Source organism: Echiichthys vipera, assembly GCF_963691815.1.
Source record: "Echiichthys vipera genome assembly, chromosome: 6".
NCBI classification, from domain to species: Eukaryota; Metazoa; Chordata; class Actinopteri; order Perciformes; family Trachinidae; genus Echiichthys; species Echiichthys vipera.
Window position 1 is genome coordinate 11,404,547 of NC_139831.1, and position 288,358 is coordinate 11,692,904.

At 39.6% G+C, this 288,358-nt stretch overlaps 11 protein-coding genes across 17 annotated transcripts; 3 read left to right on the top strand and 8 right to left on the bottom strand.

Annotated features, from left to right (window-relative positions):
• Positions 1-23,255: 23,255 nt before the first annotated feature.
• Positions 23,256-35,911, bottom strand: smyd5 (SMYD family member 5). The gene is made up of 13 exons (XM_083915106.1): positions 35,808-35,911; positions 34,056-34,164; positions 32,874-33,013; positions 31,111-31,232; positions 30,935-31,004; positions 29,279-29,383; positions 28,965-29,027; positions 27,940-28,010; positions 27,741-27,847; positions 27,496-27,552; positions 27,302-27,396; positions 26,125-26,195; positions 23,256-24,709 (listed from the first exon to the last, which is right to left on the bottom strand). Exons 1-13 carry the CDS (start codon positions 35,898-35,900, stop codon positions 24,556-24,558), a joined length of 1,257 nt encoding a protein of 418 aa, XP_083771232.1. The 5' UTR covers positions 35,901-35,911; the 3' UTR covers positions 23,256-24,555.
• Positions 35,912-37,369: 1,458 nt separating this feature from the next.
• Positions 37,370-48,546, bottom strand: sfxn5b (sideroflexin 5b). Its single transcript, XM_083915837.1, has 14 exons — positions 48,461-48,546; positions 44,568-44,636; positions 43,783-43,860; positions 43,567-43,593; positions 43,398-43,452; positions 43,272-43,297; positions 43,074-43,127; positions 42,201-42,257; positions 42,036-42,101; positions 41,240-41,330; positions 40,622-40,737; positions 40,290-40,375; positions 38,642-38,759; positions 37,370-38,383 (listed from the first exon to the last, which is right to left on the bottom strand). Exons 1-14 carry the CDS (start codon positions 48,515-48,517, stop codon positions 38,306-38,308), a joined length of 978 nt encoding a protein of 325 aa, XP_083771963.1. The 5' UTR covers positions 48,518-48,546; the 3' UTR covers positions 37,370-38,305.
• A 1,928-nt stretch (positions 48,547-50,474) lies between these two features.
• Positions 50,475-64,659, bottom strand: LOC310948395 (uncharacterized protein). Its single transcript, XM_083915508.1, has 6 exons — positions 64,063-64,659; positions 60,251-60,783; positions 58,403-59,012; positions 55,339-57,768; positions 53,174-53,309; positions 50,475-51,721 (listed from the first exon to the last, which is right to left on the bottom strand). Exons 1-6 carry the CDS (start codon positions 64,440-64,442, stop codon positions 51,461-51,463), a joined length of 4,350 nt encoding a protein of 1,449 aa, XP_083771634.1. The 5' UTR covers positions 64,443-64,659; the 3' UTR covers positions 50,475-51,460.
• A 4,290-nt stretch (positions 64,660-68,949) lies between these two features.
• Positions 68,950-78,099, bottom strand: bend4 (BEN domain containing 4; the record flags this gene model as incomplete). The annotated part of the gene is made up of 6 exons (XM_083915533.1): positions 68,950-69,182; positions 70,367-70,607; positions 71,420-71,446; positions 71,613-71,704; positions 74,063-74,647; positions 77,625-78,099. 6 exons carry the CDS (start codon positions 78,097-78,099, stop codon positions 68,950-68,952), a joined length of 1,653 nt encoding a protein of 550 aa, XP_083771659.1.
• A 1,898-nt stretch (positions 78,100-79,997) lies between these two features.
• On the top strand, positions 79,998-83,249 carry shisa3 (shisa family member 3). Its single transcript, XM_083915126.1, has 2 exons — positions 79,998-80,540; positions 82,291-83,249. Exons 1-2 carry the CDS (start codon positions 80,270-80,272, stop codon positions 82,854-82,856), a joined length of 837 nt encoding a protein of 278 aa, XP_083771252.1. The 5' UTR covers positions 79,998-80,269; the 3' UTR covers positions 82,857-83,249.
• Positions 83,250-85,393: 2,144 nt separating this feature from the next.
• Positions 85,394-194,595, bottom strand: atp8a1 (ATPase phospholipid transporting 8A1). Of its 4 annotated transcripts, none has more exons than XM_083915399.1 (37): positions 194,236-194,595; positions 174,931-175,045; positions 168,626-168,725; positions 166,801-166,899; positions 160,956-161,001; positions 160,709-160,749; positions 157,574-157,647; positions 155,633-155,702; positions 155,369-155,496; positions 154,285-154,396; positions 153,766-153,937; positions 150,648-150,775; positions 148,926-149,003; positions 148,711-148,799; positions 145,602-145,646; positions 142,449-142,521; positions 137,940-138,045; positions 135,979-136,061; positions 134,758-134,807; positions 134,315-134,384; positions 133,758-133,842; positions 132,664-132,803; positions 130,528-130,666; positions 127,609-127,673; positions 122,338-122,510; positions 121,053-121,236; positions 117,300-117,410; positions 110,880-110,954; positions 108,900-109,022; positions 104,601-104,679; positions 103,320-103,381; positions 103,001-103,057; positions 102,569-102,676; positions 94,084-94,172; positions 93,577-93,669; positions 90,288-90,379; positions 85,394-87,928 (listed from the first exon to the last, which is right to left on the bottom strand). In XM_083915399.1, the coding sequence occupies exons 1-37, from the start codon at positions 194,282-194,284 to the stop codon at positions 87,831-87,833; spliced, it is 3,501 nt and encodes a 1,166-aa protein (XP_083771525.1). In that variant the 5' UTR covers positions 194,285-194,595; the 3' UTR covers positions 85,394-87,830. The 4 variants fall into 4 exon arrangements, 1 of the variants encoding a protein (XP_083771525.1); XR_014593239.1 differs by having other exon boundaries at positions 87,859-87,928; positions 88,934-90,379; positions 153,772-153,937; XR_014593241.1 differs by having other exon boundaries at positions 87,859-87,928; positions 88,934-90,379.
• Positions 194,596-203,842: 9,247 nt separating this feature from the next.
• Positions 203,843-208,312, top strand: grxcr1a (glutaredoxin and cysteine rich domain containing 1 a; the record flags this gene model as incomplete). Its single annotated transcript, XM_083915027.1, has 4 exons — positions 203,843-204,235; positions 206,413-206,652; positions 206,750-206,815; positions 208,133-208,312. 4 exons carry the CDS (start codon positions 203,843-203,845, stop codon positions 208,310-208,312), a joined length of 879 nt encoding a protein of 292 aa, XP_083771153.1.
• Positions 208,313-211,265: 2,953 nt separating this feature from the next.
• On the bottom strand, positions 211,266-223,737 carry slc30a9 (solute carrier family 30 member 9). Of its 2 annotated transcripts, XM_083915413.1 has the most exons (19): positions 223,638-223,737; positions 223,059-223,211; positions 222,252-222,449; positions 221,671-221,691; positions 221,529-221,576; positions 221,309-221,408; positions 220,948-221,040; positions 220,320-220,402; positions 219,702-219,760; positions 219,204-219,271; positions 218,099-218,257; positions 217,287-217,422; positions 217,164-217,203; positions 216,997-217,068; positions 215,320-215,427; positions 214,878-215,043; positions 213,657-213,786; positions 212,789-212,902; positions 211,266-212,637 (listed from the first exon to the last, which is right to left on the bottom strand). In XM_083915413.1, the coding sequence occupies exons 2-19, from the start codon at positions 223,165-223,167 to the stop codon at positions 212,593-212,595; spliced, it is 1,749 nt and encodes a 582-aa protein (XP_083771539.1). In that variant the 5' UTR covers positions 223,168-223,211; positions 223,638-223,737; the 3' UTR covers positions 211,266-212,592. The 2 variants fall into 2 exon arrangements, with proteins under 2 accessions (XP_083771539.1, XP_083771540.1); XM_083915414.1 differs by lacking the exon at positions 221,671-221,691.
• A 1,945-nt stretch (positions 223,738-225,682) lies between these two features.
• Positions 225,683-235,786, bottom strand: gsr (glutathione reductase). Of its 3 annotated transcripts, XM_083914812.1 has the most exons (13): positions 235,634-235,786; positions 234,861-235,035; positions 233,589-233,615; positions 233,395-233,483; positions 231,789-231,858; positions 231,467-231,614; positions 231,306-231,360; positions 231,123-231,222; positions 230,768-231,022; positions 228,926-229,037; positions 227,959-228,090; positions 227,637-227,770; positions 225,683-226,298 (listed from the first exon to the last, which is right to left on the bottom strand). In XM_083914812.1, exons 1-13 carry the CDS (start codon positions 235,690-235,692, stop codon positions 226,149-226,151), a joined length of 1,506 nt encoding a protein of 501 aa, XP_083770938.1. In that variant the 5' UTR covers positions 235,693-235,786; the 3' UTR covers positions 225,683-226,148. The 3 variants fall into 3 exon arrangements, with proteins under 3 accessions (XP_083770938.1, XP_083770940.1, XP_083770939.1); XM_083914814.1 differs by lacking the exon at positions 235,634-235,786 and having other exon boundaries at positions 234,861-235,121; XM_083914813.1 differs by lacking the exon at positions 235,634-235,786 and having other exon boundaries at positions 234,869-234,963.
• Positions 235,787-238,090: 2,304 nt separating this feature from the next.
• On the top strand, positions 238,091-244,548 carry znf518b (zinc finger protein 518B). The gene is made up of 2 exons (XM_083915025.1): positions 238,091-238,230; positions 239,518-244,548. Exon 2 carries the CDS (start codon positions 239,636-239,638, stop codon positions 242,144-242,146), a length of 2,511 nt encoding a protein of 836 aa, XP_083771151.1. The 5' UTR covers positions 238,091-238,230; positions 239,518-239,635; the 3' UTR covers positions 242,147-244,548.
• Positions 244,549-246,524: 1,976 nt separating this feature from the next.
• On the bottom strand, positions 246,525-262,985 carry clnk (cytokine dependent hematopoietic cell linker; the record flags this gene model as incomplete). The annotated part of the gene is made up of 17 exons (XM_083914943.1): positions 262,866-262,985; positions 259,439-259,492; positions 254,233-254,386; positions 253,239-253,291; positions 253,110-253,146; positions 251,656-251,706; positions 251,535-251,569; positions 251,410-251,420; positions 251,237-251,320; positions 250,972-250,993; positions 250,607-250,631; positions 250,443-250,527; positions 250,343-250,359; positions 250,175-250,269; positions 247,017-247,094; positions 246,773-246,928; positions 246,525-246,677 (listed from the first exon to the last, which is right to left on the bottom strand). The coding sequence occupies exons 2-17, from the start codon at positions 259,439-259,441 to the stop codon at positions 246,525-246,527; spliced, it is 1,059 nt and encodes a 352-aa protein (XP_083771069.1). The 5' UTR covers positions 259,442-259,492; positions 262,866-262,985.
• Between the last annotated feature and the right edge of the window lie 25,373 nt (positions 262,986-288,358).

The window sequence follows — 288,358 nt, forward strand, 5'->3', positions numbered from 1 at the left end:
ATTCAGGCACTACTAATGTTATTTATGACACCTGTTATTTAATACACATCAGGGGCAAAATAAATATCTTGCGTCAACTTCAACTTTATGAATTTGCATGCGTGAACCCGTGGATAAACTTTGACACTTTCTTTTGTGACCAGGACTTAATACTGACAAATGTATATTGTCCTGACTTGTGCATTTGCAGAAAACAGGAGTGCCAGAGAGACATCAATCAAGCAGTATGTACAAACCGAAGTGGTTTAATTTAGGGATGGGCACGAGTAGTTAATTCCAAGATGGAGGGATGGCATCAATTCCTCAAGGGCCAATCATTTACTCACACTCACTTGTTTTTCTAAATCCATTTTTAGAACGCAATGCATCTTCCTGCAGGAATATTGATGCACAGCAGTACAGTCTAATGCTTATTCTAAATCAAAACAGTCACAGTTGCCCCTTAAGGCTTTAATTTTCACAATCACAACTTCAAAATATTGTTTCCTTACAAAAGGAAATTAAATCCACGTTAGTATGCTGTTAATGATCAGCCCTGCTGTGGAGAACAGGCGCTCCGCTGGCACAGAGGTGGCAGGTATCAACAGGTGCTGCTTTGCCAGAATGCTCTTTTTTTTGTATCGGTACCTGATGGACTTCTACCACTCCAGTGGGTTTTGCTGAGGACGAAAGCATGGCTCACTGAAACAAACTTCAAGCTGTTTGACATCCATATCTTCGAAAGAATCCTCCCCAAAGAGGGGGTACAGTGCCTCTATACTTGCAAGGTTGCAACCCCTCCATATCATCTGGGCCTCACACAGTTACCCCGTCATGTAGGTCACACAACTTCTCTCGGATGGTGAGACAAAGAGCTGGTTTCAAAAGTGTTTGTGTCTCTGGACAAGCGCAGAAAGAAGAGGTGCTGCATGTACCTCAAGTTAATTTGAAACAAGGACTACTCAAGGAATCATTCACTCACACCCATCCCTATTTTAATTAGATTCAAATTAATGGGAAATAACATGTGTTTTTCTTTAAATACTGACTTTGCCTTTAATTTGTATTTTTTTCCCAAGATGTACCAGTTTGTTTTTTAATTTGTTGTCTTGTTTCTCTTCTTTACCATAATTTGAGATATCGGAGCTTTGCTGTCCTTCTTTCAGAAGACGTTCGCTGCCATTCATTCTTGTGCAGCATGATAAACAAGTTTCATAAACAAGTTGCACAGACATGGATAATCCATCACAGTGAACATAAAGCCTTCATTTTAATGTTTTTACTTCACTGTCTAAGTTGAAAAATGTTGCATCAGAGTGTGCCTTATGTTACACTCTCACCGCTGTCAATCATCTCACATTCAGAGGCAAGAATGGAAAGAGTGCACCAAGAAATAATCCCTGAAAACATTTTGAATTGTATTCTGTTATCCATGCTATCATATTCGAGACATCTGTGTTGGCCAGGACAGATACAATGACTCCATTTTAAGGAAGAAAGGTGGGCTATAGGTGGAAACAAGAGTTCTTGTTGCAGTGAGCAATAAAGAGTCTTGTGACATGTGCTTCAAGACTTCATTCTACACCTTCAAACATTCACACAGTTATGAAGCAGGCTGTTCCCCAGACACTGAGTGACGTCATGTGACATGTCTATACTTGATTGTGAACAGATTGGTTGCTGTTCAGTGTGACCCCCCCAGGAACACTTCCTTTTTTCTCTTTCTTCCAAGCTCAGTGGGCCAACATGGTATTGACTTGAAACAACTTACAAGAACTATTTTTCCCCAATAGAAATCTCATTGTCTCGTTCTTTAATATTTGAAGGGGCTGAATGTGGTTTAATACAGCTTTAATCCCTTCAGGCTAGCCGTTATTGGCAGGATAGTCTCCTTTAAATGTCAGAAAAAATGTCAGAAGAAAATCCACCTTGTCATCTCAAGTGTTCGAGGAACCCCAGTATTTGTAGAACATGCTGGGAAATGTGGATGCACACAGTCACGGTGATCTGAGAAGGGTGATTCACAGCCAGCGCTATGCCAAATAGAGCAGTGCTCAAACGGCGGCAGACTCCATAGTGAGCATTTGCACAGACGGTGACTCTGTTACCTCTCACTACAACAGATGGTGTGTCTCATGCATACTGTGAGGAAGGCTATGTTACTTCTCTGTGGATGCCTAGTTGTGCGTTAAACCTAATTTGGACCACACAGGCACAGACACAAACAGACATGCACACACATATGAATGAAACATACATGGAGGAGAGGACATCCCTGAATTAATCAAGCAATGAGTGATGATAAAATATAGTTTTCTAATAGTAAACACAGTGAAGATTGTCACCACATGCTGCAGCACCAACGCAGTTTTTTCCCCCCATCCTTCCTTTCTTAAACAGCTAAATAATATAGGACGCATGCATCTGTGGCTGACTAGCTTCCCTGCAGTGTGTTCCCCTTTATTAAAAACATTTCCCCCTTTCTTTCTCCTTAGGGTTCAGCTATTATCACTCATATAATTAAAGATTAGAGGAGACAGAGAGCAAAAAGATTGGGTTACACAGGCTGTGACAGATCACAGATGTTAAATTCATGAGACTATTCTTTTTTTCCCCAGACTATCTATCTCTTTGGTAGGTTGAAGGGGGTGATAAGGTTAGCCGTGAACATCTATCAGTGAATTCTTGACACTCCTGGTGGCCAAAAATAATCGGATGGCACCTGGATCAACAGCTCTTTGTTTTAAGATCCATAGCTCATCCTCCTGGGATTTATTAATGGGAGTGCACACACCAAAATGTGTGTGTGTGTGTGTGTGTGTGTGTGTGTGTGTGTGTGTGTGTGTGTGTGTGTGTGTGTGTGTGTGTGTGTATGTGTGTGTGTGTGTGTGTGTGTGTGTGTGTGTGTGTGTGTGTGTGTGTGTGTGTGTGTTTGTGTGTGTGTGTGTGGGTGTGGGTGTGTGTGTGTGTGTGTGTGTGTGTGTGTGTGTGTGTGTGTGTGTGTGTGTGTGTGTGTGTGTTTTTTCAGAGTTTTGCGCGTTTATAAATGGCTACTTGGTCTTTTCTCTGACACTTGGATGAGAATTTATGCTGTTTGCCGCACAGGTCTTTTTAAGCTCGAGGCACCGAGCAGATGTTTGTGGGAGTGATGCTGCAATTGAAAACCAGTCTGCTTAAAGTTGAAAAACTTTAAACTTTGAGTACATGGAGCTCTGAATGCTCAAATGATGACAATGTATTTCACTGTCGTGTCGGGATGCTTGCCAGCAAAATGTCTTGATAAGTCAAAGAAAAGTGTTTGTTGAAATAAGAACACAAAATACTAGTTGGGATGAAGTTTTGCTTTAATGTTTATGATGCACTGAGTGATCAGAGATGATCGTGAGTCTCTGAACATGTGACACAAAAATCAAGACCGGTGGTAATACAACAGGATGGTTATTGGATATTATGAAGCATCTGGACTCATTAAGGCTTCTGACTGTGAGTTTGATAGTCATACTATATGTCACAATCGGGGACAGGCGAGACAATAATGTTTAAAGGTTTATCAGATGCCCAGCACATGGTCTATGCTACTATTAAATATGATTTTACAACACCAAAAAAGGTATAATGGCGGCAACTATTCCATCTTTTGTGACATTGTATGTTGATTTTTATTTTTACATGTTCAAAATACACTTAACTAAACAATGCTTGTGGACTGGCTCCAATCAAGGAATAAGAGGGCTGTTTTTTTTTCATGTAGAGCTCAAGTCAGCTCGAGATGGCTTGAGAATGCGAGCGGACGAGTCTCAAATCTAACAGCGTTGAAAGACCAGGCAGTATTCACATCACACTTTCTATTCTAGTCCTTTGCATTTCAGGTTGCAAGAGAGAAAATGAGTTGCAGTGAAAGCCTGCAGAGCCGTGTTGGCAGCTGTGAAAATCAAGTGTTTTTGTTGTGGGGGATAGACTGAAAACCTGAGTGATATGTAGACGGGCCCTACTCCTTTTAGAGGCCTGTGGTGTTGTAAAAGAACCTCTTCAACATGCAGCCTTAATAATGTATTTGCTACTGGTGTGACAGTGAGAGGCGGAGCTAATTTAAGGCGCAAGTCTTTGTTATGAACTATGTTTTAAGACTGACCTGACCTGGACACCGGCTCACTGATGTTGTCCATGTCCGCTGGTGTGTGCACGTCCCCTGGGGATTAAACAATTAACCAAATTAGAAGGCACGATCTGGTGAGGGCAAAGGTCAAAAGGGCGACTACTGCTGTTTTCCACGCTGCTTCTAAAGCAAACAGCTCAGCAGCCATGGTATTTCTAGGAGTCTAAAGTGGCAAACTATTCATTTGGCTGTTATCTCACAAGGTACCTCGCTCATGAGCATTAGTCATTGTCAAAGAACTACACAAGTACATACATCCATGTTTACAAGAGTGCAAAAGTGCACTTTTTCCCTGTTTTTACACACACTTTATTATAGTTTTCATTTCAAATAATTTGCATAATGTATTCAATCTGAATCTCTTTGAAGTCATCAACACTTTCATGTCTGCTCAAAACAAGCTGAAGTAGCAATTTACCTTGTGTCTTTATTTAATAGGCTGCAGAGTGAGTGGTTGAAGTCGGGGTGTCTGTCTTCAGCAAGAAAAAGAATTAGCAATTGGTAATGAGCCCCACTTCTTTCCAAGTAGTTATTCATGAAATTAGGTGTTAAGCAGTGTGAACGGATGCGACTGTTAAAATTCACACAGCGGTTTGTAAGCTGTCATTGAGCTGCTGTTGTTGGGTTTACTGTTGGGAAAATAATGCTGCTTTGTTTGCTTTTAACAGAGCATTTAGCAGCTGTTTGTTGTGAGTTTAGTATTTGTAAAGGTATTTATTGTGAGTTAACAGTACTGAGAGGCAGATCATTTTAAAGTATCCATATTTGATCATTAATTTCCTGTAGCTTAACACATATGGATGTATGTAAGGCATTTGGAGGCCTCTGCGTCAGGTGGTGATTCACTCTTTTGGCCCTGAGGCAATAAGATGTGATCCTTCAACTCATGCTGTATTCAGCTCTATAGGTTTTTCACTCTGCCTTGTATTGCTTATACTGCCCTGAGGTTTGCATGAATATTGCACAGTACCACGCTCTATGATAACTCCATGTTGTCTGCAGTGTATCACATTACTTCATGAATTAGAGATGAAGGTTCAAATTAAGGATTCACGGATCAGTTTTTTTTTCTTTCTGGGTAAACCTGGAGTATTTGTGATACTGAGCATTGATCAGATACAGTGCAAGTGTTTTTTCTTATTAGTCACTTAAATAAATTGGTTATTTATCTTTATATTGTGCAAAAGTTTTGTTTCATGTAATGCGTACAAGTGGAACACGGGTCATTGCATTGAGCAGTAGTTACTATATCATTTTGTATGTAATTTTGCATACATTTGAGGTGTTGTGAGGAGTTGTACTGGAAATATATTCTTAATATTATTCAGCCATATCTGACAAAATACATTGTGAATGTCTCGTTGAGGGGCTAATAAAGGTATGCTTGATTGCTTTCAATTTAGTTAATTGCAGTCTTTAGAAATCCTGAGTGCCTTTTAATATGGCTTTATACATGAAGAATTAAGCATCTTTGAGCACCTGGAAAAGCGCTATATAAATTTGATGTATTATTATTATTATTATTATTATTATTATTATTATTATTATTATTAAAAATATGTTTCTTACTACATGAGATTAGTTTTATCTGAGATTAATGAGATTAATCCTCTCTTATATGAAGTAAAGATATTTTAACCAATAATGTCTAAAATTCAGCATGTACATTTCACCAGCAGCAGTATGTTCACTGCACAGTAAAACTCCATCCTTAATACTCTTAACTCATAAATGACCTGTCAATGATTGCCACAATAAAAGTTTCTTTCTTTCTTCTTTCTTCACTGCGCTGCTCTCATGAGCTGTAAAACCCCTCATATAATGTGTAGCGAACATTATAAATAATAAGGCAATCTGCTATAGGTGTCATCCCCTCCTGCTTTAACAAATAACCGCTCTAACCACTGGGCCCAGATCTCATAGTGCTCGCACGTCACAGTTAAGCTGGAAATCACTGCAGTGTAACATGTTTCACTGTTTGTCTTTTGCACAATGATTTATAAAAAGGAAACATGCGCACGCACAGCTTTGTAAATCTCACAAAAAGAGTGTGGATGCAGCTTTATACATCTGGCCCCAGATGTGAAGAGCAGTAATTTTAAGTGTGCATGTTGGTTGAACCATAGTGACGTTGTTAGAAAGTCCATCAGCCACGTGCAAAATAGTCTTCGAAGTAATAATGATTTTTTTTGCCATTTCAATTATTGGATATCGTGTCAAGTGGTCAGTCACATTGAAAGCTGCAGAGACAGCACCCTGCTTTTAAATTAATGAGAATTCTTCACCCAAAAATCTAGCACAGGCAAACTCATCGCCTCCTCCCTCATGGTTTCCCTTTCTTCAATGTTATCACTCAATTTAAAGGGCTTTATCAGTGGTAATCAGCCTTATACATATGGTTTAGAAGGGTGATACACCTGCTAGTATGTTCAGAAGGCCATTACATTACATTACCTTTAGTTTAAGGCAACAGAACTACTTTGTTTAGTTTCAGGAAATATCGTGGTTTGGATTAAAATAATTACCTTCCTGGATGATAACATTCAAGTGAAAGGGTCCAAAACTGTTGGATCCTTACTAGACGACTGAAAGTGACCGACACATTTCTACTGATTAACACACAACCATCAGAGCAAAAGATGAAGTGATTGTACTGTGTGTGTGTGTGTGTGTGTGTGTGTGTGTGCGTGCGTGCGTGCGTGCGTGCGTGCGTGCGTGCGTGCGTGCGTGCGTGCGTGCGTGCGTGCGTGTGTGTTAAAGGACCTCAAGGAGCACCCATGAGGAAATCGTAATGTGGGAATCATAATGTGAAGAATAATGACACTGTCCAGTCAAGATAAATAGACGATCTAAGAGGGCGTCAAAGCAGTAAGCCTTAGCGCACAACTAATCTTGTGTCCATTTCAATATTCTTTCTTTTTGTCAACCTATCCTTCAGGATTTGACTAGATGTTTCTGGATGTGGCCAGCAGAATTACAAATTCATAACATTTCCAGTGTTTCTTTTCACCCTCACCTCATTGAACCACAGGGATACTTGAAAGAAGTGCTGATAAAGTGGAGGTACAATCAAAGCTGATTGAGATAATTATGGACAGTAATAGCCATTAGCTTAGGCGATAATTGGTCAAATTGTGCTTTTGAAAATTAAAAGAAAGTTGAAGACTGTACCACATAAAAATAAAGGTTTCACATTCAGTTACTGTATATATAAGCAAAAGTCACATACAACCTTTTTACTATTTTGATAATTAATCAGTATCGTTTACCACAATGAAGGACTGGGCCATATGGCCAAAATCATTTATCTCGATAACAATATATATCACGATTTAGCATTTCTTTTGGCAAATGAATGAATAATTGGTGTGTCAAACTAATTTTAGTTCAAGGCCCAAGATCTCAAATTGTACCTGCCGCAGAGCTTCTCTTCAGGTGGATGTTAGGACAGCAAAACCCCAATGCAGACAAACAATAATAGCACTGCATTTTATTGAAAAATTGGAATTAACCGCTTCTTTTCACATGTTATCCAGTGGCCTGTATTAGACCTGCTGTATTGGATCCTTTTGCTGGCCAGTTCTGGTCTGCAGGCCATATGTTTGACACCCCATCGTCTATATGAAATGACCACACGGTAAATTCTATTTTTATACTCCTGTGTCAGTTTAGACGAGGTAATTGTGTATCACAGTATCTCGATTTTTTATTTCATCACAATATCATTTCATTGAAAGATGATAAATCATCATATCAAATTATCCCCCAGCACTGCCGTAAGGTGTTATTATATGTTGTCATTAACTTGTTGAACACATTAAATGAACTGATTGAAATTGAATCATTTGCTTTATTAAATCTCTGTAATTAAGTTAATTTCCCCAAACACCACTCTGTGTATTTCCACTTACGATGTGTAACTCCCCGGTGATTTGCACATCTCAAATTCACATTGATGTTAGTCAGGGAAATATGACCAAGGGAAATCAGTGCAGAGCTTTCAGTTAAACGCAGAAAACCACAACGTTTTGTTTCATCTGAAATCTGATCTATTTCCCCACTGTATTAGACACAAGCATGAAAAGCTACAGGGGGATGTAAGGGTAAGCTTCCCTGTCTATATTCATATTTTCACTGAGGGTCATAAGATGTAAATACTTTAGCATCACTATCTCAAGAAATGCATCAGCTCTAAATGATGTGAGAAGGTATTCTGAGCCATATGCATTACTTTATGATACAATCATCCTGCGATACATTGCGCAAATAGCATGCAGAGTTATTCAGGTCCATGGGAAATGTGCCCCTGTGTCCTCTGGGGAGTGAGAGTGAATGGGAAGATTCAGGATCCGCTCGGCTGGAGAGGGATTACATCCCAGAGTCTCATGGGGAGAAAGACACAGATGCTGCATTGATCTTGCTGATAAACACTGAACGGCTGGAAGCTCGAGTAAGTGTCAGGTTCCCCAAACGGAAACGCCAAGACAGCCCACAGTGAAGTTTAGAGCAGAGCATGGAAGAATTGCAATCCTGCAATATGTGAAATTAGCTGAACTAATACATGCTATTTGCCAATAATTTACAAAAGTTTCCTGTTGCAATGTAATTGATGGAAACATATACTTAATGAGAGACAGGCCTGAATGATTTCCTGTGCAGCGTACTCTTGTGTCATGACTGTCTTGTACTCTTGATATTAGTAGGACATTACTTTTGGATAACTTTAGTTTATTAACAGTATTACACAATTGGGAAAATATAACTTTAAGCATTTAAGTTAGCAGCTTCGTAGCGACTTTCATCTTATTTTGTAGATGTCCAACTTTACTGTTTTCTTTCATAGCATTGTTTTCAACAGCAGGCAGCTGTTTCCAGAGACAGGAAACTCTAAAACACTTGTTTTAGTCAGCACCAAGCAGCAGACAGACCCAGTTAGAAACTAGCTGGTGAACATGGTGGAGCATATAGTATCTAAAGAGCCCCAGTTTTCCCTCAGGGAACAGTGGAGACCAGAAACAAATATTGGACTTACATTAATCCGGCAACCAGAAACACAACTCCAATTTAATTATATTGTTTCTCCGTAACTGCTGAATGTGTAAATAAACAACTGGCATTCATTGCTAGGTCATATTGTTCAAGAGAATATTAAAGCTTGTTAAAGCGGTATTGCCAAACATTTCAGGAATAACTTAATTGTGTGTGTAAATTATGAAAAATGGTGCATATGATTTAAAATCATACAGACAAGGATGTATGTCCACTAATAATTACTATTTATTTGTAGGAAAATGAGATTGGCTGAGAATTCTTAAGAGAGTGATGGATTTATAATTTTGTGTTTCGCTTAAAGTTTGTTAAAATGATGACAGTTCTGTTTCCCTTTCATACTTGATTATTAATCAATGAAATGAGCAGTTTTCGATTGTTGTGTTAATGTTGATGTGTATAAGAAATTTGTGACTGTATGTGTGCGGAGGAAGAACCGCCAGTGCTATTGGGCATCAAAACAAAGCAAAAACAAGTTCACCACATCCATAGAATTTGAAAGTTCATTTAATATCACCTTGAATATGTTTCACTGCAGAATTTATGAGATTATTTCCTCAATCATCCACATGGTGAAAGTGGACTCAAGGTTTATAGATTCATATAGTAATCCAGGATATCATAAAGTAGAAAATTGTAACCCAAGCCTGTTATTGATTATTACTTGTTTACTTTTGCATTTATTCATTGAGCCTGTAAAATGTCAGGAAATAATGAAAAATGTCCAGTAGAAGTTTCTTCAAGCACTAACTTCTTGTTTGAGTGAATAGCCAATCACATAACTGTCTCTGCCCTGTTTGTCTTGATTGACAGACAATATCTTATAACGGTCAGTCGAGAATATGAAAACACACTCTGGATAAAATAAACACTTTGAAAAGAAACCTAGAGCAAACAGAAGAGCTGCAGTAAACTCTCATGTGATGAGCTGGCACCAGAAAACATTGGCTTTTTTTTCTTGATAAATGACTCAAATGGTTAATTGTTGTTGTTGATATCCACCAAATAATAACTGTGTCAGTACTTATCAATTCAAAACAACAGAGATTTTATCTTTGATTCTATTTAGGCTTTTGATAATGAACAACATAATATATCCTGGCAATTCGGCCAGGATAATCACACCATAAATTGTTTTGCCTTGAAGCAGCACACTAAAAGCCACCTGAAGGACACAGTGAGAGACCTTCATAGTGGTCACCGAGTGGAACGAGACCTTCCTGACCACACAGGAGATGACCCTTTATGGAGAAGACAGGAAACAAAACGATCTCACCCCTACTGCTCTCTGATTTGCGCAGCGTGAAATGACTGTCCTGTTTGTGTGAACAGGAGCGCTGGCCACCCATCAGGTACTGACTGTGGAGAGGGGTCCAAGAGGCCCTCATGAATTAAGGGTACATTCATAGAGTCTCTGGGGAGGTCTGCTGATTGCCTGCAGCAATACTAATTGATTTAGTGCAAGGTCGGAGCTTGAGTGACAGAGGGTAAAGGGAGGAATTTCCTGTTTCTGCATCTATAATTCAGTAGCTTCCTGTGGGCGTGTGAGTGTGTGTGCTTGTATGGAAAAAAGAGTATACATATTTAGGCCATTAATTCACATGTGCCTGATATAATTACCTGCCTTATACTGTATAATATATATATGTGTGTGTGTGACATGAGACTTAAAACATTGATTGCTCCAGCTTTTTCAACCAACAAGCTATTTTAACCATAACCATCTGTTACTTTTAACTTCCTCATCATGTATTCATGTAACTATTGCAACCATATCGGATACTTTTAGCTTTTCCACTGTCTTAAATACTGTTAGCTATCTATTTCAACCATTCAACACAATTGAATTAAACATTCGACCGTTTTAGCTTTTTCACATTGTAACTAATTGAATTGTTTGATTACTTTTTAGTAAACAATTTCAACCATTTAAAGCTATTCTTACCTTTCTGGCATGTTGCACAGCACTTTGAAAAAATTTGAACATGAACAACTCAGCCTCCCTCCAAAGTCGTACCCTCTTCTCCCTCACTGACCTCTGATGCTCCCTCCTCCCCTGACACGTGCGGTGAGAAAGTGAGCAGCCCAAGTGAAATGGGTAGTTTGTTTACACTACAGGTGACTTTAGCGCTGATGCTATTGCTTATCTACCTCACACAAATAACATAGTATTATAGAACTATAGTAACTGTTAACTGAAACTCTGAGACCATCTCATCTCTTATTAGTTTCGGATGAAGCTGCATTAGCCTCCGGCATTGCCGGAAAGCAGAGCCATTGTCATTGCCTCTTTGTTCTTCACCGTTCCTTGTTATCTTTCATAGACCACTCGCTCTGCGGAGAGGCGCGTGACTCGCAAGCAGTGACAGCGGTAAGCAACTGGAAGGGACGCTGTGGTGATGACAGGCAGGAAGCTCAGCAAATCATTTTATGCGGACCGAATAAAATGATTGGTCAGACTTTTATCAGAAATATAAATATTGGTGAGTTTCAACACCTGGTGGATTTCTTTTACAGTGTGCCATAATCTTATTAGGAGCATATTAAGATTACAAAAGAAAAGTGTAAAAATACCAGAAAGGTAAAAATTGCTTTAAATCTATTACTTTCAGCTAACTCTTTAGACATCTCTGCTTGCTTGCTAACTAGTTTTCACACACTTAGCATAATATTTAGTTGTTACAGCTTTTTATTTCCAACTGCTACTCTGCAGTCTTTCCACATACCCTGTGGCAAATGCTGAAGTAACCTCTAAGGTCTGGGTACCCCTGGTTGAGAGTCACTGCTGTAAATGTAAATATGTTGGCCTGTTACTACACTGCTTGCTCATCCTAAATGGTTGGTGATGCCGTGTTTATGGTCGGTTAACTGGGGCTGCCTGTGTTGTAAGGTATGCAAGCTGTCCAAATCAGCAGTCTGCCAACACGCCCCACTGCGCTGTCCCCTTTGAAGGTCTGGTGGATTTCCCTCTGGTGTCTCAAGACTCTTCAACCAGCCACACAAACAGACCGCCAGCTGAATGAGAGAGGCCTTTGTTTTTGTTCTCTTCTTCTATAATGCTCCAGCCATCCTGTTACAATTGAACAAGCACTGCACTGTTGCAAAATCTGTGATTCAGTTCTTGCAGTTAGCAGATGAAGATTGACCATCATCTGAATCGTGGAATAAGGCTATTTTCATTCGCGATAGTTTAACAGCTAAGAAAGCAAATCCCAGAAGCAATTCAATTTCAGCATGAATTACTTGAGTCATATGAACCTAAAACGATATTAGAGTTCTTTATGTCGCCCCTCCTTTACTTAGTATGCGAAACAATTTCATTTTGAGAGCACCTTGCTTGAGGCAATAATGACCCTTTACTCTATTTAAAAAACCCAAGTCACCATTTGCATAACTTGGACGTGTGCCATGCTGAAGGAAGAGAGCAAAGAGGCTGAGCAATTTATTCTCTCTATGAAACAGAGAAGGTGTATTTCATACCAACATGCAAAGCGTTCACAGAGAAAGAGAGAGAGTGGATCAGCCCAGGATTTCATACAGCCCATAGCAACCTGAGCATCTCTCACTCAACCCCACAAAGTATTGCCCCTCCAAAAAAAATTCCCATCACATTAAAGAAAAACATCTATTACTTCAGGGGCCTATATCCCAAGTCACACTAAACAGGTTTATGTTAACAAAATGCTAAATGTCTCCTGAGGAACCTCGGCAGAATTACAGTGTTGGGTCTGGAATTTGTTGGGTCGATCCCTACCACTGAGGTTCAGGCCTTAATCACATTTCCAGCTTGTGCTTGGATCCAACTTTCTGTCATGGTGAATATTGCACCTCTAAGCTCAATTATGAAACTTTTTGGAACAGCTCAGTTTCAGACAACGGGGACCTTTAGAGGCACATCCGTCTGGGAGAACATAACAATCACTGCGTCACAGAAACACCTGATGCATCATCTGGGCTGGACCTGACTGTGGAGCTATGTGTGTGTATAAAACGAAATACTGAGTGTTGTAGGCAGTCGGAGACACACGGGTGTTCTTGTTGTGTGCTGTGAAATGGTCCCATTGAAATGTTTTATCTGTTCATTTTGTGAACAGAAGAGATGCCATGGGAAGTCAGGGCTGGATAATATGCTTATTTTTTGTTCCAGCCATGAGGTTGCTTAGTAATTAGATGATGTCCTGAGGTGATATTGATGACAAACAATATTGTCTCCATTAAAAGGCCATGCCTCTAGCACATGCTGTAGATTGAGCAATAAAGTCAGGATCATTATTTATTTATCCTTAAAATTTGATAACAGACTGCTAAAATAATCTAAGGGTTAACTTTTACATACCAAATATATTTTGTGTGGATAAAGGTCTTGAATCAACTGAGTTAGTGAGAAATTACAAATGTGGATATAACATCACATGTATTAGGAAAATGCTCACTGTGTTATCTCACCCTAAAAGCATAATGAAGCACTTTTGTGAAACCAAGGCTCCTATGTGGTCTTTTTATGTGTAATCAATGGAAATTGTGAGGAACTCAAATAACTACACAAAGCATTAGGCATGGACTTCCTTCCCTCTCTCCATGCTGGTCAAAGCATGTCCTGAGGCTATATGGTGATGAAGGACAGAGGGAGGGGGCTCGCTTTCACACGCAGGCCATTTCATTTGGGACGGAGCAGTGAAATTTGCAGATGAAGGATCATTTTCTTTTCAATTCAGATAAGGAGACCATAAATCTTGAAAGGGTCACTCCACAGAGACTCCTGCCACCCGCAGCCATTTTCATCAAAGATTGATTGGAAGACAAAATTCTCACGGGGCCCACAAACCAGGGGCCACTGTGAAGTGATCGGTCTGTGAAAGGTCTGAATTTTTGGTTTGTGACCCTCCAACTACAGCTGAAATTATTAGACCATTAATGGATTAGTATGTAGAAAAACTATTCTTAAAAAAGTATTACTGATTATTCATTTATTTGTTTATTTATTTATAAAGAGAAAATGTGAAACAGTTGATATTTCCAGCTTCCCAAATGTGAATATTTTCTTTGTTTATCTTATGAGAGTTAAGTTAGTGTATTTTAATGTTGGACTGATTAAATATATCACCTAAGGCTATGTGAATTAATGAAGAGCATTTTTCACAGTTTTATGACATTTTATACTTAATTGACAGTTTTACAGCCTTCAGCAATATCTGCTTGATTTGCAATATTGAACAATACATTACTGGTCACCATCATTGTACCATGTATATTGAATACATTAGAGTTATGGTCCTATGTTTTGAAGTTAGTTTAGTTTATGTTAATAAATAAATAACTGCTAACTGGATAAATATTTGGGTTCAAATTTAGTTAAATTAACTAATTATAACCCTGCTTGTGTCACTGGTATTAGTTAAAGCAGGTATCATTGTTTGCCACCGTAAAAAAGAAGTGCGTATCCACTTTTTAAATCAACAACTCTAACATAACATCTCAGCTTAATTCTCTCTGCACTAAGACTTGCTAAGGTTTAAGCTCTCACTGATTAGCAAGTTGTCAATGAAACCTACTTTTTTATTTTGCTGAATGATGTTGCCCAAAAACTTTAATCTTAAACAGTGGCTTGAAATATGAAGAATAGTTGTGTGACCACTTGTGAATGCAGCATCTCATAACACTAGATTGGAAAAAAAAAAGTTTTGTATGAAAAAATCCCTCTTGTAATTGGTTCATGAAATTGACCTTTTTCATGACAAACAGTCCGTCAACCAGCTGCCCACAGGGTGTGAGAGCGGCTCTTGATATTGAAAAGTGTCTTATCTAGCAAAGCTATCTTGCTAGCATGCTTATGATTCTGACTACCACGAATAAGCCTCACATAATTGGATATCGTTTTTTTCTTTCGCAGCATAGAATTTGAAATGCCACAGCCAAAAGAAAGCATTAGCCTCATCCTGCAAGGATGTGTTGAATGTCCTGCAAGAGATGTAAAATTGAGATTACGAGAGATAAATCTGAATAGCCAAAGTGTTTCAAATGCCTCATTTGCACTACATGAGTCAGACCATGTTGGGTCTCAGTGGGAATGTCTGGGTTGACCTTAGAGAAAGCATTCATGTAGGCATGTGCAGTTGATCACAGCTGACCTCTTACACATATAGCACACAATGATCTTATTTTAATTGTCCAAGTCTCAAACTGGGAGGTATGTGTAAATTAAATATACACATACGTCCTGCAGATATCAGACCACTGCTGATGGAGGAAAAGAAAAGAACAACTAAACTGCCCATGCAAGAATTGGAAAACCACAGCTACTTAGTTGAGCTCAGAAAAAATTTCAAAAAGACATTGAGACTCAAAATACTTGAATCAATCCAACCCAGTTGCCAGAAAAGTTGGAATTGAATGTTTCTGCAAACCCTGGATACGTTGAATCTCAGCGTTTCCGAACCGCTGCAACCAGTTCACATTCTCTACTTGTCACATACTGACACTTGTGATGCTCCACAGACGCCGTTTTTAAACACATGGTTACAAGTTGTGAATTCAAATAAAAACTATTAACATTACCTAGATTAAGGTATCAAAACTGCTTGGTTAGGTTAGGAAAAGATCAAGGTTTGGGTTACAGTCAACCCAAAGCCTTGACCAAAAGATCAAGGTTTTGGCTGTAGTGAAAGTCCAGTGTGTTTGGCCACTGGACCTTGTCCCTTGGCAGAGTTTTAAGAACCCAGAGAAAACCAAGGCAGACACAGGGAGAACAAGAAAACTCCACACAGAAGGGCCCCAGCCAAGATTCAAACCAGGAACCCTCTCGCTGTGAGGTGACAGTGCTAACCACCATATCACCATGTCGCCTATTAGGATAATTTAGTTATGTTTACTCACCTCTCTGTCACTCTTTGTAAGCTTTTCTGTTTGCATAGAAATACTCAAATTTAGCCATGTTACTCTAGTGTTTGCCGATTTCAATCAATTAGTTCAGTTCAGTTCAAATATTTGCAGCCCCTGGCTACGTAGTTTGTGCTCTTTTTTTCCCAATGCGTCACATTCCGGTTATTGCATTACTGTATGTACATCAGAAAGTGATAGCTTCTCTGCTCATCAGATTATGATTGTTTCTCTCTTTTGGTGTTTGAATAAAAAAGTTTTTTACAGGAAAGTATCGCATTTAGTATCACGGTTGAGCTGAAAACGTCGCCTTCAAAGCTACAGAGTCAGCAACAATGGTGATTCAGTGTAGTTGATTCAGTTGAAAGATGTGTTGAACGAGAAATTCAGCACATGTACGAAGGAATACTTGGTATACATATATAATATTGGTATTTGGTCATAAAATAGGAGACATTACCTGATGACTGGGCTAGATGAAAAGTCTGGGATTTACAAAAGGTATTACAGCTCACCCTGAAGGTGTTTACCAAATTTCATGGCAATCCATCCAATATTGTTATCAAACTATAAACCTCAACCTAATTTTGTATGTGTAGATGTTGGGATGTTTAACAGGGTAAGAGAAGACTTTGAACTGCTAGTGGCATCAGATGAAACGTCAGCAATTGACTAAAACCATTTGGCCTCATCCTCAGGAGATCATGAATGCCTGTACCAAATTTCCCAGATATTTAAGTTTTACCAAAGTGGTGAACCATCCAGTTGACACACCCACATTGCCATCTAGCATGGATAAAAACACATAAATCCCTAAACTATTGACTATCACAAATAACATATTCCTCTTGAGACCTCTGGCACAAACCTGTTGTTAGTGTTACTGTAGATTCTGTTGTAACATTTGTGATGCAAAAGCCTCCGTTTTGGATGATTCACAGTTCAATTCTTCACGTTCTATCCCACTGGCTCAGGCTGTGCTGCAAGATTTATATGACGCCATTGAGGTCTTAAAGATTTCTCCCTGAAGATAAATGTTATGTTATTGGGCAGCTCACAATGTTTCTGTTCAGTAGTGTTGACAATTTGTACCATTTTTGATGTCTACAGAGGAAATGATTTCAGCAGAACTGAGCCACAGATATTTCAAACATTGATCAAAACCAGCGGGTCACTCAGCAGCCAAATTTGTGTTTTCAAACTGTATTTCTCCTTCGTGTTTATTTTTTATGCAGGGTGAGCCCAAGTGCAGTAACACTACTTCAGGTGGGCTGATTTCACATGAAGCAGTCGTTCATCACTGAAGTTCTGGAGTCGGCCTCCGAGGTAGCAATGTTATTCGTTGTGGTAACCGATGTGGACAGCACTAATGTAGGTTGGAGATTGTTTCCATATGGGGGCTTTTTTTTTCTTTTCTTTTTTTAGCAGAGTGACTTTGCTTGGGTCTAAAAACCAGCTTCCATTTCATAGTTTGTCCACTTTGAGCATGCAATGTGAAATAATTAGACAACTTTCGCACTAACAGTCATAACAACACAGTCCACCTTTCACCTTGGCGGATAAATCAACAGCAGGTTGCCGGGAACTCTCAAGAGAGACGAAGTTCAGTACGTTAGGATGGAAACTATCCAAAATATTTTTTCTTTCACTTGTTAGAATTAGTCATAATAAATTAAGTTAAAATACAAAGCCTATTTGTTTGAAAACAAAAAGACTTTCAGAAAACAGTTGTCAAAAATCAAGTAAGCAGATGTTTGTAACCCCATCCTCATCTGTTAGATATAATTCCATTTCAAATTATCTTTACAGTTACAAAGATCCTGATAAAATGTCTATAAAAATCAAATTAATCAATTAAAGCTGCAAGCAGTATTGAACCGGCCCTCGCACCCCACGCACATCGGGGGGGCTGGCGGGATGGTGGCAGACCTTACGATACATCCCCGCAACTATCACACACTGCATGCATGACCCAAGACATTATTTTCTGCATCGGCCATTGGGCCCTGCAAATTATGGATTTAAATTTTTGTATCTCTTCCGATGTCCACTATGTTGCACCAGAGAATACACACTAACGATACATCATGTTGCTGCTATCTCAAATGTAGGCCACACCATATAAATTTCATGTAAATCAGACGATGTCTGTCACATAAGCTTTACTTGCTCTGAGTACTCTGACTCAATGTGGGTGTGTAGATGTCTTCAGGTCTGGACTCTCATACAGAATGTGAAATCTAGGGCATAATGGACAATGTAAAGTAGGGGGGCAAATTATCGAGTAATTCATTATTCAATAGTTGTTTCATCTTATCGATCGATGATCGATTAATTGATAAGCTGCAATTCTTCTGAGAAGCTGAATTTCCCTCTGAATAGGTTAACTGTATGGACCTTTTTAATGGAATTCCATTACCAGGCAACAGCCTTGGTCCTTGTTAACTTCCTGTCAGCTAATGTCGTTCACATTCTCTCCAACAGGAATCAAACAGGACACATTTAGAATGTTTACAACTTTGAAAAGGTCCATACACAACATAAAATGCTATCTTCCTTATGATATAAAGAAAAATAAATTGGGCATTCTCTCAATCTGTGACATTGGAAATATTAATAGCAGCAGCATAAAAAAAAATCATTCCTGAATAGAAGAATACAATACTGTGCCAGTGAGGCCTCACTGGCGTAGTCTTGTATTCTTTATATGATTTTTTTTCCCCTGCTCTCTGTGAGTAGGACTACTGACATTACCTTTCCAGTCCAGTTCATTGTAGTGGCATGTAATTGAGATGTAGCTGTCTGTTGTCAAGGAAGTCCAAAAGTCTTTTGTGAGGGCCACATTCGCGGTTGCAAGTTGTGTTTTCAACTCAGCCTTCTTCCGTGCGTAGCTTGCTTCCAAACGGGTGGTTATGGTTGTTCTAGAGGGGATATTGTACCCTGGCCCTACCTCTTGAAATCCCTGTCCGTCAACGACATTTATCGGCAGCATGTCTGTAGTAACCATGTTATATATCCGCTGGGTAATGCCCTGTGCTTTCGTGGAGTCACATACCCTTCGTCTCAACACTGTGGTGATTGTAGGCTGAGAACCACTCGCTGCTTGTAGCACGGCTGAACGTCACATATTGGATAATCGATTAATTGTTTACATCCCTAATGTAAAGTCATGTTACAACAGTTTAATGTGTCATGGCCAAACATAAAATTTGCCCACCTCGCCCAAAAAAAACCCTGTTCCAGTAAAACACAATTTTACTTTATAATTTGGCATTGTGAAGGTCTTGCAATTCTGCTGACCACATTTGAGATTAATCTTTTAAATTCTCTAGGAGAAGTTATGAAAAACACCATACCTGCCTAAAATGTTGGGTAATCATCGTTCGAGGTATTGACTATTCCTTCACAATTTAGCATCACATTAGTGGGAGGATTATACCAAGAAAATATGAAATGAATCCGATAATCTCTCTAGGAGGAGTTCGAAAAAGTTTGCATTAATACATAAAAAACACACAAAATTCAAAATGGCAGACTTCCTGTTGGGCAGCACTAATGAGAGCTAATCGTAAATATGTCGGAAATGATTGAAGCTATGTGGGTACCAAATTTCGTGAATATCAGAGCAACTTTGTTTCAAGGCCTTCCAGGCGTTATGGAGCCAGCTAAACACATATGGACCAAATCGCTGTATATTTTCGCAATGTTTAAGGGTTTTCATGTGTCTGCCAAGGTTTGTGCGCTTTCGAGTATAACAAGTGCGCTAAAAATGCGTTCAAGAGCTCAAAGTAATTAGGAGGCGCTATGGACCGGACGTGCCACACCCAAGTCAAATTAAAACATCAAATCAAAAACATAATTGGTTTGAACGTGTCTACAGTTTCGAGCATTTTTGTGCATCCTAAAGGCCTCAAACGTTTTCGTAAATTAAAATGAATGCACAAAATCCAAGATGGTCGTCTTTCTGTTGGGCGAAAAAAAAAATGTTAATATGATCTTCAAGATGAGAGCAATGATCACACCAAATCAAAATAACTTTCTCCCAACCATGACATGCATTTGGTGGCGCTATTGAGCGTGTCTAAAGCAGTCATGGCATAATTAGTTGAAAAGGGTCAAGAAAAGTCATAGTATAGAGTGTCCAAAAAATAAGACAAAAAAAGTCATAGTATAGTATGTCAAAGAGAGTCCAAATATAATATTTCCAAACATGCTTAAATATATCATAGGATAGCATGTCTTTGCCCGTCATAGCATAAATTATTGTACAGTTTCAAAAAAATAGTCTGTCGAAAAAAAGTCAAAATAAGTCCAAATATAATATGTCCAAAAATGCTTAAATCAGCCATAGCATTGTTGAAAAAAGTCAGAGTATAGCCTGAAAGGAAAAGCAGCTATGTCTTGTCTAGGTTAAATTTGGGATGTCACCTGCGTAGCTGTGGTAGGAAAACCTGTGTGAGTGAATAACAGAACTGAGAGAGTTGGTGTCCAGAAAGAAGAGGAGTCGTTCTGACACAGTCCTCTCCAAGTTAACTGGTATGTGTGTTTTTTGAGGTAGGATGTGAGCAGGGAGAGTTCAAAGCCTGAGACACCCAAATCATGATGGGTGGTAATTGTAATTGAATAACAGTGCGTTGCAGTAGTCCAGCCTTGAGGAGACAAAGATGTGGACCAGTTTTGTTGCATCTGACAGACTGAGTGTGGGATGGAGTTTTGCAATGTTCCTGAGATGGTAGAAGGAGGTCTTGCAGAAATGTTTGATGTAAGTGTCAAAAGTGAGATGAGTTGAATCTGGGAGATGACTGGACCTGGTGTGGTGTGCCAACTAAAATAGGTTCTGTTTTGGAGGTATTGAGCTGAAGAAAGTTGTTTGTCATCCATGCCTCTATCTCCTCAAGGCAGGTACTCAGTGTTGACGATGAAGATGATGATGATGCTGTCAATGATGATGGTGAGGCTGCAGATGAGAATGGGCCGCTTTTTATGTACAGTTGTGTGTCATCGGCGTAGCAATTGAATGCCACTTCATACTGACTAATGATGTGGCCAAGTGGAAGGGTGAAGAGGGTGAACAGGGTGGGGCCGAGAACTGACCCTTGAGGCACACCACAGGTGACAGTGTGTGTCTCCGATATGGCACCTCCTAGGGAGATATACTCAGTTATCCCAGACAAGTAGGACTGGAACCAGCTCAGAGCGGAGTCAGAGAGCCCAATGGTGTAGTGGAGGCGTTAAAGGGGGATGTTGTAGTCAACCATGTTGAAGACTGCAAATAGATCCAGGATGATGAGGAGTGATTGAGAACCAGTGTCAGTCGCCATCAGCAGGTCATTTGTGACTCTGACCAGAGCTGGTTCGGAAACCAGACTGTAATTTTAAAATAGGGAATGTGAATAAGGTGGTCTTGAAGCTGGGCAGCAACTACTTTTCCAGCACTTTGGGCACGAATGGGAGGTTAAATAAGGACCTGTAGTTAGTGAGGACTTCTGGGTCTAGGGTGGGTTTCTTGAGCAGGGGTCTGATGACAGCAGATTTGATAGCAGAAGGAACATAACCGGCCTGGACTGAGTGATTGATGACTTTGGTGATCAGAGGACTTAGAGTGCACATGTTTGATTTGACCAGGGCTATGGGAAAAGGGTCCAGGGAACAGGTAGAAGATTTCATCCTGCGGATAATGTATTCAACCTCTGGATCAGTCAAAGCAGCAGAAAGGGTGGAAGGTCCCAGTCATAGTATAGCGTGTCCAAAAAATAGGACAAAACAAACATGGTCTAGTATGTCGAAAAAAGTATTGAATATGTCCAGAAAATGCTTAAATCAGTCATAGCCTGTCTATGCCAGTTATGGCATAATTTGTTGAAAAAAATCAAGAAAAGTCATAGTATAGTATGTTGAAAAAAGTCAAAATATAATATGTCCAAAAAAATGCTTAAATCAGTCATAAGATAGCCTGTCTATGCCAGTTATGGCATAATTTGTTTGAAAAAGAAACAGAAAAAGTCATAGTACCTAAATACCTTTGATAAAGTGTAATCCAGCCTTACAACAGTAAAAACTGCTCTTCTTCTACATTAACGGTAACATTGCACAAGAAGATTGCACAAGATGTGCAATCTTCTATCTCTTTAAATAGTCAAGTACTCTCCCTCATCCATCTGCGTGATATGACCGACAGTTATATGACACTTTTAGATCATTGTAGTCTTTGAAATGTATGGGAATTGTTTTGTACTTTGTCAGAATAAAGGACTCTTTCTCTGCATAGTAATTAATGCCTCCCTCACTTCCTTTTTCCTTTCCTCAAACACTTGCCTCTCTTCCCTCCCCCTCAGTCCTCAAATGAGCCTCTATCTAGCCCAATTCTCTCAGGGCGGACTCTTTGACCTCTCCGCTGTCCCTACATCAAACAGACCTTGCTGCGTTATGCCAAGGTCTTATATGTGTGCCCTACCCGGGCTTGACCCCTGCAGCGAGCTGCCGCACCAAAGTCCATGTTCCAAAGTTACAGAGCTCCCACAGCGATTCTGGCGAGGCTTTAGAGGATGACAGCCGACGGTGGGGGAGCTTCCACTGGAGGATGTGTCCAGAGGTCCAGCCTCCCGCCATGCTGGGTCCCAGGTGTGCATCCTTTCATGGGCATGATGTGTTCTTTTTTCCATTTCTCTTTTGTGTTTCCTGGGTAAATTAGCATGTGATGCAAGTGCAGCTACAACTGGGGACTGGAGTAGAGTAATCTGAGAAGGTGAATGCAGAAATGTCAACTGTAGATAACTGGAGGCACTAGGGAAAGGTATAGGATTATGCTCAACTTTGCCAAGACACCATTATTGGAGATGTATTCTTATTTGCTATCTGCTATCATCAATTAAACCGCACTTAATGTCAGCGTGAGCCGTGATTGACTGGCAGGCATCAGCAGTAGAATACTTCATATAATCCCTTTACTAATCAATGATGTGAAATGAGATATGTAGACCTATATGCTGAACGTGCCTAACGCAAAAGGCTTTCTGGAGAGTAGGAGCCGTAAAAAACAATGTTAAGTGAAGACCCAAACCCTCTTGAGGAAGACAATTTGACTTCAGATTTGTCTTTAATGCAAATACTGGACATATATTTTACCAGCATAGTCTTCTGTAGCAAAGATAGGTGTGTAAACCCGACAAATAACTCGACACACATCCAATTTAAATGGTTTATGCCAAAGTAGTAAAAATGACAACTGCTAGGTTCCTGTTTGCTGCCGTTATATTGAAATCATACTTGTGTGTCTTACAAAGCCACACTCTCCTGTGTCCCTGCGCTGAATGCCAACTGAGAAAATTGGGATTACTCATTCAATATTTCTTGTCTGGGAACTGAAAATATTGGGACTTGTGATTACAGTCATTGTTGTAATATTGATTCATGTGTTGTCTGCAGCAATTTTACTCATGTGGAACTGCGGCTTGAAATACAGTTCTCAACAAAGGGCAAACAGTTACTGACAAAGCAATTTTCCACTCAAGGTTTCCATAAGTCATTAAGTATGGTTTAACTTTACCCCATAGATCATTGTATGAAGACCAAACTATAATTCACTGACTGGATACCCCCCATGACAAGAATGCAATTAAAATGGAATATAGATAAAAAAGCCTCTTCAAGTCAGTAATGAATAGTCATGTAAGAAACTCAAGTGGAGAAAATAACCTGAGCACAAATTGAACTTTTGCTTAATCACTTTGCCTTGTTTAGTGGACCTGGAGGTCAGACACGGTGCAGGAAGTAAGTACTAGTACAGTTTTGTTTTGGCTCTGCACTTCAGCACCTTGGATCAAACAACTCAATAACTGAGGATGAAGCACTGACTTTCAGCTTTCATTTAAAGCTGCAGTTTCCATCAGCTCTTTGGTAGTCATGCTTACTTGATCAAAACTGTAGGTGTAAAGCTATCATGGGGCATTCTCTTCTTCTGCTATCCATTTTGCAAGGGCACCGTCCATCCAGTGCTTACCGCAGCCCAAGACGGTTGTGATTGGTTTAAAGAGCCAGTGTACACCCTCACAGGGTGTTTAGGGGATATGTAAAGGATTACACCTGGTGACACTGCCCCCAAGTGGCCACAGTGTTATTTTAATTAACGTAGATTTAAAAAAATCTAGTGCCAGCCCTTTTATACATAGTGTAAAATGCCTACCAGTCCTTGCCTTAAACCCAACAAACCCTGAAAGTTGAAAGTCAGTCTCTGCCTTATTGAAACCTCCCAGTGTGCTTAAGTAGAGCAAAAAAAAAAGGAAAAACTATTACTGCCCTTACACTGTTTTTTTATCCGATCTCCAGAACTGGGCAATGAATGAGTGAAATGTGTTGATAATAAGAAATGTCTCCACACATTTGGACAGTTCTGGTGAAACTGCAGACCCTGGTTTGAACTGGTCTTTATTCCTCAGGTTTCTTAGCGTGGTCGCAGGAAAGGGCATGGCCAAGAACAGATACGGGCAAGTCTTTCATCAGACATCAGTCATCTCATCTTCCATGTCATCCCCCTCCGTTTCACCTTCTGCCTCGCCTTCTTCTTCTTCCTCTTCCTCCTCTGACGTCACATCCAGGTCATCCATCTGGGAGACGCACTTTTGACACGAGCAGACGAACAGGTAGTTCTCCCTGGGAAGAAAATGTTCTGCCAGTCAGATTGTTGCACCTCTAACAACAGCTGAAATTAATCAGAAGCATTTCGCACTCACACACTGTTAACAGATCTGATGCTTTACACCTTTAGTAAATATTAAATACTTGTAGGGCAGTTAATACATTGTATTGGCGGATGTGATTATGCATAATGATATTCACTCACACCACCAGGTGCAACTGCACCTCAAGGATGAGAATCATCACAGTTTGCTGTACAAACTTTGCAGAAACTTGTAAGTGTAAAAAAAAATAAAAACTTGCTTCATTATTGCATGGGACGCTTTTAATTGATCCAGACAGAATTCCTACAGTATGAACAGTATGACCCCCTTCAAGTGAATCATCTGACGGATTAGGTAGCGTTCAGAAAGGTTTCAGGTAAGTGTCAGGTGAGTCATCTAACTGGTGACCAGACCTGTCAGTCCATTTTGAGACAGTGTGAGGGTACCAAACAGTAAACACCATTGTCGCTGCTACAAGAAAGTTTTAAAATAAATAAATAAATGGAGGGTAAAAAACAATAAACACAAGCACGTAACTGCCCAGGAGTTTGTGTAACAGCTGTTTTTTTTCCTACAATATGCCCCAGCACAAAGCTCAGTCCGTCTGTCTCTTTTTTCTCTGTGAATGAAATGAAGCCTGCATTGTGTGCGTTGGACTTCCTGGGGCGTCTTACTGCCAGAATGCTTGAATTTGAGCCAAGTACTTTCTTCAACCAGGCCTCTCTATTTGACTGTTATCAGCTGTCTACAAGTTAACTTGTATGCATTGTCGTGCTGTTTTTTGACTTATGATTGGATCACTCAGGTGTTAGAGATAGTTAGAAGGGTTAAGGTCGCTTTAATAGTAGTTTAATGTTGTTGAGTAGTGCTGAATGAATTTCAATTGCTGGACCGTCAACACCAGGTGAGAAGTTTAACTAATTGACAGAGGTGAGGTCCGAAGAAACACCCAACATGTGGTGTTACTTCCTCACCTCTGTCAATTAGTCATCTTCCTAGCGTGTGGTTGAAGATGATGGCTTATTTGAATAAAATAAGAATAAAAATTTTAAAAGTTGCACTACATCCTGCCCTTATATGTAGTATAAGTTTAGGTTATTTGAAGCTAACGCACTTAGCTTCAAATAACTGATCTGGGTTGTAAACTCATGGTTGAATGAACTCATTGGAAGTCACTTTGGATGAAAGTGCAGCTAAATTAAATATAATGTAAGCTACCTTCAAGTGCAAAGCGGAAATGCTGAGATCATAAAAACACTGATGCAAAATAACTGGGAAAAAAAATTGTGCTACATTGGGGGTTAAAGTACACAACAGGATAAAATGGGCCACTTTAGTGACACTCCAACACCGCAGCTGTGTGAATGCAGCCCTAAAGATGCTTACCTCAGAATTTTGTGTCTGCTATGACGGCTTCTGTCCCGCTGACAGCAGTCCAAATAACTGATGCAGATTTCCTGAAAATATAAGAAAAACACTTGAACTAGCTGAAGGATCTAAAGTTATTGAGCCGTAACAATTTCAGTTTAGTCATATAAACATGCTACTGGGAATTTAAAAAAAATGTTTTTCAAAAAAAAAAATCAGGATTTTGTAATGTTCTCATTAATTATTTGGTTTCTTATCAGTTGAATGATTGTGTTAATTAAGTGAACGTAAACATTATGGTTAGGAGTTTGGATAAATCTTTCGGCTACATAGGTGGGTTTTTTTTTGGGCATTACAATATATTTTGATAATTGAATGGTTTTGGAGTGAGTGATACTGCTCAGCAACATCAGTGAGCTAACCCAGTAACTTAACGTTGCACAAAAAGCTCAGCAACGATAGAGAGAGGCGGCAGGGAAACCGTGTGTTGAGCCAATATATTTACACATTAATTTGGTGAACTAAGTATGTGTATGTGTGCACCTGAAACTTACAACTCTAAATAATTTACATATTTATATAGAAATAAAGCAGTTTGATGTTTTGGTTGCTGGATTTACATTGCATCCTTTGGGTGCAAAATTCATTGTAGCTATTAGAGATACTGAAGTATAGTTGATATGTTAGTTCAATATCCAGCTGTATTCGTTGCCCCCATTTTGAATTCATGAGTTAGAATATTCTGTCACTGTTACCAGCAAATTGTTTTGAATTTCAAATAATAATAATTTTCAAAATCCCTGTTGATTAATTATTTCAACAGGCCTACATTTTTCATTTCTGACAAGTAAGTTTGGCTATTGGGCAAGCAAAGATTAATGTCAAGCCCTGCCTCATGCATGATGCCACTGTGTCCTTCCATCTTTCTACTGGAGAAATCTTATACAAAGACCTCTCGTCTTTCAAAGGAGAGCTTTGCTGTGAAAGTAGCACGGCTGCTGCTGCGACATTACTGTGCCACGCAGATGCAAGGCTTCTCAATCTTTCTGACAGCTTGACAAACCAACTCCAATCCTCAAAGTCTCAGCCTGCTAATACTGTCTGACAAGGGAGCACACAAAGCTAGAGAGGGATGTTCTGTCCCGTCTATCCCGGGCCAGAATTTATCACTCCAAACCCAGACGTGTCAGCTGACCTCTCCTGGGTTGATGTCGCTTAGGGCACTGAGCTGAAGCAGGAAATTGTTGTCAGGGAAGGACGCCTCTGCGTTGGGTATGCAGCTGTGGTTACCTGCAGGGGGCAGGAAGACAAAAAAAAGGGGGGGTCACCATCAAACGGTCTCTTGACTAGAGTAACGGCACTCGTCACAAGGAGGTCAACTGCACTTACATGAGCTTTGAAGCAGGAACAGTCCAGAGCCTTCGCAGTTTAGAAAGTCTCCCGTTTCTACAGAGAGAAAAGACAAATGATTCATTGTGTGTGCTTGGTTGAGAGCTGAACAAGGTATGTAATCAAATAAATGGCATTGGGACGACACAAAGCACATAATAAACACTTATTCGATTGCAAATGTGCTCAATTGAGACCAAAATAATTTACTCCAAAAAACTGCAAGACTGAGATAAAACTGTGACCTTTCTCAATGTCCTTGTACAGCTGGTCGATAAAAGAGTCCAACTGCTCCTTCTGCTGGACAGGAAGCTCAAGTGCGTCGCAGGCATGAACCCACTGACTCAAGGAGCTGAATAGAAAAATAAAGCACAGCGAGAGAAAGAGATATTTGAACGGATCCAGAGTTGTCAAAAGTGAAGGACGAGAGAGGCGAGTGTTTACCTGGTGCCAATGCCTTGTCCATTGGTTCCCACGAGAGCGAACAGTGATCGGAAGCCCTCAGGGACAAACCACTGCAATACAATCATGTCTTTACTGATCCATGCCAGAGAATCATTAAAATCATTTGACCCTTTTATACTAAAGGACAGACAGGTCAGCTGCAGCGTTTCACTTTCCAGTTACATCAGCATCTAAACATTATTCTGGATGTCACACTGAGTTCAATAACATAATCTCAGAATTTAACGTCATCATATCATAACATACATTTCTGTAACAAACTGCCTGCGTGGGAAATGTTTACTTCTACACCATCAGCATGACTTTTATATTATAAGTGATAAAATAAGTAGGCAACATTTAGCGATCCAAATAAAAACAGATCAAGCTCTGAGATTTAATGTGCAACACTTTTAACCTGCAACAATTTTGGCAGTTGCCAAATTGTTGAAACATTACCTTGTGAAAGTGTGATTGCACTGTATAACACTATGGGAGTCACTTGTTCACTTTTAGCCCAGCATAGCATAAAGACTGTAAACAAACAGTTAGCCAAATCTGCCACCTAGCACCTTTGTGTTGTTTTATGTGATTGACTTTTTCTTGGCCGGTTTCTGTCATTACTTTGAGGGTAACCAGGCAACCAGCAGAGACTCCAGGAAGTCACTTACAAGAAATAGACCAGCACATAGCGCCCCCAAAACTGCAACATGTTTTTACCCTTCGTTTTTTTGTTTAGTGAGCTTTAGAAGTACTATAATAACTGTCCCCACTGTTTCATGTCTTTATGCTAAGCTAATCAGCTGCAGTTTCATATTTACTGTACAGATATGAGAAAGGTGTCAATCTTTTCATCTAACACCAAGGGGGAAATAAACAGAGTGTATTTCCCAAAATGCTACACTATTAATTTAATAAAGAAAAGAAAGCTTTGATTACTTAATGATGAAGATAATTGTTAGTTGCAGCACTAGAGCTTTAAAGTATTTGGGAAAAACAAGAGGAAGACATTTGTTTTTTCTTACCCGAGTCAGATGATCATCATAAAGTGCTGCTTTAAAAAAGCTGTGTAACAAGGCCAGCTGCCCCTATAGAAACAAGGTTACGACAGATAAAGTTACATTTGACACAGACAGAAAACATTCATCACAAGCGTTTGTAATCGGAGTTAAAACATTCGCAAGGAGGGAGCAAAACTATCATGCTTTTGTCACTGAGCCATAAACGACTGTGATTAGCATAAGAGCATGATATTGTCTTTGAACTGCCAGACTTTATACAGTTTGCACCTCACCAGTTTCATATCTCCAGCAGAAATAACAAGAAGACAGTAACTTACTCTGAACTTCTCTCCCAGGAGCTTGTGGGCAATCTCCTCTTCCTCATTACCCGTCCGACTGCAGAAGTGTGAAAACAGCTTCTGCCAGTGTGCTTTGTCTTTGGCCTGCACAACAGAACCGATAAATATTAATAACCAACATTGTGTCACTTGGTCATTACAGTTGATTTTATTGCTAGTATTCAGCATACCTCTGATACACATGCAGAATGTTTCAATGCCTCCTGTCTTTTGAAGGATACTCAAAACTAAACTCCTGCTGGTGTCTATACAGGAGCAGAAAGCCATCTGCAGCTTTGTTTTTACCTCTATCCTTTATTCTTAATTACCTGTTCCAAATTAAATCTGAAGTAACAGATATTTTTAGCCGCTCTTCGGCTGTAAACACAACACTTGGCATATTACGAACATATATCAGCAAACAGTTCTGCAAAACGATTTAGAGTTGTTTATGACCACTTAATGAAGTCTAATATTCACTCACATTTTCACTGTTTTGATCTCAAACTCCTGAGAGAAATCTGCTCTTCAGGGGCTAAATGTTCCACTACTGTGTGTTATTCACAATCTAGTCGCTAACCACTGTTTGGTAGTGAGCAGGCCGTGTACAGTCTGAGTGATTTTTTTTAGCTTGAAACGAGAGCAGCGAAAGTGAACCAAAACAGTCAAGTTGAGGGCCGTAAAACAAAAAAAATCAGCTGAAAGATGCTAAAACGCTGTAGAGCTGAGGGGAACTGCAGTCAGTGTAATTCTCATGCAACGCTCTTCTTATTCTGCACATTCATCCGTTGTTTATATTGTTGTGGGAATTTTGGATATTTGTAATTCATAATCATAGTTTTGTCAGGTCAGACGCAGTTCAGTGTCTCCTCTGTTGAACCTTATCATACCACTAGTACATAGCTTGTTTGTGCTTAATGGATAATGTAAATAACTGCCTCATGATGGTATAATTGCATATCTGTGCTCCTGTACATCCTGTCTCGTGCAGATAACTCATGACTGTTTTAATGGCCTATGTGGACCCTGTGTTAGAGACCTGTTTTGTTTGGTCTCAAGACGTCACCCAACCAAGGCTTAGCTCGTTCTATCTGTTCCTCAAAAAGGCTGAGCACCAGTGGGATCGGGGCCATTCCTGCTAAACTCTGAGCTTTGTGAGGAAGCAGGGGTGAACGTATTTTTGTCTGCAGAGGAAAATACTTTGTCTAAATAAACCACGGAGAAAAAGCTGGTCCTGTTTGTTGATCTTTATTGAAGAAATACATTTCCACAACAATATAAAAATATTACTTAGAGCAGCTTTAAAGCTTTTGAAAAGAACAACATCATCACATCATGTTTTGTTTACCACCAGTCGCCTGAAATCCACAAAAGCAAAGTCTAATAATAATGTCTTCACCGGCTTACAATGATAATTTTCACATCCAGCTTTCAGCATTAGGGACATCTGCATTAGTCAGGTCCAAGCTCATTTCAAGCTAGGTTTGACACCCATCGAAAAGTGGGCGATAAAAATGCAAAATGACATGCAGCATGTTATGTTCTTTTACAGAAAGATATCTGCATTATGTTTCTAAAATGATTAGTAGACAAACCAAAATGACTTGAACCCCAAATTATGTATACCCAATTATTTAAAAGTCATCAGACACCCACCTGTTTGACCGTAGCTACCATTCTGGCCATCAGCATGATGCTGGATGTCTCTGGGGGATAATGCATACTCCTGAAGAGAAGACAAATCTTCAATGAGGTGAGTTGCATTTTAACAATCAAAAAATCACCGCACTCAAAGATGGTTCACTATTGTAATCTCTATAAACTGCTCTGACCTCCATGCATCTTTAAGCTTGTTGATGGGGTGGTCCGGATCGTCCTGGGAGGAACCCAAACACAGAACTCGATGGTACTGATCCGCTGCAGCCTGTCGACACTCGCTACTGCAGTACATCACCTGCAGAGAGGACGACCCTTATATCAGCCAGAAAACACTCACAACAACCAAATAATTAATGCCAATGATTTCAGAAGACATAAATATATACATTAAAAGAAAAGGTATTAACACTATAACTCTCCATCAGCCTGCCGGTAGCTGTAGCTCAGTTTTAAAGCTAGAGTGAAGCTATTAGTCTCATATGGATAATTCAAATCTTGACCTCACTGTATACAATGCCCTGTTGTGACCTCTAGGATAATCACAGCCTCATATAACCTAGGGCTTTTAGAAGATGGATGGCTTCCCTAGATATATTCACAATAAGGGGAGCTTCTGAGCACTTTACACAATAGAAGTGCTCACCATCCAATCACTCAGAAATGCAAATGTTTTTGATACCAAATAACAGCATGGGTTTTCCCACATTGTTCCTCAAAGGCTGACTGTCTTAATGTGGTATTTTGGAGGGATTTCTGACCATTTTAAATCACTTCTCAAGTAGTAAAAGGAAGAAAAAGGTTTAATTTAGCACAATTTACCTGTGTAAAAAATGGTATCAGCCCAAAAAACTTGAAAAACATAAGATGAAACATAAGTGAGCCAGACAATGGCCTTCATAAAGTTCATAATGTACTAAGCGCTTATACACAGTTCTGAGCTACATCTCTAATAAATCTTCAGGTTACCAGCTTTCAGGTGATATACATATACATATATCTCTCTCTCTCTATATATATATATATATATATAGAGAGAGAGAGAGAGAGAGATATATACAATATGCAGTATGCCACACCTTATCACAGTATTACAATGCAGTGTTCGACTTATTTGTTCAAAATATATATATATATTTTTTACCCACTATTATGACAGCAACTTCTTCTTTTGTCACTTCAGCAAAGACTAAAAATTTTATTTATCTGAGAAAAATAAAGGAATAAGTAAGTAAGTATTGTATTTCCACAGAAAAACAGACTTGATAGAGCTCCATACAGGGTAGGTTATACTTAAGGAGGAATGAGATTCTCAGTTTTGTATATTTAAATGTACTAAAATTGCATTTTTTCAGAATAGCATACTCTTATGTTGTTTTCTTCATTTGTTCTTTTTATTCAAAGTTTTAATATTAAAATGTGTTTGATTTTATAGCACTTTACATCCATTGACAGTACGTCTTTTGGAAAGCACTCTATAACTGTAGCTAATAATATTTGTTATTAATATCAGCTTCAGGAACCAAAATCAGAAATCCACTCCATCACATTCAATCGCTTTTGTTGCAGTTAAACCTGTTTGCATGTGGCCTACAATGAAATGCAATACTATGAATACAAAGAAACCACCAAGGGTAAACATGTATCCATTTTCCACTTTGGTTAACAGAAGAGTAGACAGATTATCTTACTGATCCACAGAACCAATACTGGCCTCTGAAAATCAATCAGCTGGTCATGTCGCCCGCCACTGACTCCGTTCCTCTCTGACCTCAGCCGGCTTAAAAATCAATACACTTCTCGTCTTATTTCGATCTCAACACTTTGTCGGAGGATTTTACTTTCTCTGAGAAATAAACGACAACTTCTACAGAAAAAGGTTAGGCTTTCAAAGACAAGAAAACAACCAACAGCAAAAACATATCCTGACTGCACTAACCTGGCACTGAGGGCAGGCTTGGTGCAGCTCTGGTCGGACACGGCACAGCTCAGGGTGAGGAAGGCTGAGTCCAGGGACGCCGCTGAGTTTCCTCGCGTTCTCCTCCGCAGTCTCCAGAGCACGTAAGCAGTACTCACAGGCTAGAAGAGATGAGCGGAGGTAAAACACAACTGCACACCAGGGCAGCACACTAACTATTGTTTTCATTATCAATTAATGTGCAGATTGTTTTCTTTTTGTTTTTATTGCCAGAAAATGTCTCAATCTTAGTTTCTCAAAGTTGTTAAATGTCATGTTTTGTCAGCGCAAAACCCAAAGATATCCAGTTTAATGTGATATAATATGTGATGTATAAAAGATAGATAGTAAAACTCTGTATTTGAGAGGCGGAAACAGCATTTTATCAGGTATCAAGTAGGTATCATGTCAAAAAACATTATTAATATTATAGCATTATGATAATCACTGTAGCTCTACGACAGCCCCTATTGGTTTGAGATATTGAACGTTTCATTCTAGATTGAACTCCTCCTCAAACCCTGATTCATTCAGTATTTTTCAACCCTGATAGAACATACATGCTTTTGTCGCTGCTCTGTGGACTGTCAACAATATATTGTTACATATAATTAATGCATGTTTAATCAGTGTCATTTCTTGTTAATTATCAGAAGATGCAGTTACACAGTCCAGTAAGTAGAGGGGCACCAATAGACGGACTGTTACGGCACATGCCACATACCCGAAATGCCAAAAAGTAATCTTAAAAAAGAAAAACATGCATTATGAATTATGTATTATGAAAACAACTATGGTTTCATAATACATTGTTTTTATCCCAGATGTCAGTTGCACGACAAACACATCGCAGAAGATGACGATATTACACACAGTATCAGTAGAAGACAGCACTTTAAAATGTAACCATCAATCTTTCCTTATTGTTATTTTTATTATTATCGGTGCCTTTTGTATTCAGTCCAATTTGTTCAATAAAAGAATGATGGAACTAATTTCATTTCATTTTTTTAATCCAACAAGCGATCTGTTGTGTAGCAGCATACTGAGTACACTTATCTATTTATTCATCGCAAGTAATACCGTTATGGTAATGTTAAACAGCGCTCTTCATCATATCGTTCAGTCCTACAGTCGACATGCAGCAGTTTGGAGACATCTCACCTTTATATTTATACAAAGCATTCCACAGGAACTGGGCAGAGACCAGAGGCCGCTCAAAAAAAATGCTGTCTCCCTTCTTGATGCTCTTTTTGGCGAAGAGACCCTTACCCTGAAACATGAATAATAAACAATTACTGTCAGCCCCTGTCTTTGAAAACAAAGCAGCTTCCACCTCTTTTAATCTCTTAGCCGGTTCGCAGAGGTGAAGGCTTTCAGGTGCAGGATTGTCGCGACCCTGCCGCGGATAAGCTTGCATACATAATGGGCAAAAATGACAGACATCACAGAGTGAAATAATGGGATTAAAAAGGGCACACCACCCGCGTTATTTCACTGCCAAGGACATCTTTATGGGTCACTACCCTTTTCTCTGCCCTCAAACATAAACTTGGTTTCTGTTTTTCTTTCTTTTTATAAACTTTATCAGAGTGCAAGAGTTGACATAAACTTATGGTGAAGTTCATAGTTATAGCATTCCTACATGCTTATATATTTTACAGTGACAGAAAAGAATAGCCTAATAATAATAATAATAATAATGGTAAGTTAGTGAAAAAATAAAATAAAAGCAGAAAATGTAAATTAAGGTGGGAAAAGGTTAGGCTTGTGGGATAGTGCACATACATAGCTCGGTGGTAATCCTTACTGGGTAAAATGACGAGAATAAGAAACATTTATTCACGCCGTTTTGGAGATGGAATTTAACACAATGGAGTTAGCTTACCTGCTCCATGCATATCACACCATAATACATTTAATTGTGTGAAATGGTGAATGTTGTCCTTTAGCTCACTCACTTTGAGTTAAAGGGGCATTCCACTGAATAATACGAATAAGTATGCATTAAAGGTAACTGTATAATACATTATAATATCAATCAAAGTGTCCTGGACTTTGTCATCATTGCAATTTGAAGATACATTATGTGAACACAACCTTAATAAAAAAAACTGCCTAGGACATTTAAAAAAACAAGATTTCATCGTAGCCCTCTAACACTACACAATTCCTTTTTGTATTATTGTGTGACTCCATTTCCAATTTACACATTCTCTCATCCAAAATGCATAATATGTTAGTTAAAGTACATATTTTAGTTCTGTCCACAGATATCCTCTCAGTCACATGATCAACAGGAAGGAGCATCATTTGAGTCTCCTGAAGGCCACAGAAAGACCAAAACTACTTTTTGCTCATATTGCCTTAGATGTTTTTTCTTTTATTATTTAACCAACCAACCACCGAGTGCTAAATGTTCTCTATACTATTAGCATTGATGCCATGTGGCAACATCTAATGTATCTGCCAATAATGTGATCAAAATGAAACCCTGTTACTCACATTAAGTATCTGTCATTAAGAAACCAATGCAAAACTAATACAAACGTGATGGTCTGAGATTGACCCTTTCACATTTTGCTTAGTTCAACATGTCTGTTAGCTTCAGGGCTGAAGAATGATCACTTAAAGTGTCATTTTGAACAGTTACAACATGCAAATGGGTAGATTGGGCGCTGTGGCCCTGAATTGAGCACACTAAATGTAAAAAAACAGTAAGTGACTGGTAGTTCTGCACACAGACAGATGTCTTAGCACCAGCATCAGCACCAGCACCAGCAGGACTCTGAGCCCAGCAGGCTGTGCTTTGCCCGGCTGCAGCAGACATGCGACCACACGCCTCTGCTGCAGAGACGGTTTCAGCCCCGGGTGTGTCTACAAGCCTTTAGTCTGAACAACTCTGAACCGCCTCACCTTAATATTGTCTATAAACCGGACATCCACGCAGGTGGAGACTTTGCCGGGGTCCACGCAGAAGGAAAACATGTCATCCAGGGGAGCGGCCATGTTTCCGACGACCTCTTCCCTTTCAACTCTGACACTGAGGCTTTATCTCCGCACAGAGGCGACAGCGTCCTCTGGTGGCTGAGTGTGAACTGCAGGTCTGTCACAGCTCCACAGACTCTTCTATTGTGGCTGACTTTAAAACTACAAAACTTAGTATTAGTAAAACTGTTTTATGAGCTGAAAGCATTTTAATAACATAGTGCATTTACAATCATTAACTCCAGAGCTGTCAGAAATATATTTAAGAATGAATAAGGAATAATTTAATAAATATTCACAGATGATTTAGCAGAAAACTATCGTGAAAGCAGTGGAAACCCACATTATTACATTCATACATACAACCTGTTACCTTTACCTTCACTGGTCACAACTGGCAGCTAAAAGATAATATGGGAAGTAACATTTTATTATTATTATTATTGTTGTTGTTGTTATTTCTGGATTAATTGCTTCATTGTTTTTTTCAGAAATAGATCTAAATCTTTATTTAATGTAATTACAAATGTATCAATTATGAAAAATAATTACATTTTCTTAACGTGGAGAACATGGCCCAAAGGACGAGCATGTCTCAAGCTCCTCCTCTGATATATTTTTTTAATTTGTAACTTATGTTTGACCTTTTGTCTTTATTACATTTTTTTAGCATGATTTTCTTTTTTATATACCTGTAAATCGGCAAATTGTGCACATGACAATAAGGAACTTGAATCTTTAAACGATAATTAACTACACATTCTTGCTCTAAAAAAAAAGGTGCATTAAAATACAGTACAGTACTAAAGGAAACCAATAAAGGTAATGCAAATATTCAAATGTGTAATATGGCGACTAAATCAGTTCCTGGTCCTTATGGAAAGCCCCAAGACAAAATAACAAATCAAAACACAGCGTACATACACTGAAATGGAGAAAGAAATTTTATTATATTAGACAATATAGATACATGTCTTACATTGTTTGACTAGCAAATTTAATAAACTTGTAAGAAATATTAAACAAATAATTAAAAATACTGGCTCATAATCAGTAGCATATATAGCTTTATATACTTTTATAATTCAAATACAAAAGAAGTCATTAGGAAAACAGTAGTGGTTTAAGAAACGGTCAGTAGAGGAGTAAAAAGGTTGGAAAAGAAAGTCAGTGTTGGTCAACAAAACAAAATGTCCAGACAGTACAACTCTGTATGTTGTTTCACATAAACGGGGTTAAAATACCTGCCGTGTGATAAACAGTGTGTGAACTAATATTCAACTACAGTTTAGTCTCCGCATCTCCCCTCAGACACAAACAGTACAGACACTGACAGTTGCTTTTACTTGCTTACCTCTGATCTTTTTCCTTTTCAAATACAGTACTAGAATATCTGACCTCTTCCAGCCTCTAGCGAAAGAGTCACAGGTAGATATTGTTTAGTTTTTTTTATAAATCACAAGAACATATATATCACTAAAACTGGTTGAAAACTATTCATTTAGACTTTATTAGGTTAAATAAAGATAAATCCAGTGTTGGATGATTTACTGACTATCCTGTGGACACGCTCCTGTTCCCGACAATACAGCCATCCTTCCTCTCACATCACGGTTTTCGTTGTGACTTAAAGTATTGAATTTCTAATATTCAGCACAAAAGCACATCATAGGAGCCGCGTCATTACTGTTTTCGTTCCCCCTCACCGCTCTCATGGGCGCAGCCAAACAGGCATTTTCCTGATCAAACCCATCAGCAGACAGACACAGTTAGCAAATAGCGGTGGTCACAGAAAGTCAGTTATTTGAGTATTAAACTGTATTTATAAACTTTTATCACTGGGTGAAAAAGCTGCCGTAACTATACCTGGGAAACATTATTGCTGTTTGTGTGAAACACTGTTTTGAATATATTAAAATAATTTTATCAATGCTATAAAAAAAACTGATTTTACAGTAAATATATCATTTCTTTATACAGATCTTCTTCTTGTTCGCACAAGATTGCTGGATTAATACTGTTTATAATAACTATAATAATTATTATTAATATTATTATTAAAGATAGTGCGACTTGTTGCTGCACATGGAGGAATTGTTGGGTCTGTAAATCATAAATAAGTCATAGAGTATATGTAAAGTGTCTTGAGATAACTTGTTTTGATTTGGCACTGTAAATAAAATTGAATTCTTCTTTGCTCCGGAACACAGGACAGAAGAAATGTATCCCATTTTGAGACTTATTCGGACTAATTGCGAGGATCTTGAGACTTATTTAAAAAAAAAAAAAAACGGATTAGTTAGTATACGTCGATGACACTGCAGCAGAGAGACCCCGAACCTGTCGACAGGACAGCTATTCACAACGCAGCCTCATTTCCAGCTCCCGTGTCCTCTGCTCTTCCCTCACACTCACCACACTATCCATCATAAACCCTTGTTGTAGGTCACCACCTTGCAATCTGTTGCCATGGCGATCTCCGGCTCTAGACAAGACACCTCAATCTGCAAAGAAAACGTGAAGACTGGAGGTAAAATTTTCGCTCTTCTTTAGGCTTTGGACATAATTCTGACTTTCAATCAGACGTGGGAAGAGAATAATGAATAAGAGGCTGTGAATGTCAAGTGGTGTATGTATAATTTAAATTTCTTTCCCAGCTGCTCTCTCTCTCGCTCTCTTTCTCTCTCTCTCTCGCGCTCTCTCTCTGAGCCATCTGGCATTGAATTACAAGCCGAAGCAGTTGAACCGACAGTGAACTGTACCTGAGACATCTGGGGGAACAGGCTGATGGCCACGGGCAGGGAGAGGCCGAAGGTAACCAGGCACACGAGGCTGTGAATGGGCAGCAACAATCTGCGGTTGCTCTGCAGGAATCGCAGCCTACACAATTCAAGATAGTGATAAAACAGGAAATGTGAGCCTGCTGTGTGGATCGATCCCAGATGACTATTGCCAAGCCAGGAGTTATTTCTGGATCTGGGAAAGACATCATGTGCAAAATTTCGGGGGAGCTATTTTTTTACAAGTACAGTGGGAGTGAGATTAATCTGTGTGGATTAGTCTGTGTGGAAGTTGCACTTTTGGTTTAATGAGTCACACTACAGATATCCTGTCTATTTAATTTAATACATCGATTCATCCATAGTCTGATTTTTGTGCTTATTAACATATTAGGCTGTATTATTACATTTGATCCATTTCCTCTGGCTGTGACCTATATTGAATGGATATATGGGAAACACTTTGGGGCACAACATATGTCAGCTGTGGCTCCGTAAACATTATTTATAATTTGTATTATTTTTGGACCAGCATCAAACAGACAGTACTGCAACAACTAAAGAAATTAGATTAGGAAAAAAAGTTGTTTTGATGAAACAGATTCATTACAAATTGTAATGTTTTCAATTTTAATCTTTTTTAAAGAAAATATTTTACATTCTGCCTTTGGACAATCAAGAAAGATGTAGAAAAAAATAACACTTTAGGATGTCAGGGTCTGAGATGGTGATTAAAAAAGAAGCAAGTCATCTTTTAGCAGAAATACTTTAGCTGCTGTTTCCTTTTGTCATGGTTGGATTTAGCTACTGCCTCATAAATATGAGTTATTACGGCAAGAGGAGAGACATTTACCTTTAGGCTAATCATCAGCTAGATTTAACTTGTTTACAGCTGTTTGTGGTCTTGCAGAGTTAAATGCCGTTTTCTCTAAAATGATACATTTCTATAATATGATTATATTTTATATTTATAAACAAAAGTCTTGAGTCACTTTGTTCTGTGTTATGCCTTTTTGTGTTACGCAGAGTGACGGTTATTATATTTTGGCAATTTTACATAAGTTTATTTCATTTATTTCGCTCGTTTTTCCTTCGCAAGAAAAAGATGAAGGGGTAAGATCCGGAGAGAGAAAAGGAAAAATTCTGCCACAGAAATTATGTTTGCTTGGCTCTAACGTCTTCTGTTTTTCTACTGAAATATTTGATAATATACTGTAACTTATCAGGCCTGAGAAATATCACTGATTTGTTGAACAGTTTTTTTTCTTTGATTAATAAGGTCACAAGGTGTCCAGAAAGGCAAAGGAAGACATAATTAATAATAACCCTAGCTGAATACTAACAGTAAATTAGAGCAGAAAATGAGTCTGCATCAATGTTGATCCTTGATGAAATGATTTTGAGTGATGTTTTAAGCAAAAATGGAAAGAAAATCACTTGTTACAGTTTCTCAAATGTGAAAACTTTCTATTTGTCTTAGTCCTTTGTGATAGAAGACTGTACATTGTTGGGACTTAGACTATATCCCGGACATAAAAAGACATTAGACATTATCAGACCAAACGATTAATTGAGAAATAAATAGCTTTGTTTCTTTTTAAAGAGAAAAACAGCATATTTCTGTACAAACCTCTCTAGGTAGGACATGATGATGGGGGGCAGGACAAAGATGGGCATCGGCAGGACCACACGTGTGAAGGCGGTCTCCATGATGGCCTGGGGAAAAGCATGAGAACATTGTGCACACGGTTCATTTCAAATACATCAACGAGTTGGATTTAATTTCCCCTTTCATGAGATCAGATGTGTGCTGAGTGACAGGAGCCAAGCAGGAAATTATGCATTTTCAGCCGCCATTGCACATATGCAATACATTGAAAAATAAACAGCAAGTTAAAAAAAACGTTTTTAGTGAAATCGAATAACAAGTATGCTGAGTACTCAGAATAAAGGTCCACTTACATGTCTCGCAGCAATTTTGGAGGATCCCACAACATTCCCGTTGTTGTCGAGCACATCAATTCCTTCATGTAGCTCGTTGTGTCTCATCAGGCCCACGTTACAGATGTTTGCACTCGCTGAGGAGAACAGCAGCTTTTATAATTTAATACAAATGCTAAAGACAAGAGAAGCAGTTATGAATCAAAATAATACGTCCCTTTCGAAATAAAATCTTTAAGTAGTCTGAAAGTACAGTTTTTTTGCAGTCCATTGCCACAAATCCAGTAATATATATGTATTAATGCAATTTGCAAGCTCTAAAATTTGAGATTTATGTACATCATTAAATAGGAGAAAAGGTTTGCAAGTGAGTTGAGCTGTTCCTTAAAAACAGTTCTTTGTCGTGTGTGTGGTAATCAACCAAAGTACAGCAAAGGAGGACTTTAAATGTTTCTATCTGATGCATCACAGCGCTGTGCAGACTGTGAAAAAAGCCTTCCTTGCTGCACTAATACATGCACCGTAGAAGAAAAATAAAGTGTGAAGTCAAAATAAGTAAGATGTTGTGACTCTGACCACCAGAGGGCCACATAATTAACCCCCACTGTAGCTAACACATAGGGTCCTTTGAAAACCTACCTACAGCCGGGAAGGGGACGAGTCTCTGTATTATCATTCTGGTGGCAGGACTCAGCTTGTTGGCCTTCTGAATCAGCACATTCAGTCCCACCTATTGAATAAAAACACTTAAATGCTGCTACACTCTTAACACTGTTTCACTTATCGCTCCTTATCACTTATTTAGTTTGTACTTATTTAATTACAATATGCTGCTAAACTGCACAGTGCGTATGGTTGTATATTGTATATACCTACGTTTAACCCCAATGTCTGTTGCACTCTGTCACATTAGTTGTTGTTTGATTTATTTTATGTTAAATTTATTTTGATTTGATTTATGTTAGCTTATTGTTACTCTGATCCTTTACCATCTTCGTATTGAAACTGTTGCACAATAATTTCCCCCCAGGATAAATAAAGCTCCTTGAATCTTGAAAATAAATGTAACACCAGGTTTGTCTAAAAGAAATCTTGTAAAACATTTTATCAAAACCAACTCCAATCATTTTTGCTTTTGGTAAAACATATGTTACATGCTTTTAATGCTACTATACAGTAAAACAATTCTGTATATTTAAACAATATTGTTATTACTAGTAGTGTTAGCATCCTTATTTTACTGGAGTTAAAACCTTGGCATAAATACTTAAACTGTACCGTACCACTGCTCATGATACTATATAAAATACAGCCAAACACATGATTATGACGGCTTCTGTCTGGTACATATACTTTAAGTCATGAGACTTAAAGTATATGTACAGCAAACTCTTTTCAAATCAAAGTTCAGAGGACATAAGAACAAGTAACTCACTGCGATAGAAACCGCGCTGCCCACAGCTCCTACGTAGCCTTGAAGAAACTTGGATGTTGGTGTTGGCTGAGGAGTGAGAAAACAAATATTTACTCTGCCACAGCTTTATGGTTTGCTCTTTGTTTTTAATATTGGGTCTGAATATCAAGAGGAAATAGTTCCCACCTTTGTGGCGTTGCGGTTGGCATAGTTCACACAGGCATTGTGACTCTGGTTCAGCCACTGCAGGAAAGAAGAAAGGAAATAAGGGATGAACAAAGGAAAGAAAGAACGAGTATTGAGGGAGGGAAAAATAGATAGAAAGTTAGATAGATAGATAGATAGATAGATAGATAGATAGATAGATAGATAGATAGATAGATAGATAGATAGATAGATAGATAGATAGATAGATAGATAGATAGATAGATAGATAGATAGTTAAGTAGATTGTTAGATAGATAAACAGATAGACAGATGGATGGATGGATAGATAGATAGATAGCGATTGATAGACATGTAGATAGATAGATCGACATATAGTAAGATAGACAAAGATAGATACACAGACAGACAGATAGATAGACACGTAGATAGATAGATGGATAGATATAAGCGTAGTTAAATAGATTGTTAGATAGATAAACATAGAAGGATGAATAGATAGATAGATAGATAGATAGGTAGATAGGTAGATAGGTAGATAGGTAGATAGATAGATAGATAGATAGATAGATAGATAGATAGATAGATAGATAGATAGATAGATAGATAGATAGATAGATAGATAGATAGATAGATAGATAGATAGATAGATAGATAGATAGATGGATAGATAGATAGATAGATAGATAGATAGATAGATAGATAGATAGATAGATAGATAGATAGATAGATAGATAGACATTATAAATCAATAGCACATAGAAAGCCCACAAACAGCAGCAGCACTTTATTTGACAATGTCCTTATTCCAGGTGGGAAAGCGTTGAAGGTACACAATAAAGGCGTGTTTACCGGATGTTAAAAATGTACAATAAATGCAATGGTTTACAGTACCTGCCATATAATGGTAGACATCACAGTCTGATTTGGGAGAAGAAGGCCAATGACCTAGATGAGACCAGGGAATAAGAGCTTATTTCTGGGTCAAAATAAGTCCAAAGTCTCATTTGTATCTATCCCCAAACACGACCATGTAAATGGACGTCTGCACAGCCGCAATTTCAAAATGTGTGATTTTCACGTGGGACTTACAATTGGCGTTCCAAATGGTACATAACCTGCACAGCGAAGAAATGATTTTCAGTGTACAAAAAGAAAACAAAGGACAAAAATGGACTTTGACAAACTGCAGCAAAGATCTTCATCTGAGGTTTGTACCTGACATTCGAAATGGCATGAAGATCTTCTCTCCTGTGTCAGGATGAATGATGGCCTGCGTGCACAGAGCATGACATCATCCTCATGCTGCCAGGAGCCCAGAGGTTTGGATGTATGACGGTGCAGTTAACCTGAGCTGATATACAAGTGTGACTGATGGAGCTCTTACCTGCTTGATCTTCTGGGCTTCCCACAGCTGCACAGGTGAAGAGAAGAACTATAATGAATCATTTTATATATTTTGTTTTAAATAATTAATTGTGTTTTTTGTTTAGCCATCTTACTAAATAGTTTGCAATGTTTCCTGTCTTTACAAGAAACACACATTACCATATTATACTGCAACAAACTGCGTTGTATCGCTCCAATGTCGATATAGACTCACCTGAAGATCTGACACTCCAGGTGGAAGCTCACCATTTTTATAGTCATCAAGTAATTTCATGCATTCTTGCAATCGTTTCTACACACAAAGGAAGATAAATAAATCAAAAGACAGAATGTATTAAACCTGGGGTAGGCAGTTTATTGTTGGAAAGAAATTCATAATAATATTTCATCATATTGTAATTCAAGTCAAACTTTTGCACCTCTTCTTGGCTCTGTTTTCAAGCTTTATAGCCCGTGGAGAGGGAGAACTGCAGGCTTCAAATTTTGCTCTTTACTTACTGCAGCTTTAATATTCTGCCATGTTTTGAAAAGTAATGAGAAATATATTTATTTATAAAACTCATAATAAGCCAATGTCCCCTTATTTTTTAAGCTGCAACAACCGGTTATTTATATCATCTATTAATCTGCCAAATACATTGTCGATTTATTGTTTAATTGTTTGCTTTTTGAATGTCAGAAAATAGCTGCATAACAAGTTCCCAGTGCCCAGTACAATATGAAACTCAAAAATGTCCAACACTATCATGTACTATAAGACAAACTATATCAGGAAACTTAAAGGAGAACAGGATTAATCGAGACAAATGACTGATTTATTGTTAATCAGTTCAGCTCTACAAATGTTCAATGTTAACATGAGCAGCTGTATTAGAAATCTGATCATTTGTTATGTGACAGAAAACTGATGGATGAATGCTTCCATTTAGTTTTGAAACCATATTGTGAAAACATCCACCAGCAAAATATTAACAGTCTTACAGATGTGTTTTTTTTTACCTCGGACACAAACAGGGTGCTGGGGTCGATGATGTCCATGCAGTGTCTCAGTCGACCGAGGAATGAACCCTTGAAAAGACAGTATGACAAAGTTAATACCTAATGAAAGTGGACACATAATAACAGTAGATCATCCGCCCCTCTGTGAATGGATAATTTCACAAGTCCTCTGATGTCCGACAGGATTTATCACTACTTCAGTTTATGCTTCATAGTTTAACACATCCTAAAACACCACTTTGTCTGTTGCACACTGCTGATTTGAAGATGGAATTTAAGTTTCTATAATGTCACATTACGCGCCGTTTATTGTTTTAGATGTAAACGTGGTCAGAATTTCAGAAATACATAGGTCATGAATTCAAATCCTCCAAATCGAGTCCTGTACATTCATTAATTTAGGTTTCATCCTATATTCTGTCACTTTTACCTCCTGAAATTATGGAGTAAACACTTTTTTTTCTTGCATTTTGTCAGGAATATAAACATGGTGGTGAAATACAAATAGTCACATTTACATATAACGACAACAGTGAAATATCAGAACAGCCAATTACCAAAAGTATAAAAACAGATGTGTCTGAAATCACTCCCTTTTTACCGATAATGCACTATAGTTATTGTCTGCCATATTATTTGATTGAAAGTAGCATTTACACATTGATGGATTACTTAAAAAGATACTTAATCACCACAAAAAGACAAAAAATTACTACAGGGATGCAAAACAACCTTGAAGAGATACTAAATGGCGACAAACACACGCAAAATTATTTCAAATTGATGTAAAATTGATGTAAAATGAAATCAAAGAAAAACAGAACAATGAAAGAAATGTAAAATGCCTAAAAATAGAGGCAAAACATTCACAAAGACATACAAAACTAAAAGATAAGAGACACATGACTACAAAACGACTAACAGAAGACTCTTTGAATTTGGGTGTGCTGTTCCTACGTAGACAAGTGGGGGGTCTCTTACATGTCTGTGCCCAGGGGCCCATTGTCTCCTAATGATGCAGATGCAGAATGATGATGGTTTCGTAGCCTGAGTGTCTGAAATTTTAACTGACTGCTCACTATCGAGTAAATTATCGACTATCTGTTATATGCGGACGGGTGAAAAAGTGATTTCACACACAAAGTGTTTACTGTCAAGACTGAACAATCTAACAGAATACAAATTAGATGTAAAAGTAAAAATCTGCCTTTTGAGATAAACTTTGAAGTAAATGTACTAATAATCTGAGTAGGTTTACGTTTACCACACACATTTCAACACATTCCTCCAAGTGAGGCTTGGAGCTGCTGGTCAAGTGCCCTGTTTTCTGTTCCCTTCACTGTCTTCATCAGCATGCCAATCCCTACGTTATGTGCCAACAGTCTGAAAAGGCCCAACAGCAATTTATGCCAAGAGTCTCTTTGGCAAACCACATGGACGAAAACATGGCAGCTTCAATCAGATTCCCTCAGAGACATTTATCAGTTATGAAGGGCAGAAAACACAGTGAAGAGACCCTTCTGTATTTTAATTATCTGTTCTGCATCAGGTCATGATTGAAATGACAGGAAATAGCATCCAGTGCTCCTAAAGACTGTAATAAACCATCTTTTCTTGCTTTTCTGCCGCTGCCATTACTCCATCACATGTCTCCTCCTCTGACAGGCCATATGTGCTGCAGTGCTGTTTTGTAAGAGTGGGGTAGACTGAGGATCCATGTGAGGAGCCCGCTTTAATTATGCATGAGTTTCAGCTCCCTGGAGAGTACACAACAAGGAGAGCGGAGTCGGAGCGCGGCAGAAAGCACAGACAAACTGAGCAAAGATTTATGCTGATTCAAAGACCGGCCTCATTTAAACCGCTTTGATGCAAGGAACTGAAAGTATTACAGCACCTTTATCCGCTCGATGTGAACTTCAGACTGATGCATAAATAAAAAGGTCTATGGGGGTCAGATAGAAAAGACTTCCTCCTAGAAAAACCATCAGCAATAGAAGCTGGAAACCAAGGATTAATTACTCTCTTCCTTAAAATGATGGTGATCTAAAAGAAGAGTTTGTGGCGTAATCGCCAAAAATAAACAGTAATTCACACAAGACAAAAGGGTGTAAATGAACTATTCAGCATTTGATGAACACGCAATATCCTGTGTTGATTGTCAGACAAGACAAGACCCCAGACTGAAGAGACACAGGACAACATCATTTTGAATCCTTATGTGGTCTTCTTCTGTCTCTTTGTGGTCATTTTGTCATTGTGGCTGTTTCACACCTTTATGTGGTTGTTTTGCATCTCTGTGTGGTCATATTGTGTCTCTTTGAGGTTGTTTTAAATCCTATGTGGTAATTCTGCATCCTTATGTGGTCGTTTTCTGTCTATTTGTGGTAACTTTGCATCTCTCGTGGTCATTTTGTGTTTATTTCTAGTTATTGTGGCTGTTTCGCACCCTTAGGTGGTTGTTTTTCGTCTCCGTGTGGTCAAATTGTGTCGTTGTTTGGTCATTTTGCATCCTATAAATTATTTTATATCCTTATGTGGATATTTTGCATCCTAATGTGGTCATTTTGTGTCTCTTTGTGGTCGTTTTACTGTCTATGTAGTTATTTCGCATCCTTATATAGTCGTTTTGCATCCTATGTGGTTATTTGGCATTCTTTTGTGGTCATTTTGCATCTCTTGTGGTTATTTTGCATCCTTATAGGGTCATTTGCATCCCATTTGGTTATTATGCATCATTTTGTGGTCATTTTGTGTCTCTTTGTGGCCATTCTGCGTATGTAGTTATTTCGCATTTGTACATGTGGTCATTTGTGTCTTTTTGAGGTTGTTTTGCGTCTCTATGTAGTTGTTTTGTAGTTGTTTGGTGTCTCTTTGTAGCAGTTTGACTTTTCTACTAACTTCAAACTGAGGCTAGAGCCCAGAGGCCCCTTGACACTTTGGGTCTGTGCCCATAAGACAAATTAAGTGAAGTTGGCTCAAAATCTAAGATAAGTTGTTTTCTTTTTGTGCTTTTCCATAGTTTTTTCATGTCATCCTGCATTATAATAAGAGCTGCACTGATAGCTCACATCAGCAGATCAGAAGGTTTAGGGACTTATTTACACAATGTTTTTATGGACCTTTGCTCTGGGAAACAAGTTCCTTTTAAACCGCTGTTTAATAAATGGCTCTGAAGAAAGAAGCTGTAATATTAAAACTGTAACCAGCATGCAGCTTCTTCAGTTAATGTGCCATCCGAGGTAACTGTGAAGGTCACATTATCTTTCAGGGCTGGCCAATGCAAATTCAATTCTGAGGACGGAAAATTGAGGAACGGGCTTCAGATAAGGACGGACAGCCCATTAATCTAGATCACATGTGCACACGGCCACAGTCCAGTGTGCAGAAAGCATCCTGAACAGTGAAGAAAGAAAGAAACTTGAGGGGGTTGATGAAGTGTTTTGGATTCATGTGCAAAATAAAAAGGATATAAAAAAGAAAGAGGGTAAAAGAAAAACAAATACAGCCATACATGCACGGTGATAAAGTGCCTTTAAATCGAGCGGAGTCTCGGCTGCGGACCTGAACACTGTGATATAATCTTTCACGGAGCCGCAGCGAAGCAAAGGGTGTGAAATGTGACAGTGGAGGGGTAAACAGCGACGTGAGCCTGCAAAGGAGCGATTAGTTCCACTAGTACAACTGTGATCGACTGAAAACTAACCGAATGACGCTAAAAGTTGTTGCGGTTTTCTAACAAAGACTCGCACCGCGCATGAAAGGCAACTTTCGCTACAAAGTGTGACCCTCCTGCAGCCGGAGGAGGAGGAGGATGGAGCTGTTTTTCACCCGACAGCTTTTATAAAAAAACCAAAATGTTATTAATGCATAATGTTTGACGCAAGGGGACTTACCTGCTCGTATCTGGGTCTCCCGAGCTGGAAGGCAGGACATGCTGCAGATTCCGCCATGACACCGAACTATTTATTTATTAATGAAGTGAATCATGAGCGGATTCCCAACAAGAGCGAACTCCGTTCAGTGTGTAACTACAGAGAAGCCGCGGAGCCGCTCCGCCCGGTGGGATGTGTAGTCCTCACGTCGGCGTTAACGCTGGCAAAGTTGGAGCGCATGACTACACACCCCATATAAATCGATAAGAGAAAGCTATTGCATAACTGTTCGGATTGATCTTGGGAGAGATAACAGTTGATGCGCCCATAGGTGTCAAAGAGTGACCCTATGAATCATTACGGGAGGAGGTGTGGCCTGGAGAGAGAAACATGTCAGCGCTGAGGGATGAGGAGCAGCTCTCAGCTTCACTTCTCACTGAAGAAGAAGAACAAATAACCTGAAGCAAAGAAGAAAAGAAGAGAAATATCAGTCACTACTGGACACTTTTCCTATGCTCTTGTCATTAAGCGGCCGAGGGAAAAAGACTGCTGTTTTACAAATGGACTGAAGTCTATTAAAGGTGTTTTTACCTCATCAACTTTATAATTATATGGCACATTTTAGACATGCCATCTTTCCCTATATGTAAAGACAACTTCAATAATAAGAAATGTTGCTCTTTAAGTGGCTGAACAAACCTTTAACCTCATGTGATTGTGTTTTAGTGGTGGAGAGTAAGTACATTTAATCACAATTCTCAGGTGCATGTATTGGAGTATTTCCATCATATTCTAGGTCTACTACAGTTGGGCTTTATGGACCTTTTGACAAATGCAAAAAACAATAAGCCTGTGACCTCACTAGAGGTTTAATACCTGGATCTCCACACCAGACATTTGGACCTGTCCCAGCCTGGTCAGATGAGTAAATGAACTGATGAAGCCTCTTGGATGAGAGGTGAAATGTATTACTAGACAAACAACCAAGTCCAGCTGCTTTTGACTGAAATTTCTTTGGGGGGAAAAACAATAAGAAAGCATTTGCCTATGAAATGATGATTGAGGGATTTACATGCAAATTACCCTGAATACCTGCAACATCACATTTTATACATACATTTTCAACACAGTTTTACAATAATAGAAGTTACAAAATATTAAGGAATTATAAGTTGCATCAACACTAATTATAATCCAGTGATATATGGATTTCAAATGGGCCATTCTGCATAATGTGTACTTTTACCGTTTGTATTTTAAGTATATTTTAATGTACTTTTAGTAAAAGTAAGCTTTTGAATGCAGGCCGTTTACTTGTAACAGAATATTTCTATTTCTATTTCTACTTGCATAGATGATGTGAATACTTCTCCTACCACTAGAGACAACCTGTGTTCTACCCAATGCTGTTATTTCATTTCATTTTCATTTCAAACCTTTATTTAAGCCTCTAAAAGCATCGAGGTGTACAAGGAGTACAAAAAACTCTAAGGTTAAAACACTTGCAAACTGAGGTGAAGTGGTTTGAAATCGTCATCTTAAATTGTCCATGGGTAGTGAGTGTGTCCATCATAAGAGTTTCTTGGGATATTTTGCCTTAGGGCAGAAATGTAAACGTCAGCATTTGTCAGGTGAGGTAATGTGAGCAGCAGTGCAAAAGCAACTTGTCAACATTTGTTTTAAAAGCAATAAACTCAATTTACAACAAAGGTATCTCTAATAAATCAGATGGTAGATTACAAAGGATTGCAAGGTCCATGCAGAACCAGCACATCTCCATCCAGAATGTGTGGCAAAGAGGGCCCTCTAGTGGAGAGATTTTAGCATAACAGCTGACTATCATACTGTACATATACAGTAGAGTGTGCAGGATGTTTATTCTGCAGCCTCACTGACGTGTCATCAGTGACAAACAACAACAAAAGGACCTCAGAAACTTTGGCTCATGTGCACTTTATTACAGTACAGTACTGCGGTCATGTAAAGCATTGCAAGTAGGGCTACAGTGGTACTATAGTGGCATTAGAGAATATATTATCATGACAAAAGTATTTTATAGAAATAACTTATAACACTCTCATCTACTGCACTGATGCATTGTTATCGCTACAGTAAAATGTTACTATGTCAACAACAAAAAAGTGCAGAATGGACAAACAAAACATACAAATATATTAAAACATTCTTGTTTCAGTGTGCCACAAGAAATACAAATTTTATCAACACAGTATTTTGTAGAAGAAAAAAAGAAAAGAAAAACAAAACTAAATGCAAACAATAAGTTTTTATCTTCTCATTTCCTCTTTCGGCTCAAACATGAATATTGTTTTCTTGCTTATCATACAGCGATGTTAATGCAGAAACGTGTCTTTTTATACTATTCACATTGCAGCGCAGCATTTTATGACATGTTGCTATGTTTTTGTACCATTACTTAAACTATTTGAAAATATGCAATTACCTCAAGTTAACCTTTGTGCGCAACTTCAAAAAACATTTTTAGATTAAAATCGTGTGTCAAAATGTAATTTTTTTGCCCTTCAACAGCTGTCATTTTAGGGTTTCTTGAGCTAATTTCATATTTAACCAGAGGAAGGGCATGTTAAATGCACCTTTCTCTCGTTTGTATTTTATTTTATGCATGTGTGAAAGCAGTGAGTTTAAATTGACATCAGCTGACTACCTTAAATGATCCTAGAAAGCATGAATAAAATAATCATTTGGCTTTGACAGAAGCTTTTTCTGAGTCATTTATTCTGTATTCTGTTCATGATCAATTGGGATAGTAACCAGCATGCATCTTGGGTAATATCGTGTCTACATCAACAAGGCAGTATTAGCAGTGAGAAGACCTGGATGATTGTGAGATCAGATTTCGTGGAGCATTTCTTTGACTGTAACTGTCTCTAAAACAGTGATTCCCCATCTTAAATAATAACCCTGTTTTGCACCCATCCACGGAGGAAACGGTATTCTAGAGAATCCTACGTCATGTGCAACGCATACACACAAGCACTGTCGTCACTTGTGTCTAGTGCGCACTTGAAGCAGCGTGGGCGTCTGCTCTATGATCCGCAGTAAAAGATTATCGATGTAGTCCTCCAGGTCTCGAACCTGTAACTTGACCTTTTTCAGCTCAGCCTCACATTTATGCAGCTGCGCCGCCTGTTGCTCCGAGGCCGCCTGCTGCTTCTGCATGTCCATCTCCTGCTGCAGCAGCAGGGAGATCAGCTCCATGTTGGTCAGGTGCTGATACTGGGCCGAGTTGTCCACCATCACCTCCTACAAGAGAGGGGGCAGGAAGAGTTTGGACGTTTGGTAAATGTCACAGCTAAAGGAATAGTTTGACATTTAGGGAGATATGCTTATTCACTGGCTTAGAGTTAGATGAGAAGAAGATGCCACGTTCCCATCTGTCTATTCAATATCCATCTCAATGCAAAGCATCTCTTAGGCTCCCCTAGCCAACAGTGCTAGCTAAATAGAGTCTGCTAACATCAACAAATGAACCGGCAGGGTCCACACATGCTGTTCTTCCATTATACATTGTGCAGCAGCGGCCCAGAGATGGACCGAAGGTTGGCAACTGTCCTGTGTAACCACAACAAACAGGGAGAAAACAGAAAAACAGACCCGGAAACAGACCCCCGGGGCTGAGATTTAGGCGAATAAGCATATTGATTGACAAAATGATTGGCGTATAAGGATATTAAATGGAAAATAAATGTCTTACTACAGCGTGTATTGGGGTTTTTGCAGGTGTTAAAAGTCACAGGAAACATTGACGTCATCTATGCTCCTGCGGTGTTTTTATTAACACTGAGTGCATTGCTGGTGTTAATAAAAGCTCAGGGAAGCATTAAATGGACCTCATGGTTTCTGTAATTTAGTATGACATGTTAATTACTTAATTATTATGCTGTTTGCACACAGTGAGACTCACGCAGCGTTACGGGTACACTTTGAAAATTGACTGTGTTTTTTTGGAGCCTGTTTGCCAGTTATTGATAGTTGACATAATGAATTGTAATGGCAGTCTGCACACCAGCTAAATCCCTAAAAAATACCGTAGTAACACAATTGGCTTGGTTCCATCTTTGTCAGGTCAAATTAAAATGTAACCACTAATTACATATATAGTGACAAGGAGTATTTTTTTCCCTTCTTTTTTGTTTCAACCCTGTCAGAATTTAGCTCAACAATTCCAGAAAAAAAGAAGCAATCCAAGGTATAACAGTTTTTTAAAATTTTGCTATTAATGTTCCCTTTACAGCGTCAGAATCATCTTATTCTTTGACACACTGTTACAGACACAGACCAATGTATTACAAAGGAAGACTGGAAACATAATTGTAGGAGCTGGAAACTCTTATCTGGGCCAAAGAATTAATGGGATCAGCATTTCTCTCCCCAGTGTTGGAAGTAACCTAAAAAAAAGGGAGCTGGTAACCCCTAAAAAAGGGAGCTGGTAAGATGCAGCTGCACCGGCTCACGTCTGCACTGATTTAGTGACTAGAGAGGTGTTTGCACTTCTTCGCTCTGAAATCTGAAGTATCTTAAGAATGTTAGGAATCATTTATTTTAGCTGCATTCATAAGATTAGGAAACCCACAATGTGTCTCTAAAGGGCAAAATCGTCAACATACATAAATATTCAGATACAATATTCTTTGTATACTGTATCTGTCAGCTTGTAAAGGGTCCACAAAGAGCTTTGTCTTAGTCTGAACCTACCGGACTCTTCTCAGGCTCTGCTGCAACCTGGTGGGCGGTGCGTCCAGGGTGGATGGTAGACTTCAGCTTTTCCAGAACCGAACGGCCCTCCTTCTTTTCTAATTGGCTGGAAGTCAACGGCTTCACTGGATGAGGTCTGCAAAGTAAAGAGGTCAGTACTAGTATTTCAACACAGCGTTTCCATTTCTAAAACAGTTCGATTTCACATAATCAGACTTTTGGTTATAGTATTTGTAAAGTATTTTAATAGTATCTTTTTTATAGTTTATGGTATTTGTTCTATATTTATGGTACTAACTGTTACAGTACCTTTGCTCATGTTTTTTATTTCCTCATAATATGTGTATTGTATGCACCAAACACCAAGGCCAAGTTCTTGCATGTGAAAACCTTGAATACAATAAACCCATTATGATTCTGTTGATTGATTATGTTCATTAGAAGTGCATAACTGTTCTTCTTGCAGGGTAATTTCAGTTCAGTCAGCAGTTACAACCAAACGTCACACACACTTCAAAGCAGATCAGAAAATCTGAAGGAATCTGTGAAGAAACAGTGAGTGAGACAGAGGAAAAAACATAAGTATCATCTGCTGTTCTTTGAGCATTCATCGCTGGAGGATGAAATTATCTTGGGAGGGGGACACAGGGTGGACTTATACACCAGCACTAACAACAACAACAACAACAACAATATTAAGGGAATGTTTTGAAAAATAAATCAGAACTAAAACTTTTTCAGTTTATTTCTAAGCCAACATTAAAACAGAATTGTATTCTAAATATGTTAATAAGGTTTCTCTCCTGTATCTGCTGTAAATATAGGCTTAGTGTAACAAAACAATTGTGAATATCTAACAAAGGACATGATTTATTTATGTTTGAGAATGAATCCAGGCGAGCCAATAGAAATGGTGTGTGTCCCAAACATCTGTGACATAAATATCCATGATTCCTGGCATGTTGAGTTTAACTCTGGGTCCCCTCAAACATCTTATCCTCTCTACCCGTTATCCTTTCGTGTTGTTGTTTTCGAGCCAAGAGTCTGAAATTACAATTACACTGACTTTGATATGAACCTATAAACAAGATGCCTGTCTCATGCGCTGAAAAAATATATTCTAGTGCAGGGTTAGGGAGTAGTTGTGGTATTCTGAATACAGTTACTGTCTTTAGAGATAGATTATATGAAGGGATTATTTCATTAACTCCTCCAATTTGGTTAGTAATCGGTTTAGTTTGTCTGTTTGTTTGTTTGTTTGTCGGCAGGATTACAGAAAAATGACTGATTGGCCTGATTTTCGCGAAACTTGGTGGAAGGGTGTATCATGGGACGTGGAAGAACCTATTATATTGTGGAGAAGATCCAAATCACAGGTTCATAATCACTGCGAGATAAGGCGTGGCCTCTGCAGAGGTCTGTGGTAACCGAGTGCTCTTAGTTTGGTCTCCATAATTTGTCATTTTTATTTACTTCACAAATCAGTGCTATTGGCCACGCCTGTGTATGGGTTTTTAGAAACAAATGAAAAGTATTGAAAAGAGCTTGTGACTAAATCTTGTAACACCATTGGATCCTCAAACTGTCGGCAAAACCTCACATTCCTGAAAAATTACAGTTTTGGACATAAAAAAACGTCCAGCAGCGGTGATACGTATCTTAAATTTTAGTAATGTAATTGAATATGTGACAAATGACATTCTATGGCAATAATTCAGTAATTTGTAGTAGAAACACTGTTCTAGTGATATAATAAACCCCTACAGGAGAAATGACAGTTAGCTTCTAGTTAGTCCTTATCTCAACATAATGTATCAGGTGGTCAAAGCAGCAGCAAAGGTTGGTAGATTTAGGCAGAACAAAGTGTAAGAAAACAACAAATGCACAATAGCCAACAAGAAACGGAATAATGAGATGAAGTGAAGCAAAGCCAAGAACAATGCAGCGGGTATCATCCAACCACTTTGGATGAAAAAACTGAACTTATAAAGGCATAAACGCATTCAAAAGCAATCAAGCCGGGCCAAAAGTAAGCAGAGCAACCAGAGCAGCAAAAATAAAAAATAAAACATTTCCATGTTTTGTAGTGTATGTGGAAATCTACAGATTGTTACTACAGCTGGTAAAAACCTACGTATGTTATATCCTAGTGTGAGGTTTCTCACCTGCTCTCCTGACGGGGCAGGTTGCTAGCTGGCTGTGTCTCCTCAGGCAAAAGTGAGTGCCGTGCATCGACCAGGGGCTGGTCAGTAGTGGAGGTGGTAGAGTAGGAGGAGGAAGAGGTGTAGGGGGCCACAGCCAGAGTAGTGCTGAGTCCAGCACTGGGCCCCGTGCTTGAGGGATGTATGGAGGGGCGACAGACAGGGGTAGGGTGGAGCATAGCCTGTGCATCAGCTGACGGGCAGAGTGCACGAGGGGAGGAGGGAGAGGAGGGTTCTTGCAAAGATTGCCCAATCTTTGACTCTAATGGAGTTCTCGAGTTTGGTGCTACTTTAGCGTGAAGGTCTTCAAAACTGATGTCGGAGGATTTTCCTGCTACCGTTGCGTTTTCTTGTGAAGAGGATACTGATGTTGCGTTAGACTCATTGTGATGTGTGGTGCTATCTGCTAACGCCAGTAAGGAAGTAAGAGCAGATTTAGAGGGCTGATATGATGACGGCCCCTCGCTGATTTGTGAAATATTTTGAACGAGGGACAAGAACTGTTCGAACTCTCTGTCTCCACTTTTGCTTTGGTTGCTCGGGCTGTCGCAGCTGTTCTGTCGGGATACTCCTTTTGGTCTAAAACGTGCACTAACCACACCAGGAAATGGCGCCTTTGAGTTAGGTGTGGCTGTTTTAGCTTGAGGGTTTCCATTATCATCAAAGTCCTTATGTGTCTTTCTAAAATCCTCCACACTTCTCGATGTAACTTCTCTGGATTCAGTTTTAAAATCAGTTGCATTACACGTTTGATTTTGTGACGACAAAGCAGTGATCACTCTGCTGTTCACTCTGGGGTTACCGTCTGGCGCCACGTTATTCACTTCACCCTGACGATTGTGGTTATTGTCCTGGCAAACTGGAGAGACTTTGTACAGTATGTTTGACGACTGCGTTATTTCAAAGGAAGAGTTCATCTCAGGTATATAGGTGTCTTTCAAAGTGAACACATCATCCGGTGAGGTCACTTTCTCCATGTGGTAAGCAGCTATCTGTGAAGCTTCTGGTGGTTTTGGAAACGTCCCACCAAAACCCTTGATGCCTTTGAGAGTATCAACTACCTCTGACTGAGAAGAAGAATCTGAATCAATGAAACCAAAATCTGAATTATTCACATTCATGTTCAGATCTCCTAAAGTTAGTGAGAAAGACACATTATTGTTGCTACATGTGGTTTCAGACTCTACAGTATCCTCTACTGGAGTGGCTGTAGTGTCTGAGGGAATAGATGGCATGTTCAAAATGGTTTCAACAGTATCAACACTATCAAGAACTATTTTAGGTCCTAAGTTCAATGACGTGATCTTATTTCGAGCAGTTTCTTCAGTGTTCAACGATAAATGATTTACTTTGGGTTGTCTGTAGTTACCTCTGCACACGCGTCCGTACAAGTCTTGCTCAAACAACATCCCTCCCCAGCAGTCGGTTTCATCTTGCAAAGGTTCATATTTGAACTTTTTGAGCTTTTCTTCGGAGATTACTCCTGGCAAAGTAATATTTGTGTATGGCTGAGAGCGAACGCTGAGGGAATCCGAAGTCTCACTGCTGGTGTGAGGGTCTGGAGATATACTGTTTCTTTTGGATTCTCCTTCTCTTCCACGTTGCAGCGAGGCGACGCCGGTCTGTGAGAGGAGGTAGGCTTCTTTATGGACCGCCAGCTCTTGACCTCTGTGCAACCAGCCGTCAGAGTAAATCTCATTCACTGAAGTTCTTAAAAGTCGTCTGGGAGGCAAAGGTGGAGGCTCCTCTTCACACGTTTGCAGCTCTTGTAGGTGATTATTTGTGTTGTTATTAACTGGAAGATAACTATCAGATGAAGTTGGACTGGTTCTCGGCTGTTTCTGAGGAAGACTCTGTTTAGGGGAGTTGAGCCTGCTGGAGGCGAAGGCATCAAACGAGTCCTCCCATTCTCCCGCACTCTCTGACATGGAGCGAGGGGCGGAGGGTTTGTGTATGGCTGCTTTGGGTATCAATGCAGGGAGAGATATCTGCCTTGCTACTGGCCTGGGGCGCTCCCGCTTTATGTAAGCCATATTTGTAGCTTTAGCATCATGAGCAGGGCTCAGTGTGCAGGGCAGAGTAGTGTAATGAAAGGGGGATGAGCCAAGTGTGGAGCAAGACGCAAAAGGAGGGGACTTCTGTGACTCTTCTGCTATGAGATCCTCAAAAAAGGGGTTGCGCTGCATACGAGAGGGGAAAGGGTTGGAGGGGGAGATGGGGGTTTGGGAGGGAGAGGGAGAAGGGGTGAAGGGATTGGTGTGATTGCAGTCAGCAGGTGAGATATGACCGGAGGGGGAGGCAGAGGGAGAGGAGCACTCAGGGGGAACAGGGGAGCGAGGAGGGAGGGGAGGGGGTACGTCTGAGCTGCTTTCTACCTTAGGAGAAACTTCCAGCCTGTAGAGGAAAATAGGGCACAATAGTCCTCTTAGTTAATGATGTGCCAGGTCACCAAACCGGGAACATCTTTCTTACACAAACAGAAAAGACAACCAAGACATTTCTGTCACCTAGAAAACTCCACTAACATCAGTCGATACCAAACTGGCCAAATGAAAGAATTATGGAAAAAAAAGCAGAGCATATTTGCAAAATAATCAAGCAAAAATAAAAATTGCATCGTAGCCATTCAAGACCATCTGCACTAGCAGCTATTCTGCTGGGTGAGCTCATTTCAACGTGGAATGATTTGTCTTCACATCCGTCTGCAAGAGCATTCTTCTAAACCATCATAATGGTGCATCTATGACGGAGATATGTAGACACACGTTGAAAAAGATAATGGAGATGCTCGAGTACTATTTGCGGAAAATATAGAATGAGATGAGGATACAGAATGGTCGTAAAATGGAGTTAACTACGAACTAAATCTATTCAGTTTTCAAATGAGCATGGAGCAGAGCAAACAGTGAACTTTGGACACCCAGCTGAAAACAGGCCTCCCATGTGCCTGTAGTTGCCCCTGGACAGAAAGAACATACATCAGACACTGTGGAGTCCAGAGGATAGCCTGTAAATGACCCTGACTCACCTTGGCTTGTTCTGGGATTCACTGGAGCCAAACCAGCCTCTGAGCCTCCCCTCAGATGTCGAACTAGCCTGGTTCAGGTCCGACTTTGCTGGGAGAGAATCACTCCTCCCTCCAGAGAATAATGTCTTTCTAAGCTTCTTCCCTTTGTCGGGTGAAACAGCGACAGAGGAGAGAATCGGCATCTCTGCCTGCACAGGGTGACCCCCCATCTGAGCTGACTGAATTGCTGGAGACGATGCCTGAGCGTCCTTGTCCTCCACCTTTTCGTCATTCTTGATCTTGTCAAAGGACCAGCGTTGGCCCTCGCCAAAGGGACCTTTGTCCTCGCTTCTCTTTGTGAGGTTCTGCAGGGACCGAGAGAGCGGGGCACACTTTTCCAGTAGGACCAGCTTGGACTGGTGGGCTCCTGAGCTCTTTGGAGTTGATGGCTCGGAGTCGTAGACATGGCTGCCATTTATACACAAGGAAGACTTGGACTGAGTCATTGTCTGACCCTTCAGAGACTCCACTGCGAGATTTGACCGAGGGAAGCCCGCCGTGATCTTACTGGCTTCATCGCTGAAGGCTCGCTTGTGTGTCAGGACCTTTGTGGTGTGCTGGCTAGTGAGCACTGTTGGAGGGAAGGAAGAACTGGGTTATGAAAACAAGACATTAAATCTTCACATTGATGGGGGCGATACTCAATCCCTTCCTTTCAGTTTTATTTCAAACGTTACTGTAAGAGAACCACTTAGGGGAAGTGCAACAAGCTATTAACACAACACTGACATAATATCCAGATTTGAGGTTGTTGTTGTTGTTGTAGCAAACATGTTAGCAAGCATTTATGAATTTACACATCCAGCAGCAACATTAGCATTCATTTGGAGTCATGTTTCTGTCTACCCGACAAACGTATGGTAAATCCCATTTTTACTCTCTTTTTAGCTTTAGTTTTCCACTAACTCCTGGAAGAAATATCTGGCTCTTTAGTTGCTTTGTCATGTGGCAGGGCAGGCAGTGATATGTTTATCAAAGCTTCAAGGCGGTAACGCCACAACAATGAGCTACAAAACTGGGTAGAGCCGAGGGGGAAAGCTGGGAAAATTCTCTATAGATTATGGACTGAGTGTGACACCTTTAACCTTACATGTAGTATTGTTAATATAAAATATCAGTTAGTGTACCTTTAAAACAGCTTTATATTGCCGATAGAGCATTGCTTATAGCCTACATTGCTATCGCTCATATAGATGGCTGATTGACCACAATTTAGCCTCTAATATTTTGGGCTTTCCAATAGCCAGCTGAGATGGTTGACTTAGATTTGCGAAAATGTCTCGCAAAATGGTTAAGGTTAGGCATCAAAATTTAATGTTTAAGGTTAGTATAGGTGGTCGGGAAGCGAGTCTTGCAAGAGTTTTTGTGAGTTTTTAAAAATAATCACAGCACAGAAAAAGCTCATGGTATCTGTCAGAGTCCTGCAAGAATAAGTCCTACACATGGATATCAGTTAGCATTTTTGCACTACCAGTTCCCTCATCTCAAGGTCAATGAGAGTGTCTCCATTACATAGTTTCTCCACCAAAGGGCACTTCCCCGTTTAATTTTCTGCTGTAAAATGTCCCATGCAGTAAGTTGCGTGGAATCACGGTAAAGCGTGAGTGTCACATTTTGCCTGACCAAAGCGTGCAACAACTCACGAAAAACAAAGATTTCAGCAAATTAAACAACGATTTTAGCCAACAAAAGGTGACGGCAAGGATTAGTGTGTAAAGCACTGTGGTAATTTGATTTATAATTAGGCAGTAATAAAAAAACAGTCCCCAGCCTTTATATCATTCACATATGAATAATTTTAAGGCCTACCTTTTTTAGCTAAATCTATCTCTCCATAATGGGTGTCCACTCTCACTTTGCTAGTGTAGATGGGAGAACTGGGAGGGTCTGACATCAGATCCAGGCTGGGTGGAGGGCCGGGGTTATCACTGGCCATGGAAGACACACTGCTCTCTGAAGCCAAAGATGAGCATGACCTGGTGTCAGACGACTTGCGCAGCCTCCCTTTGAAGAAATCTTTCATCTTGCTCCTCTTCTCCTCTGCTATCTCCACATCACGTGACTCCACCGACCCTCCGCCCCCCTCATCTCCCAACGGCTGCCCCAGGGATCCTGACAGGGCGGCAAAGCGGCCTGGCACAATGGCTGAGGAGGACTCCATGTCCCCCCTCTTCCTCCCTGTGACGCGATCCTTGAGTTTGCCAAAAGCAGAGCGAGGCTTGTCCTTTATGGTGAGGTCGAACATGCTGGCTGTCATGTTGTTGCGAGTGAACTGGACCGTCACCTGTAGTTCACCACGTTCTTTCTCCTTTCTACCCGCCTTAGAGTTGAGCTTGAACCATCTGGAGCCAGAAAAAAAGGGACAGTCAACATCAGCAGTGTGAAAGTAAGGATGTCTTTTTAAAGCACAAACTAAAGGTTGCGTGTGTTATCTGGTCATTCGTCCGGAATGAAATGAACAGCAACATAACAACATTGATTTCCTTTTGGCAATACTTTCCACATATTACATAATCTGGAAATACTGCTCGAGGGATTGCACTCATGATCTGACAAAAAACCTCAGAGGAGGAGATCACAACCCAAAATCCTCCCTCTGTCCCTGCCTCCTAAATCCTTTGAGTGGACCAGAAAGTGTCGTAGAGCCAAAACTAACAGCAGGAATTCAGCGTGAGTTTCACTGAGAATAGAGAGGGCGGAGAGGCCACAATTAAAGCCAGATGTGTTGCATTTCTTAAGTGGAGATTTTTCACATGCTACTGGTGAGTCCTGTTACGTCACCTGTGGCACAAATGAGGTCTTCAAATACTCACAATCGCACAAATTAGATTATATTTAAAAGCCACATTTTCAAGATGCACAACAACAGTAAAAATAACTTACTAACTTATATAAACTGAATTCCCGTCATCCTTTAGTACCTCGGGAAACCTGAACCACACAGTACAGACTAAACTTTACATGTTCAGTCATAGTTAATTATCATAGACAGACCCATGACCAACAAAAGGGTTGTTTTCATTATCAACTTCTCTGCACTTTTCAAAACTGAATGTGGCGATGAACAATCTGTTACTCCTCCTCAAACCCTTGTACTATTTATATCAGTGCATCAATACGAACGGGACGGGACATGGAGGAGATTATCAGTGTGACTGCGAACAAACGATGGAATATTTCCTGGCCCTTTAAGTAGACGCATAGACTGTATAAATGAAGCCTGTGTAAAACAGTGATTCATGGCTGTGGTGGCCGATGTTGACTGCTGTCCTCTGATCTAAGCGCGTCAAATCCCGACGTGCTGGGAGACTTGCTCCATGCGCTCCCTGTAAGCGTGCGGCCACAACGCTCATTGCTACGCTCTTCTTCGTGGGTTTCTCATTCCTCTTTGCAACAGCTCACTAAGCTCCGCTCTGTTGTTGTTCTCAACCATTTCTGTCTGGTTAAATCTCTTTCTACTCTGAAAAAAACAAAGGTTGACACAGAAAACCAGAAACTGTCACTGTGAAGCCTGTGTTTACTCTGCAGCCATATCGGTGTGTGAAGAGTATAAGTTGATAAATATCATGTTAACTTCAACACCACTTTCCCACTGAACTGTAAAAAATACTCTGCATTTACGTTAACGTTAATTCTTGTCAGTCCAGTAATCAGATAAATGCAGCGGAGTAAAAAGTATAATATTTTCACTTATTTGTAGAGGAGTAGAAGTATAAAGTAGCATGTAAATAAAATACTCAAGTAAAGGACAAGGGCCTCAAACTTGTACTTTAGTCCAATAATTGAGTGTAAACCTCTGGTTAAGAGGTATGTTCATTTAATAAGGATTGTTTTTGACAAGCTTGTTGCTTTGAGTCAGCCTATCACTACTTGTTTTGATCAGCTGTTATGCTGCTGCACTTTTAGGCCTACTGTCACTATATATATTGATAAAATAAAGACAATATATGCACTCCTATGTCACTGTAGTGTTTTACAATATCCATTAATGTGATGCTCATATTTTTCCGGCTCCTCATTTTGGATCATTTTCGTCAACCAGCCTCAATTCCAAATTAATTGAAGAGCCCTGCTTTGATATACTGTATATATTCATACTTTTTCTCTCAAAATGCATCAGATTGATGCTTGTTGGGGAAGCATGACTTTTCATCCCTGGCCCGTTTTTATGCCTGATTTGTTTGTTTATGTTATTGCGTGACTTTAACTGTTTTAAATGGTTAGGAACTAACAAAGCTAACAAACTAACCAATTGAGGCAGCAGTAGACGAGCAACTCCAGTGTTCTGTTTTATAGCTATATAGATTATAGTTAAAGCTCTGAAAATATTCTTATTATAGTGTAAACTTAAACTGATATTGATTTTTTTGTTTTTTTAAAACACTGCTGTCCCCATCCACAGCCTTCTTCTCTTAACTGGGTGCATGCCGAATGCATACAACCTCATACAACACCACTTCAAAACATCCAAACTATCCCTTTAAGAAAGATTGTGAATTTAGGACTTTTCCACCACTGTCTGTTCCAGCCTGGTGACATCAGGCATCTATCTTATATGTGGACCATCAGCTACCTGGTTTGTTTTACAAGTATTTGAGAATACATTTAATGCTCCATGAAAGGAAAATTGAAGATGTGCATAAAGATGGAGGCTTTCTGGCAAGAATCACCACTTGTTCCACAGTGGAAATGGGATCTCATCTTGCTGACTTGCAGTGCATTGTGGGAACTGCTTCTGGAGTAGTATCAGCCTGGAGGGCCAGTATTTAATGAGCCTGTATGCATTTAGGCTTCAAGCTTTAGCAGTTTGTGGTGTCATCCTCCAAAACATTTACATCTGTTTTCGTTGTTTAACTCTCATAGGTTTGGGTTGTGGAGGCATATGTTGTTAATCACTATGAGGAGATCTACAACCCAGCTGAGGCGAAAAACTAACCCCAAAATGAAGTGCATCGTTTGAATGAGGTCTACATGAAAAGCTGCAAGTCATTCTGCTGTAATGTCGACTAAATACCCAATAACATCCTCAGTGGTGCATTTACTCAAGCACCATACTTAACTGGTTTTAAGGTACTTGTACTTTTACTTGAGGTTTCCATGTTATGCTGCTTTATGCTTCTACTCCTTTTGGAAGCCAGTATTAGGCCTGCACTTTTCACTCCGCTACATTTATCGCACAGCTTTAGTTACTCTGAGAATTCAGATAATAATGCAGAATATATCCAACTTATACACTATGATGTAGCTTACTATGATAGCATAAACATCTATTTTTAAACTCCTCTGCGGTATGTAAAGTAGTTGAAATAAGCCTCATCTTTACCAACTGCAACATTAGTGATGCCTTAATGCAATATTCAGTAATATGATTATGAAAGGTGCTATTCTGCAAAATGAGCACTTTAAATGTTTTGTACTTTAAGAATGTTTTGATACTGATACTTATGCAGCCTACTTTCCCCTCTGAATGCATGACTTTTACTTGTGACAGAGCATTTCTACTCTGGTTATTGTACTTCTAGACAAACATGACACATCACTTCTATCTTCTGTGAGCAGTAAACTGATGAACTACACAGTCTGAATGCAGCAGGCTTCATTAAAATCCAAACACAACGTACTCATCTCGAGGACACATTCCCTCCTGAAATATCTTATCAAGAGGAATGATGGTTTGACCGAGAAACACGTCAAGCCCGATGAGCACCCGGTGCATGACCGTGAGGACCAGGTCCCCGCTCCCCGGGGGGTACGCGCTCCGGCCGCCGTCCTCCAGGATCCCGGGGAGCAGCTCGAAGCAGCACTCCTCGCTCCAATCGGGCACCTCCGCCTTCTCCACCAGCCCGGTGGTGTACTTCTCCTTCCCCACCTGGATGATGGTGTAGAGGTAGCGGCTGCCGTGCTTGCCCTTGGTTCGCAGTCCTCTGGCGCGGAGGACGGTGACATTCACATGAGTGGGCACCCACCGCTGATCATCGTCCAGATCTATGAGGGACATCATCTTGAAAACCACTGCACGAGCTGCCCGTGTGTCCTTTTAGTAATCGTAGTTTCACTCAGTTCATCAGGAGATCATCCCCTTTGTGTTGCGCCAGAGTTTCCGTGCTGCGCAAAAAAAAAACACCTCTGCAGAATATCTCCAAAGTCCTCGGAGCCTCTGAGGAGGGTTTACCCGAGGTCAGTGTCCAGACAGCAGACCGGGCCCGCGATCAACGTTAAGGTCCGCGTGCCATTCCAAGATGCAATCAATGCAAGTTAGGCGAGCTGAAATCAGCCCAAAGTGCGCGCTGCGTTCATGTCGCATCGGTTAGTTTACTGTCCGAAATGTGCTCATTGTGCTCACGGCCCGCCCTCCTCCAGAACAGCAGGCCCGCATACAGTGAGAGAGATGCCGCAGAATTAAAGAGAAACACCCAACCGAAGCTTTATCACATCCACCACACACACACGCACACACACACAGACAAACACACACAGAGACGCGCTGCTGTGTTGCTGCACGGAGCTGACAGTGGACCGGGAGAGAGCAGAGATGCGTTCAGTAGCGTGTGAAACAGCAGAATATGTTTGAAAACTACACATTTTTCAGCTCGTGCAGCAAATTCTTTGGTTTTGGAGAATTATTGTTTCCAACCAAACCCCTGGAACATGTGACTTGCCACGTGCAGAATGATGCGCGCAAAGGAATGAGAGAACATATCAAATAATAAGCTGTCAGAGGAAAATGAATCAAAATATTTGTCTAAATGGATAAAAACATATATATGAATATTTTTTTTTAAATTCGAACCATAAATACACCCTTAAAGATGTTTTTTTATGCCCATTTCGGCCCATAACCCTCAATAACCCTCCATAGATATAACTATGCATTGATATAACATTACAGCACTGTCCTTTATTCAGCATTTTCTGGAGCAGCTTTTACTGATGGACTCCATGAGGTTTAATGTCGTTCTGGCAGCTACAGCGCCACCTGGTGGAAAACAGTGATAGTTCAGTATGGGAAACACAAAAGAGAGCTGCCAACACGTACTGAAGACTCCCAGGTGGAGGAGCTGTAGTCACATTGTGTTATTTCCTCTAAACTAAGAAAACATATCATCAGCCAGCATGAGATCCGGTAAACACCTGCAGCCTGCTGTGACACTGACACAGCGTCAGTGAGAATTTCAACATCATTTTGACAAATCTTATATACAGGCTGTGAAATAGGCAAGTTTTTTGTTTTTTTGCTGAAGGGAGATTCTTCTACATTTATTTTAAACAGTTAGCGGTCTTTAGTGGTTGTAGAGAGCGCGTCCTTTGTCTCTTTCAGTAGCTCCCACCTTCACTTTTCCTGGTTAAAAAGTGAATAATATATAGCCATAACTTTGGCAATAGCTAATTCCACTTGTTTGTGATTTGGCGGCTATGTCAAAATGAATTATTCCATTACCCTGTCATGGTTTAAATTGGAATACAGCCTCTAAAATTCATTGTGTGCCTTTAGTTATTAGTCCATAGTGTTATTTGATATATTGTGTATTTATTTTCTCTTAATAAAGGGGACGATCCAACGAAGATATGACTACTACTGAATTAAATACTTAAATATTTAATCATATACTGTCACTGAAGTAAAGCATCTAAATACATTTACGTAAGTAGATTTTACATATTTGTACTTCTTTTGGGAATTTCTCTTTTATGTTGCATTTATCTGACATCTTAATTTACTTTGCAGATTAAGGCTTTACATACAAAAAATGCAATCACTTTATAAAATATGATGCAGTGCTATAGATTCAACTATCCAACAGCTATAACATCAAACTGTTTCTTCTGTGGTAATACATCATTAGTGTATTCCAATGTTATTTCATTTTTATGTTATATATAATTCAGGAGTTTGCCATTCTGTAGGACATATTATTGAAACAGAGTATTTCTACGTCGTGGTATTGCTACTTTTACCGAACTATGAGTATTTCTTCAAATAACTGAATCTCCATATTACATCAGAAAAACTGATTATTATTCATGGTTCAGATCAAAAACCTGTAAACCTTTAATCATGACTAGTTACTTTATATCCGACGTGAAATATTTATAACAGGCCCTGTATAATGACATATTTACAATAATTAGAAATGAAATTCAGATGTGCAAAATATAGTTTAACAAGCATCACAAGCTGTAATCAGATTTTATGTTATTTAATGACACAAAAATAAAACTATACTGTAAACACACACTTCTGGCTCTTTCAGCTGATCTTTCCTACTTCTTTAAGAATAAAAAGAGACTAGAATAATGCAACTTTTGACATGTTTGTATCACATAACAGTAGAAAGATAGGTAATCATCAGTGTAAGTGTTCAGCTTCAGTGCTTATTTTATTTATTATAAATAAAAAACAACAGAAGCTATTCAATTTGTAAAAATCCTACCGATGTTTCACAGTGTTGATAACAGCCACTTTGAGGGAGTAAATACAAAGAAACGCTCACATTCAGAACAGCAACACAACGACAGAATCCAACTGTTTAAGGTTTCTGTGGCACTTTTCTACTTGGCTTTTTAAGAGAGAGACGTGGTATTTCGAGAACACCTCACACAATACTGTACTTTATAATACACATTTACACAGCACTGTCGACGTGGCAAACTGACCTAATAAATCCGGCACATTCAAAACATGGAAAACAGTGTCATAGAGTGATTGAGTACCAAATGAAATAAATACAAAGTCAAAGAATAAAAATGGTTCTGTTCTCACTGTGGTACGCCTTTAACCACAACAAGACACGTAAAAGTGCAAATAAGAAAGAAGTGCTCAATTTTTTCCCCCACTTGGGTCAACAGATAATTATTTAGAAGTAGATATTTTCTATCATTATGAAGACGTCTTTGTAACTCAAGGTTGAGATGCAACAACCAACATTGTGATTACATGACTGATAACACACAAAGCATCAACACTTTCTACTGTGGAGGTCTTGAATCAAGTTTAAGGCATTATTATATGGCAGCATTCTCTCATCCAGAGTCAAAAAGTCTTCTCACTGATGAAAAACAATGTAAAAGTTCCTTGCAGGTGAAGACTTTTTACATCAGAATGAATATAATGATCCATGACAGAGCAAAGAAAGTGTAGAAATAAGCATAAAATAGGCTTCTTGTCATTTCATCACTGTGTTCTTTTTATCTTTCTGCAAATTTGCATTTTAATCATTAAAATACCTTCAACTATATCGCTGCCATATGCAGCATTTCAACTACTTTTCAGACCTCTTGTAACCTTTGCAGATGTAAAGAATTCTGCAGTAATCGAACTGTTAATATCTAAGATTGTTCTGTAATATGACGCATGTTTCTGCAAGAAGTTCAAAAACAGACCAGCCTCAACCAAAACTTCTTTCAACTCAAGAGAAGTGAATTAACTATTCTCTTTAAAACTTGACACATCAAAATTGATTCATTGAATAAGAAATGGGGAAGCACAGTGCAAGACTACAGGTAACACAACATGACTTTCTCAGAGGCACTCCTGTTGAAGGGTCGCAAGTAAAGGTGCTTCACCAGCGATGCAGGATTTGGCGGAAAAATATTAAATGCTACTTTCTGTGAGGGAGGTGGTGGAGGATCAGGATCAAGTTTTTTTTTTTTTTCATGTGTGAGAAACACAAGCTCTGGGCAGGTCATATATATTTATATTTAAATTAGTCAGGCTAATTTTTCTTCTGTTTGTTGTTGTAATGGGCACAAGAGGACAAGATTACCATGAAACAATACAATCCCAGTGAAACTGTCCATTTAAATAATGGGATAGTGATGCGCTCTTGTGGCCGAAATGAGTATTACAACAACAAACACCTAGAAAAAATAGCCTCACAATGTATGGTATATACAGTATATAAAAAAATCTGTCAAAACTTTTGTAATCACCTGTTTTCCCAGTTGGAAAAAAACCCCTAAAACTTAGAAATATGAGCCTGACAAAACCTTTTTTTTATTTTAAAACCTCTCAGGGCTTCCGTAGAAGGGTGCAGAGTTAGTGATGGATATAATAAGTCTCTAACTTGGGTAAGATTAACACAATTAGCTTCCTGACAACCATTTAACTTATGCATGTAAACTGTGAAAAAGAATATCGCTGGGACTGCATCCCAAAAAACACAAAACAAAACAAAGAGAAATATTCCTTTGATAGTGACATAATCGCTCAAAACATCAAACCATAGAAAAGTAGCAAATGGAAGACTCAAATTTTAAAAGTTTAAAACGCCTTAAGAGCATAGCTTAAGAGTCAAATTTTGACTAAACAAAATAGTAGGTAAAAAAAATGGCAAAAAGAGCCAAAAACTATTCAAAATGCTTCGGAGAGACTGTAGTTTTATTCTGTTTCATAAACTTCTTCTGGAATGTTTTCTTCAATGTGTAAAGTGGCAGGTTCAGGTCAGTGTTTTGGGATTTGTTGTGGTACAGCTACATTTACGGCCTTTGCCTTAATTCCTCCTTTGACTTCAGTCCGACTGGCCGTTCTGGCAGCCTTTCAGATACAGTTCGTCCTGTGACAGATGTCCATCAAAGCCGTCCATATAGAGGCTGCTGGTGCTGCTGCCGCTGCTGCCCAGGAACGTACCGACCGCTCGGCCCTGACGAGCGTGACCGACGGCATCGCTGAACACTTTGTTTATCTGCTCCTCTGACGGCATCCACCAGTCTGGGTTTGAGGCACAATGCATCCGGATGAACTCTGAAGATTTTGAATCAAAAAAGATTAAAACATTTTTTTTTTTTTTGATAACTGGAAATCAAAGAAAATCTTGACTTGGCTTGACAGGAGTGAGGTTTTGAGAGTGACACCAGTTGCATTTTGTCGTAATGCTTGTTAACATCAGACAAACCATAATAGTGGGATTTAAATCACAAGTAGACTCAATCTACAATCTCAGGTGACATTCACTTTAAAAGTATAAATGCTCAGTTTTATATTATACAGGAACCTGATCACTGTGTTTGTAAGATAAGGGTGAAAAAAACATCTGATCTGCGCTTTAAGCGATTGTAATCTATATATTTATAATAACAATATATGAAAAATTACAATGTGACCTACAGAGAATTATCACCTGAATCTGCAGGCCCTCTTAGTCTATGAGCTTGAGAGAGTTTAACCTTGTTTAGCCCCACAACAATACTATAATGTTTTCAGCTGCAGCCGCTTTCAACACAAAAAGCTCGCAAAAACTTACAGACTGACAGAGACTAGTGGCTACTGAACACAGTGGAGCATGTGGCAGCTAAAGAGCTAGATATTTGTCTGAGGAGTTGGTTTGAGACCAAAACCAGAGCTAAAACAGAGTAAATAGTGCACCTACATTCATCAGATGAACACAAACATAACTTTAAATGAATGGTGTTTCTGAACTGTGTGCTGACAAATTCAACACATCACCTTAAAAAGTGATAATATATTTCAAGTCAGTGCTCACACCTTGCTTCTGCTGTTCCCTACTGGCCAAAAAAAAGCAACTGTGCAAGTTTAAAAAAATAAATCGTGAGACAGTTTGTAGTGGAGATGAATAATAGTGGTGTGAGTGTTGAGCTTTTATGTGTACAGTACAGTAAAACACTTTAAAATGCCGTAAATGTTTTATTTTATTTTGCTCAGTTGAATGCGATTATAACTGAAATCACAAATGTATCAGATCATAGACCAAATACAGGTATAGTGATAACACATATCAATGTGAACCACAAGATCATGTCCATGGGCTGGACAAGCTGAATACTCTATAAACATGCAAACATTTTATACAGCTTCTGGTTCTACGACACCTTCTAGTGATTCAATAATAATGCATCTCTTAAATCGAGAAGACTAAAGCGTAATGCAAAAGCTTTTCTAACTCAACAGACTCATTTCTGGCCGTGTACCTCTGAGGCAGCTGACTTTGACGGGGTTGAGTGGTCGTCTCTCCAGGCCTGGATCTCCTGAGTGGACCGAACGCTTCCTTTTGCCCAAACCGCAGGAGAACTTGAGCTCGTCCGTGGTGAAGACGAAGCGAATTAGGTAGCGCAGCAGCCGCCTACCATCTTTCTTGGAGGAGTTGACTGCTTCGTCCCACTGCTTATTAGAGATGAAGAGAGGGTAGTTCTCCAGGAGCTGCTTACTGCCCTGCAGGGAAGAGGAGGACAGCAGGTGCAATGGTCAAAGGAAGTCCAGGTGTGTCCACAGACCTGACTGCATTTTCTAATCCAGTGGACCTTTTTCCCTTTGTCCTGTAAAGATTATTTTTTAGTGGTTTTATTCCCTTTATGATAGGAAGCAAAGAGTCATGGGACAAAGTCACATGTTTCATGGATAATTCATATTATATTCAATGCATAACAATAACCGTATATAACAACTGATAAACTGTACAATTAACCCAAATAGTGAATGCAATAAATGCAGGACGTTTGTGTAAAATGAGCGATTTGGATGAATTTTTTGCAGATTATTTTTCTGTGAATATTAGATCCAATATGCCTTTTCCTGTTATTTGTTATTTTTAGCACCTTTTAATCAAATTCTCTATCAGTATTATGCAGTTTTGTTACAATCACACTCAATTGTTTTAAACTCTCTGTGAATATAGCTTGTGTTTACTGTGCCCTTAAACTGAGTTTAAAGATAAATCTTAAATAATAATCACAGAAATGAATGAAATGCTGAGATATACATTTTAATAGTCTTACACCTTTTAAAATCAAGAAGGCCTTTGGTGACCGCTGTTGGGGGTCACAACCCCCAGGTTGGGAACCGGTCGTCTAAAGTTTTGTCAGCTTTGAAACTGACTTTTAACCTTCTTTTAGGGCGTACAACATCCTCTATTGTCATTTGCCATGATTTGCCACTACTTCCTGTTAATTTCACAGGGGAAAAAAATTCACAAATGTATATTGAAATCAACAGAAATGAGTGTAGACTTAAATAAAATCACAGACCTCAAAGACTGTTTGCCGTTCTTCTTCCTGCAGAGACAGAGTTTCCTTTAATTCCTTAATTTCACAGCACTTAACTGCACTCTAAACACACTGAAGAATGACATGATCTGGTATTTTTAAACCTTTAACATAAGCTACTAATCACACATGCTTTAAATAGCTGTGAATAATGAACAGCAGCGTGTTTCCTCACCTCCGTGAGCTGCTCCTCCGGCATCGGCTGGACCAGCTGGTTGTTAAATTCAAGAACCGTCTTGAAGTAGTCGAGAACATTTTGACAGGGAACTGTTTAAAAAAACATGTGACCAGAAATTCAAAAACACTGTCAAAATTTCCCTGCAAGCAAAGAGACGACTCATCTGGTGAATAATTTAACAACAATATGGAGATAAAACGAGACGCTTTAGTGCAAATTAGGTTAAGGTGACACCGGGGAGTTGAGAATACTTTGGGGAGAGCAGAAACTTCAACAAAAATAGATGCTATTAAGACTGTTGCCTCAAACTCTGTGTAAGTGAGAGCGTGTTCTCCTAAATTAAGTTATTGCGGTCTGATGATGACAAACTACATGGATGTGCAGGTTTGGTACGGATTAATGCAGTAGTCTAACATTTATTTTAGTGAGATATAAAGACGTGTGACGGATTAAAGAAAGAACTGAAACAAAAAGTCCATTGATCGATCTACATACAGTTAAATGGCTTTGATAATCGACTTTAATCAGAATTTTAGCATCATTTTAGCATCATGTAAGCGCTGTGGCTCCGGGGACAGCAATGTTGCTCAAGCACTTTGGTCCAGATTTAAATATCTCAACGACGTTTGGAGGTATCACCATGAACAAATAACATATAATGCATTATTATAGATTAAAGCAGAGCTGTTTTCAAGGCCAAGACACGTCTCAAGCCTTTGAGGATTAAAGGGCAATTTGCTCTGGCCTATCAATGCTTTACATGAAAATTACTAAAGCTAAAGGTCAAAATCTCACTAGTTTTCTTTATGGTTTTTAACGCCCGTTCTAAATAACAAATTAAGGCATTTGTACGTGGAAGGAGGCGAAACACACTGTACATCACTGGTTTTAAGCTGAACACCCTTAATGTGAATATACTGCTGAATTATCATCACTGTAGCTTTTCAACCAAAAATTGTAATGATGAGTGCATTTTTCTCTGCTCATGAAAAAAAATGAGCGTAACTTTAAGCCAAGCTTCACTCGCAGTCTGTTTTATTGTTTAACATTATAACTTTTTTTAATAATATCCAGTGCTGGTTCAGTTAATATTTAAGGCAGTAAAGGCATGATGAAACCTTATTATGACTAAAAGAGAATTAAGAGGCACAGTGTCCTTGCACGTTTGTGTAATTCAAATTGTTCAAGGTTAAGATACTTTATCATTAAGCTGCAGGAGCATTTACTGTTCAACATCTTGTTTAAAACAGAGCATGTGACATAAAAAGTAGGTTGTTCCTAATAATTAATACAATAGAATGAAAAGTAAAAGCAGCAAACAAAAATATTATTTGTGCGTCAGTCATTTTCATAGCTGCAAGGAGGAAAACAGGCGATATGCTAGAGAGGAGGGGAAACTATTACCTAGTCATTTATGTTTAAAGAGACAGATTCATTTTAGAATAAAAGTTGAATTCATCCTCATATGAATTTAGAGTTTTCTCCATTTTATTGTGATGCCAGCAGCTGCAACTAGGTCATGTTATTTATTAATTATGAAAGTTTGGAAGAGCTCCTAGTTAAAAACTATGCATTTTCCAATATTTATGGATGACCAAGTCAAATCTCCTCCCCTTTTTGACTTCGTATGTCAAGATCGAGTCTTCAGGGACTAAAGTCTCAAGTAAGTCGAGTCTCACAGCAGACGAGTAAGAGACAAGTCCTCATTTATGAAAACACTCCACCTTGAAAAGACTTTAAGCAAACGTAAGTACATTTTGTTGACATTTAGAATAATAATAATAATAATAATAATAATAATAATAATAATAATATGAGAGGCGGCATGGCTCACAGCAAGTGGGTTGCCGGTTCGAATCTGGGCAAGGGCCCTTCTGTGTGGAGTTTGCATGTTGTCCCCGTGTCTGTGTGAGTTTTCTCCGGCTTCCTCCCACAGTCCAAAGAAATGCATGTGTTAGGTTAATTGGTGACTCTAAGGGCGCCCGTAGGTGTGAGTGTGAATGGTTGTCTGTCTCTGTTTGCCCTGCGATAGACTGGTGTCCTGTCCAGGGTGTACCCCGCCTCACGCCTGATGTCAGCTGGGATCGGCAGTGAGGAATCAATAGTTTTACTTGAATAAAAATCTCAGATCTCAGTCCTTCCTCTACTGCTGACAATACCAACATTTTCAGTTTGAGAAGGAGTGGAAATAAGGTACAACGGAGACCCCATGCCTCAGTTTTTCTAGGACCCCCAAATCAAAAGATCTGCCCCTGACACCAAATGAGTAAATATCTTTTATCATAATGGTGTTCATCCCTCCAGTAGCGTCTCAAGAGACGTGAATTATTTCTGGTAGCTTGTGATGGAACAACACCTTTCCTTTAATTACTTTAAAAAATCTGTATCACTGTACCTTTGACCCATCCCAAAGAATAGACTCAAACCCCTGTGAACTACTACTTTACCTGGGACGTTCTCCAGCTTGTTGCGGAGCTCCTCATTCTCCTGCTGCAGAGATAGCACCTCCTGCTCCAACTCCAGGCAACGTGGACAGCAGCTCTCCTCCTCCTCTTCCTCCTCAGGCAGCGTGGATGAAGGATGACCATAGGACTCTGACGGAGTTGGTGATCCCCAGCCTCCCAGGTTGTGTCTCGGAGGAGACACCCCTGAGCCGGGCTCCACCGACATACACTGCTCATCCTCCAGACCCGCTGCCAGATGTTGCTGCTGCTGCTGCTGAGGCCCTGAAAGAAGATAGTTCTGTAGGGAGTCTGTGAAGATGCGGAGAACGGCAGAGGTCTGTTGCTGGTTCAAATGGCTTTGCTGGACCTCCTCTTCTGGGTCTGTGGTAGAGGAGCTCTCTTCAGGTTTGGACTTCCCCTGTGAGGAGCAGTGAAGCCCCTGACCCGCCCCTGGCCCCTCCTCTAGCTTGATGTTGGAGTTGAAGGAGGAGGAGGAGGAGGAGGGGGGCTCCAGGAGACGGCCGTTGTTGAGGAGGCTGAGGACTCGGCTACATTGCTGGGCGAAGGCGTCGAGGATGAGACGGTTCTCTGCAGCAGAGAGAGGAGGAAAGTGAGTGGCATTTTATCTGCAGGTGAGTCATCTTTTAGAATCACATCATTATTGTTTTCATAGACTGATACATTTGAGGTTCAAGGTTCATTTTTAACCTTTGACATCAGTAGCTGACAAATTTAGGTTCTGGAGCTTCTGACAAAGAAGGCAGAACAAGTCATTCCTGTGGTTTGCAAAACTGTGTCCCAGAAAATAATGTCTATTAAAGCCAAAAGATAGCCAACCAAATGTAATCTTACCACAGTTGATTGTTCCGGAGCTTTTGACTGCACCACAGGGTTGTCTTCGTCGGCAAATTGAGTTTGCTTTAGAGCAGCAGATGTTCAAACTTTTTAAATCAACATGATTGAGAAGTCATAGAGAGTTTCAACATCTACAGTTCTGTTACAGTCAATCAAGCAACTCAGTCTGATGATAAAGACCATGTGATGCAGTCATTAGCTCCATAACAGCAACTTAATTAACCTTTACGTTATTAACTAATGTTTTCATCCAGCTTAACATAATATACATTATTGCTTGCACTAAAACAGAGTGGTGGAAGAAGTACTCAGATCCTTTATTTAAGTAAAAACAAAAAAAATGTATGCTTACATAAAAAGATTTGTTCTGGAATAAAATGTCCCCTGCAACTGTTATATTATTACACTTCACATTATTAGATTGTTACTACTGACGCATCAATGTGTAAGAAGTACTTTATGGTTGTAGCTTGTGATTAAAGGGGTAGAAAATAAGAAAAAAATAGGTTTTGCATCACAAATCTGTTATTAATTGGACTGACACTGGTTGTATTTTAACAATAGATTTTATAAGCCTAAATCACGTGTTTTTAATGCAACATCTAAATCTGAAAAGTTTTTTATCTTTTGTTAGATGAACGTAGAGTAGTTAGGAATACAATTTTTACCATTGAAACATAGTGATGTAGAAGCAAAAAGAGGAGAGAATGGAAGTACAAGTCCCTTGAAAGTACTTTTGTGATGTACTTTTAGTTATCTATGAAAACCATGAGTGTTTGTGTTTTGTCCTTCACTGGTTTCGCTTTCTTCTGCCTCCCCTTTTTTTTCTTTTTCACCGTGCCTTTTTGTGGCAGAGCTTTCCACATACCTACAGTGTGGGCTCTTCTGCTCATAGAAATGTCAGCATGATTATGCTGATTTATTCAGATGTCAATAAACTCTAAAGTCACTGTATCTGCTGTGACCAAACTCAGCCGAGCAAAGAAAATCAGCGCGGAGCTATTGTCCAGAAACAAGCCTCAGTTTACAGTTTCCCTGGTAGTCTGGGCACGTCTCAATGAGATGATCTCACACATACCTCCATGTAATGATTATGAGCCCACTGTCCTCACATAGACACACACACACACACACATACACACACACAGACAAAATGAGTTCTAGGCAGCCACTGCTGCGTTGCCACTCGCTCAGACGTGTCTATCAGCCTGGCGCAGATGTGTCGCATTTATTAATATGCGTGCTGTCTCTGTTTACCCGTCGAGATGTATCTGATATCATTCGCCTTCACCCTGCACCCCCCACACCCACCCCACCCTTCTCTCGCCAGTTCTGTGAGCTGAGAGCCTCATAAAATTTCATTAAAAACAACACGCTCGGCAGAGGCAAATTTATGAGCCCCATTTATTTTAATCACAACTCTTTGGGAATGGCTTTTCAATGCAATTTGTGTTATTGTGTGCTGAACTGATTGCTGAGTCCAGGGGTCTCCAATGCCTCTCTTTGTGAGAAAGGAATCAAGTTTTTTTCTGCTTTCTTTTCAGCCATGAGAGGGACATTAAGTTGCTCCCATCGTTTAGATAAAAACCAATTTGACGTGTCATTATCAGAAAGAATGCACTGTATGCGTTTTATCTGGGATTGGCTGGTACATTTTGTGTAATATGAGCAAGGAAAATAGGTTTTCTGTGTAATTATTCTACAAGTGAAATCAGGACCATGTACATGCCAGAATGGATGCAACCAATGGGTCACCACCACGGAAACCTACTTACAGAGAATCAGGCTGCTCTTTCACAGATTGAAGTGGGTTAAAAATATGATATCAATGCCTATTTTTAGATCAAACCTGTGACACTTCCTGCACACGTTTGCCAATTACCGTGTAAGTGAGTTAATACAGTGCAACTTGAGCTCAGACTGAACACTGGATTGTCTGTAAGGCAACAATAACGCGCAGCAAATTTAGCCTCTGATGCCAGCGGTGATAAAGATATTAATATCTGATAAGAGGATGAGATGTAATGTTTAATTTCGTAACTGCCAGGATTAGGTTCATTGCTTTCATCTTAATGTTAGTTCCCATGGACCCGCCCTCCACAAGGGAAACACATTTCTTCCATAGTCTGCACACAGCCCTCTAATGAACCGCAGCTGAGGAGAAAAATTAGCACAGAACAATGTGTTTCAACCGGAGATTGAGGGCCCTTCTTACACACACACACACACACACACACATACACACACACACACACACACACACACACACACACACACAAGTGAAAACACACAAGTAAACACACACTGACAGACAATTACCCAATGTAATTTTTAGCATGCACACTGGAGATTCAATCATGACTGCTCTCATTACAGCAGCAAATCAATCACTGCTGACAGGGAGAGAAAGAGGAAGAGATGGGAACAAAAACATGAAGCTCAGGTGAACAAAAGAGATGCTTGCTATTAATCATAATGATGTGTCTTCCATTCACGTTTATTGACTCTACAGAGGCTTTATGCTCATATATCTGCAGCAAAAGAAAACAAATACACACCAGAATCTGGACAATCTGAGGACATGCTCAGAAAACTCTCCACACCCCCAAACCCAAATGAATAACAGGCTACCTTAAAAGGATGGAGCATACCTCCACATGACCAGAAGTCACGCTCATCATCACTCACTCTGAATAAGTTTGAAACCCACCTGAGCTGATACCGTAGGTGCAGTCCGGAGAGAATCTGGGCTCCGCTCTGCCGCTGCTGTCGCGCCGCTGCTGGGTACCACCAGGAGATGCTGCCGCCGCCACCACCACCGAGGTGGATGTCGGGACCCTGCTGCTGGGCCTGTTCTCACATGGGAAACGATCCTGCTGCTGCTGAGGCGCCGGGTGATGCTGCTGGCTGCTGCTGATAGCAATGCTGGTTTGGTGGGGGTGCTGCAGACGCTGGTGGTGGTGGAGATGGTGCGGCTGGAAATGATGAGGCTGCTCGGGATGGAAAGTGAAGTGATGTCCGTCGCCGAACAGCGGCACCTCGACCACAGCGGACCTGTCAAAGCGCGACTTGCCCGCCGAGCGCTTGCTCTGGAAGGTTTTCAGGGTGCTGTACGGACCCCGTTGTTGTCGGCACATCTTCGGAGCGCAAGGCCCTTCATCTGCGGGCTGCATCGCTCCCTCCATCCCGGCCAGGTGTCACAGCGCGGAGGACGGCTCCCGGGCTCGGTATTGTGGCGTGCTGGTGTGACAGGCAGCTGTTGACTACAGAGGATCAGATCCGTCACTGTCTGGCTCGATTTCCCTCACACACACTGTGCGAAGGGTGGGCTCATTTACTGACAAGCCGCCGCTCCAATCCCCAGCCGGGAGCGCCGACACTGAGACTCCTCCAGAGGGAAATGCAGGCGGGACTTGTGCGCCGCTGCCTGCCTCCTTTGTAGCCACCATCCACACAGAGAACAACGGGGCGCTGTGGCAGTTGTACAATCTGGAAATGGAAAAAAAGCGCAGAACGAAATTCCACAAATGAAAAGGCAGAGGCCATTTTGCCACTGAGCTCAGAGCATCAAAAGCGCGACATGAGCGCAAATGAAAGAAAAGGCCATCCACACCCAGACATCCAGGCCCGCTTAAAGCCAGCCAGAATAATCCAATATAAACTATGTAGCTTAATAGAATCATTTTTGTTGCTTTCTCTAAATATTTGAAAATGTACAACTGGACCAATAAAACGGAATAAAATAAAGTGATGAAATGATATGATCTTATAGTCAATTTTGGACTTTAATTGAACAAACATGTTGGATTCTTTTGATCATTTCTAAAAAGAAAAAGAAATTAAAAGGTCTATAATTTCAGTCTGAATTTACCATATGATGCAAATCCCCTAGTTTAAAGGCTGCCGTAGCAGCTGTCTGGTAGCCCGCGGGCCTAAAAGTTTGAGGCACCACGTGGGGGCGCCACATCAATATGTTACAAAGAGAAGATTGAATCGATTGAAGAATGAAACAGACCTGCTGCTGATTAACATAAATATGTTTTCCTCTCATTTTAAACAGCCCACACTGGGTCGTTAATTTCTCCTTCTGTGTAATATAAAAACATATGCAGGTGCTTTGTCAATTGTGTCTAACCGAACATGTCTCATAATGAAAGATTTATAAGCCTATATAAAGGGATGGTCTAAATAATATATCGACACAATAACCTTTAAATGGTGATTACCGTAAACGACCAGACCAAGGGCTTTTGAACGCAGTGCCAGACAAGGTTTGTAAATTATCCTGCAAAAGTTTTAACATCCCTCTCCTTGAATTAGCACATAAATCTGGTCACCTGCATCAAAATAAACCTGTTACTTTGGCGGAACAGAGGTTTTATTGGCCACAAGAAAAGGGAGAATGATACAATGTGATTTGGTTTGGTTTGTTTATTTTGCAGGGACTATAATCTCTTCTAACAGAATAAGACAATTCTCACAGGTATTAAAAAACGACACAAGATTCTAAATGGTAAAAAAAATAAAATGGGTTTAAAGCGTAATAACAATAGTAAGATTAGGCTACAGAAAAGTGAGGATAAAGGATATTAAAATATCAATATCTGGTGAAAGCTTAAACCCCTGAGTGTTTTATTTCTTGTGGATTCAACTTTTCATTTGTAACAGGAGGACGGTGTTTAAAGAGTCCTACTTCAAACGTTTATGCTTTGTGTTCCTACATTAAATACATTTGCATTGTTCAGTCTTAAATGTAAAAAAGTTAGATTTTTATGACGTCTGCACGCTGCTGCACAGTGACACTCCTCTCGTGCAGAATAAACTCATTGAGATCATTTATGGATGTTATTTGGGCATCTTTGAGGTTATGGGAATAATCGGCACCGCTGCGAGCACTACCCCTACCACCAGCATCACCGCGTGAATGCGCACGTCCAGTTAATAGGGGTTACGTGCGCGCGTACACACGCCAGAGTCACAAAAGCAGCCACTCTCCAGTGAGGTTGGCGCACAACTTCTGCACCGACAGCAACAAACGACCCCCGGAGCGACTCGAGCGGGAGCAGAGAGAAACGCGGCGGAGCAGATAGTTTGACGCGTTTGGATGAGGAGAAAGTTCAGAGATGATATTTCAATAAGTGACCTAAAGAGAAGATTCAATTAAGGATTTTTCTCACAACTTTTGAATGGTGGAAAGATGACGGTGACATAACTTTGCATCTCCGGATCGCTGAGTTTCTTGTTTCAGTGAGTTGATCTCAATGAAGAGTCTCTGACCCGGACCCACACACTCGGTGGCCGGGAGCTGAAGTCCCACAGGACGCAGGGAACCGCGAACCCCAGCGGCCTGCCGGGATGGTGCGCCTGCTGAACTGCCTGCTGCTGGGATATCTGACCTGGAATCTGCGGATATCGGACGCACAGGGGGAGTACTGCCACGGCTGGCTGGACGCTAATGGGAATTATCATGATGGCTTCCAGTGTCCGGAGGACTTTGACACCATGGACGCCACCGTGTGCTGCGGTTCCTGCTCGCTGCGCTACTGCTGCGCGGCCCCGGACGCACGTCTGGACCAGGGCAGCTGCACCAACGACAGGGAGGTGGAGAACACCGAGTTCGCAGCGCGTAAGTTTAGTGGTTTCTTGTTGACTTTAAGTAAATAACTAAATTCTCAGGTCTTCAGCAAAGCCAGCATTTTAAAATAAAAATGTAAATTAGTTGAGTTGAATATGCCTCAAACACCTAATGATTCTTAACTTTAATATTATAATTACATGCATGTTTAGTCTAATTTATGGTCCATGTAGTCTGATTGATTCAGAGGAAGGTCGGTTTCTACAGAGAGGTCAGAGGTCATCTGGGCAACATCAATAAACTAAGTATAGCAGGTTTCAGTGCCTTGCTCAAGAACACTTCAGTTTCCAACCACCAGACTGTTATTTTTATATTATGAGAAATTAAACTCTATTGGATGTAGGATAGCAGCTGGATTATTTTATATATAAGTACACACACAAAATTAATAAAAGTATTAATGTGTTAAATTGTTAAGTTTCAGAAAAAAAACTTAGGTAGACACTTTCCTGAAAAGTATAAGGTTTGTTTAACAAGACTGAAAGTTTTTTCTTACGCCACTTTTTTATACTCAATGCAGTTACTTTCATGTTTCATGTATTTCCATCTTAAATCAGCCAGAGTCCAGTTTCCAGCACCTTTTTCTCTCAGCTCCTCATTTGATCTGAACACTTAGAGGAGTTTTCTCCATACGTTCTTCTTAATTCCTGACAAAAAAGCAGAAAGTTGCACAAAACTTACAGATTAGTTGGATCACAATGCAGGAGTGTATTCAAACTTTCTCACATAAGCCGGCTTATTGTGCTGCCAAACACACAACACCTCGACTTGGGATTTGCCAACCGAAGTAATCACAACATAATGAGGCAGCACCTCATTTTCTTTGGCTCCTTCAAACCTTTAACGCACTCACAGCGTTACATTAACCCACTGTGAATTGTGAAATCTTTAATAAATCGGTCACTTACTATCAAGGTTTCATTTTCTTTCAAAGTTTTCCTTAAATTTCCCGAACTGATAAGCTATGAGGCTTTAACTGAATGGAGTGTGTGCTCACAATTTCCAATTTCTTTCCTTTAAGAATAAATAAACATTCACTTATTTCCTCCTGAAGTGCAAATGGGGTTCACAGAATGTAACTTCAGCTGTTTGTGTTTTCCAACAGGAATGTGTCTGTTGGAACGAAGGACTTGAAATGACCTGATTATATAATGTTCAGTCATTTTTGTCACCGTAAACATCATACATGCTGCAGTTTTTAGTGACCAACAAAGTAAAATGTAACTCTGTTTAGGATTTATAAGCATGACATATTCATGTATAATGTTTAATAATGCACAATGTAGTTGGCAGCTATAAGTGTTTATTAATCTATTTGTGAAGAACTATAATTCCTCCTTCTGTGAGCATCCATGAATGGACACTTCTGTATGAACAGATAATGACAATATAGTAAAACACTGTTGTAGTATAGTACTATACTAACATAAAACATTTTAAATCTCCTTGTATATGCTTACAACAAGATTATACTGTATGAAACAACATGTTTATGTAATGCTTATAAATAGAGTTGTAAAAACTCTACATGTATTTAAATTTTGCTTGTGAATGCGGTAGTAAAAGGAAACTTTTATAAATAATGTATTTTATCTTTATTTTCAGCTAAAATGTGTTATGTTTATGTTTCTGGAGCTGTGAAAATAGAAAGTCATATCACTAAGTATGTGGGTTGTTCTCTTGAGACACATTTGCATCTTCGTTTTTGATCCTAACCTGCCTGTGTTCCCTCCGCCCTCAGAGCCTGTCTACGTGCCCTTCCTAATGGTGGGAAGCATCTTTGTCGCCTTTGTCGTGGTCGGCTCTCTGGTGGCCGTCTACTGCTGCACTTGCCTTCGGCCCAAGCAGCCAACCCAGCAGCCCATTCGCTTCTCCCTGCGTAGCTGCCAGGGCGAAACCATCCCCATGATCCTCACGTCGGCTCCCCCGAGCCTCCGCGCCCCGTCGCGACAGTCCAGCACGGCCACCACCAGCTCTAGCTCGGCTGGAGGCGGCAGCTCCATGCGGAGGTATTCCCTAGGAGGTCAGGGGCAGCAGCACGGCTGCCTGGTGTCTGCTACCATCTCCTCGTCAGCCTCCACCCCCACCCAGACCCCTCAGACTCTGCCTCCACCTCCCTACACATCCCCACCACCACCCATGTCAGCAGGCATGCAGCACCCGCTGCCCTCCACCCACAACCAGCTACAGCTCCACCAGTCCTCTCACCCCTCTCAGAGCTTCCTCCTGCCACAGCAGTACTTCTTCCCCCTGCAGCCCGACGCCTTCTCAGCGGCCAAGGGCTTCGCTGACTTCGGACAGAGCTGACAGGGCTCCCAGCAGGGGAAATAGAGGGATTACAACATTTCTAGATGGTTGGATGTGAACCGGCAAGGACAAACACACTGCAACACAGCTGGTGGTGTTTGGGTGGAAGGCCCGGGCTGGCTGAACAGACATACAGCACGACAGGAGGCCGAGGGATAAAGTACGACAAAGCTGCATGGCCTGAGGCGTTTCCCCCTTCTGCATCATAGGACACATCAGAGTTCACGCCTGTTAGAGGCAGTAACAGAGTCGAATCTTGTGCACTTTTATCTTATATTGTAAACAGACCTCACTGGCCTTACATTTTATTTTTATACAGTCAGTTTTTCAAGGTGAAAGACTGAAAACTGGCCAATTTATCACAGACCTTCCTCAAAAAACTGAAATACTGCACAGGCGACGACACCAACACTGAGACTCACTGTTACATCATCAGAAATAGATGTTAAAAACCAGGGATTTATTGTGTTTTTTGACAATCGCAAGCACCTCTGAAAGAAGAGAGGGCCTGATACAAAAAGGACGCTTTATTTTGGAGCAAATGATGACTTTTATAAGATGTTGTACAGGCATTATACCCAGAGGAGGGTTGTCATATTGATTCCCTGATTTTACAGCAAATAAAACGTTGTCTCTTAGTACCTTCTGTGCACTGATAAATGTGAAGTCTGTTCAATATTTTTGTGCCCTGAAAGAAGCCTCATCATCACTCATACAAAAAGGGAACTGGAGCGGTCGGGTCTGCACAGCAGCTCACTACCTGTCGCTCATTCTTGCGGCAGACTTCACAGCAGGAATGCAGCGCTGAGATCAGTCATTGTCAGTGTTCAATGAGCATGGCATGGTCACAGCGTTAAAAACAGCTTGCCCCAGAAATAGAGGTTTAGGTTGCACCAACAGGTACAGCAAAGTCTCCACAAAGACTGTTCTGTTCTCCAGTTATCTGACTGTGAAATAGATTTGGCAATCAGTGTGTCATGAAACCTGCAATCTGTTCAGTCTGAGGATGTTTGCTGCTGCATTAAAGTCTGCGCTGTTATCACCGCACTGTTCTATCACAAAATACAACTTACTTGACAGATTCCAGTGACTTGTTCAGGTCTTGTTTATGCTCACAGCTGTCAGTTAGGACTTCAGTTCTCACATTCCACACTCTGCTTATAAAAGCAAAATACAAGTCGTGAACAAATTTTCATGATCTTTTGGATAGGTATAATCTTTCATGTCTCTGCCAGGCCTCAGGAAAGTTTCCAGTTTCTTTTCCAAGTTAAGAGTCCTGATTAATACTCCTCATGCTGCAGACTTTGCCCTATTCTGTCTCACAGATTTAATTGAAATTCAAACCTTTTCTGGGTCTGAAACCTCTGAACACATTTCTCACGACAAAATCTGTCATATATTTAAGTCGCTGTGGTACTGAGGTCAAGAATACATTCAAGTTTCTTAAAGATTTTTTCATGGATCATACCACATAAGAGACATTTGACATTGATAACACGGCAGGTCAGAATAACAAGAACGTGTATGAATTAAAGTTCAGAAGTGCTCATGTGCATGTGCGGATGGTTGCACGTCGCTCTGCTGCACTAAGATTCAGTTCAGCAGCTTGATGGAGTCTGGAACAAACAATAGTCTCAGGGGGGTTGATTTGTATTTACGTTCCTCAATTATCTCGGTGTAATCGTTTTCTTTATTAGTGGCGGAGTCTGCCATTCCTTTGCTGGATTAAGACTATCTACACACACAGGACTTACGCTTTAAACTTTAAAGGCACAGTTTTAAATAAAATTGCCCCAATGCAGGTAATAAATAGATATTGATCACAGATGGTTAACAGTGTGTGAGAGCAATGCTACAGTTCGTATTCTGGCAGTTTGATAATAAACTAAATATACTCATGAAACATGCTGAGAGACAGTTCACACACCCCTTGAATTCACCTGCGATGTATTCGTCAAAGGGTTAGCATTCAACCCGATTGTTTATCAAAAATGCATCTTCAAAACAGAAAACAACCCTTTTTTCCAGCAGATCTGTTTTACGTTGTCGCTGCTGTTCGTTTGAAATCATTTTCTATTTTATTAAACTATCATTTGTTTGGCGGCAGTCTAAACAGAAACAGCAGATTCTCTTCCATTATAATTCAGGCAAAGTTGCAGTTTTTCTGTTTAGTTTAAAATAAAAAGTGATTTAAGTAGGGCCTAAAACTAACGATTCAATTATTGATTGTTCTATAAATAATGTTTTGTCTATAAGATATTATTCGAGTCACGTTGAATTAATCTAGATGCTCAACTACATGAACAGATTAGTCTGTTTGGGATTACAGACAGTTGACTTCACCCCACCATCATAACAAATATGGACTCTATTGATATAATTTGTGCCCTAAAGACAAACTTCTTCTCCCTGCCTTTTCCTGTTTAGGTTCCCCATGTTCTGTTTGTCCACGCACCGGGACAAGACAACACAGTGATTACAAACCTGCAAACACACAGAAAATAATCAATGACGGTCACATAGTTTCTCCATGATTGTAAAGTTTATTTCAGTAGTCCTTCATGGCAGTAAAAGACAACACTTAGAAGTTTGCAGTCCCAACATGCAGAACAATCATTGAACAAAACGACAGAAAAGAAACAAAAATTGAAAAGTAAAAGTTAAAGGTGCGTTTTTTTCTCTTTTGTAAAGTGATCAACACTTGAAGGAGAATCAAAGTAGTAACAGTTAAACATTTCAGAGAACAGTTTGTGTTATCCATTCATGCAGCCCACAACTTTCACAGACAACAACGTGTGTTTTATGTTTTCTGGAAAAAGAAAGCAACACTCCAAGCCTTCCACAACGACGACATCCACATTCAGCGGTTTGGAAACCTTTGACGACCAATTTAGTTTTAACACTAAAGACCAGCAGAGAAAAATGAAAATCAAGCCTCACTAAAGGGCTTTCCTGTAAAGCAGAGGTACACTGCATGAAGAAAACAAGTTACAAACATGTACGCTCAAGAGAAACCATATACTGGAACCAGAAAATACCAGATATCCACCACTGGAAAGGTACATCGAGTGCATTGTGCAACATCTCCTGTCGAAGCGAGCTGAGCATCACAAACTCCCACAGTTGAGGGCGAGAGTTTGACCACACACACACACACACACACACACACACTAGAACACGCACACGCACACACACACACACACACACAGTCATACCGCACACAGACATTCACACGTTCCCATAAGGGCCATGCATCAGCACACAGAAGTACACAATATACCTGGAGTCGTGCAGACGGACAACTGGAGCAAGCCACACGCACATTCATACTCACGCACAACCACAGAAACACACCAGGAGATGCCAGAAACTCCCAGTCTCACATAGAGGACACAGACATGCAATGCATACACAGAAGTTATCCACAGTAGAGGTGACACACAAACACATTCTCACACACACATTCTCACACAGACAGCACATGCACATGCAGGCAATAAACTGACACACACACACACACACACACATACGTCAGAGATCCGATCTCCCATAGGGAGAAGAAAGCAATCACACAGACATTTAGAAGTCAATAATAAATAAATCAAGCTGTAACAATATTAATATTAATAATAACAAGACATTTAAGAAAGCTCAGTTTCCTCATTCAATCTCTTCTATCCTGTCAATTTATCAGAGGAAGAAAAAAAACTAAAAGTTACAGACAGTTCATTACAAAGCCAGTCGATGCAAAATTCATACATCTCCAATATAAAAATACAAATCCACAAAATAACTATAGAGACAAAGTAGTTTTGATATTGTCGTGGAGTTTTCCTGGCTAATATTTCTCTCTCCCTTAAGCTAATGGCACTTATGTTAGAAGGGTAAAATCTCCATTTTAAGGGAAAAACTATTACCACTGTAAGCTCCAACAAGACCATCAGAGAGCCTTCTGTTCTCCTCTGCAGGAACAAATCTTACTCTATACACGTGCCACAAGGCACTCTGTAGTTTTCACATTGTACGAGTGCAATACTGTGGTGGGGAGACAGTGATTTTGTCTTCAGTAGGTGTGTGTGGAGCACTGGTCTAAGCTAAACTATTCTTGGCTACCTTTTTCTTCTATGAGGGAAAAGTTCTACGTAGGCACCTTTGTGATCATTGAGACAGGAGTGATGTGTGGAATGCAATTATTTGTCGAGAGCAATGCTTCTGCTGTAAAAACGGTGGAAACAGGACTACAGTGAGCTACGGGAGGCAACATCTTAAAGAAATAAAAAGGAAAAAAAGAAATAAAACCAGGCACAATATCTACATACTTTTAAAAATGAAACTAATGTGTTTTAAAAGAAACAAGAGTGAAGGCATGAGCAAATGTAAGGCTTCCCTAAGTGCAAAAAGAAAATGTAAAAGTTACAATGTCTGATCTGAAGTGGTCCGTTTAGTGCTGGAATACACTCAGCAGGGTGATAACATTTGGTTTAAAGTTTTCCGAATTCACTAGTACTTGGAAGATTGTACATACGACTGCTTTTTGGCAATCTTTCATAAATTCAAATCCTCTAAAACTAATCATCGTCCAGTGTTTTGACTTAAAAACAGTGTTTAGGAGTTTGATATTAATTTAATTGACTGATTTTCAACAGAGAGGAGACGTTTACTCCAACAAACTGAACGAGAACAGTGAAGAACTTCAGAACACAGACTGCTAAGAAAGCACAGTGCTCATAATGTCTGCTGGACACACAACTACAGCTGATAGTGAACACAATATGTTTTGTTCCTTGTTTTTGTTTTTGTTTTTTTCCCCTTTTTCAAAGACACTTTCCTCTGTCCGTTTCATATGCATGTCCAAAAATTCCCTCAGTGCTGGAGGCACATGCTCGCACCTCGTGGTCCCCCCGCTAAGCTTCAAATATCGCCATTAGAAATGGCGGTTGTGGCTCCGGATTGGCCGACCAGGGGGCCGGCGGCTCACCACTCGTTGGTCCTCTGTTTGGTGGTGTCGTACGCTCTGATGACCTCAGACTGAGACACCACTCCGTTCTCGTCTTGAGAGAAGGCGTAGCCATCTGAAAAAGGGTTGAAGGAGTTAAAACTCATGTACTCATGAACTGATTCATGTAACAAAAATAATGTTAACGTATAAAAAACACACTTAAAAAATAACTGAATAAACATTAAATCATTAACAAAAATACAAAACTTAAATAGTTTGACATTTTGGGAAATCTGCCTATCTGTTTCTTGCCAAAACAGATTGATACCACTCTCGTGCCTACCTGGTGAAATATGGCTACAGTCAGCAGATGCTTAGCTTAGTTTAGCTTAGCATAAAGACTGAAAATAGGAGGAATCAGCTTACCCGTCTACAGCCCCTTTAAAGCTCAGTAATTAACAGGTCATACTGAGGAATAAAAACAATAGAGGGACTTATGTGTGAGACTGGGAGGAAAAGCCAGAACCAGGCTACCTGTTTCCAGTCTTTATGCTAAGCTAAGCAGCTAAACGGTTAGCCCCAGCTTGTACTGTACATTAAGTTACATTCAAGTCACAGAGTAAAAAATCAATATCGCAAAAAATCAATATCGCAAAAATGTTTAACCTGCCGAAGTTTGAAAAACGCAAGCCATTTCCATAATTCTCAAAGACTCTTTTCACCATCTGGATGAAAAAGGAAATCAGCCAGCTGCCGTTTTTTTACCGCAACAGTTTACGGTCTGAGTCCAAGATGTAGCTAGGGAACAAGTTAAAAATATTTTTTTTCATGCAGCATATGGACGCTTATGTAATGTAATACTGATGCAATTACATTAGTGGCACAAACTGGGAGTCATCTATAGTTTTATATTCAGCACAAAGACATGAGAGTCGTATCGATCCTTTTACAAGAAATCAAAAAAGCATATTTCCCAAAATGTCGCACTATTCCTTTAAAATAAATCATGTGATGGAAATAATACATTAACAAGGAGTTTTTAAAAAAAACAATCTGTTTTCCCAAAACTTTTATCTCTAGTATCTATCACCTAAACTTTCCTACAGGGTTCCTTTCTGACCTTTGACCCCTGACTCACCTTCAGGTGTTAAATGACTCTGTCAGTACCTGGAGGCCAGCGGGGAAGTTCAAAGGACCCCGCTGAGACGAGTGCATTGTGGGGGAATAACAGCGCAACATTTCATCATTTCATCTTTATCTGGCTCTACTGAGCTCAACTCAGGACACACGAGCCACACGGGGGGGAAGGACAGGAAGTCAACAACCAGAAAAAAAGAGGAAGAGAGGCATCTATCAAGGAGCTAGAGGAGGCTGGAATTTTAAACAAGGTGAGGTGTGAATAATGAAATCTAAAAAAGGTATCACACAACAACGGTCTCATCCCCACCTATGAGACAAACAAAAAACAAACTGATCAGACAGAAGACAGAACAAAACAGAGAAAAATAAACAGAAAACCAAACCCATGCGCAGAGAATCACTGGAAAGTCTCCAATGTAACTTCTGAGTGTTTCTGCTGACGTGTGCTGAAAGCTACACTTCTTTAATGTCTTACTTTACACTTAGTAATGTAAAATAAGTCTTGCTTAATCAACCAGTAGTAAGAGATATTTCAGTAGTTTGCAGCTGTCTGTGGTAATAAGTAAATCACAGCAGGAAATAATACTGACTAATAATAATATTAACATTAATACTAAAATTAATAACCCAAGACTGTCTAAAAATGACTTTGATTATGAGGAAGGAGGGAAAATATCTAATTACCAACCTCCAAACCTAACACGAATTCTTTCTGAATAGGGTCTTAAGATACATTTGTGTCCAACCACACAAGAAAATCAAATATAAATTTGTTTAGAAAATAAAATCCAATGGAAAATGAACACAATTATGATTGGAATGGGGCAAAATGAAACAAAAGAATAAAAAACAAGATTCTGACAAATCCTTCGATGCCAACTTTACCGTTTCTTTTATTCCTCACAGATGATTTATTTATTTTTTTAATCAGTGAGAGATTCAATGTTCAACACTATCCAAAGTGCATGTATTCATGTTTGCGAAGGTTAAGACACAGGGACGTCTGGGGCTGCTAGCAGACACAGTTACTGATGTGTGCTTCCTGCATCTGGTTAACGCAGAGTATTTATGAAGAGAGGTTAGATGAGCAGAGCGTTACTGCCTCCCCAAGATGAAGGGTTTAGAGATACAGTATGTGTCAGAGGAAGAGTAATGGCGCTCCATCTGTTCCGCTGATGAGGGAACAGATTTGGATGTAGATAAATCTAACGTTGATAAACTGAAGTCTGTTTTTTTTGTAGTTTTGTTTCAGGTAAAAGTTAACTGACGCCTCCATCTTGAGGCAGAAAAGGAAGTAAGAGAGAAAGAAAAAGAGAGAACGAAAGATAAGAAAGACATTTTGTGTAACTTACGGAGCAGGTTCTGCTGCATGGAGTCAGACCGGTACAAACTGACGGTGCTCTTCTTGAAGACGTTCTTCAGGAGCTGGGCTCTCTCCGTCAAACTAAACACACACACACACACACACACACACACACACACACACACACACACACACACACACACACACACACACACACACACACACACACACACACACACACACACACACACACACACACACACACACACACACACACACACACACACACACACACACACACACACACACACACACACACACACACACACACACACACACACACACACACACACACACACACACACACACACACACACACACACACACACACACACACACACACACACACACACACACACACACACACACACACACACACACACACACACACACACACACACACACACACACACACACACACACACACACACACACACACACACACACACACACACACACACACACACACACACACACACACACACACACACACACACACACACACACACACACACACACACACACACACACACACACACACACACACACACACACACACACACACACACACACACACACACACACACACACACACACACACACACACACACACACACACACACACACACACACACACACACACACACACACACACACACACACACACACACACACACACACACACACACACACACACACACACACACACACACACACACACACACACACACACACACACACACACACACACACACACACACACACACACACACACACACACACACACACACACACACACACACACACACACACACACACACACACACACACACACACACACACACACACACACACACACACACACACACACACACACACACACACACACACACACACACACACACACACACACACACACACACACACACACACACACACACACACACACACACACACACACACACACACACACACACACACACACACACACACACACACACACACACACACACACACACACACACACACACACACACACACACACACACACACACACACACACACACACACACACACACACACACACACACACACACACACACACACACACACACACACACACACACACACACACACACACACACACACACACACACACACACACACACACACACACACACACACACACACACACACACACACACACACACACACACACACACACACACACACACACACACACACACACACACACACACACACACACACACACACACACACACACACACACACACACACACACACACACACACACACACACACACAGGGTGTTAGCAGCATGCTGAGCACCACAGGCGGATTTAATGAGCCATATATCAAGCATGTGTCCAAGCACCTCCAGAGTGGATGGACCTGCCAACTGCTCTACCTGCTGGTACAAAAACTATGTAGGGATACAAAACAGGGGGAGACCAAAGTTTATGTTTCTCAACATGTTTGTTTCTCTGTGTGTGTGTGTGTGTGTGTGTGTGTGTGTGTGTGTGTGTGTGTGTGTGTGTGTGTGTGTGTGTGTGTGTGTGTGTGTGTGTGTGTGTGTGTGTGTGCGCAGCCTGCTGGGTCCGGGACAGTGGCCAGGCTCGGGGATCACTTTCAGCCAGCAGGAGATCTCACACTGATCTGATCCATGTTGATTCCAGCTGCAGGCCTCAGGCCCCAGAGAGCAGAGCACACCCGAGTTCAACGAATACATTTTTATAATATATGGCTTTAATATATAAGCTCTAAAATGAAATATTTGATATTTGAGAGAAAAAAGGGAGGCATCTACTCTTATGACATGATTACTGACATTATAGTCAAACTGCTGCAATTTAGCAGCAATTTTAAGATTTCTCTCTTCCACACAGGAATAGAATATTGTTGGCAGTGGAGCCGTGACCATTTGTGAAATATTGAGGGATTTGGGAAGTTACGGATGATTCATCCTCCAAGCTGATGTGGAGAATTTGTGAAAAATGCTTTACATTTTGTGTACGTAAAGAATGTTGGCCAACGCCTCGACTCTGTAGCCCTGATAGTGTTGGGCCATATAAAGCCATATAGTGAGAGTATAAATTTTCCATTTTATTATGCCATTCATAACCCTGTAGCTCTAGTTTGCAAGTCTCTGGCATCAGGTCATTGTGGGCAATACATATATTTATGGCAGTATTTGATTTTTATAGGATCTTTGCATCAATGTAATGAAGTACATCTATCTAATTTATTTGCTGGATTAACCAAAAACAGGCATTGCTATCTGGCCTGGTGCTGTCTGCTTTCCCAACAAAAATTGCACTTTATCACAGTATATATCAACATAAAATCACATATTCTGTAATACATTTTATCCATATTGCTACATGTAATGCGGAAGACCCAGTGAAATCAGTGCAATGACGGTTCATTTTTAACTAACAAGTGACGCAAAAAAAGTGATGGATCAAAAGTAGAACCATTTTAGTTTCATGCAAATGACAACAACATTTGCCAAAACTAACTAGTGTAAAAGAGATACTTTAAAGAAACAGAGAGTTTGGCTTTGGCTGGTGAGGATACTGTTGTTCCAACTTGTGAGGATTCACATCCTTAGACAACTCAATATGGTTGAGAGTTGTGCATTAAAACAATATCCATTAAGTCTGGGTTTAATTACTTTAAACCATATTTGATTCAGGCATTTTGATTTTTATAAAGCACCTGGGATCAAAGCATTTAGGATGGTCATAATTTGGACGTTTTGATGTGAAATGCAGGTCAGAAACTTGTCCTTATAGTAACTGCATATGATATGAATGCCGCCTAAATTATTATTATCTATTATAATTAATAATTATGATTATCTGTGATCCTTCTTTTGTACATCTCATGCCTCCAAGATTACAGGCACAAAGATTAATAAATAAGGTCATGTAAATCGTCGTAGGTTGCTTATTTATACTACTACAATGTACATTTCTCACTTGTGAGACAATAAAGGCCTATCTTACCTTCTCTTACACAATATTTCCACAGTTACAAGTGAGACAACAAAGTATTATCAATAATGGTAAATTATAGCCAACAGGTAGCAAAAGGGAAAACGTATCCTTTATATCTCAATATTTTACCTTATCGATTAATTTTCACATGTAAAAACAATTTGTTTCTGGTCCACTTAGAGACAAAACATTAAGTCAATAAATGCAAAATATAAATCTGGAGAGAGGCAAGAGTTGTAAAGTGATGTGTAACTGTACCTCTTTCCATGCACCACTGCTCCAGGGTCTTTGGATAAAGCCTCGAGCTCCTGCACTTCATCCACCAGGGTCTTGAAAAACACCCTCTTTACCCTGTAAATAACACAATTATTATTGTTATTATTATTTAAACCATAAAATTATTATTAAAAACCAAATCCCAAGCAAACCAAATCCCAGTATGACAGGTGCTTGAACATGATAGAACCTTCATCTGCTGACATCAATCACTGACCAATTCAAACTGCTCTTGAGTGCTTCTGGAAAGAAAACTTGTAGCTTTGCAAATTGCTCCTGACTCTTTGAATCTGCTGTGGGCTGATCTCAGCCAGACAAAAACATTTCCCATGGAGTGTTCACAGAATGGAAAACCTAGACTTCCTTGGAAGTCGGTAACAAAATTTTGTAGCAGGAATTTCTTCAGCAGATAGGAGAGATTTCTAGAGGAATTTCCTGCTTTGGATGTGTATTGGAGTGATGATGAGCGAGGAGAGAGAGAAGACTCACACTTTGTAGGCCACGTCAAAGACCAGCGAGGTGATTGGGATGAAGACCAGGCCCGTCCAGAAGACCCCCGAACAGAACATCATCTCTGCCTGTTACACATACACGCAGATATACACTTACTCCCAGGCCACTGTAGACAATGCAGAGTTCAACACCTGATCAGATGAAAGGAAGAGCTCTTAAAAAGAACCTGACACCTGATGAAGAACAGCCATTATTATCCTCTGCAGTGCCACATAATGAAACATACATGACAAAGGCAGCCCAAAACACACAGTTATATTGTGGAAACAAAGAGGAGATGGGTCCAAATAACTTGCTCGAAGTGGGTTAATCCTCCGTGACTAAATGATGCCATGTTTGTGTATGGACCTCCTGCACCTCTCAGCCCTTTGGGGCGGAGGAAGTACCTGTGAAGTATTAAGACAGTGGTATCTCTTTCACAGGAAAACAGCTCAACTGTTTGCTTTGTCGAGAGCTCCTGTCGATAGGTCACAGGAGCCACGAGACCATGATCTGAGGTGATTTTAATGATACATTCAATACAATGTTTGCAATTGTGGTGAAAAACTATTCATAATACTGTACAAAAACAAAAAAAAAAAACGTTGAAACATTTATACCCGATATATATTGCAGCCTAGTGTGTTAGGTAAGAGTTTGACTGTAAAGGAGTACCTCAGCCCAAAAATCCAAAATGATTAAGATTTTCTTGATAAAAGTGCTCATAAAATTCTTATTTTTGTTGGAAGCGTGTCATTTTTGTCAGGCAAGTTGACTAAAAGTTCACAGACAGAGATGATTTTCTTTGCTATCATGTAACTCGTCTGAACTATAAACAAGTGATCTGATGTTTTATTTTTAACACAGTGTGGAACACATTGAGCTCACGAGTAAAATAAATCTACAAATGACACAGCTGTGATCCTCGCTGAGACTCATTTATCTTGCTGGAAGAAAAGCACATGGATGTGATCTAAAACAAGAGGCATTTTAAGAAACTTCTTCTCCATCGTACTCCGTTATTAGTGGTAAAAATATGCTTCATTAGTAGCAGACAGTGGCCTGTGTTGATTTAAATTGAAAATCACAGCAGCAGTGTTCAGAGGTTGTTTTGGGTCCAGAAAGAAGGGGAGACAGTGGATTGTCTTGTGGAGGTGAAACGATGTTTGCTTTGGCCCACTGCGCTGAAACTATCCGTCATTACATGTCGAGGGGAAAAACTCGCAAACTCGCGCCGCTTGCATTGTAATGTGCCACTTGTTTAAACTGATGGGGCCCCTCGACAGCGTTCTTCCTGTAATGTGACACAGGCAGTGCCCTTAGGACACACACACACACACACACACACACACACACACACACACACACACACACACACACACACACACACACACACACACACACACACACACACACACACACACACACACACACACACACACACACACACACACACACACACACACACACACACACACACACAACCACACACACACACACACACACACACACACACACACACACACACACTGTCATGAGTATCAAAGCGCTCAGGTTTGCTCAAATTAGCTAATCTGTTCGCCATTACCTGCAAATTGACTTTGATGTCTGACATAACACTGGGGGGAGAGGAAATCCCAAATGACAGGAAATCAAAAATGTCTTTTTCCTATAGTTTGAGATGGGACTCCGATGAATAGAGCTTTTCTGTGTCGCCCTGGAGGCTGAAAATGTATGAGATGAGGGAAAATTGCATCGAAGCACGGGATATTTTCATGTCAATTTCTGAAATTATGCAGCCCTGGTGGAAACATTTACTGATTTTTTTCCGTCGCAAGTGAGTTTAATTATTTTCGTTTTCATCGAGTGTATCATGCATTTTAATGGAAACGTTTAAGCTGTCTTGAGAGTCTTTCAAAAATAAACCAGTGATGTATATTCAGCATATTAAGTCAAAGTCGAAGGAGTTTGAAAAATAAACCATCTAAGTCTTTCACAAGTTCAATCTATAAACCATATATCTCTGTACCTATCTTGGGGCCACAAATCCTGTATATACAGGACTGATACTTCTCAAGTTGATCATACAATTAAAAAATGCTGGTTATAAAAAAACTTTATTAATTCACTGTTAGTTCTTTAATTTGACCTCAACGTTTCTGATTCCCAAAAAATATTCCAAATTGCAATCAAGAAATGTTTGTCTTCAGGCATCTGGAGAGGCTCCGTGTCTACGAGCGGGGCCAGCAGTGTTGGTGAATGCTAGCAATGCTTCATTCCAGGGGGCCCCTGGGAGCTGGACGGGGTGAGAGAGGTCCGAGGAGCACGGCTGTATTTTTAGGACAAACTAATAAACTTGTCTGGCTGGACAGACAGTAGTGTCCGCTGGCATGGAAGGGTGTGTTTTGACAGGCCACTGACCCCCTCATGGCCATTCAAAACACTGACAGACAGACAGACTAGACACAAGACGAGACAGACAGAATCAATTATATGTACACATGTGCTCATGCAAAATTCCGACTACTTTATATACTGCTTCAAGACATGTGTTTCTTAGCATTTCTACTTCTTTCGAGATGGGGAACAGTATTTCAATGTAAAGTTGTGGTCAAGAGGTTAGAGAGGTGGTTTTCTGGAGTTTCCTGGTAGCCTAAAGGCCCAGACACACCAAACCAACATCAAAGAGCTAGTGTGAACCATGGCTCGATGGAGAAAAGAATTTGCTTCAAAACACTGCAAAGATTACAGCTAATGGCTAATTACCATGCATGTTTTGCCTTGCATTAGAGGAAATAACTCTCCATACCAGCTGGTGGCGGTCGTCTGTATTTGTCATTTAAAAAGGGAATCCGGAAAAGCAACAGAACAGATTCAAGATGCGAGCTAGTTAGCCAGTTAGCACATTAACAACACCCGAGCATCCAATGACTATTGCCGACTAGTGCCATCGGTGCGGGACACACCACAAAAACTAGGGCAACTGACGCTCACCGACGGCCCAACATTGACCGACAGCTGACAGTCAATGGTGGCTCAGAACTTTAATGGTTAAGGTCTCTCGTTTGATTATAGCTTTGATGTAATATCATACACATCTCCCGGTTCCTGCCTATTTCTACAGTGTCAACAACCAAATAAAGTTTGGTCTGACTAGAAGATTGACCTTTCAATTCCTGGATAAATCTGGCCTGAGAAATGCCCTTGACCAAGCTACTTAACTCTCAAACGGCTCTAGTGAAGCTGCTCAGTGACCAACACACCAAACTTTCTATGTACTTTGTAGCTTCAGGTAGAGTTTCTGTGTGAGTTTGGAACACTCATGTTTAGCAAATCTGTTCCGTTCAAATAAAGCTACAACTTTATTGAACGATCGTTCAATTTTGGAAAATATGTGAAAGAATATCAAGAAAACTAGACTAATTGTTTTCTGCTTTAGGAAGACTTGATCAGGGAAATCTGACACCTGGCTGATCATGTTTATGAAAGACGGTAGTCAGCAGTTTGAATTATGTTCATGCATGTCATTGTACAGTAATAGTACATGTAAATTAAGGTAATTCACTACTTCCCTATTCACCACACAGGTCTACTGTATGCCAAATTGACAAATCTAAGAAAACCCCAAAACTAGCAACTGTATGAGAGCCCAGGTCTGCTAATATTCAACACAAGCTTTCTGAATGCACAAAGCTTCTTTGTACAGTTTTTTATTAGGTAGACTGAGAGTAGAAGGGTTAGACTCTACCTGGGTCTGCATCTATCCATGTTGATTATCCAATTGGCTGAAGTCAGCTGGCTTAACCAGACAACACTGTACATGCTGGCTTCAAGGAGAGGGGGGAAATTGAAGATGAAACTAAACATTTGGCTAAAAGGGGCTCCAGTCCTCAACAGACATTCTTGTGAATACAAAGTTAAAGCTTCTTATGGATAGACAGGTAGCAAACACAGCACAGTGTAAAAGAAGCAGATGACTGAGGAATCATGCTCAGTTGAAGAGAGAAAAATATACCAAGAAAGCAAATAAATAATGAAAATGAAACCAAGGCAAATCCACACATTCGCCAAATGTCATCAGTAGAAACAAATCAGCCAACAACCATCCCCAAAAGAGGTCAAAATGCAAAGCAAACAATGACTTTCTCCGCTTGGTCCTCCATCCCCTCCGTGCTCTCTGTGTGTGACCTATCAAACAGCAAGACATCGACTAGGAAAACATATTCCTTACATAAACACATAACTCAGCAGTCTCGCAGCAACAACTACACACAATTTACAGTGTGTAAAACTGTTCTTCTCACTGATACTGTACACCATATTCAGTTAATACACTAACCATGTGTTGTGGTATTTTTATATATTTATCAATCATTAGCCGAGGGAGGACGAATAGATCAGGGAGCACTAGTTAAACAAAACCTCCCATACGACAAACTCACAAGTCTTAAAGATGACCAAAAGGATCCCACAAGTTCAACCAAGGGAATAAATCAACAGTAATGATGAACTGGGATCAGTAATTCCATCACTGTGTCTTTAAAAAGCTTACAAAGGTGCAAAAATCTCATAATTCCTTATCCCAGTTTTAGACCGTTAATGTAAAAGACTCTCAAAATGACCATTTGTATATCAATTACTTCCTTTTGCCCAGTCGTAGTACTTCCCAAACACATTTCTTTTCCCTAAAACCTTCCACTTAAAGGTCTCCCGCTTGCACAGGAACAGGACTTGTCCAGACTTGCACGGGGGAGTAATGCACCTGCAAATAAAAACTGTGCAACACTCTGTGAATAATTTATATTCAAATGTTTTTTTGACTGCAAAGCGTTCCTTTTATAGGAAAGCATCTATCACTTGCATTGTTCTTTGTTCAACTCTCAAATTGTACATGTTGGAGCACATACATTCATCAGGTACACAGCAAACAACAATAATCAAACTTGACTGAACACTAAACATGTCTTCATGTTAACTGTGATGGATTACTTCTCTTAAGAAAGTTTCACGTTTCTCTTTAAGTTGTTTTCCAAACCAGTATCTGCCTGGGGGGGTAATAAAAACACCCCAAAAACAATGGATATAAATGAGCAAAACACTGCTATGATACTTTCTTGAGTGCAACACCAAAGCAGTAAAAGGACATGTGACAATGGCTTTTTAACCGTGTGGCTTCACGACAAAAATGACGGAACCTGAGGACCAAACATGACATATAAAATAAAATGACTCTGAGTATATTCAGCAAGAATAGAGACCTTCAACAAAGTGGCTGATGGATGAGTGAAGAGACAGGAGATACATTTTGAAAGGAGGTTCATTGTGATGAGCATTCCTGTTTTTTCATTCATTTTCATTATTATTATATCAAGATATTAAACGTGTATAACTATAGATGAACTAAATAAATCTGCCCTTAGATATAATGCACAGTTTCAAAATGGCTGTAAACAGAAAATAATTATTCCATGTTTCTCTAGAAATTGTTTTCATTCCTGCTCTTAAGCTCATCAATACAGTATCTCACAGACAGGCAGAGATAGCCCTGAGTGTATTCCTGGCACGCTACACATCAACAATCTCCTTGGTAAAATGATTCCTTTCTAAGAAAGTGTGTCTTATCACTGAGCAGAAACCGTGGAGGAATCTGATGCACACTTGCCACAAGTAAAATCCATGTGCCGATGACAAGTACTTGAGCCTGAGTGAGAGAAGCAACACCGCAGCTCACAGCAGAAATTGTAAAATAGCAAAAGGTGTGTGTGAAGTGAGGCGAGAGAATGGATAACTGTACAGCTGTGTTGATAACAGACGCAAGTCAGCCGACAGCAGGTCAGTGTGACAGAGCCTATAAGAGACATCACCTGAGGGGAAGCTAAGCCGCTTAGTGTGGCAGATTACACGCCTTGAACGCAATAATCTCACTATTTCTTTTGATAACTGTGTTAGACTTTTGTGAGGTGCAAACGGGATGCCAGTACCTGTGAAAAGCACACTAGCTTTTTTTAGTGTGTTTTTGTCGAGGGATCCTGCACCTGCCTTGTCAGTCTACCAAAGAAGATTTAGCCTGACGTTGATGAATCGCATGAATCTGAGCGCTGCTTAACGTCTCTTGTTAAAGGCGGTGAGCTGGGTCGTGAGGGAGAGCAGAAACAGGAGGAGAAAAGAGTTCTGGTGTCTGTTATGTTGTTGGCCCTCAGGCAGTTTTTCGACTGGCGGGTTGGGTGAGGGGGTGAACAAAACGAGAACAAAGAGGAAAAAGCTGATCCAAAAGTAAAAGAGAAAGAGCAAAAGACAGAGTTCACAAAAATATTTGAAGATTCAAGTACACATCGAGGAGGTCGTGGTGAGGCTGAGTCAGCGTTGTGAATAATCCTGCTCTTCAGAGGCTACAGGGTCTTGGAAGCTCAGATTGTGTCTCTGATGCCTTCTCAGGTTACAGAGAGATGTGTCCCTGTTTGATGATGTGCTGGCATCCCAGAGTTAAGGCAGGGGCGTAGGGTTACCAACTACCCACAGGACACCATTACTGTCTTCAGTCAAGTGCTGCAGGCCGTGGATGAAAGCACCAGGCTTCACAAACAGAGGGTAGACTGAAGCTAATATACCCATCGCCCCTGTGCTTGTGTGTGTGTCAGTATTTCTGTGCATGTGTAGTTATGCACATACAAGTGAGCAGCCATCATGACCATCATCTTAAAAATGCCAAAACACTAAAACTCCTAACTTACAATTAGATTAAACAACTCCAATGCGAACAAAGAATGTTGTCTTCTCTCCCAAATCTGCTGCAAAAAAGGTTCCCTTCTCTAAATACAACACGTTTTTATCATCCAACCAGCAAAACGGATCGAACGTTAAGTGTAGTTCTGAATAGAATAGTTCGACACAATGGGAAATACATTTCTAACAGAGTTAGATGAAAAGATTGACACCACTCTTGTGTATGGTATAGTGTATGTATATACAAAGTCTGCCTATCAGCACCTCTAAAGCTCACAAATAAAGATATTAAAAGCTGTACAAGGTGCTGGTAGGCAGATTCTGTTACCATCAGACAGTTTCCTCTCATTAGTCTATGCTGAATTAACTGTCTGCTTGATGTAGCCTTATTTTTAACAGACAGATATGAGTCTAATCAATCTTCTCATCTAACTCTCCACCAAAAAGAGAATAAGGGTATTTCCCAAAGGATCAAACTTCTGCTTTAAAGAGATATTTTTCCCAGGAGACAATACGTTCCTAATTTGTGTTAATTTTACATAAGGATCAATTTGCATTGAGCATACTGAATATTACACTGTAACTTGTTTTGCAAAATGTCCCAGTTAAAGATATTTCTAGTGAGCTGCTGTTGAGGCATATTCAAAGACTGTACCTAATCATCTCACATTTATGTCTGACATTTGGAGTTTCCTATCCCATATGACCACTGATGGCTAAAACTGGTGTAGTTATAAACTCCAAAAAATAATCCAGTATCTCTGTAATAAACTGTGCCACAATTCACACCTTCACTGAATCCCAAATGCCAGAAGCATTATCTCAAACAGGACACACTCTTGCACAATCCGAGAGAAAGATATTTTCATCTCCTGAATGCTGTGTGGCGCCAGTCTTTTTCTTTCAATAGCCTCCTACTGTGTCCTTGTTTTCTAATGAAAAGATGCCTCATTCTCCTCCCAAGAATGCACTGGAAAATGTCACCTGTGGTTAATAGGCTCTCATTGACCACCTGTGGTGACCCAGTGAGACAGTAGTCCCATTCACATGTAAATAACACGTCAAACAAGTAAACATTGTATAATCAATTTTTATCACCTTCATCGTTTTGACATTTAATGAACTTAAGTGCATTTTAAACTCTTTTGAGGACATCAGTGTGTATACCAAATATCTCATCATCTCTCTTTACTTAGCCTCCAGACTGCTTCACTGTTTCAATGTCACCTGTGGATACTCAGAGCCGAGGGAGGGCAATGTAACACAAACACTGGGCTAATTGGTCCAATTAAGTCATTATGCAACACAAGCCAGAGGTCTGACAGTTTGCACTCCTCTGGCTCTCCTAACAAAGACCTGTGTCAAGTTTAACTCTGAAATTTCCCACCAGCATGTGTCTGCAGCAGAGAATGATCTGTAGGTCTGTCAGTGACAGACGATTATATCAGCAGTTTCTTGAGTACCAGAGGAAGTTGTTGCTGTGAGACAGACACACGTACAGCTGAGGGACTCACAATTACGAGCCACATAATAAGAGATTTGTATAGTATTAAGTAATTGTATTAAATTGTACGCAATTGTAGCATATCATATAGCAATTGAAGAATGACTACATCAGTATTATACAGAACCTGCACACGAGACACCTGTGTATTTAATATGCAATATGTGAATCCTCAGTAAACTGCTTTGATAACATGTTTTTGTTCATAACCGTAAAGCTATTTTAACTGAGAGAGATAGGGAAGGCAAGACTTACCTCTCCTGACATGTCAGGAGCCAGAGGGATGAGGGGCCACAGGGAGGAGTAGATAATGAAAAACACCACCCACAGGCCGATGCTTCCCCAGATGGCGATGTGACTGAACTGTTGGTGGAAAATCAGACAGTAAGGAAAAATAAATTGTTTAGACCCTCAATTTACTGTAGAGTTTAGTTTTACAAAAATGTTAAAAATGTGGGCATACAAGTTCACATTGTGTGGCTTCTAGTAACTTGAGGGAGTTACCAGATGGTTTATGAAATTTCACTCAGTTAACAGTTACAAGCTCAGTGGGAAACAAACCATAAAGAGACTTGGAGATAAGAAGAACACTTAGAATATGTCACAACTATCAGTGGTCATATAAAATGCAGGAAGTGGAAAGAGATAGCAGAACCTTATTGAGAGAGGATAGAGCCATCAACTTACCATGGTCCAGGATGAAGTCTCGAGGCCGGCTTTGAGACAAACTGTGATGACCACAAACTGTGGGGACACAAATCATACTGACATTAAGCCAAGTCCCTCTTTAGTAATAAAATCTGTCACGGAGAGTGCATCATCTGAATTTCCATCAAGGGCATATTTTTGTTTTACATACTGGACAGTTTATAAATGGAAAAGATTAGCAGAAAATGAGAGGCAGAAGAAAAGGAAGTCCAACAGAAATTGGATAACGCTTGGCTATGACATCTGAACTATTTAACACAGCAGAAAGACTGCCTGTCAAGAAGATTGGTGCACTTACTGTGTAAACCATGTTGCCTAAGAGGAGATAGTCTGGAGTTCTTCCGTTGCCAAAAACTGTATCTGTGAAGGGAATCAACAACAGAAGCTTTTAGGACCAACACTGTCTCTTTTTAGCTCTTGGGTTTCATACAGAGTTCCATTAGGTGGTCCAAAGAGTAAACAGCAAGACAGCATGTAGGATATTACTTTTAGTACATCTCAGTGTGAACTTCGGTGTAAAACGCTCTGCAAGAAGCTCAGATATAAAAGTGGACATGGGAACATGAAGTGAAAACCACAGTCAAATGCTGCATCCATTACTTCCTTTTGAGAGGGGCTGGAATGTTAATTCTGTCTTTCGCAACTATTAGGAAAGAGTGCTTCTATGAAAAGCCATCAGTAAGACTGAAAAGCTGAATTGGTGAGCATTAATCATGGTCAGAAACTTAATGTTCTGCATAATTCACTGCTGAAATAGAAAGAACATGGCTGTTTTTCTGACAAAATGGTTATTTATTCAGCCATTAAATCGGAATCAAACCTACTGAGAACAATTTTCCAAAAATTGAGGTTAGAAGAACTTCCTAAATTAATAAAATACAAATGAACTGCAAATTAATCAGACATATTGCTCCAAACAGCCCGCATGGGTTTTGGCTGTGGCTAAAATATCAGCAGTATACGAGTGCCAGTAAAGAAAGAAAGAGAGGCTCCCATTCCCTTTACTTCCGGCTGGTCACATGTCTTGTGTGCACTGAGGCTTTGCTGACAGCCTGTCAGTCAGAGTGAAGGGGCTTGGCGCCTTTGTTTGGAGAGCAGGCCCAAGCTTGTGTGGTCCTCTGCTCTGACCAGCTCAGGGATCCCTATTCTATCTGCACTTGCATACAGAAACCTTGCATCTTAATGTGCACAAACATAGACAACCTTATACTTACAAATAAAGTTATTGTGAATTGAATGTAATTTCACACACAAAAGGACTGATAATTGTCTATTTGGATAAACAGTATCTGGACATGAAAAGTTGATATCAGCAGGGTGTGTTTATAAAAAAAAATGAAGAAAGTGTGCAAAAGCATTTCAGCAGGTCATAGTGTGCACACATGAACCCCAGCAAACATGAATAAATATACGCTTGTTAGTGTGTGTTGCTCTTGCCGGAGCACACACATGTTTGTAATTCATGACTGGACAGTTAAAGAGAGAACTAATTAAGACAAAGTATGTGCATTTGACTATCCTCCCTCTACATCCACCGAGTCCACCGAGGGCCATGGCGGAGTCTCTGGGAGCTACTTACCATGCTGGAAGGCTTTAAGGGGGAACCAGAAGAGGATGACGGAGTGGAAGAGGCCGTTCAGACAATGGGCCCAGAAGACCTGCAAAAAAGAGGGGAGAAGGACAGAGGGTAAGGAGGCAGAGAGGGTGGGGGTTTGGAGGCGGCAGGAGATTCAAAGAAGAGAGAAGGAGACAGAGGGAAAAAAGCATGAGAAAAGGGTGTGGGGAGCTTGAGCCTTCCAAGTGACCCCTGACCTAGGCCCATTGTGCCAGCCCAGCGCTAGGCTAAGTGGCGGTTTTGTCGGGGCCTCCTCACTGAATGGCCACCCCGCTGACAGACACGTTGTATATCCTCTGTGTGTGTTATGGGGGAGAGAGAGGCTGCTGAGTGTGTGTACGAGCAGTGAAAGGCAAGCAGACAATGTCAGTGTGCAGGTTTTAACTTTTAGTTTTTTTTAAAGATTACACCTCATTTAACAAAATAAAAGAAAAAAGCTGTGGGCATAAGAAACTGCAAAAAACATGTCCTCGCCTCTGCAATAAGAACGTTATACAGAATTTATATATGTGCCGCTAGTGTGAGGGTTTCCTCTCATTAAATTTCATTAGGTTTCGACTCTTTCATATGAGAATTTTAACTAGTGTAGAAATAAATGACAGGAGGGTTTAAACAAGCAGAAATCAGTCTGGAAACACACACAGAGACTGACAGACCTGACAGAGATTAAACTGTTTTCGTGGTAATTATTAAGGGCCTGGAAAACCATGATGTGGACCGCAGTCTGCGTGTGTGTCTGTGTACGCAAGCATGCAGACTTTGGATGAGTCGTTTAAATCAATACTCCCACTCCAAAACCACCTTGTCTCAAATCTACATTATGCAATACCAGAGCCAAACAAAACACTAATGGGCGATGTAGCATGAAACAGCCGTGAAATCTATTCTGCCAAAAAACGCTCCACATTTGTGCCCCCTTTTCCTCCCTGTGCTGACCCAGACATCAATGTTACTTCTAAGAGCTCAAAATCTGTCAAACCCAGTGAGTAAACGGCTGACGGAGGAAAAATAAAAACAGAAAAAACACCACATTTTAATCTTTGGCCTCTTTTTAATCATAGGTTCTTGGCAGGCGACAAGTTAGAGGCTTGCTTTCTTAAAAACACTCTTTTCAACAACTTCAGCAAATCTGTCAGTTAAACATAAAACATGGCTTATTCGAGACATATCGGACACCCTGAAATTCAAAGTTTCTTGGGATTTTTCAAGAGGATATGGCGAAGCTAGGTGCAGAAAAAGCTGCAGAGGCTAGGGATGATAAAAAGAAAATACATGACGGGCAGCAAGACGGGACTGCTACTCACTCATGATGGACTAATATGGACAATGTGTCTGTTTGTCTGTCTAGAGCTGGACGGCTGCTCTGACTACAGCCTGCTGTTGAAGAATGTTATGTCATAGTACATAAGAAAAATAGTATAATGAAGCTAATGTATTCTGTGGGTAATGGGGGTGGGACTAGATAAGCTTCGCTTCTCCCGCTTTCCCCTACCCGGTCATATGAATTGTAACCAAAGATAATGTGTGATGAGGATTTATCTAACTGACATGCCCAAAATAAACAAACAAATAAATAAATAAATACATTTAAGAATAACTACTAGTACTACTTTACACCATAGGTTTATTCTAAAGTGGTGCCAGTAAAGGGTGTGAAAAAGAAGGAGGAGCAGAAGAAGCAGAGTAAAGCAGGACAGGGTACAGTGCAAGAAAAAAAGTCTTGTTCTAGACTATGAGTCTTTGTAATACACCTTGGCCTCTGTGGCACGACCTTCTCACCTTTCCTACTGACCAAACAAAGCCCCCACCCACCCACCACTGGCTGGATTACCTCACCCTCCCACTGTGTACACAAAACCCAATACACTAAGTGAGAGCTGGCTGAAACCGACCCCCACCCCTCTATCTTTGTGGTCAAATGTGGACTAAATTAACACTAACGTTACAATCACATGTTTATGCCAATTAGCCTCCCACTGGCAGGCTCGGCTCTCTTTCACCCTCCTCAACCATCCAATTCCCAGACTGTGGGGTGCAAACAAGCCCTAGTTTCCCATCGGCAATAATGAATGCTAATGAAATCAATAAATGTTCATAATCATTTGTCACAGTGGGATCCTTCCTTTCCCCCTTCAGCCACCTTGCTTTCTTTCCCTTGTATCCCAGCGAGTTGCTAGGGATCCCCACCGAATGAATGCCCGGTCTGTCCTGTAAAGATTCTGGACCTTTGTGGAACTCCTAATTGCCAGAGAAAGCATGAATGCTGGTAATTAATATTGAGCCAAATATTTTCAGAGCCACCCACCCCCTCCTGTTTTTTTTTTGAACTAGTGAGGTAAGAAGGGAAAGCGAGGAGAAGGAAAAAAAAGTATTAAAGAGGGAAAAGTTCTGTATAACAGGTGATAGTTGCTGGTAAACTGCTGTAATTACTGCAACCATATGAAAAGAAGGGGAGCCTGGTTTATTAGAGTGACTCAAGGGTCAGGTATATGTAATTAAAAGCAAACGGGTGGCACAGTTAAAGCCACGCCTTTAGTGTCTAACACCCTTATTCACTCCCTTCTTTCACCTCAACACAAACAGCTTTAATTCACAAAGACAGTATCTGTTGTGTACAAAAGAGCCAGGCGTGCAGAAAGACAGGCTTCGAGGGGCCAAATTCCTGCTGGATTTTCTCGCCTCGCCTCGGGCCAGCTGCAAGGAAAATATCTCGGGAAAAGAGTGGACAAGCCAGCAAAAACAACCTGCTGACCTGGCCGAGTCATCATTTATGGGTCTTGGAAAATGTGGTCCAAACAAAATTGAGATTCATTTGCTTCTAACTATCAGACACATACTTTTGTGACCCTTTTTTGGCACAAAAGGGTAATGAAGTCTTCAAAAAGTTAATGAAGGTGAAATCTACCCTACAACAGAAACCAACCAAAATTTTAGACGATTAAATCAGCAGAGGATAGATATTTCTCTCAACTCCTTTATAATTGATGGAATAAAGACAAATTGTGCCAATAGGAAAGGTTAAAATCAGATAGCTATCCCCTAATGACTAATAAACCTTATAGTTTAGTTATACTTTACTCAGTCAATGTGAAAACTGTTACTTTCAACAGAAGTAATTGGTCCTTTCTAAGTAAAACTGAAGATGGAAACTCATTTCACATATTCAGTGTGGTCCTGGATGGGTTAAACTCGATCTGACAGCTTTGCTCAGAGAACAAACAACTCCCTCACTTAAACAAATTGCATAATTTTCCGCAACAAACGCTGTCAAACAATGACAGCACACTCTCTCTATTCCGTCCTTCCTCCGATTCTTTCTGCTGGATCCCCCAACCCATCTGACCTTCCCTGCCCCTGAACGCCATGGCCAATCCGTCTTTAATCCACCTCCATGCTATGCTAACCAGGTCACCACGCCTGTGAGGAGGGTCCAGGTCTCTGGCTCAGCATGGAGAAAGGAGGAGACATCTTTATTACCAGCGGGGGAAAGCTATCGGACAGCCCCTGCAACCAGACAGAATAGGTCAAGCCAGGCCAAATCAGGCTGCAACTGGAGATCTACTGACTACGGCTGCCAGGTCACTGTGACGACAGATGCATCAGTCCTGAACAACAACACGAAGGGAACATCTAGCGTCATTCATTTGATGTGAATCGACAGTACGAAGCGGAACATTTGGCCTTTTCATTTGTGTGGCGGACCACAGTTCTCAATTTTAGATTAAATTATTGATTATTACCAAATCTGTGTTTGGTGACACTTTATACCAGTTGTGCTTTAAAAATTACCAAAATGGTAGGTTACGATACTCCCCATTTAGAAGTTGAACATAAAATCCCGTTGCATAGGTGATAGAGCATCTACACAGTTAACCAGGCCATGGCAACAGACTCCAAGGATATTTACTTACAATGTGCACAAGATCTGTAGAAACGTTTTTGGCCTTTTTGTGCCTTTATTTGGAAAGAATAGCTGGAGCTTGACAGGAAATGGGAGAGAGAGGGGTGACATTCAGCAAAGGGCCACAGATCGGAATCGAATTTTAGCCTCTGTATATGGGGCGCCTGCTCTAACCACCGAGCCACCGGGTGCCCCAGATCTGTAGAAACATGAGAGCTCCATATCAAACTTTATGTTACTGTAGCTGCAGAGAGCATGACAGAGACCAGAAAAGATTTAAAAAGGAAAGTACTCAAGATAACACACCAAATAACTGCAAGAAAGGTCCAGAGTGATTAAGAGTGAGTTAAAAAGTGATATACCTTGGTATTAAAGCCCATTGCATTCTGGGAGGTTTTGTAGAGTTCTGGGTATTTCAGCATGTTCTCTTTCCTGCAGGAGCGCTCGAATATTCCAAGAGTGAGAGGAGGCAGAGCAGTGAAGATCTGCAAAAGAAAAACAGTAAATCTGAGATCAATTCAGAATATTTTAATGCTTCACATGAATATTCTTTGACAAATGAAACCCACACAAATGATCACCTCCTTTATTGCTTTGACATTCAAATACCTCTTGTCTTAAACATAGTTATGAATGTAAATTCATTTTTGAACAGTATGTGTGACAAAATAATCTAAATTCAAAAGGTCCAAAACCACTTTTGATAGAACTTTCAACCAAATTGCAAAAGTATCAGAAACGGTTTATTGCCAAGTTTGTTTAAGGAATATGACTTGGTGATGATTTGGTGTTTAAAATGCAAAAGTATAAAGACATAACATGAAATTTAAAAAAAAGAAAATGTACAATCCAATACTTTAAAATAGATGTTATTGAAGTGTTGAAGTGCAAGAATATGCAAATTATTGTCCAGTAGATGTAAGAGTTCAGTACAGAGAATCTGAGATTACATTTGGATATGACTGACCAAACCAGGTATTAATAGAAATATTATAAGATATATTAATGCAACCATACACCCAAATAATTTTTCGAACTTCACTAAATTCATAAAACTACTGTGCACAATAGACATAGTTGAATCTAATATCTAATTGGTACTTATGATAGATGATCATCTTAATTATTGCCATCATCTCCATATGTAACATCTATAGAAGAACTTGCTTCATTTTGTTCTCCACTTTCCCCATTCTCACTGAAGACCATTGACCTTAAAACCCTTCAGGGTTTCTTATTTTGATTTGTCATGCTTCAAGTCTGTTCATATGCAAAATCCATCTTCAATGAACATCTGCGATGCTCTTGACTAAGAAGCAGGTATTTAAGCCTAGCTAATTTCTTAGTGGTGTTGTAATGTTGTTCTGTATAGCAGCTGCTGAGAGAGGAGTGATGGTATTGTGTGGCTGGGGGGCTCAGTGGGTCAGTTGGTGTGAGTTCCCTGAAGCCCCATCTGGAGTGGGAGTCTGCAGGCCTCAGTCTGCAGGACCAGCGGGCCACAGGACATGCTCCATTGGGTTCCTTTCTTATTCAGAGCTAGGCCCAGGAAGATCCTCATTGAGGGGCGGATTCAGCCCACTGCTTCCGACAGACTCCCACTGAGCCGAAGGAATTCCCTGAGTTTTTGGATAAAGTAAAAGACTGAACCCTCTCCCCACCCCCTGAACACAGTACTGGATCTCAAGTAGTGGTTTATTATGAAATGAAGGCATGAGGCAGGGCTGTGGAAATATCCTTCTCACTTGACATTTTGTGTCTCCCATAAGTTACTTACATTTGAGGCCGATCAGGAATGTGAGGAAATTTCACTTCTCACTTCTCTCATTCATTTTTGTTTATTGAATTGAGTTGATTTTAATAAACAGTTTAAAATTACATATCAACTCCTTGTGGGCTAACAGCGTGGTATTAAAGATCAGACTTGCAGATGCACATGTTTTACTTCTGCTTAATTCATGACAGATATGAAACATGAGTTCATTAGGAGTGGTCCCATTATAGAGCCCTGTGGGACCCCCTACATCAGCAGCCCGCTCAGTTGCTGCTCCATTCTTCCTATTCTTTTTATCATTCAAACGTAGCTGCCCTTGCTAACTACACTCTTTGGGGCAAGCAAAGCTGTTGTTCTTTCATATTCAGTACATAGTTTAGGGCACAGAGGGAATATGGACTTGACAACAGGTCATAAATAATGGAGAATTTTTTAAAGATGTTGATGACATAGTTACGCAATAAAGAGATCAGTTTTGGGGCACCACGACAAATCAGTTCTATGTCTATGAGAGTGAAAGGGTGGAGAAATAAAATGGGCTCTTAAGAGAGCAAATTACATCAACACTCACCACGTTGTATAAGCCGATGCACCAGCGCTCAAACAGGATCTGGCCTGAGAAGCCATTGACGAACGCAAACCAGATCTTGGGGAGACAAAATCACACAAAGAAAGAGTTAAAACAGCAAAAACAAGAACATAAAGCATCGATGGTGCAACAGTTCAATATATAACACAGTTTTCATTTAAGAGTTTATGATTTTCATTGACAAAACAAGATAACAAGGATGGTTTGATGTCCAAAGTACTTACATCTCCCTTTCCCATTACTGCCATTTTAATCAGTAATGCACTTGTCCATGAATTCGATACTTCAGGCTTCACTCAAACTAGATAATGAAAACAGTAAATCTCTGTAGTCTTTCTAATTGCCCTTTCAGTATATGGTTTCCATTAGTGATAGTGAGGTTGAGTAGTTATCATTGTGAGATTTGAGATGGGCTCACTGTGTCTACAGACTAACAATCCATTTTTACATCACACTACATTCTTCACTGTCTAATGACAACAGAGCATTCAGAAAAAAACAGCAGAGTCTCTTAGAATATAAAAAAAATATTTCAAAGAGTGAACGACGATACACGATATGCTAATATATATTTGAAGTTATTGCAAGGGTGATGCATCATGCAATACTGTTCATTTGGGGAGTCAAGCAGGAAAAATAAATGTTTCCTCTCAATTCAAAAAAATAACTAAATGATCCTTAAACTAATGTGAGTTTGTTTCAAGTGCTGACCTGTGATCATCAACATGTCATTAGTCTAAGTTAGCCAGGTTTCAAACTCAGGAAAGGCAGAAAAAGGCCACAACAGAACAAAACAGAAAAAGATATAGAGACAGTAGGAAAGCCTAGACCTCCAGATGCCACCTCCATATTCCAAATTGTCAACTGAATTAATCCCGGGTTTAGCTGCAAACATATATCAAGCCCACTATTTCACTCCTTGATCTATCTGAAGACAAGTGGGTGACAGACGAGGTTAGTTATAGGGGCAGAGTCAGGGCCATGGAGACTTTGATATATTGTGTCAGCAAAGGGAGACAGTGTTAACGTAAACCATATGCTGGGTGGAGATGAGGCTTATCATGTATCTTGATTAGTCATACTCATCTGAACAAAACAAGACCTCTAAGATCAGGACAGAAGCCAGTTATTGTAAATTAACTCTAGTAGCGTGTAAGCCTCCACAGCAATGTGTCAGCGCTAGAGTGTGGTCTGGCTGCATGAGTTAAGAATCTGCTATGGGGGTAAAAATGCTCTGGCTTGTTTGTAGGATGTACGCCAGCGCTGTTCATCCGGTAAGCCAGACTAGCTTGTAAGTGGAGCACTTGAAATAAAGCATAGGAAAAATGTTATTTGTGCATTTTTTTTTCACAATTTTTCAATTGATGCCTGGATGTAAACGTAAAAACTGATTGCGCAATCTTAAAAACGGCTTTTATACTGACAGTGAATCAGAGTTTGACACTTCGTTATTCAGAACCGGTTCCTTGCTCACGACAGTTCCGTCAAGGGAACATCAGTGGTGCTGTGTTTTGGCCATAGCCAACCAAGCATTTCCTCGCTTCATTTAACTTCATTATGTAGGCATGAACTGCTACAAATTCTCAGATTGGGACAAAGCCCATTTGAGGGCCCCACCCGCCCGCTACCACTTTCTACATGACCAATACCAATCTGCCACTGGCCCTTCCCATTTAATGGTGTAAGCATATGCATGAAAACAAATGTCTGTCACCCCCCCCCCCCCCTCACTCACCCACCCTTCATGGGGGGGGGGGGGGGGGGGGGCTATAGACAGGCCCTGTGTTTATGTGTGTGCCCCCAGACCCTGCCCCCCACCTCCCCTCTCTGCCACACCCACCCATCCCAGATCAGTTTCTTCTCTCCATCAGGTGCACAACATGATGTTGTTTCATTTATAGGATGGGGGGCATGTTTTCAAAATCAGGTTGGATAAGATAGATACAATAAGATAGCCTTTATTGTCATTGCACAAGGTGCAACAAAACTGAGGGTGCTCACACAGAGCCACCATGCACCACACGATAAAAAAAGACTGTAAATGTAAAAACAGTGTCATAAGAAACACTGTTGTGTTGTTGTTCACTCCATCTGGGACCATGTGGCTCTGTAACCATGAGAATAAGGAGGTGTACAGTACATCTGTTGGCAGTGCAAGAATAGTTTGAGCTGTTTTTGGTCTTGACTTGCTGAAAATTCATTCACATGCCGTTGCTATGGGTAATGTGTAGATGAAGCCCAAGCCATGAGGCAGGTTCAACCATTAGCGTGGCTCAAGCAACGTTAACGAGAGGCTAGCAAGTAGGTCAAATTGCTGAATTAATTACAGCTCTGTCCAATGAGAGGCTCTGGGCTGATATATTGTTGTGCTAAGTTAAAAAAGGCTCCTATTCATAGCATGTGGTAACTGCCTCTATGTGAGTGTTTTGGCCTGGTCCTTGGGGTCCCAATAGATTTTCTCTTTTTCTCCCTCTCCCATCTCTTGAGGGGCAGATGCATTGATTTGCTCATTAGGGGAAGTACCAGGCAGGATTTTTCTTCCCCTTTTCTTCTGCTCATTGAGTGCCACTCAGTGGAGGGGTGTGGCTGGCCTCTCTCCCCGACTGCACATCATGAAAAACCGTAATGGAGGGAAGCAAGAGTTGAGAAAAGAGGGATTGGGCAGCGGCTAGCCGATAAGAAGACCCCTTGCATATTCATCAGTGAATCAAAAATCACTGATTCCATACTGCTCACAGCTCTGCAGGCCTTGTCTAGAAGTAGCTATGGGTTGGAGAGGCGGGGGGAGCATGACATTTGTCCCCAACAATGTGAGTCCTGAGCTTAGCAGAATTACTAATGGAATTCATTTACAAAGCAAGCACAGAATGCACAGGGACATAAAGAGGGAGCTGATAAATATGCTGGAAATATGTGGAGCTACAAACACAAGCTGTCTTACAATGCCAGACAAGGCCTCTTTAGTTTCATTCAGCGTCCAATGGTCGGCAAGCTTTGCTCTGCAACTCTGAGCCGTCTCTAACTACACTGAGCCGTACTGAATGAGCTTTCATGTAATTGCCTCATAAATGCCACTTGTCCATCAGTCCCCTCTGGAGCACCCTGGAAAAGTGTCAATCAAACCTGAGTGGCCAGCTGGATCGGTCATTTGAATGAAGTTGCTATGGCTTCCTTTGGAAAGGTCTTTTTGCTTGAATGTGGCTGAATTAAATTCTTTTCATTCACGTTCTTAGTTAATGGTGTAATTTGTAACAAAGTAGGAGTTATGAATTCTGCTTGAAGTGTGTTAAGCACTGAGCCGCATTTAAAAAAAAAAATTAGATTAATTATAACTTTTTTCAGTTGGATAGACAGTCATGTTTTCGGATGTGATCTTGGTTGAACTCTTCTCTAACTGATTAGGAGAAGGAATAAAAATCATAATCAACATCATGGGGACAGCCAAGAGAAACATTTTGAAGCAGTTCCAGCTGTCAGTCATTCATCCACTGGATGGCCAGCCTTAGTTTTTGAGTCAAAATGAACCCTCAGAGAGTCACAGCAAATCCTGAATGATCATACAACTGTTCCAGGAGCCTCTGACTCACATTCACGTCGTCCACAATAGCCAAAGAATCTGCCACCCTCCTACTCTGTGTCTCTTAAAAAGAACCAAAGAACCAAAGACCCAGCGGAAAGAGAGGGAGACGAAAAGAGGCTTAAAGACAGACTCCCCCAGTCCTGGTATTCAAATTGTAACACACACTGTACCAGACAATGGGGCTGCGAACAAAAAAGTTAAAATTCCTGTCAACAATCTTGATTCTCTCCTTGCAAGGTATCCTAGGAGTCGACGAGAAAAACATGCAAGCACAAAAGTAAACCTATTAGTGCAACAAATGCAGCTTTTATCCGTACCCCGGGGTTGCTGGTGTGTTCAATGTCAGGGTCTTACAAAACAGGGGCATTTGAAATATTGAAGCTGCCTAAAAGCGAAGAAATATCCTATTATCTGCTTGAAACCCCTGAAGGAGTGTACAGTGGCACAGGGGGGAGGGAGGGTTATGTTTTCAGAGAGCAACAAAAGGTGTGCTAGAAAGAAGCTCGCCCTGCAGACAGAACTATAGATGATCCAATTGTAGGAAAAGACCTGCTTTGAAAAGGAGCCTGGTCTGTTTCAAAGAGGAATTTTGAACAGATTTTGATGGGATTGTAGCATGCAGGTCCAAATAAGGGCAACGAGTCAAAATTAATTTATGTCATACAATATACTGTATATATTAGAATATATTGCCACCCCTTTGAGACTGAAACAGTAAAGTATTTTAACCTGGTTAAAAACAGGGATAAAAATGAAAGAAATTCAACATTCAGGCACAGATTAAATGCCGTATGTAATGTTTTTGCTGACAGAAAATTCAATTAGCTGCAAATTGAATTTTATTTTGGATCTCACGCTCGATGTCAGCTGGGATCGGCTCCAGCCCCCCGCGACCCCGACAGGGACAAGCGGTTGAAGATGAATGAATAAATGAATGAATCTGCATTTGCAGCCAGTATTTTTACCTTATCTGGGTGAGGGCAACATGATCAAACAGTTGCAATATACCTGCAGTTATAGCCTGGAATGAGACAGACCGCCCTTTTTCACTTCAGGTCACAATAAGCCAGAAGCAGACATGCTGGAATGTAAAGGGTAGTCTACTGATTCTCCATGGTATATAAACTAGAATGAGGTCAGAGGTCAAGTGTCACAGAAAGACGATGAGCAAAAGATCATTTTAAAGTGCTCATATTTCAATGACAGGTTATGTGGTGATGGTATTTTAAAAACATGTGGCTTATCCCTTTTTTTTTTATCACCGCATAGCAGGGCCAGGGAGCACTCTGCACAAACTGTCCCCTTTTCACAGCGCAAAGGCAGAGGCAGAGTGTAAATCACTTGCTTTCTATGGCTACTGGGCCCCCTCAAGCAAGTCTTTTTTTTTCCTTTGTTCTGTTGGTTATGTATGGCCTTGCTTGTCTTGTTTTTATTTTCAATTTATGCTGTTCGGTCAAGCCAAAGACAATCTTCCAAATTGTGGGCGATAAAATTCCTATATAATTAACAAACTAAGTACTGGAGAAATGCCCTGGCATTTAACTTGCAATAATAGCACATTTTATTCTTATAAGCATATGGCTCCGAGGTAAGTAGTTTATATTAAACTTCCTGATATGTAGTGTGGGACAAACACCCGGGTGACTTCTCATTTAGACCTTTTTGAGAAGATACAAAGACAAAGCCATCAGACAAGTGTACGGCTGGTAGATCAAGACATCTGAGCACTCCCGATAATAAAGCTGCTGCTGATAGGAAGCACTTAACCTGTCTGGTCATTCTTGGTGGTTGCTCTGAACCTGCAATCAGTACTGGGTCTGGTATCTGTCAAACCTACCGCACATCAACATTGGGAGCAACATGTGAGTGAAGCTCCGTAACCATCATCACTTGATATACTACAAGGAGAGTGGAGTGGCTATGAACAGACATTCATTACCCGCTCATTCTTTTCCATCCAGAGCAAATATTCACGGATTTGTAGTAAACTTGAATGATCACACGGCTGATCATCACGGTCTTAACTTTATCTTGACTACATTTTTACATAGAAGTACCCTGGTTGAATGTCAAATCATGAGTTCTAAAAAATGAGAACATTTAGTTTTTTAAACTGATCATTTCGTTAAAGCTAACACTAGACAACCATTCAACAAGTAGATAATATTTTTTTGTAAACATTATTACACATTGATACAATTAAAAAATGATAATTGAGAATTGATAATTTGACAATAAGGTAATGCAATTCCTCTATTGATATGTAAATATCTGTCTGTATCTGCTGTCAACACAGTGTGTAATTACTCCTAATAATAATAATAATAATGTAATCCTGGGGCAGAAAATAGGGTAGCATTGCTGGTGAGACGGCTTAATATTAGGATTAAGGGTCCAATAACTGGCAAGGATTTCCGAAAGGCAGACTTCCAGCTAATTGAGTGTAGTTTTCCCTTAAACCCCCTTGTGTGTGTGTGTGTGTGTGTGTGTGTGTGTGTGTGTGTGTGTGTGTGTGTGTGTGTGTGTGTGTGTGTGTGTGTGTGTTTGTGTGTGTGTGTGTGTGTGCATGTGTGTTAGTATGTGAGTGTGCCTGTTTGTGTATTTTCTGTCTAGGTACGTCAAAACTCTAACTATTGGCTCAGGAGCAGCACTAACTGGCAGGTAATGTGAAGGGCCAGTCAACAGAAATACAAACATGGAAACTCTAACAAGGAATCCTTGCCTTTACACCTAATCATGTCATGTGGAAAAATATCAATGCTGCATTCAGATCTGATTCATTGCATGGCTTTCAGTCTTGAGAGGTAGTGTGTGAGACTCACCTCAATGATATACAGGACAATATTCTTGTAGAAGCAGTACAAGATACACTTGGCTACGCGGTTGTAATTCCAGGCTCCGTGGACGAGCAGCAGATTCTTCAAGTATTTGAACTGTGTGGGAGGGGAGCAAACGGAGGGAAAGATGAATGAATAGCAGAAGTCTGTCTACAGTACACTGTCTAATGGTTCCTCACAATCAGAGATCACTGAAGCAGTTACAGAACTTAGAGATTAAAGAAAGCAGCAGCGTTTTTTGTCATCCCCCAGTAGAGAGGACTGATGAGGCATAGTGGCTAAAGACTCTCACTAACACATTCCAGAAATGTCTAGTTAAAGATTGAAAGATCAAGCTTTGAGTTGCTGAAAACCGTGGAGTTCATAGTGGTCTCCAAGGGCTCAGCATAATAGGTAAATGGCTTTATAATGATACCACCATATAGGGACAGTGGTGAGATTGCAATTTTAGTGCAATTTCTGGCTGATATATAGTATAATTACGTTGGAGCATAACTTTGAGGCAAGTGTTAGTTGCCATTAAATGACTAAAGCAAAGCACACAACTTACACGGCATACTCCTGCTATCTAACACGATGAGAAGTTCGTAAAATGTCTCAGAAACCAGAGTACGAGGTAGGGCTAGGCAATTAACTCAATTTTCCGTTTTTGCTAAGTTACTGATGTTGAATTTTGTTTACCAAAGTATTAAATAGGATGGAAAGTGCGTCTAATTTATTTTGGTCTCATTTATTTATAGTTATTATTCTTATATTTAAATGTATTTTCTAAAACTTTTTCTTTTTTTTTCTTCAGTTGAATTATCATTACTCTTAATACACGAGTCCAACAAATGTCTGGTGTTTCCAAAGTCAATAGTAGTAGAGTAATTGTGATCCCATTATTGACCAAAATAATTTTGATCATGATTATGATGCCATAACGGAGCCCTAGTGGGAGGTAGAATAAGTAGCATTAAATTAGTTTATTTTACTACTTTATTTATTTGCATGCCTTCTTGTCTTTCAGTATTGTGACAGAAATTACAATTGACATGTTTTTGTCTTTAAAACACAGGACAAACACATTGTTTCTCTCCTTGTAATGAAGAAGTTCTTTATGTGGACATACGTATATCATATCTTGTGATATAAACATGACACTGCTCATTTGTCGTCCTATTCTGTGATATAAGTTTAAGTAATGTTATTGCGTTGTTTGTATGCCACTGTCAATCCTGTAATATAAGTGTGACTAGTGTTACTGCCTCATCTTAAACGCCAGACCAGCTTGGCTGTTTGTGCTTTCTGACCTTCGTGGCCCTATTCCGGATGGTAGCTGTTTGTGCATGCGTCTGGGAGACAGCTTTCCTTGCAGGGAAATCATTTTGAAAATAAACTCACACGGAGAAGCCGATCCTTGTCTGGTTTAATCTTTGTTGACGGATTTTTCCCACACCAGTATCACCATAGTATTATTCGGTATAATGGCAGCACATTGGCCGCCCCCAGTTTGTCTGACCCCTCGAATGGTCGGCTCAAACATCAGTTAACACAAACTTGAGCTGCTGACAGATGGAGAGCAGAGGTGCCATGGCCCAAAGCCTCTTCACTCTCCACTTGCTCCAACAGATAACTCTGAGCTTTCAAGTATTAAATCTTAGAAACCAGCTCCCTAATGATCTACAGCAGCAGGAGCTCATCGGATACTCTCAGACATTAATATAAATCATGTTTAGGAAAGGAATAACAAGTTACACAAATTCCAAGGATTGATTTCAGCTTGCAGACTGCAAATTACAGTTAATGTACCGTTACGCCAATATATGGAAAACAGCACTGGAAGTCTGGAGGGTTAATTGAATTTGATGCTGAGACACAACCTAAATGGATTATAAGAGGCCACCTGTCTTTGAAAGACCTACATTTTTACATGTCATGCCGAATGAAGGGGCACTTAAGACAAACCCATGTCTCTTGGATGGTAAATGCATACTGACGCACAGAGAATGTACTGTGTTTTAGTCAACTATTGGTTTGCCACTCTCTCAAGCCCCGTGTCTATAATAGAAACATGATGTACTGAGTGGCGTGCTGTGTAGAAACAGAGTTATGATACAGGGACTCCATGGCTTTTGTTGCTTATGGGTATCACATATCGATGCAGAGTTTCAGACAAACTGGTTACTAGGATAGAAGTATGTCCTTAAGTACTGTAGCATTTAGCAGGGTTCCGTGTCTGTATGGTTATGTTGGGGGTTGGATGTCACCAGATGCCTGTTTTACAGGGGTTACTACTTCACTGTATACACTGGCAGACATATGACCTATTGTTATTCAGAACAATGTTCCAAACTTTGACTCATCATATTACACTTCAGATAACAATAACAGGATGGACAGTTTGTGGAATCTGACTTTTAGTAGACAGAAATTGAGATTGATATCAGTGTATTGCTGCCAAATTGAGGACATGCACCTGCAGCTCAAAAGCAAACATATTTTGATCAGGTAAAAATTGTGTTTTAACCCTGCAAAAGTTCCGAATTTGTTCTTCTAATCTTATGGTTTTCATGTTATGTACTTGAGCTTAGGGGTCAGTGCGTGAAAAAAAATGTTCCAACATAAATAACTTTTTACAGGTGTTGATTTTCATTATATAGCTATTATGGTCTTGAAGATTGTCTTCTGTTAACCTAGCAGGAACATTATTAGCAGTTAAGAAGCTAATCATGATTTTCTTCGATCCTCTCTTCATCGTTTTAGTTCAGTTTTCTTTTTGGCACAATACTCAAACAAGTTAACATAGAAACTGATAAATAAATCTAATATAAATAGATTGTGGTTTCATATAACATGCTTCGTTTTATTAGCCGTATTTGACAGGAATTATCTATTTTGAGTGCAAACTATGTCAGTTTCCATTAAGTTATTTGATCAGCATGAAGTCAATTTAGTTTTCTTCGAGTTACCAGTTCCTGGGGGTTGCTGTTTGTGTTCTGTCTGGCCACCAAAAGGACTCGGAGGTGAATCGGACCTGCTTGAAGGCACAGTCGCACAAACGTGAATGTAGGCGACAAACCATCGACTGCTGAAGCGATATTTCATGCTGATCAAAGTTCACCCGAATTTAACTAACTAACTCCACATAGATTTGCTTTGCCACTGAAGTAAATGTTTTATTCCCCCCTTCACTCACATAGAATGAAAGTGAACAGGAGGCGAAAATTTATCTGCATCATTTATCATGTTCCTCCTGCAGCATGGGGAGGGGTAGCGTTTTCTTGTTCGATTTGCATTACCGTTTATTTGACAAATGTTTTTTTTGATGTTGTTGTTGAGTTATGTTTTTATAGTTAATGTTAGGTAGTGCTATACTGACATGTTTGGTAGTCGCAGTCTATCCCTGTGTGTCTGAACGGTGCGTCTTAGTTTGTCAGGTCAGTTGATGCGATTCATTTCTCTTCTGTTAGTTCTCCAGTTTAGTTCTGTTTTATTGACCTCTTTTATGGGACCAGAATTATTGTTTGAAGTATTTGTTCATTTTTTTTTGGCTTTTTCAATACAAAAAGAAACATTTTTTAACAAGCCATCTGTGTTTCTCAGGTCTACCAGCTTGGTCCCTTACACTCTGACTGCCTGATGGCATCCCATTTGTACGTATATCTTTCATATTCGACTTCTAATGAGGTAACAACATACTTTAAATCAATATGTTATGTATTCTCACTTGGTGTAAGCCCCTGCCATCATGCTCACCTGGGCAATAGAGTAGTCAGAGGAGTTTGCAGCTTGTAGACCCTCGTTGCCTGAGATCCCCACACCGACATGAGCTGTCTGGATCATTCCTACGTCGTTAGCACCATCACCAATGGCCAGCGTGATCACCTTCACCTGTTTCTTCACCATCTCTACCACCTCTGACTTCTGAAGAGGAGATACTCTGAAAAAAGGAGCAGTAGCACAAGGAACATTACACAATGGATATTTAATAAAATCAGGAATTGAGTGGTGTTCAAGTGCAATCAGAGTAGCAAAATCAGTCATGGAAAATATACGTGAAATTGTTAGAGGCGATGAATCAACAGTAGAGCTGGTAGTGACAAGGACTGTACAGGGTACTGGGCACTACTACTATAAAGACTTCTTGTTATATTCTGGGAGATGTATACCTCCGTCTACTGCTCTTTCTCCCTCCTCTAAGAGACCCTCATACCCTTCTTAACCAGTCCATGAAGTAAAGCCAATTATTAGGTGATGATTGTTACATATCTTTAACTCTGCCTTTACAAGATTTCAAACTTAACTTTATGCCCTCACTGACAGCAAAGTCTGCCCACTCCCACAAAGGAGCTTCCTCTTACTGCGCCAGAGGTTTGGAGGGTAGCGTACAGTACAGAGAGTCTCCAGAGATGATGTCGTAAACTGCATGTCTGTCTTAAGCTGTGAAATTGTTAATGTTTATGTTCTCCGTGGTTTAAGAGGCCTCATTCATCTCCTAATGTCTCTTAGTGCCCACAGAGTGTGTACAAGGCAAAGGCAGGTAGAGGTGAAGGAAAAATAAACAGAAATTTGACTTAATGCACTGAGTCATAAGGTTTGCTGTTGTTCTGAAAACATGGTGCTGATTTCTGGCCCCAGACCCCGTCACGGTCGCTTAAGTACTTAAGTACTTTCTATTATTTATGTGGCCTGGGCAGGTCAACAGAGTACCTGCATAATACTGAAAGTGTCCAGTTAAATTTATAACTATCACACTTTTTAAACTGTGGCCATAAAATACTCAATGACATTTGTGGCAAAGACATAATACTTTGTAGTTCAACCACAGAGCTTTTCACTGAATTAAATGCATTTTTAAAGTAAAAAAAGAAATACCCCAATGCTTAGTTTTAGCTTAATATTTGTTCAATTTATTTGTTTTATATCATTCAAAAATAATCTTTGGGTTTGGGTCTATTGGTCTGACAAAATCTTTCTTTCATTTTGGTCCTTGAAATTTATAATCTCTGGTTTATTTTATTGTTTCAGGAGTAAATCTTACCTGCAGCATATGACAGCTTTACAGGACAGGGCGAGGTCCAGGAAGTACTGTCGCACCCCGAATGTGAGGGCGTATTTGAGAGTCTTCCCGTCAATAATGAGAGCAAAGTCGTTCTCCTTGTAGAGGGCATCTCCCAGCATTCCACAGTGGTGGCTGAGCGTTTCCCTTGTTCTCTGTGTGATGGAAACAAGGCATAAATGTTAGTTTAATTAGTGTAATTAGTCATTATATTTCCAAGCCCTTAGTGTTATAGTTGCTTGAGGAGATATGCACTGTTATTAGCTTATGTAAGCTATTTTAACCCTGGCGGATTGTTTTCAAACTGATTGTGATTAATTTATTTCTAAGTCAGAAAAGTTTTTTAAGATGTTTTTTTTTTAATTGTTCTACTTTAAAAGCATTTGTCAATTTTTTTAACAGCTACAACAATATTATACAATTATTATAATAATAGCATCTGTTATCCAGGCTAAATTTGTTAAGTGCACACAAACATCCATGATTAAAAGATTAATCATGTTTGTGAAGTAAATTGAGATGTTTTATGGATGACGCATCATTATACAATTATAAAAAAGAAAAAAAGAACTTTATGGAAATATATCCTGTGCTTCATTAGCAACATATCAATGGTTTATTACATGATAACATGTCACTCCTTCTTCTGACATTTCACAACCTTAGGCCTTAAAGACGTTTCTTGGTTTAGAAGTTGCTATGCTGAAGTTTTTTGTAATTTTGTTTTTTTCAGTTGCATATGATGATTTATTAATCCAAGGGCTGAGATGCTTGGAGATATGATTGATACAGAACCACGGATAAGATCCCCGACTGTTATCCTCTGTAAGATTTCTATTTCATCTAATGTAGTGGGACGCATAACAAGCGCCTACTATGTTTGGATGATGCATTTAAATAATCTAACAATGAAACATCATATTTGCTTCACTGCTTGTTGCACTATATTTTGCAGCAGAATACCAAAGGCACCAGAGGCATTCATATTAACACTGTACATATTCATCTAGTATCTAATTCACATTAGAGTTAAATAAATGAGACAGATATGTCCACTCTTCTTGCTAAACCCAAACTGCTGCAGAGCAGCTGCTCTTAATATTTTAGATATTTATTATGTTTCCCTTGCTTATTACACTCAGACCTTGGCTATGAGGTGATAACACAAGACGAGTTCTGAGAATGGATTGTGTTTGCTTATACAGCATATACAGCCATGATGATGAGTGATGATGAAAATCCATAAATATGAGCCCAGCAATAGGATTTACTGTCCTGGTATAGGGGCATGTGGACTGGTTGGAGTGGTGAGATCATCATTGTATTCATCATTCAATCATCTTCCCCCCAGATGGTGAAGCCATTAGGAAACCAATTTCTGTGTGTATAACCATGTTCTGAGGTAGATGTACTACATTTATATTTTGTAGAAAAAAAGTTAAAAATATTACCTAGCCTTAAAGGTAATATAGGAAATATAATAGAAACATTTCTTGCAATAAAATAATATCTTGAATGGTGGTGGGGTACATTTGTGGTCAGGAAATGCAAGTGCAAACAACAACTTAAACGGGCATTATTGTGATATAAAATTTTATAATACAAGGTATTAAACCAAATGTTTGAAGATGCTCAAACAGCTGTAATCATTAAAAAAAATGGTGGCCAATAGCAGAACTGAGGGAATGAGGGGTCCGGGCTGGTGTTGAGGTCAGATATGTCAAAGCAGTCAGATTGTACCAGGGGGACCACGCAGCGTTCGCTTGGCAAAACAAAACGCTGAAACCTCAGCTTAAAAGAAATATTTGGAGAACGGGGCTTTACGTTTCACAAAGCGAGAAAAGGAGAGTGAGAGACACGCACAGAATGAGATGATGGATTAACAGAGGAGAGAAACTGAGCAAGAGGATACAAGCAGAAAGCAGCTGCGAGGACTTAACCATCTCTGTTGGGGTCTGTAACACAGCACGAGATGGCGAGCAGTGGGCAGGCGTGAGTGTGTGTGTGTGTGTGTGTGTGTGTGTGTGTGTGTGTGTGTGTGTGTGTGTGTGTGTGTGTGTGAGAAAGAGAGCGAGAAAGGGAGAGAGAGGGAGAAGCACAGGTCAGGTTGTGATATCTATATTCACATACCATTAAATCCTCTCCATCTCAGTTAACAGAGGGATTTTAGATGAAGCCTCAGTGTGAGTGCATGTGTGTGCTTTGTATAAGCTGGTACAGCATATGAAATGAGAAAGAATTCACTTTGTTTGGAACACAATCTATTCATCGCACAGTGTGATAAGCAAAGTTTACCATTTACTCAAGTAGGACGGCCATTTCCCCCCTAATTTCCACTGAGGAATTTTAGATCTAATGCTACATGTCTCCTCCTAAAGCCTCTTTGTTATGGCTATAATGACCGGTTTAGCCTATGTGACTAGCTAGTGTTTGGGTTTGGAATGGTTTTGTGCTGTCCATTCAGAAATCCACAAGAGCTCCCCATAAAGACTGAGCTCTATTGTTGATATAGACCCTTGAGTGATATAACCAACAGGACGTGACACTCATGATGTGGAATCTGGACATTTGTATGGATGTGATGTCATCATCTGTCTTGGAGCCACCCACAAAGAGGACCCTCCACCTCAGAAGTGTGTGCACATGTACTTTACCGTTACTCTTCTGACCCACAGCCCAACTGAGAGAACATCTAAGTGTACGTTTTAAATATATATATATATGTATATATATATATATGTATAAATATATATATATATATATATGTATGTTTTTATTTTTTAATTAACTCTGTGTGGGCTCTGGCTGCATAATAATACCTGGGATGGATGGGGAAATGGGAGAAAAAACACAACGGTGCATTTATCCATCTCAATATTGCACTTTTACATGTTTTGAGTACCCATCCCTATTTACAAAACTATTTTTTTTTAAAAGGAGTAGAAAGTACAGATAATTGGGTGAAAATTTAACGAGTAGAAGTAAAAAGTCGTCTGAAAAATAATTACTCCAGTAAAATATAGATACCCAAAATTTCTACTTAACCAAGGTAACAAAGTATTTGTATTTTGTTACTAGACACCTGATGCTCAATAAGTGCTGTTAGCTCTCCAAGCAATTAAACACACTGACTGGAAGACAACGCTGTTCAAAATTACCAAGTCCTAAATTTGAGACTAAGTTTCACTTCAGGAATATCAGTTCCAGTTAGATTTAGAAGAGAGGATTTCTAAAATGTTGTCCTCCCTCTGATAGGCATTTCTAAACACAGCAAAGAGTGAGGACATGCTCAAATTATTCTCTTTCTCAGCACAAGAGCACTCAGAACTACCAGCCCTGCTGCCTGGTCCTCTGTTTACTGTGCCTCCTCAGTCCTGGTGGAGAGGTTTCTACCTTTGCGTTTTAACAAACTGCCTTATGTAAGCATCTGTTCAACCACAGGAGAATGAGAGCTGACATTTCAAAGCACCAGCCCGCATGCTTTATGAATGCACCGACCCCCAAATTTCAACCTCAGCTTCATTTATCACGCTTAACGACTGGCTGACAGAGTGAAGGCCGTCCGTCATCACCCCACACACCCCCCTGCTGTTTTCCCCTCCCTTCTTCTCCCCATTCCCCACTTCTTTTCCGACAAACTAAACCCAGTCGTGTTTCTCCTCCATCTGTGGTTCCTCTACTTAGCTTTCTCCTGCCGAAGTGCAGAGACTTGCCCTTTTCAATCTCAGAAACAACAGACAAGGCTCTCCTGCCGGGGGGTTAACAGACTTCTCTGCTGGGTGTCTTAAAGATGTTAAAGGCAGATTTGGGATGTGTGGTGGCTGTGTGGGGAAGGCTCCCTGTGGCCTCATCCTTTCAGGTTCGAGACAGCTTTTTTTCGCAGGGATTGGTTGATGATATCAAGGGAGTTATTATTCTCAAGGACGTCCTCATGATGGTCATAATTCTCCTTCAAAATCAGAACTACTGAACTACTACTCTATATTCTGATAAAATCTAAAATTATTATTAATAATAATTCTCTAAAATCTGTCAAAACATTAATACAATTTGTATTGAGCAGAGATAAAACGGTATAAACACGATTACAGTGACCAAAATTATTACGGTTATCAGTATTATTGCATATGTTGTTCAAATGTGCTGAAAATGTTCAAAAGGTACTGATACACACACCTTGTATATGGATTATATTGAAACAATATTGAAATAGTATTTATTTCTGCAGAAAGGGTGATCATCTTCCATCAAGTTTCCCTCAGCACTCTTATAAAAAACTAAATACGACCACACTTGAGATTTAAGACTCTCTTTGAAGGCTAAGACGCCATGTTTTTATTAAAGCAAAACAAACCCACGCTGCTGTGCCTGCATCTGGGAGACTGTTGTCAACTTTGGTTGATGCTGTACAGTATTTAACTTGAGTTTTTCAAAGTATGGTAATCAAACACGGTTTTAATGATTGTCCATATTTGTATGTCCGTAGAATCTCTCACTGGCTGACTTTTATTTATAAATCTATTCTTGAACTTCTGCCTACATGTTTGTGCTTACACATGTGTAGAAACCTCAGTGGATATAGCCTGCGTTCTCCAGACATCATACAGATGCAGGTTCCGAGAGTCAGAACTGAACTGGGCAAAAAGGTTTTAAAAAATGTTTCCCCCATCTGCCTGGAACAATAGAGGGACTTGAAATTGACACATCTAATAACTCTGGGGGAGTTCTACACAATTATAAAAGACATAGAAATACGCTCAATTGGATCTTGTCATTGCATTGTGTAATCTTGAAATCCCATTTTCTCTTTTTTTAATCATTATTGTATAACCGTATTATATTTGTGTTTTGTGTGTAACCGTGCTGCTTTTGTGCTGCTTTTGTGCTGCTTTTGTGCTGTGTGGCAAGGTCACTCTTGGAAAAAAGTTTTTAATCTCAAGTTTTTTTACCTGGTTAAATAAAGGGTACTGATTGACTGATAATGATAATTGAAATTTGAATTGATAATATGAACCGTCTTGAATTTTACTGCGGTTTTTCATTAAACCGGTAACATTTTCATCCCTAGTATTGAGATATTGTCAGTCATGGCCTCTGATTCATCTTTGGTACTAGTATGGGAAACACAAATGTGAACTTCAGAGAATGTAAAGGAGGACATTGGACCTAATGTAAATATACAGATTATCAATTGATGAGGTTATGGTTGCAATAAAGTTAATATGTGGTTTTTGGAAAAAGCTAAATACTCACATCAAGAGTGTCTTCATTGATCACGAGCATGCCCATGTTCTTGGTCAGCAGTTTGCAGGAATGTCCTGCAATAAAACAGAAAAACAAGAAAATGAAACTATACGGCAAATTAAGAAGATTTTAAAAAGACTGGAAACAAACATGTAGGTAGGCCGGTACTTTAAATGAATCAAAATATTACGTCAAATTGTACTTTACCTAGATTAAATAACAAGCTTTAGCTTAACAATTTCTGTGCCCAAACACACTTGAACACACTCACAGATTAAAGTATTGTTTTTTTAAAGAGAGAAGAACACAAAATCAAACAAATATGGCACAGCACAGTGTGTAGTAATACATTTTAAAGGACACCAATTAAAATGTTACAGCTCAGAGCCAGTGTCTCGGGAATCGGGACATGACTAATGAGTTTGGTTTACAAGAGTTTGTCAGTTTCCTGTTTTAATAGGCAGTTACAACTCTGAGTTACCCAACATGGCTCTCTGGGGAGTGTTCCCCTGAGCTCTTGGCTGGGACAGATGCTCAGGGTCACCAGCAAGGTGGTACAGGGAGACTCTCATACGGGAAAACAGAAATGTTTCGCCAACCAAGACTGAAGCCTTCAGTTTAAAACCATGGCTGTATGAAAAGGCTGCCATCTGTGGCATAACCACATGAAAATTTGTGGGCTACAACACTTTGCTTCTGACTGGAAAAAGATTTTAGTTTCTTTAAGGGGGGGTTACCACAAAGCCCATGTTTTGATAAATACATGGGTGGTATTTTCTTTGAGTGAAACTGAGATAAGATTGTGCGCAGAACACACGGTCAAACACAATAATGCACACACAGTACACACAGAGGGGGCCTTGCATGAGGAAATGAGGGTTTCACCTCCAGAGTCAAAACCAAACAGGTTTGAAGTCGGGCAGATTGTTTTCTTAAGTGCAAAGGTGCAAACGTCCAGAAATTTGCCAATGTGAGGAAAATGTCTCTCCATCTCAACACTGTCTCGACTCCCTTCCCCCTTGTCAGTTCCTGCCACAGCCCTTCCGCTTAATGTGTTTACCTTAAGCTCATTTGACTGCAGCCAAACTGCCCTTTTTTATTTCACCAGAGAAAGTTGAATTCCTGGCCTTTTTCCATCTCAGGCGGAACTAAACACTGCTCCCACAGGACATGAGGAATGTGTAACAGGGACACTCGAGTCACAGTAATCTTAAATGTTGCAACAGGAGCAACAATTAAAGCAAATATACCATGTTTAGCTACTTAGTTAGGGAACTGTGGATTTCGAGATGAAGAAAGAAAGTTGACCTTAAAATGGTGACCTGAAAATGATGACCATACATAGTGAAGACGGTGGGAAGGTATATTTGTGTAGAAGGATAAGGGGTTCTGTGTCATGATGCACCCTCTGGCCAAATTTAACTCAGCACTGTTTCTGTGCTTCTCATCTGCGATACCCTCATCAAGGTGAGTTGTGTTTCGCAACAAGCTGAAGAGTGGACATTTTCCTTTCATTGAATTCTGGTTCTGACCTTTCCTAAGAAGTACATACATTTAACTCCCCTCAACAAACAAGTCGCAGCACTGGGAGCATGTCCCAATGCAAACAAACTCTTTGCTTAGGCAGCCAGACACTCAGCATCAAAGTAGTTACTGTAAGTTATGTCATGATAGTTCAGGATTAGGGACTAACTGACACAATGACAATCTTTACAGCTTCAAATTGATCTTCCATCTACCATAAATATCATTAATTTGTGAAAATGCATTTATGCCCAATTTCCTGTACCAAGAGTGGCATTTGGGTGTTTCGGGCTTCCTCGAAATGTATAAAAATCAAAATTAGATGGGCTTCGTTCACTAGTCAAATGTGGCATAAGGTGCACCATTAACCCTGGCAACGGGATCGTCTTTCAGTGAGAAAAACAGTAAAAAACAAAGTCAATATTGAGCCGAGATTTTACAGAGCAACTTAGTCAAATGGCGGTCCTGTAAAAATACTTCCAGTGAGCATGTGCTTCTGCAGAGCTCCCTCACATCTGGGCACGGTGGGCACAAAGGGCTGATTCAGTCAGGCCACAGTGGTAGTTAGAGCCACAAACGGAGGTACTTTTCATATCTTTTTTTCCGGACTCCGTGTTTAAATGTTGCCTGTATTCAAAGTAGGTGCGTTTGTAGTATTTAGCCACATCTAAGAGCTGTAATACCAGGACCAATTAAGGAAACTGAACTGAAACTGTTGGACCAGAGTGAGTCATTCACCTTTCTGATAACATCTACGAGGCAAAAGCCTCTGGGGAGGCAGATACGTGAGAGCTGCCTCCTTGTGTACATATGCATGTTATTTATTTCATGTCAGTGCAGTGTGCTAATACATCATCCAGCATTCTGCGACCGATGCTTTAGCTAGATATGTGTGACAGATAAGCATTCAGCTTGTCAGTAGTTTGTCAGGCTGGGTGAAGGATGACCACAGGACTGAGTGCAGTACCTGTAAGAGGCTGGTCTCCAATCTATCACAACACAGACCAGGTTCCCGAGTGACTTTCCATTTGGTTTGAGACCAAGTGCATAAGCAGGGCATGTTATGATGCAAAAATGAATGGGAGTATGTGGGTATGTCTTTAATGTATATTATTTTACATTAAAGAGGCACTCCAACAATTTTACACAAGAAGTTCAGTTTACCGGTCACTAAGACTAAATCTCAGTTTAGTTTTTAAAATTTGATCTTTAACAGAAAGCTTGCATTGCCAGCTTTGAAAGAAGTTGGCAATTAGGATCAGGAGGGGTGTAATGATCAGGCAATTGAGTTGTATTATGGGAACTGTAGGATCAAGTGTTTTTGGAGCTTGACCCATACTAGACACTAAATATCCCGGCATCTACAGCTACAAGTCTGTTGTGAATCTCTCAACTGAGTCTTACCAATGTTAATTGCCGTTTCCTGTTTGTCCCCTGTCAGGATCCAGATCTTGATGTCTGCCTTCATCAGCGTCTCAATGGTCTCTGGCACCTTATCCTGAAGCTTGTCCTCTATCGCTGTGGCCCCGAGCAGCTGTAGGTTCTACACCAGAAATTAGGAAAAGACCGGAAAAAAAAGTCTATAAAAAACATCAGTAAGTGGCGATCAAAACAGAGAAAGGCCTTTAAAATGTCATGTGTCAGAGAAACATGTGAGCCGGGATTGTGTCACTCACTCAGTTGTGTTTTTCCCTTCATCAGCTGCTCTTGTTTATCACCCAGAAAAACCACCCCCGGCTTAAGAGGTTTTGGATCAGTTACTCTGCCTCCTTGTGCGCATACATCTGCACACACGATCCCTCCCACACAAAAACACCCACAAAATACTGTTGGGTGTTTTTCCCAGGAACCTTGGTGGTTCTTGGAGACTGGTTATGGGCTCATATGGGCCCATCACAGGGCCAAAGATTTGACAAGAGCCAGGGGTAGAAGGGAGACAGGAGCCAGCAGCAGAGGAAAGGCAGGGGAAGCTCTTTAAGTTGTGACCTGAGCCCTGCTGCCTATACATCTGTAGCGCTGTCCTCTCTAATCATTTTTTAACCCCACAGCGCGCAAAACAGTGCATGGGGAAGACATGACTATAGCTGATATGTCCTCATTTGCCTGTTTGATGTAAATTGTTCTATTGTACCTGTGGTTGTGGTTAAAGTCACTCTTTGTGGATTATGATACAAGAACCACTTAGATCAGGATTTTAACCCCCCAGCCAGGGTGGAAACATATCAGCAGTGAATACCCAAACACTTGTGTCTAGAGTTAGTGGATTAATCATAATCAAAAGGGACTGTGCACCTCTGAATTCACCAGTCACTGTGGAGACTCAGTACATGTGCACTCTGCTCCTGATGTCAGAGGAGAAGCTGTAAGTTTGCAAACTGAAGCTGCAATGTAGGAGACCACAAGACTGGCCGTTTCTATCTGTTTCATTTAACACTGGCCTCTTGATGGCCTTCCTAGAAAATGCTGTCAAGTTACTGGTAGTTGGCTGAGCTAAAGTGCAAGTAGTCCAGAAATAATTAGTATATAATTAAACCAATCATTCAAGTCCAAGAGAAACGAAGACTGGAACAGTTACATGTATGAACTCTGGAACATACTGTAGTATGAGGCAGGGCTGCACGATATGAGGAAAATATATAATACCACCACACCACTTAGATATTAATGGAAACCATCATGGCTTATGTATAAATCCTAGCTATAACATATACAGTATGATAGCCTCTGAATTCAGAATGCAATAGCAAAGGAATAGAGTTAAAGTCTAGTGTGTTTTTAATTATTTAATAGTTCCTATCAAGGCTGATTAATATGCATGTTATCACATCTCAACATTAAGTAATCAAACTGGAGCATTTTGTTTGTGAGATGTTGAAGGCGTTACTTTAGATGACTGATTTCGCACAGTGTTGGAATGTCTCGGTCTTTTAAATTTCACTGCAGCTCCATTGTGCCCCCATGTGGCGTGACTGTGTGCATTTCTAAATATGGGTGGCCCTGAGGAGCAATGAAGCCCAAACCCTGGCAGCGTCAGTGATCATCAACACACTCTGCCCATTAAGCAATGCACATTACATTTTCCTCTCTGAAAGCTTTTATGTTTATTTCATGATTGATTGCCTCCAGTTGTCCTGGGCAGCCATGAAGCACATGCCAAGTGGTTGATCTACGACTGTGGCTTCCTGTGTTTGACTAACGTTTCCACATAGACCCACCTCACAGAAAACAAATTCTACCTGCTGTTGGTGAAACCTTAAATCTTTCTCTCTTTTAACTTTTTCACTTTTCCAGGTGTGATTGCACAGACCTCATTAGTTACACAGGAGACCTTGGGTCTAAGCCCAGTCCAATTTTTCTGCAAACCAGAAGCAAAAAACTGTTTTGTATGAAACCTCTTACATCAGGTACTGTAAGTGCAGGGTGTAAGCAGATAAAGAAAGATTGCCTCTCACTGCTGTCCTAGAATGAAATGTTTGATGCCAGGACTAGTTCAAGGCATCAGGAACTGATTACACACAACCGATTCTTCACTTTGCAAACCTTCTCTATCAGTTCGTAGCTCTCCTCCAGTTTCAGGGATCTGTTCTGCAGGGAGGTGCAGGCTCTGTGGTGGATCTCCAGCCACTGCTGATAGGACGACTCACTGACATCAGCCACCGCAAAGCACAGAGTGCGCAGCCCTGGAAAAGGAAAACAGCATCACAACACATGGGTCAAAATTTCATGACTTCTAACCATTTTCCATTTCAAAACCTTGATGCGACTAGATGTAAGTATGTCACTTAGATATATATGTGCATTATTACTGTTGGTGTCCTCCCTTTAGTTATTAAGATTTTCCATCCATTTATGTCCATATTAATCACATGGCATTTCATACAATTTCTACAGTGACTTATTAAGATCTGGCAAATATGCGTCTATGCATACTCTGATATCATTTTTCCCCCGACAGCTAACATAATTACTTACCCGATACTAACCTAATGCAGCAAAACCCATAATATTCTGTGCAGAATATCAGTAATTTCTCTTATTGTTCATACATCTGTTGGAAGTCCAAACATTTGAATAGAATTCACAACTGAAGATATGTCTGAATGGTATCAATGTCATCTAATACTAATACTCATCTCCAAACATCCCCACTCAAGTCATTGTGGACTGGAGAAACATCAGGGATCGTAACACCCAGCAAAAGATGAAATATGTAGTTCATATTTATCTCACATTTCTGTGTAGATAAATGACATTCTATTTTATTCAGGCCTCTCCAAATTACAGAGACTGAAGATCTTCACAATCTGTCCTGAATGCTATTTTTAGCCTACATCAAATATTCCCAATGACATCATTTTGCTGGTGTCTCACAAGGGGGCAGTATGAACACAGAAAAAAAGGATCTGATGCAGTTTCTTTCAACCTCACTGCGTTGGATAAATAATACTTCAACACACTCATATTAAGATTTACTGTTTGTAATTACATATGGGGAAAAGCTCAAAAGACTTCTTCTGCAGCAGCCGATGATCAAGTGATAACGACCAGACAGAAATGCAGAGAGCATACAGATTAGAAGCTTCCTAAGAGATGTTCTATTTTTGGCAGACAGGGGGAGATGTTTGTCCACTCACCCTCAGTGGCAAACTGTTCCAGGTGCTTCAGTGTGATCTCTTTGTACCTAGAGCTGTCTGCCAGGCGGTCATAGATCACTGTGTCCTGTAGGGAAACAAACACTCATTGGTTATTAATACCCAGATTGGAAAGAAAGGAACCTCCTGGACTTGGGCTACTGTACAAATGGGTGTTCTCACGTTGGATCCAGCCCTCTGTTGGATGGCTGGATCTTTTGATGCTTTTTTTATAACATTAAAAACAATCAAAATGATTTAAGTGTTTAGAATCCAAATCTAAAAATTAGAGAATTAAAAGCAACTGTGGAATGAGTCTGGTCTACTAGTTGCTATAGGCAGAATGCCTTCTTATGAAACAATGTGTTCATATATTTTGCCCATGTGTGAAATACAGTGATCTCCCTTTATGCTGTTGCTCACTGAAAAGATTTTTTGACAAGAGCAAGAGGCAATAGTGCAAGGAGAACGTTCAACACTAGTGTGTGTGTGTGTGTCTGTGTGTGCGGATGATGGTGATGGGCTGTCATGCGTTGCCATGGAGAGAGACAGACACTCACAGCTCCTTTGCAGTAGAGGCGGATCTTCCCAGATGGGGTGCGCATGATGACTGACATCCTCTTCCTTGAGCTGTGAGAGAAAAAGGAATGAAAGAGAAAAGAAGGTGGAACAGGAAAGCGAGAAAGAGCAAGTGAGAGAAATCGCATTATAAGGTGTTTATGTCACAATAGCAAATTATCAAGTACAGTTTAGACTAGCATGTCTACTGAAAATAGAAATCAGAGGTGGGAAACAAAATATCACACCTAGGTTACACAATTGATTAGTACAAATCGTTATGGCAAAATGAAGATGATGAACTCTGATATCGTACAATTCTTTTGCTGTTCGTACAAAAAAATACAATAATGAATGTACACCTATGGCCTGTACAGATAATAATTTACAGTGTAAGGCAGTTATGATCTTACATTAAATAATTATTCTGTCATCAGTAGTTTACCTTGTAAACTCCAGCACATGAAGTAGTTCATACTTCTCCTCTGTTCCGGGCTGAATCCAAAGAGAAACACAAATGAACATACTCCAAAAGGACACATCTCAACCTCAGTCTTCTTCTGAGACAGCTTATCTTAAGTAGCACGAGCCATCCTACTCAAGTCAGCCTTAATTGAACTTTAAATGTGTTTATCAGTTGCCTGCACTGAGCTGATGGAGGGAGAATAACAAGGTAAAATCCAATTAACTTGCTTAATTGTAGAGAACGCAATGTACAAGACAGAGTGATTAAATAGAGGCTGAGAGGTTTATAGGCCTGATAAAGGTTAAGAAATTGGACAAACGTTGTGAAGACAAGATGTTCTCAGCAGAGGAAAAAAAAATGAAAATGGGTTTGGCCTTTCTCTCTCCGCCTCTTTGAGTGCAATCATCAGGTTAGCCAATTAAGGGAACAACAGGATGAGTGACCTGAGCTGTGGAGAGGACACACGCTGCATCAGCTCAGGATAAAATCCAATGTGATGTCCGTCATTTTTCATTTGTGTGGCCTGAGCTGATGCCGCTGTGTCGACTCCAAAGAAGTATCCTGATGTTCTGTTTTGTCACACTGTATCTGTTCTCAAAATCCACCGTTTTGATTTTTTAATTTACCTTCTGAGACCCAAGAGACCACGAGGGATCTAGTCCGTCAATACTGTCTTTAAGACGATCCGTTTTTAAATCTAAAGTAAAGATATTGAATGCATGAAGATATATTAAACTACATAGTCTAAGGCATCCATAGGTAACCAACCATGGGGGGCTACATGAGGCTCCAATTAAAGTTAGACAGAATTGTGGCAAGGGATATACTTTCACAACAGTTTATTTTGTGTTGTGTGTTTAAACCAGCTAGATAGCACTGTTGTAATGCATAGTCAGCCATTTGACTCTTCCATTCTAATGTGACAACATATATCCGCGGTGGTGTGTTTTTTGTACAATGACAGTTTTCCTAAGATCATCATTTATCATCTCCTTGCTTAGAGTATTGCAATATATGGAATTGTAACACCTGTATCATGATACATAATGTATCACAAGACTCTTACCAATAAAAAGCCCTAATAGTTTGACAGTCTTTTTTTCTTATTCGAGGTCACACTCAGCCTCAAGAATTATGTTGATCCATGCATTAGTAAAATAGCTTGCATACCTTTCATTAAACTTGTCTTGTCCAACTTACCATTTCCACAATGACGCTGTCTGGGGTTCTACCAGAAAACACAAAGCCAAGGTTTTGCGCTGCTCTCACCAGAGATCCTTCATCTTGAAAGCAAACAGAAACCCAAAGTGTTACGAATAAACACACAAAAAACAGTGCTGTCGCAAGATAACCTATAATCTGAATGTTTACCACATTTTGTACATAAACTGGTTCATCTCAACATATTTTCACAATGACGGCAGTGACTAAAAGCTGTAGACCAGGTTGCTAATGTTACAGCCTGCATGAGGATGCTGCAGGGCCAGAAAAAGCTCTCTGCTTGTTTTTTACAGTTCACTTAACTACCCTTCTCCGTGCAGCTCTGCTTCAAACCCCAAAGCTCCATAAGACCATGATTGTTCAAGCAATAAGGCAAAAAACAGTCGTCTCTCTTATTAAGAACAAAATGTAAGGTGAAAAGCAGCAGCATTTCTTTGTACAGCAGTGCTTTGTTATTCTAAAAACCTTTTAGCCAATCATTATACTTTTATGTTTATTATGTGTGCACTTTGTTTCTATATTTTACTGAATATAGGCCTGTTTTACCCCTGTGCTTACTTAACACCTCTCAATTAGTAGCAGGGTAGTGTTTGTTAATAACTAAAAGGCTGGTCAATCAATTTGGCAATAACATACGTTTCTGTGCTTTTTTAAATTTTCCCATGAGTGCTTCTTCTTTGTTTATATCTGGATCACATCTTTGAGCCTTTAAGCACAGTGACGATTTCAGAGTTTATTAGGATGGTCCATATTTTCAGGAAATGTATATAGTGCTGCTAGGGGCAACCACTGTGTTTAAGTGATGAAGCCATTGTGCAAATGCCTTGAAGTGCAGCCATTCTTGGAACATACAAAGGCACCAGTCTCAGTTCTTAAGTTCACCTCTTCTCACAGCAGTGAATCTGTGGACTACTGTGGACTAAAAGAATCATGTTAAGGGGAAGTCTTCTTGATTGACAGGTGTCTCATCACTGCTGCAGATGTGACAGACAGAGGGATCGAAAGGCTCAAAGTTCAAAATTCAAAATTCATTCTGTAGACAGGATATTTTATTCTTCAATATGATTCCTGGCTCTCTCCTGCACTGATGATATATACTATACAAATGTCTTTATGAAATACTGCGACCTGGAGGCTGTGGTGATGTTTTCCATTTGCAAAGACACAGAGGTCACTAGATGGAAAATTAAATATCTCAACAGAAAAGCATATCAAGGACACAGCATCAATAATGGAAGGCACCTGGAACCAGGATCCCCCAGAGCTGCAATTGCTGGACGTGCAGTTTCAGTTCAACTTGTGCCACCTACGTAGCAGCAAGAAAAGGAACAGCTGCAGCAGTTTGGAAGCTAAGCCCATACTGAGTCATTGTTTCCATTGATAAACATTGGGCGGGGCTCCTAACTCGATTGTGCTAAAACTCTGTACAATAATCACTGAGTATCACCCAAATCATTTATTTATCTGTACTTTATTGATAAAATAGTTAGCTCTGTCAAGTGACTTTCCATTTCAGCTGTAATGATAACTACAATTTTAAATTGCATAATTTATTGTTTCTATATCTCCGTGTCTAGACTGATGCGGATTTTTGTTCTCTATAGGTAGCACAGGTTGGCATGTTTGAAACTGGTCTGACAGTGACCGAAAAACTACGCAACATGAGGAGAATGTGCATTATCCCAACCACACAATGTTCAAGTCTGCAAGTTACAAGCCCTTGATGATGTCCTTTCAATCTAAAAATGTAAGCTGCTACATTCTAAAATATCACGTCTTGATTATGAAAACCTTAATCAAATCAAATCAAATCAAATCAAAAAAGTTCCAAAATTATATATATGCACACATATCACACAATGGGATAATGTCAGCATACAGTACATGCCAATACAGCATACTTTAAATCCAAAAGCTGTGTTGATGAAGGTGTGATCTACCTGGAGATGCAGCCTGGTAGGTGATTTTTCCATCCGTGCGCTCAGGGACTGCAGTGTGACAGATGGCCATCATGGTCATGAAATCCAGGATGACGGCAGCTGTAGGCTACAGGAAGTGAAAAGGGCACTTTGACTTTTAATGCTCTTTAATTAGAGACAAAACTGAACAACTAGAAAGACACTGATAAAGTAGGACGAGAGAGCAACGACAGAGTGCACTGTTTGACAGACTCTGATCAACTGGCATGACTTACAGCTGATGTTTTGAGATAAATGACACACTGAACCTGTGCACAGCCATGTTTACTGACAACTTATCTTCATAAACAGATGTACTGCAGATTTGGACGAAAGGTAACTCATTACATTTGTTTAAACCTTTTTGTTGCACATGGTTTGCTAGAATCAAGGCAATTCAATTCAACTTATTTAGTACAGTGAGTAGGCAACAAATCATGAATTAAGAATTGTCTGGAAATATTGGTTGACTTGCCTTACAGACAACCCACAAATGGTTTAAATGAAAAGCTAGCTGCCTGGTCTCTGACCATTACACATATAATTTCATCATTAGTGCTGTCCATCAGGCTTTTATCTGTTTAAATAAATCCGATTACCACTTATCTATTTGTTGATAATTGAGAGGGAAAAAATAATTTCCACTTTATATATTTTTTACAGTGCTTTCTCTATGCCAATCATAACCTACAACTTAAATACTTGACTTAAAACCTAACTTCTCTGGTACAAACATGTTACTGTGACATTCCAGAGTGAAAAAGATCCAACACTAGAAGTCCGTCTAATGGCCTCTTCTTCCACATGCAGTATTTTGTTGTTCAAAACCACCTTTGGTTTTGTCCATTACAGAAACACGTGGCTCCAGTATTCACCAGTCAGGTCCAGCCAGACTAATCACTGCTGGCAACAAGCCAGTAGGATCCCACAACCAGACATGTACTCATGTATGTGTATGCAATATAAACGTGCTTCAGTTAATGAAAAAAAGGCCTAAGCCATACACTGAGGGCATTTTACATTAATAAGAGGAAACGTATGACTAACTAGCCGAAGGGGTAGATTCGGACAGGCATCTGCTGAGGCTCCTGTCTGAGGCTGCAGGACCACCAGCTTCTAGTCAGTGAGGCAGAGATATCAGCTACCTCCAGGGGTACGTCAGGGCTGAATCATACCGCAAACAGTAATCAGGCTGCTGATGGTGGTTAAAAATCTGTTTAATAGCAGAATAAGCTCACGTTTTTATGACGACCAACCAATGAACCCATGGTGACACAGAGACTCTACAGCAGATGTAACAAAGATATGCCATTCTATGCATTGTAGACTGCTTATTACTCAGAAACATCTGCTGTTCTTTTCCCTTCTCAAACAAAAAGGTGTACGCACACACACACACACACACACACACACACACACACACACACACACACACACACACACACACACACACACACACACACACACACACACACACACACACACACACACACACACACACACACACACACACACACACACACACACACACACACACACACACACACACACACACACACACACACACACACACACACACACACACACACACACACACACACACACACACACACACACACACACACACACACACACATTACTGCTTTGAATGTGCTCTTTCTGTTTGTTATGGAAACTCAGATGAGAGATCTCTAACAGAGAACAAAGGAGAAAGTAGGAGGGAGGGAAAATCAAAGGGCCTCTTGTAAATGGAAGTACACAGAGTCTATTACAGTCCAGGTGGCCGTGAGAGCCACCTCTGCCTCCTAGCAGCATGCTAATCTGGTCTGGGTTGACAGGTATCCTCTGAAGGATAGGTGTCTTTGTGAGGAGCCACTGAGGACATTTTTTGAAAGTGCCAACATTTTGGCCATCACCTCTTCAAACACCTGTTTGGGGGTTTAAACTTGGGTTTAGGTAAGAATTTTTGGTTAAATCCACAGTAACCAATGGGGTTGGGCATATAGTTTGACACATTTCAGAGCCTCTATTGTTTGTCTAGAAAGCTAACAGTTACAAGACTCCAGGAAGTCACTGCGCTGAACCCGTTTCCAAAATTAAAATAAAGAAGATATTACATGTTCATAATTAGTGAGCTTTTTAGGCAGGCGTTCACTATAAAGGTAACTGTCTCCTGGCTGGAGCTTCAAATTAGATGGACAGATATGAGAGTTTTATCGGTCTTCTCTACTAACTCACATCAAGATAACAAGTAGGCATATATTTATATACATATATATATATGTATCAAAAAATTCCTTTAAGGTTAAAGTTATGGTCTAAGGAATGTGCCATAGGGTCCTCACAAGTACAAATGTGTGTTTGCTATCCAGGAAGGTGGTAACATAGAAAGTATGGGGCCTGTTGTGAGCTTTGCTCTGATGGCACAATTAGAAGTGACAGCTAATACTGTGTTGCCAGTTTTCACCCCCACTGACTCCTGGGTAATATGTGTCATGACAACAGTGACGGACACTCATCACTTCGGACATGGCCATTGTGGAAAAAGTTGAAGGGTCAATAGAAAATGAAGCAGAGCACTCCAACGAGCGAGCGAACAAACACCCACAAAGGCTGGTGAAGCTCTGCAGGCGGAGAACATGTCCAGTGACTCAAGAGAACATGAAAATCACCAGAGGGGATGTTTATTTTTGTCAGCACTGTTAATTCTCCTCTCCTCTAGTCTGCCATCCCCCTCAACACTGTATCAACACTACTCCTACAAATAGCCTGCAGCCTCATAAAAGTGTTGTTAATGATAAGGATTAATAATGTTTAAGTAAGAAGCATCCTGATGGCCATAAGGACAAAGTGTTTGAACTGTGAGAACATGAGGTGTTAAATGAAATCTATCGTTTCATTTAGCATCTGCGTCACATGAGGGAGAGGGAAGCACTGATGGCTTGAAGGTTGGAGATGTCATAACTTTAATGTTTCATATTTAAAGGAATATTGCCACATTTTGGAAAATAGGTTTGCTTTCGTTCTCAAAGATTGATGAGAAGATCAATACCCTCCGCACAATCTGGAAACCCAACGAGAATGATTTAGCCTCTGGGGGCAATGGGCAGTATTTTGTGATTTCCTGTGTAGCCAGCAGATATCCAGGCCAGGACTTTCTCTTCTGTGCACCGGATCCGATTAGCAACTTCAGACTTGGAGTTGGAGTTGAGAGAACAACGATAAAAGATCTGCATATGAATGCCGATAAAAGCAAAGGAATTGGGATTAGCTGATTCTAATGATTCTACTGAGGTAGAAATTACCTGCAACTCCCTCTCATCCCTTATCGATCAAAGACGTTTTTTTACTTTGTTTAATTGGGAAAAAAAGTAGGTGTACCAAATTTAATAAAACATGGGGGACCCTTTTTTTTCGCACACGCTAAGGGGTTGGCGTTTGCTACTGTTCATGGAAAATCATGACCAGAGATTTAGAGAGACTGTCGTTTCTAAACAGCGGTTGGTTATGCGCTATAATTAGCAGTGGGCATGGGGCTATCAATATGAAACTAAAGCAGATCCTAGACAAACTCAATGTGTGGAGAGATTCTGCTGTCATAACAAAGCAAACATCACAGTGGGATTACTAGTTTCCCTGGGCGGTGCTACTGTACGTAATTAGATGTGACATTCTGGCTCCCCCACGCTGTTCTGCAGCTGAATGACTCAACCAGCCGATCGATCACAGTTTTCAGCCATTTCATTACCACAGGTGGACTTTAATGCTCCCTCTAAAGTCCTGTGACGGATCCCAAATGCTTGCATGTCCACATTTCTTCAGAAAAAAGGTACAACTTCTAAATATGTGATTTTTCTATGGGGTTTTTTGCGCAGTCTTTATATCCATAACATCCCACTCAAGTAATAAATCTACGGCAGTACAGTTCCCCATAGTGGAAAGGCAAATAAGCAGGTCTTCATCCCAATGAACTGGTAAATGAGGTTGTTTGCCAGCCTGTGTTTACAGTGTCCTGTGAAGAAATAGTAATCCAACCCCTAAACCAGATTTGAAGATTTAGTCAATTTCTCCATCCAAAAAGTCTTTTCACCATTTAAAAGACAACATAAACACAAGCACACGCAAGGAGACACTATACAATGTGTCTTTTCTCTCTTTCTCTCTCCTTTTCTTCCTCCCCAACCGGTCAAGACAGATGGCCGTCCTCCACAGAGCTGGGTCTGTCTGACGTTCCTGCCTGTTATAGGGAAGGTTTTCGTTGCCACTGTACTCTACAGAGGAATTGTTGGGTCTATGTAAATCATAAATAAGTCATTGAGTGTGGTCTTTACCTACTCTGTAAAGTGTCCTGAGATAACTTTTGTTATGATTTGACACTATAAATAAAATTGAATTGAATTGAATTGAATTAGATTCAAAATCCTTCTTAGTTTTGTCCTAAACAGCAGCCATTACTGCAGGCGGGTGGCGGGGAACCTTGACATTACTTACGTGATTACTTTGGAGGTTTTCCAGTAAGCTTGGGTCATTAAATCCCTCCTCGTCCGATGAGTGTGTGCTGTGGCTGGAAAGAGGAAACAGAGAAGTAAAAAAAAGCACACTGGAATACCTATTAGCACTGACAGCCAACCAGAACATGTTGCCATGACAACAGATAGTAAATAACATATAATCGATTTGCATACTCATCAGAGCACACTTTGACAATAAAAGAACAACTTTCTATTAGTGTCTGACAGTTTTCCAAACACAGTAATAAACATGAGAAAAGTGTTTCTGTATCAACAACAAAAATGAAGCCACTTGGAGTCTGCATTGAAGATTTCCCATCATATTTAACCCTCTCTAATGAATGGTCCAGTGTGCAGCCCTGCAAGTTGGCATACAGTATCCTAAAGGTAAAAACTGCAACTAGCGATTATTATCACTGTAGATATGTCTATTATGATTTTTTTTTTCCCCGAGTAGTGTGTGATGTCTTCTTTGGGTTGACCAAAAGAAAACCCAAACACAGAGACAAGAAAAGCATCAAATCTAAAGCTGGAATCAGCGAATGTTTCCCATTTATAATGGAAAAATGTAATCAATTAATCAAATTAGATGCCAAATAATTTTCTGTTCACCAATTAATCAATAGATCTTTTCAGCTCTCTTGATAAAACGAATGTGTGCTGAGACTGGCACCCAAATGTAGATCTCAATGGTGTTGACAAAGCTAGTGCTGTGTGCCACAGTATTGACATGTGTTGATAAAAGTATCAACCGCAATGCAGACGGAATGCAAATGCAGGTCCCCTGGGCTTCAGTAATGTGATGCACAGTGTGACTGTTTGGGATTCTGTCCATGCTGTGCAGAAGCAGGTCATCCTTTGAAAGTAGTACCCTGAAATGGGACATTACTATGTCACAATGCACAACCAATCCACACTTATTCATTTATAAAGTGTCCCCTTTATATATCATATTCCCTCCAGTCATTTGCATAAATAATAAATGACATTCCCTGCTTTAGAAATCAAACAATGCAAGAGGAATTTCAGCAGCAGGCAGGCTGGATTTCTGGCAGCTGAAAAGACCATATTACTCATAAACTAATCAAAGCCAAACCCTAATAAATTAGTGGAAATACAATTAGTCTTTCATACTTGTAGCAGAAATGCTTTTCGTTACTGGCAAGATGCAAAATAATTCAATATTTTCCATTCCATTAAGAATATAGCAAAAGAAAAAAAATAAAATCATTCATCGACAACAGAAAGAAAACAAGATTTTGGATTGGAGAGAAGATGTTCTCATTGACAGAAAGGCAAATATGTTTTTCTATTTTATTTTATTTGTATACACACACACACACACACACGTAGTTTTGTATATAGCTACCAGATGATTGCTGGCTCTCCGGCAGGAACCAATTCATGATTCTGTGATAAATAGAGCCCTATAGATCAGGTAGACAGCAGCTTTGTCCAATGCACTGCGGATTAATAGATATGTTACTGAGGCTGCCATTAGTAACCATAAGCCACTCGGCCAGTAATATCCCCATCTACTGCCCCGCAAATAGCGGTTTGGGAGGAAAGAAATATAGGAAAAACAAAGTGATGCCATCAAACAGCATGGCTGGAGTCGATATTGTTTTACACTGGAGGTTAGGGAAATTTATCACACTTGCAGGCTTTATTAAAATATGTCAGGAAGAAATCGACAAACTAAGTCTGCATTTCTAAATGCTCCACATACATACTGCGGAGGGCGGATGTTTCAACAAAAAAGCTTGAAGTTTTGTATCATATTCTGTAAAATATGTTTTCTCATTGTAGCAGGTTACAGCAGTAGAGACTGAAAAACTACAGTACTTACAGAAATTGTACGGAGTCATTGTTACTGTTTCTAACCCTTATACAGGAGAGAAGGCCCTAAACTGTTCTCTGCTGCAGCAGTAGACGTAGTTTGCTACGTTAATTGTCTTGATGAAATTTCTGAGGCATGGGGCTGGCTGGGCGTGGAGGACGCTCAGTCATTGATCATCTGCCAGCACACAGAGGTCCTGTCACTATGGGAACAAGGGTGCTGGCACTTCACAGTCAATATCCAGGGATTGGTTCACGACCAAACCTGTGATAAAAACGCTGTCCTGAAAGTAATAACATTACAACTGACCTGTGTCGACATGGCAGTGTTTGACCCTGAACTGAGATAAGCTTTGATTTAAATTAACATCAATTTGAAAGAGAGATTTTTAAGACCGTTGTTTTTTGTTTCATATCCCTCATCAAGCAACAAAACACACATTCATTTCCCCTTGTTCCTGCATCCCTAACCTATTGTATGTAAAAATAAAGCCTCTAACTTAGTTGTTTCAGTAATATATATTTTTAAAAAAAGGCAGCAAAAAGAGACATGCCTTCATGAAAGCAGGCAATGTCCTTTAAAGCAGCAAGATTCAACATATTATTGTAATAGGCATAAATAAACAGGCCTCGGGCCCCAATCACCCCCCCCCCCCCATGCAAAATGGATGAGACACGCCCATGCTGTTACTGCAGATCTCAACACTGTAGCAGATGGATCTCAGAAGCAGGAGTGTGAGTGTTTGACTGTGTGTGTGTGTGTGTGTGTGTGTGTGTGTGTGTGTGTGTGTGTGTGTGTGTGTGTGTGTGTGTGTGTGTGTGTGTGTGTGTGTGTACATGTGAGAAAGAGAGAATAAGTGGTAGTGTAGCTAGCTACCACCTCCAAAGTTAGTTCTATGTTAATTGGTGCTAAACAGCTTCAGCCTCAGCACAACCATAAAGGTTTGGACAATCAAACCTGCTGAATGTTCATTTGGCTGTTAGGAGGCCACAAACGTAACCACATCATTTGATAACAATTCTAAAACATTACTGCCAGCATATCATAGATTTGTTTGCTGGCTGGTTTTTTTGCACATAAACAGATATACACATTGAATCAAGAATTACAGTCACATACAACTAAACCAAAGTGTACTCAATGCACAAAGAAAAAACTAAACAAAACAACAAGCACACATTGAGGTATTGTGTTCAAAGTCACGATTTCCACAAGGCAAGGCAGCACTAATACATCACAGAAGCGAGGAGAGGAGAAAAAACGATCACTATTTCTCACACCCAGTCATCTTACCCGTCGTCCTCTGTAAAACTACCCTCCTCAGCCTCAGGGACGTGGCTGTTGGAGAAAAGATTTTCTTGTTGACAAAGTATACTCTTAACATGTTCTGTGAATATACAGACGCCAGGATGGGATTAAAGATGGGTTTGTTCATGAGTTAGTAGGTGTTAAGAGTATGATCGGGAAGGAGTGTGGCTGAGGTGTTGTGGTTAGGCTGACACCAGTGATTTTAGAAGGTCCTCTAATCATTTTTACATGATACTACTTTCATATCTGTACGCTAGCAGCCGGCAAACTTAGCTTAACACAAAGCCTGGAAAAAGGGGGAAACATATGTGGCTGTGTTTGAAATCGCATACTAACATACTGAACCTACTGAACCTACTGAACATAACATAACTGCAGCTGCATCGTGTATGTCGAGAACCAGGGTATATTTTCAAGGCCGACAATGAATGCAGCAATGAAAACAACAATGTTTGAAACTAAATGTGGTCGGAGTGCACACTGCTCTAAAACGAGGCAACAAATTATTTTGACACCTCTGCTCTGGCAGACTAACTGCAGTGCAGCGTTTTGTTAACTGTAAGGAGTGGAGCCGACCAGACGATGTGCTCCACTGAACCTTACAGCTCTCCATTTGATTCCAACTCAGTCTAATGCATAATGTGAGCTAGCTCACTCTTGTACGTTCAGTAAGGCAACACCCCGGTTATCTGCATTAACAACAAAACAATCCACCTGCCTATGGGCAAATGTACTGTATTTGACGTATGTAACAACTGTGCCCATCTAATGGTCTACTGGTTTCCGCGTTAAAATCGCAAATTGCTTACACAAATTTGGTTTATTAATAAAAAGAAAATCAATACATATTTTTCAGAGTTTTGTCACTTGAGTGCATTTTTAAAAAATCAACTTCAATCTACACTCAGAAGGATTCTGGGAGCCTTTCTAGCCTAAACAGTGTCTCTCCAGTGGAATCCAGTGGAATTAATTAATGTCTACACCCTTGGGGTTGGCTTTATTAATTACAGCAGCACTTAATTTGTGGTTAGGAACACATGCAGGCGGCAGTGTCAGTGGGGCTTTGTGTGTGTGTTGGCACCAAATTACAAGTCACCCCACAGAGTCAAACAGTAAGTGTGATTACACATGCATTTGAATTAAATATGGAATGTTTTATCTTAATTTACACTCAATTTATCTCCTTTTTTGCACAAGAATATAATACTACATCCTAAAATAGAGTCAGATACTTTGAAGTGTGCTGTTGGACAAAAAGGTAAAAAATCAACAGTATCTGTCTCACAACTACTTTCATCCAGATTTCACAATTAATATTGGGCAAATATTATAATATATAATATCAGTCAAATCAGACATAAATGTGAGAACAGGTGAGAAGTATCAGTCAGAAATGTAAATGCTATTCTTAAAAACGGATTCAGGCTTGTCAAGATGTTTCACTGTTAAATAATACCATAAATACAACAATCATGATTTCATTATGTGTCTATAACATAAAATATACCAATTATAAACTGGAAAGACATAAACCTAATAAACGAGAGAGAGGGTACAGAATATTTATTTGGAGCAGCACTGTTTCAATCATTTCAGCATCTAAAATGCAGATCGATATTAATGTGATTAAAAACTGATTAGACTCAGATTCAAAAAACATTGTTTCTGATGTGTATAAATCTAAAAAACACAATCAACACCCAACACATACCTGCAAACACATCGATTCGACAATTTTCTGAAAAACTGAGAAATAGTCAGAAAAACTATAAAAGTTTCAAGAAAATAACTTATATAACTTATTTATTCTCTGAAGGAGAAGTAAAATTAGTCAAAATGATTAAATGATTACATATTAATAGCACTATTGTGGATTACATTACTGTTACAGTTAACATTGTTATTGTCTGGTGGCCTATAAATAAATAACAATGACCAGAACTGTAAACTGTTTTTTTTTAATAGGCCATGATAGCATCATCAAAACAACCGCGCCTCATTAAAACCTGACTTTATTCATTCTTGCCTTTTTTTTCTTCTGCTACAAAACACTCATCCATATTTATCAAGTTGCATAAGAGGGAGTCCTCGTTTCAGCGAATCAAAGCAAAACATCTGTATTGGGATAAAGGAGAGAGAGAGACTGCTGCCTAACTTCAGTCTTTGCAGGGAGGAGTGTCTGTCCCTGATGACCAGCAGGCTTGACCCAATTAAATAACCATTAAAAAAAGAAAAGGACATTCTTTAGCCCAAAACACCCAATAACAGCCCTGCTTTTAATCAGCAAAAATAGTTTAAAAATAATTAAATAGATATCAGTAACGATCTTGGATATCATCAACATGATCATTACCACTACTTAAAGTTGGGGCAAGCAATCATAGCATAATGGGAGCTTTGGTAGAGAGAACTCCAGATAAAATACTCTCTTTTGTCCTTCAGCTTGCACTTCATCAATCAAGCTTTTAATTGAATCCTAATGGGATTAATCATGTACTGTCACGCCTGCACTTGCTTTGGTTCTGTGAAGATCTGCTCTCCCACTTGTTTTGCATCCACTGAGGCTAATTATCTACGCACTAAAATGAGAGTATATTCAGGGGGGGAAAAAACATTGAGGGCTTATTTAATGAAACGTTATAATGTAATAGAATATATTTTCATGTCAGTGGAGCTAAGGGAAAAAAGTTTATTCATATGGACTGTGAATTTTAGCTAAATCCCTTAGTTTAAAAGAGGATACTATGCGTTTCCAATATTCTTGTTTCTAATTTTTAAGAGATTTTATAGAGAAAACAATGAAGTATATCGGCAGTTTTCACAAACACCTCCAACATGACAAACGATGGACGAAAGCCTATGAAGGAGAGAGCAAAGTGCCCCCGCTTGCGAATTTCTGTCTGCATTTTATTTATAGTTTATGTTGAGAGGAGCACTGATGCAGCTCCTAATGCGAAGGCAAGGGAGGAGAGAGAGACGCCAGCTGTACTGTGATGCACAATCGGCATTTCATGAAGGTGATGAACATCCACGGTAGAGTATGCAAAGGGAGGAGCAGGGAAAATCAAAGAGTGAGGGGGATAACGGAACATACCCATAGGTCACACCAGCGATGGTGCACTTCTTGAACTGCATCACGTTGCAAGTGAGGGTCCCTGTCTTGTCAGAGAAAATGTATTTCACCTGTGTAGGTAGTCAAAGACAGAATAACACTTACTTCATGGATACACATTTTATTCTAAAGCAGAGATATACATTTTAAGTGAGCACTGGCATAATATAAAGTACTAATTCAACTGCATAGTTTACCTGGCCTAGTTCTTCATTCAGATTGGAGGTGCGAGCCATGGCAGGTGTGTTTGTGGGCTCATAGAGCATGTCAGTGTCCTGAAACCAATCACAACAGTTTTAAGTGTAACTAAACAACAACAACATTTTTGGTAACAATAGAAATTAAACTTGACAGCAGTGGTGAAAGTCTAAAAATAAGAACCCAAAAATGAAAGAAAAATATAATAATAATCGGTGCCCTCTGTCTTTTTTCCCCTTCCAGAAAATACTGAACCAACTGGGGCTGCGAAAAGATGGGCAATCTGAGAACTGCCCTAAATGTTGCTAAAAATTCCTCGCTAGGATGTTCCTTTAAAATTTAATGAATATGGGGGCTCAGAATAACTTCAGGCAAAAAAACAGTACATTTCCTCAGCTGAGCTATTTGATGGGGTTGACCTAGTTGCGAAAGATATAAGAGCAAAAATATTCTAGGTGCTCACTCAAATGTTTCCTGTCCGTCAGGTTTGAGTGTTTCTGCTTTGCAGTGGTCTTTGCCATTCTGTGCATGGTGCTAACCATTTTACTTGTACACTATACTCCAATGTTGATACCAAGCGGCAACCTCCAGGGCTGAAAAATGAAGCCAACAAGAAAGTGTGGTTTCTCAAAAGGCCATTTGAGGCTGGCTCAATATTAATGCTTAAAGTTCTGCATAATCAAAGGCATAGGCGCTTTGAGTGACAGGTGGGTGCAACTACGGGTGTCTAATATAGACTGCAGGCTTAATTTGGCCCTGCCCGGCTCCATTCACACTCCACCTCTTTGTGTTAGGCGGCGTCAGGCACTGCCAAGAGGGTGATAGCTGAAGCCCCTGGGAGCCGCCCACTTTGAACTTCATATTGGCTCTTTAGAAACTTACGGGTGACAGCATGGAGACTACAACCATATTTGATACAGTCTATGGTTGATAGCCAGTTCTTAAAACTGCACTAATAATTTTTGGCACTTGAGGGCAATGTATCACACTGAAAACACCTTATAAAGGTGATGTGTCGAATGTGTCAGCGAGCAGACACGTCTCGTGTTCGTGTCGACCTGACAAATTTAAGTTCAATATGGACTCTCCTTTTATATCCATTTTGGTCTCTACTAGCTCGCAGCGGAACTATTTGGCTCTTTAGCTACTAAATGCTTCACTATGTTCATAAGCTGCTAACTTTTTCTGTCTTTCATTTGGTAGGTAGCACTCAGTGTTTTTTTTTTTTCCTGAGAAAATGGCTGCCTGCTGCTGAGAGTAATGGTAAAATAAAAAAACAATGAGAAAAGACGCTGACGCTCCGTGGAGCTGAAGCGAACTTCAGATTCTGGTGATAACTCTCTGTAGGTGCATAACTTTGAGCAACTCCCTTCACATACAGTACAATTAGTCAATTGATCCATCTTCAACATAAAAACACACCGTAGATTAAAGCAGCTTTTACTACAGTATATAGTCACCACACATCTGTCTTTGTTTATGTAGAGATTAACTATATTGCAAACATATTTTTCACTACAAATGTTGTGCACACTGCCTGCAATAATATAACATGTCACAGGTACTCTGCTGCAGGGATGTCTGCTTTTGAAATGTACATAAACACTGAGGTAAAATACACATGCATTTAAAAGTGATTTTCCTTTTTGAAGCCACACCTGTCAAGGAAATAGTGCATCTCAAATTTTGACTTTTACTTCAGATAAACAGCTTCAACTCACCCAGTTGATAAAAAATGCTTGGATGAACTTGATAACCTCCAGTGTGACCAGGAGACTGATGGGGATCAGGTTGTTGAACAGGATGATGAAGGTGAGGAAGTTGAGGCCAAAGTTAGCCGCCCCGCCATCTATCAGGGGACGAGTGTTGGACAGAAGAAAGTGATACACAGGAGACTCATCAGTGCTAGTTCATGAATATCAGTTAGTTAAATGCCCAAAGCTACTTCCAGCCAATGATCAACTTTATCCCAATCCAGAGGATGTTTTGGGCTAACGTCGTATATTAGCTGGAATTAACCATTTCTTCCACCCAACCTCGTCCTCTTACGACTCAACCGATTAACAGTCCAATTTAATGTCCCAAAGATTCAAAGTAGCGAACAGGGACTGAAGTATCTCAAATGTCATTAGTGTCACAGCAGCAGCCTTGGCATCCAGCATGATCCAGGCAATGAATTCCACAAAGCACTATGCAAAATGATGCTGGTCCCCCCAAAGCCCCAAACAATTGGCAATGATCAACATGTAACCCCACTGACACCAAACATGAAAACAGGAGGGATGTGATTTACCTTGCCTCAGCTTGCTGGAGGTGCAAATGTTACCTTCCTCAACCCAAGCCTTGATCTTAGCATTGTGGTTGAGAGGGACAGCCCATCCCCATGAAAAGAACGATTGCAAAACAAAAAACTGGATGGCAGAATGGAAGCTACTGCTACTGGTACAACAACACATATAGGAGGGAAGACTTTTTCAGAAGTGGGGAGGAAGACAAACGTATCGGATGCTCTCAAGACAAAGGAGGGAGATTCAGTCCATAGCACATTCTCAACCAACAAGGAGTGGAAAAGAGGGGGTGGATTATGCCAGCGAAAAAGTTTGGGTGTTAATGATGATCACTACATCACCTCATGTCACTCATTTCTAGTAGCCAGCTTGATATGTGATGTTAAGCAAGATTTCTGCTATCAGATGAGACAGGGATACTGTGGTGGATCAGTAGAACTATCAAAATAAATCAAAATCAAACCATAGCAAACCAGGACATGCACAAGTCACAAAAGTGCAAAAGTAAACCTATGTCTTCTCTTAAATGTATCACTGTAATGTAAGAGCAAATTGAATATAAGATATTGTAACCAAGCAAGTCTACAAAGTTTCTTTTCATTATTTATTTTGCAGCAAATTGTCACATAACTGCAAATTGTTGGGGTTTCATTATTCTGAGTGAAACTTTCTTTGTTTGATGTGGCACATGTACATTACAGTGAGAAGACAGCAACTCCTTGACCTTAAGCTATAAGCAGAAGTAGGACACACAAAAAACGTCACCATGCCGTCAGTTAAGACATCAGCAGTTTACTAACAGTGATAGTCAGCATAAAGTCAATGATATGATGATAAATGCACAACTACCTACAAAAACTGACTGAGTGAACTGTAAAAGGTGGCATGAATGCATAACAAATGGTTATTTTTGCTCTCAATCTGCATAAAGTTGTCACAATGTATAGGCTTAATGCCGGGGATGACCTGTGTCAGCACTCTGCAGCGGGTGAAAGTCAAATTAATTACTCACCAGGCATGCACAATCGCAGGCCTCTGTGATGTACAAGCCTGTGTGATGCATAGAAGGCTAACGTTGACTCTTCTGTTCCTGTTTGCGTTTAACTTCCGAATGTTGCTAAGTGAGTGGAATTACAATAATTTGGAAAAAAAATGTGCTGTGAGTAAATGGGATATTAAAGATTTGACAATGTCCCCACCTCTCTCTTTTGTCACTGGTTGGATAATATGCATTGGACAGAGTCTCAACAACTCCTTATGGAAGTACAATCAGTCTCAAGATGGACACCTGCCTTATGACTTACACCCCCCTCATCAGTGTAATATAGGGTATTTTAGATGTGGGTTTTAATGCCACTGAAGACAATGTTAAAACCCTTAAAAACAATAGAAGCCAATACAACATTTTTTTTAAAGGGACAGTGTAAGTCGTAGTGCAAGCTTAAATTGACCAGGGCACAACCTCTCCTACACAGGCCTATCAGGGAACAGAGTAATGGCCAGAGTGTCACGATAATCACTTTGCACACCAGGTTCAGAGCTTCATTACAACAGAACTGCCACCACAGAAACCGAGCAGCCCGTAATTTTTGTGTCTGTAATAGCAGGTTAAATAATGGCTTGAGAATACATGGCAAAACTAAACAGGGTTTCCCCTCTACACCCCCCTCTCCTACCCTCTCTGCCTGTCCTCTGAAAACTCCGCACAAGAAAAGAAGGCGGTAGAGGCATTTAGGAAATGTCAGCTCTTGCCCCTTGGGTTGCACCACATGTTGTATTTAAGCCTCCTGCTATGAAAAGCTTCCTGAGTACAACTTCATATCCCTGGCAGTTAAACTAAAGGCTGCGATTCATTTGTCATAAAGAATTGAGGGGGAAAAAAATGTAAGATGAGGGTCTGAAGCTTGGAACTGCAAAGTGTTTAACGTGGCACAAAAAAATGGAGGAAAAGTGAGACACTGTTTGCATCAGGCACTGAAAATAACTAGACGAAGGTATAAGAGAGCTGGAGGGGAAAAACCTATTGTTGGATCCCTGGTATGTGCTTGTCCATGGCATGGGCCCATACAAAGTAGGGCAACCATATAGGGGGCGAGGGTAGGGGGCTTCATTTGCTTAGCAAAGGCAGAGCTTCAGTAAGGGGTTAGTAAGGGAGGGTCATTCACGGATGGCCAAGGCTTTTAAATGGTTGTTACCTGGAGCTGTTAAAAAAACGACAACAAAGAAAACAACAAAATCAAACAGAACATTAGAAAGGAACAAAAAAGTACAGCAGCGCAGTGATATTCAACCATTTCTTTTTTTGACTCAAACTCATTCACAACACATCTATGCATGTCACAGCTGTCTTTTCTCAGTTAACAGGGAATTCACTTATTCCCACATTGCCACATATTTCACTTGTAATGCGAAACATTGTTTAACTGAGGCAACATAAAAACGAAACAACACATACCAGCATTTAGGAACGTAAAATGACAAAGAAATAAGCTGATATGGACAAGTGAGACAAAATATGTGGAATAAGAGGAGCAGCATGGGCTGTTGAGACTCTTACAGTTGAGATCCATGTACCAGGCATCATTGCCGTACTGGTACTTCCAGATAGTTTGGCCAATGGAGCAGACCAGAGAGATAGCCAGCAGGCAGCCAAACAGCACAAGGATCTGGAAGTTGGTGATACGCTCCACATTGGACAGCTTCAGAGGAGGCCGAGTGGAATTCTGGGTAACACATGACAAGACAGTTGAGGTAAACATAAATGAAGAAGTATGACAAATAAAAAGTGTTCCCTATCTGTGCTCTGAAAACGACAGCGAAAAAATGTGTCAAGGGGCAGTAAATGTCTGAAGATTAAAATTCAATATTAACATAATACGGTTAGGCTACATACATGTGGGCACATGCAGTCTGTACGTCATTTGTTAGTTAAACAAATCTTTAAGCACAATCCGTGAAACCAAAATGAAAAATGTCTTTTTTAAAACAAAGTGTGCACCACATTGACCTTTTTCCTCAAGATTCTGAGGTGAACCCTCTAAATACTGTGCTAAAAGATAATATGCTTTACCTGCATGAGCTTCGTGTCATGTCCGGTGTAGACCACCACACCATGTACCCACTGAGTGTTCCTCAGCTGGGCTCCTCTCAATAAGATCTGGTCTGGACCCAGTGCTATTGTGCTGTAGTAAGAAACATCACTGCCATCAGTATATTCTTCATACTTTCCCTACAGAATAAGCTAACATGGTGTCTCACGAGTTGGTCAAATGTTACATAAGGCTTTGTTTTACAGTAACGGCTTAAAAAAAGAATAATCTTATTTTGACACGTGTTGATCTTACATACACTGCTTCATTAGTGAATATGCAAATGTTAACAACAACCAATAATCAATATTACAACACAAAGTAATCTATCATGATAGGTCTTTTACCACACAGACATTACATAAATCTTAATTATAAATCAAATATACATGTAAGATATATGTATATATGTATATGTATATTGTAAACAGACTGTGTCTGAAACAAGTTATAATTAGAGACCATCTTGATGGGATCACACCAGCCGCAATGCCAAATTGGGCCAGGGGTGTTAAGTGGTAAGACAATGGCCCCTCCCCTACTTTCTAACCCCCCCTAATTTCAATGCCCTTGCTCAGATCCCACGCATCTTTAGAATTGGCTTTCATTTTGATCTCATCTACACACCTGTAAAGTTTTATGACTGTATCTTGCACAAAAAAATCTGTCTACAGAGAGACATTTAAACACCGAGCAAACTACTCAAATGTTTTAGGTACGTACGCTGGTAAAACTGAATAATGGAAAAAAAGCCTTTCCTTGTAAAAAAAGATTTCCATCAATATGAAAGTACAGTCCATCAAACTATACACCCACCAAAAGTTAAGAATAGCTTCTGGTAACAATGCTCCCTGATATAATAAAAGGCATACAGCTTATAATGCATTTTGTGTGTAATGGCAAAGCCAAAAAACGAATCTAATTCAATTAAACAGAGGCAGGTGCTTTCATTTATTCAGCAAAAAGATTAAATAATCCCTAAAAGCTCGTAATGCACTGACATTGGCTCTGCTCCTGGCTAATGGGCTATTGAGTTGGTAAGTGGGGCAGAAAGCCAGAGCCCACCTGTGTCCATCCAGGCGGATGTTCCCAACAAACTCATACAGATGGCGGTTTGGGCTTTCACACTCCATCCGACCGGAGAGACGCATCAGGCTGTCGATGTCCTTTATCTCTGCAGTCACTTGGAGACCCTGTTGATGTCGTCAAAGCAGTATTATGGCAGTGTTTTTATTTTTCATTAATTTGAGTTGCAAACTTAACAGAATATTTCTCTTAGCTCTCATTGTGTGGACAGTACCTTGTATAAAGAACTAAAAAGATAATCACCTGTCGGATTTTAAGGTTTGTTTCTCCATCCAAGTTAGATGTTTCAATGTAGCACATTCCCTGTGGTTCACTGTAGTGGAGGGAGAGGATATAGACACTTGGAGTAGTAATACAATATAACTGCTATTCACTGAAATATTACAGTATATCTAAACTCAGCTGATATTTTAGACTATATGATATGTTATGAAATATTATATAACAATAAGCAAAAGGGTACTGGTTATTTACCAATGATAACTTATCACTTTCAATGTAAATTTCAGTCTCAATTAGGGCTGGGTGATATGGTCAAAATCTTCTTTCTTTCTAGGTCATTTTATCATTTAATCAAGAACTTTAATGCCAAATGTACATTATGTGCAAGGATAAGAACGGCCAAATTATGTTAATATTGCCCCAATGCAGTTTGGCCTCTGATCTTTTGACATTGTGATAGAAATTATATAGAAAAATATATGAGACATTTTTGATGATAAATATACGATACAGCTTTAGATCATATGGAGTATACATACATACATACATGCAATATATATATACTTTTTTTTGCTTCTGTAATAATATGATATTGTAAAGCGGGGCAGGACTATAAATGCACTGTGCTTCTGCCTTGCTTCACATTTTTTTCTTGTTCTCAGATTTTATTTATCTGTTTGGGTTTTGTCTTTGTGTTTTCATCAGATTTTTTTTTTGTTGATTGTATGTTGATTGTTTAAGATAAATAAAAATGTAAATCAAATCAAAATATATTGTTATGCCACCCAGCCCTAGTCTAAAGTATTTATAAACTAAACCTGATTTTGAAAGGGTCCACAACAGAACAATTATATATATAATTATATATCACTGCAAACAAGGATGCCATATGTCAGCCTAAAGGCCTTTAACGAACATAGATCTGCAAAGTTTTACGGAGTGAAAGTCTCCCACTATATGTATAGTAAGTGTCTTTAAGACAGACATAACATCTTTGTTTGCTGCTACTCCAGAGTTTAACCATCTAAGATACACTGCAAAGGGACAGGGAGTGGTAAGGGAGAAATCACCAGAGTAGGGATATATGAGGGAGCATGCATTCTGAGCACAACAAACAGCAGACAAATGGGCCTCTGACAGACTCTGGGCACAGGGACAGAGAGTGAGAGCATGCCGGTGCTTAAGGTGAGCTGGGTCGCTGGTTAGCTACTCTTTTCATAGAGTGATTTATTCATACTGAAGGCTGGTCCAAACACACACAGGGTGGAAGGGAAAATCAAAAGGAGATCTGGCCACTGAAGCCTTACCACAATCAATGAGAGGTTTGAATCAGCTGCTAAGACATTAAATGAAAGCTTTGTTTCATGAAAATAAGCAGAATACTACATCGATGGCCAGGAAGGGAAAATATGGTGTTTTTCATTAAACAGCAAACACTGCTTTAATAATGATTGTGGATTACTGAACTGCACTTTCGCTTGTTCAAATGCAAAACTATTATTCCAAGATGCTTTTCATCTTTACATCTTGGAATGTAACTGCATGCACGTTGTCACATCAAAATAAATGGTTGCATTCAGGGTGCAATACAAGCCATGCAAAGGGCAAAACTAGGAGCAGGTGCTCCTGTACTGTATTTCTAGATGTCTCGATTCACTCTGAGCAATGTGAGAATTTTCAGCCAAACATTGAAAAGGGTCTACTGTACAAATTACGATGAAATACAACATAATAAAATGACTGTATAAGCAGCCATTATTATGGCTGTCAAACCACGATGTAGAGGAAAAGGTAAGGAACATGGTATCACTGAATGTGGCACTCCAACATCTGGTTGTGGCCAGAATAATCACAGACCCCTTCCTTCCTTAAGTGGGTAAAATAAACAATTTCTATGTGAGGAGTTGGTAGTAAACACAGCCCCTATCTCCCCCACCGCTGTTCCGTTGCTGGTTTCCTGACCTGGACGACAGTATGACGAGGTCAGCCGGGAGGTGATCCCCATTTGCAGCTCTGACTACTTCCCCAACAGCCACCTGATATTACCAACCACACACCAGCACGGGGTGAGAGAAAGGAGGTGTGGCAGTTGTTCGTACAGGGGCAGGAGAGGAGAGGGAACATAAAAGGGAGAGATGGAGAGGAGAAAAAAAAAGAAACCAAACAGACAGACAAACAGCAAACACATAAGAGGAGAGAGAAATGAGAAGAGCACAATGATCAGTCCTGTATGATCAGAGGGTATGGTTGGTCTTCTCCTTTTCACAAAACCATTTGGAAAAATATAATACGGCAAAGTTGATGATAAAACCGCTCAGAGGTGTTGTTTGAAATAAAAAAAAATGAAATATTATATTCAAAACAAAGTTCTGATGTGGGAAGTTGTAATTGGAAATGTGCCGTTGAAGAGATTTTTTAAAAGACACTGTGTCTGAATTTTTGGAAAAATCTATTTTTGATCAATTTGTACTGAACTGAGGGTTACAGAATCGGTGTAAGCTCCATAGCAGGTCCAAATGTTTTTTTGAAAAGGTTAAGGTAGGTAGGTTTATGTTGACATGAATCCTAATACAATATCACATTACCACTGTCCCACCTAGAGAAATGATGGTTGTCACAACAAGTGAAACAAAGTTATAGATTTCTAAAGAAAATTCCAATTAAATTTCAAATGTATGATTTAAAGACACTTTGAAAATATTGGCCCGGTGTATTATCTAACCATCACTTCTTTAGGAAGAACCAAGAGGGAGCAATACGGAGAAAAGAGGGGAGAAGTTCCCCGCAGTCTGGCAGCAAGGTGGTCTCCTATACCTGGACGACAAAATGACAGCATCCGCAGGAACGAAATCACTGCCATTTACTCTAATAATATCGCCCACATCAATCTGTGGAAATAAACTGGTTACTGCTGTGCACGGTCTATGACACAGCATAAATGAAAACATGGGTTCTACATCAGGAGCAAAAATGCACAACTGGAGGGAAACAAGGAAAGTACATTAATGCAGTAAACACAGTACAGAAACAGCTGGAACTCTTTCTGTCACAGCTGGACTTTGCATAACTGGGCCAACAACCCAGCATATTCCATCATTCAGTAACTTCAGAAGAAGAAAATTGTGTTTATCCACATTTTCATAAGAATCGGTGAGAAATTAGATATTCATGTATTTCATATAACAACAAATGTTGTAACTCTGAAACATAGATGCGTTTTCAAAAAACAATTAAGTGGTCATCGATCACAGGTGTCAACAATTGGAATACAAAACAATGTTATAAAATAGTCAGGCCTTTCAGTTTGATCCTCTGTTTTTATCACATGTTTATGCTGTTGGTGAAAGATCTGATTGATCAAAACTTTGCACAGCCGCAGAAAACAAAAGGAACAGCGTGCAGATTCTGTTTTTTTGCCACAACACTTTAGCTAAGTGCTCAAACAAGAGAAGGACATTTGAACACCCATGAGAATAATCTGTTGATGAGGATTGTGTGATAAGTTCAAAAGCCTCAATAAGAGGAAAAATCAAGGAGGATCAAAGCAGTGATTTGTCACATGGGCAGCTCTGATGGAAGCTTCTGCATCTAAAGAGTTAATGTCATAGTTCGTCGTGGCTGCACAGAGGGTCTGCTGTATTCTTCGTTAATTCAGTGTCTAGTGTTTTGAGCCACTAATGTTGTAAATAAAGCAAACTAATCATTGTAGACAATATATTCTGATCAATGGCAGCAATTATATCAATATGTTGACTGATGATTTCATGATTAAAGACTTAAAGAGAAGGACATTATCATTTATTTTTTCACATAGAAAAACATGGGAAGTAGGTTTCAGTAGGTAGAACATGTCTAAAACTTGTCAGGTTCAAAGCTTCACATTTAATTATCAGAAAATCAGCTAAACTAATTTTGTTTTATATTCAAACTGTATTACAGCTGAGAAAAAAAGGTTAAATAAAATGCACGGAGAGTAACAAATCATTCATAATAGTAGTGATCTAGATATTTGGCCCCAAAAATAAACGATAAACAAGCGATCATTTTGACCTCATTCAAGCTGCCCTGAAAGAGTTACAAGTTAAAGAAACTCGGAGACCAAACAGAAATTTGGGAGAGAGGGCGCTTTTACAATATGCATGATGAAGATGTAAAACGCATCAATTATTTAAAGTTTGCCTTTTTAGAGAGGATTTCTTGAGCATACAGGGAGGGACATTCATACCAGCAAAAAACAGTGATTTTATCCCTGCATGAACCATGAATCAAATATTTTGTTAGATAATTTCTTTGTTACAAAACCTTTGTGCCATCAAGTGACTTTGATGCAGAAAAGATACATTTAATAGCCAGCTCTAATCTTGTGCAATTCCTAAGCCCCACCTTTGAGTATCCACTATACTTTATATGGCCACATTTATCTTGTTTTCTTAAGCAAGATGTTGTGGAATGTATTGTGTCTTAAATGGGAAGTAACCTCTGTGATAACTGACGCACACAACTTTATTTGCTTATTTGTCTATTTTATATACACCTAAATATATTACATTTGTATTGCTGTAACAATAATCATGTGCAGTTATTGGGTTAGGACTGGAGATGACAACATGTTCTCACAGACATCTACAGCTGTTTAGTTATTTAGTCATTTAGTTATTAAGAACAAATCCACAAATACTTGATGTGATAAATAAATTATTATCTCTTGTCCCAGAGAGCAGGAAGAAAGCTTCAGTTTAAATGCAATCAAACAGTCCAAATCTACCTCATCTCTGTGCTGCGTGGTGTTGTTTCCGCTTGTAGGGAAAGTGTTCAGCCACAATAATGAAATTGTTTCATTAGGAGGGAAGAGAGGAAGCTCCTTATTGTCCTCCAGCCTTGCCTTCTAATGACCGTCCACATGGAAACGCTGGGTTAATTAGCGACTGGAAACTAGAGGGGTCAGGGGGTGTGTGCGTGTGTGTGGGTGTGTGTGTATACAGCATGTGGGAGATTTCTCCAACTGACAACAGCATAATAGATGGCAAAATCTGCTCTAAATTAATAAAACGTGAGCTTGTAGAAATGACCATTAGAGTCATATTGTTTGGGACATACCTTTTCCCAGTGCACAATCTCCCAGGCACCATTCCTCAGTACTGTGGTGAGAAATGAGAGAAAGAGGAAGTAAAAGACACAGAAAATAAGAGTCATGTTAGAATGCAGAACATCAGGTTTTCATTAAGGCTTACTTGCTTGTTGGCAATATAAACACTTCACTTAATACAGCAGTATGTTTTCTTGTAAAACCAACAACACACTGGCTTTCCTATTCAAAATCTAAAAAAGAAATGGTTGTCAATACCTTGACATTCCTTTTTGTTGACAACACTGTCAGCATTGTGACGTTTCTATAAGGAAGAAAAGAAAACGTGTTATGCTCCGACATTTATTAATTAAACAACAAACAAACAAGGGAGAAAAAAGTTACACTAAGACTAGTCTGGATTACAAGAGTCTCAACTTCTGATATTATAGGAGTAAATGACACTGTATAGCACCGTTTATTACAGAGAGGGACATGGATTTATCAAGGTCTGCAGTTACAAGCTGAAGAAAGATTACATCTCTGCACTGACTTCAGAGTGTATGTGAATATTGTTACTAGGACTAGACACCTTCGTAATGCAGACTCATAATATGCAGTATGGCATTTGAGTACTGTCTTCGTCCAATGCCTTGTACAGTGCTGTGACAGCACAGAGCGTTTGCACTGGTGATCCCAATAAGAAACCCACTAATCCTGGTAATCTTGATGCTTAACGCTACCCTTTGTAAATCAGCTTACACAGGGGAAAAAAGTATGCACATCCAAAGAATTCTTCAGCATGCACTGGACAGAACAGAGACAATATTGCAAAAAATATATGACCTGCAGTGTCTCTTTATTTACTGTAGGTGTGTACTTTTTTCATTAATCAGACCTTCCTCAGGCAGCATTACATACAGCATTAGCAAACATCACAGTATATATATACAGTGAAGGCAGCATGATCTACAACAGGTTACCGAACTGAAAGATCATTAGTTGTAACCAGGGGTTGACATTAACTCTTTGGATCACCAGCCACTGTGGCTAGTGGAAAACCCCTTTTGCTTTTTCCCCGCCGTAAGAGCATACAATCTGCGCAGTACTTTGTTTCCTAACGGCATCATACGTTAGCCACTCTCTACCTGCCTTCCCTTTTATTTTTCCACCAAATATCAATAGTTGCTAATCACGTCTGGATCCACGTCTCTAGTTGTAGCTGTGTTTCACAACTTAACTGTTTTTTTTTTTTTTGTCCATCCAACACGGAAGAGTCTTCCTGCCACGAGTGCTCATGGGAGTTGTAGTGTCATTGCATCACTTTGCCAACAGTTTAATAATTCAGATAACCTTTGAGAAGACTTAAATTAAATTCAACCAGCCAAAGTGGCTAGTAAGAGCAACTATATATATATATAGGATCAAAGCAGTGATTTGTCACATGAGCAGCTCTGATGGAAGCTTCTGCATCTAAAGAGTTAATGTCATAGTTCGTCGTGGCTGCACAGAGGGTCTGCTGTATTCCTCGCTAATTCAGTGTCTAGTGTTTTGAGCCATTAATGTTGTAAATAAAACAAACTAATCATTATAAAAAATATATTCTAATCAATGGCAGCAATTATATCAATATGTTGACTGATGATTACATGATTAAAGAGAAGGACATTATCATTTAAAGATAGAAAATAATGTAGTGAATATGAAACAAATAAAAAATACGTCAGGAAATAAGAAAACACATTCGACTACATATCTCCATTTACTGCTCAGAAAACTGTCTTCTGATCAGGGCACAATATTAACATCACCTACTAGCCAAATGCTGGTAAAATTTGTACAAGTGGCTAGAAGATTTGTTTTACTCACCAGCCAAAAGAAACAACGGTTAACTATTGAGGGGCTGGTTAAAATTTGAACATCCACTAACCATTTGGCAACTGGACATAACAGTTTATTTTGCACCCTGCAACGTATCATTCATTCTCCACAAGGCAGTATACCATGTATTTGACATTGAAGTAGCATCTATACAAACTCAACAAACTATCCTGTATTTTCTGTATGTGTGTTTATATGTGGACGGATCAAAATACTAATCAGCAGTATTACTTCCCCTCATGTCCCTCTTGTCTGCTGAACAGTCATGCAATCAACTGTGACTACAACAGCTGATTCCAAGAGACAGCTTGTCAACTAGCATCACGCTGAGTAATAATGTGTTGTGCTGAATCCGTCTAATATAAATAATTACTGTGTTTTACAATGTAGCTCCTAAAAGCAACATGTACTGTACTTGAGAGGGCATATCCACCCAAGCCCCTGCTAATAATGTGTTTAGTTTGAAGTTCCATTCTAATTAAGTGTAATAAAGTGCAATTCCGGCTGTGGCTCAATGAAGAGTGGGTGACTACATAGCTATATAATTACAAGTGTATTTACCATTTACCAATTCAATTTAAAGCTAATTTGGGTAATTTGGTGCTGTACATTTCGTAAGGCATTTCTGATACTGTATCAGAACAATTCCAATCAACAGAGACAATCGCAAAGCAAATTAAATTGTTGGACTGTGGATTGAAAGGTGACCCATCAACATCACAGACACATTTACAATTTGATTCACATTTTTATTATTAGGATGATGTATCTTAATTGTATCTTAACTAAAATATAAGGTGACTAATAGTGGCAACCATATTTTCAGTTTTGACAACCAAAAGCTAATGCCTGGTTGAGGCATCTGTCTAATTCCACGGCTGCTATTACCCAGTCATATTAAAGCCTATATTATATAGTCCCTCTGAACAACAACCACTTACTTGGATTTTAGATTCCAATGTATCTGGTTCTTTTCCACTGTGCTGTCCACAACCCATATTCTTTCAGGCTCAGTTGAATCAAATTTGTTTTGATATCCCTGCGACATGCTGTAGTGTCTTTCTAATTAATAGGCTGGCTGTGTCTGTGGGCTTCAGCCTTTCACCAGCTGCACTATGCCCAGAAAAAAAGTTTGCTAGTCGAGACCTTTACAAAGCTCATTCATCATACCCTTTTGCAAGAGCTGTCAGCTACTTCAATTCACATCCACACAATCTGTGTTCTGGCTGTACAGACCCTCCCCTATTCATAAACGTGAAGTAGGAATTAACCTGCATAACTTTTCCTGCCTTCTACCCTCATATTCTCTCTCTGCTTTTTCTTCTCTCGCTCCTTCTGTCCCAATGGACATAGAGAAAAGGCGATGAACTGTATTTAGATGATGTGTGTAATCACAGTGCAGTGGAGGAGGAGAGCATGCAGAGGTTATGCGTAAATACTGCAGTATCAGGCCTCTGTAGACTTCAGCTAGAGGGGAAAAACTGAAAGCATCAAAAGATAAAAGGTGAGAGCATCTGCAATGTTACCTTGATTAACCTGTGAATATAGCAGTCAAAGGACTGATTTGAAAGTATGATTGGTTCGTAAGGACTGAATGGTTTTATTTCTGACTTTCTGCTACATTACAAAACCATCCAGCTCACCTTTAAAGATTTCAGAACTAAACACGGAGAAGCAGTGTTGAGGATTTTGCACCACATATCTGAAACAAACTCCTAGTTCTTTAAAACTGAAGACTTTTCTATTTGAGGCTGTCTTTTATTAAATCTAATAATTAATCATACTGCACTGTTATTATTTTCTTGTATTTTATACCTGAACTATTTTAGCTTGTTTTTATTTTCTAATCTCTTTAATGACTGTTTTTAATTGCTATTCTGTGTTTTATGCAAAGCACTTTGAGTTGCCTTGTTATTGAAATGTACTTCATAAAAGAACTTGCCTTGTCTTCAACTAATACGATGCAATAGTGAAGTTAAACCACACATAACAGTGTTACTGTGTTAAAGTGCACCACGCCCTGTTGTGATTCACAGTATTACATTTCATTTCGTAACATTAAGCTGAAAGATGAAGTTGAATTACTCAGAACCAACAGCCTGAGTCTGCTGCAGCAGAGACAGGCAGCAACAAGGTAAGATATGTGCTGTACAGTGTGTGTCCATACTGCATGATTCATGAAGTTAGGGGTCGATGTTGCGCTGTTAGGTCAACTTGTGAGGGACAGCGCGGTTCAGGGAACAGACGTGTGTGCAGGTGACCTTCAGCAATAAAGACAGAGTCATCACCAATCCGTTCCCATGTTTTTCAAAACAGGCCAAGAGAAAAAGTGCTGCGCTCGTCCCTTCAGCACGAGACAGAGCCTAATAGTATAGAGTGACTGTCCACAGGGACTTGCATAGAGGATCGCATTGCAGGGTCACTGCAATACAGTACAATGCAACATTCCCTCACTTAGTTCAGATGGGCTTGAGTAGATTACTTGCCAACACAGACAAAACTATTCTGAAGCCTTTAACCTCAGAGCAAAAGAAAAATCCATACAATCAAACAATTAAACCAAAACAAAATAATACTGAAATCAACTTTTCATACAAAATACATTTCATAACCTTTATTCAAGCATCTGTTCAACAGTTCAGACTTGCTCAAGGGCAGACAGTTGTTTTGTTTTGTTTGTTAGTACTAACTGCCATTGTGCATGAGCATTCAGTATCTAGGTTAATTGACTGAATGAGTACTGCGGGTGCAGTAGGCACAGCTGTGACCTCAGAAATGAGTGTGCGTGAATGCTTGTCTATGTCTGATGTTGTGTCTATATGTTGGAGTGTATCGTGCTGTGGTCATATAACCATCAATGCCTCCTCTCTGCTGCACAGGGAACAGTACAAGAGTAAACAAAGGCCCACACTCTCAATAGGAGGACAGTCTAGTTTAAGTACATCACTCCGACTGAGAACTATTGACCTGCTGAGCAATAAAGTACACTAAAATTTTCAGAGAATTTGATCTCATTTCATGTATTCCATGTAGTCAGACAACTGAAAGATATTGTTAAATGCATTTGGTTGTTCTATAAAATAGGCAAGGTGTTTATTTACACAGCAGGGGCAACAGTCAATTCAAAGTTCTACACCTAAAACATAAAAAAAAACAATTAAAAACCAATAAAAATAGTCATTTAAGAGAACAGAAAATAAAAACGAGCTAAAATAGAGGTAAAATACAATCATACAATGTATAGAACAATATAAGAAAGGAATACCTGGATAAAAATGACTTGTTTTGCAATATGTTGCAAACATTTCTTCCACCCTGTAGTTGTGTCCATTCATTAAGGGCCATGATGTGATGCTGTGATGTAAAAGTTGCTTTAACCAATTGCAAATTTGGGCCTTCAAAAGATTGATTGCCTTTTTCTACCTTTTTCTACCATCTAACCGATGTGTATGCATCTTACTTCCTGCAGTAATGATGTTTTTCTAGGCCAGATGACGGCTCTCAGACAGTAACAGTTGCCAGGTTGGAACTAGCAATCATTTTGAGAAATTGGCAAGCAATTCTAGGCTCTTGGTTGCCACTTTTTAACATAAAAAAGGGACAGCAAATGACAGCGCGTGCACTCCCCCAAAAATTTTGTTACATTAGTGATATTTAAATATTGCTGTTACATTTAGAACCAGAACCAGATATAACTGCATGTGAAAAAGCTGTGCCTGTGTTTATACTTGTACCTACTGTACATGCACACAGGCAATTGTTTTAGAGATGAAGCAAATTAAGTTGTTTGACTGTGGGGTGAAAGGTTTGACTAGTTCGTCAACATCGCAAACTAATGTGCAAATTAATTCAGCTGACAAAGAACCAGGTCTTTTCATTATTAAGCTGATGTATAACTGCATAGTATCTTAATTACTCAAATTATAAGGTGACTAAAAAAGGAAACCCAACCAACCTGCAGTTGCAAGCCTGGCAACCACTCATAAAAGTTAGTGTTTAGCCCTGCTCTCAGCTGATGTCATATCGAAGACAACATCATATGACAAATCATTTTGTAAGATGCTATATCATTCTGTTCATACTCCAGCCATAAGACGAATCTGCTCTGTAATTCTTTAAACAATAAATTCAAAAAGTACAAAAAGCTCTTCAAGTTTTTTTAAATACACTATCAGTCCAACTTTCACACCAAAAGCGAGATCTTTTGACAGGGTGAAACAAACACAAAATGTGAATATCTTACCAGATCCTCAATGAACTCCTTGACAGCAGCCACCACGAGGATGAAGAGCAGCGGCACCAGTGTGGTCCAGCGACCGGTGGGAGACACATCTGGGATTTGCTAACACACACAATATATATTTATTTATTTTCAGAAAATAAGAATATTGCAGAAGCCGTCTGAAATGCCCCGGTAGTTTTCATGGCTAAAAATAAGGCAAAGACAGTACTAACCACCCCCTGCCAAAACCCACTCACCAAGTTTTTTGCTACAGTGGCCAACAGACAAAGTTGTTCCTCCTTCTCTACACTACTTTTATCTCGAATTACAGAAATGGTCAGCTCATTTGCAAGTTTAACATTAGATTGATAATTGTTTGTTCTTTACACAGACAGGCATCCATTGTGTCAAAGGGCTGTGCTTTAGTAGCCTGGTTACAGACCTTTGAATCAACACTAAATCTTATAACAAATATTTCACCGATTAAATTCCAAAAAAAAAGTGACCTCCAAATTATCAGGAGGTTTATTCAGCACAAACAACTTACTCTTCTTTCCATCGACTCTTAGGGAATTTATAATGTACTCCTTACCACTGAATGTTTAATTATGTGGCTATTTTAAGTCTTTCAAAATTAACAGTCAAACACCAGCGTAATTAAAGCCAAGCAAGGGCCACAGGAGAATGTCCTGTTATACTGCTCAAAGGAAACTTGAACAAAATAGATCTACCGTCTCCCTCATCTACATAGATGTTTTATTCAAGGTTGCAACATCGACATGGCGGGTAATATAGATTCACACTGGCTGATTTTCAAAGCAGCTACTTCAAGGTCACTGGACAGAGCCCTTTCCCATCCTCAAAGCTCTCATTAACGTAGGGGTAGTCTTTTTAGCACGGATATAGGTAACAGAATCTGAGCTCAACGCAGCCTTCCTTCTCTCGTTATTTAATCTTTTCCATGAAGCTTTGAACACCTGAGACATGGATTTGTGCTCCTTTGAATCATGTAGTAATGATTGGTGGTTGAGGCTTCAAGTGTTCTTGAAAAGGGATTAATGTTGACCTACAGTGTTGCAGGCATACAACTGCAAACTTCCTCAAGGCTGGAAAGTCTTTGTTCTGCTAGGATCGGAATCAAAACAGTGCCAGTGCTGCTACAATCTGTGGCTGCTGTTGGGCAGTAATGAAAACATTAGCAAAACCAATTATCAGCTAGACACTGAAACTCTCTGCCCAGTAGAAACGTATTCCTTTAACAAAACTACAGTAATACTAAAGATTTTCACATCACTCCTGATTTTCTACTTGTGGCTCCACATCAATTGAAATATTGAGTGTGTTGCCTGCATTTCATGTCACACCAAGTAAAGAACAGTGCAGTTTCTGTACTGTAATGTAGTGGTAGGAGTACAGTAAAGGATTGACACAGTGTACAGCCATCCACAGCACCCCATGCATTTGCAAAACATGTACTGTAATATGCAGAATAGTGTCTTCAGCCTGCAGGTAAATCTTGTTCCCCTTTAAAGGAGGCACACATAGTATTACATGTATTATTCATTATCAGGATATATAAATGTGTGTGTGTTTATGTGTGTTTGTGTGTTGTGAGAGAGAGAGAGAGAGAGAGAGAGAGAGAGAGAGAGCTTTTGTGTATATGAAATTACAGACATGACCTTTGTAAATGGCGTCTCGGTCATGGCGAAAAGTAAAAATAAAAAGACAACTGGCACACTAACAGCAACAAAGCAAAAACCGAAGCTGAGAAGAGCAGTGAGTTAACATTAAAAAGGTTTCTTAGATAGATGGATGTCACAGAAGCACAGCAAACACCAAATCTTACCTGCAACAGTGCAATGAAGAGAAAGAAGGCATTGGCAGCCCTCCTGAACTGTGAGTAGAGGAACCGGGGAAGGAAAGTGAGGACATTATATTTGGCTGTGCTGAAAACGGCATCAAACAGCAAACACAGGTCACGGTTGGAGCAGGAAACAAGGGAGGAGACAAGAAAAAGGAGGCAGATGGTTAGTTCTCAAATCTGTTAAAGCAGATACAGTATATGTACCTTTATATTTAAACATATTTAATATAACCAATTCCTTGCCCCACCCATTTAAGAAATATCTTTCTGCTGCAGAGATTGGTGGGTCTGTTTGTGTGTTAGACTGATGAACAGCAGAGACCAGTGGATCGAATGATCATAAAGAATAATTAGGAGGAAGAAGAGACCTGGAAGAGGGAGTGTAAAGAGCTCCTGGGTAGACGTGAGCTATGCTCCCTGTGCTGCAGTGGGCCCTGGTTGGGTAGGGTGGGGCAGGGGAGTACGGGTTGGCGTTGATGGTGGTATATCGAGGCTAGTGCAGTCTGATTTACAGCTGCGTTAAAGGGCCAGTCAGAACAGCCACTTTGAGAGAACATATATGCAATGATGTATGCCAAGCCACTGGCAATGCTTTGCTTGTTTACTCACGCGCACACGAAAGCCGTCACAAACATACAAGCAGAATATGAGAGAGTGTAGCCTCCAACCCGTCTAAAGGGGGTTAAGCATATGGAGGTTAACATTTGTCAAGGCACTGTTTTATTCTTTTTAGACTGAATCATATTTGACAATCACATTTGCAGCATTTGGCACTTATAGCACGTCCCCAAGCACAATGTAAAGTTGTGGAAAAACGGGCAAGCATTGAATTGTGTGAGTGAGAGGGACAGAGTGACAGCGAGTGACTAAAAGCGAGGCATTGTTCTGACAGCAGTACAATGTAATACCAGGCTCAAAGAGGAGGCTGATGAAGAGTCAGAACAAGGGTCAAGAAAGGGGCGGCTTTGTTTCATTCAACAAAGACTGGTCTTTAGTCTGGTCAAGCTATTTCAGTTTCTGTGAAAAAGAAAAAATCATAATCTCTGGGATGACCTGTAAAAACTACAGCTGATAAAGATTTACTGAGCCATGTCAAAAAATACATTGTGATACAACAGAATCATATGGCACCAAAAACATGTCACATTCATTTAAAAATGATTGGATTTCGGGGCCTGGACAATATTATGACAGACATATCGGTATCTAACGGTAACGTCTTTTATGTTTTCCAAAATGCACCAAAAGGAACGTTTTTTACAAAACATGTAATGTATGTAAAGATACTTGTGGTGATTTAGAAATGGTGTCATAAAACTGATTTTTATTTATTTTATCTATTGTTTATTGTTTATTATTGTGGTCAGGAATTGACTTATACTGTTTATTTTATTTTTATGCATTCTTTATTATTTTCTCAGTTTCCATTTCTCGAATAGAAGAAAACATTGTATGTATAATAATGTTAAATATTTGAATATAATTTATAAACTTATTTGTTTAAGAAAACAGCCTTCTGAGTCATAGATCGGTGCTAAATTGGCACGCAATCTAAACTAGATTTAGTTTGCAAATACAACTGCACACATAACCTACAGGAAGTAGAACAACTGGTTAGACCAGTAACCCTTATGGATGAATGACCTCCTGTTTAATATTCTTCCAAGATGTGCCTCTGTTTGTGTTTGTAACATCGCAAACAAACTTTATTATAAGTGTCATGTGCACGACTTAGTATTTAATTATAGTATACTGTTAAAATGGGGAGTTTAAATTTGGTCATAAAATTATTATATAAAAAGCCACCTCATAGGTTAATAAAGATTAATAAAATACTACTGGGTGAAATGTGCAGGTTATGTAGAATCAGTATCCATTTTCTTACAGTTAAGTAATTTAAGGAAACAAACTGGTAATTAAAGGTACTCTACCAAGACGACTATGCAAATTTTATATGTAGTAAATGTGCACATTCTGTATTTGTGTCCATGTCTGTCTGCATCTATACATGCCGTAATTGTCCCCACACAAGACGACACAGTATTAGCCTGTCTTGTATGCATAACATAAAAAATGGTTTGTACAGCCACTCCTGTTTGTCATAGGATGAGTTGTCAACAGCTCAGCGATTAATCACCTTCATATTACAACCAGATGTGCCAGCAGCCAGTTCAGCTGTTTAAACAATCCACAACAATCCTCTCTCTAGCATAAAGGGAGAGACCAAGGTGCCTGCCTGTTATGAGGCAGGAGTTACATATAGGGTATCTGTGTGATGGTGAGCTGTGACATATTCTGCAGGTAGTGATGCTGCAGAGGGAGGATGAGTGCAAGTGAAAGCAAGAAACCTGGGAAGGTTGCTTGTAAGATTAGATTCACCATTTATCACAGACCCTGCTCCTGTAAGTGTATCCACAGGTCACTTTGAGACAGCAACCAATCCTCTTGACCAAATTAGATCTTTAGAGCAGCCTAATACCTGATGGGCCTCCAAGCTTGAGGCAAATCTTTCGGGCACATTTAGGAGTCAAAAAAGAATTTCTACATTTCAACAAAAACTGTCTGCAAGCTGTGCACTTCACCATTCAAATAATGCAATTAAAGCTCTGAAATGATTTGCCAAGACACAACTTGGATGCATTAGGGTCTGAAACAAATGCGCCTTGAACAGGCATTAACATGAAAGATGCCATATAGTTCACAGTTAACTAAGAGGAAAGTCTGTTATCTCTAAAAAAAAAAACTGTTTCTCATTTCTACATACTGCTTCTGTTCGTTTATATATAACTATAACTGATATAATATTTTCCTTTATTTTTCATTCAACACAGGCTGCCAACTGAATTAATGACCGCCTCCGGTAAAGTCACGAAAAAATGTTATACACTTCTATTTTTCTAACATATGCAGAGGTGCTCTTTTACAGCAAAGGTCATATTACTTAAACTTCTTTGAAGCAACATATTTCAAACATCAACCATCTGGTACTCCAAACAGGTTAACAATGCTGTCTGATTGAACTGGGTCTGTTCATAATTAATGACCACACCAAAAGTAAAATTCAGACTGGAATTACCAATTTGTAGTTGTATGCCTCCACCAACTGAGTCAAGTTGCAGTTTATATCCATTTCTGTCCAGAATTGCAATTTCCCAGCTCTGCAATTTCCCAGCTTTCTGCAATTTCCCCGCTTGGGATCAATAAAATATTTCTATTCTATTCTATTCTAATTACATGATATATGGAGTAAAGACTTTAAAGGAATTCAACACTAGAGGCCATTTTGTGATAGGATCACACCAGCCCTTGAGTTCCAGTAGACATTTGTGCTAAATTTGCGAACATTCGCTCCACAGGAGGTAGCTGAGATATCGTGTTCACAAGAATGGGATTGACAGACATGAGGTCACAGTGACCTCTACCTTGACCTTTGAGAAAAGGACGGACAGACAAATCAAAAACATAATGCCTCAGTCACCGATGAGAAAGCATAAAAATGATAGCTGACACTGACGTGATTTATAACTACAAAAGGTGCTTAACAACTAAAATAAGGTAGAGTCAGTATCCATTTTCTTAGTTGAGTAAAGAGGATATTCTGCAATTTTCTTAGCTGCTTGCGTTTGTTATTTGCAATACATGGAGCTGATCTGACAAATGGCATAACCATTAGCCCTCCTGCATTTTCATTCATTATTCCTGTTCACTCTATAGCTGTGTCTGTGTAAGCATATACATATCTCAAGCTGCTCATGCAGCAGGAATGCTAACAGTAATATTCCTTGACAGAGGACGGCCTGACCCAACAAGCCTGACCTTTAATGCTAAAAGCACTGCACTCCAAGAGGAACAACAGGATTAAAAGGGTCAGTCTGATTTATCTGGTCTATGGCGCCACTGGTGATACAAATCTTAGAAGTACTTATCAAATATTATTTGGCTGAGGATGCCATCATGGTCCGTGTAGAAAAGCCCTTTCTCTTGCACATAAGTAGTGGCTATTTATATGAAAACCACCGCTCTGTACACTGATTTAACTATTTGGCTAGTATTCAAAAGTCATCATAAGAAGGTAGAATACTTTACTTTAAGGTAAAATATATCTTCAATCAGTCTGCTATTTACTTACTGCTTTGCAGTCACACCAGAAAAGGTCAGAGTTTACAAAGTGTTGTGATTTATTTCTCTTCAGGACCAAATGTTCAATAAATATGCGCAAAGGGGCCTTTAAATGGCTTGTGAAGCCACACAGTGTAGGCATGCTTTCATTCAAAAGTTTTGCTTGTGACTCTGAAGGTTAATGCAGAGTTAAAGGCAAGGTGGCAAGTAATGCTGCAGGTCATCATGGCCTCTGGGTTGCCATTACCAAGTCAAAAACAGCACAAACAGCAACATCCTTGAGAGAATACAATTTTGAGTATGCAGCTAGGATACAGTTTGATTTTAAGTGAAATGAGGAAAGCATCTCTAAAGCACCTTACATAACAACGCTGGGAATGCTGGATGATAAGTGATAGAGGCCAATCATGTGTGACTGGTGTGAAGCCTTATTTTCATGGCTAGCGAAGACAGAAGCCTACACACTTAAGCTGTGTTAAACCTCAACAACATGAAGATGTTGTCTTCATCTCCTGCTGAAAATCTCACAGATGATATATCCCCAAGAAATGTAAGTCAAAGGCAACTGGACTTGGTTGTTTGTCTAGGAAGATATTTCACCTCTCATCCAAGAGGCTTCATCAGTTAATTTACGCATCTGACCAGGTCCAAATGTCTGGTGTGGAGATTCAGGTATTTAACCTCTAGTGAGGGCGTTCACAAGGTTGATGATGTCACTGGAACCCTTTGTGCCCCAAGTGCCAACGACAGTCGCTGGAGTGACAGTGGTTTGTGGGAAGTTGGTTTAGACTTCGTTAGTGCTCTACTGGGTTATAACGACAGTCGGGATAACCCAGTTGGGGATGATAAGGACCTGGACAAATGAGAATATTCACAGTCCCATGGATGATGTATTACATTTTCTTCTGGAGGCAGGACTGTTTCAAGTTTGTTGCTTCTTCAGCTTAGTGAAGATCAATATTTCTTGTCCATACAGTCTGGAGGTATGTGTATATAAGGTAGGGACACACCGAGCCGTCTTCAAAAAAACGTCACCTGTGCATCACCCAAAAAGTGGGCGTTGAACAAGCCGCAAAGACTAAAACCAACAGCCAGCTAGTGTGTACATTCTGCACCTGTGTGGGAGGTGATAATAGAATAGAATAGAATAGAATTACTTTAATGATCTCAGACTGGGAAATTATTTTGTAACAGCAGTAGTGGGTCAGCAAATAAAAACTTTGTACATAACATAAATAGAATCCAATATATACATAGTGATTATATACAGTGCACATAACTCTCCGTACCAGCAGGTTTGTATTACACATACAATTACGGACCATTTCTGCTAGAGTTTAATGGCTTAAAATAATAATCTTACCTGATAAAGCAAGTTTTTCTTTTAATCTCTCAGCCTCTTGATTTAAGTCGTTTGTTTACTTTCCTTTCTTCCATTTCTCTTCCTGTACACTGACTGAACTGCCAATCACAATGATTTCTCTCACCCAGGGGCTGCGACGGCTTCATTGACGGTTTGACATGCTGAATCGGCCGAAAAACAGAACACAAGGGCCGAGTAGTGTGCACAACACACCACAAAAAGTAGGGCGACAGTCACTCACTGTCGGTCCGACTTCAACTAACCATCAGCGTGGTGTGTCCCTGTCTATAGTGTAGCAGACCTTTGTGTTATTTTATTCCTCTGCGCCATTATGACTGCATTGAAAGACAACAATGTTCACAATGCCCATCTTAAAGCATAAGGAAGAGGTGTACAAGACGACAAGCAGCTATACATATCACTTTTGGGGGGTGGGGGGGGGGGGGGGGGCAGTCCAACACAGACCTTCAACCCACCCTTTTTTGGGTAGCATTACCACTGCTTGGGTGGTACTCCAGGGCATATCTAGTGAAGCTATAAATGTGGTCCATGCAAACTTCACCACTTACCAAGTATTAAGTTACCATGGAATACCACCCAAGCAGTGGTAATGCTACCCAAAAAAGGGTCACATTTGCCTTACAAAGGGCTCTTGGCAGCACTAGAACTTGCAGCTGGCAACTAGCTTTCATTAAATGACTGATTATAACCAATAGCTCATCATAAAATTCTCCATCAGTTCATAAAGAACATAAATATTTCTCATCACATTCAATACACTCCTATAAATGGAACATCTCTTTACCTGACTCGATTGTTGCAAAACTTGGTGAACTGTGGCTGGTTGAGGTATATCAGTCGGGCATCTTCTTGGTCAGCTAAGGAAGTCTTTTCTGTCGTGTCCTCTGTCTTTTCATATCCTGCAGTGTGGGAGAAAAAAAAACATTCTATAAGAAACAAAATCTGCCTTGAGCACAAATAAAAGTAAGATAAAACGGTGTTTTGAAGCGTGTCAATAAGTCCCTGAAGGAGTCTAAAAAAGGTAACAGATCAGGTCAGGGATCTTCAATACTCTGTATGAATACTATAGAGACCACACTTTACCATGGTGCTTTAGAGGACTTTGATGTATACGTTTTTCGTACTGTGATGGAACAACAACAATTGTAAAATGTCTGATTGTGATACTTTTTAAAAGAATATGTCATGCACCGAAAAGTGTGTTAAACTACATTACAATGCCTTCATTTTATTGCTTATATGATGGAGTACAAAATGTATTAGTCATTGAAACCAGTGGTGATTACTCTAAGAATCCAAGGGAAGCTCAGCTTCTACTGATTTATATTGTGAAGCTCAGAGCGGGTTGTTCCACTGCAGTGAAACTAGACGGCCATTGGATAAATGCTGGGCTTTGTCCCGACCATCGGACGCTCAGCAACTCTGGGGGTCTATGGGACAGTGGGCTGAGGCGGAATCCTTTTTTGATTGACAGCTAAATGAGTGAATCAGCGATCTTGAAAAATTCCGTTGTTCTGAACTGATCCGGAGACTTTACCGATCCCCAGCGACTTTGTCTTTGTTAAAAACGACTAGCATTGTGTTTGGCGACTCTGTTCTGTCACTCTGCGGTTTCTTTCCCCAACGAGCAGCGACGGCTGCGGAGCTTCTCCCCCCATCACTATCATTGAGAGGACTCTGGTCAAGTCCCTAGAAAAGACGCCTAGTTGCTACGACAAGGTCATAGATCATTTTCTTAGAAAGGAACGGAGGGTAGAATTTACATATAAATAAACACATTTATGATGTAGGCCGGAAAAATGAGCTTCCCCTCCTTGAAAGACCACTGACTGAAACACTTCAGGAGCAATAATCCAATAGCAGTATAATGCTCAAATTACTATCTTAATGGCCTTAAAAGGTTCTTTAGCCATGTCATTGACAATACAACTTGGGGGAAAAAAACTTGTTATGTAATAATACAGGAAAGCACTGACTTGATGTCAAACAGCCTGACTTATACTGTACAAAGTAGTAACATATCAACTGTATGGAGGAAAGCAAGAATTATGCTATTTCTCATGTTACAAAATCACTTTTGCTTGGACATGAAAGAGACTCTCAGAGAACTCATGTGGAAAATTGTACAAGGAACCCTCTAACCTGATGCATAATTAAAAGTATTAATGTTTACATTACAAATTGATCCTAAAGCAGTTACATTAATGTACTTTTTTATTTAAAATGAACACACTACAGTAGTCAACACAATAAAATGCAACTCTACAGATTGTATAGTCATTGAGTACTGAGTGACATTTTCATTCAGATATCTTGAGGTCAGCAGTCAATGGACTCCTTTGAAAATGTCCATGACAGTTTTTCCTTTGCCAAAATGTAGCCCACTTCCGGACAAGCTAGCACAACACCAATGAATTACTTAGAACCAGATGGATACCAAGAAATTATTTATTTTTCTTTTTGTGAATCAATATGGGATAATTCAAATGAAAATCGATTTTTTTAAAACCCAGTCCTACGTGTCCTACATTACAAATGTTGAATGTCTTCATAAAAATGATTGTGACATGCATTCAGGAAATGTCCATACTCCCAGCAACTGCCTGTGAGAGCTTTTCATTTGTTGCCGGATATGTGTCAAAGCTAGGAATTTCCTTTCAAGACTGACATCCTGCTGCCAACAGTTAGGGGAATTATCAGTGAGTATCAGCTACAGTAGTTTGGTGTCATATAACTTCAGCAGAGAGGTACTGTACATGCAAAGGTTTGATCCTATGGTATTATAGAATATGCATTAGTTTATTTGTATTATAATGACTCAATTGCATATTCAGTTTGTGAAGTTTCAAGTCTAAACCAAATGCATGAAAGAACAGATTACAGAACTCATTTATTCCTCTCTCAAATATTCTGCCTTACTGATCATTAAATTAAAAAAAACAAAATAGTTATTTGTCAAAGTCTGCCCTTCACTGCTGAAAAAAATTGAATTGCCATAGATGGACTACACTTTTTTTCCCCTCTCCATCTATGGAAGAGACAGCAATGCTCTGCTCCCACTAGGTTCAACAAAGTGGGATGGAGCTATGCGGGCTGTGTGTGACACACATAGCCCACATGTATATATTTTTAAAAACACACAAATATTTTTAGTTTTTGAGTTGCAAGAGGCATTTCTGTATCTTACTTTGCCTCTGTATGCAAGGTCTAAAACATCACTGATGGACAGGTAACATGTATGCACTCCATGCTGGAGACAAGTGCTGTGTCATGAAAAAAAACGGGATGTCTAGGGATGTTGCAAGAATATCTCAAGCCTCTAGCTTGAAGCTGCAGTGCATGACAGCAAATGGGAAACACACAAACGCACACAAAAAACAGTGACTCTTAAGGACCTACAACATGTACATCCAGTGTATACATGGTGTGTGTTTATCTCATTTAAACATTTGCATGGTTTCTTCCTCATGCCCTTAACACACAGTGTGAAATGAAATCTTGGTATGACACATTCCTCATTTTGAAAACCTTCATTATGCCTACAACAAATGCCAACAATGAAAATATGGCCCTGATAATATTTTAAGGCAATTCTGTTCAGTCTTTGTTCATTAAATCATTTTGTCAGTTTGCCATTATTAAAACTCCTTTCACACATGCTCTGCAAACCAGAAATCCTCTGAACATTACCTGGCAGGGCTGTATGTGAGGATGCAAATGTCTAATTCAGTCAGACCAGGCATCAAACAGTGTTTACCCTGCCAGCTCCCTTGTACACAGACCAGGTAATCTCAGAGTGGGCTCATGTGTGAATACAGCCCGTTCTCCAGTGTATTCACACATGGAGCGAGGACCGTGTTGATGACGTTTACATCGTGCATTGGCCAACAGTGGAGCAAAAACAATCTCCAAAGGCAAAGAAAAAAGTTTGATTCACACAAATACGATGACAAAAATGGTTAACAAATTCAAAGAACGGAAAGAGACTTTGTTGTTTATGATCCAATTACAAACCGTCTCCGTAGTCACAGTGTAATGTGCATCACGTCCTCCCTCCTTCACGCTCTATATGGGCTATTGGAGAAGCTCCAGTTGTGTGCTGATGAATGTGTGAAAGAGAAACTGCAGACTGCTTCTCCTGACATTGTCTGGGGTTCATATGTGAAAACGGCTCAAAGTGAGTAGAGTTGAAACGATCAGTGAATTAACAGATGAGTTGACAGATGGAAAAAAATAATAATTTCAGCAATTTTTAAAAGCAAAAATGGGGGAAAAACGCTTGACATTTTCAGCTTACAGCTTCTAAAATAGAAGTATGTACTGCTTCTCTTTCTTATATACAATAGTAAACTGAATGTTTTTGGGTTTTGGACTACTGGTCAGACTGTGTTGTGCTTAGCTTTTTCTCTGTATTTTCGGACATTTTATACATCAAAGGATTAAACAATGATGAAAATAGTCATTCGTTTTTACTGCAGGCACTTGGCAGTTACAGGAGTTGATGTTTGAGACAGACTCCTCCTTAACTTCTGAGATTTGGACAAACTGGAAACAAATGTTCTGCCAAACTGAAGAAACATTTGAAACCAATTTGATATCTAATACATCCACAGAGACAGATTTGACAGGCATCATCTTGTTTTTAAGATGAGAAATTATATATATATATTAAAAAAAATCAAGATTCCTGAGGTTCACATTTCCCTACCCTTGTGTTTTAATTGATATGTCTAGATTAGTGCCCTCTGCACTGCCAAGAGAGCACTACTGTAAAACTCTTAAGTCAACAGTTTCCCCAGACTCTCAAGTTGCATGCATGTGATCCGGTGGGTGCTGCATTGCCTGCCCTAGAATGCAGTAGTGGTGGTAGTGGTGTTAGGGGCTATGAGGTAAGGGCAGGCATAGCACAGCTTCCGCAACTACAGATAAACCATGGAGTTTAAAAATGGAAAGAGGGCCCATTCTGAAGTGTGGAGGGAGGGGGACACAAGTGAGGAAAGCTGGCTGCCTCAACATCCACAACAACAGAACACAGAGTCATGAGGTACTGTAACCAGAGCCTCGTACCGGATATGCACCAGTTGCAACCTGTGCGCCAATCCCCCTGCCTACAGTATTTCTTTCTTGTCATGTCAAGTCAAGAGGAAACAAGAGGCTGGCACTGTCTTCAAAGTCACACTTTCTTTGCTCTTTTTGTCTCACTTTACCCTTGGCACTTTTTACTCATGTTACACAAACCCTGAATCTTAAATCACAGGACTCATTATTTAAATGATCCACTGGGCTTTTCATAGAGGATTACTGAAGGAGTGACTGCCAAACCTTCCTTCTTCCTGAGATCATCTCCTGATAGTTTCTCTCCTTAGCATGTGCTTGAGGGCTAAAAATAACTGCCCCTCTCTGTAGTCATTTGGTCACAGGGGGGAACATGGGTTGGCTATCCTAGCCCTGTGATGCAAGTTGGTTTATTGGATTAGCGTGGTGGCAAAAGGGTTTGTGGATCCAGGCAGGAGATTAAAGAGTGGCGCTTACTACTTAAGTAATAAAACTTCCTCCCATGATGCCTGTGATGAACACTTGTACTGTTTAGGGAAAGGACCAATATAGGCTAGATGTGTGCTGTGCACAATTTGATTTAGTCAATTAATGTTTCCATGAAGTAAATGACGGTTCTGGGTTTTTTATGTGTACAGTGGGAACAGGGTTGACTAGAAAGCAAGATAGAGGTTGGTTGTTTTAAAATTTGGAGTATATGCAAAAACATTTAAACAGGTGTTTGATCATTCACACATAAAAAACACAGAGTGAAATTGAATTTTTAAATAGTTGGATTTAATTTAGGCCCTGAGAGAAATAAGGTAGTTTCAGGCTAAGTGTCACCACAACACTGCATAATATTCCTGAAGAGTTGATCCACTGATACTTCATCACCTTGGTGGAAGGAAGTTTCTCCTTGAGAGGGGGTAAGTTCCCCTCCTCTGGTCTGTAGGCCTAGCCTCTTTTATCCCAAATTAAAACTGAATTTGCAGCCAAGAGCTCATCTGGTGACACTGGGAAGACAGGTGGTTGGAAATGAGTAACAGCACTGACTAAAGGTGAGGGAAAGGACATTGACTCAAAGGCATGCTACCTCACTGAGACTAGACTGGAAGAGGACAGTGCTACATGATTATGGCAACAAATATAATCCCTTCTTTCAGGCAATTTAAGTACAGCAGACATTCTGTGAGCAATATTATTCCATAGCTGCAGCACCAGAAAGTAACACCATGGGTTATATAACCACCTGTAATGTCACCACAAAATACAGTATCAATTTCATGAAAATCACCCCATAATGATCTACTTAAATTTCTCATTTTATCCAATCAACAGTCCAAAATTTAAAAATATATCTGATTGCTGACACACAATAGCGTAATAAGCAATTAATGTTGATCCATTTTCAGTTGCAACTCTATACAGAGGTAAAATCATAATTTTATGTGTTTTTCTCTGGGTGCGCCCTGGTAGCCTTGGGGTAAAGGTGGCCTCCATGAATAATAATATCACAGGTTTGTGTCTGGCGACGGCTGGGGACCTGAGTTGTATACCGCCCTCCACCTTTCCCTTTTTAACTACTATCTCCATACTGCACACTGTCTAATGAAGGCATAAAATCTCCTAAAAGATTATGGGAGAAAATCATCAGATTATCATCCCTTCTGCAGCAGTTATATGTAGCCAGTGTTTAAGTGATACTCAAGCCTCAATAATAATCGATTATATGACAAAGCACAATGTCAGCTTGCATATAGAGGGACAAAGCTAACAGACAAAGTAAGCCAAGAAACTAGATCTCAGAGAAGCTTGGATGATCAGGGAATTAGTGTCTGCAGTGACAAATGAAAACAGAGGACTGGCAAAGCTGGTAACTGCAGCATAAGGTGTGTGTGAAATAGCAGGCCAGAGCTGCTGGCTGAGCAGCTGTGATTGATGTTGTGTCTCTGCGTTCTGAATGAGCCTTCGCAGCAGGAGCCTATGTGTGCTGTGGTAGGCCAGGTGCTGCAATGCACCAGTTGCAGCTGGTACTGCTACTGCTTAACTTAGTCCCTTTGCTCACTCCTTCAGCAGCTTTGACACAAGGGGTTGTATTCACACGTTAAGTAAAAACTGCAGACAACACTAACTGTTGGATGATGTTGAACATACATACATATTTTCTATTTTAACATATGTATAGTATGCTGAAATGGTTACAAACAAAAGGTGTAGACAAAATAGCCCTATTAACAATACTTTACTTTTTAATATTTTTCATACATAACATTTATTGCAAAAATAAATAAATGGGGCAGAATAGACTACGACTGTAACCGTTCAAATATTTGTCCCATACTTGTTTTCATCACTTGTTTCTGTAATACATATTTACATATTTTTTGCCTATGTGGTCTCTTGTTTCAATCTGATCTCAGTTATGCCTTTTCTGACTATAGCTAGTTGGTAGCAGAGTTACGTCTACATCTTTTGACCAGTTAATTAAGAGTTGTGCTCAAGTTTGCAAAAGCTACCTGATCTCCAGGTTTCTGCTACAGCTACTATTCTCAAACACCTAATGCAATTAAAGGCTAACACTAAAGCCATAAATTGGTCAGCCGGGCTTGATGAGTTGCCAAAGAAATAGAGGCCTCGTAGTGGGGTCCATCTATCCCACTTTTTCAGTTGAATAAGGTGAATCATTTTACAGTAACCACTCATCAGAAATGGAGAGTTGTTACAGATTACATACCAAAACTTACAATGGAAACCAGCTTAACATTTGTGTGCACCCTGGCGGTAACTGTGGCCTTCCCTGAATTTAAAAGTAGCGCACAATGCCACCCTGACAGACCAACACCATAGTCTGGGGGTAAGAGGTGGAGGAAGTGGAGGAGGTTTCATCATCAAAATAGCCTCTCCCCAGCTTCCCCTCTCCAAGCATTTATGGGATGTACCTCCCCTCATATCCTCCTTTCTTAGTTTCTGACACACTGTGTGGATAATGTACTCAGCCACAACCACAGATGTCTCAGTGGGAACGGCCCTTAATATTCCCTGGTGGACACTGTGCATTTTCTCAGCACTAATTTCATTAACTGCAGGCGTGTCACGGCTCAACTACCCTGACATCAATAAAGAGAGCAAGAATGGGAAACTGGGTGGATACTCCGTGCGAACATGATTCTTAATCTGTGTTAGATTAGGCTTCATAACAACACCTTTCATCTATTAATGGAGCATATTACCCATACTAGCTGGCTGAATAAAAACAATGTAAGAGGCATGGGAAGTGAAGAGAGAGAAAAAAGTAACAAGGAGCCAAATAAAGCTCAGTAAGAGTAAAGAACAGAAGCACACAGCTCTAGAGAGGAAGCCTCTAGAGGAAGGATCAATGCCATCAAGTGTCGTAATGAGTTTGGATGCAGGCCAGATGTCAGGATTATTGCTCGTGTCAGCCAACAGACAGACAATAGTCACAAGGGGGCACATATTTTGGAGACAGTGCCCAATGGGGGAAAACTAGGCCCAGCATGCTTTGGCATTGGCAAGGTCTTCCCCAGTCTGCCTTTTTATTCCACACTGTGAGTGATAGCTTATGGAGACTCTCTGCAACCATCAGACATGGAAAATCCCTTCTGTGATACCTGAGAGATTTTTTTAAGATAAAGTACATGTCAATCAGACTAGAACACTTTAATATAATCAATGCGTACATATGTATGGTTACATGTCAGCTTACTCTCTTAGTCCAAACTTAACACACTATCAGAGAAATCCCAATTACTCTGGAATTTGAAGTAATAATGTATTGTCCCTCAATACTCATATGATATGTTCATAAATAAGCAGGTTAAAGACAAAACATCATCTGCAGATTTATGACATCATGAGTTGTAATGCATTAACTCAGGTCAGGCAGAAGTCATGGGGGTGGAAAATTATTGCTGCAACGACTGTCAACACAAGCAAGATTAAACGCATCTAATGGCAGCTATGACAGGAACAATAACAACCTGATACTTAAGCATATGACCGAGCACAGCACGTCATGACACTCAGGGTTAAATATTAAAGAACACAATAAACAAATGGCCAATGCTTTAAAATACATCCCTAAAATATGGTTAGTATACTGGCTGTCACAGTAACAGCAAAATCCTTGTTTTTAAAAGAGTTAACTACAAATCGTTGTTGTAGTCAAACTATTTTTAGCAACTGTATTGTATACTAGCTTTTCATGTTTGACCTCAAATAAAGCCTTTAAAAAAATCAAAGCTATCATGTCATGTGCTGACATCATTTAATAACCTTTTTGGTCACCTACGCTATGTCTATGCTTACACAGTGTTGAGTCAGTTGGCTCCATGACAAACCCTTGGGATTCTACTGAAAGGCCCATGAGTCAATCACTGAGTGTATGACATCTATCTGGAGTAGGAATGCAAACAATTAATCAATTATCAAATACGTCACGTTCAGTCGTGCTACAAGCAGGGAGTGGTTCTCAGCCTACAATCACCGGGAGGAAGGGTATGTGACTCCACAAAAGCAGAGGGCATTACCCAGCGGATATGTCACATGGTTACTACAGACAAGCTGCTGATAAATTTCGTTGACAGACAGGGATTTCAAGAGGTAATAAAGTACATCGAGCCAGGGTACAATATCCCCTCTAGAACAACCATAACCACCCGTTTGGAAGCAAGCTACGCAAGGAAGAAGGCAGAGTTGAAAACACAACTTGCAACCGAGACTGTGGCCCTCACAACAGACTGTTGGACTTCCTTGACAACAGAAAGCTACATCACAGTTACATGCCACTACAATGAACCGGACTGGCAGGTAATGTCAGCAGTCCTACCCATAAAAATCCTGAAAAAAAAAAATCCTGAAAAAAAATTCCTGAATAGAAGAATACAACACACTGAGGCCTCGGGAATGATCTTTTGAATGTTTCCAATGTCACAGATGAGAGAATGCCCAATTTATTTAAGAAGCCTGTGTTATATTTTGATATTTTCTATTCAGAATATGTTTGATATGCTATCAAAATGTTATTCCCTGCCCTCAAGTGAGTGATTAAGGAATATGATTTGCATTTTTTTCTTTATATCATAAGGAACATAGCATTTTATGTTGTGAATGTGAATGTGAACGACATCAGCTGACAGGAAGTTAACAAGGACCAAGGCTGTTGCCTGGTAATGGAATTCTATTAAAGAGGTCCATACAGTTAACCTATTCAGAGGGAAATTCAGCTTCTCAGAAGAATTGCCGCTTATTAATTAATCGATCATCGATTGATAAGATGAAACAACTATCGATTTATGAATTACTCGATAAAAATCATATTGTAAAAGGGCTTTTTGTCCTTCCAGAAAAAGGTCCAGGCGGAGTTAAATCTAACTGTTGAGATACCGAACAAGCACTAATGAGGCTGAGAGAGTTGTAGGCTGGTCAATAAAGTGCAGATGAGGAGGCACGTGACCTGGCCACAACTAGGCTCCCACACGATTCCTTTAATAATACCAGGGTGGGCAGAGGCAGGAAGCTTGGGGCTACTGCCATTGATCTAACATGCACAAATGAATGGCAGCCAAACCACAGTCAAGAGGCTATTATTGAAAAACAGCATCAAATACGATAAAAAAACAGAAAATGCAGGGGAATGAAAATTTACATGGTTCCTGTAGAAATATCCAACACACATAGACCACCATGTAACAAGTAATCAAAAAAGAAGTTAGACAGAAAGGTGAGCTGTAATATGGAGTTCAACATTGTCATTTTATACATTGTTCACCTTAACCTGAGGCTATCAGCCACAGTTATTCGGGTCAAATTAGTTCCAAATCCATGGGCTTTGGGATTTCTCAACCCACTGAGCCCAATGAGGCATTTATATCTGCTCATCACCACCAACGAAAGATCTGTACATGATTCATTTATGTCAGATAAATATTTCAGTAGACAGAGCAGCCACAGTCTATTCATGGGAATCAAAGTCCCAGAGATGAACCCCCCTCCCCTTTTATCTCCAACCGTTTGTGATGATTTAGATTTTAGAGATTTAGATACTGCCTCAATCTAAGCAACAGTAACATCCATAAGTCGCTTATCAGATCACAATGCTGTAACCAGCACTCACAACAACAACAACAACTGGGCAGAATTAATCTCCCTCCCCGTCCGGCTCCGTCTGGCTCCCCATAGGCTCAGGAGGGCTACATTGGAACGGACAGTCCAGGGACAACACAGGCAGCTGGGGCTTGCTGTGACATCACAGGGGATGGCCTGGCTTAGCGAGGGATCTACGGGGACAGAAACATTTCCACTGTGTGTGACTATACCCTTCCCTTTTATGAATGGTAAGAGAAAGGGATTATGGCGTGCAATTCAAAGATCTTAAAAAAGAAAAATTGTGAATACCAGTCATAGTGTTGTGTCTAGGGATGGGACAATCAGGGTAATTGTGAATATCCTCATGAGAGACTTGAGCAGAAAATGGACTGCAGTTTACCTCAGTGGTTTTCTCCAGCCCTAGTAAAAGTGTTCATTTAATGTACAATTAACATTGCTGTGTATTTATCAACCACAACAAAAAATGTAAGTTTGATGATTTAATAAGCTCTCCATGATCACAGCAAGTCTGTTCCGCTGCACTATTATGACATACTATGACTTTTTTAATTACATTTTTAATAAGGATTTATCTCATTTTACATTTTTTTATTGATTTTCTTAAGGTATTAATACAACTACACATTACAAGTGTCATTATCACAGCACCCGCCCCATAATCTCTCCCTTATGCCCATCCTTAGCCAGCCTATCCCATACATTTAACAGAAAGTAATAAGTAGCCACAAAATACAAGTATAAAAACAACAACAACAAAGAGCAAAAACAAACAAACAAACAATAATAAGTAGGTTAATAAATAAATAGGAGGGGGAGGGGAGTGAGGGGCGCCATCTAATCGTTTTGTTGTAATGGGCTGTGTATGCTCTCATAGTAAGTCAAAAAAGGGGGTCCAGGTTCTCTCAAAACTCTGGAGCCTCAGCCTTCAGTGTATATCTGATTTTCTCCAATTTCAGAAATGACATGGTGTCTCTAATCCATCTGCTAAATGTGGGTGGTGTTTGTTTCTTCCACATGAGTATCAGATGTCTAGCTAGCAGAGAGGTGAAAGCTATGACAACATGGAATTTGGGGACTTATGATTTATAATTACCTTTTGTTTCAAATTGCAATCATTTCGGCCAGGATAATCATGACATGATATTTTCTTATCATCCCATGCCTAGTTGTGTCTAGAGTTCTATTGTTAAAGCCAAAACATCACACAAGGTGTCAACATTTTGCTTGATGTTCCTCCGCATCTGCTAGGGAAATCACCTCAGCAAAGAAAAATGTCAATAAATCTATAAGTCAACTGACAGAAAACTAATGAACAACAAATGTGTTAAATCAATTAATCATTAAGGTAATTCATCAAGCAGCAAGAAAAGACTAAGAGTGGTTCTGTGACGCTGTACTTGAGCATGCTGATGTTTAAGAAGTATAATGTTTACAATGCATGTTCACCATTTTAGCTTAGCATGTTAGTATTCTAAAATTTGCTAACTAGCACTAACACAAAACACAGCCGAGGTTGATAAGAATATAATTAGTTTTGTAGCTATTTGGTCATAAACCAAAGAACTGGACACATTGAAATTTTGTCTTGACAATGGCACTAAATAAAAAGTTAAGGATCACTGGAGTTATAAGAAAGTTATTAGAGTGAAACATGAATATATCAAACAAATTTAATAGCAAAACATCTACTAGTTAGTAGATATTTCACTGAAAGACAGAGCCAAAAAGCCAAAAATGTCAACATCCTGGTGGTGTTAGATGAAAAGAAAGTATCCCCAAATTCGTCCTTCGAGGACCATGAGTTTCTGCATAAAATGTCATGACAGTCAACCAAAGAATCAACAAAACAAAATTAAAGTTCAGGACTCAGACTTGAAATGGGAGCAGAAAAAATATAAGAACAACTGTACTAATTTCTATATGTTCTCTAAAGATAGCAGCATTTCCAAATGGCTGAGCAATGACAATAAATCCATCCCAGTGTTTGAGTGGTGCCCATTGACCTTATGTGACATGTTAGTAATGTGTCGGCTAAACAGTAAAACACTGTTTTCCATCACCCAGAGTAAGCAACACGTGCACAACAAATGCATTCACCCTTTCAGCTCTATGGAGGAAATAATAAAATGGACTCCATCCTTGTCTGTTATTGATTTAAGCTCTTGAACAGCGTTAATGTACAGACTGTATCTATTAATAACAGGAACAATTATTGCTCTATTGCTTTCACTGCGCAAGCACAGGCATTCGTGGAAGTGATGAAAGCATTATTGTTTTGTTAGCACAAACATCTAAATAATATGCCAAATACGCCAGTCAAGGATTCCTGAGTAGGTAATGAGTAGGATGTATAGAAGCACAACATAGAAATGTAGATTAAGATACAGCTTTATATTGTACAAACTATGATTCACATTAGTCCCAGATGACTAATGTAAACCCATTCAGAACCAGAAAATCTCAAGTATTATCTAATGAGAGCAATCTTAGTAAGAGTGCACTGTAACACAATTATACTGCTGTACGGTTTGTTTTCAGTAGTTAGAGCACTGTGGCCTAGTTGCACATAAATTTGAAACAGGAGCAAGGCCATAAAATTCTCAAGATCTTGGGGGTCAAAGGCAGCGAGAGGTATATATTCCAACCATTGATGGTGTTGCTTCCCTGTGGAGTGCATTTCCATCTGACCTTGTCATCACGCTGTGGCGCGACCACATTGACTATCTCCTGGCACGTGCAGGTTTGCTGCATTTTCCTGCTGTTAATGTGTGTGCGTGCATCACAAAGACAAAACACAGCCAGGCCAGAAACAAGACACCAGCATAAAAAATTATTAATGCGGATACATTTTAGGGCCTCTTTCTCAGTGTTTATTAATGCTGCTTTCATGAATTATTTGCCCTTTTGGAACATGAGGTGGGAACAGAGTTACTGTACATCTTATGAGTTGATGGCTAGGCTGGGGAGAATGAAAGATGTAGCTCCCTAAGAGCATTTGTTTCCAACATAGCTTTTCAGTTGCTCGTAAATAAGGTTCGATCTGAGAAACATTACAGAGGATATGCAGCTGACCTGCAGATCAGAGGCTAGAATAAATTCTAGAAAACTGATGGTTTAATGACTCTTGAACCACTCAGAACATTAAGACATTACAATGATATAGTTAAGGGCTGAATCTCCGGTTTCATTTCACAATTTTAATAATATTTTTGCAAACTACTTCAAAACAGCTAAGATATGAAAAGCACCAATATTTACTCAATCAATTTGAGTTTTGTTTGTTTCTAGCTTCACATTTTTAAGATGAAATAATATGAAACACTATCACTGTATTGGCCCAAACCTTACAATTATTGAAAGCAAAGCACAGAGCCATTATATTTACAATATCTTAGGTTTTATGGAGAAGTTAGGTAGAGGACTTATCTGCCCATAAGTACAGCAAGAGTTTTTGTAAGAGCAGAAACAATACTTTGATGAAACGATTAATTGAGCAAAAGAAAATTATTCCGTAAAAATGTTGTTTATCACTGTTAGAAAATGTAACTGGCCAACGCAAACGAAAGATATTGCGTCAGTGTCTTAACTCCAAGGCCACGATGGCACACCACAATTATCAACTCAGTCAAAGAAATAATCGACCAATTGACTGAAAATTAAGATAACACAATTTCTTGTGGGGCAATCCTTGTGACAAATTCTGCAGAGTTCTCACTCTTCATCGTCATCATTGTCTCAGGTCATTATAACGACGTACATAATAGGTTCTGTGCATCTGCATCCATCTCTGTGAGGACATGTGCACAGGAACATTTTCACATCTTCCCTCCTCACAACGACCTGCCACATCCACTTAGCTTTGCACACAGAGGAGAATCATTGAGGTGAGGGAAATTGAGTATCTGAAGAAAGACATATTAGACTGGCTGCAGGTTAGTGATGGGGCCAGGACATTAAGTGGAAAATAGAGGAGATGTCCCATGCCGGCACATAGACACAGAGTAGAGAAGCCTGAGGGAACTTGATATGACACACCAGCGGCCCCAGAAAGGGGATTTAGTGGCGTGTTGGGCTTTTGTGGCACATTATTATCAGCCAGTGATCCGCCAGGCACATGGGCAGCTCTCGATCCCTTCAGAAGGGAGCCGTCTATCCCCCTCCAGTCTCCCTCCCCATGCCGTTCCCACTATTCAGACAGACCGAGGCTAAGCTGGTGTTATTAAAATGCTACGAGGGAGTAACCTGCTTCACTTACACTGGGGAAAAAAATCTCAAGAATGACAGAAAGGTAGAGATATAATGCTAAAAGAAGAAGCAGTCTACTTTGTGTCTTTAAAACTATTATGTAGGCGATCAGATGGTGAAGAGCATCAGATTGCCACCTTCTATCATGTGAATCTGCTGACACGAAAAGACAAGCATTTCGTCTTTTGATAGATTCATCCTCACAAGACAGGCTTACCTGCCAATCTACACCTTTAGTGTCAATTGTGAGAGGGGATTTGGTCTGTCTGCAGATAAGCATGCAAGCTAAGATGGCAAACAGGATGCTTCTTGCTATCTTTCTAGCCTTAACTTGCATTGATTCTGTTGATCAGCTTTCCCATCTTGACAGTGGAAGCAGGTATTAAGCCCCTTCCCGCTTCTCATGGACATTTGTATTGTACAGATCAACATCTAAAAGGTGCCTGTCTGTCAGTGCAGGATCAAACATTAAACATGCTTATAGCTACGAATGTCCCCTGTACCCCAACTGTCCCCGATATGGTTGTTACGATAACATAATAATAAACTTTGATACATTACTAGCATTAAAAACGATACTTGACACTTCTTTCAATACCACGTCAAAAAGAGAAATATCAATGGCACTGGGTTTTTTTTAAGTTAACAACCTACGGTGCTGAAAAAGTCACATCTTCAATGTTGTTTCATCTGTGAAACCTTGGGTTGGAAATTGGATTGCAAATCTACTTTTTTTAATATCTTCAGTACTTTCAATATGATGTGGATAACATCGTTTTGAAACTTGATATTGAAGAGTATTGAAGTTACTTTTGACAACCCTAGTCTTAGGTCTATGAGGTTATTTTGGCAACACATGCAGGCACAGGCTAGCAGTGATGTTGAATGTTTCCAGAGCACAGCAGAGAAGAGTGACAGGGAAAGGAGCGGCACGTGGTGGGCGAGACTGGGGAGTGTGCAGCACGGAGAGCTGACGGACAGGCCGCTGATGGATTAGGTGGTAAGCCTGGCAGAGGTCTGCCCTTTCTAGATGGAAGCCTGCCTGATGCAGTGTGGTGATTAAAAAATAAAACTGAAGTGTGGGGAGTGTGCTTAGGCTCTTGCAGCCATAAAGAAACGTTGCAGAACAGACGCATGATTGAGCAAAATACTTCACCAGATATGGACCCATGAGGCCAATATTCCAAAGATGCTTGCAAAGAAAACATGATACTGTGATGACTGAAGCAAGGGAATGATAGCGTAGAACCAAATGGAAAACAGCTACCTAAAAAGGTAGTATGTGGTAGTTGGGGGTGACAGCAATCGCTGCTGCATAATTCATGTGTTTGCTCTTGTGACTGCAGCAGCCGCCACATTGGTCAACAGTTTTCTATGGAATCTCTACATATTTAATTATTTAGATTTTTTCCAGTAGGATGTGTAAGGCCTTCAGTGGCACTATAATTTCTGTTGTAGTGCACAGGATGACAAATTGCTTTAGAATTACCAGCTCTTAGTTGGCATATTATAACCACAAAACTACTACCAAACAGTGTAAGGAGAAACTCAATTTAACAGCACAGAAATCGGTTTTACGCAAATACTTGCATTTATATTTATAATTTAATTTGGGTAAACCAGTGAAAATTAGTAGATATCCAGTTATGAACAATGCTCACTGTGTAGGCACAAGTTTTGGTTTCTATTAGCAATAATTCATTTATGAGTTATAAATAGAGATGCACCGATCCGATACCTGAATCCCATATGGACTAATTAGCTTGATCGGATATCGGATGAATGAAGCCGATCAAGCATTTGGATCCAGTCATTTCTTTTTTAATAATATCATACACAGCAATACGGTTACAGTGATCTAGTCACGTCAATTATATGCTTGCAACACCGGTTAGGGTTTTATATTACATTTTAAAATATCTGTTAGCAGTGCACTTTATATGGAAGTGGTATTTATTTATTTTTGCTACAAATGTACACACCGTTATTTGTTAATAAATAATATTAAGTACATTTATATCTGTGTTAATTTGTTACCTTTGTTTTAACAAGGCTATATGTTTATGTCAAGCCGGATGCCTTCACTCACATGGCATGGTATACAGTTCATTCATTCAACAGCAGTATCGGGTCGGTATCGGGTATCGGCCGATACGCTCAGTCCAGGTATCGTATAGGATTGGATTGGAAAAAAATGGATCGGTGCATCTGTAGTTAAAAACATTCTCTGCCTCAACAAAAATAGTTTCCTATTGATTGTCTGTGGAGAAGTGGTAGAGGAGTAGAATAGAGGAATAGTCTTCAGAGAAAGAAATACTAATAGTATAATAGGACATACAGCACTACAAACATAACCAAATAGCAATAATGGTCACTTAAGCCAATACTAATACTAAGAGTATTTATTATGTGCCAATATAAAGACCTGTCTGCTCGCCACATGTTGTGGCTTAACTTGGTCACAAACTTTCTCATTTTACAGATAAACAGTATACTAAAACATGTTTCTGAAAACAACAAGTGAAAATCACATCATTATTCCAGAAATAGACAATACAGTAACAGAATCTTGATTCATATTTAATCAGCGCTGCCTATTTTCACAGATCGAGCAGCCATTGACGTCAGATGCTGCGCCACTCTCACTAGTTGTTTTGTCGGTCGCAGTGGAGTCTGGCAGATGCCATTTGGAGCAGACAAGGAGCAACAGCTTGATGCAGTGGTACGTGACTTTTTCACAGAGCATCTGTCTCATAGTGCTGTCAGGATATAGAGACAATTTCACCAAATATAAAAAAAATAACATTTTTCATAGAAAGCTACCCGACCAGCTTTAAAGTTTTTTTTTTCTGTAAAATGTTGACAATGACAGTAAATCCCCAAGTAACACCTAGTTTTACTTAAATCAAAAATTGTTACATTTTTTAAAAAAACATTGAATTATAGTGTTTATAAACAAATGAGTCAATGGTCCGTTATACTGTGGACATGGATACACTGGCCAAGTTGTGCACCACAAGTTGAGGGTGTCACAGGTTGGGCTTAGTTTTGAGCTCCTCTGCAGTAGCTTTAATGCAGTCCTTCATGTTCTCAAATACTGAATTTTTAAATTGAGTCACATGTCTCTTTAATATACATTTCAAGTCCTAGCTACTTGAATGAAGACCTGTATTCACATACTCAACAATTAAACTGTCTGATAGGATGACATTGCTGCATTACTAGAGGTAAATGAGACTGTACACACTGTTATTGTAGACATTTTATCGTATCAAAACCTCAATGAGAGGCACATATACTGTAAGTTATGACAACGAGCCCTTATCCCCTACATGTTGAGTTATGGAACAACTTATCAAGAAAATACAAATGTGAAGAAATTAATTTTAATCCACTGTAAGAGGCCAGACTGTTTGCATTAGTAGCCCAAAAATATACTCAACAGCAATAACTCAGATTGAGATAGTAGCCTGGATCAGTTATCAATCAAACCTAAGCAATCACAAATCAAACTATGACAGTGCCACTACATTTAGAATGAGGAGAAACACAAACTGCAGTAAGCCCCATAAATAATAACAATACGATATGTTATTGATCCCTGCAGATTAATTCTGCCCCAGCCAGTCCAGAGAGGTCAGAGGTCAGGGTGAGCCACAAATAAGTGATAGGAGGAAACCCTACAGGACTGTGCATCTGCAGTAAGCCTGTATGTGCCCAGCCAAAGGTGATCTCCTGGATAAACACAGGCCTTAAGACACAAAGCTACCAAGCAGCCTTTAGAGTCCTACCTCAACAGATCCCCTTATGAGCAACCACTTAAGTCATGTCTATGTATCCGCATCCTCTTTCTCTGGCAAATACAACTGAGATGCAGTGGAAAGTCACTGGTGCAGTGAGGGTGAAGGAGTGAGGGTCCCAGCTGAATTAGAATGGCTGTATTATTAGACCCATGCTACTGTAGATGTAATTTGCTGTACACTTGTTATTTTGCTTTATTACTGCGGTCATCATTTTTAAAGTATTCCTGGTCTCTTCTCCTGCTTCATGACATGATGGTAAATTTCCGGTGAACAACACAATCCTAATCCCAATCTGGATGTGTGCTTGTGGGTGAATTGTGCCATACTTATTAATCACTCAAACTGCACTGAGACCTATTACACCTATTAACACCTATTTCTTTAATATTCTTGCTTTTATTTTATTGAAATATTTTGATTTGCTTGATTTTTAATTAATACTTTTTTTTGTATGTCAATTATATATTTTAATGTCATCTTATATGTGTTGTGTTTCTTTCCAGTGCTTTTAATGAATTACCTAGTTACTGAATGGTGCTATACAAACTAACTTCCCTTTTCAAACACTATAGTTGTATTTAAATCTGCACGTATGGTGACAACAAAGCTCTTTCTTTTATTGACATGTTACATTAAAAATGATGGAGTTCTTTTTCTGGAGACTTCTTCAGAAAACTCCCGAGGCCCCCCCGGGAGTTCCTTGACCCCTGTTTGGGGCAACGTTAATCGCAGCTTTGGCTAGCAAGTTACTGTTCTGTTACTTCCAGAGAGCTTCCGGCCACCGGCCTTCTTTCGGTAACAAGGTAAAATAGCCACTGAACTTGACTTCCAATCAATTCTCTAACACATTACAACGAAGTGAAATAGTCTTTACATACCCTCCGCCCGGCTACGAACATCAGACATGGTTCTCTGGACGGGCGGCATCTCTCCACACAGAGCCGGGCGACGGCACCTGTCAAACGGCCGCTGCTTGTTAGTTCTGCTCCCTGTGGCTTCTTCTTCTCAACCGTCAAAGAATTCAAAAAAAAAAAACGGCTAAAATACAACAGAAGATCCTCTCTCATGCGGATAGTACTGCTGCGTGTTTACTATGTACTGCTAAATGAGAGATACAGACGAGTTAAATATACAACACGTATTTCCTGGTGGTGGTGACAGAACCATGTCCAGGAGCACACACGGCTTCATGGATCCCCCAGCATCCCGGTTCACACGGCGGATTATAAACCTGAACGCCCTCGGTAGCAGGAGTGGACACGGATTTACCATAAACTGACGTGAGGGGGACGGTGCCGCTTCACATTATGGACCGTACCAACTTCAACCGCAGTGGGAGGGGGGGGCGGGAACATAATAACTATTCATTGCACCGTAACTAGGAAATATAACTTGTGAATTTGGATTTTTTCGAGTATATAAGACGAAAACAATGTGCTTGATTATAATCGGTAGGGCCAATCATGATTAAGACACAGATACGTTTGTATGGTGGTGTGGACGCCCCCCCTCCTGCAGTAGATGTTGTTCACAGCTTGAAGACAAAACAATAGTACATTTGGTGGGAGTTGGCTTATCGAGATGTAGTATTGTTTTTGTATAAAATATGGTTATTCATGTGTGTAATAGTTATTGTAATGTAAGCCTCCACTACTTAACGAACTAACATACATTATTACATGCTCAAACATTGGAAATGTGCCTACATACTGTATTTGGCATTATATTGACATGTCGTTATATGGACATGTTTTATGATATTGATATCTCTGTATATGGACATGTTTTATTATATTGACATTTCTTTATACATACTGTGACATGCATAATACTGTGGAATTATGCTGATTAATAGTTCAAACAATATTTAACTGATATGTAACTTGTATTTGGTTTTTGAAAGGAGAAAGAGAATTACATACTCACTGCGGAATAAGATACGTTTTTTTCTATGAAGTATGGCAACCTTTAATCAATTACATGGAGAATCTCCCATCTCATATGATTGACTGAATGTCTGACTGGTCTCTCTATTGTCACCGCACTAGTGTTATAAAAGACTATTATACTCTTACACGCTATTTTGGTTGTAACTAAAATATATACTTTTGAGATGTCTGTAGTGTACAGTATGCATTTGTGTTTTGAATATCCAAAATAAAATGTAAAAAAACTAGCTTACTAATTACTCTTTTGTTGTTGTTGTTGTTGTGTTATTGCTGCATATTTTATTCATGCACAAAGGACATACAGCACTATAAACACAACCAAACTTGTTATAAAAAGTTATTAAAAACGTGAATAATTCCAGAACGTCATTTTCATTTGTACTTTACATATAATGTCATGATACAGAGTTTGGAGCTGGCTGTGATGTCGCACAGGAGAGTTAACATCTGCACTGAGGCTGGGCGGAGAAGGAGTATTTGGTACGTTTAAATACCAGTAAACAGACATAAACAAACACATATTTAGACTGATGATCATGAAATCATTAATATTTTTAAAGGCAGAGTGTTTTTCAAGTCAGTGCCTGCATCAGTACAATATGAGCAGGGAGGTCAAAGCAATCACTTAGTGCACTCATGTGGGAGAGGGATCCCTATTAGGCTAGTGTATGTTTATATCCTTTATTTTCTTAATTTGGTTTGCCTTTTAGTTATTTATTAACCAGGGAGACTCCCTGCCTTTTAAAGAGAAGACTGCAGAGCATCAGAGACTAATTCATTAAAGGACCAGTCTAATATTTTGGAAAATACTCTTGTTTAATGCAGAGAGTGGGATGTCCAGACTTTTCTTTTACTGGTGGCCAAAGTGGCAAGAAGTGAACACACATCAGAAAAGTATTAATTTAGTCCACTATCTACTTTAGTTAACATTGTATTGTCTTACAGTTTCTTACATTCCTGTGTTTAAATGATTATGAAATAAATTGACCAATCACAACAAAGTGGCACTATACACATGTTATTCATATTGCCACATGCTTCCATCCTGTATTCTTTAATGTAATAATTACATTGTTATAATATTTAACTTTATTTATATAGCACATTTTATATTATGCAGAAATACAGCTCAAAGTTCACACACACAAGAATCAGTAGCACCTTTTTTGACCTTCTTAGATTAATCCTCCACACAAGTACTGGAATTAATAATGAAATGAACATGTTTTGATGTTTAATGTTTGATACATACTATGTGTATATTTTTTCTGACATTCTGGGCCTGGACATGTAGCTTCTGCTTAACCTTTCATCTCGACTTAAAGCATTTAATATCTAAATTTTACCTTGCATCACTAGTGCCTCATGTTAACTATGATGGTTCATACATCAGATATACATGCTTACTAAACATTTCTCTTTAAAGTGGAATCAGTTTAGCTTGACAGCAGCGATGTAGAGGATGTTCCCTGTGAGTGAAATTCATGTACATTGTGAAATTCGATAAAAATTCCTGGAAAGCTACTGACCACATAAATGGAATAAAGCAGTTGTAAGTAGACATTATCATTCACCATGTTCTTATTGGATTATTGTCTCATAATGAGCAACTGAAGATCTTATCCAGGGTGATTTACTCTACCTTACAGGTTTTATTTTATATACCAGATCAGTGTATCAGTGAGACATGAATCTGCTCTAACATGGACCCCCAGTTACCAAAAATAGGACACATAAAAAAGCAACACATATGCAAATATGAAGAAGAAAGCAGGTGACTGTCAGGCTGTACAGAAAATCAAAGTGTGTTCTCATTCTCACTGCAGTTGAAATGCAAATCACAGTAGGGACAGCATTTGTACAGCAGCAGCACCACTGCAGTTGCCTGAGAGAACTGCAGTGTTAAGGACACCGTTGTCTGATGTGTATATTGATCTGGTAGTGTTGTCATAATGTTGAGTGTCCTGCTTATGTGCATGTGTTTTTACAGAGTGATTCATGACATGTTCATGTCATATGACACTCTCAGTTAAAAGTGATTTATATTCCCTTTAAAATAAAATGTATTTACTTTTGTGGAGATTAGGGGAAAGGGAGATTATGCTTATTTGTGTATGAGCAGGGCAGTAGATGCTGGAAAGCAAATGTGTGTTCACATCTCTTTGAACAAAAAGATTTAGACTTAAGTGAGTTCAGAATAACAATGGACATGTTTTTCCTGTTTTTTTTAATCATAAGTGCAAACATAAGTCCTATTCTCGACATCCAGAAAAGGGCACACCAAAAACACAGAGAGATTGTGTTACATAGGAACTGAAGATTCACCACTTCCAAAAATAAGAAATGAACACCTGAACATCAACGCCTCCTCCTGTGCTTGCTAGAGACACATCTCTCCCAAAGATTTCCTTTCTTTCCCCCACTCCACCTAATTCAACATCAGCTTGCCACCACAGGGATTTGGCTCGTGTAGCTCCCACGGTTGCTAAGCAACAGTGACAAGAAGCCTGCCTCTTCGATTATGTGCGCATGTGTGTGTGCGTGTGTGTGTGTGCGTGTGTGTGTGTGTGTGTGTGTTTTGTGTTTTACAGCAGAGCAGTCCAAACAATGACTCATTCAACCAGCCGTAACAGTTTCCACGACTGTCAAAATCTGTGTCAGTTACAAAAAGCATGTGTGAGTGTTTTTATCAGTTTATTTGTTTTGTATGTTTATCAGATCCACCTTAAACCATTTCACTGATATTCTCTCCGAACACCTTTGTTCTTTGATACACTATTGCACTGTAAATATACCTTTTGTCAGGCTGTGATTAAAAGGCAAATAAAAGATCCAGAACAAAACATAACGTTGACACAACTTTACAGTCAGCTCCTTCTGTTTATTCCATGTCCACGGCTTGAATTAGCTATTGATAACAATAATTATTGCTGTTTATCATTCTAACTATTATTCCAAATTATGGGGTGTCCTGGAGACCAAGCGGTTAAGATTCCTATCAGTGTTTCTTGTCTATATATACAGTGTCTCTTTATAATAAGGGCAAAAATGTCAACAACAAAGAAAGTATTTTTTCAGTCTAATTTTTGATTCAGTTTTTGGCCTGCAATTAAGATTAAAGTCCTCCTACAGAAACATCAGACAAATATGTAAAAAAAATATACTTACATGATTAATATTTTGTTTAACATGGTTTTCCCACAAAAAAAGCAAAAAGAAAAAGAAAAGCTCAAAAGAGGCTGGAGGCACATACTCTTCTCCCTCATTGAGAAATTTTGGATCTGACCTTAAGCCCCGCCCACCACTGCTGCCATAGTTACGCTATGAAATGCCTCTGCCACAAATTGACGGGATTGGCTCCTTAGGTATGTGATGTATGAAACTCACTGAAGTGGTGGTCCATCCGCCTACTGATATCCATAGTTACAAATTTTGTTCTGATTTTCACTCTAGCGCCACCATGGGGTTAACATTTTTGCTTGTTGGTGAAATGCCTCAACTGTTGGAAGGTATGCCACATGATAAATTGTATTAAATTGGTAATTTGGTAGCAGAGATTAAAAAACAGGGAGTGACATGTATCTCCACATTGCAAAAGGGCTGTATGTATGTAAGTATGGCTCATAACTTCACTTAGTCAAAAGTGCCTGAAAAAAACCCAGATAATGAGAATGATCCTTGAACCTTTTCCGAACAGCCTCAACAACCTGCCTTTACAATCTTCCCGGTCATCTTCTCTACACCAGACTATGATGAGTTCACAGTATCCTTCAGTGATATAAAACAAAAGTCTGGCTGAGTAACTAGCCTTTAAATTATGATGTTTAAAAGCCTTACAAACATCATCCTGTATGGGAGCCCTTTTCCTCTGCAGGCAAATACCTAAAGCCACTTTGCTGCTGTTTAGAGAGGAAATACAAAGAGAAGAAGCAATGCAGCTTAAACCCTGCGACAGCTTTACTGGATCCTATCCCAGATGCTTTTAAAAGGGTATCCAGTTGACTATAGAGGATAAAGTACCAACTACTTCCCTTCCTGATATCTTTCCAGTACTGGAAGCTGCTGTTTTGAAACCTCTCCTGAATCTAACCTGGATGCTTAAGTGCTTAGCAATTTTTAATTTCTCTAAAGAGTCAATTCATTCCACATGGATACATTAAGTTGGCTTTTATGCTTACCACAGCACTAAGACAGCACTTACTTAATGTAAAATTATATGAAGATGTGAATATTTCTCATTTTTAGTGCTCAGACTCATGAATGGCTTTGATATTCTCAAGAAAATACATAGATACATTAGTCGTTTTCCTTCTCACTTGGGTCAAATAATTGTGTTATTAATTGTATCATGAATCATTTCTTCCTCGCTACAGACTGATGAAACCAAGCTGGTGGATGCAGCCATAGGGCCTGCAGCAGCATCCTCCATTCTTTGCCTACAGCTCTTGGGGGACCGATTGTGTAGCATGACATTTAGCTGTAATTGAATTGCACTCTGCCCCCTTGTGGACGTTGATCTGCAGTCAGGGAGGGTGATTAGGTTTGATGCCCAGCAAATCACAAATGGTGAGTCACTGCAGTCATTTAGCAAAAAAAACTCATCAGAATAGTTGATTAATGTGTGCAGATTTTTGTAAAAACCTGCACAAAGACACATTTCATGGTCTAAGATACCATTTTTTCTCAAGTCCTATGTGGAGTTCTATTCCGCCTTGTTACAACAACTCCAAAATGTACTGTCATATCATGAAGCCAACATACAAATCATGCTGGCAATCTATGAATACATCTGTTTATTCTATCTGCACAAAATTAAAACCATTCATCACCCTGCACTGTTTGACTTCTTCCACTCAGTCTCTGCCGAGCCAGGGAACAGCAGTGAAATTAAAGAGCGTTAAAGTATTAATCTTTTCAAATTGCTTTTTTAATAGCAGTTGAGGTGGCTGGCGATGTTACATTAGCACTACTGATGAGGAGGGCTGAGAGATAAGCTCTGCAGGTTGAACAGACTATCACCATCTCAGTGGTCTCTTTTCTAAATGTGCTAAAATTAGATAAAATTTCTGTTTAACTCAACGTGGCGTGGGTGTGTTTCACTGAACTCTAGATAAACATGTCCTGTACTGTCTTTACAGGAGGCATAAACAACATGGTGAGCTTGTTTTCACACATGTTTTATCTTCGTTAATTTATACTATATAGTGTCACAGGGGTTGTATCCATGTGAAGCCTTATTCTGGAATAAAACAGAACTGAAGAGGGTTTTAACCGAAACTGAAACTGAAAGTTAAAATCTATGGGGGGAGGGATGATTGAGGAAACTAATTAAAATGAAAATGATATGTAAAGCCCATGACTGATTTATTCCAATTATAAGAACAGTATGTTCAACTGGCAGGCAGAGTAACATAAGCAGCTTTATCCAGACACTGACTGCCAAATTGAAATGAAGGATCTCTAATCCGCCCAGGACCAGGACTGTACATAAAATATAATATTTAGCAGTAAAATGTTTATTTTATTTTCACGCACAACAGATATAGAGTATATGGAGGAATACAATGACCAAACAAGCAATAAACAGCAAGAAAACAAACAAACAAACAACAAGGTGTGGGGGTGGCAGCTGAGGTTCAAGCATTTAAATATATAGATTATCATCAAAGGCAGTAATGAGATCCATCCATTTCTTTATTGTCTTAGGCCACATTCTATTCATCTTACCTGCTGTATATTAGAAATGTGTTTTTCTAAAGCCAGAATCTAGAAAGATAGGAAAGAGAGACTTGGGGTGTGCCACATTTTGTAAAAAACAGCAACAAAAAACAGCAATAATACAAACCACGCCACAGTTGTGAAACATCCTAAATGTGTACTTGGATCAGTATTCAGGAACTTAAATTTTGAGCATTTTCATGCACATAAAGATATTATTCCCTCAGAATTCGTCTCTTATCTGATAGCAAAGAAGAACTTCTACCAATCGCTGGTTTGCAGCTCTTAAAACCGTCATGACCCTCTGCACTTGGCAATAGCCTACTTTTTTTACGGAGCTTTCCAGGTTTGATACTTTGATTTGAAATAACCGACACTGGTCTAACTCCATTAAGGACGCCCATCATTCACAGTAATGAGGTTTTTGGTGGTTTTGAAAGATGGGATTCAAGAACTGTTAAAGATAATTAGATTTAAAAGAAGGAAAAAACAGCCCAAGAAAAATTAAGTCGAGATTTAATAAACAAGTGATTAAGTACCCCCAGCTCCTCAGGCAGTAATTCCCATACACCCTGATGGTGTCTATCATAGGCTAAAGCAGTAATAAACAACGAGCCTTAACAGGCCATATTGTAATCGCTGTTGTGATGTCCTTATAATAAAAGACAGTTTAAAGGAGACTTAAGGTGACTTTGAATCAATAAGACTTGGAGCCAGAGCCAGGCTCATACATCAGTCTCAGGATACCACTAAATCTTAGTCAGACACAGTAGACTTTCCCGAATGGATTTTCTCTAATGTTCATAACACTGTCACGAACAGGTGATGATGATGTGTGTGTGTGTGTGTGTGTGTGTGTGTGTGTGTGTGTAGCTCTTACCTCAGGGGCCAAACTGCAGCACTCAAAGAGAGTGGTGCTTTCACCGCTATAAACCGACATGTCACATCTCCAGGGAGCTGCTTCATCACCTGTGACACAAAAAAAACTGTCCGAGGCGTATCTGTGGACACGCTGCTGTATTGTGTCACTGACTGTGACATGTTATATGGTTGGTCCTCTTCTGCTTCAGGAGGAAACCCAGTGAACCCCTGCACTCCCACCTTGGATGAAACACAATAATCGGTCAAGGAATATCCACTTACATGCATTCATATGTTTGGATGGTATCACAGTAGGCTACATATTACTTTATTACTTTACAATTAAAAGGTACAGTACGTCAGGCTGAAACTGCTGCACAAAGTTTTCAGAACATGAAGATCCTGTAGAGTCTATATATAAGTGGCCTACTGACATACATGTTTCTATACCCAGCACAGTTACATGTACACCTCCTTATATTATCACTATCTTATTGTCATTCAGTTGATTCGCTTATCACTTTTGCAACTCTTTGTCCTATTTAGATAGATGCTAAAAAGGCATCATATTACTGTATAGCCTACTGTTACTAGGCTAACTGTGCTAATTATGCTGATATTTAGCAATAATGTTTTTTTAAAACAAACTACATGTTGTGGTTAGTCAAACTGGTTAGATAAAGACGTAATTAGCTTACCCTGTTTGCATGCTATAATTTAGCTAATTAGTGCTGAACACAAAGCAATGCTGAGGCAGATGGGAATGCCGTTAGTTTTGAGTGTCTGTTTTTTTTTTTCAAAAGTCTGGTAATCAATAAAAAATCAACTGAGAACCATGAATGTCTTTATAAAATGGCAGTCCATCAAGTATTTTTTTAGTAGTATTTTCGTCTAAACTAAAAGGGCTGGATCATAGAAATAGAATGAGAGTAGAACTGTTTGCAGTTCATTTGACTGGCTCCTAAAAGAAAATGGTGCTCAGTACAGTGCACTGACCATAGAAATAAAAGCAGTTAAGCCCCACGCCACGCGACAACTGGGCTGAAAAACGCAGCCAACAAGGAAGTGCCAAAAACTGCAGTTCCTGGCTCCAAAAACGAGTCAGTCCCCATAGACACCCATGTTAAAATGCCTAACTTTACAAAGCTAATTTCCCTGTTAGTGACTTTTATTTTAAGGCTTTTATATTAATTATACATTATTGAGGGAATTGCAGCTTTGAGTAACAGGTGGATGCCATCATTTGTTCCCACCCAATTGTATACAGTCTATGGTTAGCTCGCTTTAATGGTCACAGTTCTTTGCAATGGCAGCGGCACCCATAAAAATGGCAGCCGCTCTGATCATCCTGCTATGTTGATTTGAATGGGACGTTCCGCTCCACTGTCAGTCTTTATGCATGGGGCGAGCCGTGTTTGTCTTAACTAAGGTGTTTGTTGAGTAGGTGTATTGTTATCAGCAGTCTGGCTCTGTAATCATTATTTATGTCTCTATCAGGTAAGAAAAATAAATTGAACTGTAGTAAATAATGACATGTAGCTGATACAGAAGCTGTTTTTGCCTCACAGTGTCGGCTGTCATCTTATCCCAAGAGGAAGAAATGTTCGCTTGTTTGATTAAAGCACATGAAGTCAGGCCATTAAAAGTCTTCTGTCAAAGCTTTGGTGAAAACTGTGTAAACTGTGATGAATAATTCAAAGACCGCTATCAGTTTACTTGAGATTAGCTTGCTAGGTTGCCATGGTAGAGATGCATGTATTATTTACTTGCAGTGTGAGTCTGACTGTAGGGCAGCTTACAGGCTCGTTTTTAGATCTGTTCAAATGGCGAGGATTAAACCCGGTAGTAATCCATGGGGGACAAACTAGTGCGTCTGAGCTGTGTGTCTACCTCCGAATGAGAAGCGAGGAGCTACACAGGAGTGTTGTGGACCATGTAATGTGGCAGAGGGTTTGCAATGGAGGGGACGACGCTGATGGCTGGACAGGAGAAGCCACAGAAACGGGTGAGGTTCCGCGTGGCTTCAGGGAACAGCGGCCGGGTGCTGAAGGAGATGTTCAAGGATGAGGGGCCTTCAGACTCCCTGGATTCAGACTGCACCAGCAGCTCTGATGCAGAATGGGCCAGCACCCCCTCTACAAGTGGAGACGGACACCTGTATGGATACTTGGGCTCTGAGCTGGATGACAGTGAGTGTGAGCCTGATGAACTGCTCATGTACGCAGGGGCCACCAAGGACTGGATGTTCACCACCAAGAGGGTCAACATACTCAGTAAAAATGGGACTGTGAGAGGGGTCAGGCACAAAGTCAGCGCAGGTCAGACGCTGTTTGAAAACCTTCCCAACAATGTAAGTACATCTGATAGGGCCTTGTTTTGTTCTTATTGTTCAATATTTATTAATATTGATATTTTTTATTCAATACGATCTATGTATAACACCAGTTCGCATCAGCATCGTCCCCGTCCTCAAGTCTAGTTACAGGTAGGAGCTACATGTCGGTGTATGGCTGGGATAAAAGCTCACAATAGAGAACAAGGTCACAGAGCAATTAAAGATTAATGATGCATTTCGTTAAGTGTTTGGAGAGAAACTAATCAGGTTAATGAATTCTATGCACTTTCTAATATCCCAGCAGGCAGAAGCGTTTGTTAAACTCTCCAGCTTTTGTGTCGATGCAAAGGTGAAGTCATATCGAAGAAGCCATAAAGAGTCCATAAAGCCATTGTCTTTCTTTTAGGGTTGTGTTAAAGCCTGGGCTGTCACAGTGTGATCTTATCCTCAAAGAGCATTCTTGTGTTTATACATGTTTATGTAAAAATCACATACGCATTGGATTATCATCAATGATGCCAAAAAGCATGTCAGCATATATTTAGCATTTGGGGCGGGAATCACAGAGTAACTCATGTTACGATGCTAGCGTATATGTTGCCCATGATAACGATGGTATCACAACACAGTGATTCTGTAATGCTCGATACGTTGCAAGACAATCAAACACGAACCATCATATTTATGTAACTGAAGAAAGAAAAGGCACAAATCATTTATTCCGCATTTATTGACTGCATTGTGGTGTCAGTTACAAATTATTTGACAAATTAGATGAACCAACGTACAACAAAGTGTATATAAGTTAGTGCCTCACACACAATCTGACTGCCACATGTCATGTTTTTCCTCTTACCTGTGATGCTATTTATCAATTTATAGCACTACATGTAAGATGAAAAAATATGAATTTTTAGATGAATTGTCAAGTAATACTCAAGTCTCTGTTTAGTGAATTGATTTCCAAACGGTAGAACCAAATTGTAACCACAGGCTGTCTGGAAGGGAGGATGAGCACCTTTAAAAGCACAAAAGTCTATGTTACACTTTCTTGAAAGCTTTGCCAATAATACATAACTTATCACTTTATAAGGCACCTTTTATAAAGGGATTAGGAGAGATAACCACACAGCCGCCCAAACACAAGGCCTGGGAAGGGATTAGTTGCCATATTTGGGACAGCCTTTAAGTTAAATCCTCACTCACCTTGACAAACTGTACATCATCTGAAAGTATTCTTAACAGCGTAAAGCATTTTAAGATCCCCGACTGAGACAACAGCTGTTTATTTATGACAGCACTGCATACAATAACGAACAGTATTATCTTTTTTTTTAAACTGAAGATTAACTTTGTGCCTAAGACTTTGGTTCAGTATTATTTTTGACTTATTCTGAATTTTTAATAGTAAGAAGAGCTTATGATCATGATTGTATACAAAACGGTTCATGAACAGGAGCCATTTTTTTTTGGAGTTTTCAGCTGCTGAGCAAAAAAGGCGCTTTATAAATCAGTTATAAGACATTAATAAGCACAACCTTTGCGTTATCATGTGGTGAAGTAGTATCATAAAAATGTACTTAAAATATCAAAATATGCAGAATGGCTCCTCCCACAGTGAAATATTATAATAAAATGTTTTATTATTCTGTTTTTATTATTGTGGTGCCACTTGTACATACTTACATAACAGATCATATATTTTTTTGTAGTAGTGGAGCAAAAGGTAAATTTCCCTCTGAAATGTAGTGGAGTTTCGGTGTAAAGTAGCATAAAATAGAAATATTAAAATATAAGTGTGTCCAAATTGTACTTGTTTAACTATTGTATAAGCACAGTGCTTGAGTAAATGTACTTAGTTACAACCACCACTGGATGTTGACTTATTATTAAGCATTACCAAAGCCATTCAACGTATTAGAAAAGTGGTACCAAACATAAAAAATGGACACAAAAGTGGAAATATCATCATGTTAAATTATGGATACCACAAGAAATGCATTTACCTCTGAGATGCATTTCGAAGGCTGATATCTGAAGTACATATACTAAATTTTACATCATGATCTACAGTATATTGCTGCTGGGAAGCATAATCTAATATCTGCATAGTTATTTTGAACCTTATGGATACAATCAAATACAAAACACTTAATCATTTAACTACATTTAGGATTTTTGCTCCCTCTTAGATCGAGTTTGCTCTTGAATTTGGGCGAATAGTGATCTACACCACTAGTTTCCGTGTGGTGAGGACAACATTTGAGCGCTGCGAGCTGGTCCGGAAGATCTTCCAGAACCACAGGGTGAAGTTTGTGGAGAAGAACATCGCCCTGGACAGCGAGTACGGGAAGGAGCTGGAGGAGCGGTGCAAACGTGTGGGAGAACCTCCTTCATTACCGGTCGTGTTCATTGACGGACATTACCTTGGGGTAAGCTCTTATTCTTACTCCTTTCTTGATACATCAGACATCAATATCTTGTACATCCACACACTAAGTTCATTAAATATTGAATTTTGTTTTACAGGGTGCTGAGAAAATACTAGGCATGAATGAATCAGGAGAGCTTCAAGATCTTCTGATAAAAATCGAGGTTGGTTTTCACAGTGTTTGAACTGGAAATCGCCTCATGAACCATTAAACTCACAAAGGATTTTCCTGTGAATCAACCTGTGATTTGACACACCTGTAAGATATATCATGTTAAAGTGTAAGGTAATTATAAAGTCATAATGAATGAACGCAGACAGGAGCAGTCACTTCCCCTCACCAGTCGTGTCATCAATAAAACAGGAACGCACTGAAATGTAAAAGGTGCACGCACACATCAATAAGTGGCCATCAATAATGGAGGGCGTGTTATTGATTCTGACTCCAACACATTTGTTCGAACACAGCAATGTAGAGCACATCGTTCTGTGAGAGAAACTGAGATTGTGTATACTATTTCTGTTTCTCACTGAGCTGTCACACAAGCACTGGCCGTTTCTCAGGCCTTGGTTGTAATTTGGACAAAACTAGAGTCTAAATAAGCAAATACAAAGCAGTGTCATGGCATTTAAGTCATGCATCCCAGTCCCCGTGGGCTGTTAAGAAAAGTATGCAGCTCTGAAAGGTCATGCATGCGATAATCAGTCCAGAAATGACTTGCAACATGACTTTGTGGTGTTTATGTCTGCAGAGTTATGGGAAATACGCTTTCTTGCTCGCTTTCGTATTTAGCTCATTCTAAAATAGCTGAATCAAATGTATTAAAGTTGACTGATGTGGATTTTATGCAGATGTTGGCTTTGGCTGACAGATTGTTGAAACATTTGCATTTCTTTTCACTAAGTTGGACAAAACGTTGCTGTCAGAAATTTACAATATCTTATACTCAGGATTACAACTCAGAGGGTGTGGTTAGCAGTTACACTGACTAGGTTACTCCTAGTTGTGGTCTAAAATGATATGAGGTAAACACAGCATATGTGACAGACTCCACTGCACCGGGCCAAGAAATAGTCTGGAGCATTACTCTCTGTAAAACCACAACTTTTCATTTCTTATCAATTATTTTTGTACGGATTAAACAAATGAGATATAGGGTGCTAAATGAGTGTGCTCTAGAGGTGCTGGAATGTCTATTTTTCTACCTTTGGACAGAGCCAGACTAGCTGTTTTCCCATTTAAGCTAAGCTAACGTATAGCGAGTAGTATTGTTCTTTTCGTGTGACTCTCGACAAAAAAAGCAGATGTGAATATTTCCCAAAATGTCAGACAATTCCTTTGGAGTTTAAAGTCAGTTATTCTAGCCAAAACCAACTTATTTAAAATGTTGTATCACGGGGAATGTTAATATTTTAGGTGTCAGTATTAAAGATTGGGTATCTTATCTGGAATGTAAATATTGATTTATCCATTTTTCTAGAGGGTACAGCAGCCCCAGACGTGCCAGACCTGTGGAGGCTTTGCCTTCATCCCATGCCCAATGTGCCATGGCAGCAAGATGTCCGTGTTTCGCAACTGCTTCACGGATTCCTTCAAAGCCCTCAAGTGCACCTCCTGCAACGAGAACGGCCTGCAGCCCTGTGTGAGCTGCAGCCACTGAGGATGTTAAGTGCCTGACCCAGCATCCTTAGCTTTTTCTCTGTGACTCTACACAGGTCCTTCAACTGAACTGTAACACAGACAGTGAAATGAAACACAGCAGGACTCTTCCTCCATGGCCATTGTTAGTAAAGAGGAAACACATTTGTAATAAAAATCTGTGAATTTGTGGCTCAGGTGTTGTTTATATGGTATATATCTATAACTCATGACAAGAATGTGTTCATTCTTTATGATCTAGAGCGAGTAACAGCTGACTTCTCCCTTTAGATAATTGCAAAGTTCTCATTGAATCATTTTTGTCCACCTAGGAGCCATGAACTAGTTTCAGCTTTGGTAAACTTAAGCTTGTTATTTGATTAGTGAGGAGGCTCCTTCATTAACAATGCTCGCATTACTAATCCCATATCAGAAAGCGTTAAGGAGAACGGAGACACAGCACAGAGAGGGAAAGTTAAAGGGCTCAATTTGCAGGAAGAAGGCGTGAAACTGGACCTTTGCTTGCAGTGGAGCACCAAACACCACTCAAACCAAATAAAACTTTAGAAATGCAAGATTATGTTTACCTGGGTGTACCTAATAAACTGGCAATGGGGTGTCTAGGCTATAGGAAGTATGAAAAACACACATAGGTTCAAAATAAATCCAGGGAATCAAAAAAATTCCAACATTTTTATTGTTACATTACATATTTCTTGTGCTACATTGGAGCTGAAACAGTCGATTGAAGAAAAACAATAGGTAACTATTGTGTTAATTAACGGTGGCTGCTTTAAGTCATGTTTTTAAGTAGAAATTATTCACATCATGGAGATTGGCTGGTCTCTTCTTTGTGGTAGTAAACTGAATATATCCGACTATTGGTCGGACGAAAGGAAAACATTTGAAGATGTCACGTTTGGCTTCAGGAATTTGTAATTGTGAGATTCCCGAGATTTTATGGACCAAGGGATGATTAGAAAATGAAAGTAATGGACGGTTGCAGTGAAAGTCTACAAACATACATACAGTATAAACATATTCTCCAGTGTGCGCCTCTTGAGTTACGTTTTTTTTCCCCACCAGATGATTAGAAGGGTCTTAAACGATTTTGGAAATACCGTCAGAACAGCAGTAAAATTATATTGAAGATGATGAGGGGTGATTCCAGAAGCAATGTGACTAATGAGTTCAATAATGTAGTGGCTGCAAAGGGATTAAGGTTTGCATTGAATAATTCAACCCTAAGAAGAACGTAATGTGCTCCAGTTTCCTTCAAGCGTAAAAGAAACGATGCATTTTCGCTTTTTGGCGACATCCCCATGAAGAAAAAAAAACCAAGTCACTCCATTATCATCAGATGCGATCCTCGCCGTTTAGTGTTTTAAACGGATGATGTCATTTGTTGGCTGCCATCCAAAGGGTCAGAGAAACGCAGCGCCCGAGCAGCTCAGCTCTCTACGCTGTCATAGCCCTGTACAATGCTGCTTGAACATGATTAGACAAGGCAGCACTGTAAAGAGGCTAAAAGCGTAGAGCAGTGTGGCGGTGATGGTGATCATCATCAGCCGCCATGGAGACCTCTCCTGCCATCACTACCTGGGTTGCTCTCGATGCTTCTGCACCTGTGATTGAAACAGCAACCAAATCGATCATTTGGAGAAAAAAATAGGAAGCAGACAAAGCAAAAAAAACAAAAAACAAAAACAAAGGTTGATGAGGTTTTTCCTGCATGGGTAGTGGGAGATGATTACACTGCTGCACAAAAATCGCCCTTCTTTAATTCAATTCCGCACCGAAGATTAATGGGGGCTTGGGATTTTGTAACCGCAGGCTTGTGGTGATGGAGGGGAGGTTGCATGAAAATCTGAGACCCCAAACTGTGCGGGTTTACTGCGCCCCCCCATCTGTGGGCTGTTGGAGACGGGGAGGGGGAAAAAAATCAGTATGCATCGAATATTATAACAAAAACAGCAACATTTTCTTTAAATCCTCTCACAATTTTCAAAACAAAGAAACAAATGAATGATAGTGAACGTGAGGGTGTGATGCGCGGAAGGACTGAAGATGTGTTTGGTGATCTCCAGACGTGACAGGCGCGTCTCGACGCACGTTTATAATAATGTGCAAAAAATCACCGTGAGGATCTGCTGCTATGTTTTGAATCGGCGTGCACAAGCGACCCTTTTTCTTTCTCTGCGGAGGGGAGACATGGAAGGAAACAAGATGGGCAGCGGCACTGGCACAACTGACTTGGGAATGGTATGACGAGACATGACACTGATATGCGCGCAACACCCAAAATGTTAAGACAACATTCAATGGTCTAAAAACCTGCAATGGAGTTTGTCCGCATTGTCTCCGCTCTCCGGGATCGGCGAAACATTATTTCAGTCGAGTAGTCTAGCGTGGGTCCAGCCGCGATGCTGTGCGTAATGTTTTGAACGGTCGGTCAATGCGCAGACTGGTTGGAAATGACTGTTTTTATTGACGTCAGCGTACAGGCTAGTGCACCCCCTCTCTCTCATCCCTACAACTGCACCATCTAATGGACTTGGGTTTGCATTCCAGTCAACCATCTGAGCTTAAAACAAGAAACAGGCCTGTAATCCAAAAAAAAAAAAAGAAGATGCAAAGTTGGAAAACGTTCTTTGTTCTTCCACAAGGTCCGAGGGTCATTCACTGGGTTTACAGTCCGGGTACGGGCTCCTACAGCTCCAGAAGTTGTCCTCCACAGTGTTAATAATCACACACTACACATGAAGCAGTGTTGAAATGACATTTGACAGAAAAAGGAAAAGCCCAAATAATTTAATAAATTATTTTAAATTTATTCCAACTCCTTCAGCAGTGGCAACATAGTTACAACCAACAATAGGGGAAAATATTACACTATTAACACCTTCAAAAATATATATCCGCCCTCCCAACAGAGATGAAATGGCTCCGGCCATGCGCCTCCTGAAGCAGAGGGACATGTTTTAGCAGGCAGGTGTGTCCTATGCTGCTGCGGCGACAGCAAGTCAATGCAGAATGAAAAGCAAAAGCAGTCACTTTATGTTTCGCACAGGTAAATCAGCAGAAGTAGGAGATGATTCAGTTGATAATATAATACACACACTGTACAGGGTGAGATCCTGAATGGTTAAAAGCCTGTTTGAGACGGGGCTGGTCCAATCCTTTGGTACAATTTGTCATCATGGACCTTTTTATTTACACTGGAAATTGTGCATCCCTCCAGTACCTCATCTTTGGATCAGTGCAGTCAGTCACCTGCTGATCAGCTGCCAAACCTCACAACACAGAGTTTCTGGGTTTGGACTTGTGAAGCTGGCAAAGAGAGAAATGAAGTAAAAAAGAGGGAGGCCACTGCCTATAATGTCATGCCTCGGCTTGGAAGGATGTTCACTCTTTCCATTTGACCTTGTGAAAAGATCGACCTGTCCAGTAAATGGTTTATTAATATATTTGTAAGACTTTCAACTCAATATCGCAGGAATATACTGATTTTACGTGATAACACCTTGTTTTCTAAATATTTTTTTTTTTGCACAAGATGATGCTTAATAAGTGCTACTGTATTTGACCTCTCCAACTCTAGCATACAATCAAATGAAAAGTCTTAACACACTTTGTGTTTTTTTTCTCACTGTAATAGTAATAAAAACCTATTCATCACACACCGCCTTCATTAGAGAACCTGCAGCAGCATCATACTCTCTTCAGTTTCTGTTTTTACATTAAAGGAAAAAACAAAAATCTAATATTGTCTAGCAGTTAAATAAATCTCTAAGTGTGAATATGTAGCTCTCAGGTTTCTTTCGTACTACTGAAAGAAACGCTACCGCTGTGGTTCAAGCATCACATTAAAGTAAAGTACAAGTCTGGTAAATTAAACTGGTCCTGTTCTGCAATTTTGTTTTTGAAATAGTCATGATTTCCCCTGAATCCGAAACACATTCAATACTCAGTTCAAGAAAACAACCAGAAGACTAAACTGTCATATATGTATGAGAACTGCAACAGAGATTTAAATTTCTCTTTAAATTCAAGAAGACTGATGACAGTTTTTAGTCTTAAGCCAGAGACATGAACCTCCGGCAGGTTGAATTCTTGGAGACACTGTCCTCCAGTATTGTCGCGGATTATTCTACAGTAAGACTCGTTGAGTTGTGCAGAGACGGAGGTTTGTTTTGTGGTGGTCAGAATGGGAGGCAGACAGCGGGGGCAGGCTTGGCCCTCCTTTCACCTTTCATCTTCTTTTTACAGTGGGATGTTTCCTCAGCAGAGAGCCGTCAGGTATTATAGTATCTCCAAGTCTACATGACGAACCTCTGGGTTACGTTGCTATGGAGGAAGAAAAAAGGGTTAATCAGGGGAAATCTGCCTGTGTTGTGCAGATGAATTAATTCCAATAAACAAATATAATAATACAATCCTGAAATGGTAGATAGGTATTTTGTACAGAACAATTTGGACAAGTTTAATATTTCACAACCTTCAGTTCTTTCTCCAAGCGGTCCACCTCGGCCCCCAGCGTGTCAATGATGTTCTCCCCGTGTTTCAGCATGAAGCTCTCCAGCTCCTCGGGGGTTTTCACCAGCTGAATTTCCTGCATAGAAACAAAAGACCGCACTTCATTTCAGTCAGTAGAGATAAAGAATATAGATGCATAATGGACACAGCAAAAGCCAGGGACACACCAGAAGACATAAAAGATCACGCATTTTATGAGTGACAGATTATTTTATGAAATCAAGTTCAGGCTTTTTCAGATTCCAAAAAGATACCAATTTTTGTTCAGGACCACTGTGAGTCTACCGAAGTCCACAGATAAAAGATAATCTGGAGACTACCTATTGTGACTTGTAGATACCAGTGCAAAAAATATCCTGATAATGATCCGTTTTTGTTATTAAAAGTCACTGTTTTATCTGCAATGTAAGGCAAATCGTGTTAAAAAGTTTCCTTGTGGAATGTGCAGCAGCGCTTCCCTCAATCAAGAGGTACATAAACATTTATGGTCTGGAAAATGACAACATTTTGTGCACTTTTTTACGACTCATAACTGTGACAATGGCATAAATAGAAAAAAAAAAAAACTGGAATAACCCTTAATGACTGAACATTCTTTGTTCTTAATGGATTTGTGATTTGTTCAGTGTGTCCTTGGCAGTTGTTAGCAACAAGCAGTCAGAGCAATTCATAATGCAGCTCAAAAGACATGTTTATTCCCTACCATTTATCACAGTAATAAAATGTAGAGATAAAAAAGTTAAATTAGAAATACTAATGAAATAGGATGCTTTTAAAAACTACATAAGAAAATATTGACACCAGTATAAAAAACAAAAACAACCACGTACATTAAGGATTTGGTCAATGTCTTGTTTTTCCAGATAAGACCGCGTCACCACTCGCCCGTCAAAGTCAACCTCAGCCTTGAAGCGCACTTTGCTCAGCCCCAGATCAGTGGCCTTCACATCGTGGATGGCCCTGCTCATAATAAAATACAGAATATCAGGAGTTCTTCAGGTTAAGCAGGTAAAAAAACTTCAGACTTTATTACACAACTTTGTTGAATACTTGATTCTGATTGGTCCATTATGCCATACAGACTTTTATCTCTGAACAACAGAGCGCAGCTACGGACACAGATCAAAGACTCTGGAGGACCAATTTTTTATTAAAATCTTTTTAAAACAATATTTTGTGTCAAATTATTAATGTATTTAGTATCAAGCTGTTTATTAAGCAGGATAATGTAGAGTGAGCCGTCATTATTTATAAATAAAACCCTTCAGGGTGATTCAAGACCCCTTCGCATCAACCTATTGGGGTTGAATTCACAATAATGACCTGCTTGCTCGCCATTATCCCTTAGTTGACTTAGTCAGAGAGCAAAATATCATTATTGGACACTTCACTGGATTTACGCTACGACACCATGTGTTTACAATCTAATGTCAATAATGTACAATGAAACTGGGTACAAGACCACGTTTAGTTTGTTACAATCTGACGGCCATTTACCTCTGATCTCAAGATATCCGAATGAAAATAGATTCTATGGGAACCCACAAGTCCCATCTTTACAGACAGGCCTGTTTTATGATACTCCCAGACAGTTTTGGGCAAAAGAAAAAAATGCAGTTTTTCTCATGCAGTACTAATGTGGTATTTTCACCTATTCGAAAATGGTGTATTTCTGCACACTGTGGTCCCTAACCAGTCTTGAATCGTATAAAATGGGCATGATTGGAAAACTGAGACTCTTGAGGATTCAATGAGCCCGATTGTATCCACGTGTGATGTTGTTAGACCCTGTGACAAAGGCATTACACTGGATCACTTTGCGTGTACAGCTGGCCTTAAAGGTGGTTGCACGTTGATACCGGTAAATACCAGATGGTCTCTTTTAAGCCTGCATAATATCATCCACATTGGTAGATCATGTGGTCTTGAGTTGAAATTAATTGGATTCACATGAGTAATTCCAGACCCTACTTCCTACTTCAAGACCTGGTTCATGTTTTACAGCTGTGGAGGTGTGTGCGTGTGTGTGTGTGTGTTTGTCACTTCCTGACCTTACTGCAGGGTCGTTCTCCAGGAACTCGGTTAGTTTCTGTACACGGTCAGCCTGTATGGAGCGACCCAGCAGAGCCTCAGTGTTAGTGTAGATGAGGAAGGCTGAGACGCTGCCCAGCAACGTGCCGACGCAGAGAGAACCCAAACTGTCAAAGTGGGGGTTACCTAGGATGACAGGTGGAGAGGGCCAGAGGAAAAGAAATTGAAAGAAAGAATCAGTAAAGCCTTAGAAATCTGTATCAAATTGACCAAAGTACAAATATGTGAGAGAACGATTATCCTGATGGTACATTATCCATAGAAGAATAATAGATAATTTATCATAGGTAGTGGCGATAAAAAGAAGCAATAAACTATGGACTCATTAACTGCATGACTCAGGAAAAGTGAATAGATTGAAGCTCCAACAATTCAACAATGTCTTCATGTCTTTTTGTTCACCTGTGAGTGAGGTGAGCCCCATGCAGCTAGCAGCCATGATGACTCCTATTACCGCAGCAGCATCCTCCAGCAGCACTACATTAGTACTCGGGTCCCGACTCTGCATTACTGCACACATAAAAACAACACAAGACCACATTTACACTTGTACTTTAAAAGGACTGCATTTTCATAGCGCTTTATCCAAAGCACTTTACAATTTAGCCTCTCATTCACCCATTTCCACACACAGACACACAAACACACAGTTCACCTTAAATGGATAATAAAGTTGCGTGCCCCTCCACCACTCATTAGACTTCTCATTGGCGAGGTATTCCGATATACGGTGCCGCTGTCATAACGCACGACTGTGGCTATTTATAGAGTCCGTAGTGCCAATTCAAACGTTTCTGTAAACCATCGTTGCGGTAAAATCTCAATCCCAATCATGAAATGTTAGAAGGGTGATCAGCAATTCATTCATAGAGCTCGTGTTGAAAATGACTTTACAAAGTGCTTCACGATTCAGGATCAAAATGAAACGATCATTAACAGGGAGATGATGGTGCAAACGTAAATATTAAGAATGACGAAATTCATAACTAGTATTAATAATTTAAATGTATAAATGTATTGACATTTTACAGAACGCTGTGTAACCTGATAAAATAATAAGCCAATCAGTGAACTTTGCAAACAATCTAACTCAACAGCGCGCACCTTTTCACTACACATTCTTCCTTTCTACATCCAAGTGTGTATGGAGAAAGGCGTACGCATGGTGTTTGTGCGTACATGTCGTTTATGCATCTAACTACTTCAATATTACTCCAGAGATTAGATCCGTCCATATCAAACTGAATGCAGGTGTATTCAGCCTTTCTGGGACCATCTCTCTCTCTCTTTCTCTCGTTTGTGTTTGTGCTTGACCCACATTCTACGTGTTTGGATCTGGTTCTCAGTCCTGCAGGACTGATTCAGCCTCTCCTCTGGTCTCTCTCGTTTTCCCTCCCTCTGTGTGTGTGTGTGTGTGTGTCTTCCTTCTATATGTGTGAATGATGTGCTTCAGTTTTGTTTCATGTGTTTTTGTGTAACCTGTCCATTTTCCAGGTGTCCATAGTGGAGACAAGTTTGTGTGGCTCCGGCTCCAGGTTATACCTGGAAGCTGCTTGACATCTTCCTGGATCCACATAATTGTTCACATTATATGCATATTTTTTTCATTTAGATTGTCAATATTATGAAGTTAATTTGTTGGTTGTTCTGTACACACGTCTATTGCATGTCTATCTGTCCTGGGAGAGAAATCCCTCTTCAGTGGCTCTTCTTAAGGTTTCTTTCATTTTTCCCCTCCCGTTATACTTTTTTTGGGGAAGTTTATCCAAAGCGAGGGTCTAAGGAGAAAGAGTGTGATCTGCTGCACAGACTGAAAAGCCCCTTGGGGAACCTTTGTGATACTGGGCCAATATACATAAAAGTTTACTTGACTTGAGTATTCTCCTAACCTCTGGTCTGCTAAGATCAAAATCACATCATACGGTATATGTGGCTAGGAGACATTTTTAGTTACACCCAGCCATTTTGCAGTCACAGTCCATCTAATTAATAATTCCAAGAGTCATTTCGATGCTCGGTGTAAATGGCAGCATTAGACTCAATTAATAATAAAAAACAAAACAAAACAGTTGTACATACCATATTCATAAAAAGACAGTCCATGCAGTTGGGCGCTCCTCTTGATTTCATTGACGGCCACTAGTAACGTGGCTGAGAAAGAAAAAAAAAAGAGATGCTTCAGTACAAAGTCTACTTTATATCAAAAAATGTCACCAACGATACAAAGTTTCATTTTTATAAACTACCTCCTTCAGACACCAGAGAGCCCGCCAAAATACAATAAGCCTGTAACACAGAAACATGATGTGTTGGCTCATTATTCTCCTTTATACAACTTGGATAACAGACACAAGTCAACAGACACTCACCCATAAAAGAGATTCAATGGGCTCTGGGTGCAGCAATCCCATAATGCCATGGTACCAGGAAAGGCCTGCTCCCATCATGAAAATGCCCACACCACTGATAAGGGAGGCAATGTAGCGCATGTTGGAGAAGCCATACCTGGAGAAGACATGCTCTATGTCATTTTAACAAACCAAAACTGATTCTTACCCATTAACAGCATTTAGACCACCATTAGGCAACACATGCCTACCTGTTGTTTTCAAAGGATTAAAAGTTACTTGTGCAAACGTTTACATCTGTAGACTGTGACTTATACTTCTACTCTTTGCATTGTGGCCAAAATACATGGGGAATGGACGTGGCACGACGTGGCTGCTGCAGCATGCCCACGCATCATCTCTATTTTTACACGGCTCGTCTATTTTCTTCCTCTACGCGCTGCTACCTGATCAGCCATCAGATAAAAACTACATAGAACTTTGTAAAAGTGCGTACAATCTGTTTCAAAAGAATTAAAATAAATACCTAATTGTACGAGATGCAATGTAAACCAGAAGACAACCGTATCTTTGATTTTGCAGTTAAAACGATTCCGTTAATTAATTCAGCACTAGTTAATTATAACATGTGTTTCCAAACCCTGCATGACCAACTGCATTATCACTTAAACTCAAAGCTGTAGCAGGAAAAAAGCCTTGCTGTCCATGCCCCACGTATGTTATAATAACCGATTTTCTTTTGAGGGCTGCTCATGTTCCTCTCATCATCATCATCATCATCATCATCATCATCATCATCTTTTTTTAACAGTACAATAAGGTTTGGTGCTTACGGGTGTCCAGCGTCAGGATTGCGGACAGATTGGCTAATTCCCAGGGCCAGCAGAGCCTGGTTGCAGGTGTCGGCTAGAGAGTGGATGGCCTCTGAGAACATGCTAGCTGATCCAGTGTAAATCCAAGCCAGGAGCTTGAAGAAGAAATTCAGCCCATTGCTGAGGACAAAGAAAAACAAGTAGATGGAAAGAAATGTGAATTTGTACCAACTAAAATGTAATTTCATGGTCTGTAGATGTATCAGGTAGTTTTTACTGGACAGAAAAAGTTAGCTACCTGATAATGTGGCTGTTAAATGTAGACAAACAAATTTAGCTGGAGGCTAAAGTTAAACTGATTAAGAATGTACAATTACACACATTTTCCATTACTCAACTATTTTCTGTTTATTACAAAGCATTTCAGTTTTTCTGGACCACAGAATTCACAACCAGATTGGAGCGCTCCTTGACTTAACTAATTGAGTCCTTGTGCATACTAAATGAAGGAAACGTTTTGCTGTTCATGTGACTGCACATGTCCTTTAACACAATCATCCTAATCCAATAGGCTACAGGATCTCGTGTGAGACAAGGTCCCATGCAGTCCCCAAATAGAAACTTTTAGATCTTTACTAGTGAGGATCAAAACCAAACTCTACAGTGCATGGTATTTTTTTTTTTTAGACAAAAGTACGTCTACTTTCCACATTTTCATTCATCCGACTGTATGTAGTAACCCTGCTGAGAACTGGTGGAATCTCTCAAATCCAATTCCTCAAACTCTGTGTGCTACAACTCAGTAAAGGCAGAACAGAGATACTTTAAATTACAACAAAACCAAACAGCAGTCAGAAGCCCCATTCACACATGCACTACAAACCTGAACTCATCTAAACATTAACCTGAAGGGGCTGTATGTGGGAACGCAGATGTCCGAATCACTTGGATCGGTCATCAAAAAGGACTTTCCCCTGCTAGCTCCATAGTACAAAGTCTGTGTTAATGTCCGATGGGGCCCATGTGTGAGGACAGACGGCGATCTAAGCCTGCTCCAAAAATAATATCCGGACCAAGTTCATATGAGAAAACGGCTAGAAACTAGGGTGAGAGAATTACAACTTACATGCAAATAGCTACCATGACCACCTTCCCCGGTCCTTGTAGAAAAGTTGTCCTCTGGCCTGATCGAGGCTTTGTGGAGTAAAGAAAAAGTTAAGGGAAATTTAGCAACCAGCCTTTGATTTAATATACACATGGTTGAGAATTTCCAGCTCTGTTATCATGACAGACTTATACAGTTGATGTTATCTCACTGTTACTGTGGGAATACTGTGGAAAAACAAACCAGCAGAATATACTGTAGAATATACCATGACATACTAGAGAAGTGTACAATAGTACGGTATAGTCATTAAAATAGCATCACTGTACACTAAGAGGGGGGACTTCATGAATGACAACAGATAATGACATTGACATATAGACGCAATGACCTCTGTGACAAAGACAAAGGTCACGCAAATACACCACTAATGTCCACATTACCTTCACATATAGAACATGATGTAGAGAATTACTCATATTATCAAACAAAATGGCAGGCGAAAATCAAAGTGCTCACCTTCGTGTTTCCCCAAAAGTCTTTGTATTCCTTCAACAACTGTTGATTCCGAAAGATATCTGGAGATGAGCAAATAAGAGACACAAATAAAAAACATGTGTTCAACGGTTCACAGGCCAAATTGTTAATGACCGCTGTGAAATACTAAGCAGGTAAGTTGTACAAATATTCACAAAATGACTGTTTTGTGCACAGTTTTAACATTAAAAGATGGTTCCACATATGGGGAAGATGTTTATTCACTTTCTGGTTAGGTTGGTTGGTTGGGTAGATGTGGTTAGGTTAGATAGTGTTAGCAATACCAGTTGATAACAACGCATTATGCAGTATTTTGAAAGTACAAACATTGTAGCAATGTGTCGACAGACGGAAGCTGGACATTACTGTGTGTATGACTTATTAAAAGTTACTCAAATAAGACAGAAGTGCAAATAAACAGTGTATTCCTAAAGCTTTAACTACGGTTGATGCCATGTAGGATTTTCGGGGTCTCCAAGGAAATCACTATTTCCGAGTTACACTGAAATGCAGTATATGAAAGTGGTATTGATCTTCTTATGAAACTCTATGCCAGAAAGTAAAAATGCATATTTCCTGAAATAAAAAATAAAAACCTACTCTCTTGGTACTCTCTCTCCACCTCTCTCCTGAGATTTCTCTCTCGGGCCAGAGCTTCATGGCTTCCCCACACCTCCAGTGCTCTAATAGTTAGAGAAAAAATAAATGAATCAATCAATCAATGGATGATATGTTAAAATTTTCCAGCCACTGTCAGACCTGCAACTGGCCATTGGCAATATATATTTGTGTGTGTGTGTGTGTGGTGGCGGCCAGTAATATACAAAATCAGAAACTGTAAGGATGTATTCCTCCGCTTATTTTCTTCAATACACAGAAAAATACACAGTAAAAATATTGTACATCTTCTGAATTCAAGTTTCTCTCACTAATCTCACTAAACTAATTCGCTAGCTAAATTGCCCTGTTAACTCTTCCCGGCTCCCTGATGAGAAACTGCCTGAATGTGATTTTTTCGAAGCAGACCATTAAATAAGCTAAGTCAAATGCTAACTATCGCCCCTTATCACCCTAAAAACAATGACCAGCAGTGATCTTAGGCATCGTCAATAGGCTTTATATTCGACAAATCGTCCAGCCCTAGTTTGAGTAGTTATTTGTTGGATCACTTATGGGGTTGTATTCTTGATATCTCTTTAAATGTAAAGCAAAAAGGTGCAGAACTAACTTGGCCTCGACGTCTGACCGCAAAAAAACAGTGAAAGCCTCTGTGTCATCGTGGGGGCTGCGCCTTCTGATCTTCCGAAGCTGCTCCAGATCACTGTGAACACATAAGGGGAAGGGGTATGAAAAAGATTTAGGAAGACCTGAGTTAAACAATGTTGGGCAGTCTTATATCAGCTAATTACAACTGCATGCTTGCTTATTAACTCAAAGGAATTTGTGTTGTGGTTTGCCAGCATCTCAGCTAACATGGTTACCCTAAACACATGAGCATTCAATACCGTTAATTTAAGCTTTGCCATTGTGTTACTTTATATATCAAATAAATTCAACACTACACAGTTAGTTTGGGGAACATGAGTTACCTTGGTTTGAGGCAGAACTCATTCATGGCTCTGACTGCTGTGATAAAGTTGTTCTGAGTGTACTTTGTTCCATAATCCCTTTTCTTCAGGACTGCCCGAACTGCATATGACAACAGAGGGAAATAATTTTACAGGCTTTCATCTGCATTCATTAGTCCTTAACACTCGAAAGAAACTGAAATTGAAACTGAATATAAATCACCAAGGATTCATTCATTACCTTTCACTTGAATTGTCTCAGCTTTAGTCAGCCCCTGAGGGGTTGAATCTATGAGAGAAAATATTTAAATTGAATCAAAAATGTAAAATAAAGAGAAATTCTTCTGGGGGACTTCTGAATAGTCTTAAACATCTCAACTTACCAGTAACAGTTCCTGGCGCTTCTGTTGGCGGGGCATGCAATAAGCCAACAGTTTGAGAAGTTTTAAAACAGGAAAATAGTACAAATTAATGTAAACAATACACACAAAACACCAAGAACAGACAGGCATCAAACATCTCAATAGGGATAAAACAGTTATGATCGTGACAGTCATGATGAACCACAATAAAATCCCTGACGGTTAGTGCCATTTCAAATTTGAATTATTGTTAAAATTGTGTTGAAGACTCATGTTAAATACTATCCAGCATCAAACAAAGTTTGCAACAGTCTCCCAGAAGCAGCATGCAGCATGGGTTTGTTTTGCATCAATAAAAACATGGAGAAATCGCAACAACCATCCCTGTCTTCTTAAGACCCATTTGTATTTATGTCAATTGTATGAGGTCATTCCATTTACTAAAATGTAACACAGAGGATAGCCTGTAATAATAATTTTACTAATTATAATAATAATAATAATAATCATAATGTAACAACAGTGTGTGTAGCAGTACTGTTTGAACATTTTTAGCACATTTTAATACCACTGCAGTATTCAGAAACATTTAATTGAGTCACCTGTTGAACCTGAGGTGGCTTTTACAGCAGCAAACAGGAGCTTTCCCGCTGACGGAGCATCCCCTGATGCTGATTTTGGGGGATCATCTTTGCCGTTCCCAGAGGTAGAGTAGTACTGCAAATTTCCCAGCCCTAGAGAAGCAACACGGCAGTCTGGAAGGCTGAACCACAAGTTATGTATGCCTCCATTCTGCCAACCTATGCAAAAGAATGAATGACAACACTCTGTTTACTATGCAGTACAACTGAAGAAACAAATGGACCTGCTCATCAGCCTCTCTGTAGAGAGGGTGCAGCAGATCCACCAGCTTTGAGTGGCAACTGTAAAGTTTCATTCTGCAAAACATCTTCTTTTTTTTTTGTAAAAGGAGCAAAGTCTTGGGACTTCCTACCTGATCACTTGCTGCAAACTTCAACATTTTTAAGAGTTACCAAATCCTGGTTATTTCAGCAACAAACTCATGTCTAGTTATCTGTAGCTATGTTACAACTAAATGTGTTTAATTGTATATTTTTGTACTAAGTTTATCTTCTTTATACATTGTGCTTTATTGTTTCCCGCTGTACTCTGTTCACCTTCTTTTTACCTCATTGTTTTACTCTCTTTTTTCCACAAAGGCCCTTCTAAGGACGGGTGTCTCAAATTAGCACTATGATACTTGCATTAAATTGCTGTTCTCAGTTTGTCGATGTACACATATGTCCCCATCAAATGAACAATAAATACACAATAAATGTACAAGATGAGGCAGAGTAGTAAAGGTGTAATAGCCGACTCTGACATCTAGTATATTAAATATTCCTCACCGTAGCACAGCTGGGGGAGCCTCGGGGTCCGATGTGACAGGGGCGCCCTGTGCTGCAAGGAGACCCTGCAGAAGATGTGCCATGGTCTGTGGGCCAGGCTGGGAAACATCCTCGCTGTAGCGGGGCTCGGTGCTGATGAAGTGCAGGAACTTTCTATGCGAAGTCACAGATAGTCACAGTTAGCCCTGATAGTCACTGTTGTGCTAGCTTGTCAACTTAACCCACTTCAGACAGATTAACGCCAAGACATCGCCTCTCTAACATCTGACAGATTCATCAAGCAGTAACGTTAGCGTCGCCATAAACGAACCTAAATATAAGACACAGTTGTCATTAGTAACTGAAATGTTTCTCATTGATAATCAGTGGAAATATTGCTTTCGCATTGCTACAGCGCCACCCACACCGGCGACTACGGAGCCATAAACTTGGCTAACCGAGCTAACTTAGCACCGTGAGCTAACCTCGTTAGCCGCAGACAGTAACAACTACTGTGTAACATTTAATTCACACAAAAACTACTGCGACTGATAAGCGAGCACATTTATAAGAGGTCATTAAATAAACGAAAGCCGGTACCTTTCTATTGTGAGGTTTGTTCTGCATAATATGTGTCCATTTTGAGAATCTATGGTCAGACTGATGCAAACGCCACTTTGGACGGAGGGTAGCGCTACAAACACACACACACACACACAAACGTAACCTGTGACACGCAAGTGACGCAGATCTATTCTCGCGATAGCGCGGTCACTCTCAATGTTAGGTTAACCAGTATCGCGATATTCGGAAAACTGTTATAGTAACAAGGTCATATTTATCCTGGATGCATTATATGCATAAGTTCTTGCTGTTGTTTACATCAAACTATATCAAATACAGTTAAGAAGAAAGGTTGAATTGATTGTGAAAAAAATGAAAGTAGGCTCCTATGTGGTGGAAGATCATTTATTTTGGTAAACATGCAATACAGTCTTCAGTCTTGCAATATACAGTGCCTATATAAAGTCATGATACCCTTTTGTCACTTTTTTTGTTTTACAGCTTGAAATGATAATACATTTAAATATATATATTTCCAGCGTTATTTACGTATTTTGCCTTACAACATTCAAGTGAATTATTATTATTTTTTAATTTCTGAAAAAGTTATTTAAGAAAAATAAGAAAGACTAGAATAGCAGTGTTGGAAAAGTGTCGAGTCCCTAGAATAACCATCATAAACACTCTCAGGTATAACCAATCACCTTCCAGATTACATCCAAACTGGCCTCCACCTGACATCAATTGGGGTGTTTTTGATTTTACTTCAGAATAAAATCAGCTGTTCCTTCAGGATTCCACTCCTGGTAGTGCATGGTAAAACAAATAATTCACCATGGTTGGAAAGATGCTTTCAAAAGAGCTCTGGGATAAAGTTGTGGATAGGCACAAGTTAGGAGAAGGATATAAAAAGATTTTAACTATCCCTCTGAGTATCGTTAAGAATTGTCCAGAAGTGGAAGGCATATGGCCTTGCCGAGATCATGCTGCCCCTCCAAACTGGATGACTGAGAAAGGAAAAGATTGATCAGGGAAGCTACCAAGAGGCCCATGGTGACCTTGAAGGAGTTATAAGACTTAATAGCAAAGGCTGGTCAATCTGTGCATGTGACAACAATTACAAAGTTCTACATGTATGGCAGGGTGGCAAGAAAGAAGCCTCTTCTGAAAAAAGGTCACACTGAATCTCGTTCATGGTATGCCAAAAAAAATACTGATGACCAAAAGTTATTCGGTCAGATGAAACCAAAATCTAACTTTTTGGGCTAAGCTGAAACCAACACACCATACCCACAGTGAAGCATGGTGGTGGCAGCATTATGTTGTGGGCTTGTTTCTCTTCAGCAGGGACTGGGCAGTTGGTCAGGATTGAAGGGAAAATGGATGCTGCCAAGTACACCTAAACTCTTGAGGAAACCTGCAGCCAACTTAAATTGGGATCACCTTCCAGCATGACAACAATCTAAAACACACCGCCAAAAAGAACAACACAGTGGCTAAGGGACAGGAAGGTGAATGTCCTAGAGTGGCCTGGTCAGAGCCATGAACTAAATCCTACAGAACATCTGTGGATGGACTGGAAGAGTGCAGTCCATTACCGCTCACCACAGAATTTGACTGAACTCAAAGAGTTCTGCAGGAAGCATGGGGAGATATTTCCCAGCCCAGGTGCACAAAGCTGGTAGAGACATATCCAAACAGACTGATGGCTGTACTTAAGGCAAAAGGTGCCTCAACAAAGTATTAAATCTGGGGATTCTAGTGCACTAGTGCATCTGGACTGCATATACAGTTTGTCTTACTGTACTACAAAAAAAAACATCTGGGAAGTAATAGCTGAATTATTCTGCATTTCTTTCTACTTGTCTTAAAAGCAATGCTCATATCACACATTTTCAAATGAAAGAAGTCTCTCTTAGGTATGAGCAGGGATACAGCTCCCTCTGTCCAAATATGAGAAGTATTTCATTCATTGCTCAACTGTAAACACAAACAGAGAAGGGCGCTAGTGGGGAAGAGGGTTGCAACACAGCACCGAAATAAAAAAAGACAAGAAAAAAGAGAAGAATAACTCACAACACTTAAGAAAAAAACCTGCATGTTTATTAAATCTTTAGAAAAGTACAGTTGATATGTTATGACCTTGCATTGGTAGTAAATAGGTGCCTTAAGGAGCAGCAGTGATCGTAATATTCACTTGACAAGTGACTGACAAATCTAACACACACTAGGAGAGAGGTCTTTTTGATTTCCCATGCAATCACTTGACAACAATACCTGCAGATCCACCACTTCCATTTCACAATCATTACAGTGGAAATATTCAATCAATAATCAAGACCCACAGTACAGTCTAAGAAGGCCATAACTTGGTCTTGGTGCGTTAAAGTAAAAATTAGAAAGATTGCACACGAAAAAGGTCACTTTAATGACCAAAATGGAAGTATGTAGTTTTAGAAAGCAAATCGTCAAGCTGATGCAAGAGGTGTGCAGAGGAGTGACTCAGTCCTGGTATGCTTGTGTGGGTTGTGTGGGTATTTGTTTGTATTAACGCATGGTGACAAACTCCTCAGACGAGGTTGGGTGAATGGCAACAGTCTTGTCAAAGTCTGCTTTGGTAGCACCCATTTTGATGGCCAAAGCGAAGCCCTGCAGCATCTCATCACAGCCCAGGCCCTGCATGTGCAGGCCCACCACCTGGGGAAAAGAGACAGTCAGTCTTTGAAGATCAGTGCAGTTGTTTCTGTTTATAGAAGTCAAAAACATAAAGGTTGGGTGTTCACACTTTTCATAAATCTGCCTCATCCAACAGCTTTACTGGGTATATTACCACAGTACATATCCAGTTTACTGACATATTACTCCAGCAGCTTCAACACCAGATTAGGGCTGCACAATGAATATTAATCACGATCTTGGCTTCCCACAATTAACTAAACATGATCGACTGTGATATTTATATTTAAAATGCGTGCTACGCTCAAGAAAACTCAGCTACATATCAAATCAAAGCCTTCCTAAACTAACAACCGGCCACCAGGGGAAGATCAAGATGTTTTGACTTAATTTGTGGGAAGCTGTCATGCTGCTGCGTGCACATCCTGCAACGGCAGCCTGAGAAAAACCTTTACAGTAATATACAACAAACAGCAAAACATTAAAAAAATATATGGTGCAGAAGGTGAAGAGCTCGTCCCTTTTGGGTTCCTTTTTTTTTTATATAGTTTGCTTGTAGAAGATGAACTGAATTCAGTTGAAGAAAAACAGTGTGGCGATATATAGATTAGTCTACACTGCCCGGCTGCTAAGAAAAAACTATACCAAACAACGATAGTTAAGCGTCAAAATGAAACTGTCATTTATTATCAAACCTTGAGAGTCTAATGTGTGCTTGCTGGTACTAGGTTCACTTTGACTAATTAGCTTGATACTGATGAAGGCAAGTGTGCTGATTCTAGTAGGTGTATTTTCATAAAAACAGTATGAAAATAATTAATTAATATTTATTAAAGGCTTTTTATTTTTTATATAGGATGACTGACGCTTTAATGACCAATTAATGTGCAACATTTAAGTTTTTAAGCAGGTTTTCATAATCTTCCAGACTTAGGGATAAGTCTAAGTGACATGTACCATAAGAAACAATGACAGTAACAGATAATGTTGTTTTTTTATTCATATTAATTATAATCATTACAATACTTGAAATGACTTAAATAAGCTGAAAAACAACACAAAACTGCTCACAAAGACCGTTCCTCAATACGTTCAATACCAACATTTTTATCACAGTCACATGCACTAACATGCACAGGCAGCCAGACTGACTATCAGAACAAACAGTGAAACTGATCACAACACAGAGAGAGACTTCATTCTCTGCTCAGGACATCATTAATCCACTATATCTTCATAGAGAAAATAGTTGTTTGCTGCTGTATTATTGCCCTGAATGTTAAGTACAGCTCCTTGAAGAAAGAAAAAAAAAAATTCAGATGTATAACATATTGATACTTTATAACAGATGGCTCCTACCTTCTCCTCCTTTCCTTCACACACCAGCTTCATGAGGCACTGAGTCTTCCGGCTTGTGATGGCATGATACATCGGAGTAAAAGATGTCTTGTAGATCTTCACATTCTCCTTTCCCCTAGATTTAATGGCCTCCTCTGTGACAAACACAAATGAAGCATGTAAATTCCTGCCCCACTGAGTAAGACTGGGATTAATATAGTATTTACATTAGCTGACACTTTAATCCAGAGTAAGTCATGGGATGACAGCAACACTAGACGCACGGGGAAATTTCATTTCAATCATGTGAAAGTTTAACTTTGATGACTAAACTTCTGCTCACCTTCTGTGAGGCCCACCGTCCCGATGGGTGGGTGGCTGAACACCACTGTGGGGATACTCGAGTAGTCCAACTTGGAGTCCTTCTTGCCCTCAAACAGTCTGTGTGCCAGCTTTCTGCCTGCAGCAATGGCAACTGCCAACACAACATAACCTCAGAATGCAACTCTGCGCAACAGGAAATGTCTTAAGAAAACATTCATTCATGTGCCCACAAAGGATAAAGCCTTTTGTCTAAAACCAGAAAAACAAGTACAAAGCAACACTTCAACAGTGCATTGAGCTGGGAAAAGTAAACTGTAACTAGATATGATTATGTATAATAAATGGCCGTCACTACATGGATGTTGCATCAAACAACTGTGCAGGAAAATTACATTCTGTCAATGATTCAGCAAATTTAACTGCTACTTAATGCTTTGTTTGCTATAAAGGTTTAATTTTTTAGTGTTTTATAAAAGATGAGAGGCAAATGAGAGGCTGAATGTTTTTTGGAAGCTCAGCCTAGACCGCCACATGTTGTTGGACCTGAGCTGCAGCTGAAAAACTTTCTTTGTCGTGTTTTTGCATTTGGTTTCTATACTTCATGTCGCCTAATTACAAGTGTGGACTCCAAAGTGTCTAATTTAATGGTTTTCTGTCAGTCTAAATACTGTATATAAATTGATTGGGTGAGGACATGGACCTGCATTTTCTGGCACATTCTGTGAACGTGTTAAACAAAATAACCTACATTTCTGAAGTTCGACTGAAGACCTTTAAAACATCTCCTGTGAATACACCCATAAACACGTTTTACCCTACCAATATTAAAACACCTTTTTGGCCTAAAAAACTAATATAAAGATATTCAACATGTACACAGAATACTACTGAAGCCTTTAAAAGCCCATGCTGGCCAAGCTCAAACGTAAACACCACTGTATAGCAGCCTCCATAAAATGATTTGAGTCTTTAGTGCAACTCCTTACCAGGTGTGAGAAGAGCTTTTCCACAAACGTCCCCTACGGCGTAGATCCCTGGTCTGCTGGTGTTCTGAAACTCATCCACAATGATATGGCCTTTTTCATCTGTATCCACACCCTGCAAACAGATAGACATCACACATCACATTGGAAGTGTTTTTTTTTTTTAGAAAGCTCTGCTGGGATGCAGGACGATTGTAAGGAAAGTCATTGTGCGTTTAAGTCTTTTTCTGTTCTTTCGAGCTTTAAAATAAGGAGTAGCGATGACTCATCCGACTGTGGAGACTCGGAGCATGAAATGTAAAACAGAAAACACAGCGCACGAGCAACCAAATACTCATGATTTAACATTATCATGTGCCAACAAAGACGAATCTATACAAACTCTCAAACCAGGCAACAGATCACATTTTTCTCCCTTTCCTTTACTTTGATGCTTTCTAAATACAAGTTAGTGGCTCCCTGAGAGTTGAACTGCTTACCTACATTACTGTTAGACGTAGAATATGTGGTATTAATTAGGTAGAAATATCTATTAAACTCTCCTTTCAATGGACAATCTTCCCTAAGCTACTGTGTGTTGAAGTAACACGAAAAAGACTTAACTGCCGCTTTAATCTGTAATTGATTTGACTGTTAACCTTGAGCTAACAAGCATTTCACTCTGCACCTCCAACAAACAACAAAACAAAGCCTGTTAAGTGATGTTGTCTCACCTTGTTCCCAGATTATCCCTAATTTGAGATGATCCAATGCTGGTTTATTTTAGGCTCTTTCTTATAATGGTCAAATCAAACTTTAAAATGATATGCAGTGCTGCTTAGGGATGTTAAACAAATAAATTAAATTAAATCTGCAGTAGATAAAAGGCAAAAAAACAAACAGCAGAATTTGAAACCAAGTGACACGTCTTCCTGCAGCTCTCCCCTCTGCCCTGAGCCAATAGGAACTCTCTTTCTCTCTGAAGTGACCTGTGATTGACCGTCAAAGATAGATTTTCTAAAGCTGAAAACAGAGCTAAGAGGAGGCACAAAAGTCTCCAAGATTACAATATGATCAAAGATTATTATTTTTGTACAACATCGACAAAAACGAACTGCCTGCACCACGTTTAAGTCATTTTAAAAAAAAATGTGCTGCCCGGTAAAAGGAAAAATAGGCTATAAAATCTATTTCTTAACTGCTAGTTAACTTCCTGGCAGTGGTGTCGTGGTGTTTATACGCAGGTATACAGACTACACACACACCTCTTTTTATCAGTTTACAGTGTACTCACCTATTAGTCTATTTCAATTCAATTTTTCAATTCAATTCAATTCAATTTTATTTACAGTGCCAAATCATAACAGAAGTTATCTCAGGACACTTTACAAACTAGGTAAAGACCTCCTTGGTACCCATCTACCTAGTGTTGGAATATATAGGAGAGTATATCCATTTCCTCCTTGGTACCCATCTACCTAGTGTTACCCCCACTGCACTCACGTGACACATGCCACTGTATCACTGCGGACTGGCGGATTAAATCGGCTGTCTTTCACAGTATGCCAGCAGACACACAGCACAGAGCCAAACACTAATTATTCCCTTTGCAGACAGACAGTAGTAATAAGCTGTAGTCATCGGTCTTAAATACACTGCTGCTATTTTATTAATGGATGTTTTACACTCTTTCCAGCTGCATTTTTTCAGTATTATATTAATTTTTTCCTCAATAGGTAGAAAAGAGATTATTTCATCCGTCTGGGAATATCTGATTCTCTTCCCACTGTGCTAAGATGTTATACGTTGTGTCCTCTGCACATTTCAGCATCCAGTTTACAGTAAACATCATAAGCTGACTGTTACCATCTCGCCAATGTTCAGTCCAGAAATGTTAGGCTGCCTGCCGATGGCCCAGAGAAGGCAGTCCACCTCCTGGATGGTGCTGATCTTCTCCTCGTCATTCTTCTTCTCTGGGTCTTTAGTGGCGATCGTCACGTCAAGTCCCCTGTCCGTTTTACACACAGACTTAACCTGAGAATTCTTCCACACATCCACACCAGAGTTGTGCAGTTCTTTGGTGCAGTTTGTGCTTATGAAGCTATCAAAATTCCTCAAAACCTACACAGAGAACATGAGAGTAAAATGTATTTCCATTACCGCACTTTTTAAAAAATCTGAAAAGTTTTGGTATTCAGTTGTGAGTCTGTGGGTTTCTTACTCCCGTCTGTCGAATAATGAGGGATGTTTTGGACCCCAGGGTGGAAAGGATGCCTGCCATCTCCACTGCAATATAACCTGCACCCACAATCACACTGCGCCTGTTGGGGAAACAAATCTTTTGATTATAGACACAAACCTCGAACATGGAATACACACTAATGAGAGTTTACAATAAGCTTACTTTGGTAAAGTTTCAAGTTCAAAAAAGCCATCACTGGTAACGCCCAGACTTCCTCCTGAAAGTATCAACGAACACAATATTTCACACAATTTTATAATTTCATGAAAGTCGTCTTATTCGATTAATAGATTAAATAAAACTAAAGTGTCCTCGCATCTTACCTGGAATTTCAGCATCACTCAAAACAGTCGGCTGCCCTCCAGTGGCGATGAGGATATGAGGCGCTGTATACTTTCTTCCATTGACCTCCACAGTCGGCTCAGGATCATTTGTAAACCTGGCATGACCTTGAATAGTTTGGATTTTAGCCTGAAATGGATCAGATGTGATTATTTTCCCTGCATTGACTTTCTTTCTTCTTTGAAAAGTAATAAACAAACAAAACCGAAAAGATTCTACATATTATGCTATTGTGAAGTAAATATAGATGCGAAAGAACAACAAACTCCTGAAATAATAAAGATTATAGAAATGTGGACTTACTTTGTCAAGATTGTTGCGATAAATGCGATTTAAGTGACTAACATAAGCGTCCCTTTTGGCCTTGAGAGCTCTGGAAACACAAGAAATAATCAAAGATCAGAGGGTGTTGGATTTTTTTAGACACATTTCCGTACGCAGCCCATACACTTCTTGAACATCACACATTTAAAAAAACATAAGATTGCAAAAAAAAAAAAAAAACGAGCTCCAAAACAGACATTCATCCCAGCATATTTTTCAGCAGGGTCATCTGATGTTAAACCAGGACACAGATACAGTAGTTCACCTATGTTTGAAGCAGCTTCTCTGCACAGGGGGAAAACTATTAGTAGTGCTGAACAGTATTGTGGTATAATATAGAGAAATATACATATGAAAAGCCAAAGTACAAAAACAAAATGGCATTAAACTCCACTTGCTTCTGGTTAAATCACAAACGGGCCTGGGGCGTGGGGGGAGAGGGAGGGGGGACAAGTACCCTAAAGCCCGGGGCGCGGTGCGGAAGGACAGTTTGAGTGCGCCCTTACATTCAAGATCCCCCTCCTCTGTAAGGCTTTAAGGGCTCTTGCTCCAGAGTATATCAAGGAAGTATTAATGTTGAAACCTGAGCTAGGCCCCTCAGGTCATACGAACAGGGCCTGATAGTTAATAATTGTTCAAGACAGAGAACACATGAGGACTGTGTGTTTGCTGTCCTGGGTCCCAGGCCTTGGAGCTTTCTCCGCCTGGGAGTTCAGTCTGTAAAAGTCTTTTTGTGCTTGAGTCACGTGATCTGTTTTGAGTTGTGATGCTTCTAGTTGTCCTTTATTGTGCTTTATTTCCTGTTGTAAGGCTTGTCTTGTACTCGTCTTTTGTTCTTTTAACCTTTTGCAACCTCAGTATTGAAAACTTTACTTCAAACTATTCTGGACAACTGGAGTGAGAATATATTCAGTGGTGAGGTCGAATGAAAGTTTGACATTAAAACTGAAGGTTTTATATCCTATCCTAGTCTAAAATAAAAATATTTCTTAACTGTCGGTTATCGAATGTAATTTACATTTTTATGAAAACTATTCAAAATATAATGCAACACAACAGAGCAACACAAACTACTGCGATAGAATTCAATCAACAACATTTTCACAGGGTTTCAAATAAGTTGAAACATTAAAACAATATGTGTTATGTGCAAATATTGCATTAGATTCTACAAGCTTGCTGTATATTTCAATAAAGACTTTTTCAATAATGTGACTGTTGGACACATGTACTTAATACCACGCAGGCATACTGTAAATGACCTCCCAGCCTTTTGTTTTATGTCTGTAATGTTTCCTGACAGCCATGAATAATGAGGTGATAGTTAAGATAAGCCTCTGGAAGGAGTTGCCAGGCAGCCACTCCTTCCAGAGGCTTATCTAAACTACCACCTCGACTTAACTATGCTGTTCACACATGAAGAAGTGGGCTGAAGTGAAGCAACAAAAGACACGACAGACCGGGAAGTTGTGCTGTGAAATGGACACCGCTTTGTTCCAGGAACTACCATAGCAGATTTCAAAAGAGCTCATTGTAGTTGCACAAAACAATGTGAAAAAAGACACCAAAAGATTCTGTAACTCACTCCCAACTGAAACGAACATTTCCAACGTCGAAGCCGTAATCACTGTGATCGTGGAGATACTCGGCATGGACCGCTGCGTTCCACATTACCTGTGAATACAGGTACAAGGCACAGGATTAGACATCGAGTGACTTTTGATACAAATTATCACGTCTGAGAGGCCGATCACAACAAGAATGGGAAGAAAATGGTACCTTTTTAGGGACACAGCCAACATTGACCTGAAAAACATTCAAACAGAGCAAATGAGTTCAATGTAAGCTGGATGAAATAGCGTCCAGGCACACGCTACTTTAAAAACGTTAATTTTAGTCTGAACTCTATTGGCACAGTACAGTGGAATATCTGTTGTAGTGTTTAATGAAAAATTTAAATGGTAAACTACAACCCAGAAAAAAAGCTTCAACAACTAATTTTGTTAGCTTCAAATCACAAGTTTTTTTTTTAATTACACACATTACATCGACATAGCATGACCATATCATCATGATACCATACACTGGAAGTCAGTTAATTAGAAAAAATATGACTTTCATAAAAAAGCTTTATTGTCAGCAAAAATGTGGCTAAGCTATTAAGAAAAATAAGGTTTAGAAATTGAATTTGGAAGGCTTCGATCATTCCCTAATTTACTTATTTATTACCAACATTTGTAAATGAATCGCGCCTTTGTGCAATATGGATGTTATGATGATGTGGGATCAACTGAAAAGTCAGTGAACACAATAATATGAACACCTACAATGTGTTACCAAAATAATAAAAAAAAACTACATGAAGAAACTTCCTCATTTTGAACCCCCCTTGTGAACAGCTGTGTTAGGGCTGGGTATTAAGACCATATATATGGTCAATATGATAAAAAGAAAATCTATAGTGTTTCTGAAGCGATGTGGGAAAACAGCAGCCAATCTGCATTAAGCCAATATTTACTGAACGTATGCTTTATGTTCATAATAAAATGAGTAAGACCTTTTTATTTGTCACGCACCAGTGTACAAAAATTGTAAAAACTGACTTTTTCTTTATTGAATTACCATGATAAAACGTTATATCATGATATATATCGTTGTAAAGATATGAAATTATGATTATTAGATATGAAACTTGTATCTCAAAGATTTTGGCCACATCATCCAGCACTAATAAGAGGTGATTTCTTTTTTTTTTTTTGTATCTATTTTACAAGCGTTAGCCCAATTTCATTTAAAAGTAAAGAATTTGTCTCTACTGTTTTAAACACTGGCTGTTAGCCACAGTATGTCAGGGCTCTGAGGGAGAGCATGGACTTCAAACAAACCAAAAATAATACCACAAAAGGAGTCCGGATGCTTCGCACTGAACCTGGCAACCAGCGTGTGTGTGTGTGTGTGTGTGTGTGTGTGTGTGTGTGTGTGTGTAAACTGCAGAGGTGACATTACACTGACTGTAATCGGGATAGAGGGTTGTTGTTGTTTTTTACTCACGCAGGTACCTCCGAGTTTGTGACTCTCGATCACGGCGGTGGTTGCTCCGAGCTCCGACGCCCTCCGAGCCCCGGCCAGACCACCGGACCCGCCGCCGATCACCAGAAGGTCGAACCGGGTGGTCTCCGTCGCCGTCGGGTCTGAGGCCATGCTGCGGAGGATGTTAACTCCGTGTCTGCGAAAAGACGAGAAAAGTTGTCTTCTGATGAGAAACCAGCAGGGAGCTCGCGCCCGCGTTAGCTGGGTTAATTGTGCCATAACCAGGAAGCCCGCAGGCGCGCGCACGTGTGTGTGTGTGTGTGTCAGGAATGGGAGGGTCAAGCGAAAGCCTCTGCTGTGTCATTATGAATTGCAACAATGGTGTGCAAATCCCAGTAGCTGTTTTCACTATAGTCATGGTGATCCTCACATGAGCTACAGTAGGGTTACAATAACAGGTGTGACTCAGATCTGCAACGACAATTTGATCATATACAATTGAATTATTATTATCATTATTATTAAAACTGATCTATTACATTAAAATGTATCATAACAGAAGTTATCTCAAGACACTTTGCATATAGAGTAGGGTCTAGACCCCACTAGATGACTTATTTATGATTTACAGAGACGCAACAATTCCTCCATTAGCAGCAGCAAGTAGGCTAACAACATCTATAATAATAATTAATAATACTATCTATACACAGTATTTATCCAGCAATCTTGTACACACAGTAAGAAGAAGCAACAGTGTGAATATTTGTCATAAATATACTGTATATACTCACCCTCGTGCCAGTGCCAGTGACACAGTAGGAAGCAGTCTGCAGGTTCTTATAAACAACATGTTTTTTATTTATTTAAAGGCATTTTAAGGAGCGTGCCGTTGTTTATCTCTGGTCTCAGGCCTTTCTCTGGCCTGGGGTTTAACGTCGTCATCACGTTATAGCCCACAAAAGCAGTAAAGTACTTCCTGTGTCACTGGGTAATCCACAAGACCTCCTCTCTTTTTTTCTAAAAACACGAACAGACGTTTGCCTTTCTGAATAACTGCACCGACGAGGTTAAAATTAATATTTTGCGATGTTGGAAATTGTCATATTTAAAGGTTTATTTCACCTCAGCTGCCAATAATAAAGCGTGTTTTTTTTTTACGTATCAGATATAGAAGATGGCGTAGAAAATCCCGGGATATAAAGCACATTTACGTGTTAATTCTTCACGAATAGCGCACCCAGCTGTAGAAAAAAAACACAAACAACATAAAAAGGCAAACTTCCGGTCTTTACTTTCACAATAAAACTTAGCTCTCATAAAGCCATTCTAATTTGTTTTAAGATTATGAGATAAAGAACAGGTATATTGTTTTTTTGGACAGTTCACTTAATTATTAAGAAAATCCTACATTCTGCATCAATATGGCCCTGTGATAAGAGACTTTATGACACATTTGCTTTGAATTTGTACATATAGCCTACTATTCTTTGTATACACACCCTTGGTATGACCAGCTCTTTGTGTCTACATACTGTTTCTTGTGTTCTTCAATCAAAGTATTAAAAAATAAATAAATGAAAAATACTTAATTCTCATAAAAGCATGGAAGAAGTACTCAGATGTTCTATGTCAGTAAAAGCAGCAACACCACAGTGTAAAAACTATTCTGTTACAAGTTGCCTAAAAGACATCCATTCAAAAGCTTACTCAAGTAAAAGTACAAAACTATTAGGGACAAAAAGGTAAAGTATGCTACTCATTCGAGTAGTGATAAACCGTGTCTCATGGAATATGGTCTTACTGTAGCCTATGATTGTGAGGCAGACATAGTTCAAGTACTAAACTGTGCAGTTATGGATAACTTAATTTATAAGATGAAAGGTTCACGATTCCAGTATGAGTGTCTGTTACTATACAGCCTGTTTCAGAATAATATATAAGCATTTATGTGTGCATTACTTAGCAGCTGGTAAAGGTGGGGTTCATTTTAATAGGCCTTTCTCATGGGTAGCAGACATTTTGACTTGTCATTATAGGAAAAGCACAGAAGTTACTAATAACACTAACAATAGCTTTGTTCTAATTATATGTCCCATTGAGAGGGAGGCAGCACACCGGGGCTTATTGAAGCACACACTCTCTTTGGGTTACGTATGACACATGCACAATGCAAGTGGAGCACAGTGACTTCTCACCTTTTAGCCTCATTGCACACCTTATACCAGGATATTAGGAACCGGAAATCAAAGCTACTAAATGTAGTTTACCCATCATTAATTTCACTGTATACACCTGTACTTTACCACTTGAAAAGTCAAAATGTATTCCCTAAAAAGGGTATTATTACTTTCTATATTGCTGGGTATATTAACCTTTTATTTATATTTAAATCTAATAAAATAAAATAAAAAACAACTAGCTTAAACTGTTAAAGAAATAAAGTGGAGTAAAAAGTAAGTAAAATGTTTTCCTCCAAAATGTAGTAGAATAGAGCAGTATAGCATTACTGCCCTGCGATGCGTAAGTGCAGTAACTATGAAATAATTTATAACATGATTGCTGCACAATTTTGGACCTGAAAGTATGGATGTTATGATTAATATGGAATAAAATTCTGCAATGGTCAACCAGTTTACCATAATCCATCATCAGTTTGGCTTAAATTATTTCATAGTTACTGCACTTTGGCTTTGTGGGGCAGGTAGTATAGTGCAGTTTAGTATTGGATAATAAAATATAGTGGTAATAATTAGTATAGTATAGCATAGTATAGTAGCCTATGTATTACCTCAAATTTGTACTTATTTATTTAAGTTTTATTAAGAAACCTAATTTGTCCTCACCCTAGTGAGGACTATTCTTCCTGGGGTCCAAACAAATATTATGAAGCACCATACATATTGTTTTATCCGAACAATGAATATATAGTAGGACCCTACAACAAAAAGGACACAGAGACATACTTATCAAGGTATAAAGCAAAAGAAAAGAAAAACCAAAAAAAAGAAAACAACAGAAATTAGAAAACAATAACATAATCTACTTCAATAAAGAACGTGAGCATGTCTTTAGATACATTTATGAGTAAGCTGTGCCCATTTCACTGTTGTCTATTGTATACTACATATGTATATAGTTTTTAGTGGTGTACTTTGGGACTATTGTCAAACTATTATTTCTATTATACACTCTTATTTTGAAGGCTATAACAAAGCGTTTCCGGAAATGTGTGAGCTATCGTTAGCTACACAATGTACAGTTAAGCTACCGTCAAGCTAAACCAAAGCGGCTCGTTTTTTCCACGTTGACAAACGTTAATAGCGCGTCTACAGAAAGGATTTATACATTTTAAAACATATAACAGACTACAACACAACACGTCTATAAGGTATGTGGGTGAAATTTGATTTTGTGGCGAACATAAATAGTTGGACTGCGGGCCGTCGGTTGTTGTGGTCAGAGAGGGCCCTTTCCTTCAAAAGGAAGACAGCTCGGGACAAGAGCAGAAATACATCACAATGACCGGCTTAAATCTTATTTAGCGGGACGATTTGTGTGTTTTACTTGCAATCCGTTATCTGGAGCTCAAACGGCTACAGGCGTCAAAAAACAACGCTGTGGGGGGAGGAGCTCATTTATGGGCCTTGTGTTAGTGTCACTGTAGATTGATGGATATCAATGGATACAAACATAGATACATACATGCATACACAGATGGATACATCATAGATACATAGATGGATACATGCATAGATACATAGATGGATACATGCATAGATACATAGATGGATTCATACGTACATACATACATGCATAGATTGATAGATGATACATAAATAGATTGATACGTAGATAGATACATGCATAGATTGATAGATGGATACATGCATAGATTGATAGATGGATACTTACATACATACATACATACATACATACAGTGATTGATGGATGCATAGATTGACAGATGGATACATACATAGATACATAAATGGATACATACATCAGAATTTGACAGGTGCTTGAAATCCTGGAAAATGCTTAAATTTGAATGTTCAATGTTGTTAATGTTTCAACTTCTTGAATTTTGGATAAATTACTTAAAATGCTTGAAATTGAATCCACATTTCTTTCACAACAAATAGAATAGAAATATAATTGCATTTCCTATCCTTCTGTTGTTGTTATTATTATTATTATAATATCTTTAACATAATAACATCTCTTTTAACATGATTTTAATAAAACAAAATAAAATTGTGTACTTAATTATTATTATACAATTATTGTTGTTATTAAGAAATTATTATTATAAGTAATAATAAGTTTGATAAATTGATGGATATGGAGATAGATGGATACAGGATACATACACCCGGATTCGTACCGGTGTTGACATCCTTGAAAATGCATTAATTTTAATGCATTTTCAAGGTTTGAAAAGTGCTTCAATTTTGGATTAATGCTTTTACATTTCAGTGTGCCATACGCTTATTATGAGCATTTTAGGATTAAAAATAAAGTGTAAAAATGTAAGAATTGCTTTACAGCTGATTTTTATTATAATAAAAATAACCAAATGATATAATAGATAAGTAATGAGGTACAGTGGTGAAAGTATAAATATTTGCACGTTATATTTGCTGATTTAACTGTTTTTCTCATCTACTTTTCACAGTGGGAAGACATCTCACTTGTCAGTTCACGGTTGCTTCATCCTTTACTCCACTGTATGATCACCGCATTTGAATTAGCGGGGCCTGCTGCCCGATGACCAGCGGACCTCACCCCTCAACATGAATCCCGTCAGCTATCAAAGCATGCTGCCGTCTGTGAACAGTGGTCATCCCAATCTGATTGTTGATCATGTTTTAAGCACTGCGAACATCAAGTGTTGTCAGAAATGCGGATTTTCTACTACAGACGCTGCGGAGTTCAAGAAGCATATGGTCGAGCACAGGGGAACAACAAGGTTTTACTGTTTTTATTGCAACAAAGTCTCATACAGTGAGGCGGAGTTAAACGCTCATCTGAAGCAACACAATTCAAACTATCCCTTTAAATGTCCTCACTGTGGACAGGGCTATATGAGAAGACTGTGCCTTGTGAAGCACATTGATCGTTTTCATAGTAAAAGCAATAGCACAACACAAGTTCCACATGTTCCTGTCTCCAGTGCCTTATCAAGTGTGCCCACTGCTGATCCGTCATCACTTCGACCAACTGTTCGGGTGACAGTACCTGCACTGAGTACACCTGCAGTCAGACTGGGCAAAAATGAACAGAGAGGAAAACCACTGGACACAAATGTAGCAAATGCTACTAATGGTAATGTAGAACTTCTGACCCCTTTAAATGGACTCATTCAGCACAACAGGGCTCTGACAGTGTCTCTTCCAGAGGAAGTAACGATTCCTGCAGGCTGTTTGGTTGAACTTGTAGAGGTGAAAACTGTCAATGGGACAAAGGAGCTAAAGCTGAGGTTCGTCTCTCAACAAGAAAACGAGTCTGTGATCAAAGACACAAGGACTACAGTCTCTCAAAACACTGCACCGGGTAAGCCACTCTTATCCGCTTTAATTCATCCGAACACAGTGAATGCAACGAGTACGGAGATGTGTACAGTTAACAGAAAACAGTGCGAAACAAAGACTGTGAATGTGGAGTGCCCTGCTGTTGTCCCAGTTAATCTTTCAAAAAAACTCCCGAATCAAGTAATTAAGGAAAAAGGTGGATTGAAAAGAACATCACAAGAAATAATCAACTTGGAATGTCACACAGTCGTTCCAAACAAGGTTCCCAAAATCAACCTCAATCCTGGGAGAGAAGGAAATAGTGGCATCAAAGTTGCGCAGAGAGAACCAGTGAACCACAAAGCAGCTCTGCATTCTGTCATCTCCAGCCGGGTTGTCAACAGGTTGCCTAGCACCCTGCATCCAGAAAACATGGGAGCATGTGTTTCCCAGAGAGAAATGGACGAGAGAAAGAATTTAATACCAGAGCATTCCAAGAGTGTCCCACCCAAGAGAGAAAGTGATAGAAAAATAATTTCTCGAGATGTGTCGACTGTTGTTAAGCTGGAACCCGGGGAGATTTGCTTCAAGAAAAACACATCAAAAATAAAAACGGACGCAGCGGGCTTGAACCAGCAAAAATCTGCTTGTTCTTCCTTGAGTGTTCTCTTGGCTGCAGCTCCCCAAGTGCGATCTCCAGCAATTTCACTTTGTAAGGATAATGTTGCAAATTCGTCGTTTTCAATGCCCAGGACTCCAAATGAGCCCCCATCAGTCAAAACACAGGCGCTTTCTAAACGCACAAAGATCTCGGCTTGGACCCAGGAAGTCAGAGCCAATGGCAAAGACATGCTAGAGCCTGAGGGATTTCCCGTCATCTCTTCTGTGTTTTCATTAAGTCAACAACCAGGGGACATCCAAGGCTCCATGCAACCGCTGGTGATGGCTCTGCGTGGTATAGTGATGGATAAAAGTAAGAGTTCTGATATTGCAGTTCAAGAACACATCAAGATAACCAACCGCACAGAGCAGGCGAAGGAGGCAAAGAAGGAGAAGGAGGAAAAGAAGGAGAAGGAGGAGAAGGAGGCGAAGGAGGTGTCTACCTCGAGGTTCTGTGCTCAGATGGCCACTAAAGATGGATCCATCATTCGCAACCTTTTGTTGACAGAGCAGATCAGGGAGTCTGTCAAAGTAGAGGAGCAGGATAAGGGCATTCAGCACCCTCCGGCACCGACCCACGACCATATCCACGTCAAGGAGGAAAAACCTAGAACTACACTAAGAGACGATAAGAAAGGCAGTCAAACTCCTGCTTCAAAATCTTCAACAGATGAGGAATCCGTTTCCAAAATTGCTGCACACGTAAATGCATCTGTGACTGCAGAGCCTTTACAGCAAATGGGAAAAATTGAGCATGACATCTCAAAGTTCCTTACTGTCTCTCTGAAAAGGGTACAAGTAGGCGTGTGGAAGAAAAGCAAGAAGGGACTGAAACTTAGAATATCCAAATATAAGACTCGGGTACCCATGGGCAGTCTAAGTGACTGTGAAGTCATATACCCAATGCCGCTGAGGGTGGACCAACTGGTTAAGCGGCCGGGCCCATACCAGCCTGTGGTGGTGCTCAATCACCCAAAGCCTCGGACCTCCGTTCAGGGAGTGAGATCAGACCCTTTAGCTAATACGGGAGCCTCTGAGGTGGCTCCAAAGTGCCAAATCTTAAAAATGAGGCTGGGCAAAGTGATCGGGCAGAAGTACGAGGTGATGGGGTGCACCGTTGGAGTCTTTCCATGAATTTATCAGTGGACAGAAGTGTACATTATGAGAAAAGAAGTAGTATTACAATGGGAAGATGTGGACCTTAAAAAAAAAAGACAAAACACTAAGGCAGTTATTTTCTCTATGGGATCATAGGATTTAAACATAATGGACATCTGATTATCACTGAGCATTGTGTTATATGTATGTTGTTATTATAGGCATGGGATATGGAATATTCAAGTGCAATGGGATGAAACATGGACCATCTGTTGTAGTAGATTGCAGTCAGTAATAGTGTTACACTGTTAAAGTACTGTTTCAAAAGTTTGGGAAACCAGTAGATCTGTCATAATTGAGGCATACATGCATGCAGTTTACTCAAAAAGAATAACATACTGTATTTTTTATTTTTTTTGCATCAGTAATGTTTTGCAGTTCATCTGGCTCCTCCAAGACTACTACCTGAATTAGGTGCAGTGCACTTGACAATATCGGATCTTTTTGTAGAATATAAACAGTGTTGTGCATAGATCTACAGAATATGCACAGCTCTCGATTTTAATGATGGAAAAAATCAGTGCTGGATTTGTTTGTGACGACAGACAGACCGTACATGCAAAATATAGCACTGTTGAAAAAACAAAAAAGTCTTAATCACATATGAATCCCCTGTTTTTCTGTTGTTAAGACTCAGATTAACAAAACAGTACAGTAATCATGTATGGACATGCATCACTTAAAAGCCTAAAAAATGGATTATTTCTCCTTTGTATGTTGTAGAGGGCTAATTGTATAGACACTAACGCTACATCCCATTTCAAAAAGTTAACACTCCCTTATAAGACACGTTCCATGTCAAACACTACTCCAAATGTGACCTTCTTAAAGATCACAGCAAGTGTCATATGTGCAGCAATTCATATCAGTCTGATGTGGTGCATTCAGGCACTCTTTGCAAACCCCTTACATTTGGGAATTATTCTGTGACCGTGCCATATTTACCAGATGGTCGACAGTCACTGAATTCATCAGATGCACTGAAAAAGACTCTGCAAGGTGTAAATAATAGAAGCTGGACATGCACACTGCTGTCTATTCTTGTTATTAGTTTGGATGTGTTATTGTGTCACTGAGTTTTGCAGAGAAATGGCCATTACATTTGCCAGCTGTCCCTTCATGTGCTGTGTGAAGTGAAATGTCACAGTTGAACTGTAAACTTGGGATGTGCTCCAGTTTCTTGCCTGTATTTACAACTTTGCTGGCCATTCTATGTGATCAACTTCAATGGTTTGGACTTTCCCAGTTGACGAGGAGCGCCTGAATGCACCGTTAATGTTGGTGCTTGTGAGTCCAGATCTTAAAATTACATTTTCAAGTATTCCAAACAGAGCTTAAGATGGAGAAGAAAGATGAACTTAAAAGTGTCAAAGAATCATTTTGCATTATATTTACTTTTTCAGTGCCATGTTAACCTCCATTTGAGGATTACTACATAATTTATGTTATTCATACCACATTAGGCGTTTGTTTTTACAACATTTCAATGTGTAATTTCATCACAGATATTTTGTTATTCACTTATTTAAAGGAACAGTCTCAGAAACAAGTGTTAATGCCATCTCGGATCATTGTTACTTCCTGTGGCATATGGTTTTCTTCCTTTAATGTCACAACTTCCATGTATTGCCTCTTTGTAGCTCTTCAGACAATGATGCAAAATGGAGGTGATAAAAAAAACAACTGGTATATTACTGTAACAGAAAGCCACACATTTGTGTTTTATCTTATGTACATACTAAGTGACTGTGGTGATTCTGGGAACCTGCTAAAACTTGTATATTTTTCACGAACCATCTAAACGACAGAAACAATCCTCTTTCCTGATACTTTGCAGTACTTTGTTTCTCTTCTTACGGCAGCATTACAACACCTGGTGTTCTTGTTTATAATGTAACCATGATGTAAGAGGTGCTAGACCTATTATTATGTTTATAGGTTTTGGTTGTCAAGTTTGTATTGTGTAAATACTGTACGTTTTCATTCCCAACAGATTCTATCGTGTATATACCTATAAATATAAAAATGTGATGACTGGTGTTCATACTAAGTAGGGAATGGTTAACATTCCACAGCCTATTCTGCAGAAGCAGTTTTGTTGCGCTTTACTCTCATTACACTGCAGTGTCTGAAGCTGCTGTGCTGTACTATTTGTTATATATAATTATTTTAAAGACATTTAAGGGCGTGCTAGTTCGTCATGAATGTTTTTGCCTTCCTTTTACTTATGTGTTCGAATAAGTCATGTTCCCGTCACAGCTGGGTTTTTTTTTGTTTTTTTTGCTTTACTACATTTCCAATGGTCATTATCTTGTTCCATGCTTTTATAATAACAATTGTGTAACTCCTCTTTTTTCTATTAAAACATGATCACAGTGCGTATGGTCTATTCCCCTTTGTTCAACAGAATTGCAGCGCATAGCCTTTCACATAGTAGGTCATCAGGTCTCGCATTGAACACATTGAAATACAATTGGTTTGTATTTCATATTAATCTAAAGCTGCAAAATAACTAGTAACTAAAGAGGTAAAAATAAATGTAATGTGTAAAAAGTATAATATGGAGAAGAAGTAGGAGATACCACATATGATTGTAACACTTTTTGCCTCATCACCTACTCCCTGAATTTTTGTTAGAGCTCTTAAATTTTGAAACAATGTACACTTATTCTTCTACTACAGATACCAATGATTCTAACATATCCAACTATATCAAAGAATGAATTAGTTGATGTCATCTCAGACCTGGAGATCTGCAACCATAGATTATATAAGGATATATGGATATGGACGTAGCTACCTTGGTCTCAGTCTTAAGCTTTCACATATTCACATTTGTCCAGCAGATGGCAGCAGAAGGCTCTTACAATGACCTTGGAGATAATCTTTAATATGAATACTCTTTTTGTTATAACTTAATAGAATGTAACAGTAGCTGTAAAAATGACTTAAGCAGTTCAGTGTTTAGGAATTTAACTGTTACTTGTTGGTACCGTGGTCCAGGATTTCATTCCCCCAGGAGTGAAGACTGAAATCGGCCCCTACGGTGCCCAGAGAGGCCTGTGAAATCTCAAAGTGATGCAAATGGGAGTTTGTGACAGAAGGCTCGATTTACGATCTCAGGATCTCCCAATAACCTTGATAGCTGCTAACACCTCCACATTCCAGAGACACAAACAGCTTCACACATTATAACCAAGAACAATTGGAAGGTTTTTAAGTGTTAACAAAGCCACCTCTCTCCTCCGCATTCCTCAGAGATAACAAAGAAGTGTTTGTGCTACAAAGGACACGGAGACAGCAACCAAATGTAACCATTTCATTTGTGTGAATCCCTGGGCCTACATGTATTTATGCATTTAAAAAGGAGTAAAAGCCTCATTGAGTCTCATTTGGTGTTATTTTGAGCAGTATTAGTGGTTAAAAAAGCTGTTCTAAGTCCTTCACCGTACTGCCCCGAGTTAATCAGTGTTAGCCACGTCCGGCTGTAGGGCACTGTCCGATTAGCCATTTCTCTGTTAATAGTTGTTACACGAAAAAAAAACCCGGCCTCGAAGGCTTATTTGATGTATGCAAGTGCCTTAAGAGACCATGTGATGAATTACACTTTAAGGCATTTATTATTCTATTCTATTTATTGTATGATTTGCTCAATTATTCTGTCTGCCTCTACTGCTAGTTGCACTTTAGTTCCTTTATTGTAGCTATTTAATTGTGTGTTCTTATCTATTATTTATAATTTTATTTTTCAGTGCTATAAGTGCTGTTCTTCTTGTGTGCCAACAATTCATTTGCATGTGCCTTTTGTTTAATGCTCTTAATGGTTGTCTTGTCTCATTTTGATGCTTTTAATATAAAGCACTTTGACCTTGTATTTTGTATGAAAGGTGCTCTACAAATAAGTATATTATTATTATTATTATTATTATTACCTGAGTAAATGAATATAGTTACTTTCCACCACTGATGTTGACTTAGGTCTATCTTGTAATTTTGATTGAGTTATAATTCTGATCTAGTACCCTAAAGCACACAGTTTTGCACACACATCTGTTTCTTTAATTGATCAATAGATTAAAACATATCAAGCAGAAATGACAAATCTTCTCTGTTTTACTTCAAATCTCTGATTTATAGCATTATGAAGTGATTATCTTTGTGTTTTTGTACATGAAAAAAAATAAAACCATTACAAAAACAGATTGTTAGTGCAAAAATAACTATTAATAAAACACAACCAATTTGTATACACAGTCAGCGTTTTCCCAACATGCTTGTGCTGCACATAAGTGGATATTTTGGGTCACACACAGATGTGACTGAACAGATGGTGTTTGCTGTAACGGTCCTTGTGTTATTGCAGCAGGTGGTCAACATCCCTTTTCGTTACCGGACACGTCAGCACACAGTTTTCTGGACATTTGCTTCCTGGCATATTTCTCCAGCTGATGAGTATTATTGGGAATATGGAGTGAAACTTGATGATTTCTGCCACGGAGTCAAACATCTGAGGAGAAATAAGATGCGAGCTTCAGTAAATATAATGAGGAGCACCCTTGTTGAACTATGTTTGTTTGTTTTTTTAGTGATTTGTCCACTCACATCATTTGATCGTTGGCCTGTTCCCAGAGCGAACTTGCCGGTGCTCTCGATGAACCGGATCTTTACATTGTAAACCTTCTTCTCGTGATATACAGCCAACACCAAGGGCTCGCTGTTGGTGTTGATGGAGCAGTCTCGTACCAAAAATGCCCCGTCCTTATGTAGTTAATGTGAGTGACAAAAGAAGTTTAGCTTCAGAAGGATTCAGATTAAATTCATTTTTAAATTACAGGAGACGCAGTACCTTGTTCACCAGGTGTAAGGCGTGCTCGGCATCTGCTCGAGTACAAGCCCCAACGTACCAGTTATCCTCACAGGATGTCTGCAGTGAAGACATACTCAGATCTTTTACTTACAAGTAGCAATACAGCGTAAATACTTCCTGCATTCAATATCTTGCCAGTCATACAAAAAGTATTAGCATCAAAATACCGAAAGTGTCAAAAGTAAAAGTACTTGTTATGCAGCACTGCACCTTTCAGAATCATATATATTATATAATAAGTGATGCATTAATGTGTTCATCACTTACATACTGCAGTGTAGCATTAAACTATAATAATACATTATCATTTACTACTTGATTCATATTTTGTATTATTAATCCAAATCTTTAAAGGGATAAGTGACTTTACCTGTCACCCAAGTGAGGTGGAGTAGAAGTGTGAAATAGCATAAAATGGAAATACTCAAGTACCTCAAAAATATCCCCAAAGAAAGAAAGTCAAAAGCAACTGGACTCGCTTGTTTGTTTTGTAAAACATTTCACTTCTCATTCAAGAAGCTTCATTGGTTCATGTACGCATCTGACCAGGCTGGGACTGGTCCAACTAACTGGTGTGGAGATCCAGGTATTTAACCTCTCACAAGGCCGATGATGTCACTGGAACCCATTGTGCTCCAAGAGCCAAAGACCGTTGTTAGAGTGGTAGTTGTTAGTGGGAAGTAGGTTTGGACTTGTTAGTGCTCTGTTGAGTCTTAACGACAGTCGTTGGAGTCACAGGAGGTAATTTGTGAAGAGTTGTTCTTTGAGGTTAGATTGTTGAATGAAGGGTTGAAAGGGCTGCATTGTAAATTGGAGATAAGAGGTGTCTCAGACCTCCTCCTCTGTTTAGCTGTGGTTTCTCTACTTTTACATAGATGGCTTCTTTTACTCCTCTTTCTAACCATCTGTTCTCTTTGTCAAGGATGTGGACATTGTTGTCATCAAAGGAGTGGGCTTTCTCCTTGAGATGTAAGTGGACAGCAGAGTCCATGCCCGAGGAGTTAGCTCTCCTGTGTTGGGCCATTTGTTTATGTAGTGGTTGTTTTGTTTCTCCGGTGTAGAGATCTTTGCATTCCTTGTTGCATTGGACAGCATGAACCAGGTTGCTTTTGTGGGTGTGTGGTGTTCTGTCCTTGGGATTTACTAGTCTCTGTCTGAGTGTGCTACCGGGTTTGAAATACACAGGGATGCAGTGTTTGTTGAAGATCCTCCTGAGTTTCTCTGATACCCTAGCCACTAAGGGATTACCATGTGGTTTCTAGTTTTGTTTTTCTTTCTCAACCTCTTTGGTTTTCTTTCTGGAGGCAGCTGCCGTTTTCACTAAGGTCCAGCTGGGGAAACCACAAGTTGTGAGGGTGCCTCTCAGGTGCTTGCGTTCTTCCCCTTGGGCCTGTGAGCTGGTGGGCACGTTATCAGCTCAGTGTTGAGCACAATGGGTTACAGTGACATCATCGGCCTTGACCAATCCCAGCCTGGTCAGATGCGTAGATGAACTGATGAAGCCTCTTGGATGAGAGGTGAAACGTCTTCCAAGATAAACAACCAAGACCAGTTGCTTTTGACTGAAATTGCTTTGGGGATAACGACGACCTGGACAAATGAGAACATTCACAGGCCTACCTCAAAATTGTTCTTGATTTTGGTGTTGTTTATAGTCCATCAGAGTATTACCTACAGAAGATGGCGGTTGGCATGCTTCCTGTTGCTGCAGACAGGAGTATCAACACCGAAGCTAATACATTTCTATGGAGGGGGGCTGCAGCCAGCTAAAGAAGGCCCACCTAAAAAAAATCTTATGTGTAAACTATATTTAGAATATTTTCACTGCTTTGCCTAGCTATCAGACAGTCCTGTTTAAGTTTACAATGCAGGGAAGTGAAGCCGGTATTGAAGCCACCAGAATCAGTAATTTTACTTTGTGGAACACTGGATTTGCAGGTCATGTGTCATTTAAAACACCAAAGTCACACAATAACAGGCAACAAGCACCGGTAGACCAGCACCTCCTTGATGAGTTTTGATCAACGGGAGTCTGGTGGCTTTGACGAGAGCGTGGAACGGCTTCCATTCTTCTCACGTAAACTTAAACAGGGCTGTCAGACAGCAAGGTAAAGCAGTGAAAAAATATTCTAAATAGTGTGTGTACTTAAACTGACACTGATTTATTGTGTTTTTACTTTGTTTTTATTCGTGTATTTACGTGGCTTAAATTGTTATGGTCTTGAGTTTGTTTCCTGTTTTAGCTTTGAAATTTCTCTCCTCTTGTGCCATGTCTTGTTTTACTTCCTGTCTGTGTTCCTGTTGCCAAGCATGCCTTGCGGGCCTTGTTTTGCCAGTCCTAATTGTCTCGTTACCCAATTTGTGTTTCTCTCTTGTAGTTACCTGCCCACTCCAGCTGTGTCTTGTTCTTTTGATTTGTTCTCTGTCTATATCCCCGTTTGTTTCTTGTCAGGTTATCCTCTATTTTCCCGGTGTTCAAACACTTGTTCCCCGATTTCTGCTTGTATATTACCAGCCTTCTTTAGTCCTTGTATCCTGCCTGCTGTCTCTGCATTTGGGCCCACCTGCCTGCTTCAGCCATGACAAAAATACATTTAGCTGCTGCCAACATCCGTAGAAGCTTCTGTGTCGGTTCTCCTGTCTGCTTCTCCAAACTGGGGGCATGCCATCCGCCATCTACTCTAGGTATCACACTGATTATGAATAAGTACCTCATACAATCCCACTTTAAAAAAATCAGTACTATCCCTTTAACTTGAGTAAATGTACTTCAATCACTGAATATTACAGTGTTCATTAGATAATGACTTTACTCCGATCTGATCTGATGTAACACCCTTTCAAAATACTATTTCTAGGTCCAAACACCCTGTCAGACAAATCAAACAACAACGGTTGAACATGTGAACCTTTTACGATCCCTTCTTTCATCAGTGAGACACCTTTTCATTGATAGGAAAGCAGTAAAATGGCTCACTTTTAAACTCAAAACTGTTCAAACAATGGGGAACACGGGAATGTGGTATTGTAGAGATACAAGGCTTGGACCCAGAAATAGTACTTAGAATGGGCTTTACATCACAACTGAAAGACCGGATAGACTATTTCTCAACTTTATAAACTAGCTGCGAGTATACCTGTTGAGGCTTTTCCATTGGAACAAAGTCATGTTGGTCAAAGTCTTCTTTAGTTTGAGGCCACTCATGGTGATGACGTTTTGATGGCACCCTTTCTTTAAGTAGACGTTAATGTTGACTTATTTCATTAATAAATGTATATGATACTGATGATCTAACATTACTTACCTAGATTTTGTTGTGACCTAAATAAAGGAAGAAAGAGTGAATCAAACAAGACATAACGTGACGTACTTGTCCTGAAAGGCCTGAGAAATGAAAGTCGCACCTTGTTTCTATATCATGAGTTTCCAAATCCAGAGAATGTCTTTGATTGGTATGAAAGAATGAAACACTTTCAGCGCTCTGTACACCTAAAACACATTCAACATAATTAAAACAGAGAAGATGATTCATCACCAAAATTGTTACATTCGGTTATTTAGCTCTTACCTTTGGTATTTGGACTGAATTCTGCCTATTAGAAGTAATAAGAAGACAGTAAAGGAGTCCTTTCTAGTCAGGTTACACGTTTAATTGTGCAGAATAAAATATAATTCACAAAAGTATAATGAAAAGAGCATGGCTGAAAGCGCCAGGAGTGTCTCCCATTAAATAAAGGATTGGCAGCAAATGGATAACTACATAATTTCAGGAGTAGACACTACTACAAGACAGAATGCAGGGAATTAAACATTAATGAAATAGATAAAGTAGCACATACAGAAGTGAGAGGCCCGGTCAACAATAAAATGAAACGAAAATCTGAAACCTAAATTCTTGACTATGATAATAATGCTGCATGTTTGACTACTTACTTTTATAGTTGTTTTTTGTCCACTGAAATTAAAAAAGGGGCATTATTAAACAAAACATCACAATAAGCTTCATCAAAGAAAGCATCAAGCCTTTCCTGTAAGTATTTTTGTAACCAGCAGATGGCGTCACTGCCCCACACACACACACACACACACAAACACACACAAGCACCAGGGTCACATCAGGTCAAAGTCAGCTACAGCAAAAAAAAACACAATGATAATCCGTCTACTTGCTTCCTGTCCTGCTACAGTGGGAACTCACTCTCTCCTGCAGGGTTCCCACAAACTCAGCCCAGGCATTGGATTCACAAACTCTGAGGTCAACACCGGAGGTGATGGAAAACGCCTGGAAGTACACAAACTTCAGCTGTGAGTGCATTCATAACTCATTTAAACACAACAATGAATAACTTGAATAGTAGTGGAGCAAATTACCTTTGTAAGCGCTGTGATATTAGAAAGAGAGAAAAGTTATCTATTTTATGAGTTGAATCAACATAATTATTGACACAAAAACAGTCCATATAGTCATATACATACACACAATCTATGTATATTACCTGGTCTCCTGGAAGCACAGGTGTAGACCTCTTATCTGTAAGAGCAACATGTGAATATGTGGGATGTTTCTGAGGTCACAGGGTGGTAAAAGTAAAGTAAATAGAAAATTAGTTTTTGTACCTAATCTGGTCTTTCGTCTGCCTGGCTTCAGGTCTCTATTTATAGCAGGTCCTGTGTTTAAAAAACAAACAAACAAATTGCCAGTAATTATGTATAGTGTACATTTACTGAAGTAGCTTGATGTTCTGGTTTTCAATGTCTGAGGGAACTTTAACACTTTTTAGTGAACTACAGTACAAGGCTTACTTTAAACTGGAACATGCAATGCCACAACTGACTTGAAAGCCACAAGCTGTACTGTTACATTCTCCTAAAGCGATCGACGGCAGGCGCTGAAACACTGTTTAAATGTGAGCATTACATGTCATTTCAAAAAGTGAACTGAGACAAATAACTGCTAACTTAACTGCCTACGAAGGTTGAAAAGACTGAACCATGCAGTAAATGTGCTGTGAATGCATGAGCAGGAACCCCTGGGGGGACTTTCTTCAGATTTTGGCACAAATGTCCACTTGGACTGAAGGATGAACTGATTAGATTCAGGAGGTCAAAGGTCACTGTGACCTCACAGAACACATTTTTGTCCATAACTCAATTCCTACGTTTATTATGATGACATTTCATACAAAATGTCTAACAGGATGAAATGATGAAGTGATGACATTTTATATCCAAAAGTATATCCATACCTCTTGACAGTGTGCATGTAAGTATACTAGTTAGCAGAGGCATTCAATAATTCTAGTCTTTTCTCTACGCAAGGCTACGTCACAGCAACAGATAAAAACAGCTTAGACCTGTATAAAAAAAACAAAAAGTACAATCTGTTGAAAAATGAAGATAATGTGAAGCAGCAGAGCTTCCAAACCTGACGTAATCAAGCTGACAGAGTCTGTGTAGCAGGTGAAAAACCCTGCTGCGCCCCGCCTACATATGCTGCTCCCCCATATATATTTAGCTGTTACACATTCCAGAGGTGTTTAATTTAATGTTAAAGGTCTCATTTTGTAAAAAGTTAGATGTTTTTATTTTATTTTAATGCAGGTCAAGGTTCTATATATATATATATATCAAAACACTCGATCCACAAATAAGTGCACACAGCCTTTATTCAGGAACTGTTTAACCTTTAAACCTTAAAATGAGATGTCTGAATTCTGTATGAAAACGAAGATGCAGAAGACCCAGAAATGCTGACCAATCAGAGTCGACTGCGCCTTTTGAGATGGGAGCTTCAGGAGATAGTTTCAGACGGAGGGTGAATACAGTTTTATGTAGACAGACAGTGTGAGATAATGAATGTGTTTATTAAACATTAAGGCATGTAAACATGTTAAAGTAGAAACCCAAAATACAAGTATGAGCCTGAGAATGAGCACAATACGTCATTTAATATTACATGAGTTGTGATATTAGCTGCCATAAGTTATTGTTACCAGGCCAAGGAAGACATCCTCAGATTGTCTTTTCTACGATATTCAAAATTCAGATGATGGAGAGTTTTGTCACTTTACCTGAAGTAAGGGGGGTTTCTCTTGGGGGGGTATTGACCTGATGAAGTGGAGAGCACATTAAGTATAAGCAGACATTTTCAGCAGCATAGCTGAACTGGAGCGTTAATGTAAAGAAAATAGAAAGCTCACAGTGCAGAGTGACGAAAGGCTCTGAGCCGATGATGACCTTGGAAGATCCCTGTCTTGAAAGCAAAATAAGTTGTGATTATAAGTAATGCGAGTAGTTTCAGTAGTTCAAGTGTTAGTTAACAGTTTAAACAGTCCATGAGTTTGTTTCGTTGTTACTCAGTCGTTGCCAGTCCCAGCAGTACGCTACTGCAGCAGACGCAGCAGCAGACTGTATTGATTACAGAGCGAGAACACTCCAAGTGTGAACAAATTTAAAAGCCACATTCAGTATGAAGTTGTAGACGTGCAGCTGTGAGGCCCCTGGCTGTGGGCTACATCCATGCAGGAGAGTAAAGGGAGTCTATTCACACTGCATGCTTCCCTCTCCCCCCCCTTTGGCTCCTGGATAATTGTAATCTCCCTCAGTCTGACTCAGCCAACAGATGGCCCTGGAGACCCACTGGCAGATCATGCTCACTCAGCATGATCTCTCTCTCTCTCTCTCTCTCTCTCTCTCTCTCTCTCTCTCTCTCTCTCTCTCTCTCTCTCTCTCTCTCTCTCTCTCTCTCTCTCTCTCTTTCCTTCTCCTTTCATTCTCGCCACAGTTTGCGGTGGAGCTGTTATCTTCGCCTGCATTTTGTTCAGCTTCTTTCTAATTATGTTCACCAGAGTTTTTCTGTGAAGTGAAACTCACTCACACGTAGTTTTATTTTTAACTTTTTATGAACTATTTCTGAATTCATATGTGCTATATTTAAAATACATGTAAGGAAAGCAGGAATAATGAGAGTGAGGCGAGGTGTCGACAAATAAGGTCAGATTCTCCCGCAGACCAGTTTACTGTTGTTCGCTCAGCTTCACCGTAACCAAGGTAACCAAACTTTAACTACAAAAGACTACAGGACTATATGAAACTAAACCCATGCTAAAATCTATGGAAACTATAAACCAGGACTGAAAAGAACACATAACAGCAGGGAATGTGAATGAAAAGTCAGATTTTTCTTCTCTCTACCTGCATACTCCCTCTCATCATTTATGGGCCTTGCAGGTAATATGCGCACACGTAGCACTTCCTCCTGGTCATCCACCACTTCGTACTCGGGCTCCATGACAATGTTATCGTCACCATATCTTTGATTTCTGTTCCTGCATGTCCTGTTTTGATCCTATGGAGAAAAAAATGGCAGTTTCTTCAAATTGGAGACACACGCAAACCTGAAATTATTTAAACATTACCCAAGTCGCATGTGAGATCGCAAAAAAATTTACCCTGCCAGCTCCCTAATACAAAGCTTGTGTAAAGTCTGGCTGAGGCCATGTGTGAAAAGAGCAGCTCCCTGTGCTGAGAATTCACAGTGAGTGAGCGGGTGTGTTGATGACGTTTCTATAATGCGGCTCAAGCCAAACCAGAAGAAAATAATCATGTCCTGCCTCCTGCACGCTCTTCCCAGGCTCTAGATGCCTAACCCCAACCATCTAACCTTAACCATTAAGGTCAATGCCGAATCGTAACCATCTCAAGAGATTTTCGCAAATCATGAGTTACCATTTAGACACAACGATTTCTACAGGGTCCAGCATTTCCCCACTTCCCATTCGTTGTCTATTTGAGCCACCGTGTAATGCACTGTGGTAGCGTGGCGGCGAGTTCCGCGCTCCTTATTTCAAGAAAGTTGAAGTGTAGGCTACTTTATGCAAATCACGGGCATCCAGTGAGACTCGCCGCCTCACGAAACTCCCGAAGATCTTTTTAACTGTTAAAATGTTTTCAGAAACACATTCGGATGAACCATTTTCATAATTACAAATAGTTTCAAACAAGCCGCCACGATGGTCTGAAATCCGTGAGGAGGCAGCCCACGAGTGACACGTTTGTCCACTCATGTGCAGACATTGCGGTAGGGGTGTAGCCTGTTTTCTCAGTCTGTCATTGGTCATTGAGGTGAAAAGTGTGCAACACTGGGAAGCAGGACGACTGCTCGCGTGCAAATACGCCACATGTGAGAACGTCTGACACAGACCGTCTCCTGTTGTGTGTTACATGTGAGAAAGGGAAACTCACCTGATTCTCCAGACATTGTCCGGAATTCATATGAGAAAACAGATCGAGTGTACAACAGGCAAACTGAATCTTTATCCTTTAACACAGAGCTCTTAGAAATTTTGTGTGTCACTAAGACTTAAGACGAGCAGACTGCTTTTGATGAGAATCTCAATTGCATTAATTTACTTACAGGAATAAAATGTAGCCTACTAATCTGCCTTAAAAACAGTGAAAGCAGTTAACCTGTAATTACTGCTTCTTGCTCATTACGCACACGTATAGAGTCATTTATTTTGAATAGACAGCTAGTGTTGGATCCTCTACACGTATACACTGACACTGATAAGCACGGGAAGTTATAATGAGGTGTTGCAACATAACCCACTGCTTGTCTCAGAAAAATTTCCTCCTTTAAAGCTTTGCTCTGTACAGTCATGCAATTACTAACACGCACACATTTATAGCCAGTCACAGAAGAAAGTGACAGTCTGTGACACAGTGTTGAAGTGTTAAATAGTAAACACCTATTCCTGTTAATTAATCGCACATGAGTGAAGCAAAGTGCGTTGTGACTGTGTATTTTTGTACAGCCAGCGTTGGCGAAGCTATGAAATCAGGATTAATTTATTATCAGTGGGTGCATCAGTCATGGCCAAACAAACCAGCTTCTCTCATTCAATTTAAAAGCATCGCACTTCACATCAAAACAGGTTCTTTTGTAATGAAGAAGGGAGTCCACAGATTGGCTTTTTCCCCGAGAGGAAATTTGTCCTGCAGGTGCAGTGTCAACATGAATATGTCACCTAAGGCAGGACATGTTTCTCTTTGGTCGCTCAGGATTCTTTTATTTTCATGCAAAATGATGAACATTGATAGTTAATTCTGAAAGTTTGTTATAAATTTGAATCGTGAATAAAGCGCGTCTAAATAAAGCACTTATGTGAGGGATTATGTAGAGTGAGCGGGTCATTATTCGCAATAATGACCCGCTCACTGCACATTACCCTGCTTATTACACTGATACTTTCTAACGAAATCAATAATTTGACACAAAATATTGATTTTAACGTCTTTCTTTTTTATCAGCTGACGTTAAATTTACCAAGCTTCTTTACGCAGATTGATGGACAAGGTCCTCCAGATCAGAACTGCAACCATAGCAACGGTCTTTTATACAGAGAAGCGGCCTATTATTCAGAAATAACAGACCATAGACTGAAATCTGGCATCAGAATCCAGGATTCAACAAATCTGTGTAATAAAATTGCAAGATTGGCTCAAGCTACCCATTAGAAGAAACAATGTCAACATATTTACATTACGATTCTGACTTTAAAGTGTAATAATAAGCGTAAAATCATCCCATGGTCTTTTTCGACACTTCCATACATCAAATAAGCCATCAAGACAGTTTTTTTCGTGTATTAACTATTTACGGAGATATCCTGCAGAGTCGCAAACAGTCGCTAACAGCCGGACGTGACTAACACTGAAAACGAAGCACCAACAATATAGGTAGTGAACCTGGAGTTTATTAAAGAGTGATTTGAAAGACTTACCAACTGGCCCCGGTACCAGCTTCTCTTGTAGTAAAGTCCATTTAAGTCGATTACCAAATGCAATCCAAAAGGATGGAGCCCATTGATGATTCATTTTTCCATAGCAGTCTCACAGCCTGTCGCGGTATTCAATGATTCCCAGCACTGGCGAAAAATCTCTCTCTGTTGGCGGCATAAACATTTTTCTTTGGTGCCCGTGGGCTCACAGTACCCACAGGCACACCAAAAAGTGCCCGCACACCTAGACTGATGCCATGTCTGATGCATCTCTACCTGTAGCCCCTTCAATACACGCCCCCACCCCCTTGCGTGACATTTTGGTGCTGCGGGGAAATTTGCTCTCTGGGACTTTTCCAAACCTTTCACATCAATTTTTTTTCAAAAAACTACCACAAACCACAAAGTTTACGTGTTTTGCTGGAATAAATCATCAATGGGCTCCTTTCTCTTGGACTAAATTTGCTAATTGACTTGAATGGACTTTACTATGAGAGGAGCTGGTACCGGGGCCAGGAGGTAAGTCTTTTGAAACACTCTTTTAATAAACTTTAGGTTTGCTAACTACGTTGTTGGTGTTTAGTTTTATGTGTAGGGATACTTATCATACTACTGCAGAGGTCTGGTGTTATTTTGAGCAGTATTAGTGGTTAAAAAAGCTGTTTTAATGCCTTCACCGTACTGCAACAAGCCAATCAGTGTCCGGCTGTTAGACACTCTCTGGGATATCTCTGTTAAAAGTTTATACACGAAAAAACTGTCCGGATCACTTATCTGATGTATGCAAGTGTCGAAAAAGACCATGAGATGATTTTACGCCGGAATTACACTTTAATACAAATTGCATTGTCTAATATAACTCTCCCTATATAGCTGAAAATGTATATTAAACAGGCCCATTAAAACGTTATTATAATATAATATTATAATGTTTAAATTCCAGCAAATACAACTTAATAACTTGCAGTCATGGCCACTCCTGTCTGCTCATATACCACCAGAAGGTGACTGAGGTCCCCTGACAAGGCAGTGCTTACTGGTTGTTTCTCCGACTCCATTAAAACCAAAAGGTGATTGTGGCTTTGAAGTGGCGGCTCCGACACTGTGGCTCTTCTTACAGTCATTAGATCTACGGTCTTTAAAAAGCAGCCGCAGACTCACTTGGCTTTGTCTTTATCTGTCATTTTGTGTGTGTCATTTTTTCTACTGCTTGTTTCTTTTTTTTTATGTCTTATTTTTAACAGCTTTACTCTTGTTAAGCACTTTGTGACTTTGTTCTGTAAAGAGAAACTAAATAAACTTTACTTACTTACTTTCTAACATGAAGCTTTTTTTAAATTTTAAAAAATATTCCCTGGCCTTTGTGTACTCACATTTTGCGCATTGTGCTGAAAAAGTCTTACTCAACTGTTTCTTTAGAGGCTGCAGATTTAACAGGCACTCTTGCAGACTTCAGATGGCTGCAGGGATCTAATCAATCATGGATGACATGTACTGCTAGGGAACCTTTCTTTTTTTTATATCCAGTAAAGACTTGCTAGAATTATTGCATTATGACTTTAAATTTTAATTCCTTATTAGCATGATCCTTGTTAAAGACAGAGAGAGTGAAGGGCATCACCTAAAAGGAGTTCATGTGATGTTGGGATCAAAGAAAACACTTTGTGCCGTTGCTCTGTGCTGCATTTCTGAAAAGAATCATGAGCCAACGAAAAGTGGAAAGAAAGTGTCATCAAAAGCATCTGAAAGGGATTGCAGAGCTCCCCAAAACAGTGTAAGGCATGTTCCGCACCTTTCAGCAACAGAAGAGTTAAAAAAATAAAAGGACTTTGAATACAACTAAGTAAAAAATACGTCATTAAGAGCCAAGAGAGCAGTAAAATAGAAACAACCTAAAATAGAATAAGTATGAAATTCAAGGAATAAATTTACTGTGCTGTGTAAGAAATTAATAATTATTTGCTTTCAGTGTCAAACAGAACGTCCTCAGTCTGGGTTTAAATGAAAAGAGAGTTGCTGTATTTGTTCCAGATATATGGTGCATTAAAACTGAACGCTGCTTCTCCATGTTTAGTTCTGACCCTGGGGACAGAAAGTAGATCTGTCCCATGTGAGCGGAGAGGTCTGGATGATTCATAATGTGGTAGAATAATGTAATTCAGTCTTAAACCATCCAGTGCTTCATAAATGAACAGTAGTGTTTTGAAATCGATTCTTTGACAGACAGGAAGCCACATTTTTATTAACGTCTTCAGTGCTATCAAACTAAATGCACGTAGCACCCATAACCTTGATAAGACATTTATGTGGAGTGAAAAACAACTACTCTAATTGTCTTTTAAAAGACATGCATGTTTTTTCCTCATTTTATGGATATATGAAAATTATTATTTCATAAATTAACTTCAAACGGAGCATTAATGCAACAAAGAACAAGAGTTGTGAATCCTAATCCTGCTCTGTGCTGTGCTGTTCCTGCGGTGCAGTAACAAAGACAGAGCAGCATCTCACTCTTTCCTCGTTTCTGTGCTAAAAGGTAATTACACAGGGGGGCTGCAAACTCCCAAAGCTTCCCTCTGGGAATATTCACATCGGGCAACCGATGCACCATAACTCACCATTATCACAGCAGACGCATGGCTGTTCCCTCTCTCTCTGCAGCTAACGAGGGGCTGAAACAAAAATAAAAACATCATTAGTTTGGCGCTCCGCTAAAGAAAAGAGGTCTTCCAACACAATTTGTCCTTGGACTTTTCCTCCATAACAGTCACACAGAAGAACGAGGTCTTTATATAAATAAACAGAGCTGTTTGTTCGTGGCCCCTCTCTTTTCTCACTTATTGATCCAAGTCACAGTTTTAACAGCCTCAGGGAAAGAAACTGTGAACTTATTGTGGAACATATTTAAAAAAAATATTGACAGATTTTTAAAAAATATTTTTAACACAAGATGCTGCTTTAACATGGAAACGTGATTTTATTTTTTCAAATTTGATATATAACATCCCACTAAGCCTCTGTTTTAATATGAAGTAAGGCTTCACTGTAAAATCTGAATTTAGGTTAACACTATGATGACAAAAAAGTTCCTTATTTATCTGCAAAAAATATTATTTAACCTCATATCAAGCCTTTGCTTTCATAACTTTGGATACAATGAGCTCATTAAACTAACCACAGTAATAATCACAGACTTGCATTACAAAGTTTAAAAAATCATCTGTAAACCTTTAAAGAAATCAATATAAATCAAATGATAATTACAATACGAATATACAGTAATTATAGTGGTGAAGACCATCACAAGCTATATTAGGATTTGCTGTTTCTTTACATTTTTATTATTGAGACTTTGAATAAACTGCTGCAAAAGAAAATGGTCCTCTTTCAAAGTAAAAGCTTGTTTCTTAAACAAATACAACACATCACTGTTCAGTCCAGTACAGTCTGGCTCTATGAGTGCTGGGATAAAGCCTGACATCCGGCGCCCCTTCCACGATGTCCGCTATCTATTTGACAAGGGCGCTGTCTGCCCAAGACAATTGTGATTGATTTAAATATAAACAAAGCCGGAGCGTTTTTCTTCTTCTACCATATCCTAGAGTGATAAGACGGTGCAGCCAGACGATATTGACTGTGGAGCAGCTTCAGCCTTACTTGAAGAGTAGCTTAAGGTTTATGTTAGCTAATGTTTGGAGCGATACGTGTTACTGCAATTACTGAGCATGACTATCTCTTAGCTGTCACTTGCAATCACATTCACTGCTGTTCAGCAAAAGCCAATTAAGATGATTTATTTTGCTTCGTAAAGAGATAAAATCGCTCTAAAAGTAAAAAACCAAAAAAAAAGATGCTGTGCATATCACACACAATACTCCACAAGAAATTCAGTTCAAAATACAAAAATATATCATTAGTCTGAAGGAGTTTTTTGAAGGAATAACCTACTAGATTTCATAAATAATAATTAATAAGCTAGTAAGACAGAGCAACAGTATCAGATGTTGCACTTTCTTGCAGGTCTTCATTTGAAGTGTACACATTCATTTGAGATCATCTTTTACTTTCAGTAAGTAAGGGAAGCAGCACTGGTTTCACTACTTTCTCTCCACGACATTTATCGTATAGCTATAGGGCGGTGGATCAGAGTACACACCTTTATGGTATCGACCAAAATAACCCACTACCAGTCAGTCAAATGATACCTGCATTGAACCCTCTTTGTACCCAGATCTGGGGGAAAAAAAGACTATTTTGAATGGTTTTGCTCACAGCCAATCACCACAAGCCATCTTCATTTTAATGTGATGTGTTATTGGTCCACTACTGCAACAGATACAACTCATACTGCCTGTGTTGTGTTGACGTTGAGTGCATCTGAACACTTTCCTAATTTATTGTAAAAAAAATATTTGGACTGGGAGGAGTGGTGGTGGCATTTTACTAAACTGGAGGATGAGTATCGAATGTAAGTAAGGAAGTAAAGAAAAAAGTAAAGTAAAAGTAAACTATTGGTATCAGTATCACTTTAGGGTTATTGGTATTGATACTGGTATTGTATGTTTTTAAATGATACCCTGAAACCTTCAGAATGATGTCTTTGATGTCTACAAGACTGTAAAAGCAGCTTCCAAAGTTGTGACAAAGCACAGAAATATCCACTGTATTACCATATGTTTTATTTTTGGATAGTGCAAACAAAGTGACAGTCAGGATAACACAAAGTCATGAGTGACAACGTTTTGAACTGAAAGAAGGGCTGAAACTGATATGTGGGTTTTTTGTCACGTATCCTCTATTCATGAGCTTTTTAAGACATATTATCAATGTTAAAATCATGTTTCCAGGACAAGAGTCAAAAACAGGAAGAGAGACGCGCAGGGTCCGGACCAATCAATCACTCGTTGATTGACAGGTTTTTATCTTTTGAATCTTTTTGGCTGTCAAGGCAAACAAAAGAGGAAGCAGGAAGTAAACCTTCTCAAAATAGAAGTGTGGACATTAAGGGATTGTTCGGGGATTGGGAAAATGCCAGGAGACATTACAGTCTACAAACTCGCAGTCCCAAAAGGTAGACTCACACTCAGTATTGGATTTGTCAGTGTGGTCCAGCACTCAGCTGGGCCGTCTGTTTACTTTGCAGAGCTTACTGGGCCATGGGAAGTGGTGTTGGATGAGACGTATAGAAAAGGAAGGAGATTAGATACTTGAAGCCAGCATCTGAGGTTGAGCAGCAAGTCTGAAAAAATAAACTTCTGCCCCATGGAAATTGGGTGCAAAGGATTTGTGGCAACTCAAACCGCCAGACTACTTAAGGATTTGTGACCTGGCTTTGCTATGGGCCTCGAGAAAGCATCAACTGCAGAGAGCGAGAAAGAGCTCAGTCTGAGGAGCGAAACAATATCAGCAGGCATCAAACCGGGACACGCTGTACATTCTTTATCATAAAATGTTTCCTCTTTTGTTGAAAACATTTGCGTCAGTGTCAACAGATATTTGCGTGTTAAATTAGTCCTCTGATAGTTTGTTTTGGGGCACTAAATATTTATTTCTTCTTCTTTAGCTCTACTAACAGCAAAATAACAACAATTAATGTGTTTCTTATTATGATTTTCAAGTTAATTGGCTGTAATGTATCCAGTATTTCACTACATTTGATTATTGCTGTGAAGATGTTTGTCATTATTATTAATTCAGGGGGATTCAAGACTCCTCTGCTTCGTGTCACGGTCCTACATCACACTTTCTCGGTTTAATGCGCAATAATGACCCGCTCGCACTACATAATCCCAGTTATTACACTGCTACTTACTAAAGAAATGAAAATATTGATTTAAAAGCAGTAATGTATTGCAGTTCATATGTTACATTAAATCTAAAATCCGAGAGCAGCTGAAGACTGAATTCTAATGAAAGCAGGATTCTCAACTCCAGACGAACATTTTAAAGGTTGTCTCTTCCTTTATACCTACTTTCTCCCTTCCACTTATTTTTATAACGTTTTACTGCTTTCCTTCTCTACTCACAAATTCAGCAGATGCTTACCTTTTCTGAAGACTTGCCCAACAAGCACGCCTGCCTCAGTGGTTTTCCAGCAATTCCTGCCTATTTTGTTTAATGTATTTCATTACAGAAATAAAGATAGTCTGCAATTTTTCCTCACACAGGCATACAGAAAACGTCTGGGCGTCTTCAAGTCTGACTGTTGGAGTTAAGCAGCCCACTGCAGTAACCCAGAATGACTTCCTGTGTGGTGAATAACTGGCCTATAACCTGAGGTTGTCGGTGGCTTTAGACAGTAACAGGTTTGTATGTGGAGGGCTTCTTCTTCTTCTTTTTCATCTGTACTCTAATTTCAAACTTTGTGATATTTAGTTTTTTAAATATTTCTTTAGAAAACATTTCTGCATCAACCTAATATATATATTTATATGAATAGTTATTAAGGGTTGGATCAAAACCTCAACTTCAGTGTTTCCTGTGTTGGATTTTGTCACGAGGCGTTAATAACTTGAATGTGTGAGGTTATATTCATGCAACGGCATCGCAAAATATAAATGTGCAAGGACAATATCTGAAAACCAGGTCCAGGCCATTGGTTCAGTAAATCAAGGTCAAATAAATCTGCCATTGCTGCAGGTGTTTCTCTTAATTTGAGCAGGAACATGGTGACATTTCAACATCCGCCCTGCCAGGTGCAAAAGAAAGCAGGGTGGCATTTACTCTTTTTATCAGATCATCTGGTTTCATTTTTATATCAAACACGAAGGTGAAACCCAAACTGCATTTTATTAAAATATTTTATTCAAGAGTAACCTTTCAAAGTGACATTTCACTTTAGTGTAATATTTCCAGTTATAGCCTAAACACTTAATTAAGAAAAGAAAAGCGTTTTGGTCAAATCTTTATCACTTCATCAACATCAGCATGGATTAATACCAGCAGATACATAAACCAAACTTCACACAATAATAAGCATTACACTTGCACTATTAATAGTTGTTATATAACAGCTAAAATGAGGCAGGGCAATCTGCTGAATCATGCTGAGAATACTTTCAACAGTGGCCATGCAGCTGGGCTTTATTGGCCCGTGAACAGGGCACGCTGACATTAGTTAGAGATATATAGAGGTGAGTCTTATTTAAAAAACTCGCTGCTAGTCCAGGAAATGCTGTGCAGGGGTGACATTCTGCTTAAAAGCCCTGCTCTCTCCGATGTGACCTCTAAAACTCACCTGGTAGAACATGCACCCCATGTAGGCTGAGTCCTTTAAAGTGTTCCAGTGTATCTACACCTCTCCTGTTCATTCAAAAACCCTCATTATAACCTTGAAAAAACTGTGACCTCAAACAGTATGTGCAACACTCAGCACAGTTACTTTCTAATGGAAAAAAAAAGTTTTATTCCACATGCAATCGACGACCTGAATAATCTGGCAATAAGGTAGCACTGCTGTTGTACATTTGTTATTTGTTTTTCTGTGCATTACTTGTTAAATGTTAAATGAGACTGACTGGGAAAACAAATTTAACCCTGTGACAATAAGGTATGATTCTGAAAAGGGAGTAAAGTTGTGGGTCACTCAAGGCAAGGCATCTTTAATTATATAGCGCATTTCATACCAAGGCGCCTACCAATGTGCTTTACATAAAGATAAAATGTTTTTTTAAAAACAGCATGAAAAATCAATTTAAAAAACAGTTAAAAGCAGGAGCAATGAAGAATTTAAAAAAAAGGAAAATAAAGGATAGATAAATAGATAAAGTTTAAAGTTATTAAAAAGAGCTCAGCTATAAGCACATGTAAGGAAAAAGCTTTTTAACCTGGATTTAAAAGTGCTCGCAGTTGGGGCTGATTGCAGATCTGCTGATAGTTTGTTCCAGTTGTGTGCAGCATCACAGCAAAATGCTGCTTCACCATGTCTAGTTTGAACTCTTTGCTCCACTATCTGACCTGAGTCTGTCTATCTCAGAGCTCTGCTGGGCTTATACTCTACTAATATGTCATTCATGTATTCTGGACCAAAACCATCAGTGATTTGTAAACCAGTAGCAGAACTTTAAAAATATTCTGTAGCTGACTAGGAGCCAATGTAAGGTCTTAAGAACTGGGGTGATGTGATGTGATCTCTTTGTTCTGGTTAAAACTCGAGATGCAGCTGTTTGATACTTTTTTGGGGGAGTCCAGTCAGAAGACCGTTACAGTGGTCAAATCTATTTGAGATTGATGAGCATGAATAAGCTTCTCCTTATCATAAAACCCTTAATTCTGGATATGTTCTTCAGTTGATAAAAGGCTGATTTGGTGACTGATTTATATGGCTGTTGAAGGTCAGCTCTGAGTCTATCAGCACGCCAAGGTTTCGGACTCAGTCTTTAGTTTCCAAAGACAGTTGTGATGGTAATTACAATTAACATGTTTTGGGTTTTGAAACATGGGTCAAAACACATTCTTTATCTCCTCGTGATGCAGAAGTTTTCTTTATCTTTGTCGGCAATGTACAGCCCTGTATATCTTGTGAAGATACTTCCCTTTACCCTGTGACACAAGTGGGACTGAAATTTATAATTATGACTCTATGTAACTCAAAGCACAGGACAAGTCGCCCTTGTGCTCTGTAAACGTCATTATCTATCTGTATTTAAAACGCTACAGAACCTGACCTTGGGGGCACTCTTGCAGACGGGAGCCGTTTGTGCAGGCGTTTGAGAGACAGCTTCCTTGCTAGGAAATGATTCGGAAATAAACTCACGCAGCCAAAGATCTTATTGTTTCTTCAGCTTTCTTGATTGACCCTTATCGACTAATTTTCCCACAACACAACTCAAGCCAAAGATGACAGAGTAAAAGTAAAACTTTGTTCTATTATACCTTAGTTTTTATTATCCAGCCATGTGTTGCATCAGTGGTGATAACATTATGGTCACCAATACGTCCTGTGTCTGGTTTTATTGTTTTCAATTAAGCACTTTGTAAACCTATTAAAAAGTTCTATATAAAGAAATTGTCTTATTATAAAATAATATAATTTTGACATTTCTAAATGAATAAATGAAATAGAGTAAACAACAGGGTGAACAAACATAGGCATGTACATGTTATAAACAAGCTGACAGTTTATACAGAGTGGCTAAAAATCCCTAGTTGCATAGAAAAATCAGAACAGCGCACAACTAATAGTTAGTTAATAGTCCGACACACTGGAGGTTTGTTTTCAACCTGTATGGCTTAACTGCTCATGTCTCTTGACCCATCTGACCTATTTATGTTGCCACATTCTTCTACAATTATCTTGGTCAGTAATATGTAATCATAAACAACAGAATTGATTGCAAAGCTACAAAAGTTGTGATAAATTGTAGTTTCCATTCAAATTTGTAATGGAAGAAAAATGACTTTTTATTGGGATATTTGGGAACCTTTAACGTGTTTCAATATTATATATTAACAATGAGCCAAATTAATATGTGTAAAGTGAAAAAAGACTAATCTACAGAGAATTATCCGTTCAGTTCTACAGAATGATTTAGCATCTTTCAGTTCGTTATTTTAAAGCAGCTTTAAGATTAAATCTATAATCTACAAAACCGAAAATGTCGGGGATAACAGTTCCCAAACTATAGATTGAAATCTTGGTTATTCATGCTGCCATGGTGTGATCAACTTAAGGGTGACTTCTCTGTGATCGGCACATAAACTGTAGCGCTGACCTTTGTTTTTAAAAAGAGCAGTACTATGACAGAGTATCTTCCTGTCTGCAGCGGGTTGGAGGCCTGGCCTCCTCCAAAAAGCAATGCAACTGAGCACAGCCTGCACACAAGGTCAGCCTCTCTCCTGTGGTTTCTTCTGCAATGGTATAGCCTGACTTCCTGTGAAAGATTACCATCTAGCCTCTCATATTCTCACTGATGCTTATCTTTTGAGCCGCAAACGCCAACTCCCCTAACATCTCTACACCTTGGCCCCTAGTGACAGCCCCATCGGCCTGTCAATCTGGCAGCTCATCCTGTGCCCTCAGCCCCCGCCTCGTCCTCCTCCCAGCAGCCAAAAAATGAACTGACCTCCCCTCCTCTTTCCTGGACCTGTCACTAAGAAATAAGATCCAGAGTCCCCAGCCTGGGGGTTGACTATGGGTGAGGTGTGTGCATGTGAGGGGGTGTGTGACCAACATTTCAGGATTTTCACAAGTTATTATAACCCAAATCCTTCATGCATTCACAGGCATCTCAATGAGGTTAAAGACATGACGTTGAGTTCCTCGCTCCACAGGAAGGATGCATGTGATGGTGATAAACCACATCAAGTACAACATTATGAACAGGTGCAGAGGTAGGCAGTCTCAGGAGGACCTAATGTGAACAGAATAACCACAAGATGATGGTAAATGTGGGCTGATGTTTCCAAACTTTCCGAAGTCGCTTTTTTATACTGTACCAACTTACCAACTACAGTTAGAGAGTAAATAATTATTGTCTCAGAAAACAAGAACTCAAACTCAGGGCAACATGTTGTTAGATGTTGTCTGAAATTACAACCACATACCGTACGTTACTGCACATACCTTACTGCAGTGTTTTACATTTAACATACCCTACACTGCTACACGTAGTTAGCCACATGCCATCATGTCAAGGAAAGCTGCATCTTGGTTGCCAATGTCAATTTCTCCTCATATTCTGATCACATTCCTGCTGAAACTTGTCCATCTTGTTCTTGTTGCATTACATTTTGCTTTAGAAGCCTTTATTGGGGATTTCTGGTTGTAAAAAAAGTGAAAAGGGTGCCGCTATACTCCAGTTGTATGTCATTGAAGCCCCAGCATTGACATCTGCACACGATGCTCATCATCAACACTTGTAGTGAGTAATAACTAGCAAATACCTGATAGGAATGTATTAATAGTGGCATAATCATTAAAATAAATAATAGAATTGTACACCAACCAAAGATAGAAGATGCAAACTCAACCTTATCAAGAGTGGGATGAGTTGTGAAAATTGTTCAAATACGAGAATAACAGCCCTCACTTTCAGACAGTTTTTCATAAAAGGCATTTGCAATGCTGTACTCCTTTGTACGTATGAAAAGTGATGGCAGTAACAGTGTGGAGAAACTAGTAAATAGATCTAGAAAGACAAGTTTGAACCCTGCTTACTCTCTCACCTCTGCATGGCTTCCTTGTAGGATAGTTGGTTTTTGGAAAGTTACAGAAATTCCCACAATTCAAACGTTGCAAAGATATAGGGCTTTCTTTTATAATTTCTTATTTGACTACCATCATCTTTACAGAAAACAGGAGTTTTATCAGAATGTGTTGTCAAGTTGATATTCACATGAATTTGGGTTGTTGTTTTTTTTTTTAGCTGTCTTCATTATACTTCTCACTTCTGGAACCAAACATTCGTTGTTGTTCACAGTTTGTCTTGTCTCGGCTTTGTGACAGATTGTACACTTGGTCACAGGCGAGCCCATTCGTTGTCTTTTCTAATCTACAGTATATAAGAGAAAGATGAGATAGTGCCATACGGCCAGATAGATACGATCAGAGAGAAGGAGGCAGTCTGGCCAGTCTGGCTATCTCTGGTAAGAGTGTGATTCAGCAGCGTGAATAATTAAAGCTCGGAGCAGTGATAGAAATCTGTAGACGCCGGGGTCGGATAATACTGGACGGATATCAGGGGCCTTTGGTGCGGGGAGGTGGCGGCTGAGACGACATTAGTCACTCTCCTCGTGCCCCAAGCAGCCATCAGGGCACAGCGCTGAAGGTCAGGAGATGATGGATGGACAGAGACCGGCGGCGGTGGCTCACCGCTGAAGTTGACTAGAAAACGAATGTCCTGTACATGAAATATTATCCTCATGGAGGAAGATACCTGATCTGATACTGCTGCAGTGTGTCGTGGCTTTGTGAACTTTGTGGAGAGCCGTAGTCCATCAGCTTGAAATGAACATGGAGAAAAAGAGATATCCAAAATGACTAATTTACCATTTTACATATTGTCTTTAATCATATTATTATTTATCATTATTACACCTGGAAGGGTGAAAAGTATTCATTAGCATTGCCTGGTCTGTGTGTGTGTGTGTGTGTGTACTGCACTGCAGATGAAGGGTCACACTTGTTGTGTGATGTTTTTTTTCCCCTCTGCCGACACTTTTCTTTGTTTCTTTGTATGCCTTTCATGTCACTGCATAGAAACTCAGTCAGCTCAGTGTGAATGTTTGGAGGAGAAGAATGTGTTATTTTTGAGAACCAGCTTTCTGCTATTTACCACAACTGCCTCCTGGCTGTTTTATTCATGGGTTTATAAAAACTAAAATTCATATTGTTTGCCTGGCAAATGATGCCGCTCCAAATATAGAGTGTGAGTCGTCACAGCATGCAAAAATTGTACTGAAAGCCTGCGTATGAAGTCAACCACAAAAGAGCGTCCTCCTCCGCGAGCATTACTGTAGTGTGATCGTACCGTCAGTCTCTCTCTCAGTCCTCTCCATACACTGCTTCATTCATTATAATGGTAGCAGTGTGCCGGCAAAGCCTCCATGGCAGCAAGGAGCACCATATTCAGGTCAGCTCGCAGCCAGAAAGATTCCTTGATTATTCCTTATTATCCCAGTCATTCACCCTGCTGTGGTGCTGAGTCTCAGGAAGATGTGTGTCAGAGTGAGAGGAGCCAAGGCTAATGAGCTGAGAGCTTATTGCAAGCTAGCAGCTGTGCTTCACCCCACTCAGAAAACACATTCAAATCATCAGCAGCCCAACATCCTATACAAGTCAGCAATGCAAGCCAGTAATGTAATGTAGGAGCCTTTACTGTCTTGTTTACGTCAATATAATCACATGTGCATCTACTAAGAGACTCACCTGCTGGAGATTTGATTCAAAAATTGAGCAACAAAAATGTGTTTTGCTTGGAGTACAACAAATATGTTGAGAACTGCTTCCATCTACAAGTATAAGACGACTAAAAGTCTACAGCCATGTTAGCAGCTCTGTGAGGCACAGCTGGGATTGCTAACGTGCTCACAACATGCTGATTTTAAGCAGGAAAAATGTTGACCATATTGTCCATCTTAGGTTAGCGTGTTAGCATGCTCACATTTGCAATTTAGCACTGAAAACAAAGTACAGCTGAGGCTGACAGGGCTCCATAGTGACAGTTACCATTTTGAGAAATTGGCAACCATTGGCTGGCCTTTGATTGCCATCAGTTGCAACCCATTTTTTTTTACAAATAAAACAATGGACAGCAAACAGCAAAACATGCTCCCCACAATAAATACATGTTAATATTATGGCATTAGTTATATTTAAGTGTCGTGACACAGAACTGGAATAACTGTATGTGATAGTGTTGCACGTGTGCTGGGTCATAACAGTTGTTCTTTAAGGTAAGATTGTTGAATCTCCTGGGAATTCAACAATCTAACCTCAAAGAATAGTTCACAATGGCCTCCTGTGACTCCAACGACTGTCGTTAAGACTCAATAGAGCACTAACAAAGTCGAAACCAACTTCCCACCAACGACTGTCACTCCAACGACTGTCGTTAAGACTCAATAGTGCACTAACGAAGTCGAAACCAACTTCCCACCAACGACTGTCACTCCAAAGACTGTTGTTAAGACTCAACAGAGCATTAACAAAGTCGAAACCAACTTCCTACCAAAGACGGTCGTTGGCACATGTAGCACAAAGGGTTCCAGTGACATCATCGGCCCTGTGAGAGGTTAAATACCTGGATCTCCACACCAGATAGTTGGACCAGTCCCACCCTGGTCAGATGCGTACATGAACTGATGAAGCCTCTTGGATGAGAAGTGAAACGTCTTCCTAGACAAATAAGCAAGTCCAGTTGCTTTGGGGATAACGATGACCTGGACAAATGAGAACATTCACAGGCTCATAACTGCACAGTATCTTAATAACTCAAGATGTAAGGTGAATCAAAATGGAAACCATGTTTTTGAGTTTTGGCAACTAAATGCTACCACATATAGTTCGGCAGGTATTTGTTTATAAAACAAAGTGTTGGATTTTGATCCACTGTTTCGTTGACCCATGCTACAGTTCTGTAATCCTGCTGACAAACAAACAAGGTGGAGGTAACAATGATAATAATACATTTACATACTTCACTTGGACAAAAAGTATATCTTCTGCATTTATTTTTATTTTTTTGCAGAATTAGCATTAACAACAATATCTCCAAAAAGTGTTAAACTTCAAGAAGTGATGTCAGATTTTGAAACAACCACATCTGATTTTAGATACTACTGACATATTACTGAAATTCAGATACATTACATAATTATGTGTTGTCTTATGTTGTGAAATGTGATTGTATTAATGTACTTCATGAATCATACAGGTGGTTGTATGTAGGTATGTTACAAAGAATAAGAATGAACAGAATTTGTTGCAGGTAGTTGAGCGATTTTTTTATTCAGATTTACCTTCTGTAATTGATAACAATCACAAAAACAAAACATCTTGACACAATTTCCGGGACATTCAGTATTAAACGTGTATATATGCAAAAAAAAAGTTGTAGCTTGTGCATTCATTTCCTATTAATGTGGTGCACCTGGCAAACAGCCCCACAGCCCTCATTGATGCTCCATCTCCGAGAAACACAGATAGCATCAGTATGTGTTTTCTGTTCAGATAAAAACCAGTAAACACACAATTCTTCACTTATTAATTCACTGAAAATGATCTGCAGTTTATTGAATCCTGTTTATGAGCCATATTTGTCTGTTTCTTCTGGTCTTTTTTTTAAAAAGGTTATTGTCTGGTTTTGCATTTAAAGGACACTTGATTTCAGTTATTTAATTAATATAAGTCTGTTCTGAATGTAAACTTTTGATTATCAACAATTATTTGTAAGTAAATTGGATAACTTGATACACTACGGACACTGAGGTCATGCTCTCTTTATTTATTCTGGGTATTTTGGGGGTGTTAGCAATGTTAGGGGAGTTACCTACCTGAAAACTAATACTTGTTGGCTATTTTATAGACTGATTCCCATATTTTGAGACTTAATATATTCAAATCTGATTAATTTTAGTCCAACAAAAAGTCAATATAGTATCAGTATGTTCTCACCAGAATATGGAGAAGGCTGCATTTAGACCTTCAGGCTTAGATATAACTAACAAAGTATAAAAATGCATTAACTGAATAAATGAAATGCAAAAATGTAAAATGAAAATTAGAACATGAGAGACTTTATTTTGGATTTAGTTCAGATTTTTGTGTGGAGTGGTGGGGGCTACAGCTCTGCTCCTCTAGCTCTGTGAGCTTAGTAATGAAATAGATTTAAAAAAATGAAATAGATTAAAAAATATATTTTTTAGCAGAAACCGGACACATCTTCAAACAGAGACTGAAAACTCACCTGTTTAGATGCATCTTAGCCCATGAATAGATTTCAAACTAAACAAAAATACCCTTCTCCCTTTCACTTGTTTCTAATGTAGCAGAGTTATTGTAAGTAGCTTTGGTTAAAAGTTAAATGATGTAAAGTTATGTAACATAACAAAATGTAAAAAGGAGTATGATGGCAATACATTACTAAATCAAAGGTGTCTCAGCGGGTATAAAGTGGGTTGTCCACTAATCGTAGGGTTGGCGGTTCAGTGCTTGGTTCCTTGTGTCAAAGTGTCACATTTTGTTCTGGATGTTCAGGCCGTTACAGTGTCGTACACATCCATCATTGCTGCATTCAACAACCACATTGTTTTAAAAGTTGAGACCAAGTCAGACTCGTATGAGCCAAGATGAATTACGACTTGTGGAAACTTTGCAGGAACTGGATCAGTCACTTTTACCCTCTGGTCAAATTACATTTGTTAGTTAAAGGGCAAAAACTCTGTGGGCTGTTCTCTGGACCTTTTAAAAGTCAAATACCGCATGCAGGCACACACATGCACGCGCGCTCGCACACACACACACACACACATACACACACACACACACACACAATACTAAGTGGAAGTGAGGCATTTCTCTAGCAATTCCAAATGAGCAACAGTGGGACCAGGAATAATGGATGAGCAGCAGCATGGTCAAGTCTAATTACTGCAACCTGGCAACCATCGAATCCTGGTCCTCACTTTCCAAGTCACCTCTGGTCCACTCACATGTGTAATAGCCTGTTGGGAGAGCAGGCGTAAGTCTCCCTGTGCTGCTGTAGTTCAGGCAGGCTCACAGTTCAGGTCCACACTCCGTCTGCGGCCTCCGGTAAATGTAGCTCTACATCACCCCGGACACCATCCATCCCCATTAACTTCAAACAGGTGCAGCCTATTTCATCCTCATTGCCTACAGTGTCTGAGCTAGACAGCCACTCCGTTCATATAATCCATGGCTCTCGGTGTGTTACGCCCAGCTCATCAGGTTCAAGTGGTTTAAAGGACATGATGGGGCAGAGAATGGAAGTTGACTGTGCGACGGCTGTAATGGTTTGATCCCCAAAACCATCCATAGCTGCCATTAGAGAATAACATTTAGCACTGCTGCTAATGGTGGAATATATGAAGAATAATAATTCACATGCTTGAAATACTGGTGACATGGGGATAAAGTAATACTACCAAATATAATATAGTTAATATAGTAAAAATATGTAGTTGCTCAATCATGTTGTATAAAGTCAGTTTTCTTCATTTAATTCAAATCTAAGGCCACAATCTGTGCAACATTTGACACGCTTTATCAGATTAAGAAAAAAAGACCCTTTATGTAGAAAAAGGTATAAATCTTTTTTCAGAAAAATTACTACAAATACAGTTTTATGGAGGAATCAAATGACAATATAAGTCAAAATTGTGCAAATTTGTTTTTAAAAATGTATATACTTTTTACAAATACAATGACATTCAAAAGTCAAGTTAAGTTAAAAAAAAAGTTAAAGACATGATATTCAGACCTTCTAAATGACATGTTTCTTTTAATATTGTCCATTGTGTTGAATTGTGCTTCTTCATCAATGTTTTTATACAGTTTGTTGTATGTTTCCTGTACATAAAAAGATGGAAAATCTCAGTGAGACTACCAGTTTCAAGGAGGAGGACATTATTCTACATTGTTTCTAATAGTCAAAAAAGAATAAAACCAACAATGATTGGGTTTACAGGTACACGACGTGGGATGTGCCAATGTTATTTCGGTTTTTAGAATCATTCTTTTGATGTGCATTTGGTGCATTTTGACCACAGCTTCAGGGCTCTTGCCTGTTTACGGTCAGCTCTATGCATTGCTTTATGGTTGTTGTACACAAACAAACCAGTTTGCATGACTTTTGCAAAATAAAAGGCCCCGTTTTTTGGTCGGAAGGAGAAACACATCTCCTTTTTAACATTATGAAAGACTTTGATATCAATAGATTTTTGGATATGTGCAAACACCGACCTTTTCAAAAAGGTGGTTGAAAGAACATTCCTTTTTATTAGTCGTAGGAATATTATTTTCTGAATGAGAATACTTTATGCACGCAAACGTAGTCTCGTTAATCTAATCTCTTAATCACACTTTCTGACTTCCCCACATTGATGGTGGCTCTCGGCCAGGAGCCCATTTGTACTGAAGACTTTTCACAACAGTTAAAAAATGTATACTGCAAAAATAATTTCCTAAAACAGCTGGACATTACAGTTACTTCAACAAACAGTGAATGTTGGTTCACTACAGTGTCTGTCATTATGAAGAACATGTCACACGGTGCAACAGTTTGGTTCACTGATGGTTTTTTTTAATAGTTTTGGGAGCTCTACGGTACAAAGGAGTTAGATACACGGACAATGCTTTTCACTTGGATCAATTTATTGCTGTTTTGGTCTTTTTGTGGGATTTGTTTAAAATAAAACAACATAGATCGTCACCATATTTGTCAAATAAAGGATTAACTAACCAACTAACTAATAAAGTCTCCCCTTAAGACATTTGAACAATTTGTTTCTAAGAAACTAAGAGCAACATCCTTTTGCCGTATGTTGTATTCAAAGCAGCGTTATTTACTTCAAATAAAGAACATCTTCACATAATTGCAGCAACAGTATGAACACATCTCTATTCAGTTATCTGAGCTGTGGTTTTCCTTTTGTAACGTGGTGGAGGTTGATGCTGTGGACGGGTCATGATCAAATACGTCCTCATCCTGCTTGTTTATCTACATGTCTTCGTCCTTTTCGGGACGTAGTAAGATTGTTTGTGGGCTGTTTTAATTTAAAGAGGAAGTCTCAGAGGAAATGTGAAACCATGTAAACCGTACGTTGAAAATATATCAAAAACTGCATTATGGCTGAATTATTGATCAGTATGTTTGGCTCCTATTAATCTGGAACACCAGGTGACTGTCTACTCAACCAGCTGATCCAATGCTTATCTAACTTACAGTATTACAGCTAGACTGGTGTACAGGAAAGTGTCAACTCCCCTTGTGTAGTAAATGAGATGTTTTCTTTTTTGCAGTCACCACTTGGTGGTGCCAGTAATCACACATCCTTCATTACCCTGGTTTACTCAGTTACTCAGTACTCAGTTTGTATTCAGAAACATTTCAATATTAGATTTTGAGGAGAAATGATCTGATTCTGTTATAAATGAGGTACTGTCGGAAAGCCAAGATAGGAAATCATCTTTGAACAGCTGTAAAATCAACAAACATTTTGTAGAAAACACATTCATGCAGGAAAACAAAAGCAAGTGCACTATGTCTGTGGGTAACATCCTTTTTCTGTGTACACACACACACACACACACACACACACCAAAGCCAATGATGGCTGTCCTAACAGCAAGAGAGAATTTGGGGCAGGTTTGGTATTTCAGGTCTAGTGCTTCTAAATTGGAAAGGTTGCAGTGTTACAGTTATTTTGTTCACCCAAGCCTCTTGTGGTACAATTTACAATCGGAGGATGAAAAAAGCCGTGACTGACCTGTCTGAGTAAATTATCAGGTCAAAAACAGATTCTGCATAGAAATGTAGAGTGGATAGATTTTGATAACGTGTAGGGGTTTTCACTTGTAGTTGGAGTAGTATTTACCAGTCATGTTGGAGCAGGCTTTGGTCCATGCAGGTAAACGGTCTGTGTGGAGAGCTCAAGAGGGGGAACACATTGGTCAAAATCCAATGTTGTAACACATCGGCGATTGTCTAGTTTTTCATTAGCTCCTTGCTTTTACTAGCTGCAACGGCGACATTGATATTGTTTGTGTGTGTGTGTGTGTGTGTGTGTGTGTGTGTGTGTGTGTGTGTGTGTGTGTGTGTGTGTGTGTGTGTGTGTGTGTGTGTGTGTGTGTGTGTGTGTGTGTGTGTGTGTGTGTGTGTGTGTGTGTGTGTGTGTGTGTGTGTGTGTGTGTGTGTGTGTGTGTGTGTGTGTGTGTTTCAGCAGAAACAAGTGTGTGTGTGTTCATTTGTTTGCAGTGTTAAATGGCTGAAAGTCACCCAACCAAGAGCCACCCACTTTGAGCATTACGTTATGTCAATGTATTATGCAGTCCATGGTATAAACTATAAGTGTGTTTCCCAAAATGTTGAACTATTCCTTTAATGTAAAATTTTGAAAACAAACTGAGAGACAGTGGTCATATTAGACAAGCAAATATCAGCTTCATCATGTGCTGGGGAGCACCTGGTTTGTAAGTCCAAAAGTTTACAAACCCTCCGACTGGATTAATGAATATCTCCAAGCTGCTTTGGTCACATAGAGTACAGAGAGAATACAACTTTCTGTCATTGAGGATAACACCCTGAGGGCAACGAACAGCGAGATCGATCTGGATGTAGCTTTAAGCCACCTTTTCCCTGAGGGAAATACTTCAATGAGGATGAGAAGAGAAAGGGGAAATTTATGGACCAAAAAAGTAAAGGTAGGTGGGGAGATGCTGCACCGCAAATACAGTCTCAAAGAAATCTTTGTCAGATGTGATAAGAGAACTGAATATTTTGTATATTTGTTCTGGTGAATGAAAAAATGCTGGAATGAAACTGATGTTGGTTTGTCTGAAAAAAACAACTCATTCATACGGCTTAAAAAACATTAACTTCCTGCACCTTCCATCTCTACTGGATTTATACTTCATGAGCTCCCAAACTGTGCCTCCTGGGACGCAGGAAAGGTGCAGCAACAATGCAGCAATCATACAAAAAACATTGGTAGCACTACAGTGGCTTCATCTGCACATGACAAGCTGAGTTTTTTTGAAGCTGACTATGTCATGAAGTTTTCCATGCAAAACTCTGTCCTACATATTTGAAACAGCTCTGAGCAAGACGATGAAATTATTACATCAAACTGAGACATCAGTGGGCTCTTATTCTTATTTCTGCTTGTGGGAAGAAACTTTACTTAAAGGAATACTTCAACATTTTGGAAATACACTTATTTGCTTGGGAAGATTACTATCACTTTCATGTCGAAAAATTTGTTTTTTTTCCGTTTTTGAGTCGTAGCCCATTTTGCTCACTGACTATTGGCAGTGTAAGCATTCACTTTAGCTGCAGGGTGCTAGTAAGGTGCATGCATGGATGTATTAAGAAAACGTAATTCCTGTGAAAGCTGCTCAGTGTCGATGAAGCTATAAAAACCCAGACGATCTGCACTACTTCCGCACTGTTCGGCCCATAGAGCAGGTGCACTAGAGACCGCCGGCTTAGCGTTCCAGGTAACTTGAATGAGAATTAAATGATCGAATTGTACCGGCTCTTCTAAACTTTACGCTTGTTATTGGGCTGAATTAATCAAATTATGATATTAGCACAAGTTATTTTGCAAAGGTAACTTGTAACACTCAAATGTCTCCACAGATTTATAGAAATTGGCTTCAAAGTCCAGTGCACTTCCTCTGGGCCAGATGTCAGAAAGGACATATTGCTTTGGGTTAAGTTTGAGGGAGCTGTCAGTGATCAATCTCTTTGTTTCTTTTCGACAGTTGGCTGAACTGTAAGCGTTTGTGCCCTAGCTTGTTATCATCTGATTCGTGCAGGGTGCAGTCTGATTTTGACAGATTTTCACTCTACTTTGCCGGGGGGTAATTCATGAGCTTTAGAAGTACCAAGAGGCTAACCAATGACTTTATTTTCAGAATAAACTATACACTCATTCATATTTATTGTACAGACATGAGTGTGTTATTGAGCTTCTCAGTCATATACTGCTCAAAAACATGCTGCTCATACAGTATGTATTGCACATGCAAATACATGTGGAGCACTGCCAGGTGTGAAACCAAACACGTCTTGACTTCACGCTCTCTGTGAGGCCTCACACATTCTCAGGTCAAAGGTGAAATATTCCTCTGAGCTATGGGAGAAAACAGGAATATTTGCAGGGTTAGTGCGGCTGCAGTTGTAATATTTCTCCCCAAAACAGCAGAAGGTTGTAGCAGCGATTGTAGAAACAGTGGAGCATGGCGCAGAAAGAAGGAAACCACAAGACTGGCTCTGCCTCTGCCCTCCTAATCCCTCCACCCTTCTCTTTTCATCTCTCTCCATCACTGGAATTCCAAATGGGTATGAATGTATTTCTGCCCCCTTTTCTCAAAGCTGCGTATTAACAATTGCATCGTGCTACAAACGACATCTCCAAGGTAGGGGCCGACCTTCATTCCTCTGCAGAGGGCACATCAGTAAATCCATTTCTCCAGAGATGCGGTTCACTGAATAACAAATCACGGGGGCAGACGTGTCTCTCTCTCCTGTTAAAGAAGCCTATTGCTAGTAGCTTCCTTCACAGAGACTGTAACACCAGGGGTTTATTACGAAGGGAGGGGAGTGGACAAACACAAGGAATGTGCTGCAGAAGGGAGCTGTACCTCCAGACATGTGGAGCCTACTCTGTTTCTCTTCATCTTTCTTCAATTCTCTGCTGATAATAGTCTTGTTAAATTATACGTATTACCATGTGGAGAAAAAAAGTAATGAAGCCCTGCTGTTCACATATCCACAATACCAACGACACCCTCGGCATCATCAGGGAAAATGCACAGCCCCATTTGACGCTGATATCTCACAGCTTCTGCACGTATTCCCATATCTCATTTCCTATGTTTTCTTCCCTCCAACCAAATTAACTCCATGGAATATCAGCTACCTGTCAAAATCTGTTAAGGTGGCTCACATTTCACGAAACACCTTATCTCGCTTCATGACCAATCTAGAGTTATTTACACCCTGCAAACAAAATGGCTCCGGCACTGTCGCTGCTGATAAGAAGCCTTTAGTCGTGGAACGAGGTGACAGCAGCCAGATTACAAGTTGGTGATTTACCTTATTCATTCCTTTGACCTAGGAAAAAAAGACCAATTTCAGTGTATGTTGCTTCCCCACTGCAGACAGACCTAATTTACTGTCTGGCGTGTTTTATTGAATGTTCCTCCTTTGGATTGTACAAGAAACTTCCCTGTGATTTGAGAAAAGATTAGCTTTGCAGATTGGAGGGAGATAAGATTCACAACATTCGAAGAAACCCATTTTGGAAACAGTATGGCTCTGTGGTGACCTGGATTACATCTAATTTCTGTTTTGCTGAGACTGTGCTATACTTAAAGCAAATTTTTCTTTTTTATCCCAGGTCTTTTTGTCATAATGTAGAGAATGTCTGGCAAAACATTTATCTGGGGAAGCAGCTCAAGCCACCTAAAGCTTTCCATTATAAACTTCAGTTTCACTTGAGTAATTCCAAATGCTTTTTTCTAAGTCACAGAAAATTTAAATACAGAAGTTAACCCCCTGGATTAACTCTGGTTGCTTAGGGATCTACTTTAATGCAAAACTAGTCTGTTTATCTGCACATACCTTTTTTCATTTATCTTCATCTTCATCTTCTTTTACCATAGTAAAATGTAAATTCAGCTCGCGCAATGGCTACGGACCAGAAGTGGACCTCAGTGGTTGCTTTTGGTGTCCATTAGGTTTAGGCACCAAAACTACATTTACATGAAAAGTTTTAGCCTGTAAAAGGTGTCAGGGTTAGGAATTAAAACGACTTGGTCAGAATTAGAAAAAAAAGTCGTTGTTTGGTTTAGTGTGTCCAGAACACCAAAAGGAAACAAACCCCACTTTCCTTGCTGACAGTCCTGCGTTCTGGGACCCAACCTCCCTCCTTTGACGGCGATTCAATACCAATAACTGCACATTACTTTACGAAAAATGTATATGAACAGCCTGTTCATTTAGTTGTTGCCAACCAATATGCATCTAGTCCTGCTAGTAAGAAGAGGAAGGGGAGCGGCAAGAGCACTCACTCTTTGCTAGATGTAGTGAAAATCCGTCGTGATGCAGTACAAGCCATTGGAAACAATAGGTTCAATGTTTTCCCGTAGTGTCTGAAAGGGCTATCGGAACTCCAACTTGTAACCTACTTAGCCAGACATGCTAATCTTTTAATCTATTTATTGCTTACACCTATTGCTTACATCGGAGAGTATCAATTCACTGTTTTGAATCCACTCCTTGTACTTTTGTTGTGGAGTGTGCTGTGTTGTTTGGTTTTGGAAAGGCAAGAAAAAAACAAAAGACAACACCCTCCAAACTCTTTAGATGCCTGGTATCAAACCAGGGCCTACGGAAGGAGATTGGGTTACCAACAAAAAATTGTCAATGACACATGCGCAGTGGAGAGGAGCTGTGCTGTTGGAGGGTTTTAGCAGATGGTGCTAGAAATAAAGTCCTGGTTGACCAAATCTGCAGTAAACACTCTACCTCCGCATCACACCAACGGGAACCTTTCGCCGCCATTGTTTTAAATGTCCGCGCATGGTCCGGACATTTAAACAATGTCGTACTCGTGCTCGTATATGTGCGCACGCTTGTGCTCGTACATGTGCAAACTCCTCTCCCAAACGGACCGTGGCCAGCAAGCGTACCGCGCCTAGACACGGTACGCTTGCACTCACACTGGTCAAACGAACGACTTTAGCTGTGAAACGTGCTTGGGCACGGTACGGATGGACAGTGTGAGTGCGCCCTTACTAGCCTCATGCACACAGTGCCAGGCTACGGGTTTTGGTTTAGTTTGTTTCCTGTTGTGTCATGTCTTGTTTTACTTCCTGTTTTATTTCTACTTCCTGATTTTGTGTCTTCCAGCACACCTGTGTTCCAATAGTTTATTAGGTTGTTGTGTATTTTACTTTCAGTTCTACTTTGTTTGTTTAGTTTGTATCTCAGCTTTGCATACGTTTTCAGAAAGTTTGTCTGTGTTCCTCCCTTGTAAACCTTTTTTGTGTCGTCTCTCGTCAGCGTGCCTTGTGTTGTCAGTCCTTGTTTTCTCGTTACCGAATCACTGTGTGTGTCTCTGTATTTCAGTTCCCTGTCCACTCCAGCTGTGTCTTGTTCTTGTGATTACTTCTCCGTGTATATATACCCGTTTCCACTTTTGTTCCTTGTTAGATTATTGTCTATTCATGTGTATCGGTTCTCCTCGTGTCCAGCCTGTAGTGTCTCCAGTTTGTATCTCTTGTCATGAGAAATAAATAGTTTATTCTCGAGCTTCGTCTGCCGCCTGCTGTTTCTGTATTTGACATCATCTGCCTGCTTCAAACGGGACACACAGTCGTTGACATAAAAGGGGTTGAAGTGAGTCATTTCACTGTGATGGTTTTGAAGCTCATTTAATGCACCTAAAGTAGACAGGTTGATCCCTATACATTTAACATGTAGCTACAATTGCTGATCTAGGAGGCTATGCATCCAGTCCAGTGCTTTGTCATCTGTTGTTTTCCTCAACACCCTTTTCATTTTTCACCCGAAACCATACAATGGAAGTGGTGAGTGGAAAGTTATTTTGAACTATAATGGGCACAATAATGACAATTGTACCCAGGTTGAAATCCATAATGGCTATGAGACATTGAAGTTTATTATTTTTAGATCATGAGATTTTTTAAGAGGGCAGTTTCTTTTATCGTCTGTGTTCAGCTTTCTCTCCACTGGTCACGTTCTGTGAATAATCTAAAAAGTTTTAAGAACTTGAGGGGTAAAAAAGAGAGTAAAGGAGTATTGATTTGAAGGATGTGCACACATGGGACACAAAGGTGCTAAGAGCCTTCAGAGTGCATGTAGGATCACTCTTTTCTCATCTCTGACACAAAGACGTATAGCGTGTACACAGTCTCGCAGGGGATGCCCACAGCTACAACCTGATAAGTGCACCACACATACACTCCCATGTAAGAGGCAGGTTACACAAACACACACACACACAAACACACACACACACACACACACACACACGGATGGATGCGAATGGGCCTTATTAAATAAGTGGAGATCCTACATGGTGAAATGGAGCAGTGAAGAGGAGTTATGTGCACCGCCTCCTCTGCAGTGTTGGTGGACCGCCAGCATCACCATAAGCAGTCAGTCAATAGGCTGACTCAACAGTGTGTGAAATTAAGAGGGAAATAGAAGTAGACAGACATTAAGCCTCTCTCCCACTTCCCCTTTACCCTCTCAGACGCCAGACAGCGGCTAATGTACCCCCTGGAGTCCCCACACACTGCTATCACACACAAGCAGCACCACAGCCGCATCGCTTGTCACTTGCTCCTCAAAAAAAGAAAAAAAACAACACAGTGACCTCCTTTGACAGCATTAACGTAAATATGCCAGTTTTGTGAACATCTGTTTATGCAAGTTACAGGTTTAATTTAACCTGCAGAGATGGAAGTGTAAACATCATAGCAGAGCGCTCCAATCTGCATTTTGCAAGATGAGCACTTGTTTGTGTTTTTTCTTTATATATGGAAATAATGAAGACAAACAATTACAGTTTGTGCCATAAAAACTGAAGAATAATACAGCAATGCATGTTTTTACAACTTAAATCCACGCGAATAAAATAACACCCCTATAAAACCAGACAGAAAATTGCCAAATGTCTACCGGGGAAGATGTATAGAATATCTCTTTTTTCCCCAGCTCCTTGATATGTTAATGCAGCTCTTGTTTTTGAGTTAGAAACTAAATCCTTTCTGCTGAGAGCCTCATTTTGTCAAAGCAGGGAGGAGTCACATTTCCATACCAAATGTCTGGGTTAGAATGAAACTACTATTAAGGAAATTCTGAACAGCGGACTAATGATAAAAAAGGCAGTTGCCAAGGTAATATGCAAAACAGGCTCATTGACTCCGAGTTGAACTATGAGAACCACCTTCAAAATGAAGTCTGAAGGGTTGAACCGAATCCTGCTGACTGAAAATAAACTTCGCTCAGTCTCTTTGTGCTGGATGGTATTTAATGATACAGAGACAAAAAGCTGAATGTGTTGATGAACTGATCTCATTTTGACAGAATGACACGAGTCCTTTTTAAGTAACCAATGGAAAGTAACTCATTTACTGTATAGGTACAATTTTGAGGTACTTTGACTTTACTTCAGTGTTTCCATTTTATGCTACTTAAATTATACGTCACTATATTTTATTGGACTTTTTACATCTAACAACTGTAGTTAGGAGTTACTATGGTTTTTACACATTTATGCATCAGTAGAAGAGGATGATATGGATAAAATGTTTTTGCAGTGCAATTTAATATGATATTGATACATATGTAGTCAACTGAGTTTAAATGAGAAACCGTATACAGTTAAATGAAGCAGTGTCATTTTTTCATTCAATAAAAATATTAATAAAGTGTCAAGAACCTGACAATGCTCAATCAAAACCCACCTCTTTAAAACCGCGTTTAATGTGTCAGATTTTAACATTTGATTATTACTGCGTTCAAGTGAGATTTAAAAAAAATATTTTTATACGTAAAGTGTCTTTGAATATCATGAAAAGTTCTATATAAATGAATTGTATTATTATTATTAATGAACGATCTAAGTAAATCATCACATCAATGCAAAAAAATACCTGGTGCTAAATCTAGCTTTAAGTAGTCCTGCTAAATAATTTGCAATGATCGAATTCATCCAAATATCTACTTTTAATAGAACCCGACACTGACTGGTGAAAACATTATTATCGTATACTACATTTGACAGTTAGGGAATTCTACGTTAAAGCCGGTTACAAATCAGAGGAGTGCACCAGAAAAAAAATACTACTTGTGTCTCTGGAGCACGCCATGCTCATCAAGTGTTGTTTTTCTTTTCTAAATCTCTCCTGTCGCAATGTGATTCTGTCCTCTCACTGCAAGCACCCAGTTGAAGATGAATAAGGGCTAAGACAATGTCTGCAGAGCCTCTTCAGATGGATATTGACCAAAAGGGGGTAAAGCTGATGGAATTTCATTGACCTACGGCAAGCTGCACCGTGTTACACAACCAGATCAATGTCCTCTCTCCCTCTTTTCTCCATTCACCTCTCTCTGGGGGACTTTTAATGCTCAAACTTACCGAGAGGCGGGGCAGCACCTGAAAACGTTGACAGATGTGTGAGAAAATAAAGGCTCCTCAGGATTGTTGGTAAGCGCGTTTGATCTGCAAGACTGAGGGACGGCGAGCCAAGGTTTCAGCTGCTGTAGTATATTCCTCCTCTGACTTCAGAGGGAATGTAAGAAATGGATCCTGTGATGTGGAAGATCTTCCACAGATGCTGCATATGCTTTTCTCGCTCTGAGAAACAATTTGTATTCATGCTGTTGACGTGCTGGCTTTATGTGCTGTGACCAAGGTCAGCGGTTTGAAATATCTGATTAAATCCCTCTGGTTGATCTGCGATTCAGAATTTTTAAACGGACAAGTGTACTGGATCAAAATCCCTGACTTACAACAGGTGTAACAAAGATGATGTCAGTGTTTCATGTATGCTGTTGTGAAAAATCTGTATGAGAGCCACCGATACATTTGATGAGCCAGACATTGTTTGAGCAAAACATTCTTAGGATCATATTATATTATGTTAAGTATATTTCTTATTATTGAATAGGGGATTACCCACTGGGATAAAACCTCTGGGGAACGTATACAATTTCATGGCAATCCATCCAATAGCTGCAGAGAGATTTCAGTCTGGACCAAAGTGGTAGAACGACATAGAAATCCCTTGAATTTTATTTTCCAACCAGGAAGATTAAAGCAGATCCAACGTGAATGTGACTGAAGAGCCCAAGTCTACAAACAAACAATCACATTTTTATTTTAACGGTTAACTTCTGCGGAGACAGATTTTAAAAAACAACTAAATGTCAGAAAAACAAAAACAAGATAGAAATGAATTCACAGTTCTCCACAAAGCAGAAGGAAACTCCCCAGAATGAGAAGGGACTTCAATGCCTGTGTTTCAATTGGAGAAAAGATTGCATTATCATTCTCCAGGTGAGAAGCAATATATCAGCCGCGCAGGTCATTGGATTTCAAGACTCGTGGGTGAAGGGATTTGGTCAATTATGAAACAGCCAATTGATTTCCCTCTCTATTTGCAGAACTTGGCACACGGCGGAGTGAAATTTCCCTCCCTGGCCACACTGATTGAGTGTAATTTTGTCTTTATGCAGCGAGGACACTTACCACCTGTTTTCTATTTTCTTGGGTTGACATTTGGGGATATGAGATACGCTTGTGAAATGCTTGAGAGAGGAAAACAAGGTATAGAAAACAGCTTGGTTTGACTAGAAGGAGTGTTCCTGTGATAGTGTGTCACTGAAGTGTTATGAGGAGATTATGTGGAGAAATATCTTCAGTGTGATGAATGTCTAATCAAAGCAGACTTTATTTGTAAAGCAACTTTTCTTTAGGCCATCGTCAGTGTGATGAATGCAAAATAAACATCTTAAATTTTCTACTATAATATCACTATTAAATAGCTGCTTTTTATAACTCCAAATAACCCACATCTACCATGGACATAACCCTGACCGCTACATAAGAGCAAGACCCCTAGACTGGCAGTCATTTATAGTCATTTTGCCTCTCTTTGTAGTCAGTTTTATTCATTTTTGTCTAAAGTAATTTTGTTGTTGTTTTTGTTTCTCTTTGTGGCTGTTTTGTGTCTTTTTGTGTCTCTTTTTGATCAATTTTATATATTTTTTGATCATGTTTTGTTTTACAGTCATTTGTGTGAGTTTTGTGTCTTTTTATAGTTGTTATGTGTCTCTTTGTGCCTGTTTTGTGTCACTCTGATATCAATAAGCAAACTATTATGTTCTTACTCTGGTAGGGGGGGATATCAAGGGGGGCCTGTGCCATCACTGACCACCCCTCTGGTGTTTCCTCTGTCAACATCCATTAAGAAGTTCCCACAGTTTAATTAGATTATCATTAATATGTGTTTTGTTTTCCATTGACCTGGAACAGGAGTGTGTTCAGCAGCATCACACCACTACCCGGAGACACGCCAACACATGGTTTCAATCTGCACCAGCTCTACTCATTTCAATCAAGACAAAAATCAAACACAAAAATTCAGTTATGTTGTAATGTGATACTCCAGTGATCTCACACGACGTTCAGCTTTGATTTGAACCATATGCAGTGTGTATACAAAGAACATTTGTTGCGTGTCTGGAGAACAAACCAGCGTCATTATGTAGGTTTTCATACAAGCAACATAACTCATATGTTAGAGGCATCCAAACAAGGTCAGCGGTGACGTTAAATAAGAAAACTATTCCCAGTAATAGAATCCATTTAGAGCTATTCTAGAGTTTGTCTGTGTTTATTTCAGGGAGGTTTGGTCCTGAGGCCGATGTTTGAAAATCCTGCTCGCTATTGAAATCCATGTAGTTCACTGCTGCTTATATGGAAAGACACACACGCGTAATCCTGCATGTGCTTGCATGGACACTTGCAGATTTTCACATGTGCCCACACAAGAACATTAACTCACATGAGCACAGAAAAAGTCATGAACCCAGCATACATGTCACACACACACACACACACACACACACACACACACACACACACACACACACACACACACACACACACACACACCCACACACTCACACACACACACACACACACACACACACACACACACACACACACACACACACACACACACACACACACACACACACACACACACAGGGAGGGAGTGAGGGCTATCTGTGGGGCCAGTCATGCTTCACCAATGCAGAGGTGCCTGTTAGCAGTGGGAGTTATCATTGGCCATGAAGGTTTATTCCTCTGCCAGGGGAGACCATGCCAGGAAATGACTGATAACAGAGCACAGCAATGACCAGCTGGCACAGCAGTAGTACATGTTGAGCCGGCCCGAGATGAATGAATGATGGGGAATATGTGCACATACATCATAAAGTGCAGCTCAGCTCCTCCCTTCTTCTAGCCTTTTTACTAATGAAACATGTATTCACGTTCCATTAGCTCTTAAAGGGTAAACAGGACGAGCTCACTCATTTTTCTGATTTAATATCTTAAACATTATTTGTTGCAACGTCAAGCTGCAAAATGAAAACGCTTATAGATATAATAAGCATGGAGGGAAATTGATGATTTGTGTGATCGCCCATGAAAGAATCATAACTTTGAGTCATATGCCGTGGTATTTAATTTAGGTGATTCAATTTATTCACTGTGGCCTAATGTCGTTATCTACGGCCAGAATCACTTTCTGTTTGTGCAGGGGAGATGGGAAGGGTCTCCAAATCTTTCACATTTTTTGACAGCTGGAGGACCAGGATTTCATTTTTTTTTTTCAATTTTTGGGGGTGTGTGACAGGAATAACAATTACATGTTTTGGGTTTAAACACAGGACAAAACACATTCTTTATCTCCTCATGATGCAGAAGTTTTCTGGATCTTTGCATGCAATGTACAGCCCTGTATATCTTGTGAAGATACCACACTTTACCCTGTGATACAAGTAGGACTGAAATGTATAATTATGACTCTGTGTAACTCAAAGCACAGGACAAGTTGGCCTTGTGCTCTATAAACGCCATGCCAGCTGGGCTGTTTGCACTATCTGTATTTAAAACTCTACAGAACCTGACCTTGGGGGCACTGTTTCAGACGGGAGCCGTTTGTGCAGGCGTCTGAGAGACAGCTTCCTTGCAAGGAAATGATTTGGAAATAAACATGGAGAAAACCGATCCTCTTGTTTCTTCATTTTTCTTGATTGACCCTTATTGACTAATTTTCCCACAATAGTGGGGTTGAGAGCTTTCTTTTTTCATTGAAATGCTCATGAGGTTTCGTTCAGCAGATACTGCATCATTTCTTTAGAGCAACAAGATGAAACAAGGATATTTCCAGGAAAATGCTTAAAACTTGCATCAACAAGAGGTTGCACATATCTTCGATTCAATTTGTGAATTACCTTGAGTGGGAAAAATATATAAATAGTGTGGTATTAGTTCTTAAGGTGATGTTTTTTTGCTGTCTGCCTTTCTAACTCCAGATTTACAAGAACTGAAGTGTAAGGAATAATGGATTTCGTTGTGTTTCTTTTATATAAGCTGCAATCGTTATCATGTCTCGCTAACAGCTCAGCTACGGGCACAATCAGCGGTGAGCGGGGGGAGGCCAGATGAAAAATTTATCAATGATGGAGAAGAATTGATGTGCTTCCAGCTCCATCTCTGAGATTTATATTTTTTTAACTTCTATG

Bases quoted from the DNA above. Each gene is read 5' to 3' on its own strand.
- LOC310948395 (XM_083915508.1), bottom strand. From the start codon at position 64,442: ATGATGTCCCTCATAGATCTGGACGATGATCAGCGGTGGGTGCCCACT. The intron at 59,013-60,250 runs GTAGGCCTTAAA...TCCCTCCAACAG, and splicing joins GATAGATTTAGCTAAAAAAG to TGCTCACTAGCCAGCACACC. The intron at 53,310-55,338 runs GTGAGAAACCTC...TTTACTTTGCAG, and splicing joins CTGCCCCGTCAGGAGAGCAG to ACCTCATCCAGTGAAGCCGT.
- shisa3 (XM_083915126.1), top strand. From the start codon at position 80,270: ATGGTGCGCCTGCTGAACTGCCTGCTGCTGGGATATCTGACCTGGAAT. The intron at 80,541-82,290 runs GTAAGTTTAGTG...CTCCGCCCTCAG, and splicing joins GAACACCGAGTTCGCAGCGC to AGCCTGTCTACGTGCCCTTC.
- atp8a1 (XM_083915399.1), bottom strand. From the start codon at position 194,284: ATGCCGCCCGTCCAGAGAACCATGTCTGATGTTCGTAGCCGGGCGGAG. The intron at 134,808-135,978 runs GTAAGTTGGACA...CTTTGGATTCAG, and splicing joins ACAGCGTCATTGTGGAAATG to CCCGGAACAGAGGAGAAGTA. The intron at 132,804-133,757 runs GTGAGTGGACAA...TTCCTTTTCCAG, and splicing joins GGAACAGTTTGCCACTGAGG to GGCTGCGCACTCTGTGCTTT.
- smyd5 (XM_083915106.1), bottom strand. From the start codon at position 35,900: ATGGCCGCTCCCCTGGATGACATGTTTTCCTTCTGCGTGGACCCCGGC. The intron at 31,005-31,110 runs GTCAGAGCAGTT...TCTTCTCTTCAG, and splicing joins AAGCTTAAAGATGCATGGAG to GAGTATGCATTATCCCCCAG. The intron at 28,011-28,964 runs GTAAGAAAAAAC...ATTGTATTGCAG, and splicing joins ATGATGATCATCTGACTCGG to TGGTTTGTCCCTGAGGGCTT.
- znf518b (XM_083915025.1), top strand. From the start codon at position 239,636: ATGAATCCCGTCAGCTATCAAAGCATGCTGCCGTCTGTGAACAGTGGT.
- slc30a9 (XM_083915413.1), bottom strand. From the start codon at position 223,167: ATGTTTCCCAGCCTGGCCCACAGACCATGGCACATCTTCTGCAGGGTC. The intron at 219,272-219,701 runs GTGAGCACTTTG...TACTCCACAAAG, and splicing joins ACTTTTGGGGAAACACGAAG to CCTCGATCAGGCCAGAGGAC. The intron at 215,428-216,996 runs GTATGTACAACT...TTATGTGTGCAG, and splicing joins ACTGTCTTTTTATGAATATG to TAATGCAGAGTCGGGACCCG.
- sfxn5b (XM_083915837.1), bottom strand. From the start codon at position 48,517: ATGGCGGAATCTGCAGCATGTCCTGCCTTCCAGCTCGGGAGACCCAGA. The intron at 41,331-42,035 runs GTGAGTTACTTG...TTTATTCAATAG, and splicing joins GCAGCGCGGTTTCTATCGCA to GTGGGACTGAATGTGCTGAT. The intron at 40,738-41,239 runs GTAGGTTTTCAA...TGTTCTCCTCAG, and splicing joins CGTCCCCTTCCCGGCTGTAG to CGAGTGCAAACATCTGTAAC.
- gsr (XM_083914814.1), bottom strand. From the start codon at position 235,118: ATGGCACAATTAACCCAGCTAACGCGGGCGCGAGCTCCCTGCTGGTTT. The intron at 231,615-231,788 runs GTAAGTCCACAT...GATCCATTTCAG, and splicing joins ATCGCAACAATCTTGACAAA to GCTAAAATCCAAACTATTCA. The intron at 231,361-231,466 runs GTAAGATGCGAG...TGATACTTTCAG, and splicing joins GAGTGATGCTGAAATTCCAG to GAGGAAGTCTGGGCGTTACC.